This window comes from Gordionus sp. m RMFG-2023, chromosome 4 (assembly GCF_954871325.1).
Source record: "Gordionus sp. m RMFG-2023 chromosome 4, tfGorSpeb1-WG-v2, whole genome shotgun sequence".
In the NCBI taxonomy this organism is placed as follows: domain Eukaryota; kingdom Metazoa; phylum Nematomorpha; class Gordioida; order Chordodea; family Parachordodidae; genus Gordionus; species Gordionus sp. m RMFG-2023.
The window spans coordinates 26,449,584-26,737,941 of NC_088778.1; the positions used below are offsets into that span (position 1 = coordinate 26,449,584).

At 27.1% G+C, this 288,358-nt stretch overlaps 12 protein-coding genes and 1 long non-coding RNA gene across 21 annotated transcripts; 8 read left to right on the plus strand and 5 right to left on the minus strand.

The window, feature by feature from the left end:
• The first annotated feature begins 282 nt into the window (after positions 1 to 282).
• LOC135928162 (homeobox protein 13-like) lies at positions 283 to 24,241 on the plus strand. Its single transcript, XM_065464529.1, has 8 exons — positions 283 to 422; positions 17,752 to 17,837; positions 18,380 to 18,521; positions 18,833 to 19,133; positions 19,186 to 20,495; positions 21,472 to 21,844; positions 21,911 to 22,230; positions 23,944 to 24,241. The coding sequence occupies exons 1-8, from the start codon at positions 404 to 406 to the stop codon at positions 24,192 to 24,194; spliced, it is 2,802 nt and encodes a 933-aa protein (XP_065320601.1). The 5' UTR covers positions 283 to 403; the 3' UTR covers positions 24,195 to 24,241.
• Positions 24,242 to 36,076: 11,835 nt separating this feature from the next.
• On the plus strand, positions 36,077 to 66,707 carry LOC135928525 (putative uncharacterized protein DDB_G0286901). Of its 4 annotated transcripts, none has more exons than XM_065464982.1 (17): positions 36,077 to 36,185; positions 45,652 to 45,807; positions 47,341 to 47,497; positions 47,556 to 47,783; positions 47,886 to 47,966; positions 48,334 to 48,432; positions 48,637 to 49,072; positions 50,148 to 50,311; positions 50,861 to 51,121; positions 53,366 to 53,511; positions 54,330 to 54,468; positions 56,073 to 56,216; positions 61,791 to 61,990; positions 62,331 to 62,490; positions 62,678 to 62,875; positions 64,168 to 64,473; positions 66,322 to 66,704. In XM_065464982.1, exons 1-17 carry the CDS (start codon positions 36,177 to 36,179, stop codon positions 66,423 to 66,425), a joined length of 2,988 nt encoding a protein of 995 aa, XP_065321054.1. In that variant the 5' UTR covers positions 36,077 to 36,176; the 3' UTR covers positions 66,426 to 66,704. The 4 variants fall into 4 exon arrangements, with proteins under 4 accessions (XP_065321054.1, XP_065321055.1, XP_065321053.1 ...); XM_065464983.1 differs by lacking the exon at positions 36,077 to 36,185 and adding an exon at positions 39,938 to 39,967 and having other exon boundaries at positions 56,073 to 56,204; positions 66,322 to 66,707; XM_065464981.1 differs by lacking the exon at positions 36,077 to 36,185 and adding an exon at positions 39,938 to 39,967 and having other exon boundaries at positions 66,322 to 66,706.
• Positions 66,708 to 67,313: 606 nt separating this feature from the next.
• LOC135928526 (FAS-associated factor 1-like) lies at positions 67,314 to 80,572 on the minus strand. The gene is made up of 19 exons (XM_065464985.1): positions 80,485 to 80,572; positions 80,374 to 80,442; positions 80,241 to 80,327; positions 79,994 to 80,177; positions 79,854 to 79,948; positions 79,706 to 79,797; positions 78,940 to 79,039; positions 76,852 to 76,938; positions 76,514 to 76,630; positions 75,959 to 76,136; positions 75,230 to 75,293; positions 73,473 to 73,554; positions 72,629 to 72,783; positions 70,942 to 71,078; positions 70,325 to 70,413; positions 69,679 to 69,759; positions 69,359 to 69,448; positions 68,075 to 68,293; positions 67,314 to 67,514 (listed from the first exon to the last, which is right to left on the minus strand). Exons 1-19 carry the CDS (start codon positions 80,518 to 80,520, stop codon positions 67,428 to 67,430), a joined length of 2,049 nt encoding a protein of 682 aa, XP_065321057.1. The 5' UTR covers positions 80,521 to 80,572; the 3' UTR covers positions 67,314 to 67,427.
• A 14,347-nt stretch (positions 80,573 to 94,919) lies between these two features.
• On the plus strand, positions 94,920 to 107,904 carry LOC135928177 (apoptosis-inducing factor 1, mitochondrial-like). Of its 2 annotated transcripts, none has more exons than XM_065464546.1 (16): positions 94,920 to 95,052; positions 95,095 to 95,237; positions 95,283 to 95,490; positions 95,680 to 95,831; positions 97,986 to 98,116; positions 98,423 to 98,516; positions 100,478 to 100,562; positions 101,867 to 101,943; positions 102,766 to 102,895; positions 103,502 to 103,606; positions 105,521 to 105,612; positions 105,951 to 106,088; positions 106,408 to 106,553; positions 106,906 to 107,035; positions 107,430 to 107,558; positions 107,741 to 107,904. In XM_065464546.1, exons 1-16 carry the CDS (start codon positions 94,953 to 94,955, stop codon positions 107,828 to 107,830), a joined length of 1,950 nt encoding a protein of 649 aa, XP_065320618.1. In that variant the 5' UTR covers positions 94,920 to 94,952; the 3' UTR covers positions 107,831 to 107,904. The 2 variants fall into 2 exon arrangements, with proteins under 2 accessions (XP_065320618.1, XP_065320619.1); XM_065464547.1 differs by having other exon boundaries at positions 94,930 to 95,052; positions 95,099 to 95,237.
• Positions 107,905 to 111,067: 3,163 nt separating this feature from the next.
• Positions 111,068 to 112,149, minus strand: LOC135927771 (E2F-associated phosphoprotein-like). Its single transcript, XM_065463945.1, has 4 exons — positions 111,894 to 112,149; positions 111,664 to 111,848; positions 111,417 to 111,621; positions 111,068 to 111,365 (listed from the first exon to the last, which is right to left on the minus strand). Exons 1-4 carry the CDS (start codon positions 111,959 to 111,961, stop codon positions 111,068 to 111,070), a joined length of 756 nt encoding a protein of 251 aa, XP_065320017.1. The 5' UTR covers positions 111,962 to 112,149.
• On the plus strand, positions 111,971 to 129,691 carry LOC135927770 (transmembrane protein 214-like). Of its 3 annotated transcripts, none has more exons than XM_065463944.1 (17): positions 111,971 to 112,108; positions 112,306 to 112,417; positions 112,461 to 112,654; positions 112,702 to 112,855; positions 112,900 to 113,025; positions 113,106 to 113,188; positions 113,235 to 113,340; positions 113,387 to 113,468; positions 118,385 to 118,529; positions 120,468 to 120,602; positions 120,749 to 120,840; positions 124,982 to 125,141; positions 127,189 to 127,315; positions 127,595 to 127,691; positions 128,012 to 128,312; positions 128,904 to 129,021; positions 129,422 to 129,691. In XM_065463944.1, exons 2-17 carry the CDS (start codon positions 112,318 to 112,320, stop codon positions 129,445 to 129,447), a joined length of 2,046 nt encoding a protein of 681 aa, XP_065320016.1. In that variant the 5' UTR covers positions 111,971 to 112,108; positions 112,306 to 112,317; the 3' UTR covers positions 129,448 to 129,691. The 3 variants fall into 3 exon arrangements, 2 of the variants coding, with proteins under 2 accessions (XP_065320016.1, XP_065320015.1); XR_010572177.1 differs by lacking the exon at positions 129,422 to 129,691 and adding an exon at positions 128,482 to 128,598 and having other exon boundaries at positions 111,988 to 112,108; positions 112,294 to 112,417; positions 128,904 to 129,016; XM_065463943.1 differs by having other exon boundaries at positions 111,988 to 112,108; positions 112,294 to 112,417.
• A 2,736-nt stretch (positions 129,692 to 132,427) lies between these two features.
• Positions 132,428 to 142,603, plus strand: LOC135927884 (DNA methyltransferase 1-associated protein 1-like). 2 transcript variants are annotated; one of them, XM_065464125.1, is made up of 11 exons: positions 132,428 to 132,529; positions 132,572 to 132,651; positions 132,694 to 132,901; positions 132,946 to 133,170; positions 133,213 to 133,320; positions 134,591 to 134,873; positions 138,368 to 138,681; positions 138,825 to 138,905; positions 139,374 to 139,640; positions 141,319 to 141,588; positions 142,408 to 142,602. In XM_065464125.1, exons 1-11 carry the CDS (start codon positions 132,455 to 132,457, stop codon positions 142,507 to 142,509), a joined length of 2,013 nt encoding a protein of 670 aa, XP_065320197.1. In that variant the 5' UTR covers positions 132,428 to 132,454; the 3' UTR covers positions 142,510 to 142,602. The 2 variants fall into 2 exon arrangements, with proteins under 2 accessions (XP_065320197.1, XP_065320196.1); XM_065464124.1 differs by having other exon boundaries at positions 132,946 to 133,320; positions 142,408 to 142,603.
• Positions 142,604 to 148,830: 6,227 nt separating this feature from the next.
• On the plus strand, positions 148,831 to 153,926 carry LOC135928314 (uncharacterized). Of its 2 annotated transcripts, XM_065464756.1 has the most exons (4): positions 148,831 to 148,872; positions 149,092 to 149,678; positions 151,746 to 152,167; positions 153,502 to 153,926. In XM_065464756.1, the coding sequence occupies exons 2-4, from the start codon at positions 149,108 to 149,110 to the stop codon at positions 153,601 to 153,603; spliced, it is 1,095 nt and encodes a 364-aa protein (XP_065320828.1). In that variant the 5' UTR covers positions 148,831 to 148,872; positions 149,092 to 149,107; the 3' UTR covers positions 153,604 to 153,926. The 2 variants fall into 2 exon arrangements, with proteins under 2 accessions (XP_065320828.1, XP_065320829.1); XM_065464757.1 differs by lacking the exon at positions 148,831 to 148,872 and having other exon boundaries at positions 149,087 to 149,678.
• Positions 153,927 to 154,263: 337 nt separating this feature from the next.
• On the minus strand, positions 154,264 to 208,153 carry LOC135928919 (1-phosphatidylinositol 4,5-bisphosphate phosphodiesterase beta-4-like). Its single transcript, XM_065465371.1, has 32 exons — positions 207,832 to 208,153; positions 186,011 to 186,091; positions 185,621 to 185,680; positions 183,855 to 183,992; positions 183,431 to 183,510; positions 182,835 to 182,888; positions 181,797 to 181,878; positions 180,867 to 180,967; positions 180,101 to 180,158; positions 179,372 to 179,480; positions 179,028 to 179,238; positions 177,904 to 177,997; positions 177,506 to 177,585; positions 171,794 to 171,878; positions 171,479 to 171,569; positions 171,093 to 171,179; positions 169,733 to 170,061; positions 169,439 to 169,580; positions 169,061 to 169,145; positions 168,649 to 168,721; positions 165,414 to 165,517; positions 164,746 to 164,848; positions 163,019 to 163,183; positions 162,567 to 162,666; positions 162,092 to 162,196; positions 161,383 to 161,688; positions 159,469 to 159,724; positions 158,593 to 158,748; positions 158,323 to 158,413; positions 157,753 to 158,030; positions 156,721 to 156,865; positions 154,264 to 154,523 (listed from the first exon to the last, which is right to left on the minus strand). Exons 1-32 carry the CDS (start codon positions 207,913 to 207,915, stop codon positions 154,455 to 154,457), a joined length of 4,002 nt encoding a protein of 1,333 aa, XP_065321443.1. The 5' UTR covers positions 207,916 to 208,153; the 3' UTR covers positions 154,264 to 154,454.
• Positions 208,154 to 231,369: 23,216 nt separating this feature from the next.
• On the minus strand, positions 231,370 to 232,374 carry LOC135928770 (uncharacterized). Its single transcript, XM_065465234.1, has 5 exons — positions 232,365 to 232,374; positions 231,848 to 231,919; positions 231,744 to 231,800; positions 231,642 to 231,707; positions 231,370 to 231,596 (listed from the first exon to the last, which is right to left on the minus strand). The coding sequence occupies exons 1-5, from the start codon at positions 232,372 to 232,374 to the stop codon at positions 231,370 to 231,372; spliced, it is 432 nt and encodes a 143-aa protein (XP_065321306.1).
• A 652-nt stretch (positions 232,375 to 233,026) lies between these two features.
• LOC135928881 (uncharacterized) lies at positions 233,027 to 233,454 on the minus strand. Its single transcript, XR_010572387.1, has 4 exons — positions 233,415 to 233,454; positions 233,223 to 233,366; positions 233,091 to 233,177; positions 233,027 to 233,045 (listed from the first exon to the last, which is right to left on the minus strand). It is a non-coding gene; the product is annotated as an uncharacterized LOC135928881 (long non-coding RNA).
• A 17,942-nt stretch (positions 233,455 to 251,396) lies between these two features.
• On the plus strand, positions 251,397 to 252,690 carry LOC135928771 (CCA tRNA nucleotidyltransferase 1, mitochondrial-like). The gene is made up of 3 exons (XM_065465235.1): positions 251,397 to 251,668; positions 251,730 to 251,860; positions 252,017 to 252,690. The coding sequence occupies exons 1-3, from the start codon at positions 251,397 to 251,399 to the stop codon at positions 252,688 to 252,690; spliced, it is 1,077 nt and encodes a 358-aa protein (XP_065321307.1).
• A 12,904-nt stretch (positions 252,691 to 265,594) lies between these two features.
• Positions 265,595 to 266,899, plus strand: LOC135928772 (CCA tRNA nucleotidyltransferase 1, mitochondrial-like). The gene is made up of 3 exons (XM_065465236.1): positions 265,595 to 265,866; positions 265,925 to 266,055; positions 266,226 to 266,899. The coding sequence occupies exons 1-3, from the start codon at positions 265,595 to 265,597 to the stop codon at positions 266,897 to 266,899; spliced, it is 1,077 nt and encodes a 358-aa protein (XP_065321308.1).
• Positions 266,900 to 288,358: the final 21,459 nt, after the last annotated feature.

Here is a 288,358-nt window from a genome sequence, read left to right on the forward strand (position 1 = left end):
TGGGGGGTGGTGGAAACTTATCATAAAAAACGGAGAAAAACTCAGGGAACAAGAATATAATCAAAAAATATTCAAAAAAATAATCAATGATGCACACAAAATTATAAAAAGGGATCTTATAAAATCCCCGAAAACAACTCAGTGACAGTTTATCTTTGCTCATCATTTTTATTCGCCCATATATTTTACCCAAAATATTTGATCATTTATCCCATCGTCAGCGCATTTAAATTCGATATTATAGGGAATTATAACATGATTTAGATTAAAAAAATACATAGCATTCGATTCACGACTCTGTGGGAGTGGGTGACAATCAATATAATCAAATAGATCATACCTTCGGGGAATAATAAACTTTCTTTGCTAAAATTATTAGCCCATATATGTTTAACATTTCTGTATGGCTGGAAGCATGAGAGGTATAAAATAAAGATTTTATCTAAATTATATTATAAATTTAGAAAAATATTAATAATTAATAGAAAATTTTCACAAAATTCACTAGGTAGAAAAGAACGAAAGAAAGAAGAAGAAAGAAAGAAAGAAAGAAAGAAAGAAAGAAAGAAAGAAAGAAAGAAAGAAAGAAAGAAAGAAAGAAAGAAAGAAAGAAAGAAAGAAAGAAAGAAAGAAAGAAAGAAAGAAAGAAAGAAAGAAAGAAAGAAAGAAAGAAAGAAAGAAAGAAAGAAAGAAAGAAAGAAAGAAAGAAAGAAAGAAATACAGACAGACAGATAGACAGAAAAATAAGGTGGTAGTGTTGTTAAACGGCTCGATTTTAGCCGATTTTTAGAAACGGCCAACTTTAGCCAGTAAAATATTACCGAAGCCTCGAGATTTTGCTAATAGATCTTCTATACCTTTGTGACATCTATGAAAAAAAAATATCTTAAGGCTTGCATAATATTTTCTAGGTAAATATAAGTTAGTAGTTTATAAGGTATATTATAGAGTTTTTTTTGGAAGATTTTTCGCTTAAAATTTTGAGCAATTTTTTTTTAAAAAAGACACATTTTTAACGACACGTTGTGTTAAAAATGGAAGGTTTTTTTTATGCTTAAAAAGTCACAAAGGATTTACTTTAATAAAACATTTTTTGCAAAAAAATAGAGTTGGAATTTTAAGGGTAAAATTTGACATAAAATCTTACTTGAGAGCATTCTCAAGAATATCTTCATTTAAGATAAAAAAATCTTGAAAAGCATTTCAAACTTCTGATACATAATAATTTCGCCTGAAAATAACAATTCGTAAATATAAATTAGATTTTATTAGAAAATGACCAGTTTTATCTGGAATGTGAAAAATAAGAAAAAATGGGGAAATGCGAACACAACCAAAAATATCGATAATTATAAGATATCCAAAGTAAGAACTCTAGGAAAGGAATTATAAGTAGAAGTGGGAGGGTTATGCTGGGGGAGGGGTTTCTATATGAAAACAATCCATTTTTATAGATTTAAAATTTCCTAAGAAATATTTGTCCATAGAGATCGCTTCATATATATAACTTAAATGTATTTATATAAGGAAGACAGGGGGTTAAGTTAGGATGATAATAAAATGTTGAACGCTCTATAAAATTAAGGTTGTAATTATTTTTCATATAAAACCTATAAATCAGAGTCACCCCTCATTCACAGTTAGCGCAGAGATCGGGCTAACTTTAAATGAGGGGTCGTACAGGAGATAGAATTTTTATACCCAATTCGGGTTTCCAATTTTTAAACCAGGCCCTGATTTTTAAAACTATGTTCGTTATATGGGCCGGCTCCAACTAAATCTATATATTATACAATGATGCAATACAGTTAATTGGGTATTGTTTAAATTTATTATTTTATAAAATGGCCCGGATTTTGTGTAAAAATATTTTACCGGATTTATAGAATATCAATTTCATGGCCCACTTCGGGTCGGTTCGAATATACGGATATGGCCGGGTTATGGATCGAATTTGCATGTCTTTGTTACCAATATATATATTTTTTTTAAGGTTTTAAATCAGTTATATCAAAGAATAAATTAATGTAAAATATATTTAATTTTTATTTTTCCTGAGAAAAATTTTCGGGGTAAAGTAAGCCATGCAACATAAGAAAGGGGGAGAGTCATGAGGTTTAGATTAGTTGAAGTCCTGTTAAATCGTTATTAAATTTAATATTTCCTTTTATTGAAAAAAATATATAGCTTATTTCATTATAATTCTTATATAACTGTAATCTTTATTTTGAAGAAAAATCTTTAAATTGTGACTAATTTTTAATTTCATCTTGAAAGATGTTTTTATGCATTAAAAATTGCTAAAGTTAATTTTTGGCAGTTTTAATTTAAATTTAATCAAAAATCTTTGTTCTTCAAACGGGAAAAAGATTTTTGCTCAAAGATTTTTTTTGAAGAATTTTTCTAAAATCAATTGAATCATTGTTAATTATACTAAAGGATAAAATAGAAATATCCTTATAAAACCTTATTTTTTTGAAGTATCTTTTAGGGTATAACTTTTAAAACTTCAATTTTCTAAATAGCTTATGAAAAATTATAGTTTATTTTAGGAATAAAAGTCTAAAGTTATGTTCTGGTTCGACTTATTTTTGATACTTTAGGCTTTCGCATTTTTTTTTAGTTTCTCTCGTTTTTTTGTTTCTTTCTTCTTAGTTTTTTTTACTATTTTTTGTTTTTTTCCCCGTTTTTCTCTCTCTTACTTTATAGACAATTTAGCCTGAGCTTTAAAGTCCGCTAAACAGCTTCTGTATAGTAATAAGTCGAACGTGGGCCCACCCTAAGATTTGGCGCGAACCCGATGTCATCACATTCCCGGTCTTACTATTTACAAACGAATGGAATATAATTATATGGGTATGCCTCAATGAGTTGAAATTGTATTCCTATTATTCATATGGATTAATATTTTGTTTCTGGGTAGAAGTTCTCCTTAACAAATTATTACTAGAAATTTTTGGTTGAAAGGTAATCATTGTTAAAAAAATTGTTATTATATTCAGGATCAGAGCCATAAAGAGAATAACTGCTCCCCCCCCCCACTCCCACATTCCATATGCATTTAATAAGATACTTATACAACCATTTAGCTAGCAACATTACCCGGAAGAGCATCTAGCCAATTTTCTTAAACAGGGGATTGACCAATATTTAACTAATGGAAGGAGGGGGGGAGGCTATTAGGAAAACTCCTGACCTCCCCCCTTTCATAAATTATTGACAGACCTTTGATAAAGTTACTTAATAAAAAAAAAATTCTTCATTTTTTGCTTCATTTTTTTCCTAAAATTATATTTAATAATCCGTCTTTGATAAACAACATTTTCTCTTTTTTCGCGATAAATATTTTATTTTTGAATTTTTGAGGCTTGTATAACTAGCTGTAGGTTTTTAAAAATAAATATATATATATATAATCACGATTTTATTTACTGGAATTTCCTACTGATGCCGCTTATATACTTTTAAGACAAATTATCGATTGATAAATCAGAGAAAAAAAATGTTATTCTATTTTGAGCTGGCCTAAATATTTCTGAATATTAAAAAAAAATTTTTATCAACTACCATAGCCATCTAATACTGATTATCATAATTAGACGCAATGGCTTCACAAACTACTATTATTATTTAGACCGAATAATTAATTACTAATAAAATTGATCCAATTTCTAAAGGCTTGGGTTTAAATTTGGAATTTAAAACTGAGATACATATATATTTTTTTTAATTTTTTTTTCAAGAAACAAGATCCCAAAATTTATTAATTGTTTGCGGAGTGTTCAAAAACTCGATTATATACGTGTAAAAATGTGAAAATATTTTGAAATTTTTTTATATGTCTATAATTTAAATAAATTCAGACCGGGCAGGACTGACCAATAATTTTTAATACGGGTCAGGCTTTTCGCGACAAATGGAAAAATGTTTGTTAGGGTAGGGCAGGATAATTTTTCCAGAAAAAGCCACGGGAAGGGTTGGGCTTGAAGAATTAGGCTCAATGCAGATCACTATTGTATATAAAATATTTAGGGGGAGGAGGGAGTGTAGGGAGATAATTTTTATTAGCTTAAGTCCAAAATTAAATTTAGATTTATGAAGTCTCAATACAATGCCTTACCTCCCCCCCCCCCTCCATTGAGCTCATGGCGATGAGGTCGCCATGAGGATCACCCTATGACAAACCCCTTGCCCCCCCATACCCCGCATGACAAAAGGTTATGTTAAAGATTGACATATTTTAAACAGCTGTGTTCCTTCGAAAAGAACGGTTAATTCAATTTGCAGTATCGCCTTTATGTTTCACTACTGATACTAAATGATGTGTAAATATTGTTATAAAAAAATTTTAAATTATGCCAATGACATTTTATATTTGGTTATCTTGTCAATTGATCAAGATTTTTTTTAATACTAGAGTTTAAGTTATAAAAGTAAAAATCGCGAATTCCTTTGTCCCTCGAGCCCCGCCCGAAATATTTTGAAAGTTTAAAATCTCAAGTGTCAACTTGCAAGACTTAATGCTTATGTTGTTATTAAACATAAACCTAGTTATTTATGTTTTGGCGCGATTAAATCAAGCGAGCACTAGAATCTGGCATGTGAGGTCATTCTTTTAAAATTATTTTTTTTGCATAAGCATCTGTTTGATTAACAGATTCCGTTTCGATAGAAAAAACTTACTGCGCATTAGGTTAGGTTTCTAACTTCTGAGATACACCTGTCATTTAAGAGAATGGCCATTATATCGGACGGGATATCATCAGCCATTTATTTATCTAAAAATTAAAAGGTTATTATATTTAATCATAAAATTTGGGACTATATAAATAATTATTTTGAATTGATAAAATTTATATTAATATAAAATAAAATGTTATTTTAAACTACTGCTATTTATATACAAAAAAAAATTAACTGGGGAGAGTATATTTATATTGTAAGAATACTAGAAGATATAAAAATAAATGATAGCAAATAGAGCTTCGATATTTTTAGATTTTATCCTTTTTACAAGTTCAGTTAAATAAAACATTATTTCCTGGTTTATATCCACCTTATAATCGCCAAAAATTATTATGAAAGTATTCTACTACCTTTTTTTGAATAATTTGGTAAAAGATATATAAATTGAAAACGACAATAGGTATAGGTATATTCTATTTCTATTTTATTTTATAACGCTTTTAAACGTAAATTTTAAGAAAACAGATTTGATTCATACCCAGGGTCAAATGATTTTATTTGATTTCAATTTTTAAACAATTATTGGTTCAATTTTTTTTTTCTTATATAAAATTAAAAAATTTAATATAGCAGAGTTTAACGTGTTTTTCAAAGGGCAAACAAAGCTCAGAGACACCCCAAGCTTGCCACATTCATTACAACTTAAATAAGGGTATTTAAAGGATAGCAAATTTAAATATATTAATAAATTGAGATTTTACCAACAATACGAAAGTATTCTAAAATATTTTTTTTAAAAAGCTATATTTTTTGCCTTAAATAAATTTATAAATTTTTTTTTTCATGCAGCAAATGCATGATTTTAAATAAAATATTAGGCAAAAATTCCAAAAACCATTAGGTATTTTAGGAATGACTTACTGGGGTCTTGTATTATTTCCAGTCTCATACCAACCCCCCTCCGGTACCTTCCCGGTCTCATACTATCCCAGTCTTCTCTGTCCTCTGTGACAAAGATGTGAGAAAGTGGACATAAAATGGAAAAGGAAGAACCTGTTTTTAAAGAAATCAGGAATAAATATAAAATTAAGATTTTTGGAGGACTTGTTATTTCTTAATTTTGTCCTTTTTTTGACCGGGAAAACAATCAGAAGTGGCTGAAAGTTTAAAAGGTATTTTAAAGCGATATACTATTATTATTAAACGATTAAACCTTGTTTTTGTTTATTACCTTTGGGCTTATGGGCTTAGTGGGAAATTTAAACAAAATTATTTGCTTATAATTTATATAATTTTAGTTTATACTTTTTTTTCTGCAAAAACATATATACCAAAAACCTGCATTTTTTAAAAAATATACACCTACCGGGCCATATATTTTAGACCCGAATATTTAAAATCGTCCTTTATACTCTCTATATAAAAATTTAAAATGAATATCTTATTTATTTCGTAATTTTAAAAATTTACGTTTATTATAGTAACCTTCGAAGTTTTCCTTCACTCTCCCATACCGGTCCTAACCGCCTCAGCGATTTTTTTAAAATAAATATTTGTCCAGAGACAATATATTATTTTAAAGGTGTAAGAAAATTTTGAAAAGCAAAAATTCGCTTGTCTTTATTATTTTTATTTTTATATATATTTTTTTTTAAATTAAAATTTAAATTAAATAATAAAAATGGTAGAAGGTTAGATTTATTTCTTTAGTTCCCAATTTCAAAGAAATATTTTTTAAAAAAAACTGTATGTTGATATTTGCTATTATTCAAATAAGAACAGTTTAGCATATAAAGGAAACGAGAAAGTCAATTGGGACACTAAATTTTCATCTAATTTTTATTTTACACGCAAAAAATTTTTTGGGGTTTATTTGCCTCGTTTTGCCAAGTTTTTTTTTAAATTTTAAAAACCCTCCTTTACCCTTGAATCATTGGAGAAATAGGTGTCCAATTAGAGGTCTGCAATTGGCGGGAAGCCCACCCACTTGTTGTTTTAAAAAAAATTTATACCTGCCCGCTGACTCGTTTTTTTGAAGTTTACCCGTTCGCCACAGCAATATTTAAAATAATTGAGAAAGCCCATCCACACCTGCGCAAATGGACGGGCTTCAGCGGGTGGGCTAAAACCCGCCCAATGCAGACATCTATATCCAATAATACGAATTCTTTTCAGTAGAGCTAGACTCCAAAGTTGTTAAAGTATTTAGACTCATGAATGTTCTATCTGTATCTAATCTAGATATAATTTTTTAAAAATTTGGTAGTGTTGGGATATGGATTCCTTAGGGATTTAGAATCTCTCATTTTTTAAATAATTTATTGAGAGTGGGTTTTCCATTTTCTTAAAAATTTGATTTAACTGGGGATTGAGTATGCATAGAGTGCCCATGAAATTTAAAAAAGTATTGGTATCTAGATACATCTTAGCCATATCTATGATATTATGCATACAATTTTATTTTACTTATTTTTTATATTAAATTTGCTAAAATTCTCTCCGAAGTTTATTCCTTTACCATTTAAACAAATGACCAAAAAATATTACCCCGAAAAATTATGAAGATTTATTATTTATTTTTTTTTACTCACTGATTATTTATTTTATAAATAAATTAGCAAACCTAACAGAAAATGTTTAATTATTTGATTTTTAACATATTTTCAATTTCGACATTATGCACACTTTAAATTATTTTGATAAATAATGCATCTGGTATTTTGGTACATTGTATCTATATTTAGATAAACTTGAAAAGTATCACTTTTAACAACTATCCTAGGCTTGAACACTGAACCTGGATTACTTTGATCTATATTTTTATTTTTATCTCTTGAGCCAATCTAACCATTTAGAAAGAAATAATGATTAAACCATATGATGGCAAGCTAAAATTTTCCTAAAGCGGAGTGCTTTTGACGTGTCCCCTCACTATAAATTTTAGCGGGCTTTCACATTGGGTCCTCATTTTACAGCCCTCCCCCACTCAACCTAGTTACCGCCTATGCCATTTAACTAGACGCCATATATCTTCCATATTTTGGCATAATATTAAAATACTTTGTCTAAAAAATAAAATATTTTTTTTACAGAATCCCTCATATTATCATTATTAAAAACCAAAACGGGGCATAAAAACATATGTCCCATTTAAGTAGTTGACTTAAGTCGTGTTTTAGTCGACTAAAGTATGGTTTTACTTTTAACAACACTCACTATAATCAACAACACTAAACATATATACAAATTACTATTTTGAAAAAAGCTCCAATATTTTAAGGAAATTTTTTTTTATTATAAAGATATCCGTGTTCTTACGACTTTGAATACAATTAGACGTGTTTTAAAAATAACAAAATTCGCGTAGACCGGACATTACGACTTAGCTCAAAATTAATTTGGTAGGCTCGATATTTTTTTACAAGAGCACAAATTTTTTTTTAGGGGGAGGTGGGGGGGGGGGAGTTGGTTGGGATTCATTTTGTTTTATTTTATATATTTTTTTATTTATATAATATGGCCTTAAAACGATCTGACTAAAACAATGGTGTGGATAGCTTAATTTTTTTTAAATTTATTTTGACGTGTTCATAAAAATGGAGGTTTGCTCAAGTAGGATATCGCAGCCTGAGTACGGTAAGCCGTAACATTTAAAATATAGGCCTGCTGTCCATGCAAACGGGGGGAGCGGGCGAAGCAGCAACCCTGGGCCGTTGCTAAATTTTGACCTCTACGCATTTTAAGGTCAATAATAATTTAAAAATATTAAATAAATTATGCTTTATATTGCTTGATTCTGTCATTCATTAAAGAGATTATTTATAGGGGGGTTTGGCAGTGTTGTTGAACGGATAACCCGATATTTTAACTAAAAAATATTAAGCTAAATTGTAAATTTGCTCATAGATGGCAAAAAGATTTGGACATCTATTAAAGAAATCTCGTGTCTTGAGTAATATTATATCTTAATTTATAATCGGCTAAATCGAGCCGTTTAACATCACTAGCTTTTTGACGAATCGGCAGATTTATTATAGCCATGAACCTCCAAAAGTCTTAGCACTAGCCCTGCATTTTAATATTTGGTGTTGTGTAATAAAAAGATTGAAATATAAACATCTTTTAAATTATCAGAAATATTGCTTCGAATTTTATAAATTCAAAACATAACAGTTAAATTAGACCCAATTTGGGTCGATTTTTAAAGTCCGATTAAGATTTTAGCCAAAATAATATTAAGTAAGTCTCAGGGTTTGACCAATAGAGGTCCAAACCTTTCTGCCTCTTTCGAGCAAAATCTTGGATTACATAATATTACTTTAGCTAAGATCGTTATCTGGCGGACATTTTTAAAAAATCGACCCAACTATTCGAGATATATATTTTAAATTTTGTTTTACCGCCAGATATCTGGCGAACTTCTGATTTTTTTTTGCCCCAAACTTCAAATGTATTTGATTTATAATCTGTGGGATGGAATGGAACCATAAAGAAATAAATATAAATATCTTTTTTTTTATACATAAACACCCCGCTATAAAGATTTTTATTTTACCTAAAATTTTAACTAAACTAACTATAATAAAATCTATTTAAATAATATTGAATTAATTTTAAATATTATTAATTTTTTACAACATTTGCGTCCTAATTATAAAATTGCTTTTTGCGAGTTTAGAAATAAAAATGTATTTTAAGTTAGGCCTTTTTTATTTTTATAAGTTTAAAATTTTGTTTATTAAAAAAGAAAATTGATATTATTAAAATGTTTTAAGACTTTTTTTCAATATATTATAATTTTTTTAAAATTTGTTTTAATGTTTTCACAGCTGAAAAAAAATGAAAAAAATTAGTCAGAAATTTGTGGTTTATAAAAACCACGAAACGAACTGTTAAATTAAGTTTTTTTTTCACCATACATCGTACCAGTGTAAAAAAAATATTTAAGCTATAAATTGTGCAAGTTTCTTTGAAATTGGAGTGAATAATTTTGCAATATGTGCTCTCAGGATATGTCCTGCCTCGTTTAACTTATTATTAAACAACCGGCTGTTTAGCCAACTATACAGCTTCGACTAAACAGCCTAAAAAAAGAGAAAAATTTACAAAAAAACTAGAAAAAAATACGAAAAGTATATATAATGCAATCAAACATTTACAAACCAAAAAAGGTTGTCCTAGTTCTAAATGCGAAATAAGTAGCATAAATAAGTAGAACCAGGAATCATTACCAGAGTTTAGAGATAGGGAAAAATTACTTGGAACCCCTAGCTTCTAGGAAGTGGAACAATTAGTTGGAACCCCTAGTTTCTAGGAACCGTAAACAGAGTGGAGCTGAATATATTCAGGAAACGGTTTCATCGGTTCTTCTAACAGAATTAGAGTAGTAATTTATAATGTTGTGATCCACTTTAAGTGTGGATTTCCCCGTAAATATTTTGTGGGTCTTTGGCTATATTAGATTTTTGTAAAATAATTTTTGGGTTTTCACTTTTTTGTTTTTTATAATACTTTTTTCTAAAAATTTTGAATTATAGTCATTATTAACTTTTGATAATTTTTCTTTCAAATTCTTCTTTATAGTAATATATATATATATACTGGAGGAAGGGGGAGGTATATTGACTTAAACTAAAATTTACGAGAACAGGCAAATATCTTACCCCCCCCCCCCCTGGCACGCATATGGTTAAGATTTATTAAAGGTGATTTTTAATAAAAAATTTTCTATTAACCTGTCAAATCTGACAGGTCATGTGATTATAAAAGTCGAATGAAAAATTTATATAAATCAGCTGCTGTAACGGCTCTTTGAGTTAGACCACAATCGCCGGAGGAGATATAAAAACACCTACAACAAAAAATAATCTATGCAATATTAATTTTAGTACTCCAATTTTATTTATTTTATACTTTTTTTCCCCTTATTTTTTAAAATTTAAATTACATAAAGTTAGGTTAAATATTGTTTTATAATTTAGGAATTAAATAAAAAATATTTATTAAATATATCATCTGGAAGTAGCATTGTTAAACGGCTTAATTTTTTTTAAATATGGCTACCACAATATTTTAGGCAAAAAATATTATGCAAGCCTGGAAATATTTGTCATAAAACCTCGAGACTTGGGTAATATTATTTTGGCTAAAATCATAACTTAAAATAGAAATCGAACCGTTCATTAATCTGAAGAAATAACAAAAATTATTTGTTCATTGATTGGTCAATTGTATTTCGAGAGTTTTGAGAAAAAAAAATGATCCAATTAAAAAAAATTTAAAATTATCTTCATTAATTTAAAGGAATTCATTATAAAAGTAAAAAATTATATTTCTTTCATCAAAAATATTAAATGAAATATTATAATATTAAAAATGATTTAATTGTAAAAAGCATGATTAGAGTAACCCTAGTCAAGAAGAAAAATAGATATATAAATAATAAAAGTTCTAATTAATAATATAATCCCTTTAATAATCTAATAATCTTTATTCATCCCATAATTACAATCCGTAAAATAAAAGGTATAAACAAAATAAAAATTAAATAAAAAATGAATAACTAATTTTACTATCACTTTATTACATGATCCCACATAATTATAAAATAATAAGACGTAAAAATTGTGAAAATGTAACGTAAAAGAAACAATTAATCATCAAAATCTCCAAAAAAATAATAATTTTCTTAGAAAAATCAAATTTTACATATCTTGTAAAATGAAATTAACCTACATCACATATAATATCGTCGTAATTCTTCAAATTTTGCATAAGAGATATTTTGTAAAAAAATATAAATTTTAATATCACAATAATTATAATAACAATTTTAATGATATCCCTAACCATCTCTTAATTTGGTCGATAGGTTTAGGAAGAATAAATGGTTACCCACTTTTCCTTCTAGTCTAATGTCATTAGCACTCTCGTAACTTACTATTCCCTTCAAATTATATAGTAATCTTGCATTGTACTCTCTCAATGCTATCCCTAGTAGAAGGTCTGTATGATAAAAATGTTATAAACTGACACAATTTAGAAAAATCAGAATAATTCCAATATTAAATCTTTTATAAGAGTAATTTTTAAAACTTAAATGCCCATAAAATGGCGCAATATTAACACTTTTCAGTTTTCAGAGTTTATAATTTAGCGTTTTTTTACATTTTTATGATTTATATATTATAAATGGAACAAGCCTAAAAATATTAATATTTTTTATAGGTCTTTTTTTCATTTTAACCTCTCAGTCCCAAAATAAGTTTAATAATATTTGACCAAACACGACGAGCTAAAAAAACAAAACCGGATAAAATTTGAAATGCGAGGCTAAGTAAAGGATTTTCTCCTCGCATTTTTAAAAAAAAAAAAAATTTTTTTTATAAGTTATAGCCCTCCAATAAAAAGTAAAATAAAATAATCATATTAAACCTTCGGTGGAGCGAGAGAGAAAAAGCAAGACTGAAAACGCTTTTGATTACATATTGCACAATAGTCATTATAGGATCGGCCAGCACACTCTCCAGTGGGAATATCTATCACCCCCCCCCAATCGGTCATTGAAAAGTATGAATACCTTTTCTATTTACAATTTTTTTTTCTGGAAATCATTTATACCAACGTTAGGCTGTAATTATTTTTTTTTATAAAAAAGAAATTTTATACGAAATCTCTTAAAGCCTTGTATTTCTAGTTTTATCCAGATGTATATATATATTTTTAAAATTTCTCTTTAATAATAATTTCTACGCTAAGCTGGGAATTGAAACCGAAATCCTGAGTCACAAACTCGGTTAAATCTGCTTTTTTGGTGATGTCAACACCGTTTGAATTATATGTCTTGAACCCGAACCTAATATAAAAAAGGGGTTGAGTTCGAGTTCAATAAGTATAAAATATTATTAAATAATTAATTTCCGATGAAAACTTCCTTAATCTCGAGTTTCGAGTTTTTTCAGGATTTTCTTTATATGGAAGGATCAAATACGAATATGAATATTAATACCACTAAAAAATATCGATAAAAACTTTAACTTCTTGATATTTAAATTAAAAAATTTATCGGTTATACATTAAAACATAGGGATGTGTACCCAAATTAGGGTTTATTAAAATTGTTTGGTTGGACATTTTGAGACCACAGACCAAACAGGGACCGCTCCCAGGGCGTTTCAGACTTCTTTCAGTGAGTTACGATCAAGTTTCCTATTATGAATTTCTGCTGAGTAGAGTTTAAAATAGCTGAACTCCAACGGGTTCCTAGTCCTAAAACATGAGCATATAATATTAACTAGAAACCTATAGAAAATCTGAGGCTTATATATGTAGTATTGAGATATGGAATTAATGGAGATTCGGAATATATAGATTTTAAATCATTTAACCGAGGACGATTTTATAATTTTTAAAATCCCATTTAACCGAAAATGTATTCCGGTAGGCGTAGAGTATCAACAATTATGCCATGAACATTTGAACCAAGTTTAATTTATATTACTTTTATTGGAAAATACACATTCGATGTCCCAATTCGACATATATAACATAGAAAAATATTTTTTAAAAAAAGCTAATCAAGCACATTTTACTATTACGTAAGTTTATGGCGGACGAATTGATAAATTATAAAAATATTTTTGGGAAAAAGATTAGTGATGAATTTGCAGCCACTCATTATCATAAATATTAAAATATAATATTTATACAGCTTCATCCATTATATTTATTTAAATTTTAAAAAAAAATATTGAATAACATATTAGACATTTATTTTTTCACTCCGATAATTTTCAAAATATAAAAATCTATAAAAAAAACCGGAAATGGTAATACAAGTTCTCCCCAAAAAATCGGGTAATATCTTACTATCCTCGTTTTTGATATATTACTTTTTATTATATCTTAGAGTCGCTTAATATTATATAATAATCTCCCCACTTCTCCCTTTACCGCTTTTATATATGAAATCCATGTGGAATCAGAATTTCTTAATTTTAAATTATTTGCTGAAGACTATTTAAATATATACCACCATGTGCAGAGCACCTATCCTATGAGTTTAAGACAATTTTCGTCATGAAATATATTAGTGATTGATAATTTATATGAAAAATCAATATAAATTAAGGTCAATTCTGAAAAAAATTCATAGTGTGAGTTACTTTATACATGCTGGAATACATTTCCGGTTAAAGCAGATTTTTTGAAATATAAAAAATGGCCTTCAATAGATGATTTGAAGTCGAGAGACAAGAAAGCAAATTTTGGTCTATATATATCAATATAAAAGTATTAAACATAAAAATCTTCCTCAATCATATTTTCCACGGATAAGGATGGGGGGGGGGGGAGGTGTTTATTGTGTATATGGTATACCCATTAATGTATATATCCTACTCGATTGGCTATTCATGAATTAAAAGTGTTTATGCATAGGAGTCAACTGTAGCGCCATTTAATGGTTTACACTTCGACTAATTGTCTTTATTCATTTTTTGAATGCACATTAATACATTTAATCGACACGCAAACTACAAAATGACGGTACCTTTGACTCCTATGTATGGACACTTTTAAGTGCATTTGATGAATGAATCGCTAATCTGCAATATATATATACATCATTTTATACCAACTCTTTTGAAAAAATTTATAGCTATTTTAAAAGGTTCCTTAACTCATTTAAATTTATCCTTTAATTACTTATTTTTTGGGGGAGAGGTTGGCGAGGTAAATTTTTTTTTATTTGCTAAATTATCAATGGACTAGGGTTAGTACTTACTAGCATATATAGTAAGTTTTTAAAATCAGGATAGGTAAATATAAGATAATATTTTAAAAAAATATATAAAAATTTTATGCCATATAAAACTAAAATTTTTGTCAACGATAATGTTGTGCCCAAAATTTGATATTTAATAATATAAAAACTAAATCATCATCTTTTTTATAAAAATAAGATGGTGGGTCCCCTTGATTAAGAAGTTTGCCTTTTGAATATGTTGCTTTTCCGAGAGGTAAAAAAAAGAGAGTCACCATTACAAAAGTAAGGTCTATTTGGCATCTTCGGTTAGCCAAACGGCAGCTTAGGGAATAGAGGCCAAGAATCACTTAGGAACTAAACTATTGGGTTTATATAAAAGCACAAAATGAATACTCTCGATTCCACTGAATGAGAAAAGATCGAACCATTGAAATATTCATCATTCACCCTTTATCGAATCAATTCAAATGAAAGGGATTAACTGATAAGTTTTTTATTCTTTTAATACTGAAACAAATAAAATTGAATAAAATGTAAATCAAACTAAACTAATTATGGATATTAAATTTTTTTATATTTTTTTATCGTAATTATTCTAATTGACTGATTAAGATTACAAAATTGACAAACAAAAATAAATTATTAAAAATTTACAGATAAATAGATAATTGATGTACAATTTACATTTCTACATTTTAGATAGAAAGGTTATTGTTGTTTCTATCTAGCAGATATACTGTAGGTATCATAATTTTAAATTTTCAACCACTAAATTGATCCTTAAATTATAAAATGTGAAAAAATACTAAACTAGAAAATTTTCTTCCTTATTTATTGATCCTTTTTTACTCGTGTTCGTTCTCGGGTCACCAATGGGAGGATCTACAGGCGTCCAAGCATTTTTAGAACATAATCTTATTAATCTTTATTCAAAAGAAAATATTCTCAAGCATTTACCTTCCCATCAGGCTTTTTATTTAATTTAAAAATTTTTTTTAATATTTCCAAAATATAATTCTGATTCAGGTCATCTGGCGCTTATTTATTTCCATTTATACTTCAAAAATACGAAGAAAAATTTAAATTGATACATCTATGCACACACAGTTGCCAGATAAGGAATTATCTATGTCTCAAAGAATGAGGAATTGATCAATTGATAAAAATGACTTCTTTTCTTCTATCCCTTTCTTGATGTCATCCACTAGTGTAATGTGTCATAAGCAGTTTAGAAAACTCAGGGTTATATTTCATTGACTCGGGCTTCTAGATAATTTTTAAATATTTAAATAAATCATTTTTATAGTGCGTTTTCTAATAGTTTGAAAGACTTACTTTTGACGGAATCGCGTATTCAAACATAGTTTCTACCCTGTAAATTTCAGGCGACGACATAAATTTCAGAGGATACAAGGTTATGGGGACCATTTTTTAAAGGATTTTTTGAAACCAAAGCACGGTCCAATATTCAATTTTTTTTTAAACACAAGCTCAGCTTCAAGGTTATATTGTAGAACTAGAGTTTAAACTAAAATATAACGTTTCATAAAACAAAAATGACGTATATATCAGCTGTAAGTGGTAACCCGGTACCACCCGACCGGTGGGAATTTAATTAATGCCCGGCAGATTACTTAGGTTGTGCCGCCTGGTCTTTTTTGTGATCATTACACTCCAAAGATATCTATACCCCCATCTCCAGCAGAAATAAAACTAGAGACCCTACCAATGACTAAAATACAAATTAATTTAATTAAATTGATATCGACTATGTATGTTGAGGTCCTCTTATTAGAGGGCCTTGATAGACTTCATATATACTATTTTATATCTGCATGTGATATTATATACCGCATAATTATTATATTTATTAATTAAGGCTAATACTCATTTTTTCCCCTTAATTTCCAAAATTAAAATACTAGAAAGGGATTTTGATATTTGAGTGATTAAATATTTATGCATAATTATGAAATATTGGTAATATTTATACCTTTTGAAGAAAAAAAAAATAAGGCCTTTGATGTAGCATTTTTAATAAAAAAATTTATTTATATTATTAACTCATAAAATCAAAAATATCGATTTTATTCAAATTACACAAAGTTCAAAAAATCCCCCCCCCCTCATGAATAACTGTCTAATTTGAACTCTTGAAAATATGATGATAACTTTCTAATTCTTCATAAAAAAATTTTAGATGCAGTATTATCACAAATGTTAAATTATTTTGAGCTATCGATCCCTACCCAACCCTCTAAATATTTGAACTCGAACTTATGAGTATAATAATTAATGCCATATTTAACATATGATAAGTAGTGTTGTAAATCGTTTCGATTTGGAGTTTTTATCCTAAAGCAATCTCCACTCACTACGAGGTTTAAACCGAAAAGATATAACGACCTTGGGGAAATGTGTTATAATAGTATTTTATTCTTCACAATTAATTTTAGATATATTTAAATGATAAAGAAAATGGAATAATAAAATAGAAAATAAATATATTATATATATATAAATTTCTAAAATATTTCTATCCAAATATTGAAATATATCGAAATCTTATAATAACCTTTAAAAAATCTGTAGTTATGAAAAGAATTTCTCAGCAGGAGACATTTTATTTGAAATATATTATACACTTAAATTGTAGATTTAGATCACTATTTTTGGTCGGAGGGGTGGAAGCAGGTTGGGAGTTTCACCCCCCCCCCACCCATCCTTCACTCCCAAGGCTATGATTCATTTTAACATATGGACTAATTATAATTTTTTATTTATTTTAAAACTTAATGAACTCGCGGAACTTTTTAAAAATTTTGTACATTATTTTTATTATATAGTATAGGGAGGAAAGGGATATATTACCTTGGTTATATAACGGAACGTATTTTTTTTTAAGTATTAAACTCTAATATTCCGTCTAGCTTAGTGAAAAACTAATAAAATGGAACGGACATAAAATCTCCCCTATTAACTCGTTTGTTTGACGTTAAGACCGGAAAACGTTATAAATCAAAGACACATTCATTATATTTATAGGTTTCGGCAATCCTAATCAAAAACCTAAAAGGCTAGAAGAAATTCCCTATATTATTAACTGTAACACTTGTATAATTTGGCACGGTTGGAACCAAGATCTTTGTCCAACAGTTGCCCAATTTATCAGGTCTTTATTGGTTAATAAGAATTTGAACAAGATAAGACTCAAAATTTTGGTCAAATTAAGGAGCTGCCCATAGACCAGTTTTACTGTATATATATATATATATTTAAAAATAATAAACAATTTATAGCTCAGATCGAAATAATCCCGTGTAAGGTATGCGGCGACAAATCATCCGGTGTTCATTATGGCGTTATAACGTGCGAGGGATGCAAAGTATATATGCTATGAAAAATATATATATCCTTTATTTTATTATTATTTATAATATATCACTTTAAAATGATAATATTATAAAAGAGTAAAGAGCCATGTTGTGGAAGGTCACAACGTGGCCAACTTGTCCTTTAAAATTTTTTTTCCTATTATGGAACGAGCATAATATAATTGGATTGATTGGCTATCGCATGAGCCCCTTTGATTGGGCTGAGTTAAACCGGTCCGGCCAAACAATTATTCTTTCGAAATATTTTTTTAAAAGTTTTATGATTAATTAATATATTTTTTCAAGAAAGGCGGGAAAATTGCACTCGAAAAAAATTCTTTTCTATAGAAGAATAAAATTTAAAATCTTTTATGGAAAATAAAAATTATTTTAAAAAAAAAAATTTCATCGAGAAAGTTCGACTTCATCCAAATTTAAATCAATAGGCTCGATAGTATTCAGACTCTAAGGGCTTTAATTACACCTATTAATTTCCAAAATGATAAAATATTCCAACATTTGTAATAATGATCATTTTTTTAAAAAATACAAGGGATTTTTTAGAAGAAGTCAGTCTAGTGTTGTGAGCTATCAATGTCCCAGACAAAAGTGCTGCATGATTGACCGAGTCAATAGAAATAGGTGTCAATATTGTAGGTTGCAAAAATGCATCGCCTTGGGCATGTCTCGCGACGGTACAATATTTTTATATTTACAATTAAGTTTCGATACACTTTTTTAACGGCTATGGACTTGCCATTTTACGCTGTCTATTTGACATGTCCCATATGATGGTTTGATATGCCCCTAGATTATTCCTAGAGATCTCTATTTTAAAAAAGGTGTTGTATAAAAATATTCGACACAAGATTTTTTTTATCAAATGGTGAAACAATATTTACGATTTTCACAAATCTTTGCGTCTATGTATAAATGGACAATTTATATATTTTACTTGAATATGAAAGATATTTCAAAAGTTAATATTATATATTCATTTTATAAGCTGTGAAATTCGGAAGAATGTCAAAAAAGCAAAGAGAGGTGGTTGAGGACGAGGCTAGGTATCATCAGGAAAAGATAAAACAAATCCAACATCAAATGGCTTCCGCAGCAATGGTCACTGGCCATTCCGTGAACACCAATGGCTCCCATCTAAGCCAAAATCACGCCTTATCCGGTCATACCAACAACAATTCTCCGAACACGTCTGCGTTTTCGAGAGCATACCCCGACGCCATTCCTCATAACTATAAGAATAACAATCCTTTGCTAACGAACGGGTCAGCGTTTCCAAACTACTATGGGTAGATATTTCATAGCACATTTTATTTGTTTAACATTTACACCTATATGTAGGTTTCCCCATCACCTTTCCGCCATGAATGTATACATGCACCATCATCATACCAAGGTTAATAGCGATCCCATTAATTCCCCTGGTTATTCTTCGTACAATCAAACCAATCACCAGTCCACCATGATGTATCATCCTCAAACCCAATTTGTGGACACCAATAACGCTTTTTTAAACCATAATAAAGCTCACGTCAATAACGGTGAATACCCCTACAAATCGAACCCAGTCCAATCAAGGGATTACAAATATAGCACGTCCAGCGAGATGCCTCACAATGATAATAATCACAGTAGCGCAATACAAAAACGTTCTTCCTACTCGTCTTCTAATGAATCCATGGATGAAAAGTCTCCGACGTACATATCTTCGATAGAGGAAAATTCCGTTTCAAATTACAGTATTAAAGCAAAAATTGGTCCCAACTCTTCCCCCCTCGAAAATCACGAGAGCTATAGAGTAGGATCAAATAAATCGACTAAAATGAATAACAAATCTAAAACCCTTATTATAAATGGATTTTTTAGCCTAAAAAATGGGGAAAGTAATGGCTTGAGCGGAACTGCACAATCAGCCATCGTTAAAAATGAACTATATTCTGTAAGTACGCACAATGTGACTAATAAAGAAGCATCAGATTACGAGAGCATGGTTACGCCCGCTTCGTTAAGTCAGCAACAAAATAGTAAAAGCTATAATGGGAACAAAAATGAATCGTTGGCTTACACCGATGACCAAGGTATAAGATTAGAGAATATTGACCTTCAAGACAATAAACGTGTTGCTGTTAAACAACTGATAAATGGGAAGAATCCTTTACCATGCACGCATTTAATTAACAATAAAAATTATGAAGATTATTGCGCAGAAAATTCGGACCAGTGTATCCCGGATATCAATGGCAAACATACTCCAATGATCAACAAGCATCGCCTATTGGAAAACAATTCAGTTAACGACTTCCCTACCTGTGATAAAGATAAAAATATGATTGGCGGGTGCTTAATGCCCCTAACCCACACTCTTAACGGGAAGAAACATTTCGATAGAGCTGTTAATGAAAGTTTCTTCGAAGTGGCCAATCCCGATAGCACGACTCATAGTATGGGGAGATTAAATTACGAATTTTTTCATCCTTACGAATACGTGGAAGATAAAATAAGATATCAAATCAAAGGTAACCGAAATTCGCCTAGCACATCCGGCTTTTTGTCAATAAGTCCGAATTCATACGATGCCAACTACAACAAAAATTGCTACTACCCGGTATTCGGTCCTAACCCTCATCAAAACTCATTGTACCCGCCAATAGGTATAATAAGTTATTATGAAAATGAATGTTATTTATTATGATATTCTACGTTTCCAGATATGGCGTCTATGAGACGCGTCCTATTCAAAGATAAAGCGTTTTTAGTAAGCATCCCGTTTCTCTTAAAAAAAGGAAAAGTGAATGAATATAAGTTAATTTAAAATGAACAGTCTTCAATTTTTTACTATGCTCCCAACAATATTGTCTTTTTCTTTATTAAAGTATCTAACATCATTTATTATTGTATTACAAATAATTTTTTCGGGTAATTTTGGGCTGGATCTCCAAAAACCGATATGATGCATCTTGAGATAGTCCTAGGGGTTATTAACTACAAATTAAATAAATGTCATTTTTTGTAGTAGGCTTATATATATAAACTAAACATTTGAGAAAGGAAGGAAGGAAGGAAGGAAGGAAGGAAGGAAGGAAGGAAGGAAGGAAGGAAGGAAGGAAGGAAGGAAGGAAGGAAGGAAGGAAGGAAGGAAGGAAGGAAGGAAGGAAGGAAGGAAGGAAGGAAGGAAGGAAGGAAGGAAGGAAGGAAGGAAGGAAGGAAGGAAGGAAGGAAGGAAGGAAGGAAGGAAGGAAGGAAGGAAGGAAGGAAGGAAGGAAGGAAGGAAGGAAGGAAGGAAGGAAGGAAGGAAGGAGGAAGGGAGGAAGGAAGGGAGGAAGGGAAGGAAGGGAAGGGAAGGAAGGGAAGGGAAGGGAAGGGAAGGGAAGGAAGGGAAGGGAAGGGAAGGGAAGGGAAGGGAAGGGAAGGAAGGAAGGGAAGGGAAGGGAAGGGAAGGGAAGGGAAGGGAAGGGAAGGGAAGGGAAGGGAAGGAAGAAAAAAAGGAAAGAAAGAAAATAATCCTTTAAACTTTCAAAAAGAAGAAAGAAGGAAAGAAAGAAGATAATCCTTTAAACTTTTCAAATCCATATATATATATGTGATTTCTCATTTCGATATTATTTCAATTGAAATTTAACTAAACAGATGAATTTTTAATCGAAACCCTGAGTGCGGCATATTCGAGAATAATAATAACTGCCAAAGATAGAAATTTCAAAAACGGCCATCACAATAACGATGACACCTTTGTAGACAAGGAAATCGAGAACGAGTCAACTTTAGTTAAAATCTGGGAAAATCTAACCTACGAAGACCGTTGGCTAGACTGCGCCGACAAACTGACCATGCTGATACAAAATATCATTGAATTTGTAAAAATGGTGCCTGGATTTATGATTTTGCCTCAGGATGATCAAATAGTTCTGTTGAAATCCAGTAACTTTGAGATGGTTTTGGTGTGGATGGCTTTGCACTTCAAACAAGAAATTATCGATTACGATGAAACTAATCTTGAGAGGTAATTTGTAATATACTTATTTGAAAAAAAAAGAAACAATATTAAATATATTTTTCTTTTTGACAGATTGAAGATTTTACAAAATGCTCATTTAAGTGATAAAGACGTGATGGATAAGTACATGGATAAATGTTTTACACCATTTAGTCAGAAAGTATTTTATCCCTTGACCAATTTAAAAAACACATCCCACTTAACTTCCACCTCTATTTTAACCTCGAATTATTATTGGATTCCCATGAAATCCTTCAAGTTAGATGGCGTCGCCGATAAGGAGAGTCTTTTCATTGAAAATGTTAGCGAAATTGTCAGCTCGATTATGAGTTTACGGTTAACCTTCTCCGAATTCGCCATTTTTACTGCCTGTATCGTTTTAGGATCCGAAGGTTATATATTATATTAATTTATTTTATTATTAGTATAAGGTTCTATCTACATTTTTCTATCATTTGAGTTTAGGTTATACATTTTAATCGCGAGCCCTTCCCGTCTCACTTTTCGTAATTTTTTTAAAAAAAGGAGAAGCTCATTGTTAATATTCTTTTAAGTCAATATCAAAATGAATTTTGAAGTCTTATAAGGGATAATAATAATATTATATCCAATGTCCATTTTAAAACAATGCAAACAACGACCCCAATTTATTTCTTACTATTATATGTCCGTATAAGTGGTTTAGCAAAATCTTTAAAACTTAAATCTTTTATAGTTTTAATTTTTAAAAGATCTAATTGTTCGGCATATTTCAACAAGAACAAAATACCTACCCTTGTAAATTATCAGATAACTTTGCCGTATTTTATATTAAAATTTTTCAGTATAAATTCGAAAAGATAAAATTTATAACTCAGTTTGACTGAGATTCACAGGGGTGAGGTTAACTCTATGCATACTGGAAATTCCGATAAAATTAGGCCTTTAATTTTCAAAAAATGCAGTTATAGAGGATTTGAGCTGCATTTATAGTAAACGCGTTATCTTCAAGTTTTGCGTTTTTTAACTCAGTGTTATCTCTACTAATTCAGTTTTAAAACTAATTTAAGATAAAGCTAAATTAGAGATAATTATTTTATATAATATTTATGAAAAATCATACCTTTTTTTTATCAAGTTCGCTATTATTTTTATAATCGTCTACATATTTTTTTTATCAACTCATTTCAAATTATGTTTTTTCATAAGTTATCATATCGTTATCATCATAATACTCCATATTTATTGGCTTTATTTTGTAATAACGCTATATAACGCAACGCTTGACAAAAGGCGTTTACTATATGGCCCAATAAAGCTTAATTTACAGTTGGCGCATTTTCCCAAGCGATGCGAAATTAATCACAAGGGAAATACAGCTAATTTCTCACAGATATTACATTTATTGAAATATACGTAAACAGTTGTCGCGATTTCATCCTTTCGCTCCTTATTTATAAACTATGCCTATGGTTGGCTGGCTCTTGTAAATTAAGCACGTGACGATTTATTTCGCAATCGCGTGAGCAAATCGCCCTCACTATAAATACAGTGTTAAGCACTTCTCTTTTTAAAAAATTTGCTTTAAAAAAACCCCCGGGTATAAGAAGTAAAGTCTTGATTTTTAAAAAAAAAACTCCTACGACATACATTTTCCATCATTTTAAAAATTTCAAAAGATATATACGGATAAAATAATTAGGTAAATACAATAATCTCTTTTTCCAATTTTTATTTTCCTAGTGGTGAACAACAAAAAAAAGAGTAGTCACACATACTAATCAAAGTTTATAAAAAAAATATAATATAACCCATAAGTAGCTAATCTCCTAAGTTTATTAAAAATTAGACTATTCCTAAGAAATTATTTTATTTTTTATTACTAAATTTTATTTTTTTGAAACTCGCATTTGATTTCTGAAAATTGTTTTTATTTTTTCCGATCTTTCTTACCCGAGATTTAATTTCAAGGATGATGAAATATTTTTTAAAGCCCTCTATTTTCTCCCCCATCTAAATTTTACAAAAAATATAATTAAATAATAGAATCCAATAACCCCAACGATCTAGGTTATATAAATTCAAATAGGAAACCTATTTATTTAATTATTTTTTTTTAAAAAAAGGGTCAGATGATTTGAAAGAAAAAATGAAAATACAAACCATGAGTGACAAGTTCTTTAAGACCTTGACCCACGAACTTAAATTCAATCACCCGTCGGATTGCGAAAATGTCTTCGCTAAATTACTCAAGATTCTAGAGAAACTTCGATCCTTATCGAAATTCCACGTACAAATTGTCAACGAATTTCGAAAAAAACATCCCAAGATACAATTTCCGGCACTGCACAAGGAATTGTTCTCGTTTGATCCCTAAAAATACAAATGACATATCCATTATAAGAGTCGTTTAGAATTATTAGACCGATCCTAGGCATATTGGGTTCCGATTATATTTAATTGGAACTAAATTGATATTTTGTATATATTATTTTTTTCAAATATCATTTTATTGTAACCAAAAAAAATATTTATAATTATAAATTATAAAAATTAATTCAACAAAATTTACAATTTATAATATATATTTTTTTTTATTAACTGAGTGAATTCTATTGTCATAAATAGGACATAATTGACGTATCAGCGTAATATTTTAAATTATACTAAATGAACTTTAGCGATATTTTATATAAGATGACAAAACAATGCAACTTTCAAATCAGGTAATAAATTCAAGGTGTTTCATATGAATTATTTTAGACCTACCTCACTATATATTATATATTTTTTTATACCAAAAACCTCAAAAAGTGATTTTTTGTTTTTAAAACAAAAAAAAATTATACTAGATATTTGAAATTATAATATAATTTTAAAAATATTTTTAATATATCACTTATTATTATTATTATTTATACATATATAATTTTTATTTTCGATGAATGGCAAAACCAGTGAAATGTTTAAATATTACCCATTTATTAAAAAAAAAATATCCTTTTCTTATACATTTAGGCTTGACTTTTAAGTCTTTTATATAGCATTTCTTTAATTCACCATTGCATGACCATAATAATACTCTTCGATTATGCAAGATGATATAATTCAATTTCACAACGGTTATTTGACCATCAAAAAGCCATCATAATTTTAATTCATTTTTTTTTAAAAACTATTATATAATATAATAGTCATTATTTATGGTATTCGTAAATTTCTTAGATAAATTTTTTAAACCATTTACAAAAATATATAATAAAATATTTAAAACCAAAACCTGTAAAACCAATCATGTTCTATATTAATTAATTAATTATTTATATATATTTTTTAAAAATAATTATCCAAGTACATATAAATTTTAATTTATATTATAATCACAAAATTTTATTTTATATCTATTATACAATATATACAATAACGATTGGGATACAAATTTTTATAATAAATATTTGGTTTTTTTTTGTAATATAGTCGAATAAATTAAGCCGCTCTGCTAGGGTTGGGGCGAAAGCGTGTTCGTCAAGGCTAAATTATTAGATTGAGTAGGCCTAAATAATAAGCGTTAGCATTGCGACTGAAAAATCAGGATTTGTAAATATTTATATTCTCATTATACAACGTATTAATCGATGGTTTAGAATTTGTTCAAGCTGCCTATCTTTGGTGGAGTGATATAATGTTCTATATCCATTTTTTTTAATTGTTCGAGCATAGATACATAAGAATATAGCCTGGAGGATTCATTTATCAAAAAAAAGCATTTTGCAAAAAAGTGGATATAGAACACTATGATAGAAGCTGACGATATATGATAAAATCCGAAATTCTCACATGAGGGATACGAATCTCTCAATTTAAAATGATTTTACCGATAATTTTTTTTTAAATTTGAAGAATCTTATTTTACCGGAAATGAATTCAATGTGGATTCTTTTAAAATAATTTATTTTTTAATTTTTATATATAAATAGATTTTTCATATAAATGTTTAAAAATATTCATAAAAGTATATAGCAAAAAAATGTTAGAAAATTTTAGGAGTAGATTCTCTAAGTTAGCTGGAGTTACCTTTCCGGTATAATCAGATTTAAAAATTTTTAAATATAGCCCCCGCGAAATGATTTAAAAGAAAGATTTTCGAGTTTTCAAGTGTGGATACCTGGTAAGCATTATTTAGAAAAACTTGTCATATAATAAATATGACCAATCGACCAAATATATATCAGCTGCTATACCTAATTTTATAATCCTTTCCATTAGAATTATCAATATCTGAACCATCTGGTATAACAAACTATCACCATTAGGGTTTTGTAGATGATACAGATATTTTTTTAAAAATCAGCGTATCAATTGGGAATATTATGAAGCTGTGATGTTAAGGATATTATTATTAAATAAATGTACCATTTTAATAAGAGAAATGGGCTAAATCTAAAATTAGCCAAAAAAAAGAAGCAAATATAAGATCTTAAAATTACCCTCTCCCCTTAATAGATCCAAGATCTTAAATTAGCGAGAAATTTTTTTTTAAATGAACAATAATAATATTTGAAGAGCGAGATAACTAATATTTAGCAAATCCTGTTGAAGTTCTAGCTTAATTTGCAAAAAATATTAAAATGGCTCCATTATAATATTAATAAATAGCAACCTTAGTGAAAATTAAAATCGGGCCAAGCCAGGCATAATTCTTCTAGGTCAGTCCGGGCAAATATCCCGTTCTTTTGAACTGAGCAGGGCCTGAGAATTTTGCCATATGCAGACCAGACCTCTATCTCAAAAGCTATGTAAGCGGGAGAGTGGGATTACAATTTTTTAAGAGGGATAAGGAGTGGGAAGAGGGTGTGTAGGTTAGATTTATTGGTTAAGAATAAAGATTTTAGATAAATTAGGACAAAATATATTGCTGTAAAAATTATTTAATACTTTTATTATAGACGTATATATGTACATTTTTTTTCTTTTTAGCTTTCACCTTTTCTGGTGGTAAGCTCCTTCAATATCTCTTTCAACTTTTATTCATGCTATCTCTTTTATCTAATTTATATTTCTTCATATTGGCTCTAACTTTATGGTCCCATTGAAGTTTTAGCCTTCCTCTTTGACGTTTGCCCATCACTTCCAAACCCTTAATCTTATATAGTTTATAGGCCTTCTCATTGTGTACCCATATCAACTGTCTGTTGATCATTATCTTAGTCTTAATAAGCACTACCTTTAACTTCCCAGTATTCTTGTACTCACCTTATTCTTTCTTGATACCCCATCAATCATCCTCAGCATTCTCATCTCCATAGTTTGTAGACTTCTCTCGTCTGATTCTTTGGTTAACCATGTTTCCGAACTATATAGAATAGTTGGCTGTACTATGGAAATGTAAATTTTTCCCTTAAATTTGTGTGAGTTTCTTTTGTTAAAGAGCACTCCATATAAAGATGTGGGAATTAAAGTTGAGAAGCTCCTGAAAATATTATTTCCATCTATTCATTATTTCTTTTTCCTTTATTATCAATTTCCCATCTTAATTTTTGATTACTTTCGGAGATCCGTTTATATCCCTAGAATTCTTTTTCGCTGTTTGGCTAATCTGTATACTTTATTTTGCCCTATAGTTATTTGTACATGTCATCGTATGCTATTACTTTGGCCCTATCCACCGCCTTTGTAGCTATTCTCTTGGACTTTTTGTATTTTGTCTTGTCATCTGGGCTTTTGGATTTGTACCATATTTTATACAGGGCTTTTTTTTCCTGTCTAGTGGCTTGTACATCTTCATTCCACCTAGTTCTTTGTGTGATTTATTACCTCTTCTTGTCAAGCCTAGTGTAGATTTGGCAGTATCTATTTATCTAGATGAAAGGTCTATCCACATTTTTTCACTAACTTGTGAGGAATCTATTGTTTCAATGTTAGCATTGATTGCAAAGCAGCGTCTACATGACAGGATTTTCACTGGATGCAAACCCCCTTCAAAAACCTTTGCCTACCCCCCTAAAAAATCGCCAACTTCGGCGGCGGTGTCTCTTTATCATTATTTTTTAATGCTCTTTTCAAAAAATTTATAAAGGATAACTTAAATTAATCTATATCTACTACCAACTATCTATATTTTGTGATTATAAATAATTTATTCTTTAGATAATAAATTCAATTAAAACTCCATTATTTACAATGAATTAGTTATTATGGCATTATGAGCTTGCTAAAATATCTAAACCTTTTAAATTACATTTAAAAGGATAGTTTATTTGGAAAACAATGTGTATGATTGTTTGCAATATATAGATTTGGTCGATGAATTGTATTATAATAATACTATAATAAATGTATAAATTTTACAGTAATAAATTTTGTCCTATTTCATCTCAAAATTTAATAGATAACCACCCAAAAAATTTATCCAACCCCCAATAAAGCAGCTTACCTCTTTCCCCCTCAAAAAAATAGGATGCAAACTGTTCCTACCCCTCCCGCTCATGTAGACGCTGTTGCAAAGGCATCTGTCATTGATTTTAATCTACCCCATTTGAGGTATGGTTTTAGTTTCATCTTGTTTTGAGTTGATTTATTTGTGAGGTGTAAATCCATGACTAGTAACTTGTGTTGCGCGGCAGTATCTTCTCCTGAGATGACTTTGCAGCCTATTACATCTTTTAATCTTATTCGAAAGATCAGCATGTATTCTATCTGGGTTTTTTTTGTACCACTTTCATATGTTATAAATGATTGTCTTTTTTCTTATAGTAGATGTTGGTCAAGGCAAAGTCGAAGGCTTGCGCAAATTTTAGTACAGGCTCTCCTTCATCATTTCTTTCTCCATATCCAAAACCATCATGATGCCTTTTGTATCTGTCTCTAGCTTTTCCTATTTAATCATTTCTACACCTATTATTATTAGGTCATCCTTATGGATTTCCATTACAGCTTTATCATGGATAGCTCTAAAGTCATCTTCTCCTCTTCTTTGCAATTCGTTTGAGGAGAATATACTGAAAGGATGTGTAGTAGTGATTGACCAATGCAGAGTTTTATTTCCATTCGTCTATCAGAGATCAGTTAACTTCTACCACTGAGTAGGTTAGATCTTGACTGAGGATGGATACCGTTTCAATTACTAAGAATTCCATTAAAGTACAATTTATACCCATCTACAATCATTCACCTCTTCATTTCGTCTCTTATATGCACGCTATATCAACTTTTCTCTTGTTCAACATGAATGCCAATTCTCTAGTCTTATCCTTAAGTGTGCCAATATTTAAGCTTGCTACTCTTGTTTTATTTGCTTTGACCTCTATTTTACTTTTCACAAGATGGAGGTCTACACCCTAAGTTTGGAGGGAACGCCCTAGCTTTCATATTTAAAATTTTGTTTGTAACTTTCATTTGGTTTATTGGGTAAGTATCACCGGGGTGGCATTTTTAAACTCATATACCTATATATTGAATGCAATACAATTGAGTGGCGTCGCTAGGGGGAAGCGCAGGGGCTCGAGCCCCCTGAAAAATTTGAATAGTCCCCTGAAGCAAAAAAATTTTTTTTTTAATGGCTCCTTAATATCCCCTTGAACCAGTGGCCTAGCTACGGGGGTGGTTTTCTGGTTTGGACCCCTCCCAGAGCAAATTTATTTTTAGATTATACGTTCAAAAGACTTAAAAGTGACTTTGTATCAAATAAATATCATTAATATTTATATTTTTCTGGTTTTGATGTTTGTGAAAGGATAATATATTACTATTGAATTTATTCTGGGTAGTATTATTATAAAGTCATTGGGAATAATCTACTAAATTATAATAACATTATCTATTAAATTATAATAACATTATTCATGCATTTAAAAATATTTATATATATTGTCGAAGATGTGGTTATGATTTTTAAGATAAACCCGGCCGAAGGCCGGGCAAAAGAGCCGAAGGCCCGTCAAAGGGGGTCTGGGGGCGAAGCCCCCAAGGATTTTATATGTATGGACCCCCTTTAAGGAAAATTCCTAGCTACGCCACTGCCTTGAACTAAAATAAATTTATTTGACTGCCCACTGAATGATTTCTTTTATAATTTCATTAAGTAATATATAGATATAATTTTATTATTTAGAAATTAATAAGACTATTTAAATTTTTATTAAATGAATATTATTTTAATTATTAGATTAGATTAATACATATAAATTATCTTTTCACTATGTCAGCTTGCAATCAAATTCTGTATTAAAAATATAATATCAAACTAACTAAATATTAATTTAGCTTTAACACTTGAAGTTTGACTTTTATTATTTAAATTATTATTTAACCCTTATTAAATTTAATATAATCATATATTATTTGAAAATTAACAAATTTAATATTGTAATTAGCCGAGTTCAAAATGACTAATCAAGTGTATATTTATTTTGAAATTTTATTATCATACCTTAAAAATATTTTCAAGGTCCTTATAATATAAGAGATTTCTTTATAAAAAGTAAGTAGACATGTAGTTTATAATCCTCTACTATATATAGTTTTTTATAAAATATCAGATATAACGCTACTTTTATAGACGTATTTGACAGTTATATAATATATTACAGTTAATATTATAATAAATTTTACTAAAAAATGGTTTTGATAATAAATATAATAACAAATTGCATTTAAGTATTTATCGCCATCTATTTAGGTATAAATAATTTTTAAAATTAAACATTTTATTATTCATCCTGCAATAGATGTAATAAATTTGATATCTTTTCTTCTCTTTTTTACATGTTTTTAGGAAAGCTATTTTTCATTTTCGAAAAACAGTGTTGAGTTAAATTTTTAATACAAGTATATTTTTGATATTATTACAAACTACTATTATTTTAAGATATAATATACCAATGTGGTGCGACAATATATAAAATTTTAATTGTTTTATCATATCATTCTGGTCCTTATTTTATAGTTAGAAATCATTTCTAATGTGGCATTGCCGTGTAAATAACTCCAGGCTTTAATATATTTGCATAATTATTTCTTCCAAAGATTTTTAGTGTTTTTATTTTATCAATTTATCCAACATAATAAATTCTGATAATAGTTTACATCGTGGGTGTCATGGCTATTACTGCAAATTAACCAGCATCTATTATTTGTGTTCCAATATAATTTAATATTATTACTATAACGGCTGAGAGCATATAATTGCATATTTTAGATAAACAATAATGGTCAACTGTGTAGTCGTTTATATATCATTTAAAATGGAAGATAATCTTTTAGAAATTTAATATCTCACAATAATTTTCTCGATTACTTATCTAGCTTCCATAATGTCATCTAAAAGGAAGCTCTAACCACCATATAGTTTTATGATTTGGATTGGTCGTTTATACTCTCTCCTACAAAAATTGTTGATTTGGTTTAAGCCTATACATTTTTTCCTTATTAGTCCATTCTATAAAACAGTGTCTAAAATGGTTTCAGAGATTTATACTAGTTTGATGACCTTTTGTCAATATAAGTTGTTAAGAATTATATTATTGCATTATGTGATTTTTTATATGCCAGTTTATTTTGTATGCATAATATAAAAAATGACAAAATTTTAAAATCAGAATAATTGTTTAGATTAACAAATTTTAAAAAAGTATAATATATTTATTTAAAACCCGGCCGAAGGCCGGCAAAAGCGGGCCGAAGGCCCGCAAATTGGGAGTATAGGGGGCTTTGCCCCCTATAAAAATTTTTTTAGTTGAGCCCCCTGAGAGTGTGAAGGCTAGCGACGCCCCTGATACAATTATATTAGGTAATTTTTTAAAATTGGTTCTCAATAATTTTCTGCCATGTTTTTATATAAAATTTTTTTGTTCAAAAGGTGGTGAAATTATATTAACAAACCAAAACATGTAAACAATACACTATAATAATATATACATCGAAAATGAACAGAAAGTTTTAAATTTAGTTCATATTCTAAAATAAATTGTTTCACATTTACGATATTTTAGAAAGGTTGGTACGCTCGTATAAACTCTATCAACTCAATATGGGTTGGCGGGGTATAGTCTTGATCGGAGGTCCTTCAATCTCCAATGCTTTGTTAGGTTGGTTCTAGATCGATCAGTTTAGTTCGTACATCCTCGATTAATCGCTTTGGTGCCCTTCACCTATGATTGATTGATCAATGCGGTTTAGTGGTATCTTGTGTCTTGATCGTTCGGAATGATTTGTTTTCTCCTATCTTAATCTTCTCGATTCGGCTTATTCTGAAATTTATCAACTCAATACAGTCTGCTGAATACAGTCTGCTGGAATCTCCTACTAGTTAATAATAGATAGAGTCTACACGAGAGGGGGAGGCGTAGGAACAGTGTGACCCTAAAGGGGGGAGGGTAAATTTATTGGGGGTTATCTATTAAATTTTAGATGAAATAGGAAAAAATATATCGCTGTAAAAATTAATACTTTTATTAAAGACCTATTATATATAATTAATAAAATGATATTTTAATCAAAGAACGAATTTATAAATTGAAACAATCATAGACATTATGTTCCAAATAAAACTTTCTGCTATCCTTTAAATGTAATTTAACAGGGTTAAACTTTTCAGCAAACTCATATTCATGCCAAACAATATGCTATAATAATGCATTCATTGTAAATGAGGGGATTTATAATTGAATTCATGATCTAAATAACTCCTTTATATTTACAATATTTTGATAGTTCGTAGTAGAGGTCTGCATACGGGTTTTTCTCTCGCCCGCCCACGCCGTCCTTATTTTGAATGGGTATGATCGCCTTTTTTAAAATATTTTCAACACCCCGCGGATGGGTTAAAAAAATATTTAAGTAATGGGCGGGCGTGGGCGGGTAAATTTTTGATATTTTTCAGGCGAAATGAGCAGAACAGTCTTCAATTCGTCAAAAATAATAGTTTTATTTCATAATATTGCATGTTATATATGTTTAATTAAAAATGCATTTAAATAAATAGCCAAACCAGCCATTATAATTTTTAAACATTAGACGGGTGGGCGGGTTAAACAAATTTATAGATAAATTGGCGGCAGGTAAATTTTTTTAAAAAATTATAAGTGAACGGGTGGGCGGGTTAAATAATTTTCAAAACACGGGCTTTTTGACTAAAAACCTGCTCACTGCAGACCTCTATTGATAATAGAGCTAAAATAATTTAAGTTATTCTTTTTTAAATTTATGAAAGGAGTACCATTATAATTAAAAAGGTGTAATTAATAGTGCAAAAACATCGCCACGTTAGGCTGCAAATTTTTTTTTAGGATGGTAGGCATAGGCAAGTGGAGTTTGCATCTAGTGAAAATCCTATCATGTAGATGCTGGTAGTAGAGTATTGATAATTTAAATAATTCTTTCTAAAATATAGAGAGAAATACCATAAGAATTAAAAGTGTATAATTAATAATGAAGGAATATAAGCAACTCGAGGAAATATTTTAGGGGGGGGGGGGAGGGGATAGTATAGATTTTGAGAGTGGGCTTCTATATTTTTATTTTGACGTTGAATAAAACACACAAAAAATTAATAACGTTTAACGCTATACGTTATTACTCCAAATTCAGAGGGTTTCACTGCCACACATATTGGAAAACAATTAAAAAATACAACGCCAGCTGAAATTATGAAGGCAATCTAAATAATAAAATTCAGCGAAAGCAGTTTGGGACTGCGATTTAATCAAGACAAAATCGAATATGGACCTCATAAGATCATCGACCTTAACCATGATCCTATGTTCAATCATACACCATTACGCTTTAACACATCTCGGATCTCTAGTAGGTAAAGACACGTCCTTTATCAATTTCTTCCCGGATATTTTTACGAAAGATACCCCTCATGCACGATACTCTATCCAGACTCCCATCCCACCCTTTGAAGAACTACCTTCTAATCCCAAAAATTTTATATACGCTCCGATCGTCAGGAATCTCTCAATATGATGTCAACCTCGCTGCATATGAACTCGAGATTAAATGCCTCACAGAAAATATATTCAATCATAAATTTGGAGACCAATCTTGGTTACAGGTACCAACCAAATCCGGCGGCATTGGCATAAGGTCACCTTCTCTACTTTTAGTTAGTGCGTTGATATCCCTCGCCTGACTTGCGAATCCGTCATACACACATTCACAAAACATCCTGACTATGGAAGTCTTTCTTATTTGTCGATCCTCCCTCATTGGCACTATAGAAGGATTGGGATAAGCCTCTAGTTGACAACTCCTTTGCATACCTTAAATTGAGGAGCCAACCCCAGTACCATTCTTTACTCTTCTCCATTTCCGCAGACAGCGGGTACGAATTTCTCGAGGCTTTCCCATCACGAAACCTTGTCCAGCTCCTAAGCAATGATGAACTACGTCACGCCATCGGTCTTAAACTTAATGGTGATATGGTAATAATCTATCAATGTATTCTCTGTCAAACGTCGGTCAACTCCAAAGGCACACTCTTTGCACTGCAAGCGCTTTAGAGACAGATTCATTAGACATTCTGTTAAATAATTCGATTTTATTTTTTATACCTTTCGACGAGATTATTTTTAGTTTGTATTAACAATTTAGTTGATCGTTTGATAAAGATATAAAATGAACATTTTTGTTAAAAGGAAGATTAATTTTATAATAAAAACTTATTTCGATAAATCCCTCACGTTGTTTCACATTTATAATACAGTGATACTATTGTCAAGGCCTTAATCTGCCGATATCCCATCAACCCTCGAACCTACTGACCTTTACGAATCCTATGGTAAGCGGCTTGATAGTTCTACCATGATCCCTTGGAAGAGGGGGGAATCCTAACTTAGGATTTGTCATGCATGGATCCTCTTGTCCTTTCCAATATAAATAGAGATGCTATACTAGACGGCGAGACAATAAACTCGGTAAATATTCACCATCGTTTCCTGCTAACTATACATTCCTACCACTTATCACCACGACTCTAATATAGTTCGGCTCTTATGCCCTGGCCTTCTTTAAAGAGCTGGGAAATGGATTTCTGCCAGGACCGAGGATCCCAACGTGAGATTCTACCTACCTCAAAGTCAAAGGTTATCCGTGAACATAATAAAATGCAACTATCTCAGCACTCTCAATGAACGGAACCCCATAATTGAACATCCTATAGATAGCCTTAGGCTATTTTGATCCCAACTATGACGTTGACGCTAAAAGGGAATTTGGATCTCAATCAATAAAATACAACAAAAACTAATGGCTGTATAATTGTGATTTACTAATATGATATTTTTTCCCCCCCAATAATATTAGAATTAATCTATAATCTAAATTTTATAAATCATTCTAATTATTTATTATATTGATATTTTTAGCTTTCATTTACTGATAAATTGCCCATAAAATATATTACCACACATTATAATGATAAAAAATATTGTTGGTGAATGCTAAATATAATTGGAATTTGTTAGATAAAATGCACAAAGTAAATCTTTATTAAAAAAATACACCAAATATTTAGAAATTTCCACCAAAAAAATGAGTTATGAAGGTAAATTTGCTGTAAAAATATTAAGCGATAAAGTAAATTCAAATTTGAGAAATTTTTTAGCAAAGCATTTGTTAAATATTTAGAGGCAGAGCACTACTTTTGTGTAACTACATTCCTAAGGGAATGGAAAGTAAAGAAAGGAAATAAAAATGAAGGGATGAGTGTGTTTCTAGGAGTGCTGGCACCAATTATTTTTATCATAAAAAAGCTGTACTCCAAAAATATTTTATCACCTTTGTAATTTTTTTTAAAAAGAGTCCACTTTCGACCTGAATGTTAGATATACGGCATTTCCTTTTCCTGATAAAAGAAATCACTTGGCTTCTTTAATGTAAACTAGAAAATTAAATTAAACTTCTCTTACGCTATAAATGGGATGGATGGATGAATGAAACAAGCCACACCCTACCAGATTGGGCATGTGTATATAACATGTAGAATTCTTTTATTTTAATAAATTCCAAAAATTTATTTATTTATACGACAAGTAAAGCCTTGCATCCCAACCTGCATTTTTTTTAAATATTAGGAATAAGATATAAATATTAGGAATAAAATTTAAAAATTGGAGCAAAATCATAAAATGATAAATATAATCATATATTTCATCAGGAAATTTATACCATACTTTATCTTATAAATTTTAAATAATAATTACTTATATAAGAAAATAAATGACATTTTTATTATAACCTTAAAGAAAAATTCTAGTTTAAAGTTTACATATATTTTTACTCGTGGATTCCTAATTCAATATTATAAAATAGTAAATTTACAATTGCTCAAAAATTCAAAATAGGATTTCATAAGAAAATGACAATGGTAAATAAATCATATGATTATTACAATATTATTAAATATATTTGATACAATTAACTATTTTTATTCCGTATAATGGGTTTTATTGTTAAATTTACAATAGCAATCATTATACCTGCCCTTCCATATAGGAAAATCATTATTAATTTTAAACATAATAGTATAGTATATTATTTAACTTATTTGTTAAGAATATTTTCCAACATCTATTTGACCTTAATTTTTATAAACTAAGTTACAAGTAGTATCTATCAATTTCTGGTCTTATCTTGTTTTTTCCCCTTAACTTTGAAATAGTTTACTACAATACTGACATGGTTGATAATTTTTGATGAATGGAGATACCAGAAAATAAATTTGAAATGCAAAATGATTTTATTTTATTTGTTAACAAATTATTTGTAGATATTTCCTTTTCTTATAAAAAAACGTATATTTTAAAATTATTTATAAGAGTGTTAAAAAAAGAAAAGGCACAACATTATTAAACTAAGCTTACTATTATTTTCAATGTTTTATAGCAATTCATAATTAACAAAGAGCATTTATATAGATCACTAAAATAGTTGACATTTTTGCACTCACAAAATACTTAAATTCTACAGCTCTGCTGTTGTTAATACATAAATTATATTTTGCTTAACCATCAGCACAATCAAAAGACCTAACCTATTTTATATTTTAAAGGATTTTAACATGGTTTCGAGTTTATACATTATTTATCACAAAATGAGACATAGTTTAAATATATATAATTCATTTATTTAAAATAGGTGTCTTAAAAATCTAACCTGTGTAAACAAAATATAACATGATACACCTTTCATTATGTTATCTTCTTTTATGAAAAAAATTATTTACCAAATAATTATTATAATTAATTATATTCAATAAATATTTCCATTAACTTGCCAAAAAATTGCAATAATTTTTAGTAACATCTTCAAAATGTTTATATATTCATTTTTCTCTAAATTTTATTCTTTACATTTTAAATTGAATGAATGAATGAAATAGAAAAAAGGAAAATAAAGAAAGAAGTGATATAAAAAACCAATAGTTAGATTACTAAATAAGTTCTATGGATATTTTATAGTTACTTAATGAGGAAAGATCATTTCATGATATATTTTATTTGATTACCAATAAATTCATCCCCATTCATATGCAGTATAATCTATTTATAAGGTCCCATTTTACCATGCCCTTATTTATAAAATTAGCTATATTTCTTGGTTTAATTAAAAGTGGCCATATATAGGAGTTTGCTGTTGCACCACATTGTGGCTTGCACTTCTATAACAAAAAAATAATAAATTATAAGATGGGAATAGAGGAGAAGACAAGATTGGAATTTGAATTTTATGAAAGTTACATCTCAAACCTGCAGTTTGTCTTTTATTTTTTTTTATTTATTTCGCAGGCAAAAATAAAAAAAATAAGACAAGTAAGAGTGCTTTGTTTTTGTATAAACAATATAAATTTAATAAACTTCGATATTTACTAAATTTAATTTCTTTAGTCAAAGTTTTGGTTCCATGGTGAAAATAACCTTACATCAGTCCACCACAATTAGGAAGGGTTTATTTTAATATATCCGTTGATTATCCAATTAACTATGTGTTAAGTGCTCTTTTTTCATAAACACATTTTCTTTTGCTTTTACTTTTGGTTTTATTTTAATTTATCTCTTGGGAGGTGATTTTTGCAAGGATTTATCTGTACTGCCGATTTTAAATCCTCTAGATATTTTAACCTGGTTTTTTTCAGTGGTCTAACATTGTATGCAACTATATTTCTGTAAAGTTTTATGCATTTTTATCATAGACCTGCAAAGATACCATTTACATGACCTGGCCCTGGATTTTCAGATCTCTGATTTTTATTAAATGATTGTTTAGGATTGGGCAGAAGCAAGCTTTTTAATCAAAAAATATTATTTGAAAACAAGCTTAAACTTTTTTTCTGTTATATTTACACAATTAATAAATAAAATTTATGATTTATAGTCATGTTTCAAGTATATTTTTTTAAAAAATATAGCAACAGCATATCTTGCTTTATCTTTGTCACTTTTTTGCAAAAAATTTAAGAGGTTAAACTTAATTAAAATGTTAGATAATCGAAAACGTAATATAAAAATTTGAAATTGGGTGGGGGGTGGGGTTAGCTATTTTACCTTGTCTAATCACTCCTATTATTTATTAATATCCACCTAACTAACATCTCGAGGGTTAATAAAGTACTGATCCAGATTTTTGATCCATACCGGGTCGAATCCGTTTTACAAGTATTCGGAAAAGTTCGAGTCCGCCACCAAATTATAGATCATTTTTCGATTAAAAATTTATTATAATTCCAACTTCAATTTGAATTTTTATAAATCGAAAACCAGGGAATATTATGAATGCATGAGCAGACTGGTGAATTGGAAGTATTTTATGGGTGGTATGATTAGGGCGGGCTTATTATTCATATGAAATAACGATTTCATATCTATATCAAATTAAAATTAGGGGCGGCCTGACCCGACCCGTTGAAATTTTCTACAGGGTTTTCCGGCTCGGCTCTTGAAAATTTTCTACCGGGTTTTCCGGCCTGACCCATAAAAAGATTTTGAATAATTTGTCCGACCCTCCCCCCCCCAATCTTTAACCCACGCTAGATTTTGGGCTCAAATTTATTTTGAATATTTTTAGTCTTAAATCTTTTTGATTATATTAATTAATCATTGTATACAAAAAAATGTTATCGAATTATTTTTTAAGTGTCAGGTTGTGCTAGAGGATTAGAGGGTGGATTGAAAGTTCGAAGACTAGGGTTCAATTCTCTTAACGGGGCCCTTTTTTTTCTCCTGAAACCACGACTTTAGGATTAAGGTTAAATGGTTAGCCAGATATTGGGTAAAGTTTAAATATAATTTAAAAAAAATACAAATAACCAAATTAATTTTAAATGAAAAATTTTGATGCGGGTTTGGATATATATTTAGCCCTTCAGAGTAAAGGTAGGATAAATCCCACACCTTTATTAAAACTATTATAAAACATCCCATTGTTATACAAAATTTTTTTTTGAAATGAGTAGTTTTTTTTATTATATTCACAATTGGTTGAGCCTTTATGACAAAGGCACAAAAGTTTGGACATCTGGTAGCGAAATGTTAAGGCTTAGGCAATATTTTACTGGCTAAAATATTGAGTTAGCAGTTTTTAAAAATCAGCTCAAATCGATCCGTTTAACAACATTGGCTCAATCTTTAAAAAAAGTTATAAATCCACGCCGGGACGATTTTATTTAATTAGCTGAAAAACATTAAAACGAACCGTAATATAACCATCATTTTTTTCAATATCTCTTTAAAGCACATTCGCAAAATATAGTAAAATCTGTCTTATTGGTGCATCGTTGGGACCAAGATTTATGCTCAAATTATTAAGGCATTTTCGAATGCATTATAGCCATTAGGAATTTGATTGGGATTCAAAATTTTAAATTGTAGAGTTCCCCGAATAATTAAGCCCTATTAGACAGATAATTCTGAACACCCAAAATGAATCAAAATTACGAAATTTTAAAAAATTCCGGCCCAGGCAGAAAAATGCAAACTATAAATATCCGGGCCAGGCCAAAATGCTTCTTCAAAAAATTGCCGGACCAGGTTGAAATAAAAAAATTTTTTGAAATCCGACCGGACTTAAAATTCATAATTTTTACCTCTACAGATTACCGCTTAAAATATTCAGAAAAAATAATTAACTCTATGCTATATGGTCAATTACAAGGTTAAAAATTTTAATATATTTTAAGTCTTAGAAAAATTGTAAGCAAATTTATGGCATTAAGTTCAAAAGGGTAATTTGATTTACATCGGGCATGATTTTTAACGAAAGATTTTTTTATTTGTCCCGAAAAGCCCGACCCGAAATAAAAATTATTTGTCCATCCCCGGTGCAACCCAAATTCATTTAATATATATATGTATATTGACATATTAGGATATGTAATCCATTTGAGATTCAGAAATCTCTAAATTTTAAATCATATACGGAAGGGCAATTTTTAAATTGTGAAACATCTGATTTAACCGGAAATAAATTCTATCATGTATAGAACATCCACACTGCCAAATTCGGACAATTTTATTTTGTCTAGAAATTAAGAATTTGAATTTCTTAATTTATGTCAATTTTTATATAGATGTTTTAAAATATAATTTTAATATATAATCTTTAACTTATTTTAACCATCCGTGGTAAGCCATTATCTAATCTCACCAGTACACTAAAATTGATAATGGAACAGCTGATTTAGAATTTTATTATATATTTCCTCTAACCTTATAAAACTTTTTACGATAACTAAAAAAAATCTGCAGTCTATTCTTTGCGTATAAATAGTAGCTTTGGTCTTATTATTATGTTTTGTGTTGATATAATAAAGATTTTCGGCGCATTTCAAATTTTGTATTTCTGTAAATAAAATTATATAGACCCGTTTAAAAAACTGATCCGGGCTAAAACGGACCAATTGATCTACAATTTTTTCACCTTTCCTTCTATCTTTTATGTTAATTATTTTATGTTGACATAATAAATATTTTGGGAGCATTTCAAATTTTGTTTATAATTTTTTGTAGATAAAATGTTATGAACCCATTTAAAAAAATAGCCCGGGTTAAAATGGATCAGCTGATCCTTAGTTTTTCCCCCTCCGCTTAGAAATCTTTATACTCAACTAAAAAATAAATTTCAGTTCATTTCCTTTACGTAAAGTAAGAAAATATATATCATATTTTTTATATATAAAGATATGTTCTGTGTTATTATGTTTTATGTTGATATAAAAGAATTTGGGCGCATTTCAAATTTTGTTGATTATTTTCGGAAATAAAATTTTATTACTTTCAATTTTAATTAAAACAATCTACTATTTCCGTTATAAAATTTTTTTTTTCTTCAATTAACTTCAAAATTACGGGTATTTGAGGTTGGGGAGACTTAAATTTTGCTAAAATTTTTAGTGTCTGAGAGGAAATAATTTTAATCCCCCTACTCTCCTCCCCTCCCCCCCCCCAAATCCCATTTATCGATTATTGATTTATTTTAATAATCAGAAATAAAAACATTTATAAATTGATATAATAATTATAAAAAAAACACAAATTGTTGAGTTCAAGGGTAAAAGCTGAAAAAAATAATATAGAATTTATCGATATTTGCTAAATACGTAGATTAGAATTGATACCGTCAGTTCACAATTACTATAATAAAAACTGTCTCATTTGGGCACCGTTGGGGCAAGGATGACATAGACATTTGCCCAATTTATTAAGACTTTTAGTAGTTAATAGGAATTTATTTCAAAGTTTTTGTCAAATTAGGGAGTTGTCTGGATTATCAAGAGCCAAAATTAGGCAAGTTTTACTCTATAATAAAATATAAGTTTTTTTTAGTAATATAAGTTAAGTATATTATTATTTTCTAATTTTTATATTATTTATAAATTGGACCTTGAACGTGAAATTTAATATTTATTTTAATTTAAATATAATACATATATTTTTTTAAAATGTTTCTTTTTTTTTTCTCGTTCACTTTGCGAGCGCATTCACACATAAATAATATTAAAAAAATTCGCAATTTGTTCGCCGGATTAGAGGATTTTAATCGCGATAAATTAACGGATTAAGATGTGACTTCTAGAACCTCTATTTTTAGAAAAACGCAGGAATCGTGAAGGGAACCGACGTTACCGGTTAATCCTGAATATTTCGCTCATAAATGTTTGGACATATATTAGGAAAAAGACTTAGGGCGATATATTTTTTTGTAGCTAAAATATGAGATAACCGTTTTTAAAAATCGGATCAAGCCGTTAACAACACTAGTTACCGGATCCGAACCGGCTAAAAAAATTATTAGTTTTCAGGCGAGAACTTTGGGTCTAGAACGTGTTCCAGTTCGGAAAGGTTCCATGAACGAGCCACAACTTAGAAGAAAAAAATAAAATTGAAGAGAGTTAGAGAAAAAAAAGCACTATGCCAATGTGACCAAACAAATTAAAAGAGCTCTAATTAGACAAGCTTGTTTTTGCAAAAATAAAAAAAAAATTTCCCCCAAATTTATTGTATATATTTTTCCTAATAATTATGTTTTTTTTTTGTAAAAATTATATTATAAAATAAAAAAAAATTTGACATCAACCTTGAAAATTAAAAAAATAAAATAATTATGAACCAAAACAACTCTATTTTATTTATTTTATTCGGTGTAAACAAGAGAGTAATTTTTTTTTAAAAAATTAATAATAAATAATAATTATTATATAATAAATTGTTTTTCTTTTATTTTTTTATGACGAAATGTTTTTCAAAAATGGCGGGAAATTTATGTGATTAATCCTAAATCAGCGGCTTTTATAAAAAAAAATATTTTTAGAAAAAATGGCGTGAATCTAAAATCAGCTGCTAATTTTTTTTTATATTAAATTGTGGTGGCAAAATTTGTGTCGAAACGGCACGATTTAGGCCTATTTTGAATCAAAAATTTTAGCCAAACGCCTCGAGCTTTGTTTATAGATTTTCTAAGCTTTCTGCCATCTATGAGTCAAATCTCCAAGCTTTGTGTATTTTTTTAAAAACTAAATTGGGTTTTTAAAAAAAGAGTCGTAAAACACTACCTGTATCGAATTTTTTTTTCCAAAACTTCGATACAAGGTAAATATTTTTTGGACCAAGCTCGGCTGGACCGGAAATTTTTACACCAAGCCCGACTCGAATTTTTTAATCTAGAACCTACCGGGTTCGAGCAGACTAGAAGGGTTCTTAGGGAACGCTGGAGAATTTTTCATTAGGAAAATAAAATGGAATTTTTTTTTCAAACTGAGATTTAATTCCGGTTCGAAAGGGGTTTTCTGTCCTTTCCGGACTTTTGTTATTAACTTTCTTGATAAAGGCCAATTAGGAATTCAGATAAATCACGTGTTTAGCAAGCAATTTTTTTATAAAAATATCCACGATAATAATAGATTGGGTTTAGACTTGTTTTATATTTATATATCATGACTCGCTAGATTATAAATAGATTTTAATTTCATCATATGGTTTATTTTTAAAATTTTTTGAACGATTATTTTTTAGAAAGAAAAAAACAAATTAATTGGAAAAATATTATTTATTTATTGTTATTTGCAATTCTTAATTTTTATACGATGATAAAAAAGTTATAAGGTCAGAACTCTTACCGAGCATATAAGGCAAGAAGATATATTAGTGCGCATGGCGTTTTTATTAAGATGATTCCCATGATAACCTTATGTGTTGGATGCAATTTTTTATATATATGTTAGGCCGCAAAACCAGAGATACTACCATGGGTGAGTTTTAGGTTAAAAAAAATTTACCCTCTTCTGTCCTCCCGTATTCCCTTAACCATTGATTGATTTTTCTAAAATTTCTTTTCCCTCTTATTGAATCGCTCATTTCATTATCCAACCGATAAGATAAGAGAACTCCGAAATAAAACTATTATTTGAACATTAGAATTATTTTGTGTTTGAGATTATTATTCACCCGTTTTTTTACAAATTAGTGTTTGGGCTTTCGCAGAGTCATCTGTCCCAAAACAGATTTGTTGCAAGATTTAAAAAAAAAATGTTATAACAGGTATGTGGCTTAATAAAGTGTATTTACTGATATTTTTCCTACGAATGTATCTGTATATATTTTCTCTCAAAAATACAATTAAGATACTTTTTGTTATAATCATATATTCAAGGTATTCATAATAGAGATCTAACGTTAAAAATAATTTTGATTATTGGGTTGGGTCAGGCTTAAATTTATAAATATGATATCATTACATTTTGTCAAATAAATTGATATATTTTAAAATTCTTGCAAGAAACAAGGCGCTAAATTTTTTATTTGTAGAATTTTTTATAAATCAAATAATTCTTAATTCCGGTCGGGTTTTTCGGGATAAATAAAAAAAAAATTGTTCGGGATCGGGTCGACAGGACAAATTTTTTAAAAAAATATCAGGCCGAGCTGGGCTTTAATAGTTAGGCCCGATGCAGATCACTAGTGCATAATGTCAAAATTGAAAATCATTTATTAAAACTCATTGTTAATTCAACCAAACATCTGTATTGATTGTTTACTCTTCATCGGCATCACTGATTATAATAATCATTAATCAGTGATTCAATCTGAACCGGTATTCACGTTATTATTTACCGAACCGGAATAAAAAAGTCATTCAAGCCTTTAAAATTCCTGTTAACTGGGTTGAACCATTTGATATTTTAACTCTTTGACTATAAGTACCGTTTATTTTTTAAATATTTTTGTTTATTGATATTTAAACGGTCAAGCCAGCATATAGAAGTGTTTTCGGTCATAAAATATATTCTCACAACTTATAGATAATTTGACAGAAGAGAATCTTTAAAATATTATGGCTTTGTATCCCCTGTTAATAATCATCTAAAAATTTATAATTACATAAAAAACGTAAAAATTGAATCAAAACATATACAGCTAAAGCTGCTATATTTTTGTTTCTAGATATTTTTAATAACTTTTTTACAAAATATTCGCATTTTGAATTTGATTTAAATGACGAAAAAGTAATAAAAATTAAACAATTAATTACTGATTTATAATATAGATATTAGCAAAATTATCATTCATTTTTTAGCGTTTATTCTGAAAATGGCTAAGAATAAATCACTTCGATTACCATTTATATCCTATTAGAGGGGGGGGGGATTGGATTGGTCTTGGTTATATTATGTGAATATTCTTATTGATTTAAATATAGTTACAATCAAACTCCATCCATTAAGCCATTTAGGTTCAGCCAAAATAGCTATTCCCTTTTCATGATGTATATAATATACCTTTGAGAAACTTTTTTAATATAATTTAAAATAATTTAATTTTACTTTACTAATGCTTAGAAATAGTGTTTACATAGACAGAAGAGTGGAGGGGAGATTAGAAAATATTTCTTGGCACAAAGACATTTTTATTTTGGGCTATAACCCTTCATTCCCCGTTAGCGCGAATTCGCGGCGAAGTATATAGAAATACTCGAATACATTTTGTATACTTCACCTCGATTTCATATTAACAGTGAATTCAAAATAATCACTCATTTGCAGTTAGCGCTAATTCGCGCCGTATAGTACAAAAATACCGTATGTATAATTCGCCTTAGTGAATGTAGGTTATGGTAGCCAGCGGCGCCGCTACTACTTTTTTGAAAAAGTAACTGTAGTAGCACTAGATTTTTTTATAAAGTCTCATTAAAGCCCTCCCTTCCCCTCTTTATAGTTTACTATAGATACATTTAAAAAGAATATATTTCGTGTAATTGTGGGGAAAATAATAATTACTGTTAAAATTATGCCTCATTAGTTATCACTTTAATTTAAAATTATAATTGTTTTTTTTTGTTTATAGGATGATGTTCATCCGTTTATAGAAGCTTTACTACCACACGTTAAATCTTTCGCTTACACCTGGTTCAACTTACAAGCCGCTAAGAGGAAATACTTCAAAAAACATGAAAAGCGTATGTCCGTCGAGGAAGAAGAGATATGCAAGGAACAATTGCAGGTTTAGGGCCAAATTAAAATTTTATGATTTTAAACCAGAAAGGGCAGTTAGGAACGATTTTTTTCATAAACTTTATATCTCAATTGCATGCCCACCATTTTCTTCTACGCCACGCGGGTTCATCATGACCCAGATTAAAACCGGTTAGAGCTAACCCAAACAGAGGCAGGTCTCTGTTCTAAGATCACGGTTGATCTTTTTCTTTATTAATAAAAAAAATTTTTCAAAGCGGATTTACTTTTCGTAAGCGATACGATATTAAAGACGTAACTGGCCTAAGTTATTAGATATTTATATCGTAATTAGACTCATTCAAAAATGAATCAAATAATGAATTATTTGACATTATTTCAATCAATAAGAATAGTAAAAAATTATATTATTGATTTGAATGCGAATATAAAATTATTCGATTTGTTTAAAGGAATCGATTACGAATAATTACATTCGTATTCTTTTTTGAATATGGACCTAATCGTAATACTAAATACATTATTCGCACAATTGCTTGTTTTCGTAAATATCATAAATATCATTTAAACTTATGACAATTTACTCCCTACACTCCCCCCCCCTCCTCAACCCCTCTCCCCAAAAAATGTATACAATATATCGTTATAAAAAAGAATTTAAAAGAAAAACTAATGAAAGTTAATAATTTTTTTAAAATAACTACTATAATTTAAAATTTTTAGAAAATTAAATGAAAACCCAAAATTATTTACAAAAATATAATATAGCCAAAGGCCTACAATAACAATAAGTGAACCTTAAGATATCCAATAACATTTATGATATAAAACAGCCTAATAGTGCCCCCCCCCTCTCCATATAGTAAATTCCTGGGTACGCCTATGTTTGTGAGGAACGCTTCCTAACCCTGTTATCACAGTTAGCGCATAATCGCAGCGAAGTAATACAAAAATGAATGTAAAATTATTATATTTATATCATATTTTGCGTACTGCACCTCGGTTTCGCGATAACTGTGAACGTAGGGTAAGGATGATGATTTATTAAATCGGCGTTAATTTTTCCCCATTTAATTTTTAGAATAAGATTTATTGATTCAGTTATTAAAATTAGATTTAAAATTTTATTTTATTATAGAATAACCGTCTTTTTTTAGATTATTTTTCTTCATTTTTGTTGAAAATTAAAAATAAATTAAAAGAAGTTAATAATAAACGAAAAGAAGTTGATAAAAACTTAACCTATTTAATTAATAAAAGAAAACATTTATTTCGCTTAGTCACTAGTCAACCTACGACGAAGAAATTAATTTAAAAAAATAAAAGTTTGTAACCTAATTCATTATACCACACTAGGAAGATGAGATTTTAAAAAAATCACAGGATGAATATTATAGTGTTCTATATCCCTGTTTTATAAATATTATTCGTCATCTTCTCTTATTTTTGATTGACACTAGACGAGATGGGTTAAACATTGCAGTCATTTAAAACTAAAACTACTATCACTACTCCCATTCCACATTTTATAATATATCATTATGAAAACATGCACTAAAAGGGCGAAACGCGTGAAGCCAAGCTTAAATGGGCTGTGCGTTTGCTGGGTAAACTGCGCAAGGATATAACCGCCGAAAGCCGGGAAGATTTCGTAATGTGCCTCACAGGCCGGCAGAGTCCCAAAGGGAAATGCTTCTTAAGTAACCCGGATCAGAAGGGTACAACTACCTCTTTAAAATACGATTCATATTTGCAAAAATAAAATTAATAAATTAGGTAAGATGAGGCGCATAGACTGCCTAAGGCAAGCCGATAAGGTTTGGAGGCTAGACCTCGTAATGGTGATTCTCTTCAGGGCCATCCCTCTGGAAAGTACCGACGGTGAAAGGCTCTCCAAAAATGGAGGAGAATGCCGACTTTCGGCACTGTGTGTTAACCCTTATCATATCAACGTCGTCATTCGCGAACTCGATCTGTATTTGGCAAATATCGTCTCCGTTCACGGTATTGGTTATTTTTTAAAAAAGAAGATTTCCTAATAATTTAAGACGTTATTGAAATTGTTATTATTTTATTTTTTTAAAAATACATACATTCATTATAAAGAACCCCTGTGCGATTTTTGTCCTACCTGTCAAAAAATAGTCACCGAATCTTCTAACGTCATAGTTAATCCCGAGCAGCACAGTTTGTATTAATTTCTGTTTTTACTACTTTATTTGTTATCCACTTATTTTTATATAATAAATTCCTTATTAAGTTTATTTAATTTTTTTTAGATTGGCTTTTTTTCCTATAAAAAATAAGTGCCGATCCATAAATTATCGCTAAAATTTTTATCTATTACCGATTTGGTATTTACACGGATCAATTTTGGACGAATATTTTTTGGTGGAACAGCTTTAAAAAAATAAGATCTTCTTTGTCTTAAATTTTTTATCTTGACCACTTTTGGCTATCGATCTAAACCAAACTCCCAGATTATATAAATTTTATTCAATTTCCAAAAATGTATTTTTAAATAAACACAAATACAACTTTCCAACACCTTCAGAAGCATTATTAACCTGTAGATGTTCCTTTCATTGTTTGGATCCAGTGGTTTATCAAACTGGCCCCTTTACGGCAAACGAATTGGCCGAATTATGTTCAGGTAAACAAAAAAAATTTGATACATTATTCTCACGCGTAAGTTAAAAGATTTGACCTGGTAACTTTAATAATGAGGTCTAATATTACGTGGCCATTTATATTTTTATACATTAAGTTCATAACTATTTTCATATATATATATACCTATCGTCTGCCGAGAATCGGAGTGCTTTATTTGACAATTTATTTTTTATTTTTTTTACAGAATCAATTTTAGGCAGCGGTTCCAATAACCTCACAAATGGGCTCTCTATGGTAAACAACATAATAATGAACCACAAATACAACATACATCCCCACGGACAAAATAACACCCGCCCTGGCTTGAGTCAATCGAATAATCACTATTTGAATAATAATCACAACAACAATAATAATGTTCCCCTCAACTCTTTCGCCCACACCGTCAAAGTCGAAAAGGGCGACGTCAACAAACTTTTGCAGAGACAGATGCTGCTCTCAAAGATACACGAAAACGTCGGCGCCAGCATTCAGCAAGTCTACAATAATGGCGGGACTAATATTTATAAGCCGAAAGACAATGGGGCTACCAACATGGCTACCAATAATATGCAAAACAATGGGATTAAGGGGCAACAACCCGGTGGCGCCATGCAGCAACAACAACAAATGTCTAACAAGTACAGGAAGATATATTTTCCCTTGTTTATTTATTTTCTGTTTTTTTTCTTCAATTGAATTTAAAAATCTGATTTTACTGAAATGCGAGATATGATTAGGTCTATGGTAAGCACTAAATACCGGATGTTGCTAAAACTATGCCTAGTTTACAAAATACATAATGTTACATTTATAAAGCTATGTCGTTTAGCAATGATTTACGCATTGCTTCCGCGATATCACGTTATTAATAAAGGAGACCTGAAAGTTGAAAAATAAATAACGCATTGAACGAAAAAAATATTGAAGCTAACATATGCATACCTAAACGAAGAAGAAAAAAAGGATTATGTTTTTTTAACCATTTTTAATATTTCATTTAAGGTTTTATTTTTTAAAATTTTTAATTATTTTGAAAAAAATATATATTACGTCATTTAATAACATATGTTATTTGGAGTAATCGTGTGATATGTGAATATTTTTTATAATTTTTATATTGATTATAATTAGAGCTTTCATTTTTGTTAATGATTTCTAAACGCAAATACCATACCAACACCCGAATTCGGGCTTGTTTTTTTGAGTAATCAAATTATTTTGGTTATATTTATATGTAAAAAAAATCATTCATCAGCCATCGATTAAAATCGAAATAGAATCCCTTTGCAGATTTATAATATAAAAAAAATTATCGAAGAGTTAAGGTCTGCCTCATCTATAGTAAGCGCGAAATATCTCCATATCTCTGAGGCGATGCATAATTTATTCTAAAACGATAGTATATGTTATATAGTTAAACATTGTGTATACCGCTTACTATAAACGAGGCCTAACGAAAGGCAATTATTCTTTAATTCGTCTTTAGTTTTCTATTATCCCTTTTAAATAAAATTATCTTCGAACAAATCGAATTTAAACAAATACAAAAATGACCTATTTTATAAAATGTAAAAAACTATTATAATATCTAATATCCAAAAACAAATTAGTTTTTTATAATAAATAATATTTACCTCTATCATTTAATTGGATTATATATATAATTTTAGGATATATATATTAAAAAAATTTATTATATATATAAACAAAAAGTAACAATACCATCTCTAAAAGAGGTCAGAAACGGAGTTCTAATTCAATGAGTATTATCGACGAGTACCTCAGTAACCAGGCCTCGGCGGCTCACTCTAGTCAGCTGCTTAGTAATATAGAGAACTCTAACGTTTGGAGACCTAACAATATTTTCATAACCAACGGTATTTATATTTATATAGTGTATTAAGAGTTGCCAAAAGTTACGATTTGATCGTCATTCTCATTATTTTATGCCTAATTTTTAACTCACGATTTTGAAAAAATTAAGAAAAAGCACACCTTTTTCTCACGCTTTATCTCACGTTTTTTGGCGAACCATGTATATAGTATTTTATTTTTAATAGGAAAATCTTAATGAGATAGAACTAAAGGCCGAGGCGGTCTGAATTAGCCATGGAAATTTTTTTCCGGGGTGTTCGGGCCTGCCCGGCTTGTAAATATTTTTTTACCCGATCTTTAAAACATTTTTTGTACATCCGGCCCCTGGAAGTCGAATAAATTTAGTATCAGCCTTTAAACATATTCGAAACTTTGTGTTAGAGCCCAAAAATATTTTTTCGCTGGCCGGGCCAGGTCGAACTTATAGTAATTGACTTTTGTGGCATTTTAATCTTTTCTTTTTTTAATTTTGTTTAATTATTGATTTGATTTTAGCATTATATTTACAAAATTTTGCCATTTATTTATTATTTTAATATGAATATTAAAAGATTTCCTTAACAAACAGCACCAACATTTTTCCTCGTTCGATGCCCCCCTGAGTGGTAATAACCCGTATCTGTCCCAAACCAACGATACTAGCAGAAGGTCTTTGCCTCAAAATCAACCCCAGAACCATAATAGCCTTGACAATAATAATAATCATCAACCACATCATTCCCTAATGGATGGTTACACTAGGGAAGACAATATGCTGGGAAGGAGCAACATACAACAAGCTAACAATAATAATCTCTCTTCATCTCCAAATAGTTATTTTTTTAATACATATATATAAATATATATATTAGAGACCTGGTCTAGCCGGGCTGGGCCTAATATTTATATTAAATCTTGGGCCAGGCTTGGGGAATTAGGCCCGATGCAGATAACTAATATATATACCAGGAATGTAAACTTGAACCCGAACCCTTTTAAAAAGGGGAGGGTCCAAGGGAAAAAATTTTTAACATAAAAATTTTTTTTTAAAAAAAATAATGTAAAAATATTATTTTTAAAAAATAATATAAAATTTTTATAATTTTATTAATTTTTTTCGTGGAATTTTATCTTCGCGTTTTTCTTCCTGGACTTCATTTTATTTTATTTATAGATTGATATTGATACCATAAATTATTTTCTAGTGTTAATAATAATATTTTATAATGAATAGAAAAAAATACAAGCAAAAATAATAAAAGAAACAAAAAACAAATTAATTTCATTAAAAATTGATTCCGCCCAAAGATTAGGGAGAAATATTCTAGGAATAAATATACAGTATATAAAAGGAAATAATATAATATTAAGAAATTTAGCTATGAAGGAGATTAAAGAGAGTTCAACTTCTGAAAATATAGAAAGAATGATATTAGAAACATTAAATAAATTTCATATTCCTATAAGAAACGTTTATACAATTACTACAGATAATGGTGCTAATCTAGTAAAATCAATCAAATTATTAGAATGTTCACTGGAAGAAATGGATGATATAGATGATAATAATTATGAGGACATAAATGAAATTGATTTACTGGAAATAATAAAAGATTTCTCCACAAAAATAAACTGTATCAGATGTGCAGCCCATACGCTACAATTGGCTATTAATGATTTCCTAAAAAATAATCACTTTAAAACTATAATTGATAAAGCAAGGGATGTTGTAAAATATTTAAGAACTCCCACAATTGTAAGAATATTAAAATCTATGAAAAGGCAAATGGCAATATTAGATTGCACAACACGTTGGTCCTCTATTTGTAGGATGCTAGAGCTATTAATAAGTTTGAAAGATTTCTGTAATGATTTTATTATAGGAGCATGTGAAGTCATTTTGTCGGAAGATGATTGGAATTAAATAAAAGACCTTACTAGTATGTTAGTTCCTTTAAAAATAACTACATTAAGATTGCAAGCAGAACAGTTATGTTTATCGGATTTTTATGGCATATGGATAAGATTTCGATTAGAGTTAGAAAGATTTACAAGTTCTTTTTCATATAAAGTATTAGAAAATATGAAAATTAGATAGCAACATATGCTTCAATATATTTAGACTCTCGATATCAAGTTTTATTTAGTATTGAGCTGGATTTATGGCATACCCAAAACTCTATTATTTACAATATATTGGAGGGTACGTGTAGCGATAACAATGATAATGATAACAATATTGATGATCTGGAAATTTTACTATTAGATAGAGAAAAAAATAATTAAATTATCATTAGATAGAAAGGAGCATAAAATACCTATTGTATCTTTAATAGAAAAGTTCTCAGAAGTTAAGAGAATAAATAGAGATGCAAATATTTTAAAATTCTGGGAGGAAAATTCTTTAACATATCCAGAATATACCTTGTCTAGAATCGTCATGGGTGTATCGGCGACACAAGTTTAATAATTTATGTATTATAAAAATGACAATCTATTTTGAGTAAGTGTAGAAGGTGGATTTTCATCGTTGAAATATATATTGTCAAATTTACGTAGAAATCGGAAGTATGATAGTTTAGAAGATATCATGATTCTGCGATTGAATAAAATATTTAAAATATAAATTATTTCATTTTGAATTATGAATGTGTAATATTGAAGTATAATAAAAAATGAATGAAAAAAAAAGTTTTATTTTGAGTCATTATTTTTATGTTCCCTGAACCCGAACCCTGGACCCGGGTCCTTTTTAAATTTATTACTGGACCCGAACCCGGACCTGGACCCTTCTTTTGTCGAAGGGTTCACATCCCTGTTATATAAACTCTATACTATATCAGAAATACATTTAACTTTTTACCCGCCAAAATGGACCATTAAATATTAACTAGATATCTGAGCATTTCCGCTCCACATTTTATTTTCTTATCAGTGGGCCCGACCTCGTTTCCCGAAAATGGATCTATCGGTTTGGTTTCAAATAATTTTAAAATCAATGGAAACTTGTCACACCCCTTCATTCATCTAATTTCAAATTATCAATTCATTTTTGTTTTAATTATTATTTTTTTTAGAAAAAATGACAAGTATGGACGATTTCATCAATCACAACAAACCGGGTGGGTCTCAACAAAACGTTAACAAAAATAATGCAATACCCGAATCAGAAATACCTCTAAATCATCATTACAATATGCAAAACGAAAATGAGTCTAATAAGGTTCCATCTTCCTTTTTTTTTATTGAGATTTAAAATATGAATCCTCCGCGGAGCAAACATTACTTAAATCTTTGATCATTCACAACTTAACATCTTAATTATAAAGATTTTCCAATTTGTTGACCAACAAAATTTGACCGCCTATCGAGTAGGTTCGTCCGCCATTTTGTTAAGGTCTCACTATATTTAAGAAATAATCACGAAAAACTTTTTTTAACTATAAGATGCCATTCTTCTTCACCAAAATTTAGAAGGTTGACAAATTTTTGTCTCATTAAAAATAATATTTTTTGCTTTTAAAAGTGAGGGAAAATTTTCATTCCATTTTTTATTTTTATAAAGAATTATAATATATTTTGAAAAAAATCTTACTTTTTTTTGTAATTAAGTGCATAAAAATAACGAAAATCATAATTATTCAATTATAAAAATAAAAGCAATCTGATTTTCACATTTCGTATCTTCTCTACTTTTTGCAGTTTCCCATCAAATCCCTTTATTACTTTTTCACGATTCTGAGTATCGCCAATAGTGAGGCTCATTTTTTTTATCTCATTTTTTATCTCATTTTCAAATCATCATTACTCAATTCGTCTTTAGGTCTCATCTTGATGTTTTTTTTCACCCCATCACTCCCAACCACATGTCTAATTGCCTCTAAAATTATATGGATATTATTATTATCATTAAAAAAAATATTTATATAATTTGAGAATGTGCCACATATGGCGCTTCTTAAAATCCTACATAAAAACAAAAAGAATTTACAATTACCATTTTTTTTTAAAAAATAATTTTTTAAAACCAAAATAAATTAGATTATACGCGTCGCTTCAAACAACGATCAACGTCCTAGCAGTATTGCCTCCCGCCCTCTATCCTCCATAAATAACCTGAATAGTTCAAATCACAATACGAGCTCTAACTTCAACAGCAACCAATCCAGACTCCTAAATGGTAATTCTATTTATAATTTACATATTTTTTGCTTCTCCTTATAATTCTGACCTAGGGCAATCAATTTACAAAATGGATGATCCCAAAGGAAAATTTAACGTTTTTATAAAAAAATTTTTATCTCATTCAAATAAAATGATAAATTAAACATTCGTTACATATTTGGATATTTTTAATAAAAAAAATAAAATAGAAATGATCTTTTTGTTAAAAGCTGTTTTCTACATCAAAAAATTAAATTCACAAACTTTCGTAACTTTAAGTGAATATAAATAAAATTAAACATTTTATATATAAAAAAATTTTAAAAAACATTTTTCAAAACATAATTTTATAAAAAAAATTAACATTATGATTTTGAATTTATTTTAAAATGATTTTGGACAGTTTATAAAAAATGCATTTAATTTATATATTTGCGATTAATATTTTCTTAAGTTTGAGTTGTGCCACTAAAACTAAAGTTAAAAATCTTTTAGCTCGCTGGGTTCGAAATTTTGGGGCAGGCCGAAATTGTGGCTCACTTACATTGGCGTAATTTTAACTGCATTTAAGATTACTTCTCAAAGCCATATTATTTCCGGTGTATGTCCTGGCTTTCATAACGGGATACGATCCGACACGATTTAACAGCTATGAACGATTTAAAAAACATTTTTAACAAGACCAAATTTTTTATTTTAAAAATTAACAATTCTTAGATTATTATCATGAAATAGAATTAAAAATTAATATTAATAAAGAAAAATTGATCTCATAAACAGATTTCAAAAATCGATCAGCTGTTAAATCGTTCCGGGTCGGATCCCACTATGAATCCAGTTCAGAATCGGTCTTTATCAGCAGACAACTTCTTTTTCAATAAGATGTGTATGAACTAAATTTATGACTAGGGTTGTGCCGATATTTTTATTGGATTGGCCGATATTTCATCTCTTAAAATATCGGTTATCTGTCTATTTTATAAAATTTTCCGATCAGATAAAATAGCTTCTTTAAAAAAATTTATTTCAAATTTCATAATATTTTGTCAGAGAACTGCAGAGGTACCATTGTACGGCCCGGACCTTTTTTTAAAAAAATTTTCAGGCCCGGCCCGATTTTTTTTAAACTATAACTATATTTTATTTATTTTTTATTTTTATAGCTAATAATGGCGATTTCAAATATTTGGTTAAAAAATAAAAATACGGCCCGGCCTATATATTCGGGCCGGACTTAGGTCCGGGCCTGCAGGTTTCTGATATTTCTTTATTTCTTATTATGTAAATAGATTAATGTTATTATATATAAATAAGTAATTTATTCAATTAAAATACAAGATTCTTTTAGATTCATGAACATTAACTTAATCTAATCATCATAATTTATTTAATTGACTGTTATGTAATATAGTCAAAGTATAGATGTTATACTGATGAGTAGATGTATGCATTAAATATTAAAACGATTAGTATACTCACAGAATACAAAATCAGATATGATATCGAATCGGTAATTTGCCGATATCAATTTATTATCAGATCGACCTCCAAAAAGTGGTGTCGGTACAACCCCCCTACTATTGACATTTGATTTTTTAAAAAAAAAAATTTCTAATGAAGAAAAGGGCAAAAATATGACGGGAATTTTATTAAATCTGAACAATGCAAATAATGTTAATAATATGGAAGCTAATATCAAAATGGAGCAGGACTCACCGACCTCTTCGACCTCTTACACGAATGAAATAGCAGGTATGGATAAAGGTATTACAATTTGGAAAAGGATAATATCTATCGTTTATAAATAGAGATGAGATGCAACCTTTACCCACAGTATCGCTAATATCTGTATCTGGGCACATTTAATTTTTAAACGATATACTTAAAAATGAATAATTAGCCCAAAATTTAAAAAATGACCCTTACATATAATTAGCTATGAATTTTTTTTTATATTAGTTTTAGTATCGGTTGCCTCTCTGTATTGATGCAAAATCTGAATTAGAAATTGTTTCGAAGATGTGAATCTTGGAATATTATCACTAATACTTACAAATTGAAAGTCCTTAGGGAAGGGGATTTATTTGACCAGAGTAGGGAAGACCAGGGCTAGTCTGAACAATTTATTTAAAATCATCATGGCTCCGAAAATAATCGTATAAGATTTTAAATACCAATCGATACCTTAAACACTTACCTATAAATAATACACTGTTATATTTTTATTATATATAAGAATTTTTTCTCCAAAAAAGTTTTAGTAAAAGTGACATTTTGAACTTATTAGTCCCAAACCCGAGTTAGTCGGATAATCGATGTGGCTAGTCGAATCAAAGGGTTTATTAGGCTTCCTATAGACACAAAAAAAAATTTCTTCAGATTTTCATATATGCTTTATTTATATAAGATTCTATTTACCATTATAACAAATTAAATAGCAATTTTTTTTGGCACCCATGCGCCCAACCTATTCTGCATTGAAACCATTCTTCAAAATTATGAAAATTTTATAGTTCTGTTTAAATATAATACAAACATCTTTTATAATATTTTGATAATGTGTTTTTTTTTATTTTTTATTCTGATGTTTTAATAGAAGCTGCTTCTTGAATGGATATGAGGTAAAAATCTCAGCTATTTAATACCCTTTTAACTGATAAACCATAAAAAGTTTTACTACATAAAATTAGATATTCAACCATTTTATTTCCCTCCTCATCATCAAATATTTTTTGTGTATTATCTAGATCTATCTTGGGCATAGTGCCATTTTATATTTTTTTTAATGTCTTAAGAAATTTAGTAGGTTACCTAGTAAAATAAATAATAAGTTCACTCAAAATTAATCTAATTATATATATATCATTAACTGAATCTTATTAGGCAAAAATAAATATTATGATAACTAAATATCTATTTAAACATAATAATTTGAATCAAATTATATTGTCAATACAATTGATACATATATGAAATCTTTGTTTGCTAGATATAATTCATGTTAAATAATAGATTTTATTATCAGGCTAATATTTATATATGGTAAATAATATGTTCATATCTGATTGATTAAATACAATTATAATTTGAATTTAATCAATTAATATGTCAATCACAATATATATCAGAGACCTGCAGAGGTACCATTTGCACGGCCCAGCCCGGCTCGGATTTTACGGCCCAGCCCGGATTTAAAAATTTAAACCCGGATATTTTTTAAAAAAATTTTTTACGGCCCGGCCCGGATTTAAAAATTTCAGGCCCGGCTCGGAATTTTTTAAAATTATATTCGACCCTGTATATACAAAAATTCACCTATGAGGTATTTTACCATATTTTTCAGCAAGTATTATCGCTTATTATTTAAAAAATACATGTAAAAGGCTAATATTTTGAGAATATTATATTGCATTTATAAAAATTATAAAACTGTTATTTATAAAAATGGATATTTTGAGCATATACTATATTTTATATTGCATTTATAAAAGTAAAACTAATATTCATAAAAATGGTAATAATATTTGTCATATACTATATTTTATATTACATTTAAAAAAAAATAAAACTAATATTTAATTTATAAAAATGGGAAATATTTTGAGAATATAATATATTGTATTTAATTTACTATTTAATTTATAAAATAAAAATAAATCGCTATTAAAAAAATGCATGTATAATAAATAGTATTTTGAAAATATAATCTAATTGCACAATATTAATATAATTTATTTTATAATATAAATTTTTAACAAAAGAAGATAATTGTATTATGTAATATTGTAAAAAAAATAATGAAAAATGTTGGATTTAAAACTTTCATGACTCAAGGTAAATATAATAAATGCAATAAATATTTGACAGTTTGCAAAGTAAAAAACCAGCATGATTGACGAAACCCTATACTCAAATATTAAAAATTCACAAATTATCATGAAGAAAGAGAAGCATATCTACCTTTTCAGGTTGAAGATTACTTCTTCTTTTTTCAAGAATTCTCATAGTGGAAAAATTCCGCTCACAGCTTGCACTTGAAGCAGGAATTGCCAATTTTGCTAAAATTGGAAATTCGCTTTGATGAGCCGCCCACCACTCTAACAAATTATCCACCTTAAATGTTTTATCTATTATTTATGTAATTATAATATTCATCATCGGGTATTGACATATTACCAGAATTACCATCGCCCCATTTGTCATAAAACGATTCAGTTTGTTTAAAAACAGTCGTAATTTGACTGGTCGATGGTATTTCATTCCTGAGCCTCTTGTAATTTAATATAATCTTTTATATAGTTTTCCGTCATTTTGCGATCTGTCCCTGACTAGAGAACTGCAAAGTAATTTTTTCGCAACCCGAGCCCGACCCGAGCCCGAATTTAAATTTTTTTTTGTCCGAGCCCGACCCGAGCCCGAGCACATATTTTTTAATCCAACCCGACCCGACCCGAGCCCGACCCGAATAAAATTTTGCAATTTAAGTTTTAATATTATAATAACCAAAAAAAAAATTATGTGTATTTATTCAGTTCAGCCACCTTAAATAAAAGTTTATTTGACGGCCATAATCTATTCAAGATATATATTAAGTTGCATTTTTAAAATTTGTAAAAAATATTATAAAACGATTAATATACAAGCGAATTTAAAAATTATAACGATTATATAATAAGCATCATTTATGCGAATATAGATATGATGTAAAAGTTAATAAATATATAAAAAATATAATGAACATATTATATTATATATTGACCTCATCAATATCATTATCAAAATTATCACAAAGTGAATAATTATGATATATAAATAAAGAGGCGTCCAGTTTATCTGGCTTTAAACGAGTCCTTCTCTCCTCAAAGGCCCTACCAGCAGCTGAAAACGCCCTTTCACTGCTAGCCGACGAAGCAGGGATAGCCAGGAATTTAAGAGCTAAAATACTTAAATTTGGAAACTCATAATGGTTTGTTTTCCACCATTTTAAAATATTATCGTCATCAACACATAATTTCGGATCTAGATATTTTTTTAGCTCGTCAACTTCGGCGCTAGCATCAGAATACGCATTGTCAGCCTCCCATAGAGAGAAGTCCAAAAAAGTATCTACCAGCTGTATTCTTAAGAAAAAAATATTCAATAATAATATTAAGATATATATTTACATTATTATTTTTTAATAATTTTACATATTTGATGATTAATATTTTTTTTGATATATGATATTTTTTTATAAAATTTATGTAATTATCATTATTCAACATTGATTTAATAAAATTTGAATTTTTTGAATTTTATTTAGTGATAATAAAATAATTAAAGGAAGTACTGAAAAAGAAAATTTTATTTCAGTAATTTTAGGAAAATTTTGTCTAACTTTTTTTTGGAAGTAAATATTAATCTAAGATTTTGTATTTATTATCTCCAATATTTTTTAAATATATACTCAAAATTTTAGATCTCAATTTTTAATATGTTTTGAGATATATCTAATCAAAATTTGGGGTAAAATAGACCCCACCTTTGTAGTTAAGGGAGTTTTTTCTACCTTTGTAGTGAAGGGTTAAAACAAATGTTAAAAAAGACAATGTATAGGCTAGTTAAATAATAAATAAAACTTACATAAAATATGTCTTATCTTGTAATTTACGAGAAACACAATTTAGTAATAAAATAGTTTGGTATCCGGTTGTTAGGTTTATAAAATAATAATTAATAATGACATGACATGTTAATATGATTGACATTTTAATCCTAAAATGTGATAAATATTAAATAATATGATTTTATAATTAATATTATAAATTATAATTAATATTATAAATTATACTAACTATTTAAGATATTAATATTATTATATATATTTTCGGGTCGGGTCGGGTTTTCGGGTCGGACAGCTTTTACAACCCGACCCGAGCCCGAACCCGAGAATTTTTTTTGATGTCCGAACCCGACCCGAGGCTCGGGCCGGGTCGGGTCGGGCTACGGACAGCCCGTGCAGTTCTCTATCCCTGACTACATACGTAATTGCTTGAATTTGGGACAGAGAAAAAGAGAAATAAAATGATACTTGTGTAAAACAAATTTTTCAATTAAAAAATGCTTTATATTAAGTAAAATCAATTTTATTTCTCCTTTTCGCTTTGAAAGGTATTACAAACTTTAAGAAGTGATATTCCTTTATTTGATTGTTTTGGTAAAATATATTCTAAAAATTTAGATATGAATTATAAAAAAATATATTAATAATACTTGAATATTGGGGCTTATTTAAGATATTCCTTTATTTGATTGTTTTGGTAAAATATGTTGTAAAAATTTAGATATGAATTATAAAAAAATATATTAATACTTTAAATAAATTTGCAGGAAATTAATAATTAGATCGATCTGTGGGTTGTTAGGTAGTGTTAACCATCACCCAATATTATATTAATCATAACTTTAATATAATATAATCTTATAACTATTAACTCATAATGTAAAAATTTTTAAAAAATATTAAGGCCCGGCCCGGGTTTAACAATCTTAGGCCCGGCCCGGATATATTTTAAAAAAAATTTTTTAGGCCCGGCCCGGATATGTTTAAAAAAATTTTTTTAGGCCCGGCCCGGGTATATTTAAAAAATGGCCGAGCCGGGTTTAGGGCCGGGCCTGCAGGTCTCTGATATATATATATATATGAAATTTTAGTTTGCAAGATATTTATATAGGTCTGATATTATATTAAAATTAAAATGTATCATGAAAAATTACATTAATAAATTTTATAAAATATGATATTTTAACCTGTCATAGATGTTACTTTTCTTGATGACATATCATTTTCATACAATTTTATTGCTTCTTCATGATCCTTTTTGGTGAAAATATTTCTATTTGTAATATTTATATACTTGAGTTAACCGATTTATTGAACTGACAAGTCACGATTCTACTAACCCCAATGGTGGTAATATTACTAATATGATCTTCTCATATATTTAAGCCTTACATATCAATCTAAAACGTTCATATATTGACCATTTTGTCATTTTTAATTTTTAATTTTAATATAACCTAATAATGTAAAATAAAAATATTGTAATTTTCACGTCAAATTATTTCCCCAAATATGGATATCATAGAATTCTTAGAACAAAATTTTAATTTATAATCATTACTGATTTTAAAATAAAACCCGCTGAACCGACAAGCCCCTTGAGCCGACTAGCCCAATTATATTAAAAACAAACAAAAAACGAGTTTGAAATTAAATTTGTAGAGGAGATCATTATCATAAGTTTAAGCATAATCTTGGTATATATTTTTAACGACCTTCTCTTGCCAATTGCAAAGACTATCCATCGAGACCAATTAGGAATGCCGCTGACAATATTAATCACGGCGGCGAGAATTTCAACTCCATGACCATGTTAAATCCTCTCACCTTCTTTGGGAGCAACCAAAACCTTAATTCTCTGAAAGAAAATTCGAATCACATGCAACCGCTTCATCATAACCCATTTGGAGGGTCGTCTTTACTTAACCCTAATCAAGTATGTTATTTTTTTTATTAATATTTATCTTTCATAGCGAGGAAATAATATGAGCTCAAGGAAAACAATTTTTTAGATTTATAAATAACATTTGGAAAACAAAATTATTTAAATTTTTTAGTTCTGCCCCCCCCGTTTTAATGAAACTTTTACATACCCGCCCCCCTCCGCCTCACACAATCAACTCCATCCGAGTATTGCATGGCTCTAGTATCCCTCTAACAAATGCTTGTGATTTTATACTACAGTTTAAACAGATGAGTTCATTATTTGAAAAGCAAGATTTATTTAACTAAAAGTTTCTTAACAAATTCCCTTTATATAAAATTATTTCTACAAGGTATTTTCGTACACCAATTTCAGCCCTATAAACCTGAGCGGGATAGTTAGTCCGACTACATTTAACCTATTCGCCTCACCCCTTACCACCCCACGTAACACGCCTCGTTCCAGCCCTACCCTAAGAAGCTTAAATGGATATAGCGGGAATTCTAATATGGGTAAAATCTAATTTTTCTGGTGTTCTCAAATTAGAGATATTTTTGTATATTAGTTGGTAAAACGAAATAAATTTATATTACGTATTTCATTCTTTTTCTCTAACTTATTCTCATTTTTTGATATCATTTCAAATCTCATAATACCAATTGGTTTTTCACATCTCATACAAACATTTATTCTTATTAGGTAACAACGGAAATTCTTACTCCCTCAACAACGGAGGAAATACTACCTCTAATAATCCCAACAGCCATCTTAATGGCTCTAATGGGAATATGGCAAATCAAAGTAATCATTCCCATTCCTTCTTAGGATTGGACGAAAGTATGGATTACTCTGTCCTTTCAAGCTTACTACCCGTCGTATTAGCCGATGATCACAATGGTTTTTTAAAATTTTTAATGTATGTGTCAGAGATTAAGTTAATCCTCAAAGCATTAATCATTTATGGCGCCCATTTTTAAAATTTGAAAGACCTAATCATGTTGGAATAATAATAAAAATGTATGTTAAAATAGGGTAGATAATTCCTCTATACATGTTGGAATCTTACAACAATACCAATGGTTTCTTGGGTTTTCAATACCAATACAAATGTAAATCGGTTAATATTTTGGTTTTTTTTAAATCAATATCATTCATAGTCAATACCCTTCGCTGATAAATTAATCCAATAATTAATTGATCTTACTTTTTTAGATTTTATTTAGTGAATTTTTCTCTTTACTTTATGCATTGCTAATAAATATCCATTATGTAATATACCAAATGACATATTTTTGTTTTTGAATTTATCGCGAAATATAATGGAGCAATAATTATTACCTAAGATTAAATAATATTTCTATCTCTTATCAACATTTATTATTATAAGTTTAGCTTCTGTAGGAGCAATCTTTTTGTATCTAAAATACATTCTTTAAGATATCATAATTGAAGTCAACGATAATACTTGCTCTAAAACTTTTCTAATGAACAAGAACAATTTATCTAACTTAAACCCTTTTATTTAAATGACAATTTTTTATTCTCCTCTTTATATAGACAATAATTTGAAACTAATAATACAATATAAGAGAAAAAAATAAACACAATAGTATTGCATCTCGTCATATATTATGAATGATTTGAGTCGTTAAAAATTTTCTAAAAACCCAGATTCATATGAAGCATAACAATGAATTTTTCAAAACCTCATACATCATATACATATATGTAGTGTGAGGGAGTGAGAATAAACCCCATTTTAGGAATTTTATTTGTTGGTTGTAAATTTTTATAGGAGCAAAAATCATTTTTTTCCTTCTATTCTTAAAAAAAAATTACACTGAACTATGCCTTTAACTTTAAGAAATATAAGTAAATAGGGAGGGGGGGGGGGTGAGAAAATATCTTGATAGTTTGATACTAAGGAATATAGTTATGCAATGTAAAAACAGCGAATTCGGCGCGTTCTACATTCGCGTGCCAAAGAAAATCTCCAAAAGATGAGGTGCGGGTTAATTAATAATTTCTTCAAGGTTGAGCTATATTTTCAAAAAAAGGGCGGACTTGATTTTTTTTTTCGGATTAAAATAAAAATAGGCCAACCCGACGTGATTGATAATAATAATACTGTTTGACATTGTTAGTGCCAAATGAATAAAGTGTTAAACTATATTAAAATAAATGAATAGATAAATCAAACTCGTTACCCCCACTCCCTATCATATCGCCTACCGATTCGGACGATAATATGAGCAGTCCTTTGGATCCCACCGAGAGAAAAGATATCGCGACCCCTCCTTCCGACTCCTTCAACAATAATGAAAGTTCCTTGATAATAAATAGTGAACCGGAAGCTAAAAATGATAGTAATAAAGATAAAGATAGCAGGATTGAAAATAGTTACCTTAACAGCGCGAATTCCAACACCGATAATACGATTAGTAATGGTAATACCGTGGACAGTTCTGGCATTGCATCGTCTTCTTCTGGCATAGGTTTTAGATCAATTAATATTTACTACACCGTGGACTCATAACTCCACCTTTTTGTAATTTTACAGGAGAGCAATTTAATAATAATTTTTAGGCGACGATACCTAATAAAAAAATATTTTCTAGTTCTTGTTTTTTTTGTTCCCTTTTTCGGCATTTAACTTCTTATAAACGTGTGAACGCTTTAAACTGACAAATTTATAATGAACCTTAATGAATATGTATTGGGATATGGTATTCATGAGGATTCGAAATCTTTTAATATTAAATAATTTACTGATGGCCATTTTTATAATCGAAACATCTGATTCGACCGGAAATGTATTCGTATAATACCTACAATACATATAATTTTGCCAAGAGAATAGTATGGGTACTCTTATAACATGCTTGGAATACAAATTCCAGTGAAATCAAATTTCTCATATTTAAAAATCAGTTATTTAAGAAGCAGAATTATATTATTATCATGATTACATTTATTAAAAATATAATCAGTCAAAATTTCATGTGGTTATTTATTGAAACGGCTTCTCATTGAGGGGAAATAAAACGACATTAAAAAATGATATTATGCAAATATAACATGTAAATTATCTAAAAAAAATATATATCATTATTAAAATTAATGCTTTTTGTTCATCAGATTACCTTAAATTTAAATATATGGAATGAAGATTTATATAAAAAAATTAATGATATAAATTTAACCCCACACAATATGTAATATTTAGTAGGACTGCCGATCCACACATTTTCACCGATTCGGTATTACTAAAAACCGATCCTCTAATTTATATTAATTTTTATTTATCATCTATTTTTGTATCAGTATTATAAAAATACCAATATTTTCTATTTTTTAAAAAAAAACCAACTAACTTTTATGAATGATTAAGTGTATTTTATTTTTAATTCTCCAAAAGTTAATAATCTCATTTAATATTTGGAATGTTTATGGATGAATCTAGTTTTAATTTAGCCGAGTTTTAAAGGGCTAGAACAAATAACCAAAATATTATTACTTAAGCCTAGAAAACCAATAGAAGTCCCCAAACCTTTCTGCTATCTGTGGGCAAAACCAATAAGCTTGTAATTTACTTATGGCCAAAATCTTGAGTTAACCGTTTTTAAAATTGGCTAAATCGAGCTATCATTAGCTAATGCGATCGTTAGATATTTTAATTGTTGCAGATAATATAAAAAATAGGTAAAGTTTTAAACTATTATTTAAACATTACAACAAATAAATTTTATTTTATTATGAAATTATTTATAAAATAAAACAAATATGGATCGTATCGGTGTAAATATCGACGCCGATCCGACATTTAATATCGGCATAGCCCTAATATTTAGATATTGTTTGGATGGGATTTTGTTTAAAACACTCTAATCGTTCAATAAAAATTCAATCATATTTATGTGATTATTTATCGATACCCACAGCCTGTCAAAAGGTTAATATAATAATTTAAAATTGAGAAATTCCAAATCACCATGAATTCCATATCCCAATACGACAAGTATATAAATTATCACTTTGGGACCGAAGTCAGACCGGAATTGGGATAAACCTGGAAACCGGAACCCATCTTTAAAATTTCCATGAATTGATTCTAATAAAAGTTGCATGTTGCGTTAATCATTTTTTTAAACATTTATTGGTAAGAGTAAATCCCCCCCCCCATTTGTTCTATTAACAATTTAGAAATAGGTCAAAAAAAATCTAAGAACCTGGACCCCTAGTTTGTTTTTTTTAGTTTAGGCGTTCTAAATCTCTTGATAATTAACAAAAGTGTTAGGTGATTCTCTAACAATATTCAATTTTTTTTTCTTATTTTCTAAAAGTGAATAGTAACAGCAATAATTCTTCGTCCACCGACTCTAGTTTAGAATCATCTAGTGGAGAAAAAGAAAAAGGAACAGACCTTATAATGGCTGTCGCAAGCTAAACAAATTATTTATGACAAAAAGAAAATGTATTCGCGTATTGCAACCCGTTGAATAAATTAATATCGTAATTTTAATCAACTCGGATTTTACACTCAGACAACATCTTTGTTTAATATTTAATTTATATGTAAATGTTATTATTGGAATATTAATTTATTTAAAAAAATCAAAATATTATTTTTTAGTGGAGGAATAATTAGTTCTCCTTTACTTAATCATGTTAAATATTTTTTTGTTATTTTATTTACACACACACAGATAAACATAAGTATTAACAAAAAATCGTGTTTTTTAAAAAAATATTACTTTTAAAATATTGTCAATAAAAAGTATCTATTCAAATTTAAGATCATTCAAATATATTATGTTTATTTTACCAATATATTTTACACATTGTATATTATTTATAAATTTTATTAGGGCAAAAACATAAATAATTTGATTATAAATATTTCATAAATGATATGTACTTATTATACATAACATGTAAAAAGAATTATTATTTTTTTGATAAATTGATATATTATAAAATAATATTAGTCTAATTATTAATTTCTTCTCAAAAAAAAAATTTATTTTTACAACTTATATAAGTATATATTAGAATTTTTGAGTTTATTTTTTTTAAAATTTTTATTGTACATGCATCATCCTATTAGAAATAACCAGAAAAAATTAATTATATTTTTTTTCATTTTTAAAAATTAAATATTTTCATATGCAAAAAAACAATTGGAAATTTTTTTTTATTATTAAATGCAATAATAAAAAAAATATTATATATAAATAAGTAACAATACTTATATATATATCATCTTATATATTTTTTTAAAAAAAATTAAGAGTTGTAAAATGTATATAATATTATTATATTGGATATATTTATATATATAATCTTATCAAATAAAAGATATCAAAATATTTGAAAGCGACGGTAATTTAATTATAAATAAGAAACATTTTTTTTTTATAAATGATAATAATATTGAATTAAAATAGGTTTATTCAACCCTCTCGGTTATAGTTAGGGAAACTTGAGGATAAAGATTATGCGTTTTCAGGGTTTCGTTGGGGTTTAATTGCGATATCTTTAATTATTTTTATAATAATAATAGAAATTATAGAAGTAGTAATTAACAGAAATTTGAGGTATAGGCCGAGGCTCCTTTCGTGGTGGAAACGGATTTCCGGTTCGTCAAGAGTCAATCTCATTATATATGACATAAATGTTTAACAGTTACATTTTTAGGGACTGATCGAGTGGCATACAACTATGAACACGTATATCATTTTTAATAAGATTTACTTTCGATGGATCGGATGCCCGTCTCCACTATTAAAGATGATAATATCTAGACTGACGATTTGATTATATTCATTAAAATGTATATCAATGTAAAATCAGCTGGTGGCAAGTCATTTTGGTTTCCTAATATAAACGATCATATGGGAAACAAAAAATGGTGTGTCACTTATTGTGTATTGACGCTTCAAAATGCATTTAAATAAAGGGCATTAGTCTAGGTAAATACTATAAATGCTGTCGATCTAAATACACCTATTTATTAATTTATTTATTTACTATCGTTTAAATAAATATTGGAAATCTAAAATTCCTATGTGGTAAAATTTAGCCTCCTTTTTTTACATCGAACGTAGGCCAATAAGTCATGTAGCTGTATTCTTTTTGGTCGAATCCTAACGAGGCTATATAATTTAACAGAATTTCCAACTTTGTGCTGGCCAAAAATCTTCTTTGAAACGTTTTGCTTTGGTTTATACAGCGGATTTTTATAGTGGTTACGGGCGATACGCAATCCTTGGGAGGTTCTTCTGGTAGGCTATCAGCTAAGGACATTTTTATTGCCTTTTATTTTTATGTTTATAATTAGTATATAAAAATTGGAATTAAATTTTTAAGTTTATAACATTTATTTATGGTAATTTTGTCTCCTTTTCTAATTTTTGGAATTTAAAAGAAAATTATAATTTTTTTGAAGTTTGTTAACGTCGGATTTCCATTCCCTCAAACATATATTATTAAAATAAAATAAATCGGCATTCATGATCTGATACGACACAATTTAACAGCTGATCAATCTTTTTTAAATCTGTTTATAAGATCAATTTTTCTTTAATAATATTATTTTTAATTCTATTCGTGATAATAATCTAATTTAAAAATGGATCTCATAAACAAATTTTAAAATCGATCAGCTGTTAAATCTTATTGGATCGGATGCCACTATGATAGTATGGAATAGGTATTTTTAATGATTGGCTTTCAACAGCCGATACTACTTAAGGTTTGTGACTCTGCACGAAACGAAGTTATTGAAATTTTGGTTCAGAAATATAAGCCTATTTCCTCCGATTTAAAACAAAACTCTTGGAACAGAGTCAGATATAAGTACTAGTGATTTGCAACCGAGCCAATTTGTCAAGCCCAGCCCGAAATTTTTAAAAAAATTGTCTGCTGTACGTATTTTTTCTATTTGTCTCGAAACTGAATTTATTTAAACATTAAAAAAATTTAATATTTTTTAATTGTAAAAAAAATTTAATATTTTTTAATTGTAAAAAAAATATTAAAAATATATCCAATTTTTCACAAAATTATTGAATATTACATTTAAAAATTTAAGCCCGGCACAACCCAGCCAGAATTTTTTTTAAAATATTTAAGCCCTAACCGAAATTATATTTTAAAAAATAGTTTCGGTGCAGATCTCTAATAAGAACTAAAACAAACCTTTCTTTAAAAAAAACAATTCTTAAAAACTTCAGGAATCTGGAACTGCCTCCATTAAAAAAAAAATTCAAAATGAGAACCATTTTTTTAAGTCCATTTTAACAGCCCAAATAATAGAACATATATTTTCACGAAAAATTACTTAAATTATTTTATAAAGATTAAAAATTGGTTTTTAACTTCTTTCTCTTTCATCTTAAACTCGTCTTCTTCCTCCTTAAGTTTTTGGATCAGCTGTTCCTGTTCGATTTCTTTTACGCGAGCTATTTTCTATATATAAATAAATTTATAAAAATCACGTTTCTCTAAGTCCAAAGCATGTTTAAAAAAAATTAACTCTTTTTTAAGGAAATCTAGATTTAAAAAGTTTTTAAATATTTTACAAATATATTTTTAATTTTTTTTTTTGATGTGATGATCAGAGCCTTATAAAAAAATTGAGAAAGAATTTAAGAATATTTTATTTTTTAAGCAAAAATTTTTTTTAATGGAGTATCAACTTTGGCTTTATCCGTTTCAAGTGACAAACGATACGCCTCATCTTGTTCGCGTTTTATATTTTCCCTCGTGTCTCTTTCCATCTTTAAAACATTTTTTTTTAAAGTGTCAAAATTTTCGGTTTATAAAAAACTTAAAAAAATAAGTTGATATAAATTATATTTATATAAGATCTCATTTATAACGAACGCCTTATATTCAAGCTTTGCATTATTTTACGCTATCGATATCACAGCTGCTTCTTCATAGCGTCAATAATTTTAGATATATAAGTCGGAACATAAGTTTTTCAAATTTTATGCGCTATCATAACGTTCCATATTTATAAATTATAATTTATTTGCTTGTAAATAATGCAACGCTTGAATATAACGCGTTTACTATAAATGAGGCCTAACAGCCATTCTCCTGATGCAAAAAAATGATAATGTTGAAATTGTTTATATAATAGTATTTCTCATTGCAATTTTGAAATATTTTACAAGGCAAAAATACGATTTATATATTATCTGATGGTCGAAAGGTAACCGCACATGACTAATCTTTGGAAAGATTATACTATGTTAAAAATATCTTTATTTTTGTTTCTAATAATTTGGGCAAAATATTATGATATCAAAATTTAATAAAAATTAAAATAATCCAAACTTCTTCTTGTAGAGATGATTGTTGATTATTTCTAAACATGTCGACCGAGTGGATCAATGTGGTCATTAAATCTTCCAAACAAGTGCTTCCTAATATATTTTAAAGAGCAAATTTAATAATTAATATTTACTGTTGAGTAACATTTTCTTCAAAAAAAAAAGCAAGCGATAATTTTTTTCCAAAAGAGAATTTTATCGTTTGGTTTTTAGGTGGATAAGTAAGTCCTATAATATGTTTGTCTAGGAAATGATAACCTATTCTTCAAATAAATTTCCTTCTTCCTTTTCTTACCCAATGTGTATATTATTACGTATCAACTTTACCACCTATGGAAAGTTAGGCTGTGTTAACAATAGGACCGATACATGATTTAACAGCTGCTCAATTTTAAAAATCTTTTAATGAGATCAATTTTTCTTTATAAAAATCAATAATTCTTTGCTTAGTATGAAAAGAATTAAAGATAAAATAAATATTAATTTTAAAAAAATTGATCCCATTAAACATATTTTAAAAATCCATCGGCTGTTAAATCGTATCGGATATCACTATAAATCCAGCCTTATATTTTAATACATTTATTGCTCACAAATCAAATTGAACGTTCTTCTTTTTACCTTTAAAAATGTTGAGAATATCAAATTGGCCTCTGCATTTTTGAAAAACGATAAGGCACGGGTATTCGTTAACGTTTGTGGTTTTTAGCGTGTTTTCCAAGATTTTGCCGAATTTGATCGTTGTTATACGTAAAAATCTAGCATTTCATTTATTTGTATTTTAAATAAATGATTTTTATCCTTATAATAATCAAAAAAAATCTGTTTTTTTTTAAAAAAGTTGGATTTTTATCTGGCATAAGTATTATAAGTGTGATTTATGCATGAAATTTATATCAACTTATTTATTGCGATATCTTTATTCATATATTAAAAGGGCTTACGTTAGAGCTGTCCGATTCTCAATTTTTATCACCGATTCGATATTCAAAATATTTTCTAAAAAACGGATCCAATATAAAAAATAAGAATATTCTGATTCAATTTTTTTTCTTAAATAAAATAATATTAAATAAGGACATATTTTTTTTATGTTACTTTACAGCACTACTAAATAATGATATTTTAATTAAAAATTAAATAAATGTTGTTTTATAATTATATATTCAAAAAAAAATAATCATTCAGATTTTTTAGCATATAGCCAATGACTCTTTTTATCGTTAAAAAATTAAATAACTTAAAAAACAATGGTTATTCCCAGCCTAATTTTATCCATTTTTAGAAAATATTATGCTCTATTAAAATCTCTTCTTTTTTTAAAAAAAAATTTTTTTTAAGTAAGTGATTCAAGTGTTATTTAATGATTAGGTCTCTCTCTGTCATTCATATTATTGAGTAATCTCTTATTTTTATCGGTTTTTTTCGAATTAGGAAAGAGGCTATCTTTTTTTTTTTTAGCTTTGATCAGGTAATCTCCGAAACTTATTGAGTTAGAGCCTCAAAAAATTATAAATCCGCACAACATATATAAACATCATGCAAAGTCATTCGGAAAATGAACCTTTTTTGATCGAATCTAGGAAAATTCCACGGAAATAAAAAATCCCCGTTTTTTAAGATATTAAAAAATTTTAAATTAAAAAAAATATGAGAAAAAATTCCTAATAAATATATCCATGGAATAAAAATCCTCAAATAATATATTAAAAAATTTTGAGAAAATCAATTCCGTAATATTATTTTCTAAGAATTATTATTGGGGATTTTTTTCTCCGGGGAATTATTTTCCGCTTACCTTTTTGATCGATTTGTCACGGAATAGCCCCTTACATCGCGATATGAATAAAATGGATCAATTTATAAATCATACCTTCATATTTTTATTAACACTATAAGATCGATAAGTTTTACATTATTATGTTATGCGAATGCTAAAGCCCTGTACTGAATATATTTATGCGGTCCGACCCTCGCACGCCCCTCTCCGGCCCGTTTATTATCGACCGATTTAAAAAATAATAAACCGAGTCGGTTCTACACCCGAATTGGGATAGGCCCGACTCGGAGCTTGTCGGGACTAATTCCAAAATGGTGGTAATAACTAACGAGGCCACTGAATAAATTATTAGAAAAATGTAATCCTTTTTCTTTTAAAAGTGGAGTTTCAAGGATTCGAATTTCATTGTTTGAGTCGAATCGGGCCAGATTTTAATAATTAAATCCCTTCGGTTCGAGCCTCTTGGCTCGATAAGGCGAATTCTGGTGTGCATGAGGGGAAGGGGGGGGGGAGGTGGTAGTAACTTACAATTCTTTGTTAGATGTGTGGGTAACGTCCCAAGGCCATAATATAAAATTCGCGTTGAGGTAGTTGATAACCGTTTCGGAGCATAGGTTTAAACTGATAAATATGTTAGATAAAATGCTTTTTTCGTGGTGGAGGTATACAACGAGTAATTTGCGCTAAAAAAAATTCGTATTTTATAGAGAATACATTTAGAAAACAAATTTTCTCAAAAAAATGCTCAAAATATTATATCGCGAGGCCGTGCCTTGATTTGTCTTCTATTTCAAACTTATTTCCGTTTAGCCGAACGTTGACATCCCATTTTGGTGTGTTTTAAGTTTATTAAATAAATATAATTTTTTTTGGCACAAACAAAACAAATTATCGTTACCAATTACTTAAATCTAAATAACCCTTTCTTTTTAAGGTTTAGAGGAAGCTATATAGACAGTTAAACAGACGACTGTTTTGAAAAGGCGACTAAATAGAAAACTTCTTATAGAAAACGGCTAAACAGACAACAGACGACCGTTTTGAAAAGGCGACTAAACACGACTGCTTAGAAAAGACGGTTAAACAGACAACAGATGAATGTTCAGAAAAGATGGCGACTGTTTAGAAATAAAACAAACTAGGACACGGTCTCAGTTGTATTTTTTTTAAAAATATATTAATCAATATACAAAAAAATTGGCATGAAACTTTTTTTAAAAAAAAAATTTATGATATCGCATTTTAATCTCTTACTCGATTTGAAAAGATATTTTTTTAGGTAACAAAATGAGATACTCTAACAAGCTAGTAAATTATCATAATATAAAAACAGCTCATAATTTTATTATATTTGTTTTTAAGTAAAAATAACTTCTAATATGGGAAGGTTACATGAGGCATCCAGGGCGTGTTGCATAGTTCCGATAAAGAATTGCGGATGCGTTTTCCCGTATCTTAATTTTTTAAATACAAATCAAAATTTTTTTTTATCTTTAGTAACAATTTATAACAATTATTATAAAGCTTTCTACAATCTTATTGTACATGCCACATAATATTTCTTTTAGACATTGTTAGACTTAGAGATGGTACTATTTACCCCCTATGAAAATAAAAAACATGTTTCTAATAATTATTAATATTCAAGACCTATAAAATCAAGATTTGCAAGTCGGTCAACTGACCGGTCAAATTCAGTCAATTGATTGGGCGAGTATTAGACCTGGTCAAATACTCTAAAAAAATCTGAAGAAATAAAAATACAAATATGTTTAGAAATGCCTTTTACAATGTGGTGATGATCAAAATATTTCAAGTGATATCATATATTTTAAAAGCAAAAGCGGCATGTTAAATAGCAAATTATGTGGAAAGCAGTAACTTCCACAAGAAATAATCAGATTCCGGCCTCAAGTTAGTGGAATAAGGTTTCCCCACCATGTCTGTTAAGATAAATGGCATTTTACTAACAATTCCTAGTTCAATTCTTAGGAAAGAAATTGGCCAATTTGGGGTATTATTCTTACTTAAAAGAAATCGATTGAAGATCTCGGCAAGAGGAAAATGGATTAAAAAATATTGAATATGAATCAGGACAAGACCTTGCCATGGAGAGAGCGGAAGATAAGTTATTGAATGACAAGGAATTTAAAAAATATTATAAAATTAATATAATAGATTCATTTTACAATTATATATACATATATATATAAAGTTAATATTGATTTTAAAAAAACATTAATTTGAATTTGTCCATATTTGACCATTCATATAACAACACTGTAAATAATAGACTACTTTTTTCTTTTCCCACTCTGCAAAAAATATGTCACTTAAGAGACTTTGCAATGGGACATTAATCTCATTAATAAGTTAAAATTTTTATCCATGCTTTAAATAAATGATGTGGAATTTACTCTATCGTCGGCTGAGGAATTATAATTTTGTTAAAAGGATCGATTTTTAAAAATGACTGACCCATTATTTTAGCCATAAAATAATTAAGAGTCTGGCAATTTAGTTCATAGGTGGCAGAAAGATTTGGACATTTGCTAAAAAAAATCTAGATTGCGTAATACTATTTTGGCTAAGATCTTGATTTAAAATCGGCTAAATCAAGCCGCTTAACAAAATTAATTATAATGCTCGATATCGACAATTAAAAAAAATACTAAAATAAAATAATTGAACATATCAATTCGGAACTAATCAATCAAAATATTAAAGACCAAGTCATCTGATATAAACACGGCCATTTTTAAAAAATTGAATCTCATTTTGTTTAATTTTATTTTTATATTCTTATTATGTTCAATAAGTGTTCAGACCAAAATTAATTTTTTTTTAAAGAATATTTAAAAACAAGACATAATGATATATAACCAAAAAATAAGCATTCATTCAAAAAAATTTTTTTATCACTTATAGTATAAGGCATGTAAAATGGGGGGAAAAGGGGAAATGGAATTACCCGATTACTTAGAATATATACCTTGAATAGATCTAAAAGTCAAACTTATAGTTAAAATATTAGTTTAAATGGGCAAATACAAAATTTAATAAAATTTTAATTCCCGTTATAAAAAGGTCATTATTTAAAAATTTAAAAAAATATCTTATATCAATTACCTTAATTCGAATTGATTAACGAAATGAATCTGTCCTTCCACCACGTCGATAGTATTCGGTAAAACTTTGAGTATTTTTGGGGAAAAAATAAGTTTTCATAAATTAATATATATATGTATATATATTACATATTTTTATCTGCATATTTTTTGCTTTATAAATAAGAATATATTATGTTGGGATAGGTTCTAAATCGCTAAAACAAAAATCGCTAAAAATTGGGAACATGGTTTATATCTCCTAGAAAATTCCTTAGTATCTAGTAATATTAATTTCAAATTTACTTTAAAAATTTTCTAGGAGATATAAACCATGTTCCCAATTTTTAGCGATTTTTGTTTTAGCGATTTAGAACGGGAACGATATGTTTTAGGTGATCAGCTAGCATATAAATTAGTGGGAAATAACACGATGGCCAGCAAAAATAATTTAATCGTTTTTCAAAAAAATATTCGAATCGGGTCATTATACCCCATATTAAAAAATTTGTTTTAAGTGGGGCTTTACAGGACTGTCGCGTAATTTATATTAATTACTTGAGATTTACATAATTTTTTTTTTTTTAAATAAATAATAATTACAAAAGTCCTTCTAAAAATTTCGTATTTTTTTCTATCTTATTATAGGCCAAATAGAATTTACTTCTTTCTTTCCATCCTTTTTTCTTTTCCTTCTATGAATACACAATATATAATAATTAAATAATAATTTTTTAATGTCTAAAATTACTTAAAGGTTGTTGGTTGGACAGCTTGAAGGAGGAGCAAGGGGCATCGAACACACCAAAATTATCTGAGCTATCGAGGAACTCTTCGTCCCCTTCACCTTCTTCTTGTGTCTCATGGATATTTGAGAAAATTTTCGAGGAGGTCGGGGGTGGCAGATGAGCTATCATCATAGGCTCGTCCTAACATGATATTTTTTTATATTCATTGTTTTTTAAAATATATATATTTAGGAGTTATACTTTTTAAATGGATATGTATACAGTTACATAGCCTAAAAATGAATCTATACAGATACCAAATTTTTGTATCTAGATACTTTAACAACTCTGATATTTAACCTAAACTTACTTTACTTTAGTTTTAATTCCGTTAATTTCTTATTTTAAGGTCTACCTTAATTTTTGAATATAATTTGTAAAAATACTGCTCATCTTTTTATCTTCATATATATCTTTCTTCCGCGTAACTTACCCTACTTAGCAAATGATACCTGAAAAAACTAAATAATATATATAATGAAAGTGTATATTTATTCAATTTTTAAATGTAAACCAACCTCGTCCACAGAGGACCTGCCATTAGATGTATGGGATAGTAAATTGCTATCGCTAGCTTTATTGAACACTTCAAAATCTTGCGTAGGAAAATTTATACCGGTTTTATTTAGGGTTACCTTGCAAAATAAATTATAATTTTTTATAAATCATTTGATTTTGATCATCAAAACTTAAATAAATCGTGAAAAGAAAATGTAAGATAATGAAGAAAGGTATCTTAAGTGCTAAAAAAAAAGTTAATAAGTTATAACCCTTCAAGTAAACAAGAATTAAAGTTCGAAGCCAAAAAGCTGATAATAAAGAATTTTTTAACAAAAATATATATTTGCCGAAATACCGAATCACTGATAATTTCGAAAGGAAACCCGATCCATTCCTGGTCTTTTGTTGGGATAGATGACATCTCGGCGAACGTGTCTTTTAACTTTTGTGCAATAGTAGGATACATATTTTTTTTTAAAAAAAAAGAACATATTTAGAAAGATTATTAATTTTATAAAGGCAATTTTAACCATAAATTATATTTTATATATCACCATCTTTTTTGTCCTTTTTCTTCTTCTTAAATCCCTCTCTTTTATAAATATTGAGATGGTAAATTAGTAAATAGTTAAACTGAGTTTAGAAACCGACATTAGAACATAAAACTGGGTAGTGTTGTAAAACAGCTCGTTAAGCCAATTTTTTAAAAAAGGTGCGTAATATTTTCTGGAAAAAAATATTGAATTAGCTCATTTTTAAAAATCGGCTCAAATCGAACGGTTTAACAACATTAGACATGGAACTAGAATCAACTGAAAGCCATTTTAAAATATCCAGGCATCACTCGGGAACCGGTTAGAACCAAAAATGCAAGTAATTTATATACATAAACCAGTTTAGGGGGGATAAAGTAAGAGTTACGATACGACATGAAATGTTGGGAGCATGACGCGAAGAGCGGAAGAAGTGATCGATGCACTGCATATAAGTCATATAGATGTGTGTGGCATACAAAAGACTAGATGGAAAGGTAATGGCGCAAGAATGATTGGCAGGACAAGTAAAAATTTCAGAGAAATGGTTGGATTAAGTGTTAACTAATGCCCCGGAGTTAATAAAAAATTAAAAATTTTTGGTTTTTTTTTTATTGAATTGATTTTTATTTATTTTTAAAGTATAGTTAATATAAATTTATTTTTCTATCTAGTTTTAGCATATTATATATATAGTTGATAGATACTGATTGTGATTTTTGTTTTTATTTCACGTAAATTGATATATGGGGTAACCCAGATATTTACCTAGAAAAGGGGGACATGTTATATTATTATAGTGTATTATTCATATTTATCTATATATATAATAATTGAGGTGAAAACAAAAATAAATATGAAAAAATTTGATTATATAATATTTATTTTTTTTAAAAAACAAAAAAAAATTTATCATTTTAAATTTTAGCTTTTTTACGAATTTTAAAAATTCGAAAATTGTATTATTGGAATTTAGATATATAATAAAATAAAAATAAAAATAAATTTTAAAGTGTCTAAGTATCTATAGTCAGTCATAAAAGAAAAATTTTAAATGTCCAAATATCCATAATCGGTCATAAAAGCTATAGGTCATCACGGCAGCACTTTTATGACCGACCATGAATATTTAAACACTTTAAAATGTTTCCTTTATGACCGACTATAGATACTTAGACACTTTAAAAAATTTTCTTTTTATATTATTATATATCTAAACTCCAATAACAAAATTTAAGAAATTTTTAAATACAGAAAAAAAACTAAATTAAAATAAAAAATAATAATATCTTTATATAATCAAATTTTTTCATATCTATTATTTATCCCAAAAAATATAATTAATACAATTAGTTATTTTTTCTCATGTTTTTTCCATATGATATGCCGTGTTTGTCTAATAAAATGTCTCATTAAGATGAATGCATTAATATTTTTGAGAAAAGGGATCAGATAGGAAAACTAATAATTCAAAAAAAAAATGAACAAATTGTTAAAAATAATTATGAATAAATTTACCCTTAAAAATGGGTAATTCTCCTTTCCATCCTCATTATCTTTATCACTTTATATTGACAAATCTCATTTTATAATAAGTTTTAATATATATTTAATTATTTATTTTTTTCTTCTTAAATTCATAAATAATGAATACTTTAATACATTACTTAATTATAATTAAAAATTCATATCGTGTTGCCATGCCACCAAGTGTAATATGCAGGAGGTGTTGGAGTGGTCAAAAATCACTTCAGTGACAGACTTGAATAGTGGATGAACCACCTTTTTAAAAATATTAAGGGCTAAAACTCTTATGTTATAATCTCTGAGAGGGGGCCTAAGGTAGCAAAAAATTGTTTATGTTTAAAAAAATCTCAATTTTTTTAAATATTCAATGTATATATATATACCTCTTTTATAGTTTTGTCACCCGGCATTTGTAGAGTGTATTTTTGATCTTTCCAGCAATTCTTTATGTAAAGTGTGTAAAGGCGCTTGGATTGGGATTCACTGGAAAAACAAAAACAATAAAAATACATTTGAAATATGGTAATACATTTAGAATTTTATTGAAAAAGGCAAAAGGGAGTCTACATAAAATATATTAGTAATTATTTTGAATAGGTCACTCTCAATCAAATATAAATGATCATTTCAGTATTTAAGGAAAGAGGTAGGGATCTCAATCAAATATAAATGATCATTTCAGTATTTAAGGAAAGAGGTAGGGAGGGGAGGGGGGTGATATTTATAAATGGGATTAAACTGAATACTTCAAATCAAAAGTTTTTAAAAGAACATTGAGAAAGAATAAAAGTATAAAAAAAATTTAGGCACAACATGGGTAATTTTTTTTTTAAAAAAAATCAAAATTTAGGGTCCAGCTCAGATATATTAAATATTAAAATATGACCTGCCCAGAAAGTCTCTGACATAATTATTTTTCAAAAATAATTTTAATTAAAAATACATTTTCAAAGTCTGTTGTCTCAAAATTATGAATAAGATATTAATAAGAAAACTTTGACCCCTCCCCCCTCCTTTAAAAAAGAGAGTAGAATCATAACTAATTTATTGAGGTCATTGAGAAGGAGAGTATTTTATCTAATATAAATGATTGTATTATGTTTTAATTTTTATTATTGTAAATTAGTTTTAGAAATGTTAAGGGAAAACTTTGAGGATGGTATTTTCCCAGAGGTCATATGTGATAATTTTGAAAGTTGTAAATTATTTTCAATTGGCAAGGATAATGATGATAATATAGTCTAAAAAAATTCAATATAGATTTTAATATATCATATTTTTTTTAAAAAATACATACATAATTAAAAACTTTCAGATTATTATACCACCCAGATAAATATATTTCTTTTGTGGGTATTTTAAATCTTTCTTCTATATATTCTTTAAGTTTGCCTGCAAATAAAGTCATATATTTAGAAGTGTTCAATAATTATCTACCAACAGTTTGAGATTCCAAAACTTTTATAACTGAGGTTTTATCTTTATAAGTAATATTAAAAATTAAAATTTTTGGCCCCATATTATTTGTATTCTTGGTTAAGGATGATGTGTTTATTAAAGGATTAACTTTATGACTAGATGACGAATTGGCTGAATATATGTTATTTAAGGATGTGGTAGCCTAATATGTTAAAATAAAATAGTAAATAAACTAAAAATGATGATAAATTTTTTTTTAAATTACCTGACTAGGAGATATTATAGATATATCATCGCCTTTATAATTTATATCAACAATATTATCATTTTTCATAGCAGAGTTAACTGCATCCTATAATGAATTAAATATAATAATAAAAATGAATAAGTATATTTACGATTAAATTCCATTGATGATCTTCTAAATATTTAAATGCTAATCCGACATCTTCAATACCAGTACAAGCCTTAAAAATAAATTAAAATATATAAATTTAAGTTAATCTTACCTGAAAATCGGCAACAGTGTTATCTTTGCTATTCATTATCTGGCATTATAAATTTCTGAGAAATATTTTTTTAGGGATAGATATTTTTTATCATATGAGCTTAAAAATCAAGGATAATTACTAAATTAATAAATATTTGCTAAACAACGCCAAAAATGATTAAAATATAGAATTGAGAATTTAATTTAAAAATCATTAATCCTTCTAATATTCTTTTGTTGGTTTCATGTTCATAAACATATAAAACTAAAACATACTTATCGTATTTTTGACTTTTTAAGGCTTTGATTCTCCTATGCATAAGCATAGGCAGAGTTGGACACCGCGAATACTTGTATCTGAGATAGAAGATACAAGATCATCTTCTTGTCATTTTTAATAAGATAGTAGTATCTGCATCTAATATCCTTTATTCTGAAAAGAATCTTGTATCATTATCATTTTCTTGACAAAAGATACAGATTCTATTTAATATTCATGTTTCATTACACACAGTATATATCTTATTTTCTTCGAGAATCTTATATTAATTTTCCTTATTTTTTTTTCCACCATATTTTTAATATAATTACAATCAAACTAGGTAGATAGATAAAAAAATAACAACACCAAAACGAAATATCTAAAGATTATATTTTAAATATAAATGTAACTCGATAGAATATCAATACCAATTTTATGTAATAATTTTTTAATTTGTAGGATGATTAACACACGGTAGTGAAATTTAAATTATGGAAATAAGTTCCCGTGAAATCATATCCATATCTTAAAATTTTATATGGAAATTTTTTTTAAATAAAAGTTAAAAAGACAATGTACAGGTTAGATGCAAAACCTGTATAAACAAAAAAATGATAAATGATTAAACACAAATTGGGAAAAAGATTTTAGGAAAATATTTCCCTATGATTTATAATGCGACTTTTTAATATTAATATCAAATCCATATTTTAAGAACTTATGGATTGAGTCAGATGATAAAAAAAATACTTTCCAAATATATTAATAAAAGATGCTCTAAATGTAATACCAGAGTATATATTAAGCTTTAACTAACACCGATAGATTTAGCATCTAATAAAGAAAATGATTATTTTTCTTTTGGTGAAACAAATGTTGCTGAGATCAATAATACAATTAACATTGAACTGGAGGTTTTAAAGAAAGTCTAAATATATTATAAACGCCATAATTATTATCCATTCATTAAGGAAATTTGTTATAAATTTAATATTGCAATACCTACATCAGCTACAATTGAAAGGTTATTTAGTTTTGACACAATGTTAAGTAGACTGAAATGACAAATGTTTAATGATAAATTATTTGAAAAATCTGATTATCTTATAAAATAATGAATTTATTTTAATTACTCTTTTAAAATTAAGATTTCAACTCCTATTAATACTAGTCCTTCTTCCCTATCTATGCTAAGAATGAGCAATTACTAATATTAAACCTGATTATAACTAACTCATCACTAAATATTTTATTAATTGTTGTAAATATTCATTCTTATTTTATGCGTATGTTATGTTCTTCTCAAATAAATAATAAAAACTGTATTTTATAAACTATTCTAATTTAATTGATAATAATAATTTTAAAATATTTTGTATTTAATACTCTTATTAGGCAAAATAAAGTATCTTTTATCTTGTATCTTTCTGATATTTTGAAAAAGATACTGGTATCTGTATCTAAGATTAATTTTTTTCACAAAGAATCTATATCTGTATGTAGATTCTTTTTTCGGAAGACCTGCCCAACTCTGAGCATAGGTAGAAAATTCCAAAGTGTGGTAACCTTAAAATATATGGTCAAATCAGGTTTACTGCAAATATCATAATATTAATCTCAAAAATAAATTTAAGCCTATCCTCGATTAAAATGTTTTCTTTTCTAAATCCCGGCCGGCGTGGCGTTGAATTACTGAGGTGGTAAATTAACTGCGGAGATATTTAGCTGAAAAATATAATATAAAATAATAATTTCAATTAAGATGAATGAAATACATAATAAATTCAAGAATATGACTTTTTTACTATGTATAGAATTAGAGAAAGAAAAACTATAACAAAGTATAAATTCAAAAAAGTATAAAAGTATATCAATAAAGTTTTGAAAAATTTAAATATACCGTGAATATTTGGGAGTGATTAAATATTATCTTTCGTGAGTAGGCGTGTATGGTCAAATTTTTTTTAGTAGTAAGCATGAGATGACGTGAATTTTTTTTATAAGCACCGTGAACGGGGCCCTGAATAAAAAAAATAAACCCGTGCCCACCTCTAATCGATATAGTATCACCATTCAAAAAAAAATATTTACTATATATATACAATATTTAAATTAATCTATAAAAATAATAAAAGAATAATAAATCATTTAAGTTACCCAATAATGAAAATAAAACAAAATATAAATTGTTTAAATTACGCCATATAATAATAAAAATAATATTAAAAATAGATTGTTGCTATTTTTAATGTAAAAATAAAATAGTGTTCTAAATCATTTTTGGTCAATACAATTTTTTTTTTAAAAAAAGAATAGAAATTAACAATTCTCAAAATCTATTTATTTGGGTTTTACAAAAAAACTAGTGAGTAATAAATAATTAAAGTATTTGGCATTGTTATTTTTTGTATTTTATTCCCTTTTTTTTAATTTCTACTAAACTTATAAAAAATATATGGAAGATTTAGGAGATGTTTCGTAATTTTATTAATTAGCAAAAATTAAAAATTTTAAGGTTTTTTCAAAACATTTAGGACACAGCCTTAACAAAACATAAGTTGTTTAAATCACGCCATGAGGCAGTATAAATATCAAAAATAAATTGAACATATTATATGATACAAATATATACATATAATATTTTAGTATTTAGATATATATAACTTGGGGACTTTCATATATACTATATAATTATCATAAATATCCACGCCGATATAAAAAAATATAATAATTTGTAGGTTACTTTAACCTTAATATTTTTATAAAATCAAATTTTGAAAAGAATTTTATTTATAAAAGTTAAAAATATTGCTTTATCCGCTAGATGGCGTCATTTTAAAAATAATTTTGACCAATATTTTTCTAAATTTTCCATTTTTTCTTAATTAGATTATTGATTACGAGAGGGATTCACTTTATTTGATGTATAATTATAAATTATGATTTTTTTATACCATATAGGAAATATAAAATGATGATGTAATATAATTTATTGTTTTCATAACATCAAATTTATTGTCTTCATAACATATAATTTTTTTGGCATCGGTAAAATAGAATGTTATAAATAAAAATTTTGTGTAATATAATCATGGATATTAACACATACCAGTTACTTTAGAAATATAAGCAGGTAAAGGTGGGGAAATATGGGGAATTAAAATTTATTAAAACGAGTAAAATCGATTCGGGAAATATTTAAATAAAATAAACAAAGTACGGTGTTATGTCTACGAAATTTATACAAGATAATTTTTTATAGTCCAAATTTATAAAGGATAAATAATTTTTTTAAATATTTATAACAGCCCTGAATTCCTTTATTTTTAAGAATTTTTAATATCTAAATTCAGTTAATTTTAATTTTTACTTCTATATTTTATTTTGTAATTTTTTTATTTTTATATAACATATATTATATGACAAATGGGGAAATAAACAAATAAGTTTTAAATATATATCAACAACGGCAAAATATTTATCATAATAAATGATGTATTATAATGGGGGGGGGGGGATTTACCATGTATGTTAAAAGAACTAAGAGGGACAAGGGGGTTTTTCAAGGATACACTTCTAATTTCCTTTTAGAATTTTAATCTGAGTTTTTTGTTCGAGGGAAAGGTACTCGTTTTTAACCCCCATCCTTATTGGTTTTCCTACCCAATTAAAACACTATATTAAAATATAATTTAAAAATCATATGAAAAAAATAAGAGAAATATTTAAAATATTACAAAAAAAAGGTTCGGGAAGGAAAATATGAGAGCACTAAATGAATATTAAACTCTCCATTTTAACATGGCCCGACCAAAACATGTCCTATCTGCCCATCGAGTTTTCGCTAACAGATTCAATTGAAAACTATTTGTATTCATTATTTCATAAGAAAAATTAATTTAAAAAATACGCTTAGATATTATAAATATGTACAATTATATTTATTTTTATAATTGGCCCCCTACCCTGTTGTTTTTCTTTTTTTCAGGGTTGAGTCATTAAAATGCCAAAAATATTCCTACCTGATGGGTGATAGCCACTTTGTCTCCATCGTAACTATACTGCTACTTTGGGCAGCTTTGAATTTTTTCAAAATGGTTTCGAAATACATAAGAAAAAAAAATATCTCTATTTCTATCACAATAATTCGGTTTAATTATTAAATGTTAATAATTTTTATACCTCATTTTTTAAAAATTGAATATATTTAGTGCTGTAAACGTTACTACAAAATCTGAAAAAGGAACGCGTTACCCACTTTTCAAAAAAGTAACGGGCTACTCGTTACTTAAAAAAATATACAAAAATAATATTTATTTTTTTCCTACAATATATAATAAAATAACACTATACAAAAAAAATATATATAAGATAGTTAAAATTTCATATATATAATTATAATGTAATAAAATTATACAAAAATAATATATTATAAGATAACATCTTTAAGTATCAATTTTTTATTTATTTTTAGCTTCAATTGATTTCAAAATTTTGATCAGACAAACAAGAGCGCATAGTGCTCAACCTGGTTAAATAATGGGATGTTATATATAGTATTTTAAAATAAATAATATAATGAAATTCTCTATAAAATTTTAATATTGGATAAATCCTGGCTACGCCACTATTCCATATATATATATTATTTAAACAAAGTTTTTAAAGTATTCTTTAAATTTATTAACAATTATAGTCAAACCAATAGCAATACTAAAACAAGAAATAGAAGATATTGTTTAAAATACTCAATATAATACTTTGAACCAAAACCAATATTTTGTTAATCTTGGGTTTTTAATGTTGGTTCCCAGCCCAATACTGTAGTATAATTTAATTGCTTATATTTAGAGCAGTGCCGATCCACATATTTTCACCGATCCGATCCGATATTGCTTCCGAAACTGATACCTATCGGATATTTATATTGATTTTTCACCCCCCCCCCCCCTTTGAACCAAATGTAATTGAAAAATCAATATTTTTTATGCAAAAAATAAAATATGCATTTAATTTAAAATCTTTATTTATACAATTAAAACTATAATTAAAAAAACATATATTTGATAATATATCCATTTTATTTGGTATTAAAATTGTAATATTTAATATATAAAATTATAATGTATTAGATTTTTTTAAAAAATATGAGAGCCTCTAGATTTTCTGGCAATAAGCTTGATATGGTCTATCTATATCCCCTGCCGTGCTAAAGACAGACTCATATGATTCCGCAGATAACGCATTTTGCAAAATTATCTTTGTCTTTTGTAAAATATTTATATAATTCAGCAGATACCATATTTAAAAAAATTCTTTTATTTAAAGTATAAATGAAAAAATGGCATTATTATTTAAAAAATAAAACATTTTGTGTTACTTTCTATTTTTATAAAAAAAACTTCTAAAATATTATAAATCTATTTTAAATAAGAAATAAAATTTAGAGGGTGTTATGCATTTTCATTGTTTAAAAACAATTATTTAGAAAATATTATAATAACGTAAAATATATATACATAACATAAAATAAAATAACAAAAAAAAAGAAAAGTAAAAAGATCGAATCGGGTTATTTCAGGTATCGGCCCGATCCGATATTTTTGGAAAGCGCGAAATATCGGTGCCTATCCGATATTTAATATAAGGCACAGCCTACTTATATTTTAATTCCATGATTAAGCTTTTCAAAATTTTATGAAAGAATATTATTATATTATTAAAGTAATGTTAAAATAATGATATATTAATTCATCTTTTTACCTATGCTTTTTTAAGTTTGAACTGCTGGATATTGAGGTTGAAATATTTACGTTTGGATATAATTAACATTTACAAAGTGTAGACTTAGAAGGTACCATTAATTTTCTTTATTGGTTTAAAATATATCAAATTGGGGCTAAGGAAGGGTTAAATCATCTTCACCTAAAGAAGTAAGTACTATGGACATAATATTCTTAAAATAAATTATAAAAATTCATTATTAAGTTTTACTTTGAATTCTGATTAAATATTAATTTCGACAGAAAATTTAACAACGAGAATTTAAAATAAAAATGAGGTTGATATGAATTAAAACTCAGCTTAAATTATTAATATTAAGAATTAAAAAATAAATAAAACTAATTTTATAATACATTAAAATATATTTTTCTTTCTGTTGATATTTTTTAAGAAAAATATAAAGTAACGAGTAACGTTTTGCGTTACCGTTACTCAAAAAATAGAAACGCTCGTTACCTCAAGAAGAATGTAACAAATAGCGCTTTTTTTCTTCAAAAAAATTGTTACTTCACAACACTAAATATATTTGATCATTTTTAAAATATTTTTCATGTTCTATTTAATATAGATTTATTTTTAAAAAATAAAAAATGATTATTAATATTTAAACTTAAATTATAAAAAAATATTAGTCGAACTCGAGTCAGGTTGGGTCTAAAAATGTGTGCTCGGGCTTAGGTGGGGCTCGGACAAAATATTTTTAATTCGGGCTTGGGTCGGGCTTGGGCCGTGAATATATAACTTAGAAAACCTTTAATTTTCATCACCAAAGGATAAAAAGCTAATAGAAAACTACGAACATGAATAGGTGAAACTAATATAAAATAGGAGGGTACTGAAAAGAAAACAGGCCAAAATGTTAACATGCTCATATACAACTGAAGGATTTATGCGTAGTCAGGATTCAAGAAATCCTAATTTTTCTTTCAGCTGTATTCCTCTATGAAAAATTATGATTGATTAGATATTATTTATTTTCCTATGCTTATTTTTATTTTGCTTTTAAAATATGTAATATCTTTATATTATCTCCATTTAAGTTTACTATATATTTGGAATCACTAATTCTAAATTATATGTAAATTACATAACAACATTCCTTGCTTTAAAAATGACTATGACTGCTTTAATCAATTTAGTAACCAGCATAAAGAAAAAATCTATTAGCCACAAAACTTTGTCTTAAGATTAAAAGCAACTCAAAGTATTTATTCTATAGATTTTATCAATGTTTAGTACTTAAAATTTAATCATTTTTATCTGTTGGTTCTCAATATAAAATATAAAATTGCCAAAATTAGCATTATGCTAGAATTGAAAATATAGTTTCGAAATATCTGATTCGCAATATTTAGCAGAGTTGTTAAAGTATCTAAATAGAAGTATCTAGATATTAAAATGTCGTATCTCTATCTAGATAGATTTTTTATTAAAGTATATGTATATTGATATAAAAATAATATATCACTATCTAGATAGATTTTTTATTAAAGTATCTGTATCTAGATATTATTTTAGACGTACCAGTATCTATTTTTAAATACCTTTAAGATACATTTTGATATACTTTTATTTAACGCTAAATTACTTATATGCAAAATTTATTTTATTACATATGATCATATAATTTATATATAGATATTAAATAATAATAAGACTGCTATAATAAAAAATTATATATATATATATATATATAAAAATAATAGAAAAAAGATTAAGAGACATAATCGAAATAGGAGAGACTCAGTTTGGCTTTATACCTGGAAGATCAACAACTGATGCTATCCAAATTAGGGAAATGAGTGAAAAATACAGGGAAAAGAACAAAAAGCTACATATGGTCTTTCTCGATCTAGAAAAGGCCTTCGATAGAACCCCAAGAAAACTTATCTGGTGGGCGCTACGCCACAAAAAGGTTCCCAAAAATATATAAGAATAATACATGATATGTATATGGGCCATACAACAATGGTCCGTAGCACAACAGGTACTTCAGCAGGCTTCACAATAGCCGAAGGAGTTCATCAAGGGTCGGCTCTCAGTCCACTTCTCTTCATTACAGTAATAGATGTATTAGCACAGTCTATACCTCAAACAGTCCCGTGGAACATGATATTTGCAGATGATATTGTGATACTTGCCGAATCCAAGGATGAAATGAAAGAAAGATTAGTGAGTTGGATAAATAACCTAGAAAAGCACGGACTAAAAGTAAATATAGAAAAGATGGAGTATATGGGGATAGAAGGAGATGAAACAGAGAGTATTGATATAAAAGAATGGCAGATATCGGCAATTGAAAGCTGCAAATATTTGGGCTCCACTATACAAACAAACGGCACAATAGAAAAAGAGATAAAGAATAAAATTAATCAAAGGTGGTTAAAGTGGAGATCTTTATCTGAAGTGTTATTTTACACAGGAATCCCATACAAATTAAAGGTAAAAATTTACAGTTCCATAGTACAACCAACTATTCTATATAGTTCGGAAACATGGCCAACCAAAGAATCAGACGAGAGAAGTCTACAAACTATGGAGATGAGAATGCTGAGGATGATTGCTGGGGTAACAAGAAAGAATAAAGTGCGCAGTACAAGAATACTAGGTAGTTTAAAGGTAGTGCCCATTAAGACTAAGTTAATGGTAAACAGACTTAGGTGGTATGGGCACACAATGAGAAGGCCTATGAACTACATAGGAAATAAGGTTGAGAGTTTGGAAGTGATGGACAAACATAAAAGAGGAAGGCCAAAACTTTAATGGGGCCATAAAGTTAGAGCCAATATAAAGAAGTATAAATTAGATAAAAAAGATTGTATGAATAAATAAAGTGAAGAGAGATGTTGAAGGAGCTTACCACCAGAAAAGGTGAAAGCTAAAGAGAGAAAATATATATATATATAAAATATTAAAACTTATATACATATAAAATATTAAAACTTATATATATATAAAATATTAAAACTTATATATATATAAAATATTAAAACTTATATATATATATAAAATATTAAAACTTATATATATATAAAATATATATATAAATATATATATATAAAATATATATATAAATATTCATTAAAAATATTATGTGCGAGTTTATGAATAAACCAGACAAATTATGATATTAAAATACAACTCAAGGAATCTTCCATTTTTATTTTCAATGGAAGTGGTTAATTTTATTTTACTTAAAAATTTATTTTAGATTAATATTAATAGTGATGAAGAGGGAGAAGTAATAATTAATGATACATCAACAAGTTCTGATATTGTTTTTTCATAGCAAATTTATAGAGCATGTTTTAAAATAACATCTCAAAATAAATTAAACAAATCTCTAATAGTAAAATTTTTGCCATATCTACAAATAAATACGAAATATCATTTAGTATTACCTCAACTTGCAACATTATAAAATATTTAAGGGTATAGCTACTAAATAAATGTTTACAACTGTAATTTAAAATTTTAAGAGAAAAAATAAAACACTGTTATTAATAAAAAAACAATTAATACAAAGATAAATTAATGAAATATCATTTTCTTCAACTGATTGCAAACATATGACTTATGAAAAAAAAACAAATAATTTAATATCCGATTTTTTTCAGTACCTCACAGTAGAGATATGATTGTTAATATTGATTTAATTTGTATACTCAACAAATTAAAAAAAATTTTAGAAAATGAATGTTGAGATTTTAACATTTTTAAAGAATATCCTGATATAAAATTGTTACTCATAAAATATAACACCCCAATCGCTTCACTCTGATAGAGAGACTTTTTAAAATAGCTTAAAATGTCCAGATAAACGAGGAAGCCTTAATGACCAATCGGAAATATTATTACTGAAATCTAATAATTTTTTATAATCATTTAATCATTTAATTTCATATATTATATTAAAATCGAATTATCATTATTTTAGATATATTTTGATAAATGTGATATCTAGTCAATAAAGTTTTCAGCTCATTTCATACATTCTCACAATAGTATCCTAATTTAGATTTATGCAAACCATATATAAGACTATTAAAAATTGTATCTGTATCTGGATACATTTTTAAAATGGTATCTTTATCAAGATAACTTATTAGACGATGTATCTATGTTTGGATCTAGATATCTTTTTAAATCATGTATCTGTACATGTATCTAGATCCATTTAAAAAGTATATTAGTACCGTAATCAATTTTGAGAGCCACAAAAAAGAAACTGAGCTATAAACAAATGAAAAATATGGCGTCATGCTTTAAGCATGAAGTGAGCAATTTTGGATATGAAAAAAATTAATAAAATTAGCATCATGCCAAAACAGAGAATATGGAAGTTGGAAGCATAAACTCTAAATTTTATGCCAATATTAAGTGCGTATTTTTTATATTTTAGTATTTCAATTGCGTAGATATTATAAAGCAATAGGCATTATTTACAAGAAAAAATTACTAATTAGAAGGAAAAAATGATAATAAATACTTACTAACTTATAGGCTTAGCCAGAAGGGGGTGGGGCTGGGAAATTCTCCTTTTCGGAAATTCGCCTGATGTCGTAAATATTATTTTAAGCTAATAAAAACTTCCCCCTCCTCCCATATCCTCCACCCCTCTCATCCCAAAATGATATACAATATTATATTACTACTAGTGGATAGCCCGTCAAAAATGACGGGGAATGAGAATTTTCTTCTTATATTTATGCTAGATATTACCTGTTATTTGAAAATAATATCCAATTTTATTCTTTTTACCTCCCCCTTCAGGCCAGGTTCAATCCAATAAAACTAAAACTAAATACTATGGTTTGAGTAAGAATAAATTTAAAGCTTTTACTTGATAATACCAATATGTTAAATTTACTGATCATTTATACCTAATATTTAATATTAAAAAAAATTCCCAGGTAAAGTACAAAGCAATAATAATTTTGAAAAATTCATCCAAGCCCAATAAAAGATCATAATAATTTTGGTAGTTGAGAACTGAAATAAAACATTTAAATAATCATAAAGAATTTAAAAATACAATAAAAATCAGATTTTCATGGGCCTTGGTTTTTTGATCAGGCCGAGCCCAAGCCTGCAAAATAACTTGTTTTAGGCTAATGTCTGACCCATAGTTGATTAAAAAAATTATTAAACGTACAAGCTCATAATAATTTTCCCCAAGCCCAGCCCAATATAATTTATAAAAATATTTTTGAAGCCCTTTCCAATTCATAATAATTTTATAAAAAAATTTCTCAAGCCTGACCAACCCATAGTAATTTTCAAAATTTTTATAAAATTAACTGCATCATACCTTAATGAAATTGCTATCCCTATGTCTAATGCTGTACATTATGTTACTTTTGTTATTTATTATTGAATAATAGCTAGATCAACCTTAGAGTTATTAATAAAAATATTCCTATAAATATAATAATTTATATATATTTTTTGGAAAAATTATCTTTCAAAATAAAAGTTATCATTAGTTTTCCAACTGTTTATTATATTCAATAAATTTTTTGGATATAAAGAAAAAATTACATGGAAATATGCATAATATTAAGCATTTATTCAGTGCATTCAATGCACATTGTTGTTCTTCTGAACTGATATTTTTATGCATAGATTTAGGAGGAGGAATAAAAAATGTTTGATTTTCTAACTCTAAAATAATTAAAAATTATTTATTAATATTAAAAATTTACTTGCCATCTGGATACCATTGCTTTGCTATGTGAAGTGAATGAAATGGTAGTGTATAAGGTAATTCCTATTGGACCGATTTCGCTATAATCATTTTTATTGGACAAATTTATTTTAAAAGAACACGATTGGCTAAATTTGATTGATGTTTTTTGAGGATTATTATAATAGATAAACAATAATTTGAAATAAAAATAAGAAAAAGTTAATAATTTTTTAAATAATTACTATAATTCAAAATTTGAATAAGCATTTTTATATAAAAAAAGATGAATAGCTCAAATTATTTTTATAAAAATATAACAACATAGTCAAAGACTTACAATAAGTGAAGCTAAAGACCTCCAACAAAATTTATGGAGGAAACTTCTATTTAATAGTGCCCCTTCCACTCCGACTTCTAAGCGAAATTAAAATAGAACAAGCCTTAGACTAAATAACGGAATTCAAATTGTTCTTCAAAAAATTAATTATGTCTAATTAAGTTAAGATTTTTTTATTATATATTCCAAATATTTTTGAATCTCTTGAATCTATGATCAATATTATACATTATTAGTATTTCTCGTGTTTATTAAATAAGTGTAGAAGTAAAATAGATTAAATCTCATTTTATCTTTAATCGTGATATTTACAAAAATTTAAATATGTCTAATATTAAAACGCAGCTCTATGCATGAAGCTTGTCAAACCTTTTAGGCCCTAATAAATATTTAATATGTGTTAATATTATTTTAAAATTTCTTTCATAAATACTTAAAATAGATATATATTATTTTATAACGTCATTTAAGTATATATATACATATATAACTTATTTTATTGTTTTATCAGAGTCTAATTTTTAGGTATACATAATATAATTGGCCTTTATTTCACATGTATCACCACATATTAGACTTATTCTAAAACGAATTCGAATCGAATAGTGCATTATTCGTAGTCGTTTCGTTAATTTACTATTCGTATACGTACGAATAATAAAATCTACTATTTGTATTAGATTAGAATTATTCGAGTAATTCGGATTATTCGAATAATTGGGAATTTTAGTAATAAAATAAATCATACTCAAATATATTGACAAATTTTTTCATTGCAAATTTAATTTCAAACTGGAAATATCTATATTATAATTTTCCGATCCTCACTACGTCATCGTGACGTCATTTCAACGCTACGTCATTTAATCGCTACGTCATTTAATCGCTACGTCATTTCATCACTACGTCATGTCATCGGTAAGTATTTATTTATTTTTTATTATTTTTTTCAATATCTATACAAACAAGCCTATAACTTGTGTTAACTATGCAACTGTAGGATGCCAAAATAAAACCTTAAATATTTTTGTAATTTTACAAAATTTTACAACCTATGCAAGTAATGGATGTCAAAGTAATACATTAAATATAACTTATTTACAAATTATTAAAAATTATTCAATCATTAATATTTTATAAAGCTAATATTAAAAAAATTACATTTACTCAATAAAATACCAACAGTCAAAACAATTATTATTCAAGAAGTTGCTATTAGTGAAAATAATTATAAATGTAAAATACAATATGATTCATAATATTTTCATTATATTAATTATATTACAATATTCAAAATTAATTTTCTTATTTAATTTATATTTAAAATTTCTAAATAATATAATATATCAAATATAATTTTTTATAAAGTGAGTAATTTTAATTTATTTATCTTAATAAAAGTAAAATATAATTATAAAACTAATGATAAGATTAAATCATAAATAAAATAAAAAAATTAAAGTACAATACAAACAATGGAATATTATATGTCGTGGATTTACAGTATATCTAATTTTATCCATAATCAAGTAATTTTTACCAATATAGCGAATTATTGATTTTACAGAAAACTATAAAATATTGATAAGAACATCAGAAAATATCTTTTAAAGACATTGTGGGATGAATAATATGAAGATTAATTTTTAATATCATTTTTTATATAAAATAAATATGCTATATTTACTATCAAGAGCATTGATTAGCAAAATTTGTTAAAATATTAACTGTAATATATTCTCTAATTGTCAAATATGTCTGTAAAAGTGGAATTTTACATAGTATTTTACTAATTCTATATAATGGAGGAATATCAACTATATGTCTACATACTTTTTATAAATAAATTTCTTATACTTGTTTGGAATAAATTATATGCTTTTATATTAATGTATATACAAGTAATTTATTATATTTTATATAAAATAAAAATATATTTCATATTTGTTCCAGGCTTATTTTTTTTATTAAAATTAACCTCCTATCTTGTAAAAATATTTTATGACTATATATAGAGTAAGGTAACATAAAATAGGGACTGGGGGCGAAGCCCCCAGTAATTTTACTCCCCCCCCCCACTCTAGGAAAACTTTGGCTACGCCTATGATTTAATATAAAAATATTGTACGTAATGCGACAAGAAACTATGCACATATTAGAAAATATAAATAATTAATAATATTTTATAGATTATATTTATGCACATATCATAAAGATGGTCAGAGTTTGAATATGACTCAAAGAAGAAATTTAAAAAATATTTTATTTAGAAATTTAGAAAATTTTATAAATATTCTTTATAGAACTGACAAACCTCACGTCACAAATCTCACGTCACAAATCTCACGTCACATAAGATCAAATGCTAATTTCACCCTAAATTCGAATGACGGGTTAATCCATAGTCTTGTATCGATGGCATTTAATTACAAATTTATAAGCCATGCCGCAAGGAAATTATTTAGCACATCTTCTATATTCAGGATTTATGTTAATAAATCACACAATTTACATGGTAAGAAGAATATTTAAAAAGATAATATATTTCATTATATAGTTAGCTCTAAATTGAATTGTTCTGGTCGGCCCTATGAAAAAATCTTTAAAAAAATAGACGATTCAATGTCTACTAAGAGGATGATACCTGGAGTTGTTATAGTTCTTGGAATATTTGGAATACTTTATGGATACAATACATTGGTATGCCTTAAGATCATTATATTTAACTTAAATTTCATCAAATAGGTATTTTATTGGATGCATCATCCAACTCTTACTGTTGAGGAAGTTGATTCAAATGGAAAGAAAATTATCAAAAAAATTAAAGGTCAAATATTTCAAGAAATGCCTCCACGAGAAATTTTAGCTATGAATCCCTCTCAAAAATTATATTCTTTAGATACCTTAGATAAAATTACTGGCAGTCATGTCACTAAAGAATCAGAAAATATAGGTTTTTAATGTTTTACACTGCCAAATTTATATTTTATTGTGTTACATTGGTTTATTATAAACATGAAATTAATCCCATTGTATTTATTTTATCGTTTGCATTTATAAATTTAGAGTTAATTTATTAAATATTTCACCTAAATAAAGAATATATACAACTACATGTTTTTAATTATTAAAAATAATTAAGATTTAAAAGAAGAAAATCCAAAACTTAATCATCAAAAAGATAATATGAATATTAAAAATATACCAGAATTTGCTCAATATTTATTGATAGGAGGTGGAACAGCTTCGTTTTCTGCTGCTAGAACTATAAGAATTAACTCTCCAAAATCAAAAGTATCCAAATTTAAAACCTTTTTATTAATTCAATTTAAAAATTTTCATAAAAAAATACTTTATAAAAACAAAACTATTATTTGATGAAACAAAAACATCATCCTTTACAATATAATACAAAATATCTTTGTTAGTTAAAAATAAAGGAAATGATATTAGATATTTTTAATTAACAATGAGAAGGAATTTTGGGATTAAGTTCCAACAATCTTAACTCGTCATGATTTTTACTTCGATAATTCTGCACATATATTAAGTAAAATAATAATTAAACATATCTCATATATTTTTGCAGTAATTAAAAAAAAAACTTGTCAGAATTATAATCATATTTTTAAAAATAAGTTAAAAAATTCATAATAATCTTTTCATCATTCAATTAAATTATTCCAAACTTGATGTTAAAAATAAGATATTTGAAATTATTTTTAAATATTTAAAATCAGGGATGAGAACCCTCCTTTAAAAAAATGGGTTTGGGTTCAGTGAAAAATCTCTGAACCTGGTTCGGGTTCAGGGTTCGGAGACCAGAAAAATAATGAATTATTAAAATTAGTTAAAATATAAACATCATTTTTTAAAAAAAAATTATTTTAATTAAAATCGCCATAAATTATTTATCATCATAATTATAATACTATATTACAATTTAAAAAATTACTAAATATAACAAAAATGGTTAAACAAAAAAATAATGAAAATATGATTTTTTAAAATTAATATATAAATTTTTTATAATTAAAAAATAGAAGCTTGAACTCTGAACCCAAAGGGTTTGGGTTCAGCATAATATTGAGGGTTCGGGAGGGTTTAGGGTTGGGTTCTTGTCCCTGTTTAAAATTAGTCATAAGTATATTTGTTCCACATGGAAAATTTTTTTTTATAAATTTTGCAAATATTTTAAAATGCAATTTTTTTAAAAGTCAAATCACGGTGTATATCAGAAATCTGTAGCTAGGTCTAATTTTTAGATACCAGATTGGATTTAAATTTGGACATTTAAATAATGTTTAGCTATAGTGATTTTATAGGAAAATCTTGAGAAATTTGGAGCAAATGAATGATAATTGGGCCATCACATGATCTTTTTAAACTAGTTTTATAATTTAAATCTATTTAATTTTAAGACTTGGTCTGATTTTTAAAAATATATTTAATCATTTTATGGTTTGAAGCTTGCAGCTGTATCTAATTATTAATCTTAAGAGTTTTTTTTCAACTACAAATATTGAATCCCCTTCTTCAATAAAGGTTCTTGGTTATAGGTCTGAGCCTAGGAAATCAATTTTATTTGCTTGTATTATTTATTCATTGAATTATATTTTATAGATATATTTGTTACTCAATCCTTCATAACACAATAAGACTGTGGACCCCAGTTATTTTAAAAACATAATTATTTCAAGATTTTTGCTTGGATCTTTTAGAGCTTAATATTTTTAGGTAAAATATATATGAGCAAAATTAATTTTTATTTTATTTGGTACTTCATTAGTTATAATGGTTTTATGAAGCTTGGGGTCTACATAGACCCAACTTGGTCATCTATCTAATTTTTTTTCCATCTGTTTTAGCATTGATATATTAAGCATATATAAACACTCATGATTTTTATTAATCAAAAATTATATTATATTAAAATTTGAACCTTAGATAAACATTCTACATCCAATTTTATTGTGACATTTTAAATTCGCCACTTTTTTTTACCTCTCTTGGCAAAAGCTGCCATAAAATTTTAAAATAACAATGAAATTTTAAAATAACAATAAAATTTTAATATAACAATTATCGTTATTATTAGACTTATTTAATACATCTTATATATTTAAAAATATAAATTAGATTTTAAGATATAGGTTATCTAAATTTGGCCTAGAGGGCACTCCACTTGTAATTTAATGTCATTTTTTTTTACCCACACTATTAAGAATCAAACTGAAAGTAACTATTAACCACTTGATTTTAATTTTAAAGAATGTTTTATACCAAAAATAATTTTACGACTGTTAAAATGCACTGAGATATAATAGAGGTCATGGATATTAATATTACATCAATGTAAGGCTAATTTTCTATTCCTTGTCATCTTATTTAAAAAATGAGTAGCAAATTTGTTTTTAACGACTTTAATTGTAATACCTATGCACGAAGATTTTGATTGTTAGCGAAGAGGACGAGTATCCTTATATAAGACCGCCACTATCAAAGGATCTATGGTACGAGATAGAAGATAAATTAGTTGACGAATTACGCTATAAATCATGGGACGGTAAACAAAAAAGGTTTATAAAAAAATCTATTTATTTATATATACGTTTTCAAAGCCTATTTCGCATTTTAGGTAATGCCACCACCGATACTAATACCGTATTGGCTGATACCACTGGTACTAACGCCACTTGTATCGGTGAATCTTCGCTGATTTTGCAGATTAAGTATATAAGTTGATCCTGCAGAATGCGTGGATTTTTTAAAAAAAATTTAAGTAAAATTCTGAATGCGCTATTTTTTTTTATAAAATAAGCTAAAATAACAATCACGATCTCTCTATTTATATTATTTATTTATTTTAAAAAATTGTCGCAAAGTGTCTACTTTGAAGATGAATCATTTTATTACGGGTTAGAGGAGTGGGGAAAAGAAGAAAATCGTGGCGGAATCTTCGTGCTCAAGAATTCGAAAGTTTTAATAACTAGCGTTTTATTATATATTTTTTTCGTACAACGATTTTTTTTAGGGAAATATAAGCATGCGCATTACAAATTATAATGATCAGTTATTATAGGGTTAAGATTTTATTTTTGGACGAAGAAATATAGGTATCAGACTTATTTTTTGGACCCTCACCGAGTAATTTGCCGATTAGTGTTGTTAAACGGCTCGATTTTCTAAAAAGGTTAACACATTATTTTAGCCAATATATGTTGCGCAAGCCTAAAGATTTTTTTCTCATAGATGATAGTAAGGTTTGGATGGACATCTACTAACGAAATCTTGAAGCTTGGGTAATATTATTTTGGTTAAGATATTAATTTAAAATTGGCTAAATCGAGCTGTTTAACAAAACTACTATTTATCCAACTATTTTTTTTTTAAATGTCCTAGCCATCTGAAATATTATTCATCTATCCCTCTAGTGACGTCGAATTGACCACTAAAATGAGAATATATTCGATTTGGGCAAGTAGGTTAAGTAGTTTTATGAATTTGGCTTTTGACATTTAAAATGGCACTCAAAGTAGAATCAATGTCCGCTCCAGGAAAAGCTAGCTTTTTTTTAAAATCTATTTCTGAAGCAATGACATTGTATTAATAAATACCTAGATTGACGATTGATTTATTTAAGCATATAAATGCAAATCAACTGGTAGCATGCCATTTTGATTTCCCGACGATGCTTTAAAAATTCCTCTTATTAAATTATCAGTCTGGATAAATATTATATGTCCATAGCTGATGTATTTTTATTAAATAATAACATGTAAAATGTTGGTCAAAGGTGAGTATTATGGTGTTCCATCTTCTATATCTTTATTTAATTTAAAGGTATTTTAATTAGGAGATTACAAAAATAATAATGAATAAAGGTATTTTAAGTTTATATTTCATTTTATTATTGCTGATATGGAAGAATTTAGTGCCGAAGAATTAGAGATAGAACACTCTAATACTCGGCCTCCAATATATTAAAATTTACAACCTGCCCAACATTATAATTAAAAAGAAACATATAAATTAAATATTTTAAATATAACTTATTTTTATTATCTTAAAGAAGATAACCCTGCATTCACAGTTAGCGCGAATTCACGGCGAAGTATATAAAAATACAAAAATAGCGCATATTTTATAAATTTCGCCGCCATTTTGTGCTAGCAAGGAATGCAGGGTAAGTTGGTTTTAAAAACTAATCTGTCGGGAATCGGAATCTCTTCCATTATAAACCATATGAATTTTAACATATATAGAGTAGTAACCAACTGAGATATGTATACTACTAGATTGGCGATACATAGGAATCAGCTATAGCGCCATTTTGTGGTTTGCTTTCGACTAATTGTCTTATTTATTATTATATGAATGCGCATTAATGTCATTTAATCGAAATGCAAACCACAAAACGACGCTACAGCTGACTTTTATATATGGAAACTGTTAAATGCATTTAATGTAATAAATCTCCAATCATTGAGAGTAAACGACCTTGTAGTTTTGAGAAATTCTTTGCCATTAATTTTTTGAACTAATCTTAAATTTATAATTTTATTTTATATTGTAGATTTTTTTTAAAATATAAATTAGAAAAAATACAGAAATATTTATGGCGAAACTGTTATAAAATTAATATAGTTTTTTTTTAAAAAAAACGAAAGGTTTAAGTAATTTTATCGATTAAATTAAACCTTGTATTAAAATAAAATTATTTTGTTTAAAAAATAATAAATTTCCTTTTTTAAGACATTTTTTGAATGCGCTTTAGTGGTAATAATTCTTTTTTTAACCTGCCTCATGAACCCGTAAATTATACTTTTAAAATTTAAACGAGTATCATTTTATTTGAAAACTTGCATAAAATATAATTACAAGGTTTGTATCACACTTTAGGATTAGAAATGAATTTCACCTCTTTTTTAAATAAAAAGGTAACAAAATTAAACCCAGCAAACTCCGAAGCTCATCTAGATAATGGGATAAAGATCAAATACGAAAAGTGCCTCATAGCTACAGGTTTTAAGTTTATCAATTAGTATTGTTAAAGGTTATTTTTAAAAGTTAATTAAGTAGTTACTAGTTACATTCTTAAAAAGCATAAATTTCAAAAGTAGTCTTGTGTGAAATCTTACACCTCATCTTTATGTGAAAAGCGAGTAATTTCAACCGAGTACATTGGTCTTTATGGCTTTTGTACTCGTCGCTTAATTAATATAATAATAAAATAATAAGTAAGCCCAAAAATTTTGGTTTTCTTAAATAATAACGTAGTATAGACAAATACGACAATGAGTATAATAGTGTAAAACGCGATATATATAATAATATGCGGAGAATGAATTCGTTATAATTATACGTCTTCATATCAAAGGTCTGCAAATGACAATTCTCAGGTACGATCCTGCCCGATGGGAATATAGTTTATGCTAGGCCCGGTTTCAATTTTTTAATACGGTCTTCAGGCCTGGGTTTTAATTTTTTTTTTAAATACAAGATCTAATCCAAAATATATGCTGTCGAACTGCTTATATAAACAACTATTTGTAATTTTGGTGTGCTTAAATTTAAGATACTGTTACGTTAGGGATTATCACTTCTATGAAATATCAGAATTAATCAAATATAGATATAAATTATTTTTTTTGCCAGACCCAAAAAGAATTTCAGATGGGACGGGCGGGGCATTGCAAATCTCATATTAATGATTATCTCGAATAATTTGAATATTCGATTAAATTGATTCAAATGGAACGAATTATTCTAATAAATTGCCGAATTTTCGAACCATTCGTTACTTTTCGATTTGATCTTGAATAGGCCTATTCTAAATGTAATCTACCCTGAACACAAACGTTTTACATGCGCCCTTTTTATTTAATAAAAAGTAACTTCCAATTTGAGAAACCATAAAGATAATAAGTGATAATATATTATTTAACTTATTTTAAAAGAAACTTGTTACTTTTCTAGAACTAAAATTATTTACACATTTCCCATATATATATATGAATTTTATCTTGTAAACCAATAAAGGACTGCTTGATCAACCTCGCAGCCCTTCGAATCACATGATTGGCATCATATCAATGTTTGATATGTATAACATATAATATTGTCATAAGATATTATATAAAACTATATAACGAATCTACATTTAAACATTAATTTATTTACATTGGCTATTATATAAATTCATATATAACAATTACGTCTACTCAAATGTAACTAGTTACAGTTATTTTTTCGCAAAAATGTAAATATTAAAAGAAATAAAAAAAAATGTATATCTTATTTTTATATTTGACCGAAATTTTATATAGGCGGAACTCCAGCTCAGTTGCCCTCAACGATTGACGTTGCGCCAGACGCGAGGAAATCTACTTCGTATTTCAGAAATGTAATTTTAGATAATGTCTAAAAAAATCTTTAAAATTTCAGTCGGTGTTTTTAATAAATTTATATAACGTATATTAGATTTGAGCAAATCCATGAAACCTCGAGCTATATGCAGGGGCATAGCAACTAGTGTTGTTAAAAAAGATTGAACAAAGTTGGCCAAAGTTTGGGATTTAACAACACAAATAGCAACACCCCAATTTTGGAATTGTTGCCCACAAAAAATATCAGTAGCTTCCTATCTTATATTATGGCTAAAATATGCTTCTACAACAATTTTATGCATTTTTTATTGGAATGATTTTTTAAGAATCTGAGCGTTATTTTTATAGGCAAAAATGCACATTTTGACTATTTATCCATGATTTTTATTAAAAAAATATATACATTATTTGAATTGACAAGTGTATACTAATATTTATTAAATATTAAATATTAGTATTTATAACAATTTTGCTTTATTTTCATCACTCTTTTTACACAAAAATTGCCAGAATTTTTTTTATATTTAGAAATAATTTAAAATTCATATCAAATATTTAAATGAGAATATTCACTTTTGGAGAAGTAAAAAAAAATAAATACACTTAATCAGAAAGAAAGAAGTGAAAGTTAGTTTGTTTTTCTTAAAATAGAAATTGTTGGTATTTTTATTCCATTGGTTCAAAGATAGATGGTAAATATATCAATATAAATATAGGATCGGTTTATGATATTTAGGAATAAAAAAAATTCGTTTCTCTTACATTCCTCGTGAAAAATATAATCTATTATGTTTTTTTAAATATATATTTTATTTAAAAATCCTTAATGATATTGCAAGATAAACGATTTCCGCAAACTCCTTAAAACTTTAAAACCCGACGCCTTGGATAAATTGAATCTCAAATCGGTAACCGTGCTAGGAGGAGGATTTTTGGGTAGCGAGCTGGCTAGTAGTATAGCGCACAAATGTAAATACATCTATCCAATTGTTAAAATTTACAACTTCTTTCTTTCTTAAAAAATCAAAAGAGCCTATATCATAACCCAACTTTTTCCTTCCTATATTCAGATTATTTTTATTTATTTATTCGACTCCGAAAATTACTAAGTTATATTTATAAGGCAAAACAATCTTTTTGATTTTTAATATTTAAAGTATATTTTTTTTATTTGAGAAATAGGCATAATATATTTATTTTTTTTAACCTTTAACGGATAAAAGGTATTTTTTTTTACTCCCTAATTTTTATTTTGCACAAACTATAATAGTATAATCGTGAATGTAAAAAAAAACGATTGTTCTAATTGTGATTATTATATTAATGTCAATACAAAAAGAAAGAAATGAAAAAGGTAATAAATTTTAAATTGATCTAATTTTTGTTGAATTAAACATAAAATATGCCTCCCATGGCAGTAACTTAAAGGGAACCTATTTAGTTTAAGAGAGAGCTTATCCATTTAGGTACAGTCGATCCTAAAAGATAATTTGAAAGGGAAAAAAAACGTCATTCATAAGTATTCGTATATTACTTCATTTATTATTATAAATGACAATATTTACATTTTTAAAGCCACGGGAAAAATATCGGTAAACCAAATTATATCGAGCGATGGAATATTGGCAAAAATCTTACCCAAGTATTTGTCCGAATGGGCTACCTCCATTTTACAACATAGTGAGCCTAATTTTTTAAAAAATATCTAGAAATAACAACATTTCATTTTTTTTAAAGTTATTTTATGTAACTCTTGATTATAATTTCATACTTCATTTATGATGTTAATTTTTGTAAAAATTTTATACCGAGCTCTAGGGCCTCGTTTATGTTAAGCGCGATAGCTTGGCGCTCAAATACATTAATGTTAAAGCATCAGCTATGCTATCGTTTAGCCATATGCGATGATGGTAAATGGCTAAACGATAGCAGAGAACATTGTGCATTTTGTAAGTGAGGCCTATATCGTTATTTTAAACGAAGCTCAAGTACCATAGCCCTCAAGCTCATAAATGTTAATAGTAATCCGAAAATTCAGTGTTGCAAAATATCGCTTGAATATTTCCAGCGTTTTGCGTATTAAAATTATCTTTATCGTTTTACTAGTAAATCCCGAATAATTTATTTTATTTGAAAGTAATCAAGATTTATTTATTATAGTTACAAATTAAAACATTTTGTTTTTTTATAACCGGTCGTTAGAACCCGAATGAACCGAATGGAACACTATAAAAAGGATCAGAAACATAATAGCAAAGAAATAGGGTTCGGGGTGGATTCCTACTTTATATAATAATTTAGAACCAACCTTAAAATCGCAAAGATTTCTATCCTTAATTATTACACAATAACTATTGCTAGTTAATATATTTTAACTCATCTTTTTTACTTTTTCCTCAGTCCAAAACTTTACCATCTATTTTTTTGTCTTTTAATGCTCGGTTGAATGATTCCATCCCGATATTGGTTAACCTAGATAATGATAGTTTGCTTACTATCCTGATTGTTTAGTTTAGACCGTGATCTAAATATCAAAAATAAAATTTATTAATTTTATCGGAAAAAGGGAAAATAAGCTATTTGTATTGTAAAATAAATTAGTGGTCTAATATTTTTTTTTCGAATTACGAAAATTTATTAATTTTTAAAATTCAAGAAATTAATAAATTTTAGCTTTAAAATGTATAAAGTTGTGAAATTTTTACTAAAAAAGTAAGTAATATTAATTTATATTTTTCAAATTATAATAAGAAATGTGCAGCTATATTGGGAAGTATTTAAAATAAATGGTAAGTATAATAATAATTTTGTAGGTATAACTCTCAAAATTTTTTAATGGAAGATTTTAATCATGTTTTATAAAGTTTATAAAATTTGAGGATATTAACAATATATTTAGGTCATCGCCTTAATAGTATTACTATTTATTTTATCAAAATGTTTGTGTTTAAATTTGCGGGATATGTGACATTTTTGAGAAGTTTTTTATTGGCCCGTGAAAATTTTTTACGGAGAAAATGACATAAATTTTCTAAACACTTAGCTTGAATTTTGTGAATTCCGTAAAAATATTTTTTACACTTTGCTCACTTTCGACCCGAAAATAATTTTGCTCAAACACGGACCAGGCCTCTTATTTTTATCTCCGATAGTCTGTAAATTTGGATTTTTGATATCCCTGATATGTTGATTCAACATGGGGAAAAAACTTAAGATTGTTTTATTTGATTTGCTTGAAAATTTGTTTGTGAAAGCTTCTGATTCTTCCGTGAGAAAAACACTTGGGGATAATTATGGCTATATTTTTTAAGATAAAATTGCCATATGATCAATTTTTGTTATGACTCGTTTAAAAGCCGGCCTGAAGACTGTAGGCCTGGTATAAAAATTTTCGCGCCGAACCGAACAGCTTGTGCAAACTATTATTAGTTGGGCCATAAAAACGTTAAAAATTTCTACGGATTTGCCCTAGCTGACCGCCCACTGCACACCTCTACTCCAAACATGCCATATCACTATTTTATTCCTTCTAATTATTATTACTATAATTTTTTTTTACCACGTTCAATTTTACTTTGTTATATTAAATTCAAGGTGGAATCAATATTATTCGAAATTCTACGATCACAAGTGTAAAAACAAACGAAAAGCGTGAGTTGATATTACATCTATCCAACGGAACGAAAGTTTTTTTTTAAAAAGAATAATATTTTTAATCATTACCTAACATTTTTTATATTTAATGTGTGTATAACATTAACTTATTATATTCTATTAGCGACAATAAACTATGGATATCTTTGTTTTAAACGTCTCATCTTATATTTCATTATGATAAAAATTGTTTTAATGTTTTAAAGACATATTTTTTAAAAAAAGATTCACTATTTTGAAAAGAGTTGATATTTAGAAAGCCATATTATTACCCCATCACCTATCCTGAATAATCTTATTTTATAGATAGGAATAAATTAAACATTTTTATGAATACAATACTTCTATATACTAAACATATTTTTTACAGTTAACTACCGACCATCTCATAGTGGCTATTGGAATTAATCCCAACATCGGCTTCATACAAGAAAATCAAAAGCGAGCTGATCTAAAAAGTTGTCTTGTCGTTGATAAAACACTAAAATATAAGGATAACATATGGGCTGTAAGCTTTATTATTCAGTTTGTGATCTTTATCATATTTTATAACCTGCTTTTTTCTTCTTCAGAATTATACATGTTTATAGGTTTATTCAAACCCGAATAAAGTTTTCTTTATTTCGGATCCCAGTAGTAAATTTCGAATCATAAATTACTACGATTAATATTAGATTTAACTGGATTGACGCTTATATCGTATTTATTGCCGTTGTAATTGCAGCAATATGACACTTTCCTCCTTAATCAACTTAAACCTAGATGCTATTGAAATAATCTGTTTATCAATAAATTTTGACCAACAATGATTTTACAATTTTTCAAAGGCTGGAGATGTGATGGCCGTTCAAATTTCTGATCAAAAATTGGCTAGAAGTGAGCATTACGATAACGCGATAAACTCAGGTCAATTAGCCGGTTTTAATATGACTGGATCGAAGAAGGAATTCAATCATTTACTTCACACATTTTGGTTTTTTTAAAAAAATAATAATATTTTCTTTATAATTTGCGACTTGTGAATGGATTTATATAATTTGCTTAAATTGTACCTGTCCTAAAGACAACTCTTTTCAACCATAAAAAGGTTACTCAAGCAATAGCGCTTAGATTCTGGAGAACAGGACTTGATAGATTTACTAAAACCGAAACTTTGATAAGGTGCAATCAATTTGTGGTCAACCTATGAGAGAAATAACTAATTTTAGCTTATTTTGCAAAGAATTTTTAATAATACAATTATGGCTGGAGCATCAATTGATATTTAAGATTTTAATTATAATCGCAAAATGATGTTTAAAAAAATATATAAATGTTTACGAAAGGTCTGACTTAGGATCCGACTTAGGGATAGAGGGAGTTGGAACGATAGATTCATCATTGAACACCTTTTCATTTTATGCCCATGAAGACCCCGTTAAAAATGTAGACGATTCGGCTGTTGCTCAAAATTTAGTAAAATCCTCTAAAGCTGAATACATAGGGGATGCGATACCACGCTTTAACAGCTGATCGATTTTATTAAATCTTTCGACGAGATTCAATTTCTCTTTTATTGATTTTAAGCTTTAATTCTTATCATGATAGAAATCTATGCATATAAATACAATTGATGTGATTAAAATCGATCACCTGCTGAATGGCGTCCACTATGAATTTACTCAATTTATAACAAAAAATAGAAGATAACAATTGCATTATAAATATATTCGAGACCATAAAAAAATCAATTTCTATATAGTGTCAATTTTTCTTGCAAATTTTTTTGTTTTTAGATTTTGAAGTTAATTTTAATAATTAAATCATCATTTGATTTATTTAAATAAATTATTTAAAAAAAAATACTAAGAAAACGACGGCTCATATTACTCAACCATCGAATAAATTCAAAAAGGGCGTATTATTTTATATTAAGGACGATATTATAGTCGGTGTTTTAACGATAAACCTGTTCGGACAAATGGATGTAGCTAAAAAGGTTTTTTAAAAATAATTAAGCAAGGTGAAATTGAAAGAATTAGGGATTTTAAAAAATCGTTTTTGTTTGCAAAATACAAGTTTTTTTAAAAAATCTCTCAAGGACCTTATAACACCTTATTTAAATAAATATATTATAAATAACGGTACTATACTTATTTTTTTAAAATATTTAAAATAAAGTTAATAATGTTACAAACGAAAAGTCCTGATTTGGACAAATTGGCAAAACTATTTGATATACACACACATGAAGCAGAACATCAAGAATAAACTTATTTAAGTAAATCTAAGTCATTAATGATCAATTGATTTGTTCATTATTAAATTCTCGAAATTTTAAATTTGTGGACTGCAATATTATTATTTTTACTATGTAAAAAAAATCAAATGTATGTATAAAATTTTTTAATTATTTTTATGTATATAAAATCATGTCTCATCAAATATGAATTAAGTTATAATATCCTTTAAGAACTATAGTTGGGTAATTACTATATTTTTAGCTAAATCATGTTTTTAGCGGAAAAATATCACTTTAGCCTCGGGGTTTTTCCCTAAAAAGATAGCTACTCCAATTTGGAAGAAACTAATATACATTAAAACACCTTATTAATAAGGGATTTTCTCCTGCAGGCGCCTGAAGATTGAGCCGAAATTTAGTCATTACTCAACTATTAAAACTTGATAAATTTTGTATCGAGTATACTTATAGCAATTAGTATGAAGTCATTATAAAATTAATTTATTGAAAATATAACCTAACGTTTTTTAAAATCTAAATATTGACCCCTAAGAAACAGTGATTAGGTTTAATTAGGAGAATTCCTAATACTACAAAAATTCTAAGATTTAAGATTTCGACTAATAGGATTAGAGTGTATTAATAGATACCTTATCCAGGAATTTTGACTTAGGAGGTGAGCAACTTGTGTAGGACTAATTAAGTAATAGCTTAATATGATATAAATTTTAGAATATTGTTAAAAATTTAAATTATTATCTATATACCAAGTTATATTATACCAATTCCCTTAAAAATTATAGCCGGAATGAATTTGTAATTGAGGAGAAAAAACTCTGAGGTAATAAAGCATAAATAAGCCAGTTTTTTTAAATGACTACTGTTTGCACATATAAATAGAAAGCCCAGAATACCGTTAAAATAAACATGAACGACATTGTAACCTTCAAAAAACACTTTGTATTTGTTATAGAATTTGTGGTTAGTATATATTGTTTGTTAATTAGTATTGAATAGGGCGTCGAGGAAGATCCCAGGACAAAAGAGAGGGAATAAAATTAATATAATGGTTGTTCAGAATAAAATTGGAAATAATAGTTGACTATTTAGTAGAAGAAAACGAACACATATTTTGATGAAATTACATTGTTTGGGCCTTTTTATTTTATGTTTGATATATTCTTGATTTTTTTGTGTATATACAAAATAATTATTTTACCTTATTTATTGTGATATTTTTTTTAGTAGGTATAATAAATGAAAGGAGCAAAATTGAGATTAAATTTTGTGTCTCATAAATTAACATTTACAAGGCTAACTAGATTTCGGGATGTTTCTGAGGGCTCGACCCATTCAGAGATTTCCTACCGTTATCAATGGCATTCTACTCCCTACTGATTTCCAAAAAATATTAATAAAGAAATATTCAGGACAGTATATTTTAAAAATTTAATTTTTATTTTAGTTTGTCAAAATATTACTAATTTGATTATATCGATTTTAATTAGTTAAAATCAAAAACATAAAATTTTATCAGCCAATTTTTATCCGCCCTCATTAATATTTTTCAAGCAGTAAAAAAACAGGCAGAAATCTAAAGCTAGGATCTAAGTATAAATGCTATAAAAAATGGCGACATGACAAAAAGGTTTAAACATACTTGCGATATTTCGAAGTGTAGGTAATAATATTTTGGCGAAAATCTTGATATAGCACTTTTTTAAAAAATCGGATAATGTTAAACAATATCATTTCCAACTCAAAGATATTATTGTTTCAAGTCGCATAGTTATTAATAAAAAAAGCTAACCCTAACTCATATCGCTCTAACCTTTAATTAGCCCTAAACCATTTCTTTCAAATCTTTAAACATCCATACTTGTTTAACTAAATACAATTTAATCCAATTAAAAAAAATCCATGTGAGTTGTTATCGTTCAAAAAAAAAACTATATTCAACCATAAACATTGCCCATATATTTTAAATATGAGATGATTAACTTTTTGGAGAATTATAAAAACCTAAATATGCTTTAATCATTTGTGAGGGTTCAGTTGGTCTTTTTTTTAATTGAAAATATTGATCTTTTTATAGCATTGCTTTAAATATAAATCAATATAAATATAGGGTCGTTTTATCATACTATTGGAAAATATCGAATCAGTGAAATATTTGTGGATCAGGAAAGGCCAAATTTAAACATATATACATATATAACATAAATTTTGTAACAAATTAAAATAATTAAAATATAATAAATTTTGATACTTTGAATGGTTTCAATTTTGTAATGGTTTCCAATCTATACTAATATGCCTGAAAAAGTTAAGATCTTCCAAAATTTTTAAATCAACATATGTGTTAAAAACATGGCAGGGTTAGATTGGTTAGATTCATTTTACCAAAAAAGGATTAAGCAATCATTTTAACCAACCAGCTAGTGTTATTAAATGCTTGATTTTTAAAATTGGCCAGATTAAGATTTTAGACAATAATATTATATAAACCTCGAATAGAGGTCCAAACCTTTCTGCCATCTATGAGCAAAATCTCCAGGCTTACATAATATTATTTAGGGTAAAATCATAATTGGGCCATTTAACACATAACAACTTATCATCTCAGGGTTTTCTTTAATCACCTCTGGTCAGGGTTTTCTCTGAAAAAAGGCTCACCCTTGGAGAAGACATGTTGGTTTTTTTGTAAATTTTTAACAGGCCAAACTTGAATTTTATTAAGATTATAATGAGTCAAGTCAGATTTTTTGTATAATTTTAATGGGCAATGCTAGGAATAATATAAAATTTTTAATCAGGATGGACAAACATTTAAATAATGGGCTAGACAACTTATGCAAAAAATCTTAATGATGCTGCTACGAGATGTGTTAAGAAAAGGATTCATAAAATTTGTGTTGCATTAGAATATTAGCTTCAGATAGTGATTTCTGAAATGGAGAAATGTCTTTTTTTTGACAAATTTTGTGTCCATCAGAGGTGTTTATAAACAGTGAAATACTCAACTATGGATTTTCTCAATGTGGGAGATTGGATTTTGGAAATTTATTAGGAGAGATTTTATGGAAATTAGTTACAGGTTGTTAGAAATTCTGACAATCCTGAACCAGAAGTGTGATGCTATTTTTTAAAGATCAGGATTTGATATTCAAGCCTGGTTTCAACATTATTTCTATTTTAACAAATTTAGACAAACAATTTTTAAAAAATATATACTTTATTAGATTTAAAATATTAAATATATTATTTTATGAATAACTAGATAATACATTATGAAAATGATATATTTCATCAAGATCATAAACACCTACTTCTGTTTTACATATACTGCATAAGACACATTTATAAACATCTTGGTCAATAGAAGTAACATCAGCATTTATAGCAGTAGAAATATTGGTAGCTTCTTCGACATTCTTTCTTAATCGTTTAATATCTTTATTGTTTTGGGAAGATAATTTGACAGGGTAGTAAATATTCTTTGATTCATCTATTTCACAATTCAGAACAAACATTGCTCGATATTGAGTTTTATACATTTGGTGCCTTAAAGTTCAATATTTTAAATAATAATTATATAAATGATATGATACTAACCGTTGACAATCCAAGCATAATAAACTCATACAACAAGGACAATTTAAAACAGCATCTGAGTTTGATAAAGGTGTTTCTTTTCCTGTTTTTGATTTATATCGATAAGATTTTCTAAGATCATCAACCCATTTTTGATTTTCGTCATCGCTATTTGGGTCATAAAATGGATCTGGAGGTATTGATTCTTCTGTATTGTCATTATTATCTAGCAGATAAGGATATAAAATATAATAATTTATCAATAAACCTTTAACATTAGTCTTAATTAAATTTGATTCGTAATCGCGGCACATAATTTCGAGCTCATCATTTAAAGTCTCCTCAAAGTCCTTAGCACTAATTTCGTCTAAGCTTTCATTTGACTTTTTAAAATGACGTGTACCATATTTATTATGTAAATAAATATCAATATCCGGTAATTCATCGTTAGAACTGTATAATAAAATAAACATGGAGATTTTTAACGCTAGACTATACCTTATTGAAGATTCTTCCTCAGAATATTCATCTGGAGCGAGATAATCATAATCAGAAAATTTATTCATATGGATGGGTGAAGAGATATTTTTTGGAAATTAAACTTATAAATAATAAATTTTTGTAATATGAAAAAATATGTATATTATATTTATAATTGATTTAAAAAAAATATATTATGGTGAAAACAAGTATAATATAGTGAATACTGCGAGGTACAAATTATTTAGTGTAATTTTACCATTTTGATATAAAATTGAAAATAATATATAACAATTATACCCAAGTATTAATAGATGCTTTTTATGAATATATAATCTTTCATTATCCTTTTTCCTAATTATAATTATTCAGGATGAAATTTTTTTTATATTCATTCGTTCATTTTATATTAAACGAGTAACACGTTTAGGTAAAATACTCTATGGATAATTGGGAAGTTGCAGGCAAGAAAAATAAATCTAAGTCAGTTGTAGCGAATGGATACGGTAAAGACATAGATAAGAAAAAAATTATTACTGATAGTATGAAATCATTAATTATTTATATGTATTCATAATTTTAAAGAATCTATTGAAACAAACAAAACTATGTATGAAGGATTCAATGACAAACAAAATAAAATTGACAATGCCAAAAAAATGGGATTGCTTGAGAAAGAAAAAGAGCCCAGTATAAAAAAGGCCTCTAAAATAGATAGCAAAAAAACATTTTCCACACCTCAGGCATTTCCTAAAACTTTAAGGGAAGCCTTAACAAAAGTTTAAAAAATAATAATCCTTAATAAAAAATTAATAAACTACTTAAGATTAGTTGCACAGAATTAACTCAAGTTTATGAAAATGTAACAGATATTTTTCCTAATAATCCAATAATTTGGTTAAAAGATATTGCATCATATTTATCTAAGAAATTGGAAGTTCCTCAAATTACTTCAATAACTTATTCAGAGTTTCCAGATGGTATATAATATATTGATATTTTTGTCCAAGCTAGTTTTCATTAGGATTTCCTTATTCAGAATTTCCATGCAAACAAAAGTTATCTAACATTGCTCAAAACTGTAAACATGAAGACTTGGAATTGTTTTTGAATACTTTTTATTCCATGATAATTAACGAGTCAAATAAAGGTTAGTTAATATATTTTATACAAATGAAGTATTTATAAATAATATAATTTACAACTATGTTTTAATTTTTTTTTATATAGAAAATGTAATGCATGGTTATAAACTATTAGTCCAAGCTATAATATTTTATAGACCAGAAATTATAATGAATAATAAATTAAAAGTATATTATCAGACTGATTATATTTATGTTCAAACATGCTTTAAAGATTATTGGACTAATTAAAGCAAATCAAAACAAACCCCAAATATGTCTCTCAATATTTTGGACTATATGTCAAATAGATGCTAGTCATTTATTACCAGCTTTTCAAGGTTTATTAATTTAAAAAAATATATTATCTTGGCTATTATATATTAGTGTGGATTGAAATGATGCTTCCATTTATAAATTGTCCTAATTTGGTAAAATACATAATCAAATATGGTGAAGATATATTAAAGTAATTACACAATTTTTAAAAAAAATATATATTTAAAAAAAAATCTACTATTATTAGAGGTGATATTTATTTCTTAAAATATACATTTAATCTTATGAAATTTTTTTAATTTAAATGTGCTCAAATTAAATTTGGGTAATCTGAGTAAACCCATATTCTATTAGTCAGATTGCAGATCCTTTAAAGATAAACATGTTAGAAAGGGACTATCAGGGCCAATGTTATTGAATTTATTATAACATTGTTGCAAAAATTTTTATAAATTTATTGGCTTATAAATTTATAATTACAATCGCCGGGGTGGCCTAATGGGTTAGATGTATGCTTAGAAACAGAAGGATGAAGAAGGACGCGTTCAAATCTGGTAAGGATGTGTAAAGACATATGGTAAGATGAATTTGGGAGCTTAGAGATGACACCCCAGTCACCAACAGACCTGGATAGTTGGGTGCTAAGGATACCTGTCCAATAAACAAAATGAAGGAAACAAATATGAATATGAAAGCTAGGTGTTCTCTTCAAGCCACACAAGGTGTAGACCTCCATCCTGTGTAAAGTAAAATAAAGGTCAAAGCAAAGAAGACAAGATTAGCAAGTTTGAAAATTGGGATGTTTAAAGGTAAGACAAGAGAGTTGGCATCAATGTTGAACAAGAGAAAAGTTGATATAGCGTGCATACAAGAGACAAAATGGAAAGGACAGAAGACTTTGATGATTGGAGATGGGTGTAAATTGTACAATGGAATTGTTAGCAAGGGGAATGGTGTCGGCATCATCCTCAGTCAAGATCTAACTTCCTCAGTAGTAGAAGTCAACAGAATCTCTGATAGACTAATGAAGATAAAATTCTGCATTGGTCAATCAATACTACACATCCTTTCAGTATGTGCTCCTCAAATGCATTGCAAGGAAGAAGAGAAAGATGACTTTAGAGCTATCCTTGATGAAGCTGTAATGGAAATCCCTAAGGATGACCTAGTCATAATTGGTGGTGACTTAAATGTGCATGTGGGGAAAGCAAGAGATAGCTACAAAAGGCATCATGGTGGTTTGGATATGGAGAAAGAATGATGAAGGAGAGCATGTACTGAAATTTGTGCAAGGCTTTGACCTTGCCTTAACCAACACCTACTATAGGAAATTAATAACATATAAGTGGTACAAGGAAAGCACAGATAGATTACATGCTAATCTCTCGCAGAAGATTAAAAGTTGTAATAGACTGCAAAGTCATCCCAGGAGAAGATATCGCCGCGCAACACTATCTACTAGTCATGGATTTACACATCTCAAATAAATCCACTCAAAACAAGATAAAATTGGAACCATGCATCAAATGGGGCAAATTAAAAACAATGAAAGATGCCTTTGCAATCAATGCAAACATTGAAACAATAGATTCCTCACAAGTCAGTGAAAAAATGTGGACAGACCTTTCATCCAGATTAATAGACACTAGTTGACAAGGGGAGGTAACAAATCATACAAAGAACTATGGAAATGGAATGAAGAGGTAAAAACCATTATACAGGAGGAAAAAGCCCTTTATAAAATATGGTACAAATCCAAAAACCCAGATGACAAGACTAGATACAAAAAATCCAAGGGTAAAATAAAATATACAGATTAGCCAAACAGCGAGAAAAGAATTCTAGGGATATAAATGGAGCTCCGAAAGTAATCAAGAATAAAGATGGGAAATTGATAATAAAGGAAAAAGAAATAATGAATAGATAGAAAGAATAATTTCAGGAGCTTCTCAACTTTAATCCCCGCATACTACATCTTGACGAACACTAACAAAAAATAATCACATGCCTCAAACATATGAAAAACAACAAAGCTAGGGGTCCAAACGATATTCCAATAGAAAGCCTTAAAGCATTAGGAGATGGTGGAATACATCTCCTCACAAATTTGTACAATAAAATACTTGGAAATGAAGAGGTTGCCCCAAAATGGAGGCAGAGCTATCTAGTTCCTATCTTCAAAAATAAAGGGGATCCACACAATTGTCAAAATTACAGGTAAAACTAATGTCACACTGTCTAAAACTATACGATAAAATAATAGAAAAAAGATTAAGAGACATAATCGAAATAAGAGAGACTCAGTTTGGCTTTATGCCTGGAAGATCAACAACTGATGCTATCCACACAATTAGGCAAATGAGTGAAAAATACAGGGAAAAGAACAAAAAGCTACACATGGTCTTTCTCGATCTAGAAAAGGCCTTTGATAGAATCCCAAGAAAACTTATCTGGTGGGTGCTACGCCACAAAAAGGTTCCCGAAAAATATATAAGAATAATACAGGATATGTAATATGGGTCATACAACAATGGTCCGTAGCACAACAGGTACTTCAGCAGGCTTCACAATAGCCGAAGGAGTTCATCAATTAGCACAGTCTATACCTCAAACAGTCCCGTGGAATAGATATTTGCAGATGATATTGTGATACTTGCCGAATCCAAGAATGAAATGAAAGAATGATTAGTGAGTTGGATAAATATTCTAGAAAAACATGGACTAAAAGTAAATAGAGAAAAGACGGAGTATATGGTGATAGGAGGAGATGAAACAGAGTATTGATATAAATGAATGGCAGATATCGGCAAGGATATGTTCGTGGCCACGACCGCTGGCTGTTCTACCGGCGGATAGGGAGAGGGATCGGCAGAATTCGAGGGACCGGGATTTTCTAGTAGGTTGACGTTGAGTTTTAACTTAGTCATCATCGGGTAATGTTAGTAATTTAATTTATTGTTAAAATATCACAATTTACCAAAGAATAAAACTCTAAGAATTTTATTTAACACAAAAAATATTCCCTAAAATAATTTTAAAAAAAGAATCCCCAATAAAGGTATTTTTGCAACCTTTTATAATTTATCAAACAAAGAAAAAAAAATAAATGTTGTTATATAATATCGCGATACAATCATTCTTGAAACTGGTCAGAACCAGTTTCAAATACAATATAAAAATAAGGTATAATATCAATATAAAAAAAAAGGACGATGGGAAAAACAAAAGAAACAAGTGGAGAAAAACTTAAAGAAATAAGTTATACGGGACAAGAGGGGGGGGAGGTAGAACATAACAGGCAATTAAAAGCTGCAAATATTTTAGCTCCACTATACAAACAAACGGCATGATAGAATAAGAGATAAAGAGTAAAATTAATCAAGGGTGGTTAAAGTGGAGATCTTTATCTGGAGTGCTATTTGACAAAAGAATCCCACACAAATTAAAGGGAAAAATTTACAGTTTCATAGTACAACCAACTATTCTATATAGTTCGGAAACATGGCTAACCAAAGAATCAGACGAGAGAAATCTACAAACTATGGAGATGAGAATGCTGAGGATGATTCCTGGGGTAACAAGAAAGGATAAAGTGTACAGTACAAGAATACTAAGTAGTTTAAAGGTAGTGCCCATTAAGACTAAGTTAATGGTAAAGGTATGGTAAACAGACTTAGGTGGTATGTGCACACAATGAGAAGGCCTATGAACTACATAGGAAATAAGGTTGAGAGTTTGGAAGTGATGGGCAAACGTAAAAGAGAAAGGCCAAAACTTCAATGGGGCGATAAATTTAGAGCAATATGAAGAAGTATATATTAGATAAAAGAGATTGTATGAATAACATAAAGTGGAGAGAGATGTTGAAGGAGCTTACCACCTGAAAAGGCGAAAGCTAAAGAGAAAAAAAAATTACAAATTTATTAATCTTCATTTATAGTAGTCATTTTTTTAAATTTATTCCATGATCTATTTTATTTATCTTTCATAACGGGTTATGCAACTCAGTCATTTAAAAACAATATTACATGAAATTATTTCTTTATTTTTGTCTAGAACTTTGTATATTTTTAGAGTATATATGTTCAAAATTAATTTTGATTTGGTTCTGTAGTTCATGAGTTATAAGGTTTTTTGGGGCTTATAAGGTTTTTTGGGTGCTTATAAGGTTTTTTTGGGGCTTGGGGATCTGCATAGACCTCCCCTAACCATCCATGTAACTTTTTCTATACTAGTTTAACAAAGCATAAATAACACTTTTTTATACATAATTTTTATTAATTAAAAATTATACTATATTAATATTTGAGACCTAGATAAACATTCTACATCATCAATTTTATTTTTGTATATTCTTATATCATATTGTGACATTTAAAAATAATTTGTCACTTTTTTGACCCTCTTGGTGAAAGCATTAAAATAACAGTTAAAGTTATTTTATTAAAGTTTATTTAATATATATTTAAATATGAAAGCTGCAAATTAATTCTAAGATATAGCATCTAAATCGGGGTCCAAGGAAACCTCACCTAGACTTTTATTCTTGCTCCAGGTCATTCATGCTTTTAACACTGCATTCACAGTTAGTGCTAATATGCGGTGATGTATGTATATAAAATTTTGATGTACTTTTGTATTCCTAACCGGGAATTTCAAATAATTTGAATTAGAACAATTTTATTTTTCACTATCTATTCATATTAAACTAAAAATGGACTCTGTGTCTATAAAATTACGTTATTCTATATTAGGGCCAATGATGTATATAATATACCAATAGATTGATGATTTATTAATTAAAAATGTCCACAAGTAGTCAGTTGTAGCACCATTTATGGTGTACACTTCGACCAATTGCCTTTATTTATCATTATACGAAAGCACATTTAATATCATTTAATCGAAGTGTAAACCACAAAATGGCGCTACATTTGACTCCTAGATATGGACACTTTTAAATGCAGCTAATGAATGAATCGCCATAATAAATATGTACATCATTGATATGTAATGTATAAAAGTTTAGAAAATGAAATGAATTTTTAAAGGCAATTTAGTAAATTAATTATTCTTAAAAATGATTTGAAAAAATTTTTTTTTTAGCCAGCCACAAATAAATCTCACAAAATTATATGGCAGCATTAATTACAAACAATTTTTTGACATATTCGATTCTGTATTCCTGGCTCCATCTCATCTCAAAGAAGAGTATAGACGTCGTTTTTTAGCCTTATATCCGAAAATTAAAGTTATTAAATATTTTGTTTATTTTATGTTTTTTAAGTGTTTATATTATATCTTATTCTAGCCTATAAATCGAACCCCAGGTCAATTTTGAATTAATCGTTCTTAAAAATATATCTTTACGTTTTATTTAATATGAACATTTAAATTTTATTATATTGTATCTAAATTCGTTGGCACTCGGAAGTTGTTCTCTGCTTGTTGAATAAACCGGTATACAAAAATATCTTGCCAATAGTCTTCATCTGATTGTTTTCCGTTAAACGGTTGGTAGCCGATTATTAATAACAAAATCATATGCGTAAACCTCATTACGCTAATAAATGTCCACTAATTTTTCAAACCCGGCCCGGCCCGAGATTTTTTTAAATAAAATTTACCGGCCCGACCCGGCCCGAATTTATTTAAATATATAAATTAAATTTTATAATTACTGAAAATAAAAGACATAGTTTCTATAAATAAAATCAAATATTTTTATTTTACATAAAAAATTTAATATAAAATTGATAAATTTAGATATATTTTAAAAAAATTTCAAGGCCCGGCCCGAACCCGATTCTTTAAAAAAAATTAAGCCCTAGTCCAAACTATGACGTGATTTGATTCTAGCCTAAGTCATTATTTTAGCCAGAAAATATATTACATAAGCCTTGAAATTTAACCAATAGATATCCAAACCTCTGTGCCACCTATAAGCATTTAAATAACGATTGAAAAAAAAATATTATGCAATCTTATGTTTTTTTTTTAAAATTAACCAAATATTTTTCTTTACAGTAATAAATTGTCTTGAAATGTTATTAATGTTGCTCCGAGTTACTTTTAAAAAGTAATTTACATTCTCTCTATAACTAATTTTATTTACTATTTACATTATTTCAAAAGTATCGCAACCTACTTTAATTAAAGAAATAATTTCCCTTTTACTTCATAATTATTTTTTATTGAAAAAAAAAAAACTTAATTTCATAGAAATTTTTTAATTTTATTTTAACATTAAATTATTTTCAAAATTAGTATTTAAAAATATGCTAGTTTCTTTTTTTCAACATTATTTTGTGAGTAATACTAAAAAGAAGTATTGCCTTAAAATGTCTAATTTAGTAAGTGGTGGTATATTTTTGTTTATGAATTTACCGATTACTTTAAAAATGATTACATATTATCTCTATCTCTTTATGTACATTTATTATATAAGTATAGTATCTGTGATAACAAAATTTTTTTTATCTACCAAAATATATTCAAATTATTTTTTAAATGATCAAAACTTTAATAATGCTCACTCTGTTTTTTTCATATTAAAATGAACAAGGACAATCATCCAACTTATACCACTCTTTTAAAATTATGATGATTATGTCAATAATATTTTATTGGTATTGTAAACCCAGCGAAAGTATTAGCCCATGGTATAGGGGTAAGGAGTCAACGCGTATCACCATTTATTTCTAATTATTAAAAATCTGACAGGCCATGTGATATAAATAGACGAATATAAATTTATATCAGCTGTTGTAATGCCAATTGGGTCATAATCACTCTATATTACCCTAACTATGACAGTGATATTATTTAAAAGGTTTTTTAAAAATATTTTTATTAATCTAATATGCTGGAACCCTCTTGCCTCGGCCTTGAACCAGGCCGGATGAGATGACCCTAGTCACCTGAAACCAAGGTTTACTCCTCGCTTGGGATTATGCCTGTGTAGATGTTATTTTTGTCAACTCCATCATGAGAACAGAAAATATAAAGACCAAAGATTTTAGCCACCTAAATAATTTTTTGTTTGTTCCAGTAACAGTCAACCGGATCATTAGGACTTTAGCTCTAGAAAAACATTATTGAATTTGAAAATAAAGATTTTAAACACAAAAAAAATACATCATTTTATATATAGCTTTTTTAAAACAAAAACCAAAATTTTTTTTTTCAGGAAATCGCGATGAATCAATCTACGAAACGAGAAATGAAATCTTATTTGACCTGTTCTTTATCCAGATTAACCGAGAATAACGCTCAACGTGTCGCGTACGACGATAAGGGACAAACAATATTCCTGAGAAATGAAGTAAAATTATTAAGTATTTATTTAACAGAGCATAAGGATAATATGTTAATTATTTATTATGATGCTAATGTTTTTAACTATAAAAAGAGAAATTTTTAAACTAATTTATTCTTTAAATATTAAATCTTTTTCTTAAATGTATCAAGCTTGCTGAGTATATGATCACGTGTTTTACTCTGGATAAAAATTGTATGGCAACATGGGAAACTTTGCACCCTAAATTCCTTCAACAATCCAAGTAATTGCTTATATTAATCATTTGATATTTTTATTTTTGTTGAATTTTTAGAATATTTAATTTCTTGACTGAATAAAAAATATATAATAAACTCAGCCCTGAACAATGTCAATTTTTTGAGCAGCTAAAAATGTAATTTATGTAAAAAAATTACTTCACTTAGGCTTCGATTATAGTGACAACGATAATGGTTAAACTATATGTAATTCATGTCTAAACGGTAGCACAACTGTATAATTTAACATTGGTATTTGCAGAGTTTTTACTATAAAAATGTTACTTCTATAAAAATGTATCTGTATCTACATACATTTTTACTATCTATATCTTGATCCGTTTAAGAATTATCTTTTAGCAACAGGCAACTTGTGTAAGCGATACGATGTCGCACTATTTTTGTGGTTACTTACTATAAACATGAGGTCTTATGAATTTATGAAAGAAGCAAATCATTTTTTTAAATAACAAATAAATATGTCAGGTCTCCTTTCATTTTATCTACTAACTGATAAACCTAAAATTACAATATTCAATACATTTTAATTGAATAAAATATTGTTTGTATTTGTGAAATATAAATAAAAGAAAGATATGAAATATTTTTTTTTTCTTTTAAAATTTTACATAACTAAAATTTTTTGTTGATAAATTGGTAGATTTAGTAAAATATAAGTAAAAAAAATTGTTTTTTATTCATTTTAATTTTTTTTTTCTGCTCCATTCGACTTTTATGCATTTCTAATTTGCAGATGATCATTATTGTCCTTGTCACTGGTGATGATGCATATACGTTTGTCATTATTGAAATCTATAAATTTTTGAAAAATCTTAGTTGCTATGGACTATTCAAACGGCATCCTAGTATAAAAGAGTACATGTCGCGATGGTTAAATATTATTGTGACTCCTTCTGAATCCCCAGTTCGAGGTAGGCAACATCAAAGTCCAATGTTGGGTACTTTGCAAGCAAATTATCCAACGTTGGAATCAGGGCCGAAGCTACGCTGGTGCAGCCCCCCCCCCAATATCTTTCCCCAAATTAAATTTTTTTTTTAGTTATTAGATTTTAATTCGCCATCAACAATTAAATCTAGATGAAAATACAACAAAATTTTTATTAAAATATTATTTATTTAATTTTTAGATTAATAAACAAGTTACCTGAGCTTGTTCGGTAAATTTTTTTTGTAATCCAAGAAAATTTAATAGGAATTATTAATTTACAATGTCCTTCATCTGAAACTATTACTAGGGGAGACCGTAGATAGTGTGTTCCCGGGGTAAGTATTTCCTTCTCGAATAATTTAAAAATTATTAAAGTTTAAGCCAAATATGTAATATTAATAAGGTGCTTAAGTACATCCAAAAATGTTTCGGACAAAATTGCTCATGAAAAATAAATTTCACCCAAAGTAACTTTTTAAAATTTTACATTTTCATAATAACTTTTTTTACAAACGTTGTTTGGACTTAATATTAATTCTAAATAATAAAGAAATATATATTTTATCATATATAAAAATATTGACACCATTTATGGTAATTTAATATCTTAAAATTATATTTTAATTAATTGTTTAGACCTGGTGCACGTTTTGGCGGGGTGCGTATTAGCCATATTTAAGCAGGGATTATTTTGAATAAAAAATAATCCAACTAAATTTATAAAAACATTAGAAGCCACTAGTTTGTCTAGGACCACTAGTGACAATATGAAGATGATTGACTTATTTTTTGTAATTATATGACAGATTTAAGTGACAACAAGTATGTGATTAAATTTAACATATTTGACAATTTATTTTTTTTATTTACTTAGAATCAACACTTTTATATAAATTTTTTTTAAAAATCTAAAAATAAAGAAGCGCTATGACACGTAACGTGAAAGGATAATAGCTACCCCGGGTGTTTTTCATAAAATTTAAATTTTCATTTTTTTTAAATTTTCATTTTTTTTAAATTTCTTATTAATTAAAAATTAAATGATTTTTTTCTTAAATTTAATTTATACCGTAGAGATATATGTAAAGAATAAAATTACGTTTAAACATTTTAGAAAAATTGCTTTGTCTATTTTTTTATAACACTTCAATTTTTTATGGACAATATAACCCCGGTCTCCCCTAATTGTATTTTAAAGCAAAGCAACTTAATGAATTTATTAATTCATTGAATATTAAGGTAGGTATATGACGGTGCAAACGTTACGTCTTGAAATGGATGAGTACAAACCCTTCTTCAAAAAAATTAATAAAAAGTGCCCTATATCCATTGCTACAACTAGTGATGCAAAATTGCTCCTTTTAAGCCGATTTTTAAAAAACGGCTAACTCAATATTTTAGCCAGAAAAATGTAGCCCACACTTCAAGATTTCGTTAATAGTTTCCAAAACCTTTGTGTCATCTATCAAAATCTACAGGCTCGCAAAATATTTTAAGGGAACTGAATTAGCCGTTTTTAAAAATCGAGTCAAATTGGAGCGATCTTGCATCACTAACTACAACCACTTGGGATTATTGATGAAGTATTATTTTACCTTTCTAATAAAACTCTTAACTTCGAGGTTTCCACTCATGCTGCAATCTAAGCCTCTGGTCTTATAGCTTCAAATTTCAACTTGATTGTGAAAGGGACTTCAATTGGATTTCATTATAAATGAAATATTGATTACTTTTTAGTTCGTTTTTTAGATCGATTTACACAAGATGATTATAATCTTCTATCATGTTTTAACACATTATCCCCCTTGACCCTAATTATTTTATATAGGATAAAATGACCCTATTAGAATCATTACCAAACTTAAATATGGAAACATTACATCATGAAATGAAAATAACAAAAGGATTAATGGCTACAGCAGTTTAATTTTGAAAATATGTTAAATATTATGTATAAAAAAATATCTTCTTGTATTTTAATAATTGTATAAATGTAACTCAGCAGCCATCATCATGTATCAACGGCTTTTTGTGAGGCCACATTCTTTACACTAAAGAGAGTTCTATCGACTAATAGAGAATAGATGAGAGATCGACGTAAACAAAATTTAGTATTAATAGCTTATGGGGAAAAAATAACACAGAATTTAACTTTTTATTCATTAATGTTAAAATTTAAAAATAAAATATGTCTTTTACAAATTTTTAATATAAATAGCGAAAAATTTCTATGAGTGCCTAACTATTTGTTTTATTGCATAAAAATTTTGCCCCCTCCTAAGTAAACAGTTACCTTCCCTGCTAGAAATTCTTGGCTACGGCCCTGGTTGGAATTATATGATGGTCATTTACTGGTGCTGTACATGGTTATTTTTAAAATTAGCACATATATTAATGTTACACTTACAACGGTTATTTACCGGGTCTACTCTACTTTGATCAATACCCTCATATTCACCAACCCCTCCTACGTTATTCCTTAAAGCATATAGAAATTTACAGCAGGTAAGGCAGTGCAATCATTGGCAATCGAGTAAAGGGAGAAATGCAACATCTTCCAGTGGCAGTAATTATTGCAAATGATATATAAATGAAAATGATGATTAAAATTTCTATTTATATATAATAATTTAAATATATTAACACCTCCATCATTATTAAAGCGTTAATTTTCCATAAATTATATAAATACAAACTATATAGAAATAAAGTGCAACATAAATATCTAATAAACTACTAAATATATCAAAATATTGAACGCTAAATATGGATTCTTACTCCTTGGATTTTCCTCCTGGTCATTCTGTAACATATCTTTAAATTCACTCATTATTTCTTCGTTGGTGTGTTACCCGCTTGACGCATTGGGACTGTTAGGATATTGCTGATTTTAAAGTATCCATGAATATAGCACCTAATAATGATCATATAATTCCAATTTTGAATGATTTGTCTGCTGATAAGATTGGACGAAAAGGATGATTACCTCCAAATGTGGGCTAAGGAGGATTCGCGAAAATATTTAGCTATCATGACTCGTGTAGGCCATTTTAATTATTAACTTTAAATGTTACATAAAGTCGAACTAAAGCTAACGAAGCGATTAACTATTCATGTATCGAATACGGTTTTTTTATTATTTGTATTCATAACAATGTTTATCAACAAATAACGTATTTTTATTCCACGATATTTAGCCTATTTCTGCGATACCTAAACGAAAACTGGTCCCGTGTCAAGGCCTACAAACATTTGGACACTAATGCGATGATTAAAACGGTGAAAGTTCTCAACAAGAACGATAAATTTTCCCCCAATAAAAATTCGGGTTATAAGGATTCTATCAAGCTTTGTCGAGTAAAAATAACTTTTTGAGTTTTTTTTTTACTTTAAATCATTTGTTATTATGCTTGTTTTTTTAAAGCATGTGTAGAATGGCGAACTCTTGTGATTTTTAGAAAAATTTTGATCATGAACTTAATAAAATTATAATTAATTATTCCTTAAATTTTCCTCCATAATAATTTTAAGTTGACGGTTAAATTGTCTGAAATTCATAGACTAGACATTCTAAACGTGCTTGAATGCAATTTGGGTAAATCGAGGAGCGCGGCTATTTTCCAATCACAGAAGCGGGTGAGTTAGCTCCTATTTGAGATGGAGCGGTTGTCGCTCCTTTATTTTTGTGTATAAATGGTTAAAAAATATCTAATTGATGTATTTGTTAAATACAATAAAAAAAAGATATATCATTTAAATTTATGAATACATATATCAAATGTTGAACTACCAAGTTTTTATATTTTTTTTTGTTCTCAATTTTTTAAATTTAAATTATAAAACATGAAAACCATTGGTAGACAAGATCATTATGTTAATAAATACAGAATTTATTGAAATGAAATAAAATTTCCATCTTACTATATTTTTTTAAAAAAGAGATGAAATGTTGAGCATAAAAGTTTTGAAAATGGATGAAGATTTTCAATTTGTGGATATCGATTATATACCGATCAACAGATCAGATACATTATGATCTTCTACCACAACATTCACTTTGTGTCTCCAAATTTAATGGTAACATTTGATGCGGAGAAAGCTTTAAAAACATATAAGGGTTAAAATTATATACCAAAGCTCATTTCAAAAGTGTCAGGTTTTATGAATAAACAATAAATATGATTGATATTATAATTAGAAATAGCAGAGATATTTGATATGTCCAATTATCATTGGAATTCACATTATGAATCCATTTATATTAGTGTTAACATAAGACTTATACGCTGAAACTATCAGGAATTTAAATTTATTTGAGAATATAGCAAAATATTTATATAATCGTTATTTGAAATGGATATATTTCGGCTTATGGAGCCTTTGGCAAAAACCTGAGGTTTTTTTTAGCCAACTATATCTAGATTCACTTCAAAAGTAAAAAAGATTTTGCACATTTGGGGTTTTGCCAATTTCTTATATAGTCTCCTATACGCAGCATTGATAAATATTTATAACTTTTGAAAAATAAATTATATATTTTTAAATAACTTTTGATTTTCACCAGTTTATGATGGTAATATCATTGCTACAGTTATCCATTCTACTACATTTAAAATAAGAGAATTAAAAAATAAATTAATTTTATTAGAAAACAAATTTTCTAACACAAAAATGCAAACAATTACGCCGAAAATACCCTTCAATGATTTAGAAGATTTTTTTGGATTCAATCAAATTGATTATCAAGAAGATAATATATTAGACAAAAAATTTTTAAACAATTTAACAATAAATATGTTGGTTATAACGCATTTGAAAACATTATTATTAAATACAATACCCCTCTTACCCCTATTGCTCCTTTTGAATACAAGTTTAGTAATGCTAAACAGGTTTTAGACAAGAGATGTGGCTGCCTGCTAGGTTCAAATTTAGAAAATTTACTACTGAGATAAAGGAGATAAATTATTATAAATTTTCTTTGACTTAAAATATATAGATTTTTTTTAAAAAAATTGATTTTGTTTTGTGAACTTTTATCTCCTTGCAAAAAGCACGTTCCTTTTATAAATTCAGTAGCGGGAGCTACTCCTCTTAAAATGGAGCGTTAACAAATAAATCATTAACATTTATCTTGTGTTACTTATGATCCTTTAAGGCATTGTTATTAGTTTTGGTAATGACTTCCATTTCCCCATTTACAAATAAATATTTAAATATGATATTTATTCATTTAAAAAAAAGGATTATCAATTGAAAGGCATACAGGTTATATAGTGCCTTAATGAGCCAAAATTAGCTTAGGCTAGCCATATACAGTTTTATAATTATAATTTCCAACAACAAAATAAATTGAAACAACTCAATAATATATTTATATTTTTTTTCTCCTTCTCTCAAATAGTCGATTACCAAGAAAAAAAGCTTTGGGTTCTGGAAAATGTTTATACTTATCTCCATCTTGTCCATCCTGATCGGTCTTTCCATTTTATACTATGACGTCAATAGATCCGATCCAGAGAATTCCATAGGTTATCTATCCGAAATTTCAAATCAATATAATTTTGTATCATATGTTACTGAATTGTCGAAGACAAAATAAAATACGAGTGATATATTGAGAATCTTTAATTTCGTAATTCAATATCTTGTTAGCTATCTATTTTTTATTAAAGGGGTGATACCCTTCATTAAGTTCTATATAATAATATAAAAATGATATCATTTTATTTAGTTTTTAAAAAAAAAAAATTTGTATAGAATGAAAATGTAAATTTTTTTGCTTTTATGAAAAAAATAATATATTTTAGTACTAAAATTGAATCGTAAAATCGATGAATATGGTTATCGCCATCAAGTAGATAGATTGGACAATTATATTGATATGGGAATCAAAAATGCGAAAAAGTAAGTTTTATTGAAATAATACATTTTTTCTAATTAATTCACTTTATTCCCATATTCCACTTTTTCGGCAGATTTTGAAAAGGATACAATGTAACTTTTAAAAAAAGCTAGAGAGTATAAGTAAATAAGAGTTAAATGTGATCGAAATATTACACAAGTATTTATTATAAATCGACTTTATAATATATTATAATAAAGTACTTATAATGGCCTGAATGGACACCGATTTTTTTAAAAAGGATTTCATATTAAGATTAACAGATTATTTTATTAACCTCAATTTGATTCTATATTTTTTTTTTCGCCCAAATTAAAAATAGAAAATTCGAAATAGGTAAAATTTATTACTTCAAATATTGGGATCCGGAGATTCAAAAATATGTTAAGAAAGTGAGCAAAGTCACCTCAAAATATACCGATCACTATTATAAAGCTGCTTCCCCTCACGTACAAAAAACTTTGAAAACGATTTCCGAATATTACGAAAAGTATTACCCAATCATTTACTCCCACGCGGAAAAGACAGCTGAAACGATTTTAAAATATTCTAAAGAGGTTGCAGTCGCATCTGCTCCGTATCTAGAAACCTTGAAAATTGTGGTCGAAAAATACCTTATAAATGTAATGTTTTATTTTCTTTTTTTTTAACTTTTCATTCCTTGATTTTTTATAAAATTTAAAATAATTCGATATCGATAACTTTTTTTCATGACTGTTAAGATTCGGTATTTTCTCTATATTTAGCCGAGCTATCACATCAGATTTTGATTTTTTTTATTTTAAAATAAAGCTCAACTTTAAAGGAAGAAATCAATTAAAATCGGGCCTCAGTGCTTAGCGGATTTTCTTTGGCACGCGTCTGTAGAGTCAGCCGAATTATGCGATTTATGAATAAATTCATTAAATTGTTAACTTGATGCTTATAAAAAAAAAATAATGCTTAATTTTATATGTCTAAATAAACCTATTCTAATGGTTGTGTTGCTAAATCACTAAACTTTGCCCAATTCCGAGATAATTTAGCAAAGTTTTTATTCCGAAAAATTGGTCTTGTTGAGGCCAAGCGTATAGATTTTATCTCATTTTTTTTAAATGCTTGAGTGCCCATTTAACAATCAGTAATTCTTAGTTTATCTTTTATTTCCCATTATCAAGATAAAATAATATCTCGATGAATTTATTTTAATCAATCATTTTTTTTAAAAAAATCAGTTACAAAATTTAGCCATATATCTATACGAATTCTTTCAGTCTTACGTCGCGAATATTGATTTAACCTATTATCAAAATCATATTCAGGATATGTATAACCGATTTCGTCAATACATAAGTATTAAAATTTACCGTCTATATTTAATTATTCTTTCTTCTTTTTTTTAAAACTTACTTTGAATCAACGATTTAACTTTAAGTCACATGCTATTCAATTATCGTGATTAACCTTAAGAAAAATTTAAACTTAAGATGTACTGTGAAACAACTTTTTAAAAGCCAATTGATAATCATTTGATATTATTTTTAATTTTTAAAGGTATGGGAAAAAAATGTTATCTGGGGATCAGTATAAATAAAGCTTATTCCAAATTTTTTTTACATTCCCTAATTTTAAATATATTATATATAGTAAATTAGGGTCTTAACATTAATCTGTGGAGTTAGGCTTATAACCCTATGATAATTATAAAACCATGTATATTAAAATATATTTTTTTTACTTTATGAATTATTAGATCTTCTTATGGGAGTCAAGAATTAATTTTCCCTTAGCAGTTAGCAAATTATGGTACCGGCGATCATTCAAAGATATTTAATTTAAATATATAAATCTCATATTATTAAATAGTATACTGATGAAGGATTTTATTTTATAAAAAAAATTCACGTTTAATTTTAAAAAAAAATTTCTCTCACTTCTGGTTTATACTAAAATGTCATTTATAATGTTATTTTTATATTAATTAATTATAAAAAAATTATTTCAATGTCTAGATAAATGGATATATTAGTATATTATAATTATAGAATTGAAATGCTTAATAATTAACAATATGGAAATCATTGATTTAATATTTTTATTTTGTATAATTAAGAATATAATGTTCAAAAAATATAAAATATGATTTATAGATATATATTATATTATGTTATTTTTTTAAAAAAAATTTTAATTTTTTATTAATCATTGTTTTTCAAAATGTTTGTATAAAAGTTGTTTCTCAATTTTCCTCCTACCCAAATAGTTATTCGATTATTACAGCTGAAAGATCAAATAATAGAAACTACCACGATTTTTCAGATTTTAACTATCCCAATAGTTATTTCCGCCAATGGGACCCTAGGCTATCTTAAAATTTAGGGATGAAAAATAACTTCTCAAATTTAAAGTTACAATCAGCTGAAATCGCCATGTTCCTCAGCAACTATCTTAGTTTCCTGCGATCTTTATGAGAACCTCTTTTTGCCCCTCCCCCCTCCTACCTCTTTTACGTTTTTTAATATTTGTTTTAAATTGTTTATAAGATTTTTTTACCTTTATTTTAATATTATGGACATTTTTTAAAATTTAATAAAAGTACTTATTTTATAATAATTAAAAAGTTAAAACTGGATTGGCTATTTTAAAAACGCCTTCGACCCGAGAAGCTAAAATTGGATTTCCCCGTGTTGCTAATGAATTAAAGATTTTATTTCAGGAAATTTATCCAATGTTTTATATTCGTTTGATAGACAATCCTCTTCTAAGTTGTCCACTAATTCATCAATTAATAAAAAAATAAGATTTAGGAATTGGCATTTTATCATAATGTCACTCATTGGTATTCTTTTATAGCAGAATTTATAATAGATATCATATAACCATTAAACCTCTGAGTTTATTCTTCAAATATAAATGAGATTACTTTATTACTAAATGTGTATTGTACTACTTCTCAATTGATATCTACAAAATAAAATGCAAACCATTCCAAATTAGATTATACGCTAGAGACCTCCGAACTATATTTTTGGATCTAAGGACCAACTTGTGACCCGATGCCTAAATTTTAATAAAGATTTATTTCTAAATTTTTATGTTATGCGTCTAATTTGAATATTCAGCTATAGTTTAATTATGTTTTTATATTTTATTTATTACAAAATATGATGTGAAAATTAATAGTAGATATCCCATATTATTATTTTATTTAAACTTTTCTTATTTTTAAATACATTTTACAATTGTGATATTCAATCAAAGAAGTAAATATAGTATTAATATTTCTTGAGTTATTTGTAAATACTAGTTACTATTAAATTTTAAAAAAACCTTTATAAATAATTCGTTGAACTTCGCGGATAATGCAAAATTTTAGGGAAAAAAAAAATAAGTGCACAAAAAGGAAATAAAAGTGATTCCATTAAAATACGAAAATATCTTTAATAATGAAAATATATATGAATACGTATCCGGTATCTAAATTTTAAAAAGATAGCAAAGATCTGAAAGTCAGGCCGGCTAAATTTTGAGGGAAAAAAATAAAATAGTGTTTTCGCTTCTTTTATTAAAATAAAACGATAATTATAGTTTATTTGAGATTAGCACTAAGTTTTAAATTTAATATGAAAATGGGCTTAATTTATTATTTTTCAATAATATTATAAAAAATTTGAACCAGGTTTGGGCAAAATAAATTTTGAAAAAAGTGGCTGGGATCATGCCCAAAAAATTTCGAAATTACTCTAGTTTACAACACTAAACAAGCTAAAATGATTCTTTCGGCAAATTTTTTGCCATGCATGATTCTACAAATATATGCGAATGAAATTTTAATTTATACCCCTATTCCTACTGTGATAGTAGGCTTTTTATCATATTCAGCACTTTTAAAGATTACTACAACCTATTGTATTAATAACAAGGAAGAGATAGATATTTTTTAAAAAATTGATTTTAACCATCTATTTTATTAACAAGTATTTATTTATTTGATATCGTTTTACAAAATAAAATAAACATTACATAATAATTAAGTTTTGAATAATTGAATTTGTAAATATTATAAAAAACATTAATATATATATGAAAATATAATGATAATCTTAATAAATATAATTACGTGGAGATTTTTCTTAAGTGAATGGAAATCCTTTTTTTTCGTTTTTTATTATGGGGAGTGTTGACTAGATGTTAGCAATAGGTAAAGAAAATTTGTGGCGTATTTAAAGTAAAATTTGTTTTAAAAGAATCCTACTTTTTTTTTATCTATCATATCGGGCATAGCGCATGCCTTTTCGGGAATCAAATTATGTCTATTTTTAGATGATCTTTATAAATATGTCATTTGTGGGCAATATATTTTGCAATTACATTCTCTTCTATTGATTGAAAGTTATATATTATTAAGACATTTGATATGGAAGCATCAGAGAGTGAAGAATAATAATATGAATTTGTAAACTTATTCGCAAGTGCTAGGCATATTTAACATTTGTAATTGCATTTTAACTAAAATTTTGTAATTTTTTGATGATTAAAAAATTTACCTCTTTTCCTTACATCTTAGAATGAATAGTCTCTTATAAATATATAATTATTGATGCATAAATATTATTTATGAAAGGATTCAAATGTTTGTGATAATATTTTTATATCTCGGATAATAAATAGCACATTTGTTATAAACCATATATATTGTATAATTATAAGAAAATGGATGTGAAATAAATTTCCTTGTATATATTTCCAAATTTTGCGTAACACCACTTCATTCAATAAATCCTAGATGCAAGCTGATTTAGATGATAAAAATAATGAAGCTAAAACAAACGGGATTTTATCTAATGCCAAATCAGAAAAGGTATTTTATGACAAGATAAATATATTAAGTTATTTTAATTAGAATATTAAACCTAGAAGGATATTTAAGAAACCTGAGGGTATGCATAGAGAATTATACTCCTTAATCAGAAATGATAACAAGTAAATTTTATTCAAATATATTTTTTTCAGTACTATTAATAGGGAGCCGCCTCCTTTTATTATTACGGATCTGACACCTACAAAATATATGACTAATAAAATATATGTCAATAAGCATAAAAAAGTTAGAAAATGGTTATGGACTTCATTTAATCATTCTGAAAGAAAAGATAATTTAAAGTTATTTCACTGGCAAAGAGAACAAGATATAGATACTGGCAAACCTTATCCATTTGCAAAATTTAATAAGGTATTTAAATAATTATACTTTGTTTTTTTATATATTATATAAAGTCACCAGATGTACCTGTGTTTACAAATGAAGAATATGACAAATTTTTAGTGAGTGAAAGTTGGACCCAAAAGGAAACTAATTATCTGATATATTTAGCCAAGCAATTTAATATAAATTTTATTGTGATGAATGATCGATGGGACAGAAATATATATGGTGATAAGCATAACAGCATTGAAGATTTAAAAAAACGTTATCATGATATTTACAATGCTTTGGCCAAAGTTTTTAATGTATATATGTATATTAATATAATATGTATTGAGGCACGGGCCCCTATAGGCATTGAGCCTAATTTATGGTTATTTGATGCTGCTTATGAAATGAAACGGAAAACACAATTAAATAATTTGTGGAATAGAACTCCTGAACAGGTTTTTAAATATTAATAAAAAAAAATATTTCTAAATGTTGGCCTATTTTATTTATTGATCCATTTTAAAATATATCTTATTTTTTATTGTGTCACTTGGGGGGGGGGGTGCAGTGGCTTGGGTACTTTGAAAAAATTGAAAAGTTCCCTCAAAATTTGAAAATATTTTTTAAACTAAATGTAATTTTGAAAGTAAAATGTTTTAAAATTATTTTGATCTCCCTAAGTTGTATAGGATAGTGAAACACCTGTTGATTATATTATTTATTAATGCTTGTTTGTACACGTAATTATTTTTTTTATATAAAAATTTGATAATCAGTAGAAAATTATTTTTATTTTATAGTTTATTTTTTGTACAAAATAGACATCAGTTCATATAAGCCCAATAAAAACCTATCTCTTCTCACTAGCTTCTCTCTACTATTTTTTTAGGCATCATTTTTAAAATCGTTATCCTTTTCTTTGCCTTAATCATAATTTTTTATTTATCACCGTTATTTGTTTTGTCTTAGAAAAATTTTTCCTTTTATATTATGTTAGTTATATTTACATAAATAAAGGAACATGAATGTAAGAAAAAATTTAAATATTAGATTTTTTTAGCAAAAATATTTCTTTAAAAACAATATTAATCCTAGCCATCTCATATATTACCCCACTAGCCCAAATCATGCCCATATCATTGCACAACCAGATTTTAAAACCATTTTGCAATATAAAAGCTAACCCATATTTCTAGAACATATATCTGTAATTTTTTTTATTTTTAATAACCTGTATCTCTCTAACCTTTTAATTTTAACTCTTACCTATATCTGAACTTTTAATAAAACCCCTCTTACACTATCAAATTTTATATTCATATTAGACAACATCCTTTTATTACTAAAGATTTATTTAGTGCATGATATTTTATATATGTATCTCTCTTTAGTTTGTCTTTGAAAAGATAAATTCCAAGCATTCACAAGTAAAGGTTGTTATAGACCAACATTACCAAAAAAATTTATAATCCCGGACCATAAAATAAATTGTACTAGTTATCTAGCCCTATTTGTAATAATTTTTATGAAGGAAAATAGAGATGCCTAATTGTAAGATTTAAAAAAATTGTGAACTTCAGGTCTAGCCCATAAAAATATTTTACAAGGTATCTTGCCAGGCCTGAAAATCTATTTGCTAGTGGCCAAACTAACTTCTAATCACAAAAGCCTTTCTAAAATTTCTTATGCTTAATAATCACGTTTTGTTTAAATATTTTTATTCAGATTGAAGAGGAGCAATATCTAATACAAAAGCTAAAGAAGATAGAGACTAGGAAGAAAGATCGGGAAAAAAAAATTCAAGATTTGCAAAAAATAATATCGATTGCTGATTCAAACTTGATAGCTCAAAGATGTAAAAAATATTTAACCGAAACTCAAGCCTTAGATGAAGTTAATAAAATGGCGGTGAGTCCCAATAAACAATACTTTGGGGAAGAAATAATCCGAGACAGTAGTAACTTAAATGAAATCAACATTAAGCTGGAAGAATTGTCCAATAGTTCATGTATAAAATTTTCTTTCTTAATAAAAAATTAATATCTTCAGTTTTATTAATAGCTATAATGTATTAACCCATTTACTCCCAATATAGTAGAGTTCATCAGAACCAATACAATATACTCTTGATATCCTCATTAAGCTTGGTGATCTTCTTGACACTTCCATAAATTATTTTTTTCGTTTTTAAAAACTTTTTCAACCTTCCACACATAACTTTATACTCTGCTTTCAACTTGCTTTTTTATTGTCATAAAATTATGTTTCCCAAACACTCATAAAATTATATTATGTAATATATAAATAAAATATGCGGAGATCCTGTGAATTTATCGATAGGCATTGTTTGAGAGTTGTAGCCGACATTCTATTTCGTTTTTTGTAAGGGTATCGGAAGCTCGGGAAAATAATCTTTCGCTGGTAACCGATTTTCTTTGTTGCCCTAAATAATCTCTGGCCATGGTCGATAACTTTGGAAATCACTTGGCATTTCCAGACCACCAGCTATGAACATCCACTTTGTTTTTGCCACTGGATCCGCCAAATAATCCTAAATCTCTTCTATAGCAGGATTTGGGATAATATAAGCATCTCTAAATATAAAATATGAATGATTTTATATAAATAATTAGAATTAATTTCTATATATACCTTCTCATCTCATTCAATATATTAACCGACATCAAATTAGATACGGTATCCACAAATTCATGCCTGAGAGGAAGATGCTTCGTAACTACTAAATAAACTTTCGTAACATCCCGCGGTATTAATAAAATAGGCAGAAAGACCTTTTTGGTCCTTGGGTCTAGAAAATTGCCTACGTAGCTTTCGAATTTTGTCATATGCGACATATAAATAACGCATTTATCAATCTTCTTCGATACCTATTTAATAGCTTTAATTTGATGATAGTCAGCATGTCTATCTAAGGTTCTATAAATATTTTATATATACAAAATCGCCATCCCAATTTGTAGGGGATCTTTCGGAACATACTTCATAGGTAATTTTATAAAAAGGATAAAGAAATAGTTGGAGTTGTTTTAAAAATTCGTAATCCTCAATATTTAAAGAAAAACTTTCTTGCCCTAATCCTTGACAACCTGTATATGCTATATAAAATAAAATAGTATCAAACATTAAATATTATTATAATACTTTATTTATGCTAGATAACATTATGAATTTACTATTCCACTTTGTTGCAACATCCATTGGAAATACGGCCACCTCTAATATTTATAAATTCTTGCATATATTTAGGACTCCCTATGTAGTTTTTTAACAAATTTTTCAACCATGTACAGCTCTTTAAAAAATGTGTCTACATGTCTCTATCCCCAAATATAAAAAATGCGTTAACCATTATTCATTCGGATTTCTACATATGATATTTTTATTTTTTACTTTTAATGCCACCTTATGGACATATATTTATTAAATTTTAAAAATTGCAAATTAAATTTGAGATATTATGAGCTGATAAATATTATCAAATAGTCTCCTTTTTATTTAATTATATATCAAATTTTTGAATATTTTTTATTTTATCCATGATTTCTTATCCCAAATTTCTCATTAATTTAAATTTTAGTCAATATTAGGTAAAGATAACGATCAATCTTTTTATTATTTATTATTCTAAATATAAAATTAAACTTAAGACATTTTTATTAAATTATACAATGGAAAAATTTATAAAAGTTTAAAAAAATTTTTTTAATAAACAAATGAATCCTTTAATTATGTAAGGTTTCGTATAATACCTTTCTTTTTTATTCGTTGCTATTAAAAAATTAGTGTAAACAATTTAAACTTAATAAAATTTGTTCTTTTTCTTTCCCTTTTTCTTGCAATAATGACTTATATGTAAAGTTTAGTAACATCTTTCTTTTTCCCTGCATTAAATATTGATTATTCTAAAAATAATATATTGACCATTTTAATGAGTGTGCGCAGTATATTAAATAAATATTGTTTATTTCTATATTAAATATTACTGCAATTTTATAATGTGGAAGGGGGGAGGGGCTGAATATAGTGTATTAAACGGCTCATTTTGAGCCGATTCTTAAAAAACGACTAATAATATTTTAGCCAGAAAAATATTGCATAAGCCTCAAGATTTCGATAATATATGTCTAGATCTTTGTTCCTTCTACGAGCAAAATCTTCAGGCTTGGGTAATATATATCTGGATGAAGTATTGAGTTAGCCGTTTTTAAAAATCGGCTCGAAACGAGCCGTTTAACAACACTAGCTGAATAGGCAGAACATTTCCCTCTGGGGCGAGAAGGCGAGGGTTCGAATCTGGTTGATGCAAAAAAATATTCTTTCTGGGTTCAAATTTCACCCTAAATCCGAATTTAAACTCGAATTCTGCCAGGCGGATCGGTCGAAATTTTAAAATTAGGGGTTTCCTTAAATTTGATAACATTGTGATGATAGGAAAACGATCACATTTTGATTACGAAGATTTTATATATAGATACTCCAAAATATATCTAATTTTTTTTAAATGACAGATAAATAATCAAAGAAAACAAACACAAATTAAACTGTTAAAAAATAGCTTAAACAAAATTAGTTTCAAGAAACGAATTAATATTACCACAGGACAGAAAATATGTATATTTTCCTTTGATATTAAAATAAAAATAGATTAGTAGATAATTAATCTCCTTTTTATTTGATAAAAATTGGTTATTAAGTATAAAAATATGTTTCTGAAAATTAGTTTAAAAATATAATTTGTATCATAAAATTTCGATTAATCTCTTTTAGCAATGCAGTATTTGCGGGCGGTATTTTAATTTTTTTAAATATACCCGAGCCGGGTCATATATTTAAACCCTGGCCGGATGGCTGAAAAAAATTCGAGCCGGTCGGTACCTCTGCAATACCCTAATTTATTCATACCGATATAGAATAGTTTAGACAAATTGAGCATCTCACTCTAAAAGATGAACCATTTTTCTCCCATTTCATTACATTTGGCAACATGTGTGATGAATAAGATGCCCGCGATCTTTTAAAAATGTCATAATTCAATGCATATTATTTTATAATCTCGTTAAAAATTCTAATCATCACCTTTATTTAATTGAATATTTTTTTCTCCGGTCTGACTTGGTCGATTTATAGGGCTATACAATAATTGACCAATTTATGTTTTTACATGTTTCAGATTTCATTTCGTATAAAAAAATATAAATGAGCAAAAAATAAATAACATAAAAATATTATATTAATTTTATGCTTGGGTTGATGCTCTGTCTGAACGATTGATTTCACGGACCAGATCAACCCATTTGGTTGAGTTAGATAAAAAATAAAAATTTATGATAAATAATGTTAATTTTAACTGAAATTTAGACTCTGAAAATTAAAAATAAAATTAATTTTTTGGATAAGGGGCCATGAAGATAAAGCTTTAAATATTTTTTTTAACCAACTATTAATATAATCAGTCCCTCTTTTTCAAAATTGAAAAAAAAGCACTGAATTACAATCATCTCGATGTTAGTTCAGAAGAAACGGGTAGTAATTTTAGTTTTAACCAACCACCCATCAATCCTCATACCCCGAACAATCCCAATAAACGATTTAAAAACTCGCCCTCTTTCAAAAACGTGAGGGGAAGTAATCAAACTCAAATTAGTAGGCTTTCGTCCTCTCAAAATGCCATGTTCAATAAATACGGGTCGTTTCAGACTGGTTCAATGTCCACGAATATTGGTCAATCTACCAGTAGGGTCTCTAGTAAACAACGACATCATAACAGGGCCTCCGCCTTTCATCATTATCAACAGGTGCCTTTTTACAATTTTTTATACAATGTTGCTATATTTTAATTTAATAAAAAAAATATTCATATAATTGAGTCCATTGATGTACTTTTATATATTGATTATTTGATTTGTATTTTAATGTAAATTATTTTATTATTATACAGGCAATGTTTGACCAAGCCAATTTCTCTGGTATCAAATTTCCTGATTATAAATCCTCCGGTGTTTTCCTGAGGAGCAATAAGGTGGAATTTAATTATTTATATTTTTTATACTGACTAATCATTTTTCGTAATTAACACTTTTTAAGAGCTTAGCAATCATAAAGAAATTCTTAAGTTAATTTAATTTAAAATAATGATTGAAATACCCATCAGCTTTTTATTAAATCTACTTTCCCCATAGTTTGTAGTGTGGAAAATTCTAGGTTGATTGCCAAATTTATATTCAATAATTTATGAAGAAAATTATCACTATTATTTTGATTTGAATGAAGGACACGTGATTTTTACCCCATTTTAAAAAGAAATATATTTTTAGGAATAGAAATCAAGATTGTGTAAAACTTGTTGCACAAATTTTTCTTAATTTTTTATAAATGGCTTATTTGATTTCGTGTTTTTTAATATAGTTTTGAATTTTTTAAAATATTTTAAAAGCAGCCCAAATAATACATTATTATTATTTGCTTGTTCTACAAAAAATATATCAAGATGAAATTACCTATAAGCTTGGGTCAGAAAAAGACCAAAGCCATTGAACAAGCTTTAGTCGAACTTTTAGGAGGAGGTGAGTCCGGTATTAAGCCACCTCCATCTAACCCCAACCCCCTAGAGAATAGTCAAGATCCTAACAAAAACTACGAGAAAGATGGGAGAGAAGAAAAGGAAAAAGAAGTAATTAACAGGAACGCCGTATCTTATTACAATCACCCTTACCATCCTCCAGCGAATGAATCTGTCGTGCTAGCTTTTAATAATGTAATTATGATATAGTTATTATTATATATAATATTCATCACCTTGCCCAATATTCAGTTTTATCATTCATTCAATTGTTAGTTACATTAAATACTCGCCCCGAGCCCCTCAGGTTATATATAATATACTGAATAATGCGAATAATTTGATGTGAGTTATATAGTTTAGAATTATTACATCGTAAAAATCAAAGAACCCTTGCCTGTTACTTGCTTAAATATAATCTAATGAAATAGTATGTAAGATGATGGTTATCCAAATTAAGGAAAATTCTCTATTACCAATTTTGCATGGTATAAATTTTTATTTATTTTTAGTCCCGAGCCTGGGCTCATCACAGTCTTGAAAAAAATATTTAGAAAGAATTTTCTTAAAATTAAGACATGAACCGGGATTTGAGCTCATCTTTATAATGTTCTACTGCGGGGGCTTAAATTTTTACGGTTTGGACAGGAATGGTCACGGATTTTTAATTTTTTACCGTCCTCCACGTATTTTTAAAATTTTATTGTTTTAAAACAGATGAATTGATACATTAAATTTTTAATCAATATCAATCAGTAGATGATACTACTCAGAAATAATAATTAACCTTCTTAAATTTTGAAATTTTCTCTTTGGTACCATTATGCTATAAATTTATAAAAAAAAGTAAAAATGTAAACCGATTAAAAAAGAAAGAAGATTATTCTTTATTTTCCGATTTATTATTTTTTTTTATTATAATTTTATAAATGACAAATAAATAAATTAAGAAAAAAAAAATAGTGATCAGAGTTTGAAATGCTCGTCAGAATGGAAAAAATCTTCAAAGTTTTATGATCTCTGAAGATTTTTTAAGAGTGCTCATACACAATATTTGATTTAATTTTACATAAAATTTTTAATATTTTTTGTAAGCAAATCTTTTTTGATTGTTTACACATAAAAAAAATATTTTATGATTGAAATCTAGTGTTGTTAAATGGCGCGATTTGAGCCGATTTTTAAAAATGACTAACTCAAGATTTTAGCCAGAAAAATTTTCCCAAGGCCTTGAGATTTTGCTAACAGATGTCCAAACCCTTGTGCCATCTATGAGCAAAATCTTCAGGTTTACGTTATTTATTTATTTTTTGATAAAATATTGAGTTAGCCCTTTTTAAAAATAAAAAATTGATCTTTATACATATCTTTTAATTAAAAATATCTTTGAAGGTGTTTTTTTTTCAAACTCTTGAAAATGTTAATCTTTTCTTCTTCTTCAAGCAAATATAAATATAACACTACATTATTATTTTTGATATTTGGGTTTTGGTATAGATAAAAAGGTGGCATTAAATGTATCTAATATTAGAATAGTTTTGAGTTTGACTGTATTTTGTGAATTTTTTGTAAGGAAATTGATATTGTGGGAAGCAAAATTAAAGATTAAATAGTTTAAGATAAAAGGTGGCATTAAATGTATCTAATATTAAAGTAGTTTTGAGTTTGACCGTATTTTATGAATTTTTTTGGAAGGAAATTGATATTGTGGGAAGCAAAATTAAAGATTAAATAGTTTAAGATATTGAATTAAAAAAATTTGATATACAAGTTTACATAATAATTTAATATACAACGTTAAATACATATAAATATGTTATATTTATAAAGTGTTAGTTTATATTATTTAAAAATCGTACAAAACAAAAAATAGTTACGCACAGATATCATCCTTTTGTACGAACTCAAGGGAGCTCTGACAGCCACGCAACACGAAATCCAATATCTTAAAATGTACAGGGACGAGATATCCCAAGCAAATTTTAACTCACAAGATGCCTTGAATGATGATGGTAGTGTTAATGATGATATTTCTTTTAATGCTACTACTACAACACATGAACAACAAGAGACAAATGTTAGTCAACATGACGAAAGCATGGATTTTACCACCGCTAATAATTTTATCGATATTTCCGCCCAAGTAAGTTATTCCTTAATTTATTTTTGTTATTCAATGGCATTGTTAGAAAAGGTGCAGAAAGAGTCTAAAAATTTCCTTTTCTAAATTGACTCACAAAAATCTACGTTATACATGTTGTAATGCAATATTGTTTTCACAAAATGATTTAAAGTTCGAGGTATTTAGAATATTTGACAAACTTCCATCTTATATTTTTAGCAAATTGGAGAAAACGAAATTACTGATTTAATTTACGATGCACACTTGTTCAAGCATATTTAATGCTATTAAGACATCGTAACCGACGAAATAGGGTTCAGTGAGATTTTTATAATATGATCATAAGAACATTTCGATAAACAATTTTAAATAAGAGGGGGGGGGGGGGTGGCAAATCTCAATAATAAAGGGGTAAGGTTTTGTTATAATTTAAGAGTAGTTATATTATTATTTTTAGGACTAATTTACCCTGAATTCGCAGTTAGCGCGAATTTGTGGCGAAGTATACGAAAATGTATATAAAAATTATTTGTTTACTTCACCACAAATTCACGCTAACTTTGAATGCAGGATTAGGCATCGTTTGTTAGCGATGTAACGTTCATCGCTAAACTATAGTATAGCTGTGTAATTCAACATTATATATTTTGTAAATTACGCGTCTCTTGAGCGCGGTATTCCGTACACGAGGCCTTTTTCAATAATGGCTAATGATAGACAACCGGACCGGTTCAGACTGCTAATGCCATTTCATTTTCAAAAAATGGTCTGCTAGCAATATTAATAATACAAATTTATTTTAAAAAAATTACTATTCAAATTTTTTTTACATATTTTAAGAGAATAAAGATGGAATATAAAGAACTAACCAGTATACCATCATCTACTAATTTCGCCGGAAATGAGCCTAACGATCTCCATCTTATTAAAGAAGAAAAATGACCCATTATAATTCACCTTTTTTTCTAATTCATATTTGCGTCTTAGTTTATATTTATTCGTCCGTTTAAAATAAATATGGAATTGTTTTCCCTATTACTGTATTAAAAATGTTGCAAAAGAAGAAATGAATATTTATTTTATAATTTTATGATAAATAATATAACAACGAATCATGATATATAGGAATAAAAAAAATTTATTGTCTGTAAACACAATAGCAGATTATTCTAGTCTAGCTTTTAATAGTTAAATAAATAATAAATGAAAACTAAATATTTAATTATAAAGTATACATAGTCTTATAACATATTATAACACTAATTACTTTTTTACAAACAAAACTAGTAAGTAGACGATTAAAATAAATTTTCACAAAAGATATTTCACAACGTTCGGTTAATTGGATTGGATTGCTATATAAAATTATTAGCTAAAACACTCTGGTTATGTATAAGGCCTATATTAAGCGTTTTTTTTAAATTTAAGGTTACAGTATTAGAAAAAAGTTTTAAGAAAATTGGCACATTTTTTATTCCACGAGGAAAATATTATAATTCCTCTTAAAATCAAAATTTCAAGATGACTATTAAATTACAAATATAAATTTTATTTAATTTGAAGATTAGATTAGGCAATAATTTAACCGCAAGGAAGAAGAGAAGAGTACTGATAGGTGTCACACTATTACTTCTAAATTTTTATTAAATAAAATAGAAATTAATTATTTTTAAGATAAATTTATTAGAAAATATAATTTTTTTAGTTCGGCATCGAGAAATTGTTTAAATTCCCTTTGATAATTATGTAACGAGCAAAAAAGATATCGGCCTATATCATAAGTGATGCATCGGGCTGATATTTTACTGCATCTATGTAGCGAATATAAAAAATCCATCATTACTTTTGCCAATATTTATCAATCAAAGTTTTCTAATTAAAGCCTCGTTTATAGTATGCGTGAAATACCATGATGTCAAAACCATGCGTAATTAACGAAAGCTAAATTATAACAGATATGTTCTCGTTTAAGAGGCATCGTGGCGTTTTGCTCCTACTATAAACGAGAACTAAGCGAATTGTTTTTTGGTTGTTTGAAAATCATTATTATTTATGGAAAGATTTTTTTTAAAAAATTTACTTTTTTTAGAATAATCATAAAAAATATAGAAATGTTTTGATAATTTTCTACTTTATTATGCATATCGTTATTTTATAAATCTACTCTTTTACTATTACTATATCATTTTTTTTAAAAAAATTATCCACCAGTTTATTAAAAGGGCTTTGAGATAATAATATGATCTAGATGAAATCGAATAAAGATAAACCGAAAAAACGTAAGCTAACTATAAACATCTTTACTAGATTGTTCGAGGATCAAAAAAACATCCCTCAAACGACTCATTTTAATAATCTATATTCGAAGTTAGATGAAGAAGGTCAAAAGAGGTTTTTTCTGGAAAATAAAATGTCGTTTGTGCCAGGGAAAGAGAGAGATTGGATTGACGATTACCTCCAACCGGTCGAAATATATAAAAGAACATCTGTCGATCAGCCAAACCAATCTACCCCAACAAAGTATGATTCAAATTCTCCGCTAATTAAAAATAATAGCCCAGAGAATTTACATTTTTTTAACGATTATGCACGATATCAAATTCTCGATAACTCTGCGGCTTCTAGATCACTCCTGATTCCATCCCCGGACCGAAAACATTACGAGGAATATATTTCGCCTATAAGACGCCGAAGCCCTACTCAACCTCATTCCCAGACTAAAGGAATTATTAAACCAAAAATCAAGAATGTATACGCTAAATTGTTTGAAGCACAGAGTGAATCACCCTACTTGACCACCGATAACAGTCAGTACCACAGATTGGACAAAGATAGCCAAGTCAGATTCTACGCCCAAAATAATATGCGCTCCCCCAAGACGAGTGTGCAGGAAGATTGGATTGAAGATTACCTTCAACAACCGGTAATGCAAATGGAGGCAACCAATAGTTACGATTACAAAGACAGGGAAAACGCGTGCACGTCCAACGGCAAGAGAAAAGCTATCGGGGAAACTTTAATCGGTAAAAAAACGAAAAATGTGAAGGGTAAATATTATCAACCCCTGAATTTGGGCAGCCAGGAGGATTTGAACAACAATCAGCAACTTTTCGATGATTAATCACTTTATTGAGTTTGCTATTCAAGGAGAATAAAACGAATGTATTCTGATGTGTGTTTTTATTTATTTTGTATCAATAAAAAAAAGGTTATTCTCATCATGAAATAATAATATAAATAGTATTTTAAAAATTTCTTTAGTCACTCATTAAAATCAATCATTTCAATTTAGCCAGGTAATTTACTCTTCGTTTAGAATATTATTGATCAAATAATCCATTGTTGAAAAGCCGGAATTACCCTTTTTATTAATATTCAGTCCTCATTCAAAACTGTTTACAATCTATCAGTGTTTTAAGAAATGCGGAATGACATCGATTATTAGCCATTTAACTTGTCTAGAATTTTCCTAAGGATAAAGAAACGCTTGCGAAAGTTTTTCTTTCCATAAATTATATTGGAGAGCGTTAATATACTAAATCAGACTGGCACTTCATTTATTAAAATTACACATTTTTAAGTCAGTTGTAATCAATGTCATTAACTATAGACGCTATTAAAACATTTCCTATGAATGTCTTTCACGCTTCGAGTGGCGGACCACAAATGTATGTACAGTTTTTATTTAAAGATGAATCGTCTCCCTCCATCTATAGAATCGATGGCATTGAATTTTATAGTCATTTTATTTTCGGGAAAATGTAATGAGATTGGGGGGGGGGGGAGTTATTTTTATTTAAAATTATATTTACGATAGCCTTCAAATTTTCCGGTGGGAGGGATTCATTCTTTCCTTCCAGATATGCCATTGGCCTTTATTGTTAGCCATTATTGACGGTTCATAGTTTCTTACCGCCATTTTAATTTAGATACTCTTATTTCTGAATTGATTAGACTATTATTTTTCATAAATATAATAAAATTATCATTTATTAATTTTTTTTTTGATTCTAGAAAAACAACACCATTTTTAATTTCTAAATAATAGTTATTATTCTATATAATGAAAAATAATAGGTAATTTTTTAAAAATATTTATATATTTATTAGCCGATCCATTTATAAACTTCTCCAGGGAAACTATTTCCTGTTTTTAAAAGTTTAATTTCCGGTTACGGAAATACTAAATACAACGCTTTTTGGGGGAATAACTCTTTTAAGGGTACATACATAGTAAAATCTTTTATTGAGATCATTTTTTCGATATCATTAATATAAGATTATTAATTCTTAAATTATCGTGAGGGTGTAAATGGGCCTCTTCAAAATATTTTTATTCGAGCAGCTGTTAAATCACCTCCGTGAATTCGCTACGACGTATAGAAAATATTACATAAATATATTTAATTTTACATTAATCTTTATATACTCCGAGGTGAATTCACGCTGACTATGAATGCAGGGTAAAGCTATATTCTACCAAATGATTTTGCCTACGCCAGTCAAAAATTTATTAAATATACTTACTATATTTTGCCTCGCCACTCAAAGTATATATTTCAATTTATTAAATATTGTGTCGCGGCTGAGTATGTCCAAACTCTTAAAGCATTTTGATATCAGTCTAATGGATAGGTAAGGGTGAAACACTTTCACTTTTATTTATTCATATATTTTGAACTTTACGTTAAATCGTATGCCAAAAAAAATCGATCTTTATATATAGCTTAAGGCCTCGTTTATAGTAAACACGTATAGCGTTCGCTGGATATTTTTCGAAAACAAGCAAATTATAGGTAGCATCTATATAATTTATAGCGATGTAATTCATTTTATCGCATCGCGCAGTCATTACATTTTTCAAAATTTTGTTTAAAAATGATCGCAAAAAAGGGAAAAAAAATTCTCAAATATTTGTCGATACAGAACATTGCTACAATATACAATATATATTTTTTTTAAAAAATATTTATTTCACTTTGAGATTTCCTCCTCGTATAAAGAACGTACCTCAATTCCTTAGGCATTTTTTTAGAACAGGATGATATAGCGAAAATCAAAACGTATAAAAATACGTCACAAGCTCTAAAACTATTTGTTTTTTTTACCCCTAATTAAAATACTTGTATTGTCATAACATAAATAAATGATTATGAAAAAAAAATCATACTCCTCAGGATTAAAAATTGAACAGATTCAGTTTTAAATATTCCCAAATATCTTGAAATCGAATAATGAGATATTCTATTCGCATTAGAAAATTTTGAATAAAATAAATTACGTATTTATCAATTTAATTTTTAATTATTCGTATAGTCATAAATTATGAGATGAATCAAATATGAACTACTTTATAAAACTCTATAATAGCACCCTTTTTTCCTTCTAAATTTCACGAAATAACTTGTAAGATGAGAAATGTAAGGCATCATTTATAGTAAGCGCCATATTGCTAACGTAATTGATAGCTAAACGATAGCACAGTTATATAATTGTATCGCCTGAGCGACATCGCGGGATTTTGCGGCGAATCCTTCAAACGATGTGACACGTATCTATTTTCGAAAGCATGAAACAATAGGCAATCTAAAACGATGTCATTTATTTGATCGTATCCCGCAGTCATTATAAATTTTACCAATTATTTGCTTGCTTTTAAAAAATACCTGGTGGATACCCGCTTACTCTAAACGATGGAGCGTTATCATAACACTACATATTATAAGTTATATCTATTGGCTTGACTTTGTTAATAACGCATAGCTTAAACTTAAAGCGTTTTACTATAAATTAGCTCTAGGACCATGCCTGAGCGTTTTTGCGCATGAGAAATAGAGCGTTTTTGACAGTAATTATATAAAAAAAAATTAAAACTATAAATAATATATTATTATAAACATCTGATGACTTAAAAAAAATATGAACATCAAGCGAAATTTATAGATTTTTAATACTCGATATTTGGCTTGTCATCTATTATTCGCCCAAATGCTCTAGTACGGCATTAGCCTCATAAGCGGAGGGGAGAGGGCATTTCATAATGAAGACGAATTAAGGAAGTATAAATTCAGACTAACTAGAAATTTGTTTTGAAATAGCATTTTTTTACTATTATCCACCCGGTCGTGATTCATGATTCAACTCAAGATAAATAACTATTACAACAGCTGCTCTATTTAAATTTCTTTTCGTTTATTTATAGTCATCATGTCAGGATATTAATATAAAGGATTAAAATTTTATTTAAAATCTAAACCCTACCCCATATCTCACTAACCTTTAATCTAATCCTACCCCTTACTTTAAATACTTGTTTAATTTTAAATATATTTCGTCCAAATTAAAAACATTTCTTTCAGTTCAACATCCCTCGAGTTTAAGCGATTATCGAGTTCATGCAAAATTTAACGAAATTAAATTTTTATAAAAATCGATATATTTAAAAGTCGACTTTATTGTCAAAATGGAAAACAATTCATCATAATTACGACAAAATATTTTTTTTTAATTATAGTAATAAAAAATATAAAAAAAAGTGTTAAAAATATCGATTATTATTTATTTATCAATATTTATTTTATTTTATTTATCTATCGATATATTTTTTGGATCTGCCAATATATTTTTGGAGCAGTGTCATCGTTTAGAGAAAGATATTTTAAGGATAGCTGGGCATCGATATCTACAAGTGCATGCCAAAGAAAATTCGCTAGTCGATGTGAAGAAATTTTTAATGCCTTCTTCAAAGTTCGAGATATCTTTTTCCAAAAAATTAAGCCTTTTTTGAGGCTGAGATGATAGTTTTAAGCGTTACATTTAAGTTCAAAAAATCGGCTTGGGATTATTCATCTATAGTTCTAACAAAAAAGGTCTCGAATGGGATAGGTTTCTAAATCGTTATAAATTGGGAATATTTTATATCTTTGAAAATTTTTAAAGCAAATTTTAGGAAAGTTTACACTCATTTAGAAAAGAAGGTTTTTTTAGATTCTTAAAATATGTAAAGTTTAGATATTTTTGCTGTTCTTCAAAAATAATGCCCAAATAAATAAAGATTTATTTTATTTCTCTTGAGGATGTATAATTATTTTTTTAAAAAAGATTTAATGAATATGGAGCTTAGGGCATTCTATAATTCCAGCTATTACGTAACTATAGCATATATCTATATAACATGCTTAAGTAAAGACGTAAATTCTCAATTTCGATTCTAATTAAATTTACAAATTGAAGTGATTGGCAATATTAAGCAATTTTTCTCTTCTGTTGGAATGGAAAATAAAAAATAACGATCATTTTTTCAAGGTAAAATAATTAATTAAAAGAAACGTTGGAAAACATAAATAATTTTTAATGTTATTTTTTTATTCCCCCTTTTAAAAAAAATAAATAATTTAAATATAATATTTATTTTATTTTTTTTGGAAAATTGATTAAAATAAAATATAAATAATATTTATTTTATAAAAAAATATGTTATTTTTATTAAAAGTTTTAAATATATTTTTTTTTTAAAAAAAAAAGAAGAAATTTAAATAACATGGTTGTAGATGACCTGCGATTCGAGGAACGATTTATCGACGAAAATAGTTCGGAAGTTATCAAAAATAATCTAGAAATTCTGAAAGATACTCAAGTGAACGGCGATTGCCACGAAGCTCGACGACAAATGATAAAAGATTCTCGATATTTGAGATGCCAAGCGCTCGTTTGCATTCTTTCGGACTCGAGCATATTTAAAGCTTTAATCATTCCTTCCACCCCCGACATAACCACCCCGAAAAATAATATCTCCAACTGGGGTCAAAGCGACATCGCCAGACAAGACTCTGAATTCGACAACGTTATCAAAAAAGTTTTAAATCCTTTATCCCGGTTATCTCTCCAGGAAATTATCAGAGGCGATCCCTTGCAGAGTATAGAATTGCCGTTAATCCTGAACAGACAAGGGCCACCATTTTATTCCATGAAGGGAATCTTGACAACAAAATCCGATGGTGCGAACGATTTTATGGATAAAGTTCCCATAAATTTCGTCAAAAATACACGTTTTTATATCGAAAAAAGTGATACTATTGCAGAGGATGAGGAATTGAGCTATAATATTGCAGGTATACTTTTGATCATTAACTATCATAATATATGTCGCAAGTGTTTAAACAATTTCTTGGATATGCTTCATTGATCCGGAACTCACAAATCTTTAAGATGTGAATCACTCAGTGGCGTAGCCAGGATTTATCCAGTGTGTGTGGGGGTGGGGGGTATTAACAGTTTTTTGGTGGTTTCGCTCCCAGGCCCTCATTATCCCGGTCTCTAATTCATATATCTATGCCAATATATCGTATTTTATAGTGACTATAAGTTATTTAATAACCAGTATAGTAGGGAAAAATTAACAACTAAGTTTTGACCGGCCTTGAGACTAAAGAGCGACCGATAGCAATTTATTCTGAAAATTTGTATCAATTGTTTAGTGCTAAATTATATACTATTTCAATAAGTTTGGTAGACTTGTAAGGGAGAAAAAAAAGTTATTAGTAAAATAAGGAAAAATTGGCATCATGCCAGAATGGAAAATGTACAATTAAAAAATATCTAGTTTGCGCTAATATTTAGTTCATGACCTGTAACTAGTATTTATTAATTTTGATTAAGTTTGGTGAACAAGAAATGAACCGAGTTATAAACAAAATGAAAATTATGACTTTGGCATGAACTGAACCAGCTTTGGAAATGCTAATTTAGAAATTTATATCAATTAAGGAGTGCTTAATTATAATATTTTATTGCTTTAATATTTTCTGGAAATGGGAAAAAAAAAATTATTTCTAAAGTAAGAAAAAAGTTACCAAAATTGACATAATGTCAAAATGAAATATAAAAGTTCCAAATATTTGGTTTATATTAAGTATGCCAATCAATTTGATCACAAAATGTTAACCGAAATTCCAATAAAAAAAGTGATATCACGCCTTAAATATGAAACTTCTGGAGTCATTAATTCTGAAACTTATATCAATATATCAACAATAAGGATGTATTTGAGTACATTTTAGTATTTCACTCCGTTTTGTTAGATAATTTAAACAAAACCGCCATTATTGGCAAGAATGAAATAAATAAAAATGCCAAGATTAGCATCATGCTAACGAAAATTATAGAAGCACTGAAAAAAATCATAACACCTATTATTTAATAAAGCCAACTCAATTTTTTTAAAAATGGGACACTCCAATTTTAGAGCAATGATATCATAATTATCTACAACATAATCAAATTTCATATTTTGATATTTCTCAAACAAAGTAGCATTTGATTTGCAATATAGATTTGATTCAACCGAATAAGCCATCTGGTGATTTTAAAATATCGAAATTTTACTATTATTTGGTTAATATAGTTCTTTTATCTCAGTATACTTCCAATATGGTCATTAGTTCGTTTAGGTGTCAATTTGAGTTTGACATTTAAAATTTTAATGTTATGACCTATGGGGTCCGCTATATCTATAATAGAATATAAAAATCTAATTTTTTTGTGAGTCAAATATGCCCCCAAAATTATTACTACAATTATATAATTTCGGAAGCCAAAATATTATATGTATATAATAAAGTATATTATATGTATATAATAAAGTATATTATATGTATATAATAAAGTATATTATATGTATATAATAAAGTATATTATATGTATATAATAAAGTATATTATATGTATATAATAAAGTATATTATATGTATATAATAAAGTATATTATATGTATATAATAAAGTATATTATATGTATATAATAAAGTATATTATATGTATATAATAAAGTATATTATATGTATATAATAAAGTATATTATTTGTATATAATAAAGTATATTATATGTATATAATAAAGTATAAACTGAATATAATATAAAATCCTTTTTTTGTTCTTAATTAAAATAGCTCGTAAGAAATCGATGGCAAGAATGAAATATTTTAATGTTATATGTAAAAAAAAAAGAACTTAATATCACCCAATTTTTAATTTGTTTTAAACAGTTTGCCGTTTCACTTCTGTTTTCCCATAGATCTAAAAACGGTTGAAAACCCAAAACAATTTTTTAATGATACTTGAAAGTAATTTATCTTAAAAATGAATCATAATGTGAATATTTTTTTTGCCCATCAAAAATTAGATAACAACAATATACCAAACACCGACATCGCGATCGATTCGAATTACGACATCGAACTAATCGAAGAGGACACTACTCATCACATAGACTACGGGACAATAAAATTCAATATATCTGAAATGTTGACGAGAATATACAAATACCGTCGTCGATATTCGTCTATCGATTACCAATTATCCGATAATTCCGAAACGTTTATTTCGATGCCGAAATCGGTATCGACTCCAGAGCTTTCTTCTACCTACCGTCAAAAAAGGCGGCAATCCAAAAATGAACCATTGCAGCTCGAGCACAATTCGTTATTGCTCGATTTTATGCGCATAGAAAGCGAGCATTTCCGGTTTTACCCCCGATCGTTGTTCCAAGCCGACCAAGCCCAAATCATTATAGTCAAAAGTTTCGGGAAGGATTTGATGTCAAAAGTAATATTCGATTTTTTTATATTTATCTTTAAAAATTATTAATTTCAGACCAGTAATCGGAGAAATTAAGGTTTTTAGAGGCCACAATTTACATTTTTTAATTTAATTTTTTTTAGTAAATTTGGGCTTATTTTACCCCCATCCTTCAAAGATATTAGCACTGCTGATTGATTTACGAGTGTCGGAAAAAAAAATATACAAAAAATTTTTTGTAAAGTATTTTAAAATTATTGATCGGTATACATGTACAAATCTATATTTATTTATTTTTATTTAAATGTACAATTACTTTTTTATTGTTGTAGTTGTAGTCTATAAATGTGTTGATAAAATTTTTTATTTTTATTGATTGACTTTTCATCTAGAAGAAATTCCTCTTAAAAAAATCAAAATTTATCAAATACATAATATTATCGCTTTGAACCGAACTTCTTATGATACACTAAATACTCTTGTAGGCCATTATATTATAGGTCTGCAATGGGCGGAGTTTTAAACACAACACTCTGCCGACCGTTGTTTTAAAAAATTTATCCCGGCGCCTTAAATTTATCAGCGCATTGATTTTAATAAATATTTTTAACCCGGTCATCCGCGCGTCCAACGTTTTTGGATTTTTAACCTGTTCATTACAAACCTCTACACCATATTGCAATCTACTAAACAACGACGACAAATTCTTATCATGTCTCTAAACTTTTTAACCCTATTTCTTTTGCCAAGTTACCTGCTTTAGGAAGTCGGTTTTAGAAATAAATAGATTTCTCTGGGGGAAAGATTCTTAATCGAAGCTTTCTGCGTTTTTTTAAGTTCAATTCTATAACCTTCTGAGCCACGGCTGCAATAAAAAATGATGATTTTTTTGCGTATAATAAATTACCCAAGGATCCAAACCTAAACTTTAAGCCGGTATTTTTTCTATCGAAACCTGAACCTAAATGATTAAAATACTTGTGAACCGGTTTGAACCTCATCATTTAGATATTACTAGTACATCGCTAAAATTCCTAATTTATATCCGAATTCTTATTTTGATTGATAAGTTTCAGTCACAATTTTTATAATAAATTTTATATTGCTATTATGCTTCTTTATACATAATTTGAATGTAGGTTTGTATACAAACGAGTTCAACCTAGTTTTTGAAAGTTCGAACCTAAATTGATATTTTTATTTTTTAAGAACCGAACCTGAACTGTCAGTTCGGATCCTTGAAATCACCAAGCATTAGAAGAGATTTCAATATATCGTGAAAGCGCAATGTATCATTAGTCACAATTTTTAATTTTATTATATATTAACTAATCATATATTCACATTATACGTAACTTAAGGGATGCTTGATTTGCGTTGGCTCAGTCGAAATGACTCACCCAGAAAAACTTACATCTTTCTATCATCAACAACTTAGTGTTACAAATAACAATTATTATTGATGGCTTTGACTAGACTAGATAGCTTTATAACTCCAAAAAGATGTCTAACAGATGTTTTTTAATATGAATGTTTTTTTTTGTAATTATCATAATCATATATATATATTTTTTCAATTTTGTGATTAATTTTATATTTATAATATTTCCCATACCTTTTTTTTACAATTTAGTAAGCAGGATTTTTTTTTTATTGAATATTTTTTTTTTAAATATATTAATGCAATTTTTATACTATGCTCAAAAATTTTCCCATTTTAATATACGAAATAACTTATGGTAATCGGATGTACAATTCAATTTATACCAGTAATAAATAGCTCAAATTATATTTTCTTCGATGAAGGATTTCCCCTATCAGTATCCTTATTACTGCAAATAACAAAAAAATATGTCATATCCTTTCTTATAATCACGAGACAGTTTTAATCCCTCGTTGTTATGTGGAAATTAAAATCAATTATTACATTTTAGATGATAGCCACGTGATTATTTATTTATTCGTAGTAAAAAAAAATTGACAATATATTTTATAAATTATATATATAAATGTAAATATAATAATATTATAATAATATAATAATATGGAAAACGTAATTTTCTATTTTGAATATTATATATAATATATAAATAATTAAAAATTTATAAGAGACAGTGTCCATCTTTCTTTTTTTAGAAAAAGGTCTTCTTTGGTTATTTTTATACAGTTTTGTTTATAATAATTTGGGATTTCGAATTTAATATTAAATATTCGTCAAATATTAACATTTTTAATTTTCTAAATTTCACCAGTGATTTCATTGTTTAAAATTTATAAATAAACATTTACATATTTAAAAATAATTTTTTTTTTTTTATATAACGGATTCGGGTGTCTGCGTATAGTGTACTTCTTCCGCGATAAGTTGTTGAGCTTTTTGCATCTAAAAGAATACAAAAAATATTAATATAAAAAGAATCGATGCCTCTGGTAGAGAGGGTACTAGGTAACACTTAAGCGTTTTTAGCCAATGACAACAATATATACCAAAAATTACCGATTCACTATTTTACAGCTGATAATACGCCATTTTGGTTTTCCCGTGTAACTAATTTATACTAACATTTTATAAAAACTCAATTTCATTTTATTTAATAAAATTTTAATGCTGGAACCCGAAATGAGGATTTGTATTCAACAACGCTCTAAAAAAAATCACTTTAATGAATGAATCAATCAATCAGACCACGCAAGTATTATAATGCCTGACTTTTAGCATAAAATGGTTGTTTACGGGAATATACGTATTGCATTGCCTGATTAATATTTTGGTCAATTCCTACAGTATTGTTAAATGGCCTGATTAAGCCAATTTTAAACAAAGATTTTAGTCAAAATAATATCATGCTAGCCTTGAGATTGCTTCCATTAATAGATATACACATTTCTGTCATTTATAGAGCAAGATCTCCAGGCTTGCGTTTATTATTTTGGCTAAAATTGGGCTAACCTTCAAATAAATATATTCGCATATAAATACAACTTCAAATAAAAATATTTTAATCAGAGATCTTCATGGGCCTTAATTTTTTGACCAAGGCCGGCCCAGACCCGCAGTAAAAAAAATATTTTAAGGCAGAGACCCGGCCCATATCTAATATTTAAAAAAAATTCCCAAGCCAGTCCCATATCCAAAAATTTAATTTATTGTATTTAATAAAAAATAAATAATATTTAAGTGTATTTAGGCAATCACTTTGTGTACAGTATTAAAATTAGTCATTATTAGAAGAAAGAAAATGGCAATATTTCTTGAAGTTAAATACGCGAAATTTAAATTTAATAATTTTAGGCCAAGTCCAGCCAATTATTAAAAAAAAATCAAAAATCCAGGTCAGGCTCAGTATAAAATATACTTGGCCAATGAAGGTCTCTAATTTAAATACAGATATATTGACGATAACTTTTTGAATAAATAAATACTTTTTGCTAGTTAATTTTTTTTAATACCACTCTCAATTTTTTTTAAAAAAATATAACTAATATCACCGTTTTCCAGAGCATATAACAAATTTCTCGGTGAAATCACTCCCTTTATGATATTGGTTGAGCAGATATAACATTTAGTTATCACTCTATTATTTGTTTAATGATATTTTGAAAAATATTTTCATCCAAAATTGTCAAATTACACAGAATCCCTGAGAAAGATATATTATTATAATTAGAATAATATTTTATTATAGAAACTCTTCTTCAATTACTATATCTTATTGAAGTTTGATTTAGAAAATGGTTAATAATGAAAATATAACTTAAGTAAAAAAAACTGATAGTATTAAACTAAAATAAAATTGACTTGCAAAAGTATTCCTCAAAGTATTTGTATCTTAAATACCTTTTTTGAAAATATTTTGTAGGTTTTTAGTATTTATATTTAATTTATATTTCTAAGGGCGATTATCTTTTTGATATCTTTATCTTTTCAGCAATTGTGAAGGAAAAAGGACATCTGTCTTGCCGATAATCAATTCCGAACCTGTGTAACATGTCCACCCTATAAATCATCTATTGCCTGATTACGCGCAGGCAAACGCGCGCAGAGTCAAGAACCAGAACCTTGACAAATCCAGGTGGTGAACATTCCATAAAATTATTAAATAGCTCAACTCAAGGAGATTTTTTTTTGATTAAATGAAATTTATGTAAAAATTTAAACAAGTATTTGAAGTAAGGAGTAAGATTAAAGTTAGGAGAGAAATGGGTTATGGTTAAATATAGGTGAAAAATAGTTTTTAATAAAAATTTATTGTCAGCTGTTGTAACAGCAATTCCCTTGAATTGAACCATAATTGTGATTTATTTTAGAGGATTTTCTTTTTACAGAATTTAAAATTATTTTTTTTAGGAATTGCAACCATCTATTCAAGGATATTTAGAATCGGAAAAAAAATTTTTTAAGTCCAGGATTCATGTCAATCAACTATTTCTATGATTTTATTTTAATCCTTTGTGTCAATTCAAAAATAAATAAATATGTAAATATCACGTGTTAACAAATATGAATCACATTAATAAAGACTGGCATCGATTTAATGAATGTGTAAATTCAGAAAGCGTAAAAAAAAAATTTCTTTTACTTTTTCGTTTTCCTTCTCAAGAGCTTCAATTTCTTCCTGATGAACCTTTTTCATGCTGTCCATTTCTTTGGAATGTTTCATGGCGATTCGCTTGCGCTCGTCTATGAATTTTTTGGTGTTGTTAGAATTAAGTTCTCGAACGCGTCTTTTATAAATCCAAAAAAAAAAGAGTGAAGTTTTATATTTTGTAAAAAAAAAAACAAAGAGGGAAATACACAAATCATGATGTTCATACCAAGATTCGTACAACTTTAAAAAAAAAATCCAGGTCTAAAAATATAAAACCCGGGTCAGGTCGTGCAAATGGTACCTCTGCAGGTCTCTGATATTTATTTTCAAAATTCCAAAACAGTTAAAAGGAAAACCATATTTATAAGTAAGGTAAAAATTTTATCCGAAATACGTTGAACAATTTTTTTAGAACACTTTCCTTCAAACTAAAACCTCAAAACGAATATTCGATGGATTATTTTTTTTATTTAAAACAAAGAGATTAAATATTAATAAAGATAGTGGGTTTATACAATAATTGATCGGTAGGTTAAATATTTTATACCTTTTACAAAAAGAAAGTGTTTATATAAATTAAGTTGATTTAAAGAATGATAATTCAAAATATTATTCCTTTCAAAAGTTTTCGAAAAATTGAATCTATCGTAGTTATATATAGTATGGTATAACGTTTTTTAAGGTAATCTGGAGCTATTAGAATTCGATATAAAATATTACTTTTGAACTATCAAAGTATCGCTGTTACTACCGAAAGATGACCTACGGTTTAACCCGTATTGGTCGTAGCAACGAATAACGCGGAATTCATATTGGACGATAATAATTCTTAGATTGTTATCGCAATTGAAATTTAACTGATTTATTAAACAATTTTATAAACTTGATTAGCTGTTAAATAGCATCGAGTCCACTATAAACTTAGCCGAATACTATAAAAGATCGAAACTAAAAAAAAAGGCAACTTATAATGTATTACATTTTAGAGTGGGTGGTAACAAAAATAATAATGATTTTAATCACCTTTCACGCTCGGCCTTATTCTTGATCCTCTTGTCGCTCTGTACCGCTTTGATCGCTTCCATACTCGCCCGCGCCTGGGATGATTTCATATTCTTAATTTCCCGGGCCTGTTTGATTTCCTGATTCTTGATTTGCTCGATTTGGAGTTGTTCTATCAATGTTCTCAAACACGTGCATTGTTGGGTCACGTGAGCCTGTTCTAAAACGACCGATTCGGCGTTTTGTCGTTTCAGTAATTCGTTCCATTCTCGGCTCTGCTCGATTAATACTCTTTTAAGCTTTTCAAAAAAAAGAAATCGGTAGAATTAAAAAAATATTTATATAAAAAAGAGATAGGATAAGTCTATGAAGTTGTGATAGGTTAGTACAAAATATTGTATGTTTAAATTTCAAAGTAGCTTTCGATTTTTTTTGTCACTCATGTAGACACTGGCTAGGACGTAGGCTTAGTAAATGGACTGATTTGATTATGCAAATTATCGCTAAAAATATATTAAAATGCATCTTCTCCTTTTTATATTTTATCATTAAATAATTCAATATGTAAAAATATTTTTAAAAAAAACGAACTTTTTCTTTGGAATTTTCATCTAATACATATATTTTGGGATCATCATATTTGCTCTTGCTCTGAACACCCACGACGCATTTTAAATCACTCCTACATAAAATAAATATATTCCATAAAGCATCAAAAATATATTCTTTTTTTTCTTACTTCTTTAGAATTACTCGAAAAATATTTTAAAAATTCGTATGACTAGTTATAATACTCTTTAGCAGGTTAAAAACTATAAAAATTTTCTTAATTAAATATTATGTCAAATATTTAAAAATTACATTTTTTTCTTGAAAAATGTAGATTCAGGGTGTATAGAACCGTTGGCTATACCATTATATGTTTTGATGTTTGAGCTGGTCAAATTTGAGACGTTAGAAAAGCTGGAAGCTGCAAGGCCGGATGGCATGGAAGAGGGTGAAGCAAGGATTTTATCTCTTATAATAAATTATAAGGTAAATTTTATTTTTTTCCCCTTTATAAATTTAAAAAAGAATAGCGTGATATAGTTAAAGCAAATTATCATGCCTTAAATGAGGTATTCGTTACGATTGCCACCATAAATCTCTCAAAATTCCTTAATAACACTGTTATAAATTTTTTAGGAATTCATCAATCAGCCTTAAATATTTTAGGTCTTCGAACCTCCCATTTGTTCTAAATTTTTTCAGCAACAAATCATTAAATTGGAACGCCTCCCATGAGTTTACGCCAACTTTGAAAACAATAAATGAAAACTAATAACATGCGGACATAAACAAGTTAATTCATCCTCCTGGAGTTTTTGGTGATTAATTACAAAAATTTTACAACAGTATATTAAATAGGAAGGTTGAGTCATAAGTAGAGGTGCGTTACTTACAGTATAACTCGGTAACGGCCGATATTTTACATGTATATATGGTGAGAAAAGAAAGTGTATCGAAAGATGTCTTGGTATAAGTAACGAAACTTTCTAATACAAAAAATTGCCATAAACAATCGCTAATTTTTTTAAATTTCACGATCTCTTTGGCAATGATAACGAATATTGTTTTTGTTTTTTAAAAAAAAAATTTATATTTCATTATATAATATTTTTAAATTTAAAACATATTTTACCCATTTTTAATTTTCTAAAAATATAAATTTGAACTAAATATTAATATCAAAATAACCTATGATGAGCATCTACGTAATCGTTAGCGTTGGCGGGAGAAATGGATGACGCGTTTTCGTCCCCAAAATCCGGGGATAAGGATTGGATTTGGCTACTTGACTTAGTGAAAAGGGACCGTTCCTTGCCCTGCTTTTTGCGCAGAATTTCTAGTTCCTTCTGTTGACGTTTGAGCAGTTTGGAAAACTCCTTTTCGCCTTTTAGTATCTCGCGGGTTATTGGACCAAAAAGAGCGGCAGAGCTTGCATGTCCGTCACCTAAGAATGTGAGGTTTTTTAAAAAAAAATTTGTAAAGCTCTTCTAATTTTATTCTCATTTAAAAAGCTTTATATAATGAATCAAAGCTTTATATAATGAATGAAAGCTTTATATAATGAATGAAAGCTTTAAAGAAATAATAATATAATTTAATGAATTTGTATTTAATGAAGGATACTGCCAAGTAGGGGTGTACCGATACCACTTTTTGGAGGCCGATCCGATCCGATATTCCAGATATTTAATTGATATCGGCCGATAACCGATCCGATATCATATCTAATTTTGTATTCTGTAAAGATCCCGGTTTTAATTTTTAATATTCTTTTTATTAGTACAACATCTATAATTTTACTATACCATAACATATGTCATTTAAATATATTATAATGATCAGTTATAGTTTATATTCAATTCAATTGCAATTATTTATATAATAAGTAATAACATTAATCTATTTACATAATTAGTAATAAACAAATATATTGAAATTTGAAATTAATATATAAAATAAATTTATCGAAGATTTCTTTTTAGAAATACCAAAATTTCCAATTTATCAGAGATCGGTCTGCGGTGATGGGGACTGTTAATATCACTAGTATCACTAAAAACAGATTCTGAAGAGATTAATGAACACTTTTTTAAACAGAATGCGAAAAAAAATAACTATATTGCAGAATGTTTATTAACTAATTATTACTATTAAAATAATTAAGCATAAAAATATATTCCGATTTTTTTTATAAAAATAAATGGATTTTTAGATATAACTTTTTTTAAATTTTGTTAAAAGCGCCATTTTATATCGGATCGGAAAATTTTATAATATTTGCCGATAACCGATATTTTAAAATGGGCGAAATATCGGCCCGATCCGATCCGATATAAAATATCGGTACATCCCTACTGCCAAGTCAACGTATAGAAAAATTTTAAATAACAACCTAATTTGCTAAATACCGTCCAAAGTTTATTAAAATGTATTAAGATTCCCTTTTTAACATATATTAAATCACGTGGTCGAGTCTGATCTCCTATATATTATGCAATACCTATCATTAACCCAATAACTACGTAGGTTATTTTGTTAGGATAAAAGGTTTATTTAAGACAGAGGATAGGCATAAAAATTTCGGGGCAGGGTGCACAAACTGTCAAAAGCATTTTTACGGGCAGAGCCTGAAGTTAGCAAAAATTTTAAAACAAATTATTTCAATATCTTTTTTATTTATCACAATTTCAATGATATTTATACAAATATGACGATATTTTTTAATCTAATGATTTTTGAAAAATAGAAACTTTAGTTATATAAAAAATTTATTTTTCAAAAAGTGGCACACAAAACATCAAGCTAACATGCCTATTAATCTTTAGTAAATTTCGTATCTTATCAGGCTTAAAAATAAGGTTGAATCTGATTAGGAATTAAAATTTTTAAAATTTATATATTTTTGCAGAGTTTGAAAAAAATATTCAAAAAAATTGAAAGATTTTTTATGCATGAAAAATTACAAAATTTTAGGTAAAATTTATTTCAAACTCTGTATTTTCCAAGCGTAGCAGAAAAATTGGATCAGTTAGGCCCGTGTGAGACTTTAATCAAGCAAATATACTATATTTAAATAGATAAAATATTCATAAGCGTTAAAACCGATATTGATTTCGTTAGCGGGTTGATCCTTCCTGGCACCAATTCCTTTGCCTACCATACTCGTCGTCGGCGTTGAGGTTTTATAAGCTCCCAGTGCAAGGCTGCTTAAACTCTTACCGGAGGAATTGGCCGAAGTTAATAGATTACCAAGACCAGTCGACAAATAAGAACTGCTTAGGTTAGAAGGGGTGTCTTGATCTTCCGCATTTAAATCGCCGGAGTCTATGCCCATTTGTTCGAGTTGCTTGAGCCGTTTTTCCGTTTCGGGCATAAATTGCATAGGCGCCGAGAGAGCGTCTACGAAGTCTTTTTTTATATCACGTTTTTATTTAAAGAATGCATAAAGAATATAAAGATATTTGTTATGCCATATTGATAAATCTCTTAATAAAGAATGTAATGGATTTTGGGGGTTGTCTATTTAAAAAGTCAGCTATATTATATCAAAATCAATGAATATAGCCTTTTTGTATAATACATAATTTTCATTAATCCAAATAAAGTTATTAGGGAACAACGGAGATGTCGGACTTGATGAAATAGTAGTGGAGTATTGATTCGAAAAAATAATAGAAATCCATCATGAAATTCGCTTTAAACAAAATAATAATTAAAACAGATGACTAAGATGAGGGATAAAATGCAATTGTATCTATTATTTATTTCTTTCTCTTAGATTCAAAATTTATTTATAAAATTTTCGTATTACTTCCCAATCCATCCGGAACGTAAGTTTTTAACACTATACAACAGAAGATGGTGGGTAAGGACATAGGAAAGTTAGCGTCCGTTCTAAGGGATATATGCCGATAGCCTGCAAACAAAATATTATTTTTTAAATATATTTGCTTGTTTACAATATTGTAGGGCATTTATAATGTGTTATATCTCAACCAGTTTCCAGGTTCGGTATGGGTTTGGAAAAAAAGTCCCGAACCTGTGGCCGGAAGTCTCCCTTCTGTCCCAAAATATCGATTCCCATTTTTCTAATCTGGTTCCTAAATCTAATTAGTAGTCTTTGAGTAAATTCAGCTCAGTAAGTAAGAATTTTTCACTATGAAAATGAATAAAACTTTTGTCAATTTATTTTTTTTTTATAAAAAAAAATCTGTGTCCTGAGTAACATAATTTACTCGACCTTATGAAATATGTATAAAAATAAAAATTTCATGTAATAAACCTACCGGTTTGTAAACCATCCAACGGCAATACTCTTTGACCTAGGAGTCTATTATTTTCGTCGTAAACGCCGATCCTTATAACCGCTAAATCGGGTAAAACTACCTTTATAAATTTTTTTTTAAAAAAAATATCGCTTTAAAAAGTAAAGAAAAACTAAACTGTACATAGGTTAAAAATGATGTAATATTATTACAAACTCCTATTTTTACTATCATCAATTTCTGAGAAAGACCAATCCCCTAGAATGCAATTATGATCAAATACAAAATAGGGGGAATCATATTTCGAAGCCCTACATTTGAGATGCTGTCGACTAAGTTACTTTTCGCAATCCTTCTATACATTTTTACTAAACTTAAAAATGCTTTTCTTTTTTTATACCCTGCTTCATAATATTTAGAAGAGGAAGGGGCACTGAAAAAAAGTAATTTTAAGAAATAATAAAGCTAAAAACCTTTCTAAAAACAAAAGGTTCTTCGTTGTAAACGGGGTTCAAACCATTACTGGGCACTAGCCGTGTCCTGAATTCTTTTCTGATGGTATCGGTGGGTAGGCCGTACATATCCACCTCTACGTAAGTGCCAATCTTTTTGTCGGACAAGAATTGGCCGGATATAATCTAAATACGAAAAGAATAAAATACAAGTTATATTTCTCTTCCTAATTTTTAATAGGCAGTAACCTCATGCGGGACTTTGTCAAACAGATTTTTCCCTAGTTTACAAGAAAGGTAATAATAGGTGCTTTTTATTCGCCTAAAACTTTTCTTATATTCTTAACACGAAAATGGCATCCATGGTTCCTCTCCCGTGCGTAAAGCCAAACTGCATATTATCGATTTTCACTCGATCACTAATTATCATCTCTAACAATCTCTTGAAAAATTTCATTCCACCGTGAGTAGCTAATTTTTCAAATTACACTTTTATTAACACATCATTACAATAAACGAAGAAATAGGTGTAGGAGCAGCTAGCTTCTTCGTGTTCAAAAAATCTTCTAATTTATGGACCTCTATTTTAACTAACTTATAGTTAAAAAATGAACCCATGACGTGAAAGGAAGGAGATGCCAGAAAAATAATTTAATTTATTAATTTTATTAGATTTAATAGAATTCTAGCTTGGAGATTTTATTCTAAATACACTGAACTATCTTTTCTTCCTTTCTTGCTTTCACGTGATTTAAATAAAATTGTTAACTTTCTAGTTTGAATCGAGTTCTGAGTGACTCATAGAGTAGAAGTCGGCTATTGTGGCTTATGAAGGTGTTAGATTTAAAGTCATATATTCGATTATAACTCGAATTTGGATTATCTCTACTTCGAATTAGAAAATACTAGGGATGCACCAATATTTTTATCGGATCGGATCGGGCCGATATATCACCTATTATAAGATATCGGTTATCGGCGTATATTATAAAATTTGCCGATCCGATATAAAATGGTGTCCTTAACAAAAATAAAATGTTATAAATTTTTTAAAAAAGTTATATCTAAAATCAGTAATTTTTATAAATAAAATCGAAATCCATATTTTTTTAATAATAATAATTAATTAATAAACATTTTGCCATATTGTTATTTTTTTACGCATTCTATTTATAAAAGTGTGTGATAATCTCTTCAGAATCTGTTTTTAGTAAAGCTGGTGATATTGACAGTTACCATCGCCGCAGGCTGATTTCTGATAAATTGGAAATTTTGATATTTCTAAAAAGAAATCTTCGATATATTAATGTTAAATATTATTTAAAATATTTATTTAAATTTCATGATATATTTGTTTATTACTTATTATGTATATAGATTAATGTTGTTACTTATTATATAAAAGTGATTTCTAATAAAAATATTTTATATACTTTTAGAAAATAGAATTGAATATAAACTATAAATGATCATTATAATATATTTAAATGACATAAGTTATGGCACAATTAAATTATAGATGTTATACTGATAAAAAGTATATTACAAATTAAAACCATTAGTATCTTTACAGAATACAAAATTAGATATGATATCGGATCGGTTATCGGCCGATATCAATTTAATATCTGGAATATCGGATCGGATCGGGCTCCAAAAAGTGGTATCGGTACACCCCTAGAAAATACTCAAACTATTCTTAGAATAAATGTTAACCACCTAAAATAAGAAATGAATGTCTGATTAACTTGAACTGAGGAATGAGCGGCTATGACCCCGTCGACCGGCGTCTCGGAAAAGGGATCGAATTGTCTGTCGGGCCTTCTCAAAAAATCGGGTTTCAATAAGTACCTTAATATTAAAATAATATAAGCCGTCATTCATTTTTTTGTCAGTTATTTAATTATGTAGTAACTTTGAATAACAAATTTCAATATCCATAATTAAAGTTAAATATGAGTGTTTTCCGCGAGAATATTTAACTATCCCCAAAATGTAATTAGAGTAGAATTGTCAGATCTTCTCAAGCTAATCATTAAGAGTTTAAAAGTGACTCAAGAAAGAGTGAAATTATTATTTTAAATTACATATTTTTCACTCTTTAAAATCCATAAAAAGATATTGATCGTATTTTTTTGGTGAATGAAATTACGTAATGATTTTATTAATTATATCGATCATGGCCGTACAATTTGGTTGAGTTAATAATTTTTCATTACAAGAATATATTATACTATACATCATGAATTTACATTAAAAAAGTGATAAGGGGGGAGGGAGAACCGTGTTGGCCATTTTTTTTACCCCCGAAATAAGTATATAATCTATGATGATTTAGCTTGGAGGAGGAAAGCGACCGGAAGGGCCCTAAAACCCTCTTCCTTAGTATAGGCCTAGAGATTTAATAAAAAATTACCCCGTATTATTATTGTACTCGAATTTGCCTTGGTTAAGCTGCATGGCTAAATCCGCGGTTTGGAAATTGAGAGCTACCATTTGACATCCGGCATTCCAAAAAATCTTGGTATAAAATGTAAATCATTAAAATAATGAATCAAAATTTCCAAATTTTAACAAAACTTTCAAATTTATAATTTTTATACATATTTATGGTTAGTAATTTTTTTTAAATGAATATTTTTAATCGGTTGTCATAGGCATCTAAATGATTTATATTATATCATCGTCTGAGTATTATAGTGTTCTACTAAGTCCACTATTCTTTTGCAAAATGCCTTTTTTTGCGATAAATTCATCCTTCAGGGTGTGTCCTGGTTCGACGTATTTCTAAACAGCCGTGTGCTTAGCCGGATATTTTATCTCCTCTAAACAGCTTAATAAGAAGAGGCTATTTAGATTTTAAGAATGCCACTCATTGAACTTAAACATAACGCATTTACTATAAATTAGGCCTATATTTATAACAAATGCGTTATTTTCAAGCGTTGCGTTATTACAAAATAAGGCCAATAAATAGGTATAAATGTATAACTATAGTGTTATGATGATAATACTATGATAAAATTTAAAAAAAATATGTTAAGATGCTTTGATAAAAAAATATGCGTGATATAAAAATAATAGCGTATTCGATAAAAAAGTTTATGATTATTTTTTAAATATTATATAAAATAATTGTCTTTATTTTTACTTTATCTAAAATTAAAATGAATCAACTAATAACGCAACGCTTGAAGATAACGCGTTTACTATAAACGCAACGCAAGTCTTACAAAAAATATTAAATACGTCCTGGACAATAAAGTTTAAGAAATCAAGAATTAGGTAGTCATTATAAAAAATTTAAATTATTATTACACTCTATTACTTAAAATATGCAAATATTAGAAATTACAAATAGTAAGCAGACGATAAATTTTTTATTAAGCTGTCGATAAATTTTTTAGTGCAAAGGCTAAAAAATGTCTAAATTGTCGTATTTTTATATACGAATTTATATGAATTTTACATAATGCCAATCAACCAAAATAAATAAGGTTGATTGGATTATAATTAACATTTAAGAACACGTGATTTTACATTTTTTTTCGTGTTCGAATATAATTAAAAAAGAAATGATCATTTAAAAAAAATATGAGATTTTTTTTGGATAATATATTTTGATATTTGAAATTTGTATTATGATTTTTTTTATAAAATATATGGTTATAAAATGAATATATATTTGTTTTGGAGTTTTTTTTATAAATTTTTTGGTAACTAGAACTAGTTACAATAACAACAATAATTAAATTAAAATTTTTCACATTCCTGTATTATTTTATTTTATATCAAATTTATATATTTTTTGAAAAGATTATTTTTTGCCAGTTCATGTTCGAACCATAGATCTTCGGCCTAATAGTCATCATCAAGACAACTGGAGTATGTGGCTTATTTATTAAGGATAATTTTAAATGTCTATATATTATAAGTTAATAAATGAAACTGGCTTTAAGTCTATTTTGTTATACTATTACCATTACTATTGTACGGCATATAATGAATGTTGGGGAAAAGTAATTAACTTTATTCATAAAAAATTAGTGTTGTTAAAAGGCTCGATTTGAGCCACATTTTGAAAATGGCTAACTCAATATATTATTCAGGAAAATATTATGCAAGTCTAAAGATTTTGGTCATAGATGGCACAAAGGTTTGGACATCTCTTAGCAAAATCTCGAGGTTTGGGCAAAATTATTCTGGCTAAAATATTTGAGTTAGCCGTTTTTAAAAATAAGGTCAAATTGAGCCGTTTAGCAACACTAAAAAATATAATATTATAAACCGTACTTATTTCCAAATATAAGAACATTGTTTTTTTTAATGATTATGAAATTTTATTAATCAAGTTGAAAGTTTTTAAAATATGCTGCTTGCTTAATTTTTACTGTTTATAATTTAAACAGATTAGGACACCCTCAAAAAAAAGTTGATTGTCAGATGGTTTAAGTCTATTTTTTAAATAAAAGAAGACGAGATTGTACACACTTAAAAAAACCAAAATATGGTTAAGTATCGAAAATAAGTTGAACCAGGACATAACCTCAATACTGTATTTATCCATATTAACAAAAAAATGTAAAACCATAATTTAAGATTCATCCTTTGTTTGAATTATTATAGTGCGCACAAATTGAGCGTTTCAAACGCTACGTTGCAAATGCAAATAAATGGTTGCAAATTGGTAAATTATTGTTTGGCGACTATTTTGAAAGGCAAACAGGATTCATTACTTTTTTTATTCTTCATTTATTAATATTAAAATGTAAAAAAAAAATAAATTTCTTATATCTTAAATATTTAGAAATTTAAAGAAATAAAAAGGCAGACGATAATAAAATTTTCAAGAACAATTTTTTTTATAACTTAGTTAATAAATTTGAATCGACGATATTAATAAATAAGGCAACCTAAGGGAAAAGTAATGAAAAAGCAAACCTATTTGCGTTTTTTAAAATGGTTGCTAAAGCTAAACTGTAATTTTACCAATTTGCACGAGATCATTTGAAATGCATTATTTGCGCTTGAAACGCTCAATTTGTGCGCACTATAACGCAGACACTCAATTTGTGCGCATTATTATGGTGTGATTTTCTATCTAAAATTTAATGCTCTCCTGAGAATTTGAGATTTTTTTTTTAGAAAAATGGATATAGAACACTATTATACTCAACCCAAGATATATGAAATTATTCAAGTAGACAAAGTTATGATGACTAAGATGATAAATCCGGACATGGCCCTTACTCGATCCAGATGGAAGAAACTTATCAAAACAAACCCTACGACTGTGGGACCATATGCATGATAAAGAAGAAGATCGTCTTCTAGATGAATATCTAAAAATTAGAAAAGGTCAAGGGTTTTTTACCAGTTAGGAAATGACGAATTAATCATTTATAGTTTATTATTTATTTTTTTATAATTTTTATAAACCAACTTATAAAAAAAAATTATCCTTCATCCCTGCATTCATAGTTAGCGCGAATTCGCGGCAAAATATACAAAATTTTGCTGTATTTTTGCATTCTGAGCCACAAATCCGCGTATTTATATAGTTGGCCGCGAATCGTGCTGATAGTGAATGTAGGGTTACATTAATTTTTTTTCGATCTAAAATCAGTAAAATCCATAATATATAATAATACCTGAGGCAAAAAGTTGCTGGAATCTACTCTTCCACCCTTGGGGTATATTCTGCTGATTTGTCTTTTATTGTAACTTTAAAACAACATTTTTTTTGAGGGTAAAAAATTATAAAAAAAAAGAATAAGGAAATTCACTTCGGGAGCGTGATTGTTAAATTCAATCTCAATATTAATTTTATTTTAGATTAAAAAATGATAATAATTACGAAATCGCAAAAAAAATTTAAATTTGAATTGTTCTTAGAATATTTTAAAAACCGCACTGAATTGAATAAAACTTGAGCGAAACAGAAATGCGTTTCTTTAAAAATATCATTCGTGAAATACAAATTACGTCTTTCTTTCCTTATAGCACTTATTTACTATGTTGGAGCAATGTCCTTAAATATATTTTTTATATAATAATAATAACTTGACGAATTCAATGACGCTGTTCTTGATAATACTCAGACCGGCAGTTTCGTTAAAAGATGACATATTGAAATGCAAATTTCGTTCTTTTAAAATAAAGTAATTAACAACAGATTAAATTCCAATTACAATAAGGAAAAAAAAAGTCAAAAAAAAAATTGTTTTCGAATTTACAAATAATTTTGTCAAAAAAAATTGCTTTTTATATTTAAAATATAAAATATTTTATATTCGATCAAGAATGTATCTCTACGCATGAATAATCAGAGGAGAGACACTTTAACCCGCCAATGATATGTCAGTGACGTCAATGTTTTAGGGTGCTTTAAAATTTTTATTAATCGAAAATTAAAATGCTGATTAATTAGTTTCAATATACCTTCGGCGAGTTGGAATCCGGGGAACTTGACAGGCTGCATGTAATTGACTAAAACGGAAAGAAGTGGGTGTATGTTGGTGGTGGCCCCAGTGTAGTGGTAAGTAGACATGAGAGCCGCTTCCTCGTCGCTAGTTATCATGCCCTGACATTCGATATTAGTATCATATATATATATATTCTTTTAATCATATCCTATCATTTATTACAAATTTTATAATGTTAAACTCGCGTTATTTAATCCGATCAGATAAGCCCTACACTCCTATTAAACTTCTTTTTATAAATGAGCAATACCTTTTTAAACTTGGTACTCCCCTTTTTACTGCTCCCTGTCGAGTTACTTAAATTCTCGAGTGCCAATATGGCCGGGTCTTGAATCGTGCTGCTGTTCATACTGTTATTCAAACTTGCGTTGCCCGTATTTGAACTCGTAATCGAAAAATTATTGATTCCTGGCTTGACGTTTTCACTATCTTTCTCTTTTTTGACACGAGTTGGTGCAGGAGTTGAGGCTGGAAGGCGAGGAGGCGCCACGGATGGAGTAGGGTCAAAAGGGACGTCAGCCGAGAGGGAAGTGAGGATATCTTTGTTAAACTCTGGGTGAGCTTCTTCGTGAGCATTTTCTTGAGTATTAAAAATATATTTAATTATTCAAAGAGATAAAAAAAATAATAATTTAAGAATAAATTTGGACACCATTTTTATTCAACGAAAAGAAAACATTAATATAGAGGTGGGTGAGTCCTAATTTTATCCGCTCATGTGCTAGCACTAAAAAAAATTACACCCATTTAATCCTGTTATTCAATTTTTTCTGCCCAACCCGCCCATTCATTAATGACAAAATTTTGATCAGAGCCCGTCACGCCCAAAAAAATTCACTGACTTTTTATAAAAAAAACTTTATAAAAGAATGATTATTAAATATTGTTACATTTTTGGGGAGTTTATTTTTTTATTATTAAGTTTTTATTTATCAAATATTGCACAAATAACAAAATAATCTTATGCAAGTGGTAGATGATGCCATAAAAATGCTAGGTTTGAAATGCGGGAAATGAAAATTAAAATAATTAAATTTTCCATAATTCACTCCTTAATCACTTTCGGCGATTTTTTAAATAATTAAATTTTCCATAATTCATTTCCTAATCACTTCCGGCGATTTTTTTAGAAAAGTCCGTCACGCCCTATCATGTTTAGAAATTAAAATTTTTAAAATTCATGGAGTAACTCGATGGGTCAAGAGGATTTTCAGAGCCCGCACTATCTAATGGGTATCTCTAACATTTAAAAAGTTTTTCAAATACTTGATTTTATCAGGAATTGTTTCTTTAGCTTATTAAAATTTTGTAATAGAAATTTGAATCAGCTATTTTTATACAAAATATATTTTTTATAAATTAATTAAGGCTAACCAAAATTAAATTTCGTGATAAAAATCTGTATGAAATATAATATATAAGGTAAAGTTAACCATACAAATAGCCTTTAAAATATTTTTTAACAATATTTTAGCTATAAATTAGTTAATAAATGCTAAAGATCCCAGTATACCCTTGGACATATATGCAGTAATTTAATTTAGAATGTCATTACATTGAATTAGAAACTTTTAAATTTAATTTTTTCTTTTTTAAAAAAAATTGCTAACTTATGTTAATGGCATCCTCCTCGTCTGCGATTGCGTACTCGGTTTCGATTGCTTCGGCTTTCCCCTGCTTCAAAAGTTCGAGTTGTTCTATTAAATATCATTTAAACATATTTTAAAAAATATATATAATAATTGTAAATCTTTCTTTCTTTGTTTATGGTAGAATGTATTACGAGATAGAAACAGAAATAAAATGCGGAAAAAAAAATGTAAGAGAGGGGTATATAATTAAAGGTTGATACAAAGCGTTAAAAAGTTGGTTGCTAAAAGTTTTGACCACAAAACTAGGTGACTAAAAAATAATAATGATTCATAAATTCAAGAAGAAAACGGACTTCAAATGTAAATGTAATATATATAATAATGATAAAAATTTTATTGTAAACTTTTTTCGATGTCCACTTTTAAACGCTTGTTTTTTATTATAATTTTACGCTTGAGTAAAGTTGGTGAGGGTAATAAAACGCCAGGAGATAACTAAATCGTACACATTTATATATTTTTTAAAAAAACTTGAATTTAAATTTCTATAAACAGATTTCAAAAAATGCATTAGGATAGACATTGCCCAGAGAAATAAACAAAATACTTTACCACCCTTGCCTACCTTATTCTCAACTAAATCTTGGCTATATATTTATGTCCAAAACCAATTATGCTCCGATTGAGAAAAAAATTTAGTAATATGCAATTCGTTTTACCGGATAATTGTCTAACGGCGCTCTGAGTAATAAATCGCCAAATATTTCTTCGCAATATTTTGACATTTTGTATTGTTGAAGTTTTCTGTGAGTTCGAATATGATGAAATTTAAATAAATATAAAAACGGATATTCCGTTACAAAAAGTAACATTTATAAATTTTATTTTAAAAAAGAAGATACTTCTGTAAAATTTGATAAAAATGTTACATACCGTGATAAACATGCTTTCGGTAATTAAATTTGTTTTTTTTATAATATTTTTTTTAATCAATATTATTTGTTTTTTTATTATAACATTATTATTTTTTTATATTTACGTTGGGTTATAAAAACCCTGAAAAAGAAGAGATTAATTTTTTTAATTATTATATATTTTTAAAAAAAAATTATATTCTTCCTGTTAATTACAATAAAGAAAATTATATTCAAAAAGTGTTAAGAAAAAAATAATTAAATTTAAGAACCAAGAAATTGTAAAAGAAAATAAAATTAAAAAATTAAGAAATCGGGTCGTTTTTATGGTAAGATGACTCCTGAGATGAGGATTTAACAGGTTTGCACAGAGAAAAACTTGGCTGATTTCATCTTGTAGTATGTAGCTGGCCAAACCATGACAATGTCTGAAGAGAAATTGCAGCGAACTATGTGTCAGATGACAGCTCCCTACGATTATAATAGCATAAGTCGACACTTCATAGTTCTTGACTTTTCATCCTGGTTTACCAATTTTAGATCCGAATTTGCGACCCCAACTTTCATAGAGTTAGACAATTTGTTCGGCCTCACCATTGTATATTCGTACTCACAAATATTTTTGCCAAGGAGAGTATTCTTATATTTCAAGACAGATGGGTTCCTCCCCAGCAAAATCAATTAACACTTTATCCCAATGATGGTCGAAGATGTCACAATGGGCCCGAAGCTTGTTTAGAGGGGTTACGACAAAAAGGATGGACTCTTCTTACCACGACTTAAATCCAGTATGCTGCCTATAAAATAGGAGCTAAGATCGACTTAATGGGTCAAGGGGATAACCAAGTGGTCCTCCTACAGATGCCAGCACAATCAGAATTAATTTTCTTAAATTTAACTCCTACTACGTATCTCAAATCATTTATGGATAATCTGGCCACTATTTCATCTCTAGCAGGATTACCTCTAAAGGACCTGGAATCTTGGTCATCACAGCACTTATTTGAATATGGAAGGAAATATTATTATAAGGGAGCCCAGGTGAGTAACTGTTTAAAACGTATCTCGAGAATTCATAGTGAGGCAAACCAGGTTATTCCCTGTTCTTAATGGCGATCTTTCAGGGTTATTTTCCACAGGGATGGCGGCGGCAAACGAAGATGATATTCCGTCCTTTTCATACTTTACAACCATAGTTGAAGCTGCACATCTCTTACGTTTTAAGTTGCCCTGGCTTAAATTATTATCGCGTGAACATACAGTGTCACTATTACTAATAACAAGACATATTGGAGGTTTCCCTATCACGTTATATGGTAGTTTTGCAACCCGGGCGATCCGAGATCCTCTAACCTTAAATTTATCGATGCTTAAAACACTTTATTCTCATTCGATTTATAAAGACATTATTGGTATTTATATAACTTTCTCATTTAAACGATCTCTGGATTATGAGAGTTTATTAAAAGATCCAGATAGTATACCGATTTATATGCCAACGCAACCTGAAAATTATTTAAGGTTCTGTATAGAGCAACAACTCTCCCATTTAGTTAGAAACTCTATCAAAAGATTATTTGGTGATAAGGCAGAAGAGGAAAAAATGAAATTGATACAAACATTGATGACGTTAACACCATACAACCCTAAATTAGGCAATCGGTTGTACTCATTGACTAATATTAGCATACAGGAACAATACTTATCCAAGTTTGATAATGCGCGGTCGATATTAGCCATTACAACAAACTTGCATGACGGATCAAATTCATTGTATGAAGAGATAAAAACCCTTGAAGAAAATTATAGTGGATATCTAAATAATTAAATTTAAGAAATTGGTGCTGTGACCATGATATTCATCTGGAGTATATGACGTTGTCAAGCGAATAGGCATTCAAAGGAGTTAGTTTAGGTAATTTTAATCCGAGATCAATACCTGCATACGACGAATGTGCTCGTTTGTAATTGTTGTCCAATATTTGCCAGATGCGTGAGGAACATGCTAAGGTAACTGCCCAGTTTCCTCTAATAACAAGCCCGTAAGTATATAAATGAGACAAATGACTTATAGCATAAAGGAAAACTAACTGAAAACACAAATTATAATTTAGACCACTTTTTGCATACTTAGAAGCAGTATCCGATATGATCAAGAAATATGACGATAAAGTTGTGTTACAATTCGCCATACAACTCATTCGAATAGCGAGACATAGAATTCGATGTGTTATGGATCCTGAGTAGACAATGCGACAGTGTTGTTGCAACGTTGTAAAAGGAATATCAGTTTTCTCTTCAACTAATGTTAACAGGAATTGTAAATTTTCATCTGAACCTATCCATCCCATAAGCTCTATGATGTCTTCAAATTAGATACAAGGTTTCCAACCTCCATAACTTGGAGAGGTGCTCTTCTAGCTCTAAGTTTAGTCCGTGATCCAAAATATGGATAACAGGTACCTCGGCAATAAGGGCGAGAATCAGAAAGAAGTTTTGAGGACACTGTGATAAAAATGCTTGAGTATGAAAAGGACGGAATATCATCTTCGTTTGCCACCGCCATCCCTGTGGAAAATAACCCTGAAAGATCGCCATTAAGAACAGGGAATAACCTGGTTTGCCTCACTATGAATTCTCGAGATACGTTTTAAACAGTTACTCACCTGGGCTCCCTTATAATAATATTTCCTTCCATATTCAAATAAGTGCTGTGATGACCAAGATTCCAGGTCCTTTAGAGGTAATCCTGCTAGAGATGAAATAGTGGCCAGATTATCCATAAATGATTTGAGATACGTAGTAGGAGTTAAATTTAAGAAAATTAATTCTGATTGTGCTGGCATCTGTAGGAGGACCACTTGGTTATCCCCTTGACCCATTAAGTCGATCTTAGCTCCTATTTTATAGGCAGCATACTGGATTTAAGTCGTGGTAAGAAGAGTCCATCCTTTTTGTCGTAACCCCTCTAAACAAGCTTCGGGCCCATTGTGACATCTTCGACCATCATTGGGATAAAGTGTTAATTGATTTTGCTGGGGAGGAACCCATCTGTCTTGAAATATAAGAATACTCTCCTTGGCAAAAATATTTGTGAGTACGAATATACAATGGTGAGGCCGAACAAATTGTCTAACTCTATGAAAGTTGGGGTCGCAAATTCGGATCTAAAATTGGTAAACCAGGATGAAAAGTCAAGAACTATGAAGTGTCGACTTATGCTATTATAATCGTAGGGAGCTGTCATCTGACACATAGTTCGCTGCAATTTCTCTTCAGACATTGTCATGGTTTGGCCAGCTACATACGGCAAGATGAAATCAGCCAAGTTTTTCTATGTGCAAACCTGATAAATCCTCATCTAAGGAGTCATCTTACCATAAAAACGACCCGATTTCTTAATTTCTTAATTTTCTTTTACAATTTTTTGGTTCTTAAATTTAATTATTTTTTCTTACCACTTTTTGAATATAATTTTCTTTATCGTAATTAACAGGAAGAATATAATTAAAAAAAATATATATATAATAATTTTTGAAAAAAATAATAATGATAATGATAATCTCTTCTTTTTTATGGTTTTTATAACCCAACATAAAAATATAAAAAAATAATAATGACAAAATTATAATATTGACAAAAAACAAATAATTTATTAAACAATTATACCAATAGTGTGAAATTATTAGTTAAATTGCTGAAATTTAAAACGAATTTTACATTAAATTTCGTGAATTAATTATTTGAAACAGAGTAAACACGGAATAGAGTGTTTTTAGTTTAAAATATCATACAAAGAATAGTAGTGATATATAAATTTTAGTCATTATATTTATGTATATGTGCTTTATAGGAATATTCACAGTCCTAATCATATCTTATCTCTTAACTCTCCAAGTGATAAAATTTTTATTACAAAAGTTATAGTTAATTTCTTGTGAATTGATTATGAAAAGTTTAAAATTCATAAAATACTGGGAGGTCCAGTATAATCTTGGAGCACTTTTCATTTTAATAATATGGATATGTAGTTTATTTTTTGGAAGAAGAATTAGAAGAGTAGGAATGTAAGGATTAAAGGCCAAACATTGACCATCGAAGGACATAATGGAGAAGAAGATGTGATGGGTAAGGTAACCTGGTTACCTGTACAGGAATTGATCAAAGGATGGACTGATAGTAGCCTAGGAAAGTTAAATATAAATGATAGGATTGATAACACGCAAAGAAGAGACCGTTATAGAGGGTCTGGATATAACAATCAATTGGGGCCATATAGATGGTCAAGAGAAAATTCGCAGGGAAGGCGAATGGAAATAAGGCCAGATTTTAATCCACGAGGGAGAGAAAATCTAAATTGTTATAATTGTGGAAAACGGGGCCATATGGTAAGAGATTGCCAAGAAACGAAATGTTTAGAATGTGGAAAATATAGACATATAGCTCCATATTGCCCGGGAAAACGTGATAAATTACGTTGTGCGGGTTGTGGGCGATTTGGTGACAATAGGGAGGAATGCAATATTGCCAATTTCAATACAAGGGGCGGTTTTCCACAGAGAGATATGGCTCAAATTGCTCCAAATGTGAGAATTCTTGAAAGCGGGAAAAATAAGGATATAGAAATATTCAATTTAACGGAGAATAAAAGTTTGAATAATATATGTTTTCGATGCCGCAAGGAAGGGCATGTGGCGTAAGAATGTCAGTATTTGTGACTATATGATAGCAAAAGATATACCACAGGGGTCGAGAAGCGGTGGTTCAAAGAAATGGAAAAATTTAATTATAAGGATAAAAGGGAGAAGTCGAAATGTATAAATATGATCCAAGAGGAAATAGTGCATGATCCTTGCCCTAGAGTATGGATTAATTTGAATGGGAATATGGTATGCATGTTATTTGATACCGGGGCAGCTATCTCTGTGATGGGATATGAGAAATTTCGGAGTATTTGGTCGGAGGGAATGATTAAAAGCGAAGACATCAAGATCGGCAATTGGATGGATCAGAAGTAGCCGTGATGGGAAGAGTAGAATTAAAAGTGATGTTGGACAATAGAGTGGAGATATTGGATTTATGGATAATTAATCGAATAGTATATGCCGTATTGGGATGGGACTGGATAACGCGAATAGGTCCAGATTGTAATTTTTGGGGTGTATTCGCTTGGTGCGGTGTATTTTTACGTATTGAAAGGGATGAGGAGAATCAATGTATGAATTATTGGTATAGAGATAAATTACCTGGAATTGAGACCTTTTTGGGGGGAGAAAGGGGAGATATCGGGGGGGGGGGGGATTATAGGGGAGAAATCGGGGGAATTATAGGGGAGAAATTGGGGGGAATTTTAGGGGTTGTCGCGACTTTAGGAAAAAAGAGGGAAGAGAGGATGCTGAAAATATATTCTTCCTGTTAATTACAATAAAGAAAATTATATTCAAAAAGTGGTAAGAAAAAAATAATTAAATTTAAGAACCAAGAAATTGAAAAAGAAAATAAAATTAAGAAACATACGAGCAATGATTTTCGAAAGATAATATGACTGGATAATCCGAAACAACAAACGCGGTTTCCTTGATGGCATATACAGCATCCTAAATATAATATAAAGAAATATCTCATAACAATTTTCTAAAACCCTGAAGAACCTATTTTCCGGGTTCGGCCACTATGGTCGATCAAACCAGGATCAGACAGATTCGCGCAAGGTAGTTCATTTCAAACATTAAATAGTTGATATTTTAAAAAATATCATATTTTCGTTACTTTAAAAAAAGAGTGAACGAGTTACAGTTACTGTATTTACAAACAATTACATCAAAGCCCTTAAAATATATTATTAAATAATTGAATGGCATGAGATCGCTGAGCATTTAGAAATATAAAATTTTAAAAGAGAAACAAAAATAAACTTTAAATAAGATGTCGGTGCACATAGCTTTCCCGTGAGTTATTATCGGTTCTTGATCTTCGCCTTTTCCGTCCCAACAATCTAATTCGATACACCTGTATTATTAGTATGAAAACATATAATTATTAAAAAAATTTACACTAAATATAAATATGCAAAAATGATTTAATCAAAAAAATTTACACATATATCGAATCGGCATCGATATTTTGAGAAAAAAATCGGATCGGCCCGTCATCTCTTGAAAACTAATTAGATTCGATTTTTTTCCTTAAAATAAAATGTTTGCAGTTATCGATTAAAAATGAAATCTACATTTCAACATAAACCCATTACCTACTAAGGATTAAAGAAGCAAAGAACATTTTATAGAATAAAAAATAGAAAAAAGACTATGGAAAAATACTTATTTTATAAGAAAAGATGATATTAAGGCAATCGGTATTTAGAAAATATTTTATATATCGGATAGGGGATTGTTAAAGGAAAAACTAATCAGATTCGATTTTTTTCCTTAAAATAAAATGTTAGCAGTTATCGATTAAAAATGAAATCTAAATTCCAACATAAACCCATTACTTACTAAAGATTTAAGAAGAAAAGAACATTTTATAGAATAAAAAAGAGAAAAAAGTTGGAAAAATATATTTTATAGATGATATTAAGACAATCGGTATTTTGAAAATATTTATATATCGGATAGGGGATTGATAAAAAAAAAATTGAGTACCCCATAAATTATTTTACAGAGTATGAAAAATTAAAAATAATTTTGAGCAAAAATCTTTCAAAATATTTTTGATTTCATCTTAAAAGATTTTTTATGCATTAAAATTACACAAGATTTTACTTTTTTGATATTTTTAGGTAAAATTTGATCAAATAGATTTTTGGAAGGTTTTGTTCAAACTCTCTAAAAAAAATTAGTATATCTTATCAAGTTTCACCTATCCCTAATAAAGGGAAGGGGCAATTCGTGATTTTTTTAAGGAATAAAGGATTACTATGTTATAACAAATTGGAATTATTAAATCACATGTTAATAATAATAAGCTTTTTTTATTGCACCAAGAATGTGAGAAAAATAAACTAAATTAGGAATGGGCATAAAGTAAAAGAAGCAACCTGCAACCAGCTAATAGAACTTGTCTATACATCTCCACCGAGCTCTTGCCGCCGAATTGTCGGCCAACTAAGTAAGTGTTATGAGAGGAATTGATAAAATAATGGCACAATGGTTGGTCCATATCTTGGTACATATCCAGCCGATCGAGAAACACGGGCGCGTTCTCGTCCGACATCAGAAACCGGTAAAAGCCGTCAACGCTAAGGCGTTCTTATATGAGTTGGCGGATAATGGGTAAAAAAAACATGGTTAGTTGGAACATACTTAAAGTGACGATTTTTTCTTTACTTTCTTACATAAGATTAAATGATTGATTTGTATGTACAATAAATAATAAAATTACCTTCTTTGGCGAGGTCACGATTGACCTCGTAAATATCGATTAATTGTTTGGCCCTTTTTAGGTCGTAAAAAGGAAACAAGATTTCGTTGAGCCTAGGATCTCTTTGTTTCTTTTTTTTTTGTAAAATACAATAATTATGGTTGTTTATGATTGACATAATTGATCGACACTATATTTGATAGAAAAAATAATAATAAGAGTAAAATTTAATTGTTAGGGGAGAGACGGGTAATTTAAAGTCCCGTTATTTTGTTATTTAATAAAGCATATAGCAAGCGTGATATGATGTAACAGCTGATATATGATTTTTTTCTTCTTTATTTTTTAGATTTTAATTTAGAATCAATTTCAAAATTTAAGAAAATATTCTATTAAGTCATTTTTAAAAACTAATCATCTGTTATATTGCGTCGTAACGCGATTGTCTAAATATGGCTTTAAACATGCTAAGGTGACAATTTTTTTGATTTAGGCATGTAAGATCTTAAGATTATTGATTTTTTATATTAAATAAGGCGAAGTAGAAGTGGTCTTCTAAATAAAATGCCACTTATTAATATAATTAACTGTTTAATGGTATTTTATTTGTTGTAATGTATTATATAATAAAACTTACAAAGGTGGCCACCTCCCTATCTTGACCCAAAATGCTTATCAAAATGATATATCAGAATTATACATACTGAGAAGTGGTTTTTTTTATATCAAAATATATAAATAAACATATACATCGTTTAGGAATTGTTGAAATTGAGGAATGGTTATGTAGTCATGTTTTCCTTTGTTTCTTGAAATAATATATTTTTTTTTAAATCGATAATTTGCATAATTAAAAACGTAATTATTTGAAATAAATGTTAATTCATTAGTGTTAATCACAATGGTAATTGGATGGCTTATTAGGCCTCGTTCTAACTTATTTCTTCAACGCCCGGCTTTTTAAAAGCTTGGTATGCTATTAAAGAGGCCCTATAAGAGCTTCTATAACTTCGACTAATTTTATAGAAGAGAGATTAATTAAACAAATAGTGTTATATTAAGAGATTGTAGATTCAAAATGAATTCACTTTATATTCTCATTTTTTATAAATAATATATATCGGCCCAGTCCGGATTTATTTTTAGAAGAAATTTCAAGCCCAGCCCGGATTTTTTTAATACATTAAATTTTTTTTAATTTTTATCGCTAATAATGGTGATTTAAAATATTCGGCTTTAAAATATACTGACCGCACGGCAAAGGTATTTTAAAAAAATTAAAATACAGCAGGGCTCTTATATATATTATATATATACTAACATTCACACAAATTTTTTAGTGTTTTTGGTAGCTAGTTACATTTTTAACTATTTAAAAAATAGATCTTTATGAATTTAACTATAAAAGTAACTATCTAACCACTGAGCCCAGGGCGACTTTTGTACCCCACTTTTTTTTATTCATCTTAATTCTGCAAAATTATTATTTATTTGAAAACATATAAATAAGTTTTACATGGTTTTGAAGAGTTCATCTAAATCCGTCCTGGGACATATTCTATGATATAAATCATAAAACTTTTCGAAATTGAACGAGTCGGGCTCTATCTCTTCTAGCTAAAATGATGGAGTTACGTTATTTTTTATTTAGTAAATATTTTAATCAATAATTCTTTCTTTCATTCTTCCTACAAAACAAGGGGCCAATAAAAAAAATGCGCGAAAACCCTAACCCTTCGAGAATCAAGAGAGATGAAACGGAATAAGATTAAACGGAAGCTTATAAAACGGAAGTTTAATATGTATGTTTTTTATTTTAAAAAAGGGCATATATTAGTCACTAGTGATTCCAACTTTCGCAAGATCTCATAAGAGTCGAATATATTTGAAGGGCTAATTTTTTAAATGGTATCATATGATAATAATATAGTGAAGCCTCGGAGTGACCACATCCTTGCCTAGGTGTCCAGTTAAACTCCCGATAAAAATGAACATATAAAAATAATTCTAGTGATTTTATATGGATATTCCACCGAACAAAATTATAATACCTCAAAATAAAATTAGATCGCCATAAAACCAGTTTTCAACAAAAAAATTTCATTTTAGTGAGAATAATGTTATAAAACTGATAAATTCTTCAAATTGTAAAATACTGAGAAGTAGATAATTTAATCTAAGCCCAATTGTTTAATTCGTTCATTTGAGGGGATTAATTTGTCATTAAGTCCCATCTAAATTCTAGAGAATTTATTTGGAATTGTTGATTGTATATGAAATTAAAAATAATATTAATCTAACCTAAAAACGTTTTCTGAAACTAGCATAAATTTTAAATAAGGAATCAGGGAAGTGATATTGGGTAGTAAAAAAAAATTTTTAGCCTAAAATTACATCATAAAAATTATCATTTTTTAAGGGATATATAAATTTTATAAAAATTAACTTTATCGGTGGCTATTTTGGCGTCTTTCAGGGCTTGGAATATTATCTTTTCCGTTTTACCAGATGCGAATGTTCTAATTATGCTGAACAAGATATGAATGATTTATATATATAACTGAAACATAATATGATATTTATTAAACTTTTCTAGAGGAAAATTATTAACAGAAAGGGGATGTAAAAATCTTAAAAACTGTTTTACGAAATTTAGAAATACTTAAGCATCGAATTTAAAAATTAATTTTTTTAAATAAAACAAAATAAGTGGGTTATAAAAATGATTGCGATAATGAAAATTTTTTTAAAAAATATTGTTAGATTATATTTAATAGTAGTAGTAATAAAAAATGAAGAAAATATAAGTAATTTTTCATCATTTATAGGCTGAAGTAGCTCTTCTATCTTAATTTTATTTTGTTCTTTCTCTTCACTTCTTCCAGTTATATAGCGTTTTTAGACCCAGTCCTGTCAAATCGATCAAGATTCTCCGGATCCCTTATAATTTGAATATCTGTACACAAATGAACAAGCAACTAAATGTTTAAATTTTTAGCATCTTAGCTATTACATTTTTAGAGATGTCAAGTTACAAAGTGTTATGGTGCTAACTGACATTTATCTTAGTTTGTATAAAACTTCACTCAAATCCCAAGGGACCTCGCGAAAATCATATTTTTATTATCGATTTGATATGGAAGGGCTCAGTATCCCTTTTTTAAGGGAACATAGAAAAAAAAACTATATCCGTGGTTTGACTCGTCTTATTTCTAAATAAATAAATCTGTTTATTCCTCTATGTAGCCTCCTCTAAACAGAGTAAAAAGAAAGCTAGACTATTTAGATTTTAGTGCATACTTAAAAACAAAACAGAATAGGGTGTCCTAGTTCAAAATCTGAATAGACTGGTCTAAACAGTTTCAAAAATAAAAAGTTAACACACGACCTGTGTGATTAAAAATTAACTTTATCTTCATATTAAGTGTGTATCATAAAATAAAATGTATTTAATTTAAACGCTAAAGAAATTGTAACTCATTACCTTTTCACCGGTATTTTATTATTCGGATTTGTGGCAAAGCATAGTTTCATCCAACTTGAATTTTTTATTAAATATCAATAATTTAAAATCGCTTTACAAGTAGATCAATGAAAAAACAAATAATTAAATAAATAAGAAATAAAGAAAGAAAGAAAGAAAGAAAGAAAGAAAGAAAGAAAGAAAGAAAGAAAGAAAGAAAGAAAGAAAGAAAGAAAGAAAGAAAGAAAGAAAGAAAGAAAGAAAGAAAGAAAGAAAGAAAGAAAGAAAGAAAGAAAGAAAGAAAGAAAGAAAGAAAGAAAGAAAGAAAGAAAGAAAGAAAGAAAGAAAGAAAGAAAGAAAGAAAGAAAGAAAGAAAGAAAGAAAGAAAGAAAGAAAGAAAGAAAGAAAGAAAGAAAGAAAGAAAGAAAGAAAGAAAGAAAGAAAGAAAGAAAGAAAGAAAGAAAGAAAGAAAGAAAGAAAGAAAGAAAGAAAGAAAGAAAGAAAGAAAGAAAGAAAGAAAGAAAGAAAGAAAGAAAGAAAGAAAGAAAGAAAGAAAGAAAGAAAGAAAGAAAGGAAAAGAAGAAAAGAAAAGAAAGGAAATTTGTATAATAAAAAACTGTTTTTTGAGACAAGTCATTGGGCAGAGGTGGCTCTGTTTGAGATTGTGATTGATCTTAGCTATTCCCTCAAGCCATTCCTTGATTATAAATATATTATTAAATTAAAAAAAATTATACAATTCGTTTGGGGAACGAGAAATTGTTTAAAAAAATATTTTTAGCATGGCCCTAAACCAGAGTTTGAACAAAATTGTTTAGGATCTTTTATGCAAGAAAATTATTAAAGATTTACTTATAAATAATTTTGGAATTTTAGATGAAAAATCTCTGTTCTTCAAAAAGATTTGCTCAAAAATTATTAAAAATTTTTTTTCAAACTCTGACCCAAACTAAATGATAGAATCTGAAGATTCAAACTGTCCTTATGATTAAATTTTTTTCTTAAAATCAAAAAAGTAATAAAACAGGTTTTTAAAGTAACTTTAGCAATTTTCGGATCTTGGGCCGCTATTTGGAGGAAGCTAACATTGACTAGATCTAACCCGCTGACTATAGTTAAAAGTCGATCTTCCAATAGACCTTTACCTCTAGAATCGATTTCGGCGTAAATCTTAAAATCCTTGAATTTTTATTGAAATTAATAAAATAATAAATAGTATTATAAATTTTTTAAAAAAAATAATCATAATTTTTTTTATATTAATTATTTAAATATATGTATATTTAAAGAAAATATTATGTGAAAAGAAGAAATATAAGACAAGTTAGTCTATAGCCAATGGCAATTCAGTGTAGTTAGCGAATAGCATCTCCCTTTTCCTACTCGAAATTACGTCTAGCTATTCGTGGCCATTTGTTGGGGGGGGGGATTCTAAGTAGTTAAAGTTTAGTTAGCTCGGGAGACAGAATTTTTTTCAAATGCACATTGAAACATGGAGATAAAGAAGCTCAATGGCTGAAAACGGGGTGTTGTTTAGAACCTTGAAGAACGAAAGTTAGCCAAGTTTGTTTGACCGAATTGATAAGTTGATTATAACTTAACTTTGATAAGCGAGGAAATAGAATCATTAAAATAAATCCGATAAGATGCAATTGTCAATTAAGTTGCGGGACAAAAATCCAAGGTCTACTTGGTAAGCGGGCAAAGCGGCGAAGGATCAATTAAAGTCCTGATTAAAGGGAAGATGTGGATGATTGTCAGGGAATTAAATAGAAATTGAATCAAGTTGCCAAAAAATAATTAAAAAAAGATGAAAACCCGATAGGAAAACTTAGAAGATAGAGTTCATCATGGGGAATCATTTTAAAATTAGAGGAGGCGGGATAATATAGAATAGGAACTTATCGTATGAGGACATTGTTATATAATTCAGTTAAAATAAAGATCATAGAAAAAAAAACCATTATCAGTATTATATAGCATATAATTTAAAAATAACCATAATATAAACCATGAATGATGTCTAAATTACGTTATTTTATTTTTTTATAATAGTAGTACCTACGTCCGGGTGACGGCAATTTTAATTTCAATAAAAGCATTTTGTATATTTTTTATTTAATATTTCTTTTACTTTTATACTTATGTATATATATTTTAGTTTTTTTTTTTTTAAATTGGCTTTATTAATAAATAATGTGTTAAAAGGCTAATTATTTTCAGCGCAAAAATAAAAGAAAGAAGAAAGTAATAATATTTATTAGATTAAAAAAAGCTACTCTATTCTATATGTTATGCGTATAAACGTAAAGGGGAATTAATTTCGAATAGATTTTGATCTAAATACAAAAATAATGATTCGCGTTGTTGAATATGAATGTATAATGTGGTCAGAGGGTTTTTTTTAGCGAATTTGGTGTTTTTAGAATTTATTTTTAAAAAAACCTAAATCATATATAAACGCTTAATGTTTTTTAAAGACCTGACTTTGTCGGAATCGTACCAATTTGACGGGAACCTTTTAAAACCACTCTTAATAATTATTAAAAAAAATAGTGAGATTGTCTAAAAACATGATAGGTGATTTAAACTTTCTTGAACGATTTTCGACAAGATCAGATCTTTCAATAAATTTAAAAAAATTTGCTAAAAACCTGGGTCAAAGATTAGTTAGCCATGCATTTACTATATCCTTATATATATAACATCGACATTAGGTTAGCAATGATTACGTTGTAAAAAAAAATTGTATAATTAAGATCTCTTTCTTTCTATATAATAATTTCCATTTTTTTTTATCGACTAACTTTCGGTGGAGATCCTTTCCGAACGTCGCTGACTTGAGAAATATCTAAAACTTGGCCATCCTTTTTTTTGTTAAAAATTTAATTATGCAGATCATAAATATTATTCTAAAAAAATATATTGCCAAATTATATATTATAAAAACCAGAGTTTTGGGAACCGAAATTCAAAACCGGTTAACATGACACCCTTTTTAAAATTCCTTCAGGAAAATCCTTTTTTTAAATCGACTAGGGACCGGGTTTATTCAATGTTTAAAAAAATTAGAAACCGGAACACTCAAAACCGGATAAAATGTAAGAACTGGGAAACAATTTGTAAAAAAATTTTTTTTAGCAAAACGGAACCGCTATTTAACAAAAAAATAAATATATATATAAATACTTATATACCTTCCCGTCGCATTTCCAAATAATGAAAAAGCCGTAATTGTCAACTCGAAAATGGCAGTTAAAATCGATATTCGAAGTATCCTATATTTTATTTGTATGCATAATTTTAAAAAAATATATTGTTTTTTTTCAATGAAAGTCGGCAGGACCTGAACTGCATGTCAAAAAAAAATATCCGGTCCGGGCCATACAACTTGTGCATGATTCTTTCACGGGCCGGACCGGGCAGAAACCCCGATCAAAAATTTATAGGGACAGGCCCGCTGCGGCCTCTATTCTTAGCGTTTGGGCGAATAATGTTAATAGGTTATTACAAGCCAAAAGTCGATTTTTACAAATATATTATTTCCAGAAATTAGGATATTTTGAGCTGCTTATACTAAGTTGCAATTATAGATCATCTAAAATTGAGTGTTGAAAAAGCAGAATAATGCATTTCAAAATGGGTACCATGATACTAAAAATTATCAAAATATTCGAATTATTTGAAATCCGTGTTTAAATCTAATAGATATAAAATTAATTTTTAAGGCCTATAATTTATGGCACTCGAAGTCACAATCATAATTGAAAAATTTGGGTAAATATTTATAGCTTTTATGATTGACATTGACTGCTTGATCTTTTACCGAAACGTGTGTTATTAAAAATATTAGAAGTGTATCAACTCAACACCATTTTTTGAAGCCGATCCCATTTTAATGAGGAAAAGATCCAAGCGAATGAAAATTAACAAGACAAGTGGAGAGAGCCGTATCTCAAAAGGTTTTTTAAAATAATTTTTTATAAGGAATAGAATAAAGAAAAATATATCAATATAATAAATTTAAATCCATGAATGAATATATTTCACCATAAATATTTATTTAATCAGCTTTTTAAAGATATCGGCCGGCAGCTGATATTCTTAAAAGTACGAATAACCAGGCCGATCCAATATTCATTAATAATTACCCAACTAAAACTAAAATTCATCATTTTTAGACCCCGATATTAGGTTAGAAAAGTAAGCAGTTACAAGTTACAAGTTACAATCCTAAATACTTTTAAAAAGTAATTAGTCGTTGGCAAAAAAATATTTTATCTTCTCTAAAGTCAAATTTCTATCTAAAATCCATTCTGAAATCGATTCGATAGGGCAAGGTCGGGCTGGCGGATATATCGAAAATTTATCATTCGGTTATATAGTCGTCTCCAATTTAATAACATTAAGATGATATGAAAGTTGATAGATAAAATTAAATTAACATTAAAAGATGTGAAAACGATCACTAGATTACGGAGATTATATATTACAAGTTATTATATAGTATACAAATTTTCTGATAACAAAATTACCGGATTTCATAGTATTCTAAAAATAATTACTCTTTATTATTATTTTTTTAATTTCCCAAATACAAATACAAAAATTTAGAACGCCCTCTTGCGAACAAATATTTAATTTTATAATTTTTTAAAAAAATAGTTTATTTAAATTTTATTTTATTTATAAAATCTCTAAATTTGTCGAATAAATTAATAAATCTTAGTCGTTAACTTTATAATAGATAGTAGTACATAGTATTAATAGTAATATTTATTTATTTATTATCCAATAAATATATAAATAGTTCATACACATAACATAATACACGTATAACATATAGTGGTCCTCAATTCATAAAGTGTTCGGTAGCTAACCGTTACAAAATATTACAGATAATTTTTAAGGTTAATATTTTCATTTAAATTATTATCAAACATATATATACAAAAATTTATTGAGATTCATCAAAATTGTCAATTTATTTGTCAAACTATATACATAGTGCAATCCATATCAAACCAATCAAAAATGGACAATTTTCAACCCGACCCCTTCCAATTTTTTTTTTAAATTTTGTATATTGGTATGAGATTTTACTAACTTCTCGCTAAAGTAATAAAGAGCGAAAAAATTGTTTTTTGATAATATACACTTCATTAACTTTCAAATATATCAAGAATGTTAGAACAATAATTTAAATTTTATTATAGCTTAATAATGGATCTTTAAGATGACATAAAATTTTATAAAACCCCGATTGATATCCAAAAACGAAAATGGCCATAGAAAAAAAAAGTATTTTTTTTCCTGTAGATTTATACCAGATTGCTTTATATTTCTACAAAATCCTAGACTAAGATAAACGTGGGTCTAGGAGTGATGACACTTTATATGGCTAAAATTGATCAAATTAACATAAATATTATTTTAAATTTAATGAATACTTACGTAATAATTTTTATTTAAATTATGTCCAAATAAAGGCGCTTATTTAAAAAAAATATTTTAGAGATGGGGGGTTGGTTATAATAGTTTATTTAATATTTTGGTCAAATTTCTCTTGAAATTACTTGGCAAAATAATTTTGAATATTTCATTTTGGTATAAATACTTATTTTATTATTTGATGCTAATTCAATAGATTATATATTTTTTGAAACGCTGACAAAATCTGTTAACTAATTTGTAGATTATTTAGAAAGATAAAATAATTTTATTCCTCATTCTTATAGCTTCACAAATCACAACAATCGTTTATTCAAAACTCTTTATCGAATTTATATGCTGGCGAATTCTTAGTTATTACTAACCCTTAATATTATGTATTTGTGGTGCAGGACCATGCATAAAAATTTCTATGGACCAATAATCAGGCTACTATTCACCTTTGAGAGCTAACAAGTAAATTTTGTTGTTTTATCAGATAGTTTAAAGGACAATATATGTGCATTCTATTTATTTCAAGCAAAATTCATCTTATCTTTAAAGACAAATTTGGGAGAGTAGCCAAAATTCATTATATTTTCTGACCCAATATAAAAATAAAAAAGGTTCATTAACCTCTGACAAATCTTTTTTTAGAACTTTCAATTTTTTTTAAGTTGCAATTCTTTTTGCTTAATATCGGTAATAAATACTATTAATCCATTCGTTGTTATGATTAGTGTTGTTAAAACGGCTCGATTTGAGCCGATTCTTAGAAAACATCTAACTCAATATTTTAGCCAGAAAAATATTGCTTTAAGTCTCTAGACATCGTTAATAGATATTCAAACCTTTATACCATCTATGTGCAAAATCTTTTACATTTTTCTGGGTAAAATATTGAGTTAGCCCTTTTTTAAAATCGGCTCAAGAGCCGTTTTACTACTAGTTATGACCACATAATATAAATTAAATTATAAAAATCCAAATGTTCATCCACTGAGTAATAGTAACCGCCAAAACAACGCGATATCGTGTCGCAAATACATTAATGTTAGCGATAACATCATATAGGAGTCCTTAGTTTGAAACTTGGACTAAAAAAATGGCTCCGATAAATTTTAAAAGTTTCATATTTAAAATATTGGTACATGTAAAAATTGTAAAAAGTCATAGCCCAGATACTCATTAGAGAATTAAGGTTGATATTGATGAACTATCCCCCCCCCCCCCGATTCCAGTTTTCGTATTTTCTTTTTGCCAATGTTGCGTTAGCATTTTTTTGTATATCTTTTATAGCTATCTCCTAAATGTATTTTAAAAAATATCAAAACTTCATGTCCAAAATCTTCCATTTAAAATTGCAATTTATAATTCCTACCAAATTATTTTTATACTTCCCATTAATTTAAATACTTTCACTTTGATTAATATAACTGCCCATTTCTTATTATAATTTGAAAAATATAAATTTTTTTTGCTTTTTTTTGTAAAAATTTCACAACTTTATAAATTTTAATCTATTTATATAATTTTCCGAACTTAACTTTTGTAAAGTCGAAAAAATAATTTAGGCCATTATTATATTTTTACATTAAAAAGTTTATTAACTATATTTTTGATATTTATGACATACAAAAATTCCACGCATATAAAAATATTATTAGATGATATGGAAATTGTTTCAGATGATTGATATACTAAAGGTGAAAATGAGCTGTCTACTGTCAATGTCAAAAGATAAAATTTGTCGAATATTTGACAAAAAATAATCATATATTATACTAGATAAAAAATTTAAAAAATAGTACTCACAGAACCAAATTATTTTCATATAGTGTATACAAGCATAAGCAAACTGAATATTTAGAGATAAGTTATCTAAGAGAAAAATAAGACTTAATTCTTAAATAGTTAATTAAAATCATATTCACCAGAGAAATTTATATATTTTTATTATGATGACAAAAAAAAATGTAGGTAATTAATATTTTAAATATATGATACATGTTTTACAATATTGAATTAAGAGATGCATTTAAGAAAAAATAAGAAATAGAGATAGAAAATCTATCGTATTGATGCTGCTGTAACTTGTAAAGAATTGAAATTATATTATACTGCGTAATAAATAAGTTGCAAGGTTCTTATTTGTAAATATGTAATTGTTTAAAATATGCCAATAATATTTAATTAAAAACATATCTGCCATATTAGCTAAGGTTTATAATTGTTCTAAGCTATTCTGGGATATCTGTAATATCTGATCTGCTCAATATTCATTTCTATAATAATGATTATGGATAGTTATTTAATAATTTTATATTCTATTATCATGACCTTATTAATAACAGAAATAAAAATTATTATAATTTAGATCAAATAATGATGCATAATTAATTTAAAAAATCTTTTGATTAAAATTTTTAGATAAAAAGGTGTTATGTAATATCGAACTATTTTACATTTTAGCATATAAAATACAAAATTTATCTCATACTTTATTTGAATAATTATATTTCACTTCGTTTAAAATTATTTCATAACCTAATATTAAAAAAACAACTTGTTCACATCAGTCGTATGAGACGCCATTTAATCGTTAAAAAAATATCAAAACGCAAAATCGCATGCGTTAAAAATAAGTTGTGTTTAGAAGAATACTTCTAAAAACCGTTGTGTTTGGAAATGGCCATATAATGTTTTTAAAATATTTTCTTACCAATAAAAATTAAAATATTGCATATATATGTGTTGTAAATTCTTTCCTATAATGAGAAGTATAATAAATAATATTAGAATGATAACAATTAATTATGTTTATGTATATAATTATTATGTTAGAAAAATATTCTCAGTATTTCGGTGTTTTTATATATTTTTTTAAATATAAATCAAAGATCTGCAGCCCTGGCCCGGCCCGTATTTTAAATTTTTTATTCGAGTCGAGCCTAAAAGTATTTTAAAAAAAATACCCGGGCAGGTATTTTAAATCGCCATTATAAAAATTAAAAATAAATGTAATATATTTTTAAAAAATCCGGCTGCAGGTCTCATACAAATATAGAATGTCTTAGTGACAAGAAATATAGATTATATTAGTGACATTAAATTTTATAAAAAAAAAAAATTATAAGGATTTTAAAATTTAGATTGTGTCAAATAGATCGCCGCCACATTGAAAAAAAAATAATAATTTGATATTAGAATCATTTTTATAAATTCTGTAGTTTTTATGACACGGTAAGCATAAAAAATAGTTGATTTTTAATAATTTGGTATACTTGATATCTCCATATGCTAGGATGCTAAAATTTAAACATTGCTTCCAGTTATGGGTAAGATTTGTATACAAATCTAAATTCCAAGTGGTTCGGCGAAAACCATGTTTTTTATGACAAAGAATGACCCTTACAGCCGATCCCAAAAAAATAAATCGCGTTTTTAGCCGCGAAATAAAAAGGAGCTCAACTTTGAGGAACGTGGAAAAAAATAAACTAGCGCCGCAAAATTTGGCGGAGTGTCGGGGGACGCAACGCTAATAATGTTTAAAATATAAATTAATTATTTAAATATATTTTTTTTAAAAAAACAGAAACAGTTTCAAACAAAAATAATTTTTTAAAATTAAATTCTGTAATATGATATACGAAAAAAGAAAAATACTTGATGAATAAATATTCTTATTTTAATTATTTTTTTTCTTCTCTCTCTTATTTTCTTCATCAAAAACTTAAGTTTCATGATAAATGGGATATAAGAGCTGCTGAATAAATAGAAAATCTGATCATTTTTAATATAAGGAGTTAAATTAGGAAGTTTGATCCAATTCATTGGTTAGAGAGGCAAGCCAAATTTCGGGTTGGGGGTGGATTTTAAAATTGGATTACTGAGGACTGTCTAAACGATGTTTCTGCCATTTTTAACGATTTTTTTATAAAAAAAATTAAATTGAAATATAAGTATTAGCTTCCCTAGCATTTGTATTATCTTCGTTATTGTTTCTTAAAATTTTTTAGGAAGATAAAAGCGATTCCCAATTTTTAGCGAACGCTACTTTCACGCTTATTACATTGTCGTCGTCACAAGTTCAAACCTAAGATTTTCAAACAATTAAAATACTATTTTATTATCTTTATATTGTGTCATTCTTGTATATGAAAGGCAAAATACTGAATGGTTCAGTTTGATCATATCTCGTAAAATAACGTCGAAGAAAGAAGGGGACTGGAAAAAGCGTCGACATTTCCCCAAAAAGCGTGTCTATACGATATTATTAAAAGTCTATGGATGCCATCTATCCGGAATGTATAAGAATGAGACTTTATACAAAAACGCGATGAATGCAAAAAAAATTAATTAAAATGACCTTTAGAAAGAAGAAGGCAAAAAATAATCGAAATCTAAAATTAATAGACCACTTATACGCTAAAATAATTGTAGCAATAAACTTCTTAGCTATAAAATCATAAGTAATTTAAGTGAATCTTTATAAATATTACAGCAATGAGTAGTAATTTAAGTTATTAAAACAAAAAAATAATAGAAAGTGTTGACAAAAAAATTTTTTATTCAAGTCACGACACTGTTATTAAAAATTTAATCTAGTTTTTTTTAATAAAAATCACATAAACTTAACCTATAAAACGAAATTCCCTTTTTAAAAAACGAAGCAAAAAAATGTTTTTAATTCTATAAAAACCATGATTTAAATTAGTGATGCAAAATCACTCCATTTGAAGCCATTATTAAAAGCGGCTAGCTCAGTATTTTAATCCAGAAAAAATTATTACACAAGCCTGAAGATTTTGCTCATAGAAGCCACAAAGTTTTGGACATCTATTAGCGAAATCTGGAGGAAGAGGCAATATTTTTTTTCTGGCTAAAATTTTGAGTTAGCAGCTTTAAAGAATAGGTTTAAATGGAGCGATAATTTAGCCGATTTAAAATTCAGATTTTATCCAAGATTATACCACGAAAGCATCGAGATTTCGTTAATAGATGTCTAAACTCTTCTGCCATCTATATGAGCATAATCTTCAGGCTTGCATAATATTTTTGGAGTAAAATACTGGGCTGGCCATTTTCAAAAATCGAGCCATTTAACAACAACACTAGAGTGAAATTAAGATTAACCAAAAAAAAATTTAAGGCATAAATATAAATGATTATTAAAATTTGAAGCCTTTTGCTATTTCATAAAGTGGTTTCATGAGCATGTTTCCAGAATTTTTTATTTATTTCCAAGCAAAAGGATAATCATTTGTCTAATTAATTATTTTTTGTACAATAATTTTAAAAAATTTAATCGCTAATAAAAAAAACAAAGTCTTTCTGGAGATGACTTTTAGAGATTTAAATATATTTGAGTAGTTTTGCTATGGTATAAATATGGGACTAAAACTACATGCTGCGAGTCTTACACGTCGAAGAGATTGATTTCATAGTTAGGGATCAGGGATTTAACTCTTTAAAATATTTATTAACCACTCCAGACTATAAATGAAAAAAAAATAAAGAAATAGTGTAAGCTCTGGTTTAATTCGTTAGTTTTAATTGGAATAATTATATAATTTATTATTCCAATATTTTGGTATGTTTTTGCAGGCATCAAAATTGAAAAATTTATAAATTCCCCTTAAAATTACAATCTTAGATATTGTAAAAAAAAATATATTCCTTATCTATATTTATGAGATTTGGTACTATAATAAATTATTACATATTTTATCCGATTATAATTAAAAGTGAAATAAATATCTTGGTATTACATAAATACAAATATATATATATAAATATCTTTGTATTCTATATATATATAAAAGATTATATAAAACTAAACTAAGTTAATATTAATAAAGATTTAATTGGTTAAAATTATCTCTTAGAATTGTAAAATCATTAAGTAATTTAACTGAATTTCGATTTTATAAATTATGAAAGGATTATTTTTAGGTAATTATTAAAGGGTGCATTTTATTTTAAATCATTCATTTTCTTTAAAAAAAAAATTTTTTTAAATCAGATTTTTTTATATTTAAATCAAAGGCCGCGCCTTATACGCGGTGGCTTTGACCAATAAGTCGTGGCTTCTACTACCTGCCCTTTATTAAAATAAAATTTTAAAACTACAGTAAACATCTCATTTTGCTTGTAGAGAAGAATTATTCAAGAATCATCTCTGATATAGTCTATAAATACGGCCATACTAAAACTAAACAAAATTAACTGACTTACGCTTTCGTGCGCATATATATTAATATATCACGTGATCGGGGATAAAATATACCCATTTAGGCATCATTTATGATGATTGATTGATCAATTTATAAAATAAATTTGAGGGGATTGCCAAAATCTTAATTTTAATTCATGACCTCTGGAAAATTTAAGGTTCTAATTTTTTGTTATATAAATAAATAATTTTTTTTTAAATTTTAAGCATTGATTAATTTTACAATAAATTCATTTTCAGGCTTATTCTTATTTATTTATGATCATAATCAAATTATAGTGAAACAAGAACCGGTACGCAGAAAAATTGATACGGCTCGGCCCGGACTTTTCGGCCCGACCCGGGTTATATATTTTAAAGCCAGGCGCGGCCCGGGTATTTTTTTAAAAAATTAAAATACGCTGTAGGTCTATGACATTCATTTATGACAATGAAAAAAAAATAGTAATCATTTTTGTCATATAAATAATTGATTAATTATAATTTTATAATAAATTCATTAGGGAACTTTTTTGAGATTAAAATAAATGGACAGAAGAATAGGTGAAAAAATGTAAATTTTAAGTCTAACGCAAGATAATAAATGATAAAATATCAATCTTCTTCATGGTTGGCTTTAAATTAAGATAAATCTTTAAAATTCCTAAAATAATAATAAAAAAAAATGCCTGTCCATCCCACCATAATTATTAGTTTCATTCCCACCATAATTGTTTTGAAGTTTTAAAATCAAATAATAATACATAATACTAAAACCAAGGCCATCTCCAAATACATAATTAAAAAAACTAATAAAAAACAAAGTATAAAATAGATAACAATTTTATCTAAAATTGTTAAAAATAAAGATAAAATTGTTGGAGTGGCTATTAAAAAAAAATTAAAAATTTGATCAGAATATAATTAAACCCCATATTTGGATAAAAGTTTATTTTTTTTATTTTATTCTCTGATTATCACCTTCATAAAAAAAATATCACACTACTTTATAGTCAACCATTTGGAAATTGTCATTTTATGGTAGGCGCAATCTAATTAAAAAAACGAACATTAGATGATCTATAAAGAGCGCACTAAAACACCTTCTCAGCTAACGAAAACTGCCCTATATATTTAAATAAAAATATGAATATGAAGGTAGTATTTCTCTGGAATATTAATTAAAAATATCACATAACTTAGTTAGTATAAAAATTTTATTCATAAATTATTCCACGTTCAAAATTTAACTTTTTTTTAAAAAAAATTCGATTTATATTATTTAAAAATACGATTTAAATTATTTAAAAATCCAATTTAAATCAAAAAAAATCCACTTGGTTAGTAGATTCAAAATTGACGAATCGAATAGTAATATTTGATTAGATTTTCCAAAAGCCAATTCATTCCATCGTTGTCTACTTATTTTGTTTAATATTTTGTAAAAACATATTTTTTTTGTGATAATCATTTTTTAAAAATTATAATTTAAATCATTTTTTTTTAATATTTCCGATAATTGTGAAGATATTAAAAAAATTTGATCTTATTATATATTTATATTAAAATAACTTAATAAAATAAATTATAGAAGATTTTAAATACGCGTATTTGAGATTTAACAGGACATATATAAATTATTCATGTAAATTTAAATGATTACAGTGTAAGAACTAGTGATCTACATCAAGCCTAATTTTTCACTCTGGAAAATTTAAGGTTCTAATTTTTTGTTATATAAAAAATTAATTTTTTTTAAATTTATCCTGCCCAGTCCGATCCCAAACAAAATTTTATTTTATTTGTCCCGAAAAACCAGACCCTAAAATAAGAATTTGTCCGCCGGGCTCTTTCCGAATTTATTCAAATATAGAACAATTTAATTTTTTCTTTACAAAATGTAATTATATCATTATTTAAAAATTTAACCCAGCCCAAAAACGAAATTATTTTTTAAAAATAGACCCAGTGTTACATTTTAAAAATACTCCAGTCATAGATATACTCTTTCTTACATATTTAATGAGTACATTCTAGTATGTTTAAATTGCTGGTTCGAATTAGCATGATTTATGGTAGGGTTTTTGGTCGAAAAAAATGAACTAGATCCAACCCAACCAAATGGGTCGATCTGGTAGACCAAATTCATCGACCCAAGAACAGACCCGAGCACAAACCTGTTATAATCGTAGAAATATATTTTTATATATATGGGTATATTAAAATATTTATTATTAAAAATGTCAATCATAGAAAAATTATATATATTCTCGGATTATTGATAAAAAACGGCATAAATTTTTTCTTGTGAAATTAGAAATAAAGAAAATTAAAGTGTTGTGAGTATTTTATTTTAATTAATTATTTTTTGGCAGTTATATTACAACCTAAAACCAACTTATTAATATAATATTTTGCTCATTCATATTTTTATGCATAGAGGACGAGTATTTCAATATTAGCATAAAAATAATTATCTTTATAAATTAATGTTTTTTTTTTAATTGTTCTCTTCTTAAACTAAAAATATTTGATAATTTTTACTTTACATTAGAAACTCGAGTTTTGATCGATAAACCAATTTGAAAAAGAGGATGAGTAGTTCAATTCAATATTATTAAATATTTAAGATTGAAATTTTATTATACTCAAAAAATATGTGTAATATATGTTTCAGAGTTGTTAAAGTATCTAGATATAAAAATGTAGTATCTGTATCTAGATAGATTTTTTAGAAAGGTATCTGTATCTAGATATTTTTTTAGAGGTATCTGTATCTGTTTTAGATACTTTTTAAGATACATTTTATATACCCCTTTTTTTATTATAAATAAAAATATTTGTAAAATTTATTTTATTTCATCTGTTTACCACTCTTAGATGCCTTACTTAAAGGGATTGAGGATAGGTAAATTAATATAATAAATTAAAAATATTTAATAATTCTAGGTTTATTGTGACCTTATTTGAAGATGATAATATTATAGCAACCATGCTCCACCCTTTTTTTAAACTTGATTGGACATGGTTGCAAATGGAAGAAAATCTTAATAAAAAAAACAATTGATACAAAGATAAGCTGGTGAATTATCAAAGTTCAACTGACTGCAAGCAAATAACCTGCCAAAAAAAACAAATAATTTAATTTCAGATTTTTTTCAGTACCCTACAGCAGATATAATTTCTAATAATGATTTAAATTTTGATAATCAACAAATTTTAAATAATTTTTTCAAAAATGAATATAGAGATTTTAGCATTTTTAAAGAATACCCTGATATAAAATTGTTATTTATTAAATATAACACTACAATTCCTTCAAGCGCCCCTGTGGAAAGACTATTTAATGTTGCTAAAAATGTCTTTACAGATAAACGAGGATGCCTAAATGATCAAAATTTTGAAAATATTTTATTACTGAAATCCAGAGTTGTTAAAAGATACTTTTTAAATGGATCTAGATACAGACACATCGTCTAAAATATATCTAGATACCGATATTTTAATCAAAAATCTATCTAGATACATATACAGATACCACATTTTTATATCTAGATTAGATCTTTTAACAACTCTGCTGAAATCTAATAATTATTTATAATTATTTAATCATATATTTTCATATATTATATTAAAATCATTATTTTAGTTATATTCTGATAAATGTTATATCGCGTCAATAAATTTTTTAGCTCATTTCATGAATTTTCACAATATAAAATTTAGCTTTATGAGAGCATAATAAAAAATGTATCTGTATACAGATACATTTAAAAATTGTATCTGTATCTTGATAACTTTTTAGACGCTGTATCTGTATCTGTATCTAGATAACTTTTGAGACTATGTACCTGTATCTGTATCTAGATCCATATAAAAAGTATCTTTTAACAACTCTGATATGTTTATTTAATTAATAATTGTTGGGGTCTGACCTAAAGTGGTAAAAATTGGATAAGGCTCAAGCCGATTAGCTGAGTTGTCTCAGGAGTTGGCATTAGTCAGTTCAGGAATTGATTCTAGTAGTCCCAATAGTTGGCTCGAGTTTAATTTTGAGCCGAAATGTATTTATTTCTTATTTAACTTTAATTCACTAATAGATATTACGACAATAATTAATTGCGTAATATATAAACTAAAAATTGCCTTCCCATAACGTTTTGCAATATAGGTTATCCAAAAAATTTCAAGAATATATCCTCTAGGGGGTGGTTCTAGCTGATCCCTGCTCACAAGTATCGATGGATAGATCCTTCAATTCACTATGATTAAGTAACTCAATTACGAACTAGATTGGACAAATGTACTTTAGAAGATATTTTAATCATCAAACTTAATAAAAAAAATTGTTTTTATGTGGGCTAAGTATGAAATAACTGTAAACAGGGACGAATCCAATCATATAAAACCTAGATTGTCAATATAAATATAAAAATCGAATACGGGAGACCGGGGTTATATTGATCTATAAAAAATTGGATTGTTATAAAAAATAGGCATATTGATATAAAAATCAGAGACCTGCAGGCATGGCCCTAAGCCCGGCCAGGCCCGGGCTGTATTTTAAAATTTTAAAATATACCCGAGCCGTGCCTGAAAATTTTTTAAAAAAATACTCGGGCCGGGCCGTATTTTTTTTTAAAATTTATACAACATTAATTATTATAATCGTCAATTAGATATGGTTAAAATGATTATATATAGTTATGATTAATATAATGTTTGGTGAAAGTTAACACTAGCTAACACTCATAGTATCTATTACATAATAAAATTATAGTTTTCCTGCCATGGAATAAATACGCAAAGGAAATACATTATTATATAATATATGTTATATTTTTTATTAATTACATTTTAATTTTCTTTATAAATACATAGTATATTCTAAAAATATTATTTACATAAATTTTTTATAGTATTAATTTGTAATATACTAAATATCTGTTTAGAATTAAAAAAAATATGTGTTAAACGGCTCGTTTTGAGCCGATTTTTAAAAAAAGTGTTTTATCCAGAAAAATATTGTTCAAGCGTGAAAATTTTGCTCATAGAAGGAGCAAAGGTCTAGACATATAGCATCGAAATTTCGAAGCTTAGTTAAAATTTTTTAGCAATATATTGAGTTAGCCGTTTTTAAAAATTGGCTCAAAACGAGCCGTTTAACAACATTAGCTAATATACTTGCTTAGCCGAAAAATATGATAAAATACGAAATAATGAATTTTTTGTATATACCAGGTCGAATATAATTTTAAAAAATTCCGAGCCGGGCCTAAAAAAAAATTTTTTTTAAAACGAGGCCGGACCGGGCCCCAAAAAAATTTTTTTTTAAATATTCGGGCCGGGCCGTAAAAAATTTTTGAAAAAAAAATCCGGGCCGGGCTAAGCCAAAAATTTTTTAATCTGGGCCGGGCCGTACAAATGGTACCTCTGCAGGTCTCTGATAAAAATACAAATTTTTTAATCTGGGCCGGGCCGGGCCGTACAAATGGTACCTCTGCAGCTGATAAAAATACCGAGTTTAGATAAGATATCTCTATTTTTTAAGACAATACTATACTAGTCATGGTGAATAATTGAATATATATAAGTTAAATTGCTAAAATAATTAATTAAAAATTTATAAAGAATTAAATAAATATTCAGAATAAAACTAGTGTTTTGTACATAGATCTGCCCGATTTTTTTCAATATTTATAATTATCTTTATAAAAATAAATAATTGTTTTGTTAAACAAAAATATCATGGTTTGTCAAGTGATAACTACTATTTTTTATTTATTTTTAATTTAATGGCTCATAAAAATTTCATCAAAACTTATCAAAAATCATAAGATTTTGGAACTATATAGTGTTCTTATATAGATTGGATAACAATGTTTTACCTAATAATAAATTTATGTTTCTATATATAAAATAATTCTATTTCGTTTTACGCAAAGATCGGAGAAGTTTTTTTTATAGATTCAATCCAAATAAAAATTCTTTAGTGTTAAAAAGTACGATATTTTCTGAAATTTATCATTATTGACATTCTGTCGTTCTCTATATTATTAGTTTTAAGCAAAAAATACAATTATTGCTGAAATCCGAGTCCATTTAGATTGAAAATTTTATTAATTAAGGAGTTAGAAAAATGTGAGTCCCACTTTTTTTTTGATGATTTTAAAATTAGTATCTCTTAACTTTGTAACAATTTCACTAAAATTATTTTATTCTAAGACATTATATATAATTATTCACAAATATTAATAACGAATTCCATTCAAAATCTTATAGAAATAAAAATGAATATCATAACTCAAAAGATAACGTTGTTTAATAAATTTTTATTAAGTTGGATGATTAGAATATCGTCTTAAGTACATTTGTCCAACCTATTTCGTAATGGGGTTATCGTAGTGCACTGAAGGTTCTTTCCATCAATATTTGCGATATAAGATCAGCTAGAACTACTATTTTGATAGTTTCTTGAAATTTTTTGGATAGCCAATATTGAAAAATATTTTGATGGGAAAGTAACTTTGGCTATATAGCAATTAATTTTTGTCGTAATATCCATTAGCGAATTAGAGTTAAATAACAAATAAATATATTTCGGCTCAAAATCAAACTCGAGCCAACTATTGGGCCAACTAACTGGAGCCAAATATTAGGACGAATCCAACTCCTGAGCCGGCTCGAGCCAAAGCCAACTCATATAGTGGGTTTGAGCCTTAGCCAATTTTTACGACTTTATGTCATACCCGAAATTATTAATTAAATAAACATATATTACCCGCATTTTTTTGATGATATATGAATTATAAATATCTAAAAACCTATAAATACTTATAATAAAGTTAACCCAGTCCTAGAAAATAATTATTTCGAATTCGATGTTAATTATTTAATTAATATGGAATTTAAATTACTCTTCCTCTATTTTTTTAATTTGGGTTGTCGATAACAACTCGAGTGTGCGACTCGATTTGCTAGTTTAAAGTAAAAATTATACAATACTTTTGATATGAACGTTATATAGGACGTTATATGAAACTAATATATTCTTTTTTTAATGCGATAATTATATCTATGCGAATATTGAAATACTCGTCCTCAAGTTCAAGTTTTTTTGGGTTCCCGATAACAACTCGAGTTGCTAGTTTAAAGTAAAATTTGTTCAATATTTCCAAATTATAGAAAGAGAACAGTATTTTAAAAAAGGAATCTAATACTATTAAACATAATTATTTCTATGATAATATTGAAATATTCGTCCTCTATGCATAAAAATATGATTATCAAAATGTTCGCAATAAAAATATTTGGCGATGCTCAGGCCTTTGGATTTGGTGGACCAGATCGACCCATTTGGTTGGGTTGGTTCATTTTTTCGACCAAGAACCAGGGTCGTGGTCGTATAAAACCAACTTATTTAACCACACTACTACATTCATAACATATTTTTTTTTAAATGACTATTGATTTAAAAACAAGTAAAAATTTATTTTTTAAAACATAATATTTATAGATTTTGATGAGATACAAAAACATATACTATTAAAAAGTAACATCTACACATGGCAGGTAATAACGAAGAAAAAAAAAATATGCGAGTTAAAATGTCCAGATATTTACAAAATATTTATAAAATTTGATGTGATGCAAAAATATATACTATTCAAAAAGTATCATTTATATATGTAACAATGGAAAGAAAATAAATCTCAGTATTAAAATCTTTAGATATTTGCAGACCTCTAGTAAGAACTTTAAAACTAAATTTTTATAAAATATAATTTCAAGTAATTTGTAATAAACTATAGAAATAATTCCGCGAGATGGAGTATTTGAAGAAATAAATCAATAATTAAACCAACAAAATCAAATATTTATAAAATTTTAGGCGTTTTCTTCTTACACAATAAATCATATTGGTATTATTAATAGTTCTTTAGATATTCCCTGAGAAAATATTTAAACGAATAGTTTTCATTAAAATCCAGCAAACTTTTCATTATTCGAAAAACATCAAAATATACAAACTTTCAAAACTTCAATGAAAATAAATAATCTATTTTAAATTTAAAAATAAAAACATGTCTAATAAGAAAGTTAATTAATATTAAAATTAAATGATAGTTAATTAACATGAAAATTAGAATTAAGAAAGTTAATTAATATTAAAATTAAATGATAGTTAATTAATATGAAAATTAGAATTAAATTGAAAATAAATTAATTAATAAAAAGTTATTTCATATGAAAATTAAAATTAATTAAATTGAAAATTTCCTTACCTTGATTAATTAAATGTTTTCTTGGTATATTCTTTGTTAACTAAATATTTTCTTGATCTATCTTATAATTTAAGAATTTCCATTAATTATATAATTCCTTGGTCTCTTTATTGATTAAATATTTTTCTCGTATCTTCAATAATTTTTCCAAATATTAAATCATCTTCTTACAAAAACCAATTAATGAATAAAAATCCTTTTCCTTTGTTGCCACTGTATTTCTTTTCACAAAAATCAACAAAATACATGGCTAACAACAGGTTCATAATAATATATATTATAATAATTAATATTATCGTTTAATACAATTATAAATAATCATTTAAGATATTACAACACGTCCACCCTATTAAGGTTTAGTGTATATAATCTTCAATCTTCTTCTTCCAACAATGTCATTTCTTCTAAATGACTCATGATATACCCCATCTCCCATTCACCTCTCATTTCACCCAATAATTCCTCTTCTTCCTTCTGTATCCGTATATCTTTATCTTTAGTCATACTCGCTAATGTTCCTTTCTCTGATCTTATATTCACTTTATTGACAATTTCTGTACATCTATCCTTGACACCTAAAGGATACTTTTCAAATTGAAACTTTCTAGAATCTATTTTACATCTTTGTATTCTTTTCTTTCTATTCCTGAATCTCTTTCCTTGACACTGAATCTTTACATGTCCCCACCTTCTACAACGAAAACATTGACGCGTCCGTCTTATATCACATCTGTTCGACAACATACATTCTTCTTCTCTTTCATCTTCCAGCAATTTCTCCCACGTTATCCTCGTGTTTCCTTTCATTTGTTGTCTCCATCTATCCTCCCACTTCATCGATAACGGATAATAATTCATGGGTAATATCACATTCTTCATGATGTGTGTCTTGAAATGCAAGTATGAAACCTTTGCCATCAAATCTTTCAAAAATGCAAAAATAAATATATATACCTTCCCCCTCCCAGCTCTATGTATAAATTATTCTATTCTAAGCTTTATGTATAAATTATTCTATTCTAATTTTCATTTGATCATGGTGACGAATACCCTCCGTCCCATTTTCAAATCCTATACGATTTAATTTTTTTCCTAAATTTTCCATTACTATCCCTCTTTCCCATAATTTATCCTTATTGTTATAACATCTAGCCCATACTATTTGACCCACATGATATAATGGACTATTGGTCTTATTTGATAAAACCTCTATATCACATTTTGGTTTTATAAGATCTAATAGTACTTTCGTCCTTCTTCCCAAAAATCTTTCAGTTGGAGTAAAACCTCCACTGTTTTTGGAATTATTATAATATAATTGTGCAATCCACAGAGGGTATTCGTCACCATGATCAAATGAAAATTAGAATAGAATAATTTATACATAAAGCTTAGAATAGAATAATTTATACATAGAGCTGGGAGGGATTTTTGCATTTTTGAAAGATTTGATGGCAAAGGTTTCATACTTGCATTTCAAGACACACATCATGAAGAATGTGATATTATCCATGAATTATTATCCGTTATCGATGAAGTGGGAGGATAGATGGAGACAACAAATGAAAGGAAACACGAGGATAACGTGGGAGAAATTGCTGGAAGATGAAAGAGAAGAAGAATGTATGTTGTCGAACAGATGTGATATAAGACGGACGCGTCAATGTTTTCGTTGTAGAAGGTGGGGACATGTAAAGATTCAGTGTCAAGGAAAGAGATTCACGAATAGAAAGAAAAGAATACAAAGATGTAAAATAGATTCTAGAAGGTTTCAATTTGAAAAGTATCCTTTAGGTGTCAAGGATAGATGTACAGAAATTGTCAATAAAGTGAATATAAGATCAGAGAAAGGAACATTAGCGAGTATGACTAAAGATAAAGATATATGGATACAGAAGGAAGAAGAGGAATTATTGGGTGAATGGGGTATATCATGAGTCATTTAGAAGAAATGACATTGTTGGAAGAAGAAGATTTAAGATTATATACACTAAACCTTAATAGGGTGGACGTGTTGTAATATCTTAAATGATTATTTATAATTGTATTAAAACGATAATATTAATTATTATAATATATATATATATTATGAGCCTGTTGTTAGCCATGTATTTTGTTGATTTTTGTGAAAAGAAATACAGTGGCAACAAAGGAAAAGGATTTTTATTCATTAATTGGTTTTTGTAAGAAGAAGATTTAATATTTGGAAAAATTATTGAAGATACGAGAAAAATATTTAATCAATAAAGAGACCAAGGAATTATATAATTAATGGAAATTCTTAAATTATAAGATAGATCAAGAAAATATTTAGTTAACAAAGAATATACCAAGAAAACATTTAATTAATCATGGTAAGGAAATTTTCAATTTAATTTATTTTCAGTTTAATTTTAATTTTCATATGAAATAACTTTTTATTAATTAATTTATTTTCAATTTAATTCTAATTTTCATATTAATTAACTATCATTTAATTTTAATATTAATTAACTTTCTTAATTCTAATTTTCATATTAATTAACTATCATTATATATATTATAATAATTAATTTTATCGTTTTAATACAATTATAAATAATCATTTAAGATATTACAACAATGTCCAAAACATATTTTCTAGAAAAATTTTATAAATTTATTCATTAAAATTTTAACATTTGCGAAAGTTTCGAAACTTTTACAATTCTTCAATTTTTTGGAGTTGGACACATTACACACACATATATATGTCGTATTTTGGATATCGAATCCATTGGGGTTTGGAATCTCTCAATTTAATATCATTTACTGAGGGGCCATTTTTAAAACATAGAAATTTAATTTGGCAGGAAATGCATTCCAATTTGTGTAGACTGTAGAGCACCTCCCCTACTTCACATACCGAATTTCAGACAATTTATTCAACAGTTCAAGGCGAAATTGTATGGGTACTTTATACATTGAAATACATTTCTGGCCAAATCAGATGATTTAAATATCATGAATTTAACATTGAAGGATTCCAAATCCCGATACGACATATCGTGGGGTGAGTATTAAAGTGTTCTATATCGATTTCCCGCATATATTTTCAGGATAGTTTTTCTATCTCAAAAAATGTATTTTAGATAGAACACTAACGCTCAGTCGACGATATATCATTTTCAAAATCAATTTATATTTAAATCAATCAAAAAATTTAAAAATCGTCATATTATATATTAGTTATATAAAAGTTATAAAAAAAGAAATCAAAACTATAATAATTATATAAAATTATCACCTAATTAACAGTATAAACGTAAAATTAAATCAAAAGTATAATCGTAAGAAATCAATTTAATAAGTAACAATTAAATATTATAGATGTTGATCTCTCAATAGGTAATCAACCAAATAGTCTGGGTTAAAAAAAAGTTAAGTTATAAGCCTTGGTGTCAGTATTTGGAATTTATTTCCACTGAAATCAAGTTTCCTTGAGGAGGTAGGTAACTTAGGAAAGAATGGTAGTTTGAGCCCCTACAACCAATATTTAAACTTTAAAGAATTTCGAAAAAGTTTATACCCAGCTCAAGGGCCGAGCCTTCGGACATGACCTCTAATTTTTATAAGGCCAAAATTGATCAAATTATAGAAATCAAATCTTTAAATGATTATCGGATAAAAAAAATTTTGATTGATTTTAAACGTGGCTTATTCTTTTTTTTTCTTCTCTCTTTTCATTTTTAACAGATCGAAGGTTGATGATTTTTTAAAAAAAATTTAATAATATTATTTTAAATCTTTAACCCCATTATGAAAATAAATATTTTTAAAAAACTTATTTCATTTAGCTATTATTTTTTAAAACTTTCTTCTGACTTATATTAATTTTTTTAATTTTATTATAAAAATTGATTAAAAAAAAGATAATGTCACATTATATAATATTAGATAAAATAGTTGCAGATGTTAATGTTACTAATATAATAACTATTACTAGAGTTACTTATTATAAGATAAAAAATTTATCGAAGATATTGTATCATATCAACATCTAATGTTAAGTTATTTTTTTTAAAATAATAACGTAACAAATTTATTAAAATACTGTATTCAAACAAAAAATTTGTCAATTTTATGAATATTTTATCATCTCATTTTTTTTGGATTGTCGGATTTAGAGTTCCGCTGGATCAAAGCCAATGCACAATCCTATGGGTCATAACCGTGACATATTCTAGAGAACATTGACATCAAAAGTAATTATATTTCCCTAAAATATTGAATTCGTCAAGTGAATCATTCGGTGAAGGGAATAATACGAGACCAAACACATTGATAGCAGTATACATTGACGAGTCGGTCATTGAAAAACAATGTAGACGTAAACATATAAAATCGGTCATTTAAAGCCAAATGTCTTTCAATGACGTCAATTATAGCCAATGACATTAAGATTGTTTACAGCTGACTTCAATGTATGCAGACCTTTAATAAATGAATCGTTAATCTAGGTTAGTAATAATATCATTGAACACATGACAGGTAGAAAATAATCATGAAAACAAATTTTACGAAAAAAAACTTTAGCCAAAAAATTATATATAAAATAAATTATTCTTTTTTTGCTATAACCATTATTTCCTAATTCTAATTTAAATTAATAAAGTCGGGTATGGTTATGAGGCCGATATCAATTCCATCACCGGGTTCGGGAACCGTTTGGGGACTCTTAATTGAGTTTTTGCATGCACACATCCACATTTTGCAACTCAAAATGAGGTTCCACAGTAATCTCACAAGATATATTAAATATTTTAACAAGGCTGTAGTTCCTTATATCTTCTAATTTTATCTTATGTGCAGTTGGGTATGTAGGGGCAAGCCAGGCCCTGGAAAAATGGGAAATAACGTGTATTTTCCATAAATTTTCGAAATATATAATTTATATGGTAATAAATAGCTACTCCAATGTTAGTTATATTAAATATAGACACAATGGCCCAATACTAACCCCTTTACAGCTCTTTATTTATTATTTATGGTGGATAATCTATTGGTCAATTGATAACCCGTCAATCAAGGTCAAATCAAAAAAAAGTAACAAATATATTATGATTCTAACCTCTTCCCATCGATCGAACAATGTTCCTTTTTGCAAACTTTCGGGTACTGGAATGTGCCAATTAAATTCGTATGGCTTGGCCATAAAAGATCGCGCGAATTTTTTTTTCAATAACTTTTACATATAGTTATAATGTAGCTTAGATATGGGCGCATGCAACTATTCTTTTACGATATTGGCTAATCCGCGAATAGCGACAAATAAGCGATATATTTCAGATTTTTTTATTAATCATTTTTATTTATAAATTTATTTAGTTTTCGAGTTTGAACAAATTTTGTCTGATTCATTTTTTTTTGTATGTCGAAATTTTTCGCAATAAAGTGCGCTCTCGAATATCGAAAGAAAAGAAAAGAAAAGAGGGAACAATAATAATGTAATAAATGGAGGGGCCTAGGGGATTTGTTTTATCACAGGTATCACGAAAAGAATAATTATAGAAAAAAAATTTTTTTTAGTCCACTAAAGTAATTTTTGTTTAAAATAAATATTATTTTTTCATCGATTTTTAGCGGCGAATTTAGATCATCTTTTTTTTGTCACTGTATCCAAATATCAATAAATAATTTTAATTACATTCACTTTTTTTTTTAAATAATTTTTTTTTAACTAATTAATCTATTATAAAAAAAATAATACGTATATATATATTAAAATATTTAATTTATATTTTTTTTTTAAAAAAAAAAGAAAAAAGAATAATCTTTCTAGAAATTATGTTTTCACATGTTCCTCCTCTTCCACCGAAAAAAAAGATGTCGGTCAATCCAAAATTTATGTAATTTTTTTTTTGATTTTTGCAAGGTTTTCTTTTTTTTTATAGGATTGAAAGTTGATCATTTTATTTTATAACAAATAAAAATATAGGAAAAATATAACGAATAATTTTTTGAATTAATTTCTAGATTTTTTTCTTCTGTTTTTGAATATGTATCTTCATGAAATTGTTTGTAATCGTAATTTCCTACGCTGGTCAAGTGAGTGGGCGATATCTATAACAAAAAATTTATAATATATTTTATTTTGAATATTTTTTTATTTTATTAGGCTAAGTCCAAAATTTTTTTTTTCAAAAAAATTCGAATTCTTTTGAAACTTTCAGAAATTTTAAAACTTTTTAATGAAATCGTATGTTAAATTTTTATCTTTTAGAATATCTTTTTGGACATGTTTTTTTTCCCGTAAAGTTTCAAAAAATTTTGCGAATCGTATTTTTGGATATTTTGGGCTTAGCCTTTAATTAGAAATAATTGTGAATAATTTATTGAATATCTTCATTCTCAAATCTTTAATCGATAAAAAAAATTATCTCCCAATATGAATTATTGGCAAAAGGAATTAGAGAAACACGGATTATTATAAATTATAATTTTTTGGCTTTTTTAAAAACCACTCTTGGGAATTCATAAAAAAAATTCAAGATTATTTCAGACTTAGTAAAAAATTATTACGAAAACAAAATTTAATGTCATTTCGGCCATTAAACGGTTTTGGGACATTTTAAATTCTTTTATAATATGATGTCGTATTTGGGACAAAGAATCGTGACCCCTTGCATTCATATTTAACGCAAATTCGCGGCAAAGTATACAAAAATAAATGTTAAAATATTATATTTTTATCATATTTTGTATACCGCCCGTGAATTCGCACTAACTATGAATGCATGATTCGGAATCTCTCGATTTTTAAAATAATCACTGAAGGCCATTTATAAATTTGGTTGATTTGACCGGAAATGTATTCCAGCACGATATGAAAGTTCCCACACTGCGAATTTCGGAACAATTCTGCCGGATAGAATAAATATTGTCTGAAATCTATAAGGTATTTTACTCTTCATATTACCCTGCATTCGCAGTTAGCATGAATTGGCGGCAGCACGAATTGGCGGCGAGGTATAGTAAAATACGACCTATTTTTGTGTATTTTTCTTGTATACTTAGCCGCAAATTCGCGCTAACTGTGAATGCGGGGTTAATTGCCAGAATACATTTCAGGTCGGTCAAATCAGATTTTGCAAATTTTGGGAGAAAAAAAAATTCAACAGGATTTTTAGGTATTAAGACCTAATCGGAGTGTTGTTAAACGGTTCGATTTAAAAAATCGGCTAACCAAATTTTTTAGACTAAAAAAAATATTATGCAAGTCTAGAGATTTTGTTCATGGCTGGCAGTAAGGTTTGGACATCTATTAATGAAATCTCGAGGCTAGTGTAATTTTAATTTGGCTCAATTTATAAAAGTGAGCCGTTTAACAACACTACCGTAACCAAATCAAATAAACAATGAAACAAATGCATGAGTATATAGGGTTGTGTTATAATTCCCCAGAAATATTTTTTGAAAATCTTTAATAAAAAAATGTTTATATAGTTAAAAAAAGCGTCATTCGAATCCGGAGCGAGGTATGATTTTAAGAATCCGGATAAGAGGATCAAAAAAAATTTTATACCGGGCACGGCCAGCTTAAAAAAATTAGGAAATCGGGGCTTAAAGGCCCGACCCACAAATCTTAAATGTGGATAATAAGTGTCACTTCCTTTTCATCAAAACGATAATTCGTTTTTTCAGGGATTGGGTTAATTCTATTTAACATACATTTTTAAAGTATATATTGGGTGGGGAAAAATAAATGATAAATATTAAAAAGCTTAAAAATGAAAAATTGAAATTGCATGGGATTCTAAGGCAGGGTAAAAAAAACTTTACAAATAAAATTTGAAATTGTACCATCCAATTTGGAAAATTTGATGAAATCATTTTTCATTTTAGCATCATTTGTTTCTCAATCTTTTCAAATTTAACTTAAAAAGATAAATTTAAACCAGGGGATCGAGCTTGAAAATGGATCTTAAATCCGAGCCTAAAAAATTCGATCCTCGGGGGTCAAGCGAGTCGATCAATTTAATATTTCATTTTAAATGTAGTTTTAATATACTATCTTATGATTTAAAAAAGAGCCCACCCCCCCCCCCTTAATTTCGAAAAATCTTCTTTTAATTGTTCTCGTATTTTCATAATACCCATTCTGGGATTCTTTCCTCGATCCTTCTTATTATTATTACTCGAAAATCTTGTCTTAACTCCCCCCCCCTATATTTTCGAGTAATGTTCCAATTCTACGAATAATTTCATCCGAAAATGGGTTAGTCGATTTAATGAAAATCAGAGACCTGCAGGCCTAGGGCCGGGCCGGAAATTGTTATTTAAAAAATATCCGGGCCGGGCCGGGCCTGAAAATTTTATTAAAAAATAACCGGGCCGAGCCGGGCCTGAAAATTTTTTTTAAAAAAAAATTCGGGCCAGGCCGTATATTTTAAAACCAGATATTTGAAATCGTCATTATTAGCTATAAAATCAAAAATAAATATAATATACTTTAAATCTGGGCCGGGCCTGAAAATTTTTTTTTTAAACCCGGGCCGGGCCTTAAAATATAAAACCCGGGCCGGGCCGGGCCGGGCCGTAAAAAATTTTGAAAAAAATCCGGGTCGGGCCGTTCAAAACCTCTGCAGGTCTCTGATGAAATTTAAAAGTTAATAGTCAATGTTATCTATTTAACATATTAAAAAAGTATATATTTTATCCTTTATTCAATTTAAGCGATAAATATATTATATAGATTTATCGTTTCAATAATGTTTCAAGGTTAGAAATTTATTTGTTTTTTTTAATAAAAAAATGCGATTTTTCTGAATAAAAAAATATATAAGTCCGAATTATTATATTTCTTTTTTTTTAAAAAAATCGTTAATAATTTGAAAATCGATGTTTAAATTTATAATACCAGCGTTGTTAAAGTATCTAAATCAAAAATGTGGTATATGTATCTTGATACTATTTTAGAGGTATCTGTATCTGTTTTTGATATTTTTAAGATATATTTTGATATATTTTAATATATTTTTATTTAATTCTTTTTTTATATTAAAAATAAAAATATTTGAATGTTATTTCATGTGAGCTTTTAATTTAAATAAAAAAATATTAAGACTTATATAATAAAAAATATATATAAAATATTAAAACTTATATATAAAAAAAATATTCATTTGATATTAATTTTTTCTTTAAAATCTATCGATAGTTCAAGATTGTGAAGGATATTTTTCCCATGTAAAAGAAATATATAAATCCTTGCTTAGGCCATGACGCCCATTAATTATTAAAAACTATCATTTATGCACAAAATTATTTTAAGCAAATAAATTTATTTCGAATTTTTAAAAATAATTTTAGATATTTCGTTGACTTTAAAATAAATTATAAATTTAATATTAAAAAATTTTTTAATGAGAATTTTGTTCGAAAGAGCGATTAAAAATATATGGGTATTGACATTTTTTTTAATCTTTCTTTTGATATGGTGTTAGAATTGATTGAGAACCAAATATAAAAATTTGTTTAAGTATTTTGTGCTCTCATAATAAGAGTTTCTGTTAAACCCTGTATATAAAAAGCAAATTTGTATAACTCTGTATAATAATAATAATAATATATATAAGGGTGGATGGGGGTGGGGGGGGGGGGGTGGTATAGGAGACCGGGATAAAATGATTGGTATTTTCATAAACAAAACAGAGCAAATACCTCATCTAAAAAAATTTAAAAAAGTGTAGCTCTCCTAAATATAATACTTTATGAGCTGAGATTAATTGTGACGTGTGTCATTTTACCCCATGCCTAGAATAAAGTAGCTAAGCATCAAGGTAAAGTGGTTAAATATAAAACATAACTATATTGTTAAATTGAACAAAATATTACAATTTTGACATCTATTCATCACTTTCAGAAATACTAATCAATATAATACCGGAATGTAAAAAATAATAAAAAATAGCACATTTTGAGTGTGCCCATTTTAGGCACAACGTACATTTCAATTAATCTTTCCCTTGGAGACTTTTATAAAAATTTTATTCCAAATAATAGAAACTATTTATTAATATTTCTCTTTGCTCGAAAATATTTTTTATATGTCTAGACTCTAGACGTTAATATTTAAAAATTCTCTTTTTACAGGTTAAATCAGATGGAAAATTTTAACCATTTTACCCATAATAACTTTGCCCCAAGGAAATATATATCGCGCCAATCGATATTACCTGACCTCTAGTTGAAATAAGCTATAAATTTTCGATAAATTTTATTTATAGCTATGGCTTTAAGGATGTATATAAAATTTTAAATTACGAGTCTAAATATATTCTTACTAAATGCAAAATTAATTAGAGGGTAATTTTTTAAAATTTTTGGATAAAAAGCGGTTTTTTGGTATAATATGTCAAACCAGGAAAGTTTTACAAAAGATGAACATGGGTAAAAAAAATAGATACAAAAATACATCCTCACACCAAATATAAGATCTTTTTGCTCAAGGGTTAAAAAAGTTAATCGAGTAAGCTCGCCCCAAATAGAAAAACTATAGATACAAGTAGAAATTAGCACATCTTGGTTCATTTTAGCCCAGCCGTTTTAAACCGGTACATAATGAACTTTTGTAGAAAAATTATCATTTTAAAATTTGTTTTTTTAAAAAAAAATTCCAGGCCGTGGGCAAGTTGCCCGTCCCAAAATTTTTCGGACTCTGGCAGTGTGGAGTAAATCTCTCAATTGTACTGCAAAACTTCTTGAATTCGTAAGTTTAATTGATTTAAAAATTAATAGTTAGGTAATTTGTCAACATTTTAACCCAATCAAATTTGATCTGTCGGGGAAAAAAATATTACATATAGGGGAACATCATATAAAAACGGGGTTTTAACTTTATAAATTTTGTCACGAAAATCAAATCGCTTTTCTTTTTCTTATTTTTTTTATCTCATAAATATTATATAAATAAAATTAAAAAATAAATAATTTTATTTTTGACTATTAAATTACTAAAAAAAACTAATAATTTTATTTAAAGAAGATAAAACAGAAAAAATCGATATACAAGGATTGGAAGTATATAAAAAAAATTTTTATTATAATCAAATTTATTTTTTTTGTGGGCAAAAATAATGGCATAATTTTTTATTTTAAAAATATTTTAATGTGGTAGGAGCAGTAGTGTTAAACGGTTTGATTTAAGTCTTTGAGTCGACTTTTAAAAACGTCTAACTCGATATTTTAGCCAGAAAAATAGTGATTAAGTCTCTAGATTTTTGCTAATAGATGTTCAAGCCTTTGTGCCATCTATGAGAAAAATATTCAAGCTTGCGTAATATTTTATTATATAAATATTGAGTTACCCGTTTTTAAAAATCCGCCCAAGTCGAGCCTTAACAACACTAGGTAGTAGAGGCACGACAAATTATAAATCCTTTGATTATACTCAGATGTTCAAATTTCAAAGCGTTACGTTAAATCGCGTGGGTTTTAATTATTATCTCAATAGCTTAAATCATCCCAAAAAACGGAAATATAGCATTCGCGGTTACGATACGAGACCCTTAAAAATCACCAAGTGATCGCTCAAGGGTGGTTACGTTATGGGTAGCATGTAAACATTAAGAATATTTATATCGGAGGTTTACGATATAAATAGCTGATACCGCCATTTTAAATTTTGATTTATTTTTTGTCGTTTTGAGGATTAGATTATAAAAAAATAATAATAAAATTTTAAGGGCGCCGAAATCCGCGTATCTTTTAAGCTGCCTCATTGTGGATATTTCTTATTGATCTTTATAAAAATTTAATAGGTAAAGGAAAAAGATTTCGAAAGCAAACTCTTAATTATGGCAGGTTAATGGGAATAGTTTCCCACATCTGGAGGGTATTGGCACGACGTTTACCTAGCAACGCAAGTTACCACAGCGATATCAGAATTATCACGTGAATCTCAAACATTGGTAGTTCGCGTAGCCGAAGTCTTCTTGTTGGCAAATATTAATTAATTAATTAAAGAGGGAATTACAAGTGTTTCTTTTTAAAATACTTAATTATTGTGTTGTGTATTGAAATTCACAACAAAAAATTGTCACGAAATCATAGGTGCGCCGATATTTTTAAGCCGATCTCCGATATAAAATTGTAAAAAAAAATTAAATAATGTATCTCAAAAAAAATTTTTTTTTTATTTTAAAGAAAATGTCCCCATTTTCACCCAATATTTTTTTGGATTATCAATTTCCCACAAAAAATGGCACTTTTTAGTAAAAAAAAAATTATAAACAACACCTTCATTTTCTTTCTTTCCTCTTTCTAATCTTCCTTCCTTCTCCTTTCTTTTAAGTTTAGAATGGTGATAAAAAGATTTAATCAATTCACTGATCACGAAAATTTTCTTAAAATTAATGTATGATAAATATCATCCACTGCTATTGGATTAATTAAAAGTATCTGCCGAAATCGATTATGGCCTGCTATGATTGATATGAATAAAGCTCTAAAAATATTATCAATTTCACTGCCCTAGGGATAGCTGTGAGAACAAGCTTTCAAAATTATGGTCGATATAAGAAGATGGTCAATACCAATATAAGAGGAATCTTAAACTATAAGGAAATTGGCACTACAAGAAGATGATCAATGTAAGAGGAGTCAATATAAGAAAATACTTAAATATATGAAAATGGTCAGTATCAGAGATGGTCAGTATCAGAGATGGTCAATATAAGAAGGCAAATTTTATTTTAAATAAAAAAGCTTAAAAAGTCTTAAAAAATCACAGTTTTTTATCATTTTCCGCTTTTTTAAAAATTCTTTTTCGCTTTTTAAATTCTCATAAAAAAAATAAAAATTTATATATGGATATTATTTTATTTTATTTTTCTTAATGTTTCATTTTATCGATTTATGTTAATAGTTCAGTCACATTTACATAATAGGGTGAAGAAACTGCATAAATTGACCATTCAAATGGTGGTAGTAATGGGGGAGTTAAACTTTAAGTCGAAGGTAGTCAAAATATAAGAACCATCTTGGTGAGATTATTTTTAAGTTAGGAGTTTAGCCAAGATGAACCGACCAAAAGTGATTAGGATAGGTGGATTGACCATGTTTGGAGATTATGTAAGTATAAATAAATGTAACTGGCTATAACCTTGTAAAAGAAAAAAAATGGCTGAATAAAATTAAATAGTATGATTTTTTTTTAAAAAAACAGCCAATCATATCTTGGGTTGATAAAGTTTATTAATGTTTTAAATAATAATTAAATAATAAAATTAATTAGTAGGATCAACCCAAGATATATATCTTGACGGAATATGACATTGATAAAATGCTAATGGGATATTGTAATTGGATAAATAAATTAAATTAAATCATTCATTTTTTTAAAAATCAAGGTTAACACATTATTTATTTTTTTGAGCTATTAATCGGCTTATTCCTTAAATAATTTTAAAGGCGAGGGTAATTAGATTTACCGTCTCGACGTTATTAGGTTTTTTATGCATTCTTATATTTGGGAAGTGGCTGGTGTGGCTAAGGGGTTAAATACCTTAGCTGAGAAACGGCACCAGCTGGGATCCCAGTTCTGTTTTTTTTCTTATGAAATCAACCTCCTAGTTGCCTAACATGTAGCGATTCACAGTTAGTGCGAATGCGAAAACAGAAAAGAGATAAAAATGAAAAAAAAAAAAACTTAAAACGATTAATATATTTTTCACACGAACTTTTAATGAGAAAGCAAATTAATAATTTTTTCAAAAAATACCCTCAAAAATCAGGTTAAAAATATTTGGTGGAGAATAAGCTTAACGCTTTTCTCGGCGCTAACTGTAAGATCATGGTTAAGGCCTCGTTATAGTACGCGTGTATCACTCAGATGCGATGTGCGAGACGCGTCAGGTATCGGGTAAATAAAAAAATTTCAGGTCAATTTTTTTTTCGCAATTTATTATTAGGTAGAGGGAATTTCCCCAATGAAATCAAATTAACAAGTTGATTATTTTTTATAGCTTTATTTTTGGAAGGCGATAATGTAATCATGTGCAAGTGTCCGCGTAACGCTTTGGATATAGGATTACACCACCAGTTCTTCTGTTAGAAATTGGGATACATCTTTGGGGATATTCAAGATTAGGTGGTTTAGGATTTTTTTTTTATTTGCATCTTTAGAACCTCGTTTGACTGTTGCTACTTTCGTAAAAAAATAAAAGTAGCGGTATAATATGGCAAATTTCAGAAGTAAGAATTTTCTTCTATCAAATTTCTCGTGATTGACAAACGCCTCTTATTTTGACAATTTTCACATAAAATTGAGGCTTGTATCATGACAATTATTTTTCTAATTAATTTTCTTTTTACTTGTTAAAAAACCTTTTATCGATTGAATGATATACTTCACTTTGAAATTCTCTTATAAGTTTTATATAAAATTTCGACAAATATAATTTGAAAAATAAATTTATTGAACTTTAAAAAAAAACTATCAAAAAGGTCCTTAAATGACTTTGAATTGATTGGTGTTTTAATTTTTAATTGGATGCAGTTAGTATATATATATATAATTTATTAAATTTGTAAATCGCCATGATTATGGTCATTTTAGGGAGTTCGATGCGCAAATATAGGTTTCTTTAGCAAAAAAAATAAGAGATCATTTATATCTTCTTTGCATCCTCCCTCATTAGCCTTGGATTGGCCAGACCATTAATAAAATTTAGGGGCCCGCCCATGGCCCAAAGAATATTAATGTTATATTTCCTTCCTATGCAAAAAAAAAGTTAAAAAATATCACGAGATAGGGGGGGGAATATTTCATATTCATTTTCAAGTCATATTTTTGAAATAAAATTTAAAAAATAAAATTAACAGTTATTTACTGAATATTTAAAATTAAATGAATAAATAGAGAATAAAAATAAATATTTTGGGTTTGCGACAATATTTCCAAATTCCATTTTTTTTAGCGGACAGGACCTAGATCTAAAAAGGAAATTTACATTATAGTCAGACTTTTAAACGGGCCGAGGCCCAAAAATATCGATATTCAAAGGTATCTAATCCTCATTCATTTATATTTATTTCTAGTTTTCTTTTACTCGTGGTATCAGTTAGTCATGAAAAAGAATAAGAGGAAAAAAATTTCGAAAAGTTTAATTACCGGTATTTTTCGGGATTTATTTTTTTATATTTTTATAATAATAATAATATAAATATTTTTAATTGCTTTAATTATTTTTATTTTAAAATACAATTACAAATACAGGTAACGTGGTTAAAAGTTACATTTTGAAAAATTGACCAGAAATTTTTTGAAAAGTATTACAGTTACTAGCTATAGTCTTATAAAGTATCTTACATTATTTATATAACCTAATCATTTTTAAATATATATTTTTATGTAAAATAATTGGCGATTTAAATTTTTTTTATATCATATGAAAATACGAGAAAAGGTTAAATACAATGAAGATGAGAATGCTGAGAATGATAGCAGGAGCACCAAAAAAGGGTAAGATACGAAATACAAATATAATGGGAAGTTTAAAGGTAGTACCTATTAAAACAAAGATCATGGTGAACAGACTTAGGTGGTATGAGCATAAGATGAGACTGAAAACTATATATGAAATAAGGTTAAGAGTTTATAAGTGATGAGTAAAGACCAAAACAATGGACCCACAAAATTAAAGCCAATTCTAAAAGTAATTGGAGTTACTAGTTACATATTTTCGAAAGTAATTAGTTTAGAAATATATGTTTGCAAAAATGTAAGTTACTAGTTTAGTTACTCTAATACACTTAATTACAAATAATAAAACAGCGTTTTCAGTTATAAAATCCTCATACTATTAGTATTTTGAATTTGGAAATATAGATCTTTTATTGATTAAAAATTGAATCATTATTGGTTTTACTATAAAAAAAAAAGTTTTAAGATTTATAATTCCTACTTTCGACGTCGGGGAAAAACTTTTTATTTTCGATCTTTAGCTGATTTATTTTTCTAGTTTATTGATTATTTCTTTTTAATTATCTCCCTTTTTTTAATTATCTTTTTTATTTCGTGATTGAAACAAATTTTTTTTATTTTTTTAGGAACTCTTAAATAATTAATGCGCCATTTTAATTAATTTTAAATGTTAATGTAACCATCAAAAGTGACTATCTCCTTATCTTGACCACTTTTTCTACAAAAAATGTTTAACCCAAAAATTATCTATGATCCTTAAGAGGTGTTCAACTGAACATTTTTATCAAAACGCTCAATATAATATGCTTATGCGTCGTTTATTTTACTTGAGTTATATAAGGTAATGTTTAATTCAATAAAAAATATCTTAACCCATAATTCGCTAAATATGAATGAATGGGTAATGCCGGAAAAATTTAGAGGGGCGCCCGTTCGATATTATATGATTTATAATGACCTTGTTTTCTCACGTGATTTATTTATAATCCTTTTTCTTCTGACATTCGTTTGATATTTTTTAATGGAAATTATTTTATATTTTGTTTTATTTTTAATTTGTATTTATTTATGAGGCTACGTCTTTCTAAGGACTTCTATCTGGAAAAGAAAGTAAAGGTGGGGGAGGGGGGGGGGCAAGATCGTCAGTGAAATTAAAGAGGGGTTGGGGTATAGTTTATATTTAATTTTGATTTGGTAGAAAAGGCGTGAGAGGTAAAATTTAGAGGAGGTACATAGAGGGGAATTAAAATTTTCGAGGGAGCTAGGGGGCGTAATATGTCTAAGATTGTTTTTTCGTTTTTACTTTTCGCTAGCGTATTTCTATTTCTAATACAACTATCCAAGTTGTTTGTTTGGGCATTCATCTCATAAATAAATTCGCGTTAATCAAGAGTAAAATTTAAAAAATTTTAAAAGAAATTATTTTTGTAGGGGTTAAAATTATTTTTTAAAAGTATCATTTTTAAAATTGCCAAAAACTTTTTTAAATGGACCCTCTAAAAAACAAATACTGAAAAATTGGTAACGATTCTAAATACCGCATATTATAGTGTGCACAAATTGAGCGTTTGCGTTTTGCCGTACTTTTTTAATAAAACTTAACGACATCCATTATTTAAATTGAAGTTGCATTTTTATTAGTATTGGTCGATTCAAAATTTCAATTAAGCTATAGGTAAAAAAAATATTTTATTTGTAAATTATATTATCGTCTGCCTTTTTATCTCACTAATATCTACTAAATATTCTAATTTTAAAAGACAAGTTATCTTTTTACATTTTTTTATATAACAGTAAATTTAATTTACATATATTTAAACAATTTTAAAAGGATTTTTAGAACCCCACTTCCCTTATTATTCTTTTATCTTGGTATTTTGTCAGCTTTCTTGAGAGTTTTTATAAAAAAATGGGTGATACCAACGTGCGAAATGAATGAATAAAAAAGGTATTTAAAAAAAATCAGTTCGTTTTTAAATGTGTCTAAACGCCATTTGGTAATTTAACCAATTTGCATGATGCCATTTTGAAATGAATTATTCGCGTTTGCAAAGCAGCGTTTTTGAAACGCTCAATCTGTGAGCATTAAATAAAAATTAAAAGAGAGTTTTTAATTTAATTTTTATGTATTTTATTTCAATAGTTAAATTAGAAAAGTATAAATATTTATCAAAAAGGGGCAAAAATTAGAAAAAAATCAATCAATCGTAATTCAACACAGAACATATGCGCATTCGATTTATTTAAGATAATTACTCTTCAAATTTGTTCAATTGCATGTTTAATGAAGGAAAGAAAGAAAGTATAATAAATAATATAAGTTTTTAAAAGGTTTTATTTTAAACTGGGGTAATTGTTTCTTAACTTAAAACAGTAAAACACCAATATTACGATAAAAAAACGTATGATTGGGAAGGGATTTTAGGTTTTATCTTCAGTAGGAATTTTGCTGATTTAAGCAAATATTGAAAATAATATTAATAGATGATAGGGAAGTAAATTTGAGTTATTTTTAAATAAATCACTAAAAAAATGGGGAAAATATTTTCAATATTCCCGAAATAGATTCACAAATTAATGCATATATCAACAACATTTACCCTCATTTTAGCGATTTACTTTGAATCTCACCTTAAATAAAAGTTAGCTTTCCTACCTATCTATTAATATTATTTTTACCTTTAAAAATTTACTAACATCAACAAGATTCCCAATTTTTAGCCATTTTTATTTTAAATTATATAATCAATATTTTTATTCAAAATAACAAAAAAATAATAATACTTATATTTATTATAATATTTTGAAAGAACTAAATTTTCACATCTGGTTTTCATAAAAAATTAATTAATAAAATATTATAAAAATTAGAATAAATATAAAAATCACAATTATAAATTAAAATGCAGATATCTAAAAAATCTTTAAAAAAATCATTAATATATTTTATAATGGTTAATATTGTTTGGATAACTTCAAATAATTTCATAAATGGGATTGTATAAAAAAAATATAATTATCATTTAGTTGTGTTATGAACTTGAATTTAGGTCTATAATTATTTTTTAATTTATAGATTCAATTAAGGCCAAGGTTTGTAATTTTTACTAATAATGTTACCAAATTTAACTAATGTTACCAAAAAATCAATAACAATTTATATATATATGCACATATAAATTTGACATAATCCAATATTAATATAACAAATAAATGAGTGCCTAAATTTGTGTTATAAATCATTCCATCTCAAATCAATCATGATTCCTGAGCCGATCCCTTTTATGAAATTCTATTAGGGTCAAAAATCGTAAAATTTTAATTATTAAATAAAAATAATTTTAATTTTAATCAAAGAATTATGGGCTAAGATTGTAAAATATCGTTTTTTAAATTTCAGTTTAGTATTATCTTGCATGTAAAGGAGTAATGTTCAAGGGAACAAGTATAAAAAATTAAATAATGATATGTTGTAATTTGATATTTTTTCCAAATAAGAGTCAATGATATATAATATAATTTTCTAAAAAATTTAACTATCAATTGTTTGCTAAAATAAATTTATTGTAAAATTTTCTGATTCAAGTAAAAATGCCAAATGAAATCCAATTTTTTTAAACTTAAATTAACCTTTGCAATTTCTCAAATGATTAAGAATTAGCCCAATTTAAAACTAAATGGTTGAATTTGCAAATGTTTTTCACCACCTTCTTGCTAATAAAAAAATAAGTAGTAATCAACTTACATCCTTTGCGAAACAAAACAATCAAGCTTTAACTCTTGCATAATTCACATCCCATTAACCCCAATTATCGTTCAAATATGGAATACAAGGGGCCTCTTTGGGATCATAGTTTAAATAAAGTAGACCCAATTGAATGGTGGGTGGCTCAAGGAAATTTGATGAAGGATGTAATTATTCTTAAAATAATAAAATAACTAAAATTGTATCTTCATCATCCGTTTCAGTCAAGAGATTCTCATCGTGGTGTTCACTCAACTTAGGAATCAGTTGGTAACAGATAAGACAGGAAAATTCGTTTTTTTTATTTAAGTAATTAAATTCTAATAACAATGTTGAGAACATAGATAATATTACTTGTGATTTTTAATATATGTTTTTTCCTAATTTTACAAAAAAATTTATTTATTTTATTATAAAGAAATAAAAAAAATTTAAAATATGGGTAGATTTTTGATATTAGTTTCCTTTTATATTCAGAATATTAAATGATTTTTCACTATTGCAATTAGAATTAGCAGTTATTTTTCTAGTATGTCAAAAATTGAAATAAAAAATTAACTTTTTTGTCTAACAAGTGGTGATTACTAGAATTTGGTTATTTAATTTATTTTGTTTAACTAAGTCATTATATTAAACCATTTTAAATTTGATTTAATTCAGATTTTCTTAAAAAAATCAAGGTGATTTATGGTCAACCTTGAATTCTATATACAAACTCAGATTCTTCTTATCTGACTTATATCTATGGATTGATTAAAAGCTAAATGCTTCTAAATAATTAATTTAGTATACTAAAATGAAGGTTATACTTTTTTCTCTGGACAAAATCTAAAAATCTGAAAAATTGGTAGCTTTTTATTTAATAAAAATAATTTAACATGAACATAAAGCAAATTTATAGATGAGATTGTATGGCTTCAATGGTAAAATTAATGAAAACTGTGCATATTTATTTAATCCATATGATTTTTAATAATGTATAATCTAAAAGGTTCCTATCAACATTTATTTTGATGGCTGGTTTATAGTTGATATTTGGTTGGGTTGTGCAGGACCCTAAAATAAAAAATGGTATGTTTTTGATTAATTTCTTCTTATCATCAATCAACAAAAGTAATTAAAGCACTTTTTAAGTGTCAGACAGTGCAGCTCACAAGCTGTTAAAATTTTGGGATAGATTACGTAATACAACTTTAAACAATAAAAAAGTTAATAGATAAATTTATTTCATTGGCTTTATCTTTTAATTATAAAATATATTTCTAAAAAATCAAAGCTACATATTTGCTTGGTCATTCCTGCCTTGCTGTTATTATTTTCTTTAATCTAGCCTAGCTTAGAATGCTGTGGAAATATCTTTATTAATTGACAATAAGAGGTCAAAATAAAAGAGCCTAGGCCCTATTTATATATAAGCATAGCTTGGCTCATGGCTTATTCCACATCCAAAGACTTGACCATATGCCAGGCACTGAAAATGATGTATTACCCACCTTTTGCATCCATGGTGAAACACTTATTTAAGGGAAGAAAATAAAATACGCTATCTAAAGTATAAATAAAATGGCTCATTTTTTATAATTTGTCAATTTTACCTATAATCCTTTTTTCTGTATAATAATTTGAAAATTTAATGTGTTTTTTTTATTATAAAAATATTATAAAGGAAAATAATTAGATATATAACATCCAAAAATGATGAAAATATTGAACGGATTTAATATTGTTAAAAATTAAAATGATTTTAAAATATCAAATGTGTCAAATTCAGCTAATAATGTTAAATGGCTTGAATTTGCCAATTGTTAAAAATGGTTAGTTCAATTGGTCAAAAGTCACAAAAGATTTAGACTTCTATTAACAAAATTTTGAGGCCTGAGAGATATTATTCAATCATAAAATTTAGTTGTTTTTTTTAAATAAATAGAAAATATGGATATTTTTATGATATTGGTAGAAAGATAGATGAATAAAAAATCAATATAAATATAGAATCTGTATTAGATCCGTTTTTTTAGTATATCAGATCAATGGAAAAATGATTGACCCAGTCCTACAAGTTAATATTGAAAATGCTCTAAAAATCTTCATCAGGCAAATTTTTATTTATAATCCTCCAAATGAAACAGGTCTATTTGGCCCAACCTGGAATATTAAAATATTTATAATTACTTTGTAATAAGTAAACATCTTATATACAGGTTATTTCATATACAAATAAAAGCATGTTTTTTTGATACCCTTTTAATACATTACCTGTATACCTTCATTAAAAAATTATTAAATAAACAAGAAGGCAAATTTTTTTTAATTATTTTTAAAATAAAATTTAATAAAAGATTAATGATACTGTTTAAAATAAGATTTTGATGATAGTTAGACCTCAGTTATTAATGGTGATGTGATGACCATCAAAAACTATTGCATAGCTATTTTTAAACATTGTGTTTACTATAAATAAGGTCTTGTCTTATTCAAATATGCAAAAAAAATTAAAAATGTAAGCTAATCAGATATGAAATATCTAAGCAACTATGTCAAAATATTTCATATCCAGCTAATTCAAATTTTAAGAAATGTGTAACAACTAATATAATATATTATATAATTAATAGATATACTTGAAATTCTACTTTAATAATATGTATGTTAAGGTTACAGGCAATAGATAACAATTCATAAAATAAAATTTCCTCCGTGCAATTTTTTAAATTTAAGCATTATGAATGTATACCGTTTAAAGCATTCATCTAAATTATTTGCTAATTATTACCTATTTAGATTTGACTTCTTTATTTCTATATCAGTAGCGTTCTTTTGAAAGAGGGCGGCTAAGCCCTTTAAATAAAAATTTTAAAGAACCCCCTGTAAATTTTATAAAAAAAAATTGTACACAAAAAAAAGGTCATTTCGTAAATGTTAATTATAAAAAAGAAGTTCATGAAATGTTACATAAAAAAATAAGCCATTTTAATATTTTTGAGCCCCTGAGATTGTTAGGTCTAATACTGCCCCTGTTCTTTATTAATTATTTTCCTCCACATATTATATTTATAATCATATGGATATATTATTTTATTTGAAGGGCGGATTATAGTAACTAAATTTAATTATAAGAGTATCGACTATTTTAGAGTTTTCTTAGGTCAGATTACTGTTTTTCTTAAGAATTAGTCGGTAAATATCTTTAAAAAGTATCCATTGTGCTTATTAAAAGAAATTCATTTATAATAAATATTATTTTTTTTATAAGAAAAAGACATGGGCGGGGTGCATTGTAGGTAGTATATTTTGAGCCGATTAACAAAAACGGTTAACTCAATATTTAATAGGAAAAATATTATGCAAGTCTTAAGATTTTGCTCATAGGTGGCAGAAAGGTTTGAACATCTACTAACGAAATCTCGAGGCTTAGACAAGGGGAGATTTTTATTAAAAAGACAAATATGCAGTTTTGCTGGATAAAATTTTTCTCTTTAACTTCCCTCCTTAATTATACTACAGCTTATGTAATTATCAAAATTGGGGGTGTTAGTCTTAAAACCCTTAAGATTATTAACCTTAGGTTATAATAATAAATTGTCTTCTCTTTAATAATTTACATTTATAAGCTGTGATAACCAAATGAACACCTGAAGAAATATTTCAATGTAGTTCAAGAAAAAATGTTGGTAAAAATTTTAGAAATCTGTTAAAATATTTATTTTAATATTGGTGTAGAAATGAGGCTGATAAAAATTATGGACTATTTATATACAAACAACACATTGCGGTAAAAAAAACATCCATTTAGAATATTTTTTATAATGCTTTGAATTGTTGATAAATTATTTAATAAACCCGTCCCTCTTCTAAGATAAATATTTTAGTTATGTAATTGATTTTTTATAATTTGCGGAGTTGATCTGAAAGGGAATATATTTTTTTAATGATGTTTTCTAATAAAATTTCACTTTTTAATATTTTTATAAATTAATAGACTAATTATTAAAGATTTAGGAACAAAAATTCAATTAAACATATTGAAGTTAACAATATAATTAACAAATAGATATTTTTTTTAAGGCTAGTGATATTTGGCGCACGCAGAACGGAAATCATTTAATAAATCTTTCTACCTGCTAGTCTATAAATATTGGATTTTTTTCGCTTTTTCTACTGTGAAGCTTGGAGGAGATCATCTAGTCTATATTGTATTTTGTCTTCTAACCAATATATTGTTCCATTCCTCAATTATGAAGCCAATTATGGTCAGTTTTGATTGACTAAGCTTCCACCGCTACTCATGAACGGTTGTCTTGTTTAGTGTGCATCGCTGCAAAAATAGTACCTGGGTTATATTTTAATCCCTTGGCCCCTTAACAAACAAAAGATAGATCTCGTAGATATTCAGCATTGAAGGCAGCCGCCAATGTACCTAAATATTCCCGTGTTGAAGTAGCTTGAGCGGGGAGTAAACTTAATTGCCATCGCATATTTTCGGTTAATAATGCTTACTACCAAGTGAATGTATGGAAATATTTTAAATACCAACCTAATTTGCTAAATACTGACCAAAATTTATTAAAATGTAATAAGATCCTTATTATTTAATATATTAATACGGAATCACGTGGTCGAGTCCGGCCTCCTATATATTATCCCCCCAAGGATGGAACCACCAAGTTAGAATAAGAAAAAAAACATGATCATTCCTGGGATTCGAACCCGGGACCATGGGATAAGTAAACCAAGCTCTTGCCTACTAGGCCATAGAGGCTTTCCAAATATCACGATTTTTCAAATATATATTATAAATATATTTGGTAATGCCTATCCAAATGAAAAATGAACAAAATTCAAATTTGATAGATGGTACCTTAAGGTACCAAGCATCATTAACCCATATTTTCTTGATGGGACCAAATTTTTTCTCCAGCTATCATAGCTATTTCCAATTTTCAGTAAACACCTTAACAATTCTAGTCCATGACTCTTCTTTTTGTCAAAAATCTTCCAACAAATGCTAATCTCTTTTCTTCTAAATCCTTTTTGCTAGCATAAAAATCGTATAATGTATCATTAATCTGATATATAATTATGTTTTTTTTTCGTTTGTTAAATTTAAATATACTGCAGTTGCAGGTTATTAATATAAATTAGTTTATTTCTTAACCTTTAAAAGACAATCATATATATAAATTATTTAATTATTATAAAATTTTATAATCTGACCCATACCTTCAAAAATACAAATCAAATATTTGCATATTCGTATTCATACGTATTTTTTAATCGAATAAATATATTATTTGTATTCGTATGAATAATAAAAACACTATTCGATTTGATTCGTTGAATATTCCATTTGATTAGAAAATTAAATTCTTTAAAAATATTTAAAATTATAAAAGGCTTACTTATAAAAGATTTCATAACTAAACATATTTAGAATTTTAGGTGAAATTTGATCAAAAATCTTTATTCTTTGAATAAATCTTATATTTTTGCTCAAAAGATTACTTTTTTTGCTGGAAAATTAGATTATTAAAATTTACAAATAATTTTATTTTTTATGAATAAGTTTTAATATTTAGGAATAGTTTCGAATATTTATGATTAATGTATAATATATAATATAAATTTTGAATAAAAAAAATTAAATTGTATAAATAATTTGATCGAATAATAGATAAAAAATTATTAGTCAACTAATATATTATCATTATTCGTATTCGATTTGAATTTTCGAATCGAATATTTTTTTTTATTGGTGCTCGTAAAATATGAAACAATTAATGATTAATTCGTTATAGGTTTAAACAAACCCAAAAACCTTAAGTTTATAGTGAGGTCTTTCCTGTTGGCGTTTAAACCCCTATAGTTTGTAAATTCGACATTTGCTTGGCTTCAGTCACATGTCGTGTCCAATTTTAAATCTTTATATTTAAAAATTAATTTTTTTAAAATAGAATTAAATTTCCTTGACATTTATCCTAGCTGTTATTGTCCCGTTTTTTGGTATGATTGTTAGCTTTTCCACTGTAAATATAATCTTCATTGATTGGTAGTGGTAGAAAAATTAAAGGCAACTAGATATAACTAATAGTTATTTATTACAAATTCATCACTCAATAGATTTAGTTTAAGAGTAAAAATTGCCTTGAAATTATAGAGGCTAGTAAATTTTCATTTAGATAGTGTTTTATATTTTAAATACTAGGAGAATAATAAATGATTAAGAAAATTAAAAAATTGTTATTATGATGTTTCTTTTGGCCCTATTTATTTATATATTTTTTTATTTTAAAAAATTCATTTTTACAGGGTGGTCTTATTCTTTTAAAACAAATAATATCCCTTTAAAAAAGTTGTATATGGATTATTCCTTAAGATTATAGGACAGAACCATTGTAGTCTAAATTAGTGATCTGCATCGGGCCTAATTTTTAAAGCCAGATCCGGTGTAACGTTTTAGATGAACTCCCGATTTAAATAGATTCTAATTTAGTGATATTGGCATTTATGACTGACATGTTAAGATTTAACCTTATTTTTTTTAGTGATATTGACATATTTGATTGAAGTGGGAGTACGTATAAATCAGATTTATGAAGAATCTATCAAGATCAATTGTAAATATTTCTGTCTTACAAATTTTGCAAAGTAGATATCCTTCTAATGTCTTAATTTAATCAATTTTAGATAAAGTATATTTAATGGCATAAAAACCTATTATTCTACCAATAAAATTTTATCAATTTTAATAGAATATTTATTTATTAAAAAATTTAATTTGAATATATATTTAAGAAATTATCGCGAACATTTTGACCGCATAATAAATTTTAATTAATCTTATTTATATCGTATATCTTATTTATATCGCATATCTTATTTATACCGTATATTTTATTTATATCGCATATCTTTATAACGCATGTCTTATTTACATCGCACATCTTTATAACGCATGTCTTATTTATATCGTATATCTTATTTATATCGCATATCTTATTTATACCGTATATCTTATTTTTATCCCATATCTTTAAATGTCTTGTTTATATCGTACGTCTTGTTTATATTGCATATCTTTATAACGCATGTCTTATTTATATTGCATATCTTTATAACGCATGTCTTATTTATATTGAATGTCTTATTTATATCGTATATCTTATTTATATCTTTACACGTCAATCATAAATGTCTGTATTAATAAAAATATTATATTTAATCTTTACATATGAGTCATAAATGTCAGTATTATTAAAAATATTATATTTAATATTTACACGTCAGTCATAAATGTCAATATCACTAAAATATTATATTTGATCTTAACATGTCAGTCATAAATGTCAATATCACTAAATTAAAATCTATTTAAAACAGGGATTTACTTAAATATCTATAACAATAGAAAATATAATATTTGATCTTTACACGTCAATCATAAATGTCAGTATCACTAAAAATATTATATTTAATATATGCGCGTCAGTCATAAATGTCAATATCACTAAAAAAATAATATTAAATCTTAACATGTCAGTCATAAATGTCAATATCACTATTTTTGGAATTTATTTAAAACGGAATTCATTTAGAACGTTGCACCGGCCCGAAATTTTTATTAAAAAACTTGCCCTGTCTGGCCAACAACATTTTATTATTTGCCCCAAAAAGCCTGACCCGAAATAAAAATTATTTGTCCGTCTGGCCTAAATTTATTTAAATATAGAAAATTTTAATATTTTTTTTGATTGGGAAAAAATATAAACTCCTGGTTTGCAAGAATTATAAAATATATTAATTTATTTGATTCTCAGGACAGGAATAGGTACCAGGCTCGGACTACCATTTGGAGATTTCAAGTCTAAATTTTAATAAAGTGGAGGTCGCCTAAGCAATCCAATTAAAAAAATCTATTTTTTTGTTTTTTTTAAAGTCTGTCAAATATACTGTTAAATATAAAAAAAACTTTTATATTTTTATATTAAGGTAATTTTAACTTACGCTTGTTTTAAAATAATTTTGTTTAACCGTAAAACAAATTGTTTTTTCCTTACTTTTGTAAAAAAAAATGTTATATGTAAAAACCGTAAAATAAATTGTTCGTTTCTTACTTTAATATTTAACCTTAAAAATAATTTGTTCTTTTATTACTTTGTAGATAGTTTAATTTTTGTACATATCTAATTAAATGAAATATATAATATATAGAATAGAATTTTGTCAAATTGAAAGGTATATATTTTTTGATAATAAAGAAAATAAAAATTTTAAAATGTTTTTATAATAATGAATTTAAAAAGAAAATAAAATATTAATTTATTGATTTTATCTTCTGCTGCCTTCCTTAAAGTTTTCATATACAATAAATTTATTTCGATATATATAAGGATTATTTTCAAAGTTAGATTTTACTTGTAATTTATAGATGATAAAATTAAGTTTAAATATTAAACTTATAGGTGGAAAAAAAATATATAAATTTTGGATTTTTTAAGTATTTTAGATAATCTTAATTTCAAATATACATATTTAAATTATTTTATTCATCATTTAATATAATTAAAAATATATTTGCTAGATGGAATATATTTTATATGTATTTAATTTGAAAAATTATTAGTATTTTACACTGGAACAAAAACTATTTATTTTTTTCAGATTTTAAAAGAATTTTTTGAAATAACATATAAATTAATTATAAAATAAACCCATATTAAAAATATTTATACAAAGATAACATTAAATAAAATAAAAATAGCCATCTTCCTCAGTAGTGAAGATTAGTGAAGGTCAACGGTCGGGTGTAATGTTTTAAAAATACTCCATTTTTTTATATACTCCAATATTTAGTGATATTGACGTTTATGACTGACATATAAATATTAAATATAATAAATTTAGTCAATTGGCATTTATAACTGACGTATGAATAATAAATATTACCTATGATATTTAAGGCAATTAAAAATACTCCATTTTTTTATATACTCCTATATTTAGTGATATTGACGTTTATGACTGACGTGCATATATTAAATATTACATTTTTAGTGATATTGACGTTTATGACTGACATATAAATATTAAATTTAGTGAATTGACATTTATAACTGACGTATGAATAATAAATATTATTTTTTCTATTTCCTATGATATTTAAGGAAATTTTGCCTTATTCTCTTTAGAAATTATTAGATTTAATATTAAGTGTTAATATTTATATATTTATTTAAGGTTTAATTCGAAAATATCAAAGATTAACATATAAATCTTGCACTATCTATTATCACGTTACTGCTCAAAGTTAGAAACAATTTTCAGAATAATTTATTAAAATCCTTTATTTAATTTGTAAATATAAAAAAATCATTTAATAATATATGCGATATAAATAATATATGCTATATGCGATATAAATAATATATGCTATATAAATATTAATTAAAATTAATTATGCGATCAATATGTTCGCTATGATTTATTAAATAAATATTTACATTAAATTTTTTAATATTACTTAATTTTTTAATGGGCATATAGTATGCCCATTTATAAATAGTATGTATTAAAATATTTGTCTGGAGCATAGTTGTCATTGCAACTATCTCCACCTCTGTACCATAAACGGCATTTTGAGCCATGCCCGTCCTCTCCGGCGGGGCACCTATTAAATTAAAAAATTGATTTTATCAAATCTTAAAAATGTTACCAAAAGGTCGAATGTCATCAGGCTCTAGCATTTTCGATGCTTTTTCTGGTGTCTTAACTCCATCATCTAAAAAATATGTATATTAGATTTTTTTTATTATACCTTTTTTGTTTATACAATTATAATCCTCTCCAACTATCGAATTTAGTATATTCATAACTAGATATTTTCAAAAAGAATTTAATATAAATATATGAAAATATTACCCTTCATATGATTTTCTTCCGCATTAAGCTTTAGATTTTTAATAGCTGGTTCTTGAAAATTTTCATCATCATCTAAAAAAAGGAATATTATTTAATAATAAAATCCATTGTATACCTTTTATAGTACTAGAATGAAACTTTTCACTTGACCTAGGAACTGTTTAAAGTTATTTAATAAATTTTTAAAAGTATTAACATTTTTTCTGTCCTGATTTAATTGTGTCATCTTGATAAATATATAATTAATTTTTTTTAAAACTATACTTTTTCTTGTAACATCTAAAAAAATAATATTGAAAAATAAAAAATAACAAAGAAAATATTTAATGAGAATTTGTGTTGTGATGATTTAATGACACATATTGACGATTAAATTTAAACCCATTCATGTATAATTATATTGCTAGCAGATAATTAAAATAACACATTTGTATTTATGTACATTATGTATAGATATTGATAATTAATATTAAGATGGGTATTTGCTGTTTTGATAATTGAGTTTGAAATGTTTAACCATGAGTCATTATTGTTGATTTGATTCAAATTATGTAGAAAATTATTTGCTGGGGTTGGTAAATTAAGATTAGAGATATTATATTTTTTAAGGATTATAGGAGTATATTTGTTTGAGGGTTTGAAGTATGTGTGGTATTTATTGTTTCTTTGTTTATAAAAAGTTGATTATTTAAAGTAGCAAAACCAATAAGAGAATTAGTGATTTCATAACATAATTTCATGTTAAGGTCTCCTCCAATGATGATAAAGTGATTTTTATTGATATCTATAAAATATAAAAGATTAAATAGGCCTGTTTTCCATTCAAATAAAGATATGGCATTCCATTATTTCTCGGAGATGGCATTTTAAAGGCAAATATTTTAAATGTATCTTGAAGAAAATATATAAAACAATTTAACATCAGCCATTTTCCCGCAGACAATTTTTTCATCTGGTACCAAGCATCATGCACATATTTTTAACACAAAAATATGATTCCGCCTTTACAAGCCATAAAGCGACAATTTGAGATTGTCCATGACTATCTCTTGAATCAATAATAAATCTTCTTTTATTTTCTAAAATAAAATAAAATTTATAATGTAAAATATATTAATATGAACCTGTTTTTAAATCTTTAGCTTCTTGAATCAATGATTAGCTTCCTGAATCAATGATAAATCTTTTCTTTTATTTTCTAAAATAAAATAAAATTTATAATGTAAAATATATTAATATGAACCTGTATTTTTAAATCTTTAGCTTCTTGAATCAATAATAAATCTTTAGCTTCTTGAATCAATGATAAATTTGTAGCTTCTTTTATTTTCTATAATAAAATAAAATTTATAATGTAAAATATATGAATATGAACCTGTATTTATTTTTTAAAATGGAGTTTAAAAAAGGCGCCAACGGGGCAAATATCCTTTACGACCTAAAAAATTTGACTGGAAATTCAAAAAAATCGCCTCAGCATCATCAGCTCCAGAATAATGTTTCTTGATTGACATGAGCACTTTTTCAAAAAAATATCATTATAAAAATTACATTGATCTAAATATACTCTGATATGTAAATACATTATAATCGAACAATATGATCTGAAAATACTCCACAAATAAGCTTAAAGGAGTATATAAAAAAATGGAGTATTTTTAAAACGTTACACCGGTCCTATCGGTCTTAGACCGGGATCGGACCGGACCGATTGTCGGACCGATCTTTTTCTTGAAGACCGTGGTCCGGACCGGTCTTTTTATTTTTTACGGTCCAGACCGCGGTCCGGACCGGTCTTTTATTATTGTTTAAGTTTGCTTTACTATACAATTAATATAATTTTTTTGTATATTTTATTTTATGATATTTTTCTAGAGGAATCATTTTAGATTTTGTTAATTTTTATTTTACAATATGAAAACCATAAGTTTGTCCAAGAAACTTTTTACTTATAGTCCCAATAAAAACATAGAGTTGTGTTCACTGCAGTACCAAATTTAATGTATCGTCAGCACCTAGTAACAAAATAATTGTTTATAATTTTTTAAGTAATAAATTAATCAAAATAAGCAATAATATTATTAAAATATTTTAGTTATTATATAGTTCTATTTTTTTTAAAGAAACTGTCTGTATATTGTAAAAATTACTTAACCTTATTCTTAATAAAATAATTAGATACCTTAAGCAGACATCTGATAAAACATAAAATATATACTTCTAATGATGAAAATGAAAATATCTCAAAAAACACAATCTACTCTTAATTTTAATATGCCTTCTACAAACACAAAATCATTTTTTTAAATACCATTGGATAAATTTTATTGTTTATATAATACTCTTATATTTAATAAAATGATAAAACAAATCAAATTAGGTTAAAAAAATATGTTTTTTAAACAAATAAAAAGACCGGTCCAGGACCGGTCTTTTTATTTAGGACCACGGCCTGGATCAATTTTTTTCTTAAGGACCGTGGTCCGGTCCGGTCCGAGGGTTTCGGTCCAGTCCGGACCAAAGACCGGACCGTGACCTTCACTAGTGAAGATCAACGATCCAGTCCTATCGGTCTTAGACCAGGACCGGACTGGACCTATTTTTGGGGGAACAACAGTCTAGAGCGGTCTTATATTTTTTAAGGTCTGGTCCTTTATTAATATTTAAGTTTGCTTTACTATTCAATTAATATAATTTTTTACCTAATATTTTTTTGTATATTTTATTTTGTTATTTTTCTAGATGAGTTATTTTAGTTTTTGTATTTAGTTCATTTTTATTGAGCAATATGCAAATGGTCTTTTATTTAGGCCCACAGCCTGGATCGATTTTTATAAAGACAGTGGTCCGATCCTAGTTTATTGGTCCGGTTTGGACCAACGACCGAGTGTTTACCTTCACTAGTTCCCTGGGGAAGGGTAGGAATCTTTAAATGATTTAAAATACCGATTTTCTGTTTGATCAGTAGGGCCATTACCACAATTGATATAAAGCAGGGTTGTCAGACTTCCAGATTTTGGCGTTATCTCCCTATTTTTCACTTTCATTTATGCCAAAACACGCTATCTATAAATTTACGCTTTCTCCCGATTTTTTCATAAATATTTTAAAATATAAAATAAATTATAAATGGCATATCCGGTAACTTAAGCTAACATTTTAAAAAAAATTCTATTATACATTTAAAAAGGTAATATGCGTTTTCTAATACTTTTCTACCCATATTTTGGGAGAGGAAAAGGCAAAGAATTCTAAAAAAAAATTCTTTTTTTCGGTCTCCAAAAACTTTCCATTGAAATATAATTAATATTAAATATCTTTTAATTTTAAAACAAATTGTCATGATAAATCATAATAATTACCTCCTCTGATTCTGGATGTGAATGAGTTTTATGTGAATGTGAAATAAGTATTTTATGCATTTTTTACAAATTCGTCTACATAAAATGACATTTTACAAATTTAAAGCAATTTCATATATTTTAAGAGTTTTATATAAACTAATAATTTTTGATTAGTTAATAAAGTTATCTCGTGATATTTCATTTTTTTTTCAATTTTATTCCATAAATTATTTAAAGACAAGTTTAACATCATAAAATAATATACATCACAATCTAAATACCTGAAATTTCATTTATTCATGGGACAGAGTAGATAATGAAAGTAATTTGTTTAATATGCAATAAAAAAATTTAATATCAGTCCTGGACGAGTCCATGATGTATAAAAACATTCAACAAGGCAAAAATATATATCCAATCATATTCAACCATACTTTAAAAACAATAATTTATGTGATGATCATACTGCAATAGCCGAAACTACATTCATCTATCACACTATAAAACATTCGCATATTTATCTACATATTCAACTAAAAACTTATGACCTATCCTCCTTCCTAATTCCAAAATCCCCTAAAACATAAAATTTGGAACAAAAGCAAGTATTAAATATTTTAGGTACTGAAATTAAGAAACACATCGTAAAGGATTTGAAGGAAAATTATCTATTTTCTCTATTAACCGATGCATCAAATAATGGAAATACTAAAACATTTCCAATAATGCTGCGCTATTTTATTAAAGAAAGAGGTGTTACAAGTAAACTTCCAAAAGAATATCGGAGTCGGAAAAATTAAAGAATATTCTGTGCTTGGACAGAGCCTTGAATATCTAACCTTTCATTATCAAATAACCGTCTTTTGTGTCGGTAAGTGTGAATTTCGGCAAAGGGCAAAGTGTAATAATTGAATTGTTCGTTATGACTATTGAATGAATACATTATTCCCATTTTGCTTGTATCATATAATTCTAGCATCTATTTTAAAACAAATTATGGATTAAAGATATTGAATAGTCTGAACCTTCTAAGAGGTGTTTCTACAATATGGCTATCTATCATTATTATCGGCTCTTGAAAACGTCACAAAAAATATTTAGCTGTTAAATTTTATTTTTCAAAAATCCTAATTCACAATATTAAATATTTTTTTTGAAAATGAGTTGGCCGCCGAGGGTTATTTAAGTCGTTATTAATATAAGGACGATCTGAAACAACATGTGCAATCTAAAAATTCAATTGCAATGGACAGGTTTTCACTAATAAATAAATTAGATTTAACTTTAAAAGCCCAAGGATGAATAACTCTTATAACTCCACTTTAAGGCAAAATTTTATAAAGTGTCATGATAAGCGCAAAATTCATTAAAACAAATCATTTTTTATTTAGAAAAAAAAATACGACATTTACAAATAATAAATGGGAAAATCTAAATATTATGACACTCGGTAACAAATTCGAAGAAATTTGAATTAATGATAACCAATTTTATAATAAAAAAGATATCGAATTAGATGAATTATTTCAGGAATTCATTGCTTTATTATAAAAAAAAATATTAATATATCAAATTTGGATCATGAAAACAAATGGGTACTTTTTTTTCAAAAATGATTGTGCCAAATTTTGAAAAAATATGCAACATTCTCTTATATTCAAACGCTATTTCAGAGCGCACATTTAATGAAAAATTTCTGGAGGAAAGATCGTAATTGTTTTGCTAAAACAGCTTTCGAACATAATTTTCTACACTTGTAAAAAAATTTAAGGAATATGTGACAAAAAATAAAAATTTAATTGGTACATAATATCTTCTGAAAAATATGAATGAAAAATAAAAATATGTACCGATTTTTTTTTAGTATTTTGTTTATATTTTAGGGTTCTGGACCCGAATTAATGTGGTCCGGGGCGGGTTTGTTAAGTTCCTGTTACCAAAATTTCATCTATTAATTTTTTATTTAATAAATAATAATATTCGATTTTCCTTTAATTTAATTACATATTAGATATATTCATTTAAATAAAGAAACAATGACCGGAATAAAAAAAGAAATATTCTCCCGCTTTTTTTATTTAAATTAATCTGACAAAATCCCTGGTATGAAGATGTGAATATTTTTGGGATTTCTTTTTTTCAAATATGTCTAATGGATCTTTATTATTAAATGGAGCAAAAATGTAAATACGTGTGATTCCTCATATTTCATGGATTTTAGCGTATGCCCATCAGGCTAAAAGTATATTGTGGTTCGAGATGTGAAGGAACAGCTACTTTAAACAATGAGTTTTGGGTGATTTTATTTATTTTTGTCTTATATATTTATATCTCTTCAAAAGATAACGGAGAGAATGCCTTGCTTTAGAATAAACTAGTATACTACACCTTTGAAGGTTCGGTTATATAGGCACCTAGACGAGTAGGTTCCGCATACCGAAATTCGTTTTATGTTAAAAGAATTTGTTTAATTTACTTAGATATGCTTCTAACCATTAATAGCTAACTTTATACATTACTAAAAAACAAAGGTTAGTGAGCTGTTGGAGGTCATTGCTCGAGAGAAGAAAATTCATGGAGCGTGCGTGCTATAGCTGCATTTTAATTCTTTTACACTTCTGTCGCATTTATGATCCTTTTAATCTAAAAATCACTTCTAAACTATTTTTAGTAATAATTCACGACACTTAGCAGAGCCCTCTAGATTTCTTTAGCCAATGATCGACTGATAACTAAAATATTAAATAATTCTATTATAAAATGACATACCCACTTGCAAATGTTGCTAAGAGGGTACTCTCTGAGTTACCCCCAAAATAGTTTTAATACAATATTGTATAGTGATATTTGTTAGTTGTTTCAATAAAAAATGTATTTTATTTATAAGCATGAGATAGTTATAAATATTACAAATTTAATTTCATATTTACTTTTGTGTTCTTCGACATTTCTTATTAAATAATATCATAAATAATATATACAAATATCAAAAGATAAAGGCAAAGGAAGAATGCTTTTTGTTTTATTAGTTAATAAATTAATTTAAATTGAGTTGTGGTTCTTATAAAATTAAAGAATTTATTTAATTAATCTTGGGTTGTTAAATGGTTCGATTCTTAAAAACGGCTAACACAATATTTTAGCCAAAAAATATTACGCAAGCCGGAAAAATTTTCTCATATATTGCAGAAAGGTTTGGACATCTGTTAACTAAGTATTGAAGCTTGCATTATATTTTATAGCTAAAATATTGGGTTAGCCATTTTTAAAAATCAAACCGTTTAGCATTCTAAATTAATCCAATTCAATAGTACCATATTACAAGATAATTGTCTATTTAAAGAAGACAATTTAATAATAGTGACTTAGTTCACTTTAAGGATGATTCAGAATTATATATAAATATGGGCAAGTATTAGTCATTTGGAATAATTTATAATCGGAATAGGGTAAAATTTGAAAATGGCGCATCATGCCTAAATCGAACTTAGAAGTTAGGCGGATCTTTTTTTTAAAGTATTCATAAAATCAAAAAAAAAAATTAATATTTATAAACTATCATTATCTTCTTTACACAAGGAGTAATTTGTAAAATCTTAGAAAAATAGTACAGGCGAGTAGCCAGGGAGGGAGAGAAGTTATATTCTCCCCCCATTAGCAAAATTTGTTAAAAAAATATAAAAGGACATAGTAGCCAGCGAAAGAGGGGACAGTTAAAATTAATTTAAATATTTATATCTTATATATTCATATTTTATCTCAAGAAAAATAAATTTAAAGTTAATATTCATACATTTTTTTAAACTTTTAAACATTGATGGATATAAGAAAATATAATCAACCAAAAAGAAATTCTATTTAATTTATCTCTATTAATAAATAGCATTAGAAAATTTCTATAGTGTATGAAATATTCAGTAAAAAATAGACAGAATTTGCTGAATATAATTATATATAAAATGTGCTACAGGAAAAAAGAAACTGCAAAAAACCCTGCACGACGAGATGGGGCCTTCTACGTCAAGCTGTTATAGCATTTTTTTGATCTAGAAGAGCCCTTGGAGAAATATCGGAATCGCCTGAAAAACATATTTCATATGAAGCTGGTACATTATTAAATTTAACATTGGAATGTATTAATAAATTATTTATTATACAACCATTTTATGGAATATTTTTCAGACAAATGATTTGGCTGAAGTTATGCAAAACGCGAATATTATTATATTAGAACTGAGAAGCCAGGAGTTAATATCGACCAGGAATTTCTCGAGATTTATGTGGCTTTTGAGGTGAAAGCGAAATTTTAGGATTTTGATATTTACAAGCCTCTACTATCGTTCCAGTGTTAACATGGACTCATTTGAGGACCATGTGATTTATGAAATGGCTCTATCCAATTTAAAAATACTATATCTTATAACTCCCACTGATCTGAGGATATATCAAACCTTAAAAATTAAATATTTAACTAAATTTTATTCAGAGGATATAAATGTATCTGAAACCTAATTAATTTCAGAATTTAAATGGTATGAAGATTCATTTTTGATAATCTTCCAAGAAATATAGTGTGAGCATTGTATACTCTTAAATATATTTTATAAGTTTTCCAAATATATTAAAATTACTGTATATTTGGCAATGATATATCATTTAATATAAGCACAAATGATAAGACTTTTTCTTCATTACAGGGAATAAAAACCTTTATAAAAAATATGACGTCATAAAATTGATTGAATAGACAAGATTAATTTATCGAAATCTAATCCCCACCAACACAAATAATTATTAAAAAATTGGCGCAATCGCCAAGAATATTAAATTTTCATTTATGAACGATATTTTGACTAACTTTTTAAATTATAAAATGTTTAATTTTATTTTTTGTGATTTACATTAGAGGTCTGCAATGGGCGGGTTTTTAGGCCACAAGCCCGCCCATCAAATATTTTTAAAATAAAAGCGCCAAACGCCTATAGTTTTTAAAAAATGTACACATCCGCCAGCCCTTTAGTTTAAAATTCTTTACCCTTAGCTCGCCATTAGTCTAAAAATTTTACCCGCCCGCCCATTATTTATTTTTTAACCCACACCGCCCATACAAAATTTAAATAAGCTCATAATTTCTATATTAAGTGGGAAAAAAAATTCAATTTAAATTATGGACAAGGAATTTATTTGATCTAATTATTTACGTAATAATATAAAAATAAATATTTATTGAAATAAAACCTTATATCAATACCAATTCCTCGTTCAGAAGAATAACTGGTTTCTGGAATTTCCAATATTTTTCTAGCTAATCTTGATAGCTTTGACAAATCTTTTTCTTGTCGTTTTCCATCAAAGTAGGGATATCCGTTTAATTATATCCTAAACTCAAGTGAGATATTTAAATAATAAGTGAAACCATTAATAATAAATATTAAAAAGAGTCACTTTCTAAAATCTTGCAAAATTAGACAAATACTCGTTACTAAGATTTACATATTTTGATCTTCACAACAGCTGTTTTGACAGGATGCTATCTATTTCAAACATTTCATTTATATAATAATCTTTAATTGAATTCTTTTTGCTTTTGTGTAAACAGGTAAAATCAGATTTTCATACAATACACGTTGATGTTATATTCTTCCATTAAATTTCTTCTTACGAATACATCCTCAGTTATCGGTACTTTGGTATTAACAATGTTGAAATTTCAGGAAAAATATTTTAATGTTTACTTAAATGAAATAACAAATGAAAGTTGTAAATTTTTTAATCCGCTCGCCCGCCCGTTCTTTAAAAAAAAATTTAACCCGCTCGCCGTCTCCCCATTTGGATGGCAGGTTGAAAACCCGAATGCAGACTAACGGTTTAGATAGCAATGATATTTTTTTATCCATATTATATTCACTCCTAATATTTTGTATTTTAATTATACCTATCACGAATTATTTGTTATTTGATATTCGATTCGATTTGTATTTTACGAATACGAATACGAATAAATTTTCGAATAAGGAAAATATATTATTCGTTGAATAATTTTTTATCTATTATTCGAGATTATTAGATTAAAATAATTTATATTAATAAATATCGAAAAATAATCATATATTATTAGTAGGGATTATTTGCAATTGTTCCTATTTAATAATTTCCTAGTGTAATAATGAAGAAACATTTTATAGTTCTAAATGTTGTTAACGGGTTTTTATTCGAATAATTCATAATACAAAATCAACTTCAAAAAATTGTTTTATGATGGACGAAGAAAGTATTTATTCTTATATGTAATTTATAACACATATACAATTATAAATAACTAGTAGCTATCCCGTCAAGAATGAAGCGAACCAGATATTTTTCCTTTGTTTGATGATGGAGAAATCATAAATTTGACTTTTTGCAAAAACTTTATGTTTAAAAAATTTGTTGTTGGTATAGTTGTCTTCTACATGATATTAATATTATATTGATTTTTCTACATTATATATAAATATACTTATATGTATGCTTCTATATTATCTTATTAATAAAATGTTTGTCTTTTATCCATAGTTAAATTTTACAATATAAATTTAATATTCTATCTTTTTTAATTTACAGTTAAATAAAATTTTCGAATTGAATTGAATCGAATAATCATTTTATTATTCGTACGATTACGAATAATGAATTATTCGATTTAAACGAATACGAATATTTCCATTATTCGATTCGTATTTTTGTAGGTCTAATTTTAATATATTTTATTAATTGTGTTCGAAATTATCATATTTTCAGATATGATTGGTTCTAATAAATTTTATATGATGATTATTTCTAATAAATTCTTAATGCTCCAAAATACATCATTTCATTATAAAAAAAATTACCCTTCCCCCCTCCCCTAGTATGAAAGTATATTTCTATGTTCACAAATCATCATACTACTATATACTCTCATCTTAATCTCATAACGAACGACTATTAATAATATATTTATTGAAATACTTAATAAAAATCAGAGACCTGTAAAGGTACCATTTGCACTGCCCAGCCCTGATTTTTTTTTAAATATAAGCTAATAATGAAGATTTAAAATATTTAGTTTTATTTTTTAAAACAAAAATTTTTAGGCCTGGCCCAGGTATTTAAAAAAAAACTTTTAGGCCCGGCCGGGTATATTTTAAAAAAAATTAAAAACACGGGCGGGCTTAAGGCCAGGCATGCAGGTCTATGAAAAAAATAGTAAAAAGTATGATTTAAGCAATAATGTTATCGTTATGATGTTATTGCTTTTATTGATAAATATTTAACAATTGTAATTGTTACAAGAAAGCTTAAAAAAAATCCCTTATATCGATTGCTATTTGGCCAAATTTATACAATCCTTTTTTTTTTAAATAAATTTGTTTATTTTTACAAGAAGGGCTTTATTTTTAAAGAAATTTATATTTTATGGTAGAAAAAAATATTATTATTTTTATTGTAAACTTTAAGATTATAGGATATATATAAGTCTAAATTATATTATAGTATAGTGTAGGTTGCAAAAGCAACCCTATTCAAAAATCTATGTTTTTTTATTTTTTTTGTTTTGTTGGTTATTTTAAGATGCGTGTATTTTATATTGATTATACATAGATAGTATTTTCTTTTAGTTATACCTTATAGATTATATAATATTAAATATTAAATTTAATCTAAAAGAAATATATGTATAATTTAGAATTTCTTAAATATTCATTAATTAATCTTGATTTCAAATATCAAAATATTTAAATATTTTATTATTTTATTATTTTATTATTTATATATTTATAAAATTACATAGTTAAATATATATCCGTTAGAGGGCGCAATATTTATTAAATGTATTTTATTTGTTTTATATAAAAAATTATTTTACCAGCATTTTTGAAAACTTGAATAAAAACAATTATTTTTTCCTCTATTTTAAAAGATTCATTTGGATATTATAAGTAATTAAAAATAACACTAAATCAAATAAAAATAGTCATCTTTCTCTGAAGTGTCGGTTTTAGGCCGGGGCCAGGCCGTTATTTTTTGAGGACCACAGTTTGAATCGGCTTTACCAATTAATATAATTTTTTACATAATTTTTTTTGTATATATTAATTTATGTTATTTTTCTAGAGTTATTTTTAGTTTTAATGAGTTCCAATAAACAATAATTAAATTAGGTAAAAACAAAATAATTCTTAAAATAACTGAAAAATAAAATAATATTTTCTAGGGTTTTTTTTATTTAGGTCCACGGTCTGGACTATTATTTTCTTTAAAATTGTAAGATAAGAGTCAATAAAGATGGTTTCAAATATTAAAAGACAATCACACATAATATACAAATTATCTTAAAAATTACTCATCTAACCCTGAAACATTTGGTTTATAATGAGGTCTCTCCTGTTAACGCTTCCACATCAATTAGGCGCGGAAAATTTTTCGCGGCGACTATTCGGCGCAACGACAATTCAGCGCGTATCTAATACGCTTTAATTTATTATAAATTTATTAGTATAAAAAAAAAGATTATTAAATAGAAGTCATTTTGAATGTTAGTCCTATTAATTATTTCTTTGTATTTTTTTACAAAAATCTCAATTTTATTTACTATAATGTGTAATATCAATAAAAAATTTAATAATATCAAAAATAATTAACAACCAATATTTATGCCTATTTCTTTGGTGGACCAATTTACCATATTATAAGGTATGTTGATTAGTAGCCACCCTGGAGAATTTGCGCATAGAAGAATGAAAGAAATAAAGAAAAAGAAAGGTTTGGACCTCTATCTCTAATCTTACATATTATTTTGGCTAAAATCATAATCGACCGTTTTTAAAAATAAACCCAAATCGACCCGATGAATTAATGCGCAATTATTTGATTTATTTATATTATAGTTATTGAAATTATAAATATACCAATTGAAAATAAAATTATAAATTTCCAGTGTCATAAAATATAAGAAATTTGACATTCCAATTATCATAGATAAAAAAATATAAGTGGCTTATCATGACATTGACTTAAAAAATCAAAAAAAGAAACAAAAAAATTTTACCGACTAGTGAAACTCTTTATTGAACTATATGGTGTTGTATTTTCAGCACTGGAATTTTATATATCAAGCAAGGAAAAAGATTTAGCAGATGCTGAGAATATTTTGCAGACTATTATTAAGCCACAATTTTTAATATCTATTCATTATGTTTATTTTTTATTTAATTATACATATGATTTTAGCAAAATTTTACAAAAAATTGATTTGGATTTAAGGTTATGAATAGAGCAAAGGATCTTGAAATATTAACTTAGAGAGAATGTGGATAAAAATTTCATGAAATATGAGAAAGTAAAGGAGATGGCTAATATGTTTGGGATTGAAATTCTAAAACCTAGAATAGTTTATAGACAATCCATTTGCTCAAATATTGATGCATCTACGATTGAGGATTTTTATAAAATAAACATTTTTATTCATCTTATTGATACATTTTTATTTAAATTTAAGGAAAGATTTATTAGGCATATTTTTATTTTGAAAAGCATTTTTTTCTCTTGCCGGTTGAGTCTAAACTGTTGATTACGCTTGAAACACGAGAGGATATTAGGAAAATCTCAATGGTAGGCTTATATGAAAAGTTAGTTTGTGATGTTTGATTTTAGTAATCAAGGCAGAATAGAGTATTTATTCTTTGAGACCAAAAAATTTCTGCAGACTCTTTCCATGTGTAATTGCACTTTTCCCATTATCAAAACATCATTAATTATTTTAGCTACATTACCATTTAATACCTGCACTAATGAAATGAAGGGTCTTTTCAACTTTAAAGGTTAAAAATCTATTTAAGAAATATTACCGGTGAAAAATCTTTGGATTAGCCCTATTAAATATTTATAAGGAGATTATTCTAGATAAAAATTTGATTCTAGATGAATTAGCAAAATCTCTAAATTCAAATAAAAATGTTAAACGACCGATTTGGGTCTATAGCCAAAATAATATGTATACTAGTGATCTGCATCAGGCCTAATTTTTCAAGCCCGGCCCGGTAATTTTTTTTTAAATGTTTTGCCGGCCCAGCCCGAACCCGAAATTTATTTTAAAAAAATTTACCGGCCCGGCCAGGCCCGAATTTATTTAAATATAGAAATTAATTTTTATAATTACTTAAAATAAAAAACATATGTTATATACCGTTTAGTTTCAATAAATTAAATCAAAAATTTTTATTTTACATAAAAAATCAATATAAGATTGATAAATTTAGATATATTTAATAAAATTTCCAAGGTCCGACCCGACCCGGCCCGAAATTTTTTTTAAAATATTAGGCCCGGTCCGAACCCGATTATTTAAAGTAGAATTAGGCCCGAGCCTTGCCCGAAGCCCGTTCGGGCCGGGCCGGGCCTAACTTTGCAGATCTCTAAAGACAATATAGAATCTATTATTGCGAATTTATTTCCGTAAAACCATAACAGCGAATACTTTAGAGCCAATATATTTTAGCGCAACATCGTAAACACGTTATAGCAAAACATTTATAGTGAACCCGTTAAGCGAAATTTTGCAAACCCTTTATGGCGAATTTTCTACCGCGAATGTATTTGTACCAAGTCATTATCTAGAGCGCATTACTGAGAAAAAATAAATATATTGGAATGCATTGATTTAATAGAAAAAAAATATATTTAATATAACCACAAAAGTTCCAATCACAAACGCATAAACTTTTTCCATTCTAAGATATATGTTTTGTAAAAGATTTTAAAAATTTGATCTTCCTAATGATTTGTAGTGATTGAGATGATTTTATACCTTTGTCAAGATATTTTTGGGGAAAAATTTTAACCTCCATCCCTTCATGATATAAACCACCAGAAGACATAAAGTAATGATTAATTTGAAAGCTCAATAAATTCTTATACACTTAAAAATAAAAAAATAAATAGTAAAAATTGCTGAGCAATATACTATATTTTCTAAGAAATTCAATTTTGAGAAAATTAAAATTTTTACTTGGCAACTTTTAAGAATATAGAAAAAATTACTCTAAATATTTTTAATTCTGAGTAATTAAGGGAAAAAAATAATATATGTTAAAGCAATAACCAGCCTACATGATTAAGCATTATATATTGGCTTAAGCTTCATATTAGTGCTTGTGGCAAACTTGGTGCTTAAGGCTACGTCTTAATATTAGATTCAGATTCCTAGAAAATTTTTTGAAAATATAACTAATATTTTATATCTATGTAAAGAGAAAAGATAAAAAATATATCTATAAGAATCGCAAAATCAATTCAAAAATTTCTGAAGGGAAATCCCTTTAAATTTAGATGAAATTTATTTTGACTCGCCATTCAAAATCCGATAAAGACAGTCTAATGAGTAATGTTATGATTTTTTTTTAGCTTATAACTGTTTTTGGTTAGTGAGTGGCAAAACTGATTATAAATTTATTAAGGTTAAAGGAAACTTAAAATCTCCATTTCAAACTTGTCATATTTTTTTTAAATATTATTTAATTAATAATGATAAAAATCAATGTTTCAAAATAAAAATAGTCCCTATTAGCAATTATCGCGATATAGATCTCTCTATAATATCTTCGCCAAATAGTTTCGCTATATTTTATTCGCGATTTGGGTTTCACGATAATGAATTCGCTATAAAACTTTCGCAATAAATGTTTGGCCGTATGTATTCGCATTAAAGGTTTTGGGATATTGTTTTCGCGGAATAGTATTAGCTAATGTGGATTCACGATAAATGTTTCGCTATAAAATACATTTACGATAAAAGTTCAGGGAATATGTGATTCGCGATAAAAGTTTTGCTAAATTGACATGAAACTCATTTATGGCTGTATTTTATAAAATTTATTTTTTTCAAATTACAATTCAACATTATGAAAAACTGGTTAAGGGTACCTTTTCAGGGGCAATTATTTTTGTTATTTTTTAATGTTATTTTTTGTTATTTTTTTATGCGATTTTTTGTTATTTTTTTATGCGATTTTTTTTATGTAATTTTTTTATGCGATTTTTTTTATGTAATTTTTTTATGACTATTGTTTTTATGTTATTTTTTTATGATTGGTTCATTTTCTTATTGGTTAATTTTTTATTTAAGATATTTTTAAATTAATATATCTTTTTTTATTTAAGATATTTTAAAATAATTTTTTCTAAAATTTAAAATTCGTACAATTATTTAAAGGAAGTGATGGGGGCAAATAAGGGGGAAGGCTAGGGGTAAGGGGTAAAATTATTAGATTATGTACAATGCGGGTAGGTTTGGGGTTAAATTTTTGATAGATGAAACTTCGCTATTTAAAATTTATTTGGTTGATTCTTTCTATACAAACTTAATATGATTTCTTCTAAACAAACTTAATACGATTCCTTCTATACAAACTTAATATGATTCCCTCTATACAAACTTAATATGATTTCTTCTAAACAAACTTAATACGATTCCTTCTATATAAACTTAATATGATTCCCTCTATACAAACTTAATATGATTCCTTCTATACAAACTTAATATGATTCCTTCTATATAAACTTAATATGATTCCTTCTATACAAACTTAATATGATTCCTTCTATACAAACTTAATATGAATAATTTTTTCTAAAATTTGTATAAAGAATTTAATTTTTTTTAGTGATAACACTATAATTAAAGGAAGATTCCAAAAATAAATAAAATTTAAGCATAACAATCGAAATAATTTATTCATTAAATTGAAATATACTATTAAAATTTATACAATCATTAATAAAATGAATAAAAACATCAAAACGATTTAATAATCTATATTTTCGAAAATACCTATATTCAAGAAGATATTCATGAATATTATCCCGATCCCCATGTCTTTTATAATTTGCCTTTAGATCCCGCCACAGCCTCTCGACTTTTTGAGTGTGGATCGATCTGTCATTTGGATCAACAAAATTTTGCGAATGGTTGATCCGATAGTGGAAATAGTTTGAACTGTCTAGCCGATTATATCTAAGATAAATATATTTACATTTATCACCACTTTTGCTTTATTGAAAAAATAAATTCACATACCCTAACCACGAGTCAGTCATTATCGTGGAATCTTGCATAACATTATCTTTAACCACACGATAGGTGGTATCTTGATCTCTTGTTGTGGTTGCACTTAAAAATATCTCATTTGTTTCCCGACATATACCACCAATAACCCATATAGCCTCGGAAGTCAAATGCCGACCACGGTTATATTTACGCTTCCATACATGAGTTTCATCAATTTCAATAACGTGGCCAGGCCCCCCGATCTTTGAATGATTCGAGGCTATATGGAATCCACATACCTTTCGAAATTTTTAAACCTATATAAGTGAAGTAAAAAACCATATTATACTTTAGATTACCATCTTGAAATTGCCTTCTTATCATAATCTAACTCTTTCGAAGCAGTTAAAATTTTATAACGGCCTAAAAATAATTTTGTTTAATATTTTTTAAAGAATTGGTACTTATGTACAAGTACACTAGTCTTAAAAATTTCCCAACATCATGAATTCCTTCAAAAATGGAATCTAAAAATTCGTCATTTATGATATATATATATATTAATATTACCTTTCCATATTGAATAGGATCTACGACACCTACTGCATCGATATCGTAAACTCTTATTGTTTTTTTCAACCCGCATTACAGAATTGCAACAGGTATGTTGTATTCCAGGCGGTATTAATTGATTATTTAGACAAAAATCATAAGCTTTCTCATCATTTTGAGTATAAACACCAACTTCAAAAATATTCATTTTAAAAAAAATGGAAGGAATCATATAATATATATTGGAACTAAAAAAAAGGGAACCAAAAAAAGATTTATACCAAAAAAAAAATTAAAAATGGAAAGTTTCGTCTACCAAAAATCTTACCCCTAGCCTTCCCCCTTATTTGCCCCCATCACTTCCTTTAAATAATTGTACGAATTTTAAATTTTAGAAAAAATTATTTTAAAATATCTTAAATAAAAAAAGATATATTAATTTAAAAATATCTTAAATAAAAAATTAACCAATAAGAAAATGAACCAATCATAAAAAAATAACATAAAAACAATAGTTTTCATAAAAAAAAATTACATAAAAAAAATCGCATAAAAAAATAACAAAAAATCGCATAAAAAAATAATAAAAAATAACATTAAAAAATAACAAAAATAATTGCCCCTGAAAAGGTACCCTAACCGAAAAACTAATGAATGTTAAATGAGCTATTCTATATTTTTACCCCAACCATGAATGTTTTATTGGGTAATATAACAGAAATGTCCCGGACTTAAAGATCTAAGCTGTTAGAATTTGCTTTTTAAAATTTTATTTTCACATCTGTCGAAAATAAGATACTTTTAGACAAGAAATGGACTGGTCATTTAGAACCTCGTATCCTTTATAAGAATTTTGAGGCTATTTAAAGTATTATTTTATTTTCCTAAAAGAACTTTTTTTATTAATTTAAAATAACTAATTTAAAATCTTCGTACTCTAGTCGACGACTCAAGTTCATAGAACTATTCGTCCTATAGTCGCCTCAAATTTATAGACTTGAGTTCACGACTCGAGTTACTTGAGTTTAGGATAGTTTGCAACTCGAGTGAGTTTTTTGGCTCCAATTTTCGGCTAAGTCAACTCGACACAGTTGAATAACAACACTAACATCAGATAAAGGTTTGCTTACATAGACATTAAGTAATAAAATATCCCTAAAAAGTTCGCGTTTATGATGGAACTTTGGTAATAAATAAATTCGCAATGATAATGCACTCGCCATAATGACTTCTCGCAAATACATTCGGGGTAGAAAATTTGCTAAAGAGTTCGCGATAAAAGTTTAGCTAAAATGTATTCGCTCTAAAGTATTCGTGGTCATCGCGGAAACAAATTCGCGATATTGTCTTCGCTATAAATGTTTCACGGAAAAATTAACGGAATAGGTTTTGCGATAAACGACATTTGCGATAAAAGTTTCACAGAATTGACCTTATATGGATTTTCATATTCAACCACCTTTTTTAAACTTAACAGAAAGAAATAATATTTTCTACAGCTGTAAAAATAAATTTTAAAAGGCAAATTTTTAACAGAACAGATCCTTATCTCCAGGACATTTCTGTTCTTTACCCAATAAATTTTCATAGTTGGGGTAAAAATATACAAAAGCTCATTTAGCATTCATTATGCAAAATTATAATTTGAAAAAATACAGCCATAAATGATTTAAAATGACTACATTTAAGGAATCTATAAGTTCAACCAAAATATTTCCCCTTACGCAGATCTTCGAGAATAACATTTAAGTTATAAGAATTTTACGACTAACTGAATATCTTGTCCAATAAAAATATTATACAAGCCTGAAGATTTTGCTCAGAGATGGCTCAAAGATTTGGTTGGATACATGTATTAGCAAAATCTACGAGGTTTGGACAATATTTTCTAATAAATTGGCTTAATTTTTTTAAAAAATTATTAAAATTTGTTCCTATTTGGCTTAGTAGCGGGGTCCATATTAAAATTAGGAGTTTAAATTTTAATCCAACATCCAAGTAATAATATCTCATTCTTATTGTTTAATTTCGCTTTAAAATTTTAGCTCTAAAGTTTGACTAAAAAAAGATAGTTTAAATTTGTACTTTCTCACTCCTAAACATTTTTAAAAGATTAATTATAAAATTCTGACATAAATAACAAAAAAAAGAAATAATGCTTTTTAAAATTCCTTCTTTTATAAAAAAAAATACATATTCATAGATAGGATAAAAATTAGATATTTTATGCCTTTTTTTGATTTATTATTTTTATGAATTTGTATAAATGGCCTTAACAAGTTTATACCATAGAAAAATTTCCAAAATTTTGATATTATTGATATGAAAATAGAAATAGCCCATTTTGAAAATTTCCACGTGACATGATTTTTGATTTATTGTAGTTTGATTGATTCATAATTAAATAACTTATATTTATAAAATATAAAAATAATAATTATTTTGTTTTTTATTTCAAAAAATTAGCCATAAAAATAAATAAAAGAAGTATTAAATAGGGCCAAAATTTAATAAAATTATCATCAAATTTTATTTTTTCTTCTGACTAAGTTATTTTATTAATCAAAATAAAAAACTTCAATTCAAAATGAATTTTAGTCATCTTGATAGTTTCAAAGCTATTTTTACTCCTGAAGTAAATAAATTGAAGGAAATATTTGCAAGACATAAATATCCATTATGTCTAGCTGGAGGTCCTGTGAGAGATATCTTGTTAGGAGTTATGCCAGAAGATCTTGATTTCGCTACCTCTGCCACACCGGATCAGATGAAGAATATATTTGCCATGGAAAAGCTAGTGATATTGATAAATAAAAATGGGGAAAGGCATGGAACGATAACAGTCAGGATAAATGACAAGTAAATTTTATATTTATTTATTAAAAAAAATAACCTATTAATTTTAAAATGTAAAAAATAGGCAAAATTTTGAGATTACTACCTTACGTATAGACAAAACAATTGATGGAAGACAAGCAAATGTCGAATTCACAAACAATTGGGCTTTAGATGCCAGCAGGAGAGACCTCACTATAAACTCAATGTTTCTGGGTTTAATTATTAATTTTTAAGTAACTTGTATGTTATGTGTGATTGTATTTTAAAAAAATTAATTAATATTTGAAACCTATATCTTTTCATTTTAAAGAGCTGCAGGTGTAGAGTACATATTTAAATTTTTACCAATTTAAAAACATTTAAATTAAGATTTTGAAGGTACCTTGTACGATTATTGTGGTGGGAAGAAGGATTTAGACGAAAGGAGAATAGCATTTGTTGGAGATGCTCAGACTCGTATACAGGAGAACTACCTCAGGATCCTTAGGTACTTACGGTTTTACGGAAAAATTTCGGACAAGGAGAACAATCATGACCCTAAAATTGTTAAGGCAATTACTGAAAATGGGTCAGGCTTAGCTAATATAGCTGGAGAAAGAATATGGTCCGAACTGAAGAAAATATGTGCTGGCAATTACATTTACTCACTTCTCAAGCTAATCTTCGACACCGGAATGTCTAGGTACATTGGGTTGCCGGCTGTTGCCAGCGCTGAATCCCTACGAGAATTATACCGTGTTTGTGAGGCCACCAAGGGATTAAATCCCAATCCGATTACCATCTTAGCGACGGTGCTCACTAAACAAGACATAAACGTTCTTGACCAACGTCTCAAGCTTACCAACTCCGAACAGGCTATACTTAACTTCATAATTGAGGAAAGGAGAATTACCCAATCTAGAAGTACGAAATACTACATCGACTTGATGATGGCATCCCAACCGCCCAGTAAAACAAGGGAAAAAATTATCGAATATTTGAAATATAGCGGCAAAAAAGATGAACTGAAGGATTTCCTTACTGCGTCTGTCAAATATCAGTAGCTCATAATTTATAAATATGATTTCACTTCAATATGTATTTGAATATTTGTTTTTCAAATTTTTTTAATGAATAGAAAATTATTCTTATACAAAATATTAAATTTGCAAAAATGTGTTTTATACAAAGTTGTCTACAATTCTTTTTATAAGAATATAATTAATCTATGATTCAAAATAGTATTTTTATGAGGCTAAGAATAATCATGTAATTAAATAATTTTATATTTAAAAAATAATATTTAATTATTGATAGAATAATTACAATACTCACTTTAAGTTTGAAAATGAAAATGAAAAAATTTCAATTAAAAGTATAAATTTTTAGGCCCTTAAATTAGACATCTGCACGGCTTAAAACATTTAGGGGCGGGTCGTCATTTTTTAAATATAATATTACATTTTGTCAAATAAATTGGTATATTTTAAATTAAAATTCTTGCAAGAGATAAGGCAAGGCTCTAATATTTTTTATTTGTAGAATATTTATTTTATAATCAAAAAATAAAAATAATTAATCTTTTTATGTTTATATAAATTCAGCCCTGACTGACGAATAATTTTATTTCGAGTTAAGATTTTCAGGACAAGTAAAAAAAATTTATGTCGGCCTAGAAATTTAGGTATATATTATGTAATTTATTGGGAAAAGAAATTAATTTAAAACAGTAATTAAAGCTGAAAGGAAAAATTAACTTTCTTATTTGGTTTAGTAAAAATATATAAAAAATTATTTTAATTAAAAATTCTTGGCCCAATGTATGCTAAATTTTAAAAAATTGGTCAGAAGTTTCCTGGACCTATAAATCTCGGTGGTGAAATTCTTATTAATTTGCACGCTAACTTGCGGAGAAACTCCATAGAATTAAGATATATGCCAATAAACTGCAAGTAGCCAATGTAAAACAATGCCAATATTGCTCATTAATAATGAGCTAAATACAAAAACTAAAATAACTTAAAAAATAACAAATTAAATAAAATTATAATAATTAAATAGTATAGTAAACTTAGATCTTAACACCAGAACGTAAAAAAATAAAAGATCGCTTCCGACTGCTTCTCCAAAAAATAGATCCAGTCCCGGTCTAAGAGTTGATCTCTATTACTGAGAAGGAAGGCTATTTTTATTATATTTAATATTATCTGTAAAAATATATGTGTTAAAATTTCATTTCTATATAAGTTATTTTATACTTAGACTGCTTTTCATTTTTAACTATTTGATATATTATCTATCTAAATGATTTTTTTAAATCGGAAAAAAATAGTTTTTCTTCCAATGTAAAATACCAGAGTTGTTAAAGTATCTAGATATAAGAATGTGGTATCTAGATAGATTTTTGATTAAAGTTTCTGTATCTAGATATTATTTTAGAGGTATTTGTATGTGTTTTCAGATACTTTTTAAGATACATTCTGATATTCTATTTAACGCTTTTTTATATTATAATAAAAATACTTGAATGTAAAATTTATTTCATATAAGCATATAACTTAATATTAATATTTATAATAAAAAATTATATATATATATATGTAAAATATAAAAACTTATATATAAAAAAGAATATATAAATATTAATTAAATATTATGTCCGAGTTATCAATAACAAGCAAATTCTGATATTACAATCCCTCTCAAGGAATTTGTCATTTTTAATTGCAATTGAATTGGTATTTTATTTTATTTTATTATATTATATTAATTATTATATTAATTTTTAAGATTAATATTGATGACGAAAATGACGACATTCATCCCAGGGACCCGGAGTGAACCGTAAAGAACCATTAAACCATTATAAACAGTTATAAATATCTGAACCATAACCGTAACCGATATAATTATTTTTTGAAGGAGTAAAAAGAACCTTTATAAAAAACGGTCAAACCGGTTTGAACCGGTTCAGTTTTTATATTTTAGAAATGAAAATAATTTGAATATCCAGAATTATATAAACTTGCTCTTATAGTACTGGCGGTTCCCGCAATAGAAATTTCCGTAGAAAGGGCTATTTAGGGGCTAAATTTTGTATTATCGTCACAACGAACAAAAAGGAATCCATTTATATTAGAAAATATATTTACGTTCAAATAATATATTTAAAAATGAGTTATTTTGAATCTTATATATTTTTTTATATATAATTCATAGATGCTTATAATAAAAATAAATACGAAAATGATGTTGCTTCAATAAAAAAAAATTCTAACCGTAATGAACCATTATGAACCTTTATAATTAGCTGAACCGAATCGAACCTTTATAAGTTTCTTCTTAAGAACCGTAACCATTATATTTTTACATACTGAACCGTAACCAAACTGAACCGTTATAAATAACGGTTCGGGTCCCTGATTCTTCCTGGCCAATTTATAGACCATATTTTAAAATGATATCTCAAAATAAAGAATACAAATCTCTGTTAGTAAAATGTTTGCTATGTCTACCAAAAAATATGCAAATTTTAGTTAGCATTACCTCAACTTGCAACATTGTAAAAAATTTAAGGGTATAGAATAGATACTAAATAAATGTTTACATTTTTAAATTTAAGAGAAAACATCAAACACTCTTAATCCAAATAAAAAAGGGGAAGGAGAAAAAATCTATTAAAGAAAATATTGGACTAGGTTCATCGTCCATTGATTTTTTTTCCAAGAAACCTCAGATTTTAACCCAAACCACTTTAGATGATTTAATAACTGATTTTATTATAGATAGTATTCAGCCATTTTCAATTGTTGAAAATCCTTCATTTATAAAAATGATCAAAACATTAGCTCGACAAAAAAATATAATTTACCGACAGACAGTGGTTGTTACTGAAATCTAATAATTATTTATAATCATATATTATATTATTTTATTAATTATATATAATAATTATTAATATTAATCATATATTATATTAATATCTAAAATCATTATTTTACTTGTATTTTGATAAATGTGATATCGAGTCAATAAATTTTTTAGATCATTTCGTGAATTTTCACAATAGAATCCTAATTTAGGTTTATTCAAACCTTATCTAAGAGTGTAATAAAAAATGTATCTGTATATAGATACATTTTAAATTGTATCTTTTTTAAAAGCTGTATCTGTATCTATATCTAGATTCATTTTAAAGTATCTTTTAACAACTATGTAAAAAACTAGTTATTTTTCAAATAAAATACATTTTAAATATATTGCGCCATCTAGCGTATATATTTTTATTTATATTTATTTATATATATAAATATTAATGATAGATAAAATAATTTAAATATTTTGATATTTGTAATCTAGATTATAATAAATACTTATGCAAAATTTTATAAATTTTATTCCACCAATAAATATAATACTTAAACTTTGTTTTACCATTTATAATTTACAACTAAAATCTAATTGAGAAAATCATCCTTATAAATATCGTTACAAATTCATGATATTTTTTACAGACTTTTAAAAAACAAAAAGATTTTTTTAATAGGGTTGCCTTGTGCGACCTACACTATATTAAAATATAATTTAGACTTGAAATCTCCAAATCACATCCCGAGTCTGGGGCCTGTTTCCGACTTGATCGGGTTGGAACAGGATCGTGCTATTACATTTTGTCAAATAAATTGTTTAAAATTCTGGCAAGAAACAAATAAATTCGCACCAGGCGGACTTATAATTTTTATTTCAGTTCTAGCTTTTCTGGAAAAATATAAACAACTTTGTTCGGGCTAGCTAGGGCAAATTTTTTTGAAAAAATTCGGGCCATGCCTGGCTTTAAAAATTAGGCCCGATGTAGATCATAATTTAGACTACTAGTTGAAAAAAAATTAAACGAATGACGTTTCTTTTCTTCAAAATAAAGTAACGGTATTACTTTACAGCAGTATTTAAAATAAAAATTACTTAATATTTGAAACCACCTTTATTATATAATTTTAAAGACAGCATTACAGTATATATTCAAATTTTATAAATGAAAAAAACAATAATTCAGATTTTGAAGGTACCTTATACGATTATTATGGAGGCAAAAAAGATTTAGGTGAAAAGAGAATAATGCTTGCTGAAGATGCTCAGACTCGTAATTCACTACTAATATTTTGTATTTTAATATATTTTATTATTATTTTTTCTATAGATGGGCTTTATTTTTAAAGAAATTTATATTTTATGGTCGAAAAAAATATTATTATATTTATTTTAAACTTTAAGAATATAGGACATAAAGTATGATAGTCTAAATTATATTATAGTATAGTGTAGGTTGCAAAAGCAACCCTATTCAAAAATCTATGTTTTTTTATTTTTTTTGTTGTGTTGGTTAATTTAAAATGTATGTAATTTATATTGATTATATATAGACAGTATTTTCTTTTAGTTTTAACTTACAAATGATATAATAATAAATATTAAATTTATTCTAAAAGAAATATATGTATAATTTAGAATTTCATAAATATTCATTAATTAATCTTGATATTAAATATCAAAATATTTAAATATTTTATTATTTATTATATTTATAAAATTACATAATTAAATATATATCCGTTAGAGGGCATAATATCTATAAAATGTATTGTGTTTGTTTTATATATAAAATTATTTTACCAGCATTTTTGAAACACTTGAATAATAATAATTATTTTTTTATCCATTTTAAAAGATTCATTTAGATATTATATAAAGTAATTAAAAATAATATATAAACTAAATATAAAATGACATATATAAAAATAAAATTAAAAAAATAACATTAAATCAAATAAAAATAGTCATCTTCCTCTGTAATGTCGATCTTAGGCCGGGGCAAAGCCTAACTTTTTTAAGGACCACAGTCCAGACGTGTTTTACTATTAATATTTTTTTTCCGGTAATGGGTTACTTTATTTGAATATTTACTTTTTTTGTATATTTTATTATGTTATTTTTCTAGAGGAGTTATTTTTAGTTTTTATGAATTTGTCTCAATAAACAAGAATTAAATTAGGTAAAAACAGAAATAATTCTTATAATAACAGATCCTAGGCCTTAGGGTTTTTTTTTATTAAGACCCACGGTCTTGATCTATATTTTCTTATAAATTGTAAGATGAGTTAATAAAAATGGTTTCAAATATTAATTAATATTTTATACGATAAAAGGCACTCACATAAATTATACAAATTATCTAAAAAATTAATCATCTAACCCAGAAACACTGAGTTTATAGTGAGGCCTCCTGTTGGCATCTAAAACCCACTTGTCCGTGAATTCGACATTTGCGTGTCCTCCATTAGTCATCTTGTCTATACGTAAGGTAGGAATCTCAAAGTTTGCTTATTTTTTATATCAATATATTTATTTTTTTTAAAAAAACGTAAAATTAAATATACTTGTCATTTATCATAAATGTTATCGCTCCATACCTTTTCCCATTTTTATTTACCAATATCATTTTATCTGATCGGGTGTGGCAGAGGTAGCGTTCTTCTGTCATACTTATAACTCCTAACAAGATATCTCTTACAGGACCTCCAGCTAGACGTAATGGATAGTTATGTCTTGCAAATAACCCCTTCCATTTATTTACTTTAGGAATAAAAATGGCTAAACTATCGAGATTATTAATCTTCATTTTGAATTGAAGTTGGTTTTATTTTGTATATTTAAACTTTAAATATTAGTTAGAAGAAAAAATAAAATTTAATAATAATTTTATTAAACTTTGGCCCTATTTAATTGTATCAGGTGAATTAAATTTTTATCGCCAACACTCTTACGCGAAACTTTGGTAGCAAATGTCGTTTATCGCGAAGAAATTTTATAGCGAAAGTATCATCGCGAAACCAATTCCGCTAATTTTTTCCACTAAACATTTATAGCGAAGTAGTATTGTTAAACGGCTCGTTTTTAGCCGATTTTTAAAAACGGCCAACTCAATATTTTAGTCAGAAAAATATCCCCTAGGCCTTAAGATTTCAATAATATATGTCTAGACTTTGTTCCTTCTATGAGCAAAATCTTCAGGCTTGGGTAATATTTTTCTGGATGAATTATTGAGTTAGCCATTTTTAATCGGCTCAAAACGAGCCGTTTACCAACACTATAGCGAAGACAATATTGCGAACTTTTTATTGTAAATTTATTTCAATAATATCTTAACCGCAAATACTTTAGAGCGAATATATTTTAGCTAAAGCTTTATCGTTAACCCGTTATAGCAAAACATTTATAACGAACCCTTTATAGCAAATTCTCTACCGCGAATGTATTTACGCCAAGTCATTATCGCCTTCATGACACAAATCACCAGATGACTTAGAGTAATGATTAATTTGAAAGCTCATAAAATCATTCTTATGCACTTAAAAATAAATAGTAATTGCTGAGAAATATATTATATTTTATAAGAAACTCAATTTTGAGAAAATTAAAATTTTTATTTGGCAACTTTTGAAAATTCAGTAAAAATTACTCCAAGTAGTTTTCATTCTGAGTAATTAAGGGGAATAAAATTAATTATTTTAAAACACTAAACCTACATGTAGTGTTATTAAACGGCTCGTTTTGAGCCGATTTTTCAAAACGGCTAACTCAATATTTTAGCCAGAAAATATTGCTTAAGATTTGAAATTTCGATGCTATATGTCTAGACCTTTGCTCCTTCTATGAGCAAAATCTTCAGGTTTGCGTAAAATATTTCTGGATGAAATATTGAGTTAGCCGTTTTTAAAAATCGGCTCAAAACGAGCCGTTTAACAACCTACACTACATGTATTGTAATTAAGCATTATATATTACCTTAAGCTTCATAATTAGTGCTTGTCAATGCGGCAAACTTCATGTTTAAGTCTATGCATTAATATTAGATTCAGATCCCTATCAAATTTTTTGAAAATATAACCAATATTTTATATCTATGTAAAGAGAAAAGAAAAAAAATGTCTATCCTGACTCGGGCCGGGTACGCGCCATGCCTAACTTTGCAGATCTCTAACCTAGATATCAATTTTGATCATAAGGATCAAGGTTTAACTAATGAACTCCTTCCTTAACTTAATTATTAATAAAACTTCGAGGAAGGGTATACGACAGGATAGCAAAAATTTATTATATTTATTATCAATAATAAATTTTATTAACCAAATCTAAGTTCATTAATCATAATATAAATTTATTACGGTTAAAAAAAATAATTAAAAACTCCATTTGAAACTTGTATATATTTTTAAAAAAAAATATTATTCAATTAATGATCATAAAAATAAATGCCTCAAAATAAAAATAGTCCCTATTAGCAATTATCGCGACATTGACTAATGACCTAGCTATAAAACTTTCGCAATAAAAGTTTGGCTGTAATGTATTGGCATTAAAGGTTTCGCGAAATAGTATTCGGTAATGTGAATTCGCGATAAAAGTTTGGCTGAACTGACATGAAACCTTATTTAATACTTCTTATTTTTATGGCCATTTTTTGAAATTATTGTTTTGATATTTTTAATAATTATGAATCTATCAAACAACAAATCAAAAGTCATGTCACTTGGAATTTTCAAAATAGGCTATTTCTATTTTCATATCAATATTATGAAAATTTTGGAAATTTTAACTCTGGTATAAACTTGTGTTAAGGCCTAAATTTATACAAATTCATTAAAACAATAAATCATAAAAAGGTATAAAAAAATATCTAATTTTTTAACTAACTATGAATATGTATTTTTTTATATAAAAAATGGGCTTTTTTCTTATGTTATTTATATGTAATTATATAATCTTTTAAAAATGTTTATGAGTGAGAAAATACAAAAGCGGCCTCATTTTTGGTCAAACTTAAGAGCTAAAATTTTAAAGAGAAATTAATTAATTAGAGATATTATTACTTTGATGTTGCATTAAAATTTTATATGAAAATAAGCCAAGCTCGAACGAATTTTAATAATTTTTAAAAAAATTTTACCAATTTTTTAGAAAATATTGTCCAAACCTCGTAGATTTAGCTAATACATGTATCCAAACCTTTGAGCCATCTATGAACATAATCTTCAGGCTTGTATATATAGTGGACAGAATATTGTTAACCGTAAAATCTTATTTTATTTTACCATGATTTTTAAAAATTTGATCAATACTTATGTATGATCATGCTCTTTTAAAATTTAAGTCATTTTAGATCATTTATTGCTCTATTTTATAAAATTTAATTTTTTCAAATTACAATTTTGCATAAAGAATATTAAATGAGCTATTCAATATTTTTACCCCAACCACGGTATGTTTTATTGGGTTTATTTTTACATTGTCGAAAATAACTCCTTCCTGTTAAATTTAAAAAAAAGTGATTGAAAATTAAAATCCGTATTAGGTCAATTCAATGAAATTATTGTAAATTTCGTTTATCGAAGAAGGTAATATCGCGAAACCAATTCCGCGAATTTTTTTCCGCGCCGACTTTAGAGCGAATAAATTTTAGCGAAACTTTTATCACAACTCCGTTATAGGAAAACTATTATCGCGAACCCTTTATAAGCGAATTTTCTACCGCGAATGTATTTGCGCCAAGTCATTATCGCGAGCGCATTACGGCGAAACAGTAAATATATTGCGAATTTATTTATTTAAATGAAAACAACATATTCAATATCAATTTACCCAACAAATTTCCTAAATCATAAACGCGAAATATTTCAAGGATATTTTGTTACTTATTATCTAAAGCAAACCTTTAACTGATGTGATAAAAAAATAAATAAGCCATTTTTCTTGCTGGTCTAACTAACTCGTGATTATAAGTGGAGGGGACATTTTGGTTTGAGTTCTTACCCAAATAAATTTACCCCCCCCCCCCAACATAAATTTTAAAATGTGATGTATGTTTTAAAAGTAAATTTTAACAAATATTATAAAATACTTTAAAAAAATTTAATCGAGATAAAAAATAGAAGATTTTAATTTTCTCAAAATTTTTTATTAAATTTTACGAATTATTAAGACATAGTGTTGATTAATTTTAAAACTCGAAAAATCATGTTTATGCAATTAAAAATTAAAGAAATAGCAAAACTTTATGAGCGATATTTTCTAAAAGATTAAATTCTGAGAAAATTAAAATTTTTGTTTGGCAAAATTATCATTTGGGAATTCAGTAAAAATTACTTTAAGTAGTTTTAACTCTGAGTAATTAAGGGAAAAAAACTAATCCATATGTATTGTAAATAAGCATTACATATTGGCTAAAGCCTCATAATCAGCGGTTGACAAAGTTTAGCAAACTCCATGCTTAAGACTGTGTCTTAATATTAGATTCAGATTCCTATCAAATTTTTTTGAACTAATATTTTAAAGATCATCATAAAATCATAAGATTGAAAATATTTTGAATGAAATCTCTTATACTTAGATGTAATTTTTTTTTGAATCGACATTCAAAATTTGATAAGGACAGTCTAATAGCTTATAACTCTATTTTTTGGTTAGTGACTGACAAAACTGATTGATAATTTATAAATATTAATACATTAAATATTGGCGCAACCCAGATATCAATTTCGCCAATAAGAATCAACGTTTAACTAATTAACTAGAAGCCTGGGTTCCTTGTGTACGATTCTTAAAAAATAAGTCGAGGAGAAGCATAGGGCAAGATAGCAAAAAATTTTATTTTAATAATACAGTTTGCAAATCAATTAGTTCATTAATCATTATATAAATTTATTAAGGCTAAAGAAAATTAAATCATTGAATCAATTTTTGCCTATAAAAAAATATTATTCAATATGATCATAAAAATAAATGTTTCAAAAAAATAGACACTAATTGGAAATTATCGCAATATTAACCTCGTGATATTAAATTCACTAAAATATCTTCAAGATATGTGTTACACAAAATAGGTTTCGTTATATCGTCTCCGCGATTTGAGTATCACTGTAATGATTTCGCGATTATTGATTAGCGATAAAAGTTTCGCTGTAATGTATTCGATTTAAAGGTTTCGCTAAATTTGTCACGCTATTTACAACAAGATGCTAATTTTTTTATCCATAATATCTAAGATATTTTTAAAATTATATGTTTTTATAATTTCTGCAGCTAATAATCCTTTTGCTATTTCATTTCATCGTGTAACGTCTCTACATTTAAGTTAAATAATGATTCTAATGGGGCCCTTTTATTTGATATAAAACTATCAGGGTTATGGGGGGACAATGTATTAAAAAAAAATATGATACAAGATTATAATCATCTTGTGTAAATCTACCTAAAAAGCGATCTACAATAATTTCATAATAACTCTTTTCTAAAAAACTTCAACTGGAGTCCTTTTCACTTTCAAATTGTAATTTGGTATCGCTTAAAAAATCTTGAAAATTTATATATGTTATAACATTACGTTGATGATTTTTGAGGGGTGAGATTAAATCGTGATATAAATTTTTCGGCCATAATATCAAATAAAAAGAATTTTAACCTTTTCTATTTTTTAATATATTATATACAATTTTTTTTGGCATCCACTATATTAAAACCTACTTATTGTAAATTCTTATTTAGTGGATCTATTGTTCTTAATTTATTAAATTATAATGGCCAATATAATTGAATTAATATTAACGCATTGAGATAAAAGACTAGAAACTTCGACTGAATCATGAGTGAAAACCTCTGAGTTAAGAGTTCTTTTAGAAAAATTAAATAATAATTCATAAATAGCTTCAAATTTCCATTAAAGGATACGAGATTCTAAATAATCACTCCATTTCTTGTCAAAAATATCCTATTTTCGACAGATATAAAAATAGAATTTTAAAAGTCAAATTCTTAGCATCTCAGATCTTTATGTCGCGGACATTTCTGTTCTATTACCCAATAAAACATATCATGGTTGGGGTAAAAATATACAATAGCTCATTAAACAATGTTAAATTGTAATTTGAAAAAATTAAATTTTACAAAATAGGGGAGACCGGGGTACATTGAGTACAGGGGAACGTTAGGACATTCTAATTATAATTTAAGATATTATTTTATAAGACTGGAAATTTGAGCCTAACATAGATAATTTTGTCACACATGATTGGCTAAAAAAGATTTGAAAAATATTTAGTATTTTAATTTTTACAGAAGAAAATGTGTTTTGGCATACCAAAAGTAATAAAAAATATTTGCAAACTTTATCGTTTATATTTATAAATAAAGCTTCAAAAATCATAATAAATAGATTTTAGGAAAGCCTAAACCCTATTTTCCAATCTGCCAAACTTTCAGAATCAATAAATATGAATTAATATGATTTTGGATGATATTTATAAAGTTAGTGGGCTCGGTCATAGTTGGTCATAGTATAGTTGGGACACGCCATTTTAGCTCATTTTATCAACAATTTTATAATTTTATTATTAATTTAGTATTGTGAATAATAAATAATTAAATACTTATCTTTCACTATGTTTATGATTAAAAAAAAAATTTTTTACATTTTTTTCTTTACAATTTTTTTTTCGCCAAAATAAATTTCCTAAATTTTGCTAAAATTTTTTTTATATAGTTATTGATTATGAATTATAATATTATCAATAAAATCATGTGTCATAGTCTCTAGTCTTACTGGATTACTGATTTTAAATTTTTAAATTTATTTAGACCTCTATTTCACAAGTGTCCCAACTATCACATATGTGTGTTCCAACGTACACAGAGTCTGTCATAGTTGGGACAAAAAATTTTTTTTTTTTTAAATTCAATTTTCTAAAAAAATATAATCTTCATAAAATATATATTAATTATTTCAAATAGCCTATACTTTTGGGATTCAGAAGATATTTTAATTATTCAGATTAGTCTACTAATATTAAAATTATTAAGGTTTGAACGAAAAGTGTCCCAACCATCCCCGGTCTCCCCTACAACCATAAATGTTCTAAAATGACTAAATTCAAGAGCACGAATGTAAGTATTGATCAAAATGTTAAAAATCCTGGTCAAATAAAATTAGGAACCTACAAGTTCAACCTAAAAAAATCCCCTTGTGCAGATCTTTGAGAATATAATTTTTTAAGAGTTAAAAAGAATTTTACCGCTAATTGAATATTTTGTCCACAAAAATATTATACAAGCCTGAAGATTTTGGTCATAGATGGCCCATAGGTTTGGATAAATTGTATCAGTTAAATCTCGAGGTCTGGGCAATATTTACTAAGAAATTAGTTTTTTTTTTTTAAAAAATTGTAAAAATTCTTTCGAGTTTGGCTTATTTTCATTTTAAATTTTAATCCAACATCCAAGTAATAATATCTCTTTCTTATTGATTAATTTCGCTTTAAAATTATAGATCTAAAATCTGAGTCAAAAAAAAGGCAGTTTAAATTTGTACTTTCTCAACTCCTAAACATTTAAAGATTAATTATAAAATTCTGAAGATAAAATCATATTTTACATATAAATAAGAATAACAAAAGAAAAGAACTAATGGTATCTTTAAATCCCTTTTTTCATAAAAAAAAATACATATTCATAGTTAGTTAGCTAAAAAATTTATATATTTTGTGCCCTTTTTTTGATTTATTATTTTTATGAATTTGTATAAATTTTGGCCTTAACAAGTTTATACCATAGAATAATTTTAAAAAATTTTACATTTGCTATGAAAATAGCCCATTTTGAAAAATTTCACGTGGCATGACTTTTAATTTTTTGTACTTTGATTGATTCATAATTAAATAACTTTTGAAAAACATTAAAACAAATTAAATAATAATTATTTTGTTTTTCTAAGAATAAATTTAAAATTATTTTTATTTTTTTTTAAAAAAAGTATTAAATAGGACCAAAATTTAATAAAATTATCATCAAATTTTATCTTTTCTTATAACTAATATTTTATTAATCTTTTAAATATACAAAATAAAAATAACTTAATTTAAAATGAACATTAGTCATTTCGATAGTTTCAAAGCCATTTTTACTCCTGAAGTAAATAAATTGAAGGAGATATTTGCAAGACATAACTATCCATTACGTCTAGCTGGAGGTCCTGTAAGAGATATATTGTTAGGAGTTATGCCAGAAGATCTTGATTTCGCTACCCCTGCCACACCCGATCAGATGAAGAACATGTTTGCGACGGAAAGGCTAGTGATATTGGTAAATAAAAATGGTGAAAGGCATGGAACGATAACAGTCATGATAAATGATAAGTAAATTTAATTTTACATTTTTTAAAAAAAAACATTAATTTTAAAATATAAAAAATAGGCAAAAGTTTGAGATTACTACCTTACGTATAGACAAGACAACTGATGGAAGACACGCAAATGTGCAATTCACGGACAATTGGGTTTTAGATGCCAGCAGGAGGGACCTTACTATAAACTCAATGTTTCTGGGTTACATTATTTATTTTTAAGATAATTTGTATGTTACGCATGATTGTCTTTTATCGTATAAAAAAAGTAATTAATATTTGAAACCATCTTTATCAACCATTATCTTGCAATTTTAAAGAACAACTGTTTTATGGTATATGTTTTAATTAATTTAAAAATAACAAATTCAGATTTTGGAGGCACCTTGTACGATTATTTTGGTGGCAAGAAGGATTTAGACGAAAAGAGAATAGCATTTGTTGGAGATGCTCAGATTCGTATGCAAGAGGACTATCTCAGGATCCTTAGGTACTTACGGTTTTATGGAAAAATTTCGAACAAGGAGAACAATCATGACCCTAAAATTGTTAAGGCAATTACTGAAAATGGGTCAGGCTTAGCTAATATAGCAGGAGAAAGAATATGGTCCGAACTGAAGAAAATATGTGCTGGCAATTACATTTACTCCCTTCTCAAGTTAATCTTCGACACCGGAATGTCTAGGTACATTGGGTTGCCGGCTGTTGCCAGCGCTGAATCCCTACGAGAATTATACCGTGTTTGTGAGGCCACCAAGGGATTAAATCCCAATCCGATTACCATCTTAGCAACGGTGCTCACTAAACAAGACATAAACGTTCTTGACCAACGTCTCAAGCTTACCAACTCCGAACAGGCTATACTTGACTTCATAATTGAGGAAAGGAGAATTACCCAATCTAGAAGTACGAAATACTACATCGACTTGATGATAGCATCCCAACCGCCCAGTAAAACCAGGGAAAAAATTATCGAATATTTGAAATATAGCGGTAAAAAAAATGAACTGAAGGATTTCCTTACTGCGTCTGCCAAATATCAGTAGCTCCTAATTTATAAATGTGATTTCACTTCAATATGTATTTAAATTTTTGTTTTCCAAATTTTTTAAATGATTAGAAAATTATTCTTATACAAAATATTAAATTTGCAAAAATGTGTTTAATACAAATTTGTCTACAATTCTTTTTATTAGAATCGTCAATAAAATTAGTCTGATTCAAAATAAAATTTTTATGATACTAAGAATAATCATTTAATAAAGCACGTTTATAACCCATAAGTTCTCTGCCAATAGCCCATCGTGGTTTTTCTTATAGGGGAAACAATATTAGGCCCCTATTTCCCGCCATAAATTTTATTGGAATGTCCATTACTTACTGCAGTCCTATAAAAACGTTTTATCAGAAAAATATACGTTAAGAAATTCATATTAGTATTCATGGGAATTAAATAATTTCATATTTAAAAAATAATATTTAATTATTAATATTGATAGAATAATTACAATACTCACTTTAAGTTTGAAAATGAAAAGGTTTCAATTAAGAAATTTTTAGGTCCTTAAATTATAGATCTGAAAATCACAGCTTAAAAAATTTAGGGGTAGCTTAATTTTTTAAATATAATATTACATTTTGTCAAATAAATTGATATATTTTAAATTAAAATTCTTGCAAGAGACAAGGCTTTAATATTTTTTATTTGTAGAATATTTATTTTACAATCAAGAAATAATAAGTAGTAAATGTAAAACAATGCCAATATTGCTCATTATGAATACAAAAACTAAAATAACTCATCTAGAAAAATAACAAATTAAATAAAATTATAATTGAATATTATAACAAACTTAGATATAAACAAAGGAACACAACGTAAAAAAATAAAAGACCGCTTCCGACTTCTGTTCTCTAAAAAATAAGTCCAAAACCGATAGGACAGTACCGTTGAACTCTATTACTGAGGAGGATGGTTAATTTATTTCAATTAATATTATCTATTAAAATATATGTGTTTAAAATTTTATTTCTATATATGTTATTTTATACTCAATCTGCATATCATTTTTAATAATTTGATATATTTAAATGATTTTTTTTAAATCGGAAAAAAATAGTTTTTGTTCCAATGTAAAATACTAGTTATTTTTCAAATAAAATACATTTTAAATATATTGCGCCATCTAGCGAATATATTTTTTATTTATATTTATTTATATATATTAATAAGGATAGATAAAATAATTTAAATATTTTGATATTTGTAATCTAGATTATAATAAATACTTATGCAAAATTTTATAAATTTTATTCCACCAATAAATGTAATATTTAAACTTTGTTTTACCATTTATAATTTACAACTAAAATCTAATGAGAAAATCATCCTTATAAATATCGTTACAAATTCATGATATTTTTTACAGACTTTTAAAAAACAAAAAGATTTTTTTAATAGGGTTGCCTTGTGCGACCTACACTATATTAAAATATAATTTAGACTTGAAATATCCAAGTCACATCCCGAGTCTGGGGCCTGTTACCGACTTGATCGGGTTGGAACAGGATCGTGCTATACATTTTGTCAGATAAATTGTTTAAAATTCTGACAAGAAACAAAATAAATTCGGACCAGGCTGACATATAATTTTTATTTCGGTTCTAACTTTTCTGGACAAATAAAAACAATTTTGTTCGGGCTAGCTAAATTTTTTTGAAAAAATTCGGGCCATGCCTAGCTTTAAAAATTAGGCCCGATGTAATCATAATTTAGGCTACTAGTTGAAAAAAAAATTAAACGAATAACGTCACTTTTCTTCAAAATAAAGTCTAGGTATTACTTTACAGCAGTATTTAAAATAAAAATTATTTAATATTTGAAACCACCTTTATTATATAATTAAATTTTATAAATGAAAAGAACAATAATTTAGATTTTGAAGGTACCTTATACGATTATTATGGTAGCAAAAAAAAATTCAGAGAATAATGTCTGTCGGAGATGCTCAGACTCGTTTACAAATGACTACTTCAGGATCCTTAGATATTTACGGTTTTATGGAAAGATTTCCGACAAGGAGAACAATCATTACCCTAAAAGTATAAAGACATATACTGAAAATGGACAGGACTTAGCTAAGATACCTGTCGAACAAATTTGGTCTAAACTTAAAATGATTGGTGCTGGAAATTACGTTTACCCCCTGCTCAACCTAATTCTCGAAACCATAATATCGAGGCACGTTGGATTACTGGCTGCTTGCAATGCTCAATCTCTACTAGAATTATCCCGTGGTTGCGAAGAGACCAAGGGATTGAATAACCCACTTACCATTTTAGCAGCGTTTCTCACTTATCCAAGCATGTGCGACCAGCAGTTGAAGCTTAGCAATTCTTAATTCTTCATACTTAGGTTAATAATTTCCGAAAGGAATTATACCATAGGTGTGTAAACCCGACGCTACATTAATATGATGATCCACTCCAAGTCACCGATTTAAGCAAAGGAAAAAATTGTCGAATTGTTGAAGTATAAGTGGTAATAAAGATCGATTGAACAATTTCCTTTTCTGAGTCTGCCAAGATATAAAATTTGATAAACTTCTATTAATTTACTCTTTTTGTTTTCAAAATTTTAATAATTTTAATATGAATTATCAATAAAAAAAATAATATTCCGTTTCAGCCCGATTTAACAAATCCATTTAACAATAAAATTTATAAATTTTTCGTGATATATTGCAAAAAAAATAATTGTACAGAAAGCAGAGGTTTTATAACTATTATTGGGTAAATGGCTCGATTTCGCTAATTTCAAATTCTGGTTTTATCTAAAATGTTATTATGCAATTCTCGAGATTTTGTTAATAGATTATCTGGCATCTATGAGCCAAGTTACCAGACTTGCGTAATTTTAGCTAAAATATAGCCGTTTTTAAAAAATTGAAGCCGTTTTTACAACACTAATCTATAACCTATAAGATCTGATCAAATTTTCCTACATAGATTCTAATATTGTGAAACAAGGGGCACTTAAGAGTCATTCAAATCATTTTCTAGTGCAAAAGGCGTTTATGCTTTGGGTGAAATAAAAGATTAATAGGCATCAAGGATTTTTTTTAGATTATGCTGCCTGCAGTTGCATATTGTGATTAAGAGGTTTGCAAAGTTCGCCTGCCAACCAGAAATATATATCAGGCAGAACCTCACAAATCTCTGATTTTCCGTAGTTTTTAGGGCACCCCTGGTATTAAAATTTCCATATATTTTTTTAAAATTGCGAACTATATGATTAACACACACTATTCCAAGATAAATACAATATGCTTAATTCCTTGTATAAGAACTGCCCAACTAAAATACTAAATCTATAAATAATATATACAGTTAAATTTCACAAAAAAGGAAGTTATTTATAATATGATATGATTACAAATGTATAGTATAGAAAAATATCAACTATTGGTTTATAAAACGGTTGTTGTAGGGAGAAGGATAGATCCCTTAAGAGGAGTATATAAGAGCCTTAGAAATTTAAAATGTAATGGCCGGAAAATTTGTACAAAAAAATTTAACAGACTGCGGCCGATTTTTTATAAATTTTCTAGAAAATTATAATGGGCTAAACAACTTGAAAAATTCTTAGCTGGCGGGGTTTGCCAATTTTTAATTGGGATGCCTATTATCCTTTTCTAAAAATCTTAATGATTTGTAAACCCTGAATATTTCATAATAACAGGGGAGACCAGGGTAAAACGACGGGGTAACAATCTTACACGAACAACTTTTAAACCCTTGAGTAAAAATACCTTAAATTTAGTGTAAAGATGTATTTTTATATCTAATTTCTTACCAATGTTCATCTTTTGAGAAACTTTGGTTTGAAATATTTTGCTAAAAACCGTTTTTTGTACCCAAAAAATACCCTTTCTTTTATTTTGCTTCTAGCAAAATATATTATGGCTCAAAATTTTTCATATATGTACCTTAAAGTCTCATAGCTATAAAATAAAATTTATATTTATAGCTTAAAAAACTAGAAGTCACGCAATAACGATTTGAATAAAATACATCATCTTGGGGTAAAGTTGTAACGGGTAATATAGATAAAAAGGTTCATTCTGATTAAATCTGAAAATTTTTTTTTTAATTAACGTCCGAAATCAAAATTTATGCCCATGTTCGTTTTGGAGTATGGAAATTCGCAGGAAATTTGAATTCTCTCCATTTTATTTAATTCATTTAAGAGCAATTTTTAAATTCGAAAATTTCTGATTTGACTCAGATATGTATTACACTGAGTAGAGTAAATATCCGCTAAAATTTTAGACACTTCTAAACTTTTTTAAACAAGAATGTAAAACTCATTTTATGTTCGAAATATAAAAGGTTAAAAAAAATTAAGTTATTCAATTCCAAAAAGGGATGTGAAATCTAATACTCATGTTTTTGCTGAACGCTTTTTTTAAAAATTTTTATCTCTAAAACTTGAACCCTTTATTTTTTTTCTTTACATCCCTGAAGTTTTATATCTTTATTACTATTGCTAGTTAATTAAACGATCATGAAAAATACCAAAATAGAAATTTGAATAAAAAATTTAATTGAGGGTCGATAATTCCTTGCTTCCCCTGTTTTTGGTTATGCTAATGTTAATAATTTTTGTATAAATGTGAGAAATTTACAATCAAATCAAAAATATATATAACGTTAAAAATTTCATATAAAATATATTATGTTGTTTGAAATAAAAATATTGTTCTTTGTTTCATTTATAATTTTAAGAAATATTTTACACACCATTATATCCAAAAAAAAATCTATTTATATCTAATAAAAACGTAAACCCTCATCTGTGATGGATTAATATTTTACTTCTTCACCACCTAAGCCAATAATGTTGGAGGCCACTTGATTTTTAAGGCTGAATTCATAGTGGAATCGGACACTATATAACAGCTGATTGATTTGAAAAATATATTTATCAGATAATTTTTCTTTACTAATATTAATTTTATTGATAATTCTATTCTATTCGTGATAATTATCTATGAATTATTAATTTTAATAAAGAAAAATTGATCTCTAAAAGATTTTTTTTTTAAATCGTTCATCTGTTAAATTGTGTCAGATTTGATCCAACTATTAATCCAGCCCAAAATATAAATGAATAATGACCATGTATGCTGACACTAAGGTTATCTTAAACAAAGAATTTATAATAACCCTTCCTTTGGGCCCTAGAGTGTATGTTTATCAAAATGGGATATTATACTTAAAATAAAATCTATTTTTTTTTATAATAATATAAATTTAATCGTAATGTTGAATTATTAACTAGTTTTTAACTTATGAATTATTGCTATCCTTTTTTTTTACCCTTATATACTTTTGTAATGATAATAAAATTTTCAATATACGATTCGATAATGTTAATAACATTTTTTGGGGGGTCACACTTCCAGTTTCCCCTTCTAAATATAATGCTATCGACTAAATTCACAAATTTATTTAGTATATTTCCAAAAACTGTTATCCAGGTCCTTCCTAACAGTGCAATTTTATCATTCTGGACCACATAAGCAGTTGAGATTTGACTTTTGTCCTCGAATTTTGCCTTGACTTTAATAGTACCTAACACTTTTATTATTTTTTCATCGTATCCAGTTAATTTTGTTTCCGATTTATTTAAGATTTTAATTCCAATCTTTCTTGCAATATGAATCGGTAGGGCGCTGAACCTAGAACCAGTGTCCATCTGCATTAATATTTGCAAGTCATAAATATACTGTAACTTTATATATATCATTAGCTGTATCATTATTGGCATTCATATTGTTTATGTCCAAATTATATAAATTATATTCTTTTTTCTCTAATTTATCATTATCATCTTCTTTTATCTCTTCTATATTGACAGTGTTTACTTTGTTTGTGTATCGTGATTGACTATTATCGTTGTTATGATATCTACAATTACCTAATTGATTTCTTCCTTGATTTCCAATATTATGATTATTGTTGTCTTTGAATAAATCTTGAATCATTATAATGTCTGTTATATCTGTAATTATATCATTATTAAATCTATGGTTATTATAGTTTTATAACTAGTTTTATTATCAAATCTTGAAAAATTATTGTATGATCCTGGGTAGTTTGCCCTGACGTTATTGTAATAACTCGCATTATAGTTCTGATATCTAGGGTTGTAATTATTTCCTTGATAATTATTCATTTAAAGGTCATTGCTTCTTGTTGTCCATTGTTGTCTGTTATCGTAATTAGATCGTAAATTATGTCCTTCGCCGTGGTCTCCATATCTCATCATCTGTTTGTTTTCTTCTGTTTTCTTACCTCTTTGCCTTTCTAAATGTTTCAGGGTTGTTTCATCTTCTGTTTTTTTGTTTAAAGAAATATATTCAACTAGCAATTATATTTTCTTTTAACTCTAACTCCTCAAAATCAACTCTTAAAGTAAGAACTTATACTAATGTAATGTTTTCTTTTAACGTAATCCGCCTAATATTTTTGCTGATTGACGAAATTTTTACTTTTTCCATAACTCTACTATGATCTAGCAACTCATTTTTTAAAATGCATAATCTACTTACCCAATTGATGTAACTTTCATTTTTACCTTGTTGAAGATCGGGTGTAATAACCTTAATTTTTCAATCAATATCGATGGATTGATGAAGTCGGTAGGTGAATATATCGATTTGAGCGATATATAATTTGTCTGGTAGTCTTCTTGTGAAGGATCCAGCTTTTCGATGTCCGAGATCTGAGTGTCCTTGAAAATGTCTTCGAATCTACTTAAAAAATGATCACCATTTTCCTGAGAATATCAGAAATTCAATATTTATATTAACATTATTGTTGGGAATCTGTTTTATATTTATTTATTTATTTACGATTTCCTCGAAGTAGCGGAACTGCCACCATGCTGACTTCTGAGAATTAGAGCTTCTGAAAATTGCGAAATATTACGAATCAATTCGTTTATATGAAGGGTAGGCCTTTATATAATTCACGCTCGCTCATTTTGGGCAGGTCTATGGCCAACGTGCTAGATAAGATCATTTATTATTTTAATGACTTTCAGCAAAATGAATGATTAATATATATTTTATAATGAAACGATTAGCTCTTATAACTGTCACATGTTCTGAATAACGATAACGTAAATAGACTATCTTAAATTTCTCTCTAGATTAACATAAATCATTTACAGAGTAACATACCTAAACCCTGCTGAGTAGAAATAAGAGATAACACAAAAGCTGTTTTAATATTTGTTTAAAGTTATAAATATTCATCACGTTAATTTTCTTATTTTCAAGAAAATTTTAAAATATTCTTTTTTATCATCATGTTTAAAATTTGATTGAAATTTTTTTTACTATTTTTTGATTGTTGATATTCTTATTATCATCTTTACAAAAATCATTATAATAAATTTGATAATAATAATGATCGAATATGTGAAAACATTAAGATATAAGGAGTATTTCCCTACTAAGTCGATCCTAAAAACCCGTGATAATTCGGATTATAGTAGTGATAATAGTAACGAGTCTGTAGATAATAAAAATAATGATAATATAGCAATAAAATTCGCACTCAACAACAGAGTGCGATTTTATGATAAAAATAAATCTTCATCAAATATTTTAAAATGCAGGTCGGATACCGAAATCTGCAAAATGGATCCATCAAAGGCTGCTGAGAAATTCTATTTTAATAGGATATCCAGTAACCCCAACATTCCTAGATCTGATTATCTGGAGGAAAATGAAGTAATTAATGTTATATTTGAATATCGTATATATTTTAAAGGTTACATTATATTATTAATTGTATATTGTATTATTATAACACTCCTACATTTAATATTATATTATCGAGGTTAATCAAATTGCATATTATTAGAAGTTAAATTGGATAATTATATAAATGTATATATACAAAAGAATTATTAATCGATATAATAATTAAGGCAATCGATAAGTATCAAGAGGATTCATCCGCTTCCTCCCAAGAGGAAACATCTTTTTCCTCCCATCCTACCCCTCTCCCAGATACACGACATTTACGTATCTGGAATCGAATCAAAAGATTCTTCACTCCATTTTGTTGCTGTTGCCCAAATACCGGCGACTGAGGACAATAGTATATTTATTATTATATTATATAATATATTTTAGGTTGATAGGGGAGCTATAGGCTCATGTAGGTAGTAGGGATGGGATTTGGGAGAGGTTGGGTGTTAATGTGTTATAGTATTAATGTTTTACAATATAAGGTTTTGGGTTTTATTAGGAGAATGGGGTTGGGGTGGGATTTTAGTGAGATTGAAATAAATATATATTGTTTAGGGTTAGAATAGAGGGTTGGGGTGGGGTTTAAATTTAGATATTTTCTCGCCTATTATTATCTTTTTTATAGTTTCATTTTTACTTTTCTTATATTTCTCTATTATTTATAATTTTAGCTTTTCCTTCCTTCAATTTTCTTATTTCATTTTACTTTTTTTTCTATTTCCTTTAATTTTCTTTTTACTATTCTTTTTTCTTTTACTTTTCCTCTCTTTTCTATTTCTTTTTATTTTACTTTTAATTTTTCCTTTATTTTACTTTTCACTTTTTTTAAACTTTTTTCTTTGCTTTTTTACTTTTCTTTTTTCTTTCTATTTTCTTTTCTCTTTTTTAGCCTTTCCCTTTTCTCTTTACTATTCTCTTCACTTTTTATTTAACTATACTTTTCTTTTTTCTTTTATTTCTATTTTTTTTATTCAGAAATATTTTTATTTTTCTGTTCTTTTCTGTACTCTTCTTTTAGATTCTTTTTTCTTTTATTTATGATTTTATTTTATATTTTAATTTTGTTATTTTATGTTAATTTTGTTATTAGATTTTTATTTTGTTTTTATTTTTTTTGCTTTATTTTGTTTGTTTTATTTTTGCTTTTTTGTTTGTATGAGATTTTGATATTTTTATTTCTTTTTTTATGTTTTTGATATTTTTTTGTTACTTTTGATTTTTTAGTTATTTTTGATTTTTTTTAATTTTCATTTTTGTCTTTATTTTTCTTTGTTTTATTTTTCATTTATTTTTTGCTTTTATTATTCATTTTGTTTTTCTTTTTGTAATTATATGTTTTTGTTTTAAGTTTGTTTGTGTTTTTAGATATTTTTTGTTTTTATCATTGTATTTGATTATAATATTTATATTTTGATTTCTTTTTTTTTAATGTTTTTTATTTTAATTTTGTTATTATATTCTTTTTTTGTTTTTTTTGTATTTTACTATTCTTTTTTCTTTTACTTTTCCTCTCTTTTCTATTTCTTTTTATTTTACTTTTAATTTTTCCTTTATTTTTCTTTTCACTTTTTTGAAACTTTTTTCTTTTGCTTTTTTACTTTTACTTTTCTCTTTTTTAGCCTTTCCCTTTTCTCTTTACTATTCTCTTCACTTTTTATTTAACTATACTTTTCTTTTTTCTTTTATTTCTATTTTTTTTATTCAGAAATATTTTTATTTTTCTGTTCTTTTCTGTACTCTTCTTTTAGATTCTTTTTTCTTTTATTTATGATTTTATTTTATATTTTAATTTTGTTATTTTATGTTAATTTTGTTATTAGATTTTTATTTTGTTTTTATTTTTTTTGCTTTATTTTGTTTTTTATTTTTGCTTTTTTGTTTGTATGTGATTTTGATATTTTTATTTTTTTTTTATGTTTTTGATATTTTTTTGTTACTTTTGATTTTTTAGTTATTTTTGATTTTTTTTAATTTTTGTCTTTATTTTTCTTTGTTTTATTTTTCATTTATATTTTGCTTTTATTATTCATTTTGTTTTTCTTTTTGTAATTATATGTTTTTGTTTTAAGTTTGTTTGTGTTTTTAGATTTTTTTTGTTTTTATCATTGTATTTGATTATAATATTTATATTTTGATTTCTTTTTTTTTAATGTTTTTTATTTTAATTTTGTTATTATATTCTTTTTTTGTTTTTTTGTATTTGACTTTGATTGTTATTTTTTAATTTATATTTTGATTTTTTTGTTATGTTTGTTTTATTTTTGATTTATATTATTAGTTTTAGTTTTTGGTATATGATTTTAATTAATTTTTTTTTGTTTTTGATTATAATTTTTTTTTTTTTTTTCATTTATTTTGATTTTGTTTATGTTTTTGATTTTTTGTCATTATAATAGATTTAATTTTTGCTTTTATTATTATATATTTGATATTGTTGTTTTTATTTTTATATTTAATTTATATTTTTTATTTTATTTTGTTTTTGTTTTGTATTAATTTTATGTTTTATTTTGTTTTTTTTGTATTTTTGTTTATTATTATTAATTTTTATTTGCTTTTTTTGCTTTCATTTTAATTATTTTTGGTTTTTATTTTTGATTATTTTTAGGTTTTATTTTTGTTATTTATTTATATTTTATTTATGTATTTTATGTTTATGATTTTAATTTTGTTTACTTTTTTTGTTTTTGATTTTAGATTTTTTATAAGATTTTTTTTAAAGGTTAGTTTTTAATAAGATTCTTTTTATAGGTTGGTTTTTGAGAAGATTTTTTAAATTAATTTTTTGACAGTATTTTTTTAAAGTTTAGTTTTTGAGAGGATTTTTTTATAGCTTACTTTTTGAGTGGGTTAAAGTTTAGTTTTTGAGAGGATTTTTTTTTAAGTTTAGTTTTTGAGAGGTTTTTTTAAGGTTAGTTTTTTATAAGATTTTCTTTTAAAGGTTAGTATTTGAGAGGTTATTTTATAGGTTACTTTTGAGAAAATTTAAGTTTAGTTTTTGAGAAAATTTAAGTTTAGTTTTTGAGAGGATTTTTTTTATGTTAGTTTTTGAGAGGATAGTTTGAGGATTTTTATAGGTGAGATTATTTTTTTTAAAGTTTGGTTTTGAGAGGATTTTTTTTAAAGGTTAGTTTTTTATAAGATTTTTTTTAAAGGTTAGTATTTGAGAGGTTTTTATTTATAGGTTACTTTTTGAGAGAATTTTTTTTAAAGTTTAGTTTTTGAGAGGATTTTATTTTAAGTTTAGTTTTTGAGATGATTTTTTTATAGGTTACTTTTTGAGAGGGTTTCTTTTTATGTTTAATTTTTGAGAGGTTTTTTTAAAGTTTAGTTTTTGACAGTATTTTTTTTAAAGGCTTGTTTTTGATTAGATTTATTTTAAAGGTTAGTTTTTGAGAGGTTTTTTTTAAAGGTTAGTTTTTGATAATATTTTTTTTAAAGTTTAGTATTTGAGAGGTTTTTTTATAGGTTAATTTTTGAGTTTTTTAAAAGTTTAGTTTTTGAGATGATTTTTTTATAGTGTAGTTTTTGAGATAATTTTTTTATAGGTAACTTTTTGTGAGGATTTTATTTAAATATGATTTTTTATAGGTTACTTTTTGAGAGGATTTTTTTTAAAGTTTAGTTTTTGAGAGGATTTTTTTAAAGTTTAATTTTTGAGAGGATTTTTTTATAGGTTAGTTTTTGAGATAATTTTTTTATAGGTAACTTTTTGTGAGGATTTTATTTAAATATGATTTTTTATTACTTCTTGAGAGGATTTTTTTTAACGTTTAGTTTTAGACAGTATTTTTTTTAAAGGTTAGTTTTTGAGAGGTTTTTTTTATAGCTTACTTTTAGAGAGGGTTTTTTCAAAGTTAAGTTTTTGAGAGGATTTTTTTAAAGTTTAGTTTTAGACAGTATTTTTTTAAAGGTTCTTTTTTGATAAGATTTTTTTAAAGGTTAGTTTTTGAGAGGTTTTATTTAAAGTTTAGTTTATGAGAGGATTTTTTTATAGGTAACTTTTTGTGAGGATTTTATTTAAATATGATTTTTTATAGGTTACTTTTTGAGAGGATTTTTTTTAAATATGATTTTTTATTACTTTTTGAGAGGATTTTTTTAACGTTTAGTTTTAGACAGTATTTTTTTTTAAGGTTAGCTTTTGAGAGGTTTTTTTATATCTTACTTTTAGAGAGGGTTTTTTTAAAGTTTAGTTTTTGAGAGGATTTTTTTAAAGTTTAGTTTTAGATAGTATTTTTTTTTTAAAGGTTTGTTTTTGATAAGATTTTTTTTAAAGGTTAGTTTTTGAGAGGTTTTTTTTTAAAGGTTAGTTTTTAAGAGGATTTTTTTAAAGTTTAGTTTTTGGAGGATTTTTTTATAGGTTAGTAGGATTTTATTTAAATATGATTTTTATATGTAACTTTTTGAGAGGATTTTATTTAAATATGATTTTTATTGCTTTTAGACAGTATTTTTTTTAAAGGTTAGTTTTTGAGAGGTATTTTTTTTAAAGGTTAGTTTTTGATAAGATAATTTTTAAAGTTTAGTATTTGAGAGATTTTTTTTATTTTTGAGAGAATTTTTTTTAAAGTTTAGTTTTTGAGAGGATTTTTTTTAAAGTTTAATTTTTGAGAGGATTTTTTTATAGGTTAAGTTTTTTACATGATTTTATTAAAGTTTAGTTTTGAAAGGATTTTTTTTTAATTTAGTTTTAGAGGATTTTTTTAAAAGTTTAGTTTTTGAGAGGATTTTTTTAAAAGTTTAGTTTTTGAGATGATTTATTTATAGTGTAGTTTTTGAGATAATTTTTTTATAGGTTAGTTTTTGAGATAATTTTTTAGGTAACTTTTTGTGAGGATTTTATTTAAATATGATTATTTATAGGTTACTTTTTGAGGGGATTTTTTTTTAATTTAGTTTTTGAGAGGATTTTTTTAAAGTTTAGTTTTTTAGAGGATTTTTTTATAGGATAGTTTTTGAGATAATTTTTTTATAGGTAACTTTTTATGAGGATTTTATTTAAATATGATTTTTTATTACTTTTTGAGAGGATTTTTTTTAACGTTTAGTTTTTGAGAGAATTTTTTTAAAGTTTAGTTTTTGAAAGGATTTTTTTAAAAGTTTAGTTTTTGAGATGATTTTTTTATAGGGTAGTTTTTGAGATAATTTTTTTATAGGTTACTTTTTGAGAGGATTTTTTTTAAAGTTTAGTTTTTGGGAGGATTTTTTTAAAAGTTTAGTTTATGAGATGATTTTTTTATAGGGTAGTTTTTGAGATAATTTTTTTATAGGTTACTTTTTGAGAGTTTTTTTAAAGTTTAGTTTTTGGGAGGATTTTTTTATAGGTAAGTTTTTAAGCTAATTTTTTTATAGGTTACTTTTGAGAGTTTTTTTAAAGTTTAGTTTTTGAGAGAATTTTTTATAGGTTAGTTTTTAAGATAATTTTTTTATAGGTTACTTTTGAGAATTTTTTTAAAGTTTAGTTTTTGAGAGGATTTTTTATAGGTTACTTTTTGAGAAGATTTTTTTTAAAGTTTAGTTTTTGTAAGGATTTTTTTAATGGTTACTTTTTGAGATAATTTTTTTAAAGGTTAGTTTTTGAGGATTTTAGGTTTTTTTTTAAATCTTTCACATCTATGTTTCCTCTTTTTTTTCTTTCTATGCTCCCCTAAAATCCATCTCCCACCTTCACGTGGTGGGGAGCGAACAGCAATAGCTGACTAACGGGAGCTCTGGTGATCAGGTAAAGTTAGAGATGAGTTATTTGACTAAACCAGCCTTAAGATATTAAATATAAGTTTAAATATTTTAAAATTTCTTGTGTTACTATATTCGTTAGGTAAAAATCCGCTAATAACATCTACCTAAGACTTTTAATAGCTAACTGAAATTTTTCTATGTAATAGTAGAAATAACAATAAATATTGGCTTGTACGAGTCTTGGTATCTATTTGTTCTATCATGAGTAATTTAGATTAACGTCACTTTTGCTAGAAACTAATGATTTCTGCAACATTATATGTAAAGTGGTATCATAAGATAACCTAATCCTGGTAATGTCATCAGAGTAAAAATATAAATTTCAGAGGATGATGCATCGAAACTAACAAAGATAATTATTATAATATATAAATAATATTAAAATGTTTTAATCAACATTAATTCAAGGATTAGATATATTTATTCAAAAGAATGGAAATAAAATACTTTAGGAAAGATACCATTAGACGAAAAATAAATAATAAAGATGTTTAGAAAAATTAAAAGATGTTTGGGTGTTTGATAGAACTTTCAATGATGTTATTTGAAGAGATTCTGAAACTTTTAAACTGGGTATAAAAACAAGTTAATGTTCATTGCAGAGTTAAATGAAAAAGGAAATAAATTATCACACATTAGGTATAATTTCAGTGTTTCATTTTAATAGTTGTAAAGAATATTTTTAGAAAGATGCTTTAGATGATTATATAATTTTTTACCTCGATAATATAATGGATTAAAAATATTTTTTAAATATTTAAAAGAAATTGATTAGTGATCTGCATCGGGCCTGTTTTTTTAAGCTCGGCCCGGCCCGAAATTTTTTTTAAATAAGTTTGCCGTCCCGGCTCGAACCAGAAAATTTTTAAAAAGTTTTCCGGCCCGGCCCGAACCCGAAATTTATTTTAAAAAAATTTATCGGCCCAGGCCCGAATTTATTTAAATATAGAAATTAATTTTTATAATTACTTAAAATAAAAGACATATAAATTAAATCAAAAATTTTTTATTTACATAAAAAATTCTATATAAAATAGATAAATTTAGATATATTTAATAAGGTCCCACCTGGCCCAAATTTTTTTTAAAATATTAGGCCCGGCCGGCCCGAAGAACGTCCGGGCCGGTCCGGACTCGAGTCGGGTACGTCCCGGGTCTAACTTTGCAGATCTAATTGATTATAATTTTGTTATTAGGAGATATAATTAAATAAATATTCTTAAAAAAAATATATAGTAAACTCAAACATAAGCGTATCCACTATTTTATTTGGATTTTCCCCCAACAAATTTTATTAGAAGTCTTTAGATCAACTATTTTATAGGTCTTTGGGTATTTTATATTTTTTTAAAATAATTTGGATTTTCTCATATTTTTTTTCTAAGGTCTAAATTGTAAAAGAGTCTGATAGCAAGAAACGAATAATAATTTTATTACTAAATATTTAACAATGTCATATAGTAAATGCAATAATTTATCATTATAGATTTTTTTCACTGCGGATCTCTATTTGTTATCTCTCTATGTCTATAATATTCTTTGATTTGCATTTTATTTGGCCCATAGCGGTGTCGCAATATGGATTCTATTAGCATCGTTTTATCATAGGCACTGAAAGCATTTTGAGCGGCATACTCAAAGTCCATTAGAACATTTTGAGGTTCCATTATCTCCAGTTAGTTCTTTTAACCTATCTATGATGAAATCTATATTAGATAAGCAAAATAAGTCTCCTAGAACTAAAAAAAGTTTTTACCTCCATACATCACTTACTCTCTCTGATATGGGCTTTTAAAAAGCGGGAAAATGGTATATTTTTGAATTAAGCACTTGCTTCATTTTCAAATATCAGTGAGAGTAATAATTTAAAATTTATTACATAGCTTATAATAGATCTTTAATATAACATATAAATGAATGTGATAAATAGCCTATTAATACCAAAAACTGAAGTACAAAACCGAAATGGATATGTAAAATAGTATTCATTTCAAATATTTTTTTAATCTGCATGTATCCTGATTGTTTTATATTTGTACTCTATCTTAATTGATCAAAATTTAGCAAAATATTATCATATTTAAATTTAATGAATACTTATGTAATGATTAATATTTAAAAATTATAACTAAATGAAAGGTCCTTGAGTGTACCAGGGTAATTTTCTCTTAAAATTATATGGCAAAATAATTCTAAACATATTTTTAACTTTATTTGGAGAAATAATTTCCACAATCACATGTAATTCAATCAAAAATTTATAATATATAATTTTAAAATATATCATATATTAATTGACCCAAATAATTTGAATAAATTTTCACTTTTATATTATTTTCTTCCAGAGGAGTCAAAACCTGTTTTAATCACACTTATGCTGGAAAATATATAATTTTTCCCAGATATTATTTCTTGCATAGTTATATAAATCCATTTTTGTCAATATATGATCATACTCCATATCCATCATCATATAAATTACTTCATATTTTAGAAAAAATGCTGACTATATCTTTACGCTATATTGCACATTATTTGTAATATGTAAATAACAAGAATCTTATCACATTTTATTGTCATATTTAATTGCATTTTTGTCATATTTTATGAAAATCAAAGAGGATGTATAAAGCAAGTAAGATATAAAAATAAAAAAATATAATCTTGCTTCTTTCTCATTATTAAAAAATCTGATATATATATTTTCGATAAAAGTTTTATTATAATGTTTTTATTTTTTTATATGATTACACATGTGAGTCATGTGAGTGTGTCAGAAACTGACTTATAATTAGACAATAAAGTATAAGACAGATAAGTTTAATGAAAACAAAATTTATATTATTGGATTTATTTTTATCACATAAATCGGAACATTCGTTTTGAATGAATCAATAGATAGATATCGGAAGATATCAGAAACCCATGCCTAAGAAAACCATTTATAACTAATATAGAACCAACGAAAGAACTTGTATTAAAATGATGTCCCAATTAATTGAAAAATATGAGACGCTAAAAAATTTCAAAGCCAATTAAGGTTACAAATCTATTTGAAAATAAAGACAAGGTAAAGAAAAAAAGTCATTCATCCTCCAGTTGTGGTAGTTGTTATAAAATAGAAATATTCAAGATTCATATCATATGCATTAAATTTCGTGAAAATTCACAAGAGATTTAAGAAATGCATTGGAGTCCTGCTTGGGCTTCACGGTCTCGTGGTTATTTTTAGCTCGGCCCATATAGTTTATCTCTTCTTGTGTTCCAGATGATTCAGCCGAATGTATGGCATCTAATTTCACTACTCTCTTGATTGTTTGGCTCCGTGATATCTTCCTCTAGACCTAGATTATAAATATCATCTATCGTCATAGAGCTCCTGACCGCTTTCCTGACATCTTTGGAAATCGAAGCAACTTTTACCTTCTCGATAATGCGTTGAATGCCATCGAATTTGCATTGTTTATTGTTTCTGGCTACGCGTGTAACCCATGCTGAAAACGTCTTATCCTTGTCAAGAATTAATTAAATTTAATCATTACAAAGTTTGAACGAACGACACAATTTGTTCACAATTAACGGCTCAATTTATTATTTTAAATAAGGCCTATAGAAATTTGTTTGGGTCAGGGATTTCAAAGGAAAATACTTTCTATATTAGCAAATTAAATAAATAAACATCAGCAACTTAAATGAATATACAAATGATCTATTTTAAATATAAATTATACTATTCGCAATTAAAAAATGTACTTTTTCTACCCTTTGTTACCACATTAGGGAACTTTAGTATTTTGAAAAAGTTCATAGTTAACAACAATAACTGGAGATTCTAAAAAAAATTTATATCACAGACAAAGAATTTCTGAGATATGTAGATTTAACTTTATCTCCATTCTCGGCCTTAAGCCCGAAACACAATATTTTTAATCCCCCTCCACCGTTTTTTTCATAAATTTTATTTAATATAATTTTAAATATATATTTTTAATATACCTTGAATGAAATTGTAAATTTAACTAAAAAATAAACATATTTTTGAATTGAAATATTATTTTTTTTAAAAAAAAAAAATTATTAGAAATATGTGTACAATAATATTTATAATCATTTAGGTGTATATTTATAGATATCCTACAACTTAAGGTTTTATTTAAAAATATACCACCAAAAAAATTTCAAAACTTGTAAAATTTAAAAAAGACTGTTGAATTCTGATAATTAGAACTTCTGAAATTTGATAAATATTACGAATCAATTTAATTCTTACACTCACAAAATATAAAATTCAAATTTCATCTATTTATGATAAAATTTGTAACTAATATAATGTCATTCACAATTAGAATTAGTGTAGTTCAAAAAAAAGGAAAAACAATTTAAATTTAGAATGTCATGACCAAAACAAAATAAGTAGTTTAAAGGAGAATTATAAATTAAAACTACTTAACATTTCACTCTTTTTTTAAAAAAGTTTCTTTCTAATATCTTATCGTTTGTCTGCTTACCGGTTTCTTCATCATTTATTGTTCGTTTGTCCTTTGTTAATCTTGATAGTTATCGTTAGACATCACTAATATATTTCGTTAGTTTTGATCCACAAAAAAAATCTTGTTTATATAGTATAAGCTATTTAAAGTTTATAAAAGAAAAATATTTTATTATTTATTATATATCTTTCATTTAATCTTTTTTTTATATTCATTATGAAATATTTTTAGGCAATATTATAATTATGATTTGTCTTTGACTGTTAAGATTCTGATCTTATACCTGTATACTTTGATTCCGCACTGGTTCATCATCACTTCTTCCCCTTATAAAATTTAAAGTATAAGATATTGTATTGTTAATGTATTCAAATCTATTGTACCATTATTAAGAGGTATAATATTCGTTGACATTTTTTTAATCTGGTCTAAATGTCTTTTTATAATTTTGTTTCCAGATCTATTTCGTATGATAAATTTCCATCTACGTATACAGTACCTTTGTCCCAAATGTTTTCCTTTAAAGTTTTATACCAAACTGTTGTGAATTCAAATTTAACTTTTTATTTTTCGTAACCTTTTATTTTAAATTTAACTTTTTTATTTTTGTAATTCAACTTATATTACTTTTTATGATTTCAAATTTAACTTTTTATTTTTGTAATTCAACTTATATTTTTATTTTTCGTAACCTTACTTTTTGTTTTTTTGTTTAATCATGATTCTTACTAGTTTCTTTAACTATTCTTTTAAAATTTTAGGTATCTCCCAAAATTTGTCATCAATTATTTCACCATCTATCATTTGTACCATCTCTTCTGTGTTCATTTGTGGTAATCTTGACAATCCGGTATTACATTTCGTTTATGAATTATCGCAAAGTTATAAGCTCCCATAGCCAAACTCCATTTTTGGAGTCGCATTGATATGGAAGAATTGTCCTTGAGTCTCTTCGTAAATATATAAACGAGTGGCTTGTGATCTGTGATTATTGTAAATCTAGTACCAATTAAATATTCTTGAAACTTTTTTACCACGTATATAACAGATAATTCTCTATCAATATTTGTATAGTTTAACTCTGATTTTAATGCTCTTGACGCGAAAGCAATGGGTTTCTCTTTACCATCACTATCAATATGAAAAAGATTGTGCCTAGACCTTTCTTTGAAGCATCAGTCGCAATGCCTACTGGTAGATTCGAGTTATAAAAATTTAACGTAGGCGGAGTACTTATCAGTTTTTTAGGTCATCGAAGCTTTCTTGATGTGTAGTATCCCAACCACTTGTCTTTATTAACTATTTTGTATAAGGGATCAGCTTGTCCGCAAAATTACATAGAAATTTTCGATAATAGCTCGCCAAAGTTGCCAATTCCTCTTTTGTCTTAGGTCCCGGCATATTTGAAATAGCTTTAATCTTATCTGCATTCGGACGTATTCCTTTGTCGTCTATATCGTATCCTAAGAACCGTAGTTTTTTCTTTAAAAATAGGCTTTTTGTAAAATTTGGTGTAAGCCCATATTTTGATAACTTGTCAAATAAAATTTTTATGTTATTCAAATGAGCTTCATCGTCGTCCCCAGTAATCAGCAAATCGTCTATATAAAATATAACATCTTTCATGTCCCCGAATATATTTTCCATAGTTTATTGGAATATTGCTGGCGAAATCTTTAATCCAAACGGAAGCCTTGTAAACCTGTAATAGCCCTTGTGTGTTGATATTGTGAAAAAATCTCTAGATTCTTTGTGTATAGGTATTTGAAGAAATGCGTTTTTAAATTCAATCTTTGTAAATTTCTTACCTTTAGACAATTTTGCAATCAAGTCATTGATGCGCAGTATTGGGTACATTTTCTAAGGCAGGGTTTATAGTATTTTTGAAGTCAGCACAGATCCGAAGTCGCTCTTAAAGACGGGAGTGAGAGGCCATCTAACATCTTCAACAGGTTCAATGATTTTATCGTTTATCCACTTTTGAAGTTCTTTAGTTATAAAATCAATTCTTGAATATGGTATACGCCTTGGTTGTATAATTTTCGGTGTGGCATCTTGTTTTAAACGTAATTTGACATAGTTGCGAAGTATTGGCTTTTTGTTAACCTTTAAATTGCATTTTAATTAATTCTTGAATAGTATTATTAGTGCTTCAATATGGCTTTTTAAAATCAACATCCTTTTCAAACCATTCAAAAAATTTTTCCCTTTCTCACTTTTATATACTCAAATTCAAATATCATAATATCACATGGTAACAATATATCCTATACATTTTCTTTGTAAACAATTAGTTTAGAGATAATGGCGACAATTGTCACTTTTCTAAGCTTATCTTTCACCAAAATCTTATTATAACATTATAATATATTGTTTTATCGATTTACTTCAAAAAATTCCTAATGATTATGATAATTGTTATCACTTTTCTGTGATTCATCTTCATTGGAATCTCTATTTAACATGTTTACAATATATGTTTTTCCTCACTATCTTCGAAAAAAATTTGAAAAGGTAAGAAATTTACAAAGATTGATTTTAAAAACGCATTTCTTCAAGTACCTATATACAAAGAATCTAGAGATTTTTTCACAATATCAACACACAAGGGCTATTACAGGTTTACAAGGCTTCCGTTTGGATTAAAGATTTCGCCAGCAATATTCCAATAAACTATGGACAATATATTCGGGGACATGAAAGATGTTATATTTTATATAGACGATTTGCTGATTACTGGGGACTACGATGAAGCTCATTTGAATAACATAAAAATTGAATTTGACAAGTTATCAAAATATGGGCTTACACCAAATTTTACAAAAAGCCTATTTTTAAAGAAAAACTACGGTTTTTAGGATACGATATAGACGACAAAGGAATACGTCCGAATGCAGATAAGATTAAAGCTATTCCAAATATGCCGGGACCTAAGACAAAAGAGGAATTGGAAACTTTGGCGAGCTATTATCGAAAATTTCTATGTAATTTTGCGGACTAGTTTAAAAATAACGATGACGATAATTTTCACTTTCTATAGTACATACTCACTGAAATATTAATTTAATATCTTTTTAATATATATTTTTACTTGCTTCAAAAGTTTATAAATTACGATTATGACAATTAAGACTTTTTTATAGTCACACTTCTTTTTAATATTTTTTTAAATAAAGAGAACCCTTGTCAAAAACTCTAAAATAATATTTTTAAATAAAATATTCACAATTCATCAAATTTAAACATATCCAATATGAAATATAACATTTTATTTAACCGAACTTTAAAATATTATAATGATTAAAATTACACCTGTAAGATGTAAGACCCCATTTAAATATTTTTATTCGCATAATAATAAAAATGATCTTCACAAATGATTTAATCCAGAAATTTTTACTATACACAAATCAACAAGGATTAAAATCTTAAAGATTTTATCATC

What these genes read in the sequence shown, in the direction of transcription:
- LOC135928162 (XM_065464529.1), top strand. An exon ending in TAACGTGCGAGGGATGCAAA is followed by an intron (nt 17,838 to 18,379) that starts GTATATATGCTA and finishes AAAAAATACAAG; the next exon opens with GGATTTTTTAGAAGAAGTCA. An exon ending in CTTGGGCATGTCTCGCGACG is followed by an intron (nt 18,522 to 18,832) that starts GTACAATATTTT and finishes TCATTTTATAAG; the next exon opens with CTGTGAAATTCGGAAGAATG.
- LOC135928525 (XM_065464981.1), top strand. An exon ending in ACGAAAATGAGTCTAATAAG is followed by an intron (nt 53,512 to 54,329) that starts GTTCCATCTTCC and finishes AAAATAAATTAG; the next exon opens with ATTATACGCGTCGCTTCAAA. An exon ending in TAGCGGGAATTCTAATATGG is followed by an intron (nt 62,491 to 62,677) that starts GTAAAATCTAAT and finishes TATTCTTATTAG; the next exon opens with GTAACAACGGAAATTCTTAC.
- LOC135928526 (XM_065464985.1), bottom strand. Translation starts at nt 80,520, where the DNA reads ATGAATAGCAAAGATAACACTGTTGCCGATTTTCAG. An exon ending in GTCCAACCAACAACCTTTAA is followed by an intron (nt 75,294 to 75,958) that starts GTAATTTTAGAC and finishes AAATACTCAAAG; the next exon opens with TTTTACCGAATACTATCGAC. An exon ending in CACACATCTAACAAAGAATT is followed by an intron (nt 71,079 to 72,628) that starts GTAAGTTACTAC and finishes ATGAAATGCTAG; the next exon opens with ATTTTTACGTATAACAACGA.
- LOC135928177 (XM_065464546.1), top strand. Translation starts at nt 94,953, where the DNA reads ATGGCATTTAATTACAAATTTATAAGCCATGCCGCAAGGAAATTATTT. An exon ending in TAAAGAATCAGAAAATATAG is followed by an intron (nt 95,491 to 95,679) that starts GTTTTTAATGTT and finishes AAAATAATTAAG; the next exon opens with ATTTAAAAGAAGAAAATCCA. An exon ending in CTACTTCGTATTTCAGAAAT is followed by an intron (nt 101,944 to 102,765) that starts GTAATTTTAGAT and finishes TGATATTGCAAG; the next exon opens with ATAAACGATTTCCGCAAACT.
- LOC135927771 (XM_065463945.1), bottom strand. Translation starts at nt 111,961, where the DNA reads ATGAATAAATTTTCTGATTATGATTATCTCGCTCCAGATGAATATTCT. An exon ending in GAGGAAGAATCTTCAATAAG is followed by an intron (nt 111,849 to 111,893) that starts GTATAGTCTAGC and finishes TTTATTATACAG; the next exon opens with TTCTAACGATGAATTACCGG. An exon ending in AATTAAGACTAATGTTAAAG is followed by an intron (nt 111,622 to 111,663) that starts GTTTATTGATAA and finishes CTTATCTGCTAG; the next exon opens with ATAATAATGACAATACAGAA.
- LOC135927770 (XM_065463944.1), top strand. Translation starts at nt 112,318, where the DNA reads ATGGATAATTGGGAAGTTGCAGGCAAGAAAAATAAATCTAAGTCAGTT. An exon ending in AATTAACGAGTCAAATAAAG is followed by an intron (nt 113,026 to 113,105) that starts GTTAGTTAATAT and finishes TTTTTTATATAG; the next exon opens with AAAATGTAATGCATGGTTAT. An exon ending in TATGGTGAAGATATATTAAA is followed by an intron (nt 113,469 to 118,384) that starts GTAATTACACAA and finishes TTTTTTTTTTAG; the next exon opens with CCAGCCACAAATAAATCTCA.
- LOC135927884 (XM_065464124.1), top strand. Translation starts at nt 132,455, where the DNA reads ATGCAAGCTGATTTAGATGATAAAAATAATGAAGCTAAAACAAACGGG. An exon ending in CATTTGCAAAATTTAATAAG is followed by an intron (nt 132,902 to 132,945) that starts GTATTTAAATAA and finishes TATTATATAAAG; the next exon opens with TCACCAGATGTACCTGTGTT. An exon ending in TCGTGCTAGCTTTTAATAAT is followed by an intron (nt 139,641 to 141,318) that starts GTAATTATGATA and finishes AACAAAAAATAG; the next exon opens with TTACGCACAGATATCATCCT.
- LOC135928314 (XM_065464756.1), top strand. Translation starts at nt 149,108, where the DNA reads ATGGTTGTAGATGACCTGCGATTCGAGGAACGATTTATCGACGAAAAT. An exon ending in ATTGAGCTATAATATTGCAG is followed by an intron (nt 149,679 to 151,745) that starts GTATACTTTTGA and finishes ATCAAAAATTAG; the next exon opens with ATAACAACAATATACCAAAC. An exon ending in GGAAGGATTTGATGTCAAAA is followed by an intron (nt 152,168 to 153,501) that starts GTAATATTCGAT and finishes ACGTAACTTAAG; the next exon opens with GGATGCTTGATTTGCGTTGG.
- LOC135928919 (XM_065465371.1), bottom strand. Translation starts at nt 207,915, where the DNA reads ATGGCCAAGCCATACGAATTTAATTGGCACATTCCAGTACCCGAAAGT. An exon ending in TGTTCGATCGATGGGAAGAG is followed by an intron (nt 186,092 to 207,831) that starts GTTAGAATCATA and finishes AATAAAATATAG; the next exon opens with GATACTTCGAATATCGATTT. An exon ending in GATGAACTCTTCAAAACCAT is followed by an intron (nt 180,159 to 180,866) that starts GTAAAACTTATT and finishes TATTATTTCAAG; the next exon opens with AAACAAAGGAAAACATGACT.
- LOC135928770 (XM_065465234.1), bottom strand. An exon ending in GGAAGAAAATCATATGAAGG is followed by an intron (nt 231,801 to 231,847) that starts GTAATATTTTCA and finishes GAAAATATCTAG; the next exon opens with TTATGAATATACTAAATTCG. An exon ending in TAATTGTATAAACAAAAAAG is followed by an intron (nt 231,708 to 231,743) that starts GTATAATAAAAA and finishes CATATTTTTTAG; the next exon opens with ATGATGGAGTTAAGACACCA.
- LOC135928771 (XM_065465235.1), top strand. Translation starts at nt 251,397, where the DNA reads ATGAATTTTAGTCATCTTGATAGTTTCAAAGCTATTTTTACTCCTGAA. An exon ending in ACAGTCAGGATAAATGACAA is followed by an intron (nt 251,669 to 251,729) that starts GTAAATTTTATA and finishes TGTAAAAAATAG; the next exon opens with GCAAAATTTTGAGATTACTA. An exon ending in TATAAACTCAATGTTTCTGG is followed by an intron (nt 251,861 to 252,016) that starts GTTTAATTATTA and finishes ATTTAAATTAAG; the next exon opens with ATTTTGAAGGTACCTTGTAC.
- LOC135928772 (XM_065465236.1), top strand. Translation starts at nt 265,595, where the DNA reads ATGAACATTAGTCATTTCGATAGTTTCAAAGCCATTTTTACTCCTGAA. An exon ending in ACAGTCATGATAAATGATAA is followed by an intron (nt 265,867 to 265,924) that starts GTAAATTTAATT and finishes TATAAAAAATAG; the next exon opens with GCAAAAGTTTGAGATTACTA. An exon ending in TATAAACTCAATGTTTCTGG is followed by an intron (nt 266,056 to 266,225) that starts GTTACATTATTT and finishes TAACAAATTCAG; the next exon opens with ATTTTGGAGGCACCTTGTAC.